Genomic DNA, 259351 nt, shown 5'->3' with positions numbered 1-259351 from the left:
TTCTGCCGTGCAAGCTCGACGCTTTCGACGCTTTCGACGCTTTCGACGCTCGTTGTACGGAAAGAAACAATAATTCCTCCGTCGGGTATCGCGAAACCTTATATACTGTACGTAATGCTAATTGGTAGGATCTATGAGATGTCCACTCACCTCGTGCGTCGAATAGTCACCGGAATTAATTGGAAACCGTTCCTTTTTTCCCTCATTGGGATGCACTAATTTTACGGCGCGCTGCGATTCGTTCCGAAGTCGAGTCGAGACTGGATTAGCAAATCCGAACTGTTGTTGGTCGAGCTTTACAGCTGTCTTGTTCGAGGGTCAACAGCGAAGAAGAAATGACAACAAACACTCGGCGCCGATATCGATCGATGTCTCTACATTTGCAGGGTAAACAAGAAGCTGAGAGCACAGGGCACGAAGCAAGATTGAAATTGAATTAGAAGACCGACGACTTTGGTCTGGATCGTGATCTTCGTCAGTGTGTTGTATTATTCCGATATTATGGTGCGTTCAATCACGGAGAAGGGGCGGAGAAGATAAGGTCTATACACGAGTGAGACAACGTATTGGGTAAGTTTGGTATTTTTAAAAACTCATTTTGTCACGGCGAATTTAACGAACTGTCGCAAATTTGTTCCCCCAATTCCTTAACTTTTTCTTCCTACATGCGATATTTTATAAAAAACTGAGAACTAGAATTTTATCGTTTACCCTCAATCAATCCTGTGCCTATGCCGGTCATTATTTATTTCATCGATATACATTATTCAACCAGCAAAGATTAGTATAACCGTCGATGAAAGTGTTTACAATGATCGTTAATTGCTCGGTCTGTTTCAAATTGAACGATAGTTTAGCATGAAACCAACAACGTTGTGCCGCCTGCGAGAGATGAAATTTGAATTTTTATCACCGTGATTTGCCTACGCACGTATTTATAGTTCGTGACTACGAGAAGATAAAAAAAAAGAAATAAACTTGCGTTGTTCGATAATTAACTTATCCAAATTCGAATGTTCCATATGTGTAATAATTATTTATAATAAGCTACATGTGTATATGCCATTGCCTTTAATAAGCACGCTGCGCGTATATAAGTAACAACTTGGTATAAAATAACAATAAATATGCAAATCCGTTTAAACATTTGTACAAAGCAGCCAACGTGTATTTAATTCACGTACAACCTGTGTAATACGGATCTGCTGTGTGGAATAATTTATTCGAGGCGAGTTGTTTCGCAAGTCGGAATAACGATCAACGAGTCTGAATGAATGGATATAAAATTCAATTCAATATGTAAAATAAAAATCCCGCAATAATTTAAGTTCGTAAAATTTGGTGCGAATGCTTAAACTCGTGTGGCAGGATCGGAGGCGTTGTGAAATAAAAAATGAATACACGAGGTGAAAAAGGAACAAGAGTGACGTCACTCTCGGTAACGAAGTTTCGCTCTGCAACAGAGGTTCGGATGTAGTTTCTCAATTTTAGACCGTTTAGACGCTCCTCTCGGCAGCCCTTGCGTCGTTCATCATATTTCTGTAACCCGCTGTCGCGTTATAAGTGACAGCGATTAATCGTGTCCCGCCAACCGTTCTAAGCCAAGATCAAAGCGCAAGTATTTCAGCGCGTTGTAAGTGTTTGACGTACAAGCAAACGGCGGTGCTGCGATATCAAACTTGGACCGATATTTATTTCCATCAAAGTTTATCGAGGGCTAAGAGAAGTCTTCGTCGATATTCCCGGATCCCAAATTTCGATAAGACAAATTAATCGAAGATCAAGTCAATTCTATGCTCTAACCCTGCATCGGTTTAATGATTCGATCTAGTGGTAGGAACGGGTCGAAAAGACGCGAGTCGTTATGATAAATGAATACAGGCAAAAAGAAACCACACTCACCATTTCCGGTACGTGACAAAGACATACGCGATGACTGACTGTTAGAAGTTATAAATTGTTCCGTGAAATCTGGTACATAGGTTCTGTACCTTCGACTCGTAACTATCTACATTCCTCGGTCGACGACGGTATTTATAAAATTTAATGTCGAGCACTCTGTGAAAAAGTGATGCTAACAATCTCGCTAACTAGAATTTTTTGGAGCACGTAAACTCCGACGTAAAAGATTTTCCAACATCTGTAAAGCCGCGAGGAAATTCGCAAAACGATTGTCACCTTAGGATTTCAAGTGAACGATTACTGCAACCGCGTTATAACTTGATCTGTAAATCTTTAGGTGGAAATTATTCTATCGAAAAAACGTGAACGTTTTTCGCACGTTAGTTTTGGTCACAGAAGATCAAAACACCAGCAATTGGAGAACGGACATTTCAACATTTTACATCAAGAAATTGATTATTCTTTGTCGATTCTTCCGAGTAATAAATTCGATCATAGCCTGATCTGTTTATCGCAACAGGATATCTGGCAAGTATAATTTTGCATCCTCGTTTGGTTGATCCTGTAACCTAACATGGGTTAAAAAATAAAATTCTATCAAAATTTCAGAGCCAATTATTCGGGTCGGTTGACTGCGGCGACAAATTTGGTCTTCTTCGTCCGAAAAGCGTGAGGATTTTTAAGGACAGTTCGATAATTTCACGGGACATTGGTCGGGTATGCGGAGAATGAATGAAAATTAGTCCGCATCGTCCCGATGTCTGGTGGTTAATTGATACGTCTGCATCTGCAGTCGCTCAGCGTCGTTAGAAGGGTCGTGAAACGTCTCTGGCGTTTCGTCGCTGGATCCTTCTCCTCTGGTATAGCTGGTGTGATTTAGCGCCTCAACTTCCTGGCGATCTAGTTAACACTCTTTCCTCTTCGTCGCCCTTTCTCAGAGGCAGCATCGCCAGCTCTCGTCGTGACTAATACCCCTTGGCATATATTTTTATCCAACCATACAGCGTGGAATAGAAGAAGCGAAAAGAGAAGAAAATAAAGGAACCGGTACTCAAAACCCGCCAACATATGTGACAAATAAAATTCACACTCTCCATAAATTCTCACTTCTGCGGCTCGCTTCGCGAATGCATTTATACACTCACTCATTAGACTCTCGCTTCTCGACGGTCCGAGGTTGGATGAGTTTGACCCGCGTTTCTCAGCTTCCTGTGATTAACGTCTATCTCTCTTAATTAAGCGCTGGTAGATCCGTTGGATATTTCGTCGTCACATATACGTCGGGGTGGTAAGACTCAAAATGTCTGATAATTTAATACCCTTGTACCGATATAACGTTACGTCTTCTCGAATTGAAACTAGAGAGAAAAAAGACCACGAAGACGGAACGCGGAGTCCTTGAACATTTTCGCGAGAAAAGTCAGCGCCGAATCGGGCTAATTGCCACGTGATAAATACGTCTCGTTCGCGGAATTCCAACCCTTCGTTTCTCATTTATTTTCCACCCTCGTACGAGGTCCCGAACAGTTTTAACCTGGCGTGTCAAACGGCTGCAGGGAACGGTGGTGCGAAATCAGCAAGCATGCCTCTGCACCCAGAACCATATAGGTACCCACTTACAGTCTGCAGTCGTTTAAAGAGAGAAGGCGAAGTTCAATTACCGGGTGGTTAAACGCGATTGAAATTTTGATTTATTTTCACTCCTTGAGGGTCCCGTTAATAGCTGGAAGCTTATTACCCTCGCAGTCTTTCAATGGAGCATTTGGATTTAACAGTTCCTCTCCAAGTACGGAGATACAAAGTAGCGAAGCGAGCCACCTATAAAGGGAATGCGAATTAATACGCAGCGCCGAATGATCTGAAGCGTTGCGAATTCATCCCTGGGGCGTTTTCGTCTCTTTAACCATACGATTCGGTGACACGAGAAATCGGGCATCATTGCAGGGGTAGGAAACGCGGCGCGAGCGTTAAAGCCCAGAAACACCATGCAGGTAACGAAATACGAAGAACCAACCCGCTTCACGGGCCGCGGCCCGTACCGGGATGAAAAGATTTCCTCGGTAATTTTCGAAAAATTGCGATCGATTCATCACACGTTTTATTGGCCTTCTCAAAAGAAGTTTTCCTTGAAATTGGCTGAAAGCATTCCCGAGGGCCAGATCAAACCGTACAACAATGGAAAACTTGGCACCCCGAACGCATTTACCGGGGATGCGTTGAATGGCTCGACTTTTTACAGGGTGTTCCGACGCACCCGAACACGTATATACCGCATTGTGTCAAACAAGTATAGCGTTAAATTTGTACGACAGTGAAAAACGGGCGACAAATATTACGCGCGCGTTTATTATGTACGACTCAAGACGAAATGGACGCATATTCGGAGTTTTGTTAGCTCGGAAAAAATCTGCGATTTTTAAGCGGTCCTCCCGATTACGTAGAAATTTTGCTTACCGATCTCCGTTCCTGTTCTTCTCGGGACCGCAAGACCTTGGATAAACTTTTGGCTACGTGGCGAAGGCAAACTTATGTAAATGCGCCGAGCGAAGATCAAAGCGACGGAATGGAGAAGAGGGTACTCGTGGCATTGCCGATATTAGGGAACTCGGGGATGCAGACTGCCGACGGAAGAACACGGAACGGGGAAATTCTGTCGCAAGGGATGAACGGAATGTCGATATTCAGGACACCTCTGGAGAGAGAACTCGACGGATTGAACCACGGTGTGCAGGGTGCGAGTCCCGCATTCAAAGTAGCCCATTTACAGCCACGACCGAACTAAGTTCCAGACGCTTCGCCCGTTCGGATGAACGAGCTTTTCGAACCGCCAACGAGTCAATCTTGTCGAATTTTCCTCACCTCTGTCTATTTCAGGTTCGCGTTGTCGGGATTACGGTTTCAAAGCTTCGCTTTCAGTTGTCAGTTGCGCAAAGTTTTTCAGCCAAGTTGAACCAGATGTGACTCAATTTTATTCGAAGCTTTTCTTGTTTGTCTCAAAACGACAATGAACCGTAAACTTGACGGAATATTACCGAAAGCACTTGCGTACGCTGTTGAGCAGGATAACGAATTGGCGGGTGACTCAAGAGTAACGAAAATGTGACTCGACCGATTTTACCCTTGCGGTTCTGATCCTCCATCTCCAGCGTCCTAGTCTGCTATCATCCATACTATTGTCTAAGGGGATGTCTCACCCTCCGGAATATAAATCATGGATTTTTCCGTTCATGTTCCTTAGAACAAAATTGATGGTGTAACAATTTTTGATACTCGGAGAAAGATGTCTCTTTAACTCAACCGATCACGAGGATCCTTTCAATGTACCAAAGAAAGGTGAAATTCTGTTCTGTTTCTATCGACAATATCTTCAAGTAGGTACGTATAATATCATTGAATCGTGAGATAACTGCTGAAACTGTCCACCGCCAACCACCGTTTCAGAAATAATGAGACAGTTGTTTTCAAACTTACGATAAAACGGACATGCAAAAGTTAAATAAGCTGCAATAATTCCTGACAATGAACGGGCGAGCGTTGCGTCAGCATCAGGATCTGCGTCAGGGCGTAAGTTAAGAGTAACAAGCAAGTTGATTTTGATGAATATCCCTGAACCACTCCCCCTTCTGGAGTCGGGCGCTACATCGGTGCTTGCGAGCGTCGCGAGTCTCGACGGGATGAAAAGAGACGTCGAACTAAAATAGAATTCGTACGACGTCTCCGCAGCATCTGCACCTGGACCCGGACCCGCGAGTATCGAACGTAACGAAGACTCGGGTTCGGTCAAACGGGCGTGTAATGTATCCAGTTAGACGTTGACACTGTCGCACTGTAACTCGATAACCGGAGAACTTTCCTACCCTTCACGCCCGCGTTACACTCGTCTTTACACGCCTCGACGAAGTGACGCCGAAATTTTATCCGGTGGGAACGAGGGTGCTTCTCGTCATTCGCGAGGAACATCGCCTCGATTTTAGGTCGTTTTCGGCCGGTGATCGAGCTTTTTGACCTCGACGAAGGTCCGTAGGAAAGGTCCTCCTCCTGGAAGGGTACCTGCATTCGTTACTCGGTGCGCAGCGCGTTGGACGCGTGTGTCCAAGTTATCCTGCAGCGGGTTGTTGCCACGCAGTCACTCGACAGCACGTGTCTGGCGTCAGATATCACAGCGAAGCCCGCCCCCGAGACTTAACGATCTTCGTTATTGAATCTCTCTCCCCGAGGTTACCGCGGCGCGTCACCCTTGCCACATCATTGTGTCAACTTCTTCGTGGCGGACCTCCTTTGCAGAGTGTCACGGGCCATCCGCCCACCGCAAGACTGATCGACCCTAATAGATGCCTGCATAATGAAGCCGGGCTCGTAAGAAACCGAGGACCGATATACCAGGGTACGATCCATCGAACGTCGAGATGCGCCGAGATCGACGTTCGTCTTCGTTACAATTTGTCAGACCCTCTGCAACTGACGATCTTGTCCGACCCGTTCACTCGGAAGAAACTAATCGGCCTCTTTCCAGAGATAAGAGAAGTGCTCGAGGGCGAAACCCGTTTGCAATGGTATTATCGATATTATCGACTAGGATAGAAGCGCGCGCCACGGCAAAACGGCGACAAAGGCTGACCACATGCGAAACATCTGGCATTTAACGTGAAAGAGTCGAAAGACGACTGTTTGGAACGAAACACGCCCCCTGTCACGCCTGCAGTGTGCGCACGATGCAAGTACCGGGGAATTTATCGCTGTGCCACTATTGTTGGAACACAAGTAAATACGTCCGATTGTTCACCAATCTAGACTTTAATTGAGAATCAATGAGATCGCTCATGCGGATATACCTATTATCACCCTTGTTTTACGGGGGCAAAAAATTAATTTTCGCATTCGCGAATTTCTTCCCGCCGTTTTGTACCGCGCGTGCACATCGAATCGGAATTACTCGTGTTCGAGAAATTTCTCTAGAGGTGAGGTGAGTTCGCTCTTGGTACTATTTACTGCGAGAGTTCTTCCTGGTTAGGATATCGTGAGTGCGAATTCATTGGCGAAGAAGAACTGCAAGCAGAAGTCGGTTTCCGAGCGAATATCCATTGATCGTGATCGCTGGGTGTTAATAACGCGGTAAACGATGGCACAATAAAGAGAGGTGTGCTTCTGCGGAGTGGGAACGCTGGTCCATTATGCGTCAATTAAAGGCATTTCGCTCATTGTTTTTCGGGTGCCACCTGCCAGTTTTATTTTCCTCAAACACTGCACGGGCGCGTTTTAGCCCGTTTGATACGTCAAGCGCGTTGAGAGGGACCCTGTACAAGATTCGATCTGACGTTCGCTCGCTTTCACTGCACAATTCTGCAGTCAGCCAGCCTGCGGTTCGAGGTGTGTTTACAAAACGGCCTGATCTCAATAGTGCAACGAGCCCTAACGCACGCGGCAAACTGCAGTGCTAACTGCACTCCGGTTCGCTTCTTACAATTAATTCTCAAGCTCGCATATTGTAGGTACACACAGTACAAGGTCTAAGGCCGATGGTTTACGAACGGAGTTCCGTTGGTCTCCTCCCTCCCCAGCTTTGACCTACGAGGTGGAGATGGAAGCAACTGCCGATCGGCCAGAGGACGAGCTTCTTCGTTCTATCGTCATCCGTAATGATCGATAATTCGCAGGCTTCCGTGATCGAAGTCCCGAAGAAGACTATTGCAGTGTCATTCGCTGGGCCCCCCAGGTGGTGGGGCAGCTCCGGTCACGACGAGGTGGTGCCGACGACCCTTTCACCCGTTTACGCGAACAACGTCATGCGGCGGGGTGTATTATCTCCTCGTCGATGAGAGCTTCACCCCGTTTGTTCGGCACAGGCTGCGCATTGCGCAACACGCGACGCCGAGAGCCAAGAAGGACGAGAGTACGATGTAAAACTAACGCGATTCCCATGGCTTCGGGAGTTTCCGAGAGGATGAGGGAGAATTTTACCCTGTTTTCGACTTCGCGAAACTGGGGCACGCATGCGGGGCTACATTTTTCCGTAAAAACGCGTGTTATGCCTAACACGTCGCACCGTCAACACAGTATATGCGTGATGGTAGATAGGCTGCAGGAAAACCCACGCCCACAATTGGCATTAAATAACGCGTAACTGTTCCCCGGTCCGTGCAATCCCAGGGGGTATACTTATTCGATTGTTGACTGTATTTTATTGTCCGACGTTTTCCCAGCTACGCGGCACTGGAGCAAATCGCAGTAAACTGCGGAGGGCGGGACTCCCGTCGTCATCGGTGCCACGCAGGCTCCCACGTCGGATGTCACTCGGCCATCATCCGCCCCTGCACGCAGCCCCCGTAAGTCCCCTGGGATTTGTTTACACCAGGGTTCAAGCGGTTTCTGATATGCTTGCGGGATATTGGAAAGCGTCGATGATCCCGCTGGTAACGGAAGGCCCTCGAGAGGTTTGATTTCGGATGTTTGCTGGTCGAACGAGGACTCGGGATCTCAAGGATCCAAGGTACACACTCGACCTTGTTCTTCTGTTTACCCGAAAGTGATCCAGTCACAATGCCCGAGGAGTCGAGTCGCGCTCTCGGTTAGGTGCAAGGCGACAAAACGTTTCGTCCAAAAGAAGTCAATTCACCTTTTTGGGCTTCTGTATCAACCCCATTGTGCCCCGAAGACCCTCCGCGTCGAACAACCATGTCCTGCACATTTTTCACCGTGACATATTAGCCGCGAGAAAGGACCGTGTAATTTGCCCTATTCAGGGTGAATCTCTTCTCGTCACCAGGTGGCAACCTCTATAGAACGGAGGACCAATCACCGCTGGTTATGTGATAATAATTTCCGTATAAGTAAAACAGACGGAATTTCGTCGAGGAGACGAAGACGCCTCGTAAATAGAATAAATTTTTGGACAGCACAAGAGCCGGCCCGAGTCCCCGTCGCACTTTTGACGACTGTAAGCCTCTTTGACGTGGTTCTCTTTTGATACTTCGCGTGGATCGTGGAGGGTGCAGCTGGTCCCGCTTCGGATCCCTTGGAGCGATTCACACACGGCCTAAACGGTTTTTCAATATTGCGGTCTCGGGCCGTTTCTCGTTGAGGTTGTCGGCCGGTTGAAACCGACCGCACGACAACAGACCCGAAGACGGTTTGGTCCGAGTGCCGATGGTCAGTCGGAGTGTTCGCACGTTGACCAGACGGCTCGCGGTGCATGTGCAGGAAACTAGGAAGTGACGTAAAATCAATGATTGTAATTAGCAGTCGATACACCGGAACAGGAACGGCTGATTACGGTGATCAGTCGCACGCAGAGCTCGCTACGCGCGTAATATGATTCCACGTGGAAAAACTATGGCGGAAAAAAGGGAGATACACGAAGAGCGACGTAAAAAATGACCCGCGCGTCTTGATACCCCGGATCAAAAGGGGCCAGAAGGGGGAGGGAACGTATGCGCGTCTGCGCCAACTCGTTCCGTTCCTCCTTCCACCTCTTTCCGTCCGCAACTGTTATTAAGGTGGACACAAAGGGTCCCCATATGGCGACCTCAACGACAACGCGCCTAATATCTGTTATTAGACATTACTCTATGACAATTAAACGTTGGTACCGGGCATTGTTACGGTCCTACTTACATTGCATTATCCGCAACAATGATACGTTTCGGTACGTTGGCCTCGGATGTCGTGAATGCTAGATGCCGTTTCTGGCCGCCCCGACGGTTCACGCAGCGAGCTTTCGAATCGTTCGGCTCGCCATCGCGCATCCGATGGAATCGGAATTACACGCTCTCTATTCAAACCGGATGCAAAAATTCCTTCGTTCCTTAAAAATCCGCTTTTAACTTTTCGAGCGTTTCGATCCAACCGTCGTGACCCGAATATACGGAGACCGTGCATTGCCAACCCTGCAGTGGTTTTCGCACAAAATTTGCGTGCGGATGACAAGGGTGCAGATGCGAGCTGCGGTCACGGCTTCCGAGAGAGTTAAAGCCGGTCCGAATTTATACACACGCGCATCTGCGATAGCCCGGCTTCGATTCTTCGTACCGCCAACACAGGTGCATTTCAGACTCGCGGCCGCCGCAAGGTCTGGCCATTGAAACCGCAGACTGTTTCGCACTACACGTTATGGCCATAACATGCGCCTCGCAGTCTTCGACGAGTGACCCAATTCCGGAAGAACGGCTTGCGATACGTTATTCTTATCGTCGATCCTCGATATTCTCCAACCTTCCGTACAATGACAAAGGGTAGAAATCGAATCTGGACGCGCGCGCTGCTGCGCGAGAATTTATACGATTTTTGGTATGAAAATTGAGTTCTTTTCAAAGGTACACGCAGCGTAGGGTGGACTTGTCTCGCGGATATAAATAAAGATCGGATTCGGAAGTAAGAAAAGTCTCCGGAGCATGGAGCACGAACTTGTCGTACATTAACTTGGAGAAGTTGAGATAGAAGTTTTACCCACGGTCTGAAATTATTTACAACCCCGCGGTACGTACACTCACCGCAAAACTTTCGACATAAATTTCGGACAACGTCACGCGGCTCTTCACCCCAACTACAGAGGACAAAACCTTGACGGTGAATACGCGGTGCTTCGCACGCACTCGAGCACCCCAAGATTTTGGAAAAACTTGATCATCGGACATGAACGACGTCTGTTTTTCAGAGTCAAAACGTTCGGCAGAAGCTCCCGTATCACGGATAACCGAACATCAAGGTCGAGAAATTTCAGCGCCCGGCGTGGAAAGGGACATTTGGCGTTAGATGGACGCTGCTTTCACCCCGGTGAATTCTAATGCAAAATAAATGTCGGGATTACCGGGCGCTCAGCGACATCGACGACGCGCCCACATCCAGGATGATCGCCAAGGCGTACCGCCTGGATTTCCCCTGCGAGAGTCGCACCTCGTCGCGATATTTTATTGGGGGCATCTGGTAGCGCGGACCCCGCGCTATTCGCAGCTCTTTGCGGCCCCCGCTTTTCGGGTCTTTTCTGGCTTAGGGCGTGGTGGCTTCAGGGTACCGTGGATCGCATTGTCCCGGGTGGTACGCACCTGGGAGTGAGAGGCGCGGATACGCCTCTTCTCGATGGCACATGAGGAGCACATGCACGCAAACGCAACGCGTGACATACCCAGCGGGGCCGGACGAAGGGTGCGTTGCATTGTTCTTTTTTTATTCCCTCAATCATTTCTCTCCTCTCGGTCCTTGCAGCCTTCCACAGTCTGTTACCGACTCGGGGATCTTCTTCGAGCCGCTTCCGGTTCCCTCGACTTATTGTTGCTGGAATAGAAAAGCATAAACCGTACAACGGATGACAGTGGGATCCATCTCTCTCTCGGCGCAGGGAGCCGGGTAATACGTATGTAATTGTTTTTCTCGGCGTTGTTGTTAATGTTCCTATCATCCTTGTCGTATTTCACGTACACACGCAAAGAGCAGGGTATATAGTTATTGTAACAGAGATCTCCGCCGCGTAACGGTAACGCTCATCTCCATTACTGGTTCGTGACGAGAGGCCCACCTTCGCCCAAGGGCAATGCCATTACCCCGCGGTACCGCATCAGCGGTAAAGACGACGCACAATTCCGGTGCGTACACGACGCAGCTCCGCGTGTGTGCGTCTGCGGGTGTTTCGACGTGTGCCGCAGGATATGGGAACCTCGCGGACGCCTCGCACGTCAAGTTCGGCCTCCATACGCCCGGGGGCGGCCAGGGCGTAGGCGATAACGCCCCCAGGTGGGTCAGGGTGGCACCGAGCATTTCTCATCCCACCGCACGTGCATAAATAAAGACTCCGACACCGCCGGGATGAGATACCTACTCGCCTGCAACAATTTCACCGCCGCGCCGTTCGTATAGGATGATTTGTTACGATTGTTAGCGTCGCGTAGAAGATCCGATGACGAGAAAACGCTATTGCGGACGCATCTTTTACCATTTTAATTTTTTATTTTTTTTGGTTTGTTTCTCTTTTAAACATATATCGGCAATTTTACCGAAATACATTCTTTCGCCTTGGATAACAGGTGAAACTTTGTTCGCTATTTTTGAGAATTTTCAAAAAAAGGAACTTTTATTGACAAATAAACGTAGACGATTTCCGAACAAATCACAGAGACAAATATTTTCGTCCTGCGGAAATGAATGTAATTCTGTAGCTGAATCGTGAGTAGGAATTTGCAAAAATCGGTGCTCACGATAAAAAGTTTAAGAAGCCTCGCGCGTATGCCTGAGCAAATATAGAATGAAAGACGACACGAAATGAACCGTTCTTCGAATCGAATTAGCTTTTGGGTTTCGTGCGGTGCAATTTTCCGCCAATTCCGGAGAGATCCGTCCGTTGGCGACGGGACGAGAGTCGGTGGCCGGCGGTTCTTTGATATCGCGTGTCTGCTGAAGCGGCGAAGTAACTCCGTTTTGCATCTTACGCGAGGTGGTGATGGTGGTGGTTGTTTTATTTTTTTATTATTTGCCAATTTTTTTCAATTTTTTTCTTTTCTTTCCGACTTTACTCTCTTTGTACCTCTCGCGACTTTTTCATTTTTTTCAAGGCCCGGACTTCTCCCGCAGCCCCGGGTGCCCGAACAATGAGTAACTGTAGTCATACACGGCGAGCCTTCGCCAGTCATACCCCGGAGTTGCGGCTGCGGTAGGGCGACCGGTTGAACAGATGGAAGAACGCCCGTCGATACACACGAGTTTGAAAGTGTTTTTCTGAATGCCTTGGCCCACATATGCCTGAAGGAATAATAACACCCGAAGTTTCTCTCCTAGCTATTCGTGCTGCACCGACTTTACACACTACACGGCCGATCGCGTCTTGATTTCTCACGTCGTCCATCCCGCCTCGACTTCCGGCTGCCCCCGAGCCCTCTTTATCTCTCCACCTCCCGGCCCCTCTCTTCTCCTGGCTCTTACGTTTGATACCCCTCAAGGATCCCTCGGCATACCGATGATCTCCGCATCGCGTGGACCAAATTGGTCCGACGTTTTTTCAAACTATGCATAAACCTATACAGGCAATGTAAGTATGCATGTAGATACCTACGCCACATATCGGCTTACGAACGTTATTCGTGTATTCGCGATTCCCGGTATATTCTCATGGTAATTTTTTTACATAATTTCTGCTTCTCGATATGTGTATCCACACGTATAATATCGTATCTTTATTTCACCAATTTTTTTTCAACCCGGCGTCCTTGTCTAGCGAAATAGGAATCGCGTTCAAACGCAACGGGAAGGATTTGATGAAAAACAACAAGTTTACGAATATATACCTGCACGTATGTCTGCAGGCACGTCGTTAATGCGCGGTAGCCGTTTACTCAACCTTTGTGATGCGGTACTTTTAGCAAGCCGTTATTATTGCTATTATTATTATTATCATCGTGCGCGTATGTGTATATACGTATGTGTAAGAATTAATTCTGACCTACTTTTATGGGCACAAATTCATTTTGGGTGTATTAGCTCGAACCACTACTGGAAATCATTTGAAACGGACCATGTAGGTACCGCGACTTTTTTTTTCCGGTTACAAAAATGAGGAAGAAATTTCTGGGGCGGCGCGGGGTTGAAAATCTGAACGTGCGAATATCGGAATTTATTTATTTTAAACACCCTAAATGCATAACATAACGCGGCCGTAGATCCGTCGACCAATTCGTGGGGATGGAAGGCGAGCGCCCGGCTAACAAGGTGTCCATAAAATCATGTTTACAAGGCAGGGGCGATAATGGATGACAAATATTGGCAGATGCTCGACTCGGCGTGTCCCTATATCCTCGGGCAGCATGGCAGCGGATCCTTTATCTCGCTCGGGCCATAACTCCGAGCCCCAAATAGAGAAGAGGAGGACATTTTAGCGGTTTCTTTAGGCCCCGGGGATCATTGTCGAGTTATAAAGGAATGCATAAATCACCCTTCATGTAAATGGCAACAATGATCCGCAGGTCACCGCGACTCGACCGCGCACTTTTCCTACCCTCATCCCTCCCATTTACTCGATTGAATCAGGCTACGGCCTTCTCACAGAGGCGCGACCACAATGCAATGCGATGACAAATCGCTCAGCTCCTTCTGCGTGTACGGTGTAGGAAACTCTTACGGAATTTCGTGCGTTTGCAGGTTTCAACCGCGAAATTCGGTCTAGGTACGGTACTTTTTGTCTGAAAAGTTGATTCGGATTTTTAATTCTTGACGAGATCAAGATGGCGGAGGCTCGTTGGACTCGGGGTGAAATTTCTGTGTGTTATAGGGCCGAAGCGTACGGGCACTTATTTTGGAAATGCCATTCGGAAAGTCAACCTACTGCCGGGGAATATATATATATTACGCATCCCGCGTAAAACCCATCCCGAGGGAAGAGTTATAGGTTCACCGAGCAATAAAATCCGGACACGAGAGAGAGAAAACCCGCCCTCCGGGCCTTGGGCACAAGAAACTGATTTCGGTTTGCGCGCGGTGTTGTTTTATGGTGCGAGCGCTGAGCGCTGTCAAGAGGAAACCAGCCCGCTCTTTCTGCTCCATCTGTGCTTTATGGACCTTTAAAGAATTTACCTCTAAATATTCGTTTATAGATATATGTATATCAGGCGTTAACTAGCCGAACGAGGAGAAAACCGAGACGGTGAAACTGGTTGAGCTCGTTTCTGCGGAAAAAAGAAAAACATTAAAAACCTGCGAGTACGCACAGCTGTTCGCGCCTTCTATTCTCTCCCTCGCGATTTGAATTCCCGTTTCATTTCAAACTCGAAGCGAACTCGCACGACGGAATGAGAATAGCCAAGAGCGGAAAAAATGTTGAAGAATCGTTGCAAAAAACACAGGGAACGATCTCGTCGCCGGAGCGTGTAACGCCGATTTAAGCCTCGACTGGTGCCCGGAGGGTTTCGATAAATTCCTCCCGTCTCGGAGAGGATCCCGAGGGCGTCTTCGCCGAGGAAAGACGGCGCGCAGGTCGAATGTCAGGACGGTGGCTGGGGCGATCATCCCTCAAATGCGAGGAATTTCGGTGCCGGGTATATTTGCCTCGTTGTAAACGGTGTGAACGGGGCTTGACGCCGCTAAAAAGCAATAGCGAAGCGAGAAGAGCATGTGCTCTGGGCGGAACCCAGAGGCGAAGAAGACGTACGGTGCCTCTCGAGTATTTATGGCATATCCGCACTTCGTTTAAACTTCGTATATAGACCCACGTGTCTCTTTGCGCGTGTGCGTCCCGACGCTGCGAACGACGCCGTTTCGGAATGCCCGGGGATCGTTCCTAATAATTGTTTCTGGAAGTGTAAATTGCGCTTATTAACATTTCGTGAATATTTCCCGGGTACCGAATCAGGAAATCGTACGGGGGAAAAAATAAATCGCTCCATGCGGACGACGGGGATAATTTTTCAATTTTAAATTTACACGCCAAATTTTACTCTACAATATATCCGGTGTTATACCTGCGCACACGGTTCGTAGAATTTATTCTTTTCAATTTTATCCTCAGGATTTTCACTGTGCTTTTTTTTTCAACTTTCTTTATAGTTATCGCGCAGGTGTGAAGTTGAACTTTGAGAAAGAAAAAAAAAAAAACAATAATTTTACTGCCCATGAAAACCGCTCGTATTTTTCATTTACTGCGTCCGCTTCGTTCGTGCGTGTTCGATTTTTTTTTCTTCCAACCTTTTAAAAAGGCGTTCAAATTTTCACGCTTTCCGATCTCTGAAGCGTTTCTTCTTATTCTAGATTTTACCGAGAAAACAGAAGTTTCGAAAGATGTTCAGGTGCCATTCAATTATCACCCATACGCGCGTCCAGCACGCTATTTTCTTCTACTTTAGACCACCCATATCGCCTAGAAACCGTTGATATTACCCTTTGTCACGTATACTTTCACCCTGTTCCTCTGTATCTGTAACATAATCGTAAGTAAAAAATTTTCCACGCTTAGCACCAATTTTTTCATATCATAAAAATTTCCGGTCGATACTCGTAGAGTGAAAGAAAAAAAGTTCCCGAAGCTTGTCGCAATCAGCTGATCGCAAAAAAAAAAAAAATCGTTGAAACAAAAAATTCTACACATATCCGAGCGTTTGCAAGGAGAGTTCGGCATAGGTCGACTGTTTCTACATATCGTCGGGGAGTGTTTTCTTTGAGCATAAGTAAACGAGTGCGCCTGGGTATACCCACGTTGCGAGTGAAGGTGGACGGCCGCTGAGCGTCGAATAGAAAGAGGTGGTCGAGTACAAGCCGCTCGATTATTATAGTGATTAGAAGTGGTTAAGCCGGCGTTGCAAGCTTCTGGGACCGTGTAAGGCCGACCGTGCACCAACCTGAACGAAGCCAACAGTCTTCCTATTCCGTCTCACCCAGGCGACGAGGCACGAGTTCGATCTCTGAATAACGAACTAACGTACACGCGTGGTAAATGTAGCGTACAATTAGCATGATTAATTCAAGTTGTAACATTTGTTATTCCCGTCCTGCGGAGCGGCGGGAGTTGAAGAAAAACGATGACGACAAGGACGCGCGTTGAGGTCGTCGCGACGCATTGCGTCGGGGTCGCGGGACCGAGTCACGAGATATCTTTAGGGGTAGAATTATAATTAGTTCGCTACGGGAAAAGATAAGCCGCAAGTGACGCTGCGTTATTCGATAGCTCGTCAGGTTCATCATGCCGCAGGATGCCGAGTTCTTTCAAGTCGCGCGGCGTCGAACGATTAATCAAACCTGCCGCGGTATTTTCTTTATTCATTTTTATTTTTTATTCTTATTCTTTAATTTTTCATTCAACTTTTTGCCACGTTTTTTGCACGCCCATCAAACTGGTACGTGATATAATATACAGGTTCGGTTTAATCAACGGAAGGGATTCACTTGGCGATAAATTGTTTTATTTTTTTGGCATTCTTTTGACAATTCTTTTTGCCGGCTGTAAGGTGATGAGAAAATTTTAATATCTTGAATAAATTATCCTGATCAATTCGCTACGAATCAGATAAGAGAAATATAGAGGAAGAAAGTACACGTCTATCGTTCGTTCTTGTAACCGTAAACGTGAGCAAACATCGCTGGAGGGATGTTGTGTCGCTTCATACGGTGAAAGGCGTCAAGCGTAGCGGAAATTATACCGATTCAATAACCGATCTTTTGACCGTCGACGATTGACGGACTCTCAGCCAAATTGACGAGGGCACAATGGAATCCGGACGTTCGGAACGAAAGCTGAATGACCTATAAACGAAACTCGTATTGATACAGCATGTGAAACCCATCGGTATACCATTATACACACATGACGCGGAGGTGTAATAAAGAGATCCGCTCGTTCGGGTGAAAAAAAAAAAAAATATCGGATGAATAAATGAACGCGAATGGATCCGCAAGTTACACCGTGTGTGAGTGAAAATCGTTATTCGCACCGAGAGAAAAATTCGGAATTTCCTTCCTCTTTTGAACAATAATGTATATTTTGATCGAAGAACGAACGGTTTACACAGTGTGAACTAGGTATCCTCATGAAGGATTCAAGCCTATAATTCGAGCCAGGGAATATGAAATAGCGAGTCAAGAGGATATTAAAAAATAGAGAACCAGCGGAGGCGTATTAAACGTCCGTTTGAAACGTTTCCGGTATAAATTTTTAAATTCTTATCGCTCGCAGAGCGAGAATATTTCGAGGGGTACTTTTTTTTTCACTAGTTTATTATAAAGAAAAGTTCGGGTGGCGATACAGCCTGAAATTATTCCGTGAGAAAGACCCAGCAGTTCGGAAATCGGCCGGTGTTTTTCCTCTTCTTATCCCACTTTTCACTCCCTTTACCTCAATCCTGGATCAGAAGGACGTTCCGGCCTGTAACCCGACCGATTAAATGATCAAAGTAGATCCGGGTGATCGAGGAACGTAACGCTTTTACAAAAAGCCTGAGCCCGAGACAGAGCTTGGCTAATAAAAGGGGGACGCGGAAAAAGGGAAAGAGAGAGCGAAGAAGGCTCGGAAAAATGTGGAATAAGACGCGGAGGAGGGCAACAAAGGGACACCCGAGATGGAGCCGGGCAATTAGTATCAGATATCGGCGGAAATTCACCCTCAAGGTTTCGCGCGCGTACCCACGCAGCCTAGGAAAGGGCCCAAAAGGCTCGCGACCAAGTTTCATTGAGGAGGTCTTTTCTCGATTGACGAAAAGGGCCGATTCACCCAAACCTGGGAGACTCCCTGGATAATATCTCCTGTACTACCAAAGGAGAGAAGAAAGTTTTGTGGTTTTTTCTGATTATTGTTATTTTGCCGGTGCAGCCGCCCCGGGCCTCGGAGGGTTAATAATTGCCCTCCTTTTTCGGGGTTTCGAGATCCACTTCGCCCGTTTTCTGCCCTCTGCTCCCTCTGGTCTATATCTATGTATCGATACGTCTGTATACTACAACGCGTCATGTGCAGCTCATCCTCTCGTGACTTATACGGTGGCTGATGACTGACGGACTAACAGGTTGTGGACAGACTCGTGGTAAGGCTACTTTCGAAGTAGAGACTTTATGAGTCGAAACAGATGCCGGCGGAGTTTGTAGAAAAAATTAGTAGATTAAACCAGTCTTCGAGTCGTCAGACTCACGACTCGCTTATGGCAAGGCGGTATTTAATGCGAAATGAATTTCTGAAAATTTTCAATGTCCGCGAATATTAATCCTTGAAAAGCTAGCGCGCTGCGGTAAAATTATCAGGATTTCAAACTCGAAGGTAACAAAAAAAAAGATCAATTTCTCTTCAACCACTTGCATTCGGTTCGACTGATCAAACCGTATGCTATCGACGCAGAGTTAATTTCCGAACGAACTGGATGCTGATCAATGGTTTCCTTCTGGCTATCCGACGAGGGCACGAATCTACTCTTTTCACATTTGTTTTTCGCGATCGGATAACACCGCTGAACAAAAAAAAAATGTTAATTTTTTTATCTGTCACGCATCGAAACAATGGAAAAATGTATCAACACCTCCCTCAAAGTTTACTTTTGTATTTTGGGAGAAATAATAACAATTGAATAATTTCGCTAGCACGAGTCTACAGAAATTTTGTGCCTGGGATTTGTGAACGTGATTATTTTATGTTAAGTAATATCTCGAACGGATGAAAAGTGCTATTTTTCGAAAAAATTAGATTTTGCAGCCAGGAGAGTGCTATCTCAAAACTTAAGACAATCTACAATTTCAATTATTCAGCTGGTAAAAAACAGAAACAATATTATTTTTAAATAATAGTGATTTTAATGTGAAACTGAAGTTTGTTTTATTGTTATTTACAATTCATGTTTAAGAAAATAGGTAATTTTTCTTACAATTCGAAACGTCGTTCTGGTTTCTACAAAAGCAAACTTTATCCAATACAACTATTTGTTCTTTTCTTAGTTACGCGGAAGAAATCAAAATTTGACATCTAAAACCCAAACTGAAAATTCGCGTTGACCGGTGTAATTGTTTTATTTCTCAATTTCTTTATCCGACTACGAGAAGAAGAGCGGGATGGTTCAATTTAGCGTTTACGAGCGCGAGTCCGGGCCGATCACTTTCGGCGTTGTATTATTTATTGAGAATAACGAAGGGCAGAGCCGAGCTTCACGGAGGCAGCTTGGACCACCCCTGGGATTCGAGTGGACTTGAGATTTGCGCGGTCAATAAATATCATTCGTTCCGATACTCCAACCAGCGACGGGCGAACCGGCATACGCATCCCCAGGGGCCGACTGTAACTAAACCGAAGGGATGCTGTTTGCGCCCTTAAGGGTGCGGCCCCCCGGCTCCATGTGTTTGTCTTTCGCTCTCAATGGACCCGACCCGATATGAACTCCATTTTTTACCCTCGTAAAGCCCTCGCTTCGTCATTAGCTTCGTAAATGATCGCTGGCAACGCAACAAACTTCGTACCTGTGATGTCAAAAATGATACAATAATTTTTTAATTTTTTCTCCGATAACTCTTTTTTCAGAAGTTCCTACAGCTGGTTCCTCCAGAATCTATAATCCGTCCGACCGATCCGTCGATTGTAGGAAAGTTTATAAAATCTGTTGAACATTCGGAAATATTAAGAGAGAGAGCAGAGCTGCGGAACAGAGATCATTGAAATAAATCTTCGGTGCCAAGAGCGGACTGTCGATCCGCGTAATAGCCTGAGAGGGAGAAATTGCGGGTTTGTTGCGAGTGGCCGAAAGTCCCGGACAACAATGAGGAGGAGATTGGCTGCCGGATTTCGGCTCCCTAATACTTGAGGTAGTTTCCTGGGAGCGATTGTCCGCTGTGACGGAACTCGGACCGGATCAAATGGCCAGCTCGATATATGTGCGATCTAGTAGGTCGGAGTCTGCGAGAGATACTTCCGATGGACCAAGGGCTCTTTCCCCTAGAAAGGCAGACCAGTCCAGGACATTATGGCGGTTCGGAATTAACGCTTGAAATTCGCCTTACGTATTTACTGACAAATTGGCCACGCGATCAAGATCCGGGTGTATAAAATTAAGCTCGTTAAGAGGGTTCATTTTACGCCGGAAGTTAGGGAGCGCTATCCATCCGGCGGGAAAATTTCAACTACGTACACAAACTTGACAGTATTGTCGCGGGAATCAAGCTGCAGTTTTCGTATTGTAGACGAATAGGTTGGTCATTTGTTACGATTCTTGAAACTTGGTCTTGATTTAATATCGTAGTCAGGAATGAATGTCTAACACTTTGGATTTTTCCAACGATTGTATTTATATGATCAATCTGGCCGTCTTGTCTTTAGGAATTTGAACGGAATAAGGTGTAAAAAAAATTCTAAACCCGTGTCTAAAATCGACTGACAGGGATTTATGTTGACAATCTTTCTTTGCGCCTGCCTGGAACACTTTACTCAAGTCAAATATAAACGACACTACACACACGCGATAGGACAGGATATCTGATCTATATTAAGCTTTTCAGGCACGTATGTAGTTTTGACTAATTTAAGAAACACTCCGACGATGATTTGCCAAATTCTCAAAATACAGCGATCGAAAATTGATCTATTTTTTCAGACGTTTTATCGGTTGTGAAAAAAATTCCGCGGTAAAATTTATAGAATTCGTCGGGTGTTCGCCAAAGCGTCTACCTACTAAATTCGAGAAGCACGAAGTATACCTGTACTCGCAACCTACCGAAAAAACCAATCTGCGGAAATTGGCGCTCCGGTCGAAAAGCGAAGGGTCGGCGGGTTTGGGGAGGGCGCGGATATCGGGGCTTGCTCATCGCCGTTGATCCCGTCGTTAAGAGGGATCCTCGTTAGCGCGAACTCGCAGTTAAATTCGGAGCAGAATTTAACCCCGGTTCCGCAGCGTCGAATCGCCGCAATGGACGAGGAACTCCTTTCCTTTAGATCATATCTCCCGCACTGCGGGCCCTGCAAGCCGAGTACGAGCTGGTTGGAAGTGCGACGCGGAGACGCGGGGCGAGCGGAGACGAGCAGCCCAAAACGTGCAGGGTAATTTGGGCCGAATGGACCACCGGCCGGGTGGATCGCCGCGATTAACATTCCCGAAGCAATTGCACTCGGAGGAACGCCGAGAGAGGCAATTTCTTTGCAGGGCGAAGGAGGCAACGCCCGTCGCTCGCCAGGTGGCAGCACCGAACGACCAGAGTGGAGAGAGGAGAGCGGAGAGAGGAGAGAGGAGAGAGGAGAGAGGAGGGAGGAGAGGAGCCGAGTAGAGGCGCCGGCGAAACGCGAGGGCGACGTTGGACGGCTATCAAGGTTATTCCGGTTTGCGGCCGCGGCTGAATTCCGATTTGCGATTCGAAACTCGCGAGGCTCGTCGCCTTGGTGTCGCGCGGGCTCATCACGCGAATTACAGACCTCGTCCTCCGGCCCTCGTCATCCTATCTTGCGAATCGAGGGGCGCGTGGGTAGGCGGGGTGCCGCTGACTATACCTCTCCACGCTTCTACGCGACCCTCGCAAGTATCTTATTTGTCTTAGGGATCGTCTTAGGAACCTTTAAGGAACCGCGAATTTCCCAAATGCAAAAATTGTGACACCAATATTTCGTCGTAGGGTCTGTGTTAAGAATTGTTTGTACGGTTTCTATTTTTTTTTTTTTTTTTTTCAACTTATTTGGTGCTGCAATAGGTAAAATTCCAATTTTCAATGGTCTGCTATCCTGTTTGTATATTATATTTTCTTCTATGCTTACGACATTTTACGTCTGCCTTAGATTTGTCCGATACGACCTCGTGTCATATTTCCCGGATAACACATTTCACACTCGGCTATAATAATCCGTAAAGCGACACTGCGAACGGAAATCGTTAACTCTTCGCAAACCATAACGGAGTGTATAAATTTTTTTCGATTATTACTCGCCATTCACCGATCAATCGATCCTCCACGGTACCGTTCGTTCTACACTCTCTTACTACACTGAAAAATAATGAAAAGCCTATAAATACATCCTCCATCATATATAGGATCAATTTCGTTATTCCCGTGTAACAAAAATTAAATAGGAACCGAAAAATCGAATTCCGTTCCCCTGAACACCATCGCAAAATACCTGAAAGCCTACGAGGCACAAATCCAACCGCGATCGGTCGCCTCGATGGGTTTTCCTATCTAATCAATTCGTTGACCCGGTGCTAAAGGATCGAGGCATCAAGGGTCGACCGCCGATCGGATCCGTCAGAGGCACGTCGCGACGAAATGACCTGTAGCGGTAACAAAAATCGGCCGTTCCGTACTGGCACGTTCCACGCTGGCGTCGCTTCGGGTGGTTCGACCAAGCCTTTGATCTTGCCGCTCCGGTTGACAGTACCTCACTTGCCCGAAGCCCGAGCCAGCAGCCGCACACCGTTGGATTTATACATCTCTAAAAATCATTACGTTTGTATAATATATACCATACAAGTGCGTAGAATGTGATGTATAACTCTGCTGGATGATCTACTCTATACATATATTCGCCGCGTTCCGCAAGCCTCTTGTTGTTAGCACCGCGAAAAGTAGCACAAACGTTTTCCTCAACATCCTAATCGTGCAGGAAGTGAAGGAGAAAACGACGATCTTTAATCGTAAGAATAAGTAGAAAAAGATATTCTTTTTCTTTTATTTTGAGGGAATCGATAAGAATTATTCGAACGAGGAGAATACGGTGAAACAAGTCTTCTTTCGTTACAAAGCAAAGATAGGTGACTCATCGAAGAATTGTTGATCCTGCAGCGAACGGCACTTATTTTGCTAAAATGAAATGTATGAATAATGACAAATATAAATATTTTCGACCGAATGGATATCCTGTCTCTGTTTACACGGATACCTGCATTGAGTATGCGCAAACATTTGTCACTTTGCGGCAAGAAAATAGAAAACCGTTATATCATACACTATAGGAAAACACGCATAAAAACGATAAAGTTGGGCAATCCAACGTCGTGTACACTGCGTGACGTTTACCGGTAGCACGGGGCTGCGTTATTGCAGTTATTTAGCGAGGAAGAGACGGGGCGGGTTATGGACAGAGTCGCAGGGCCATAATCAGCCGGGCAGTCGAACAATATTATTGCGAATTAACGAAAATGACAAGTATTTGCACCGTGTGCTCGTTCCGCCGGATACGTTTACGTTCTACAGTTTCCGTCTCTGCGTACGTGCAGCCTGTAAAATGACAATTATGCGCGTAATGCGACCCATGGCTATTTATTAGATACGCCTCGGCAACATCGCTGTGCACGATGTGAAGAATGCAGAAGCGTACGTCACGGATATCAAACCTGCATTGTTGAGCTGTGCAAACTGCGCACGAAATGACGCGGAAAGTTTAATGCTTTACGAATTGTCCAAAGAAATTTTTACAAACATTTCATACACACAAATGTATCCGGAGATTTTCAGAGACGTCTGACTGTGTAACAAGACGAAAAACAACAAAAAAAAATAATAAAGTTACTCAGAGTGACGTGAACGTTGGCCGGTTTCGGACAAGCGTTTATTTTAATTGTCCCTTAAACTCGTACTTTATCATTTCTGAATTATTCTAGAAAGAAATCTTTATATTTTATGATCTAGAATCGAAATAATCGCACACCTTTGCTTCTATATTTTACTCGAAAATGATAATATACAATGTTTTGCGTATTTGTTGCGTGGATCAGGTTGCGAAACAAGCAATTGATAGCTGCATCGTGTAACTGCGGAGAATTGACGCTGGAAAAAAATAAGCCGGGTGCCGATGGCTGAAGAAGGTTATCTCTCAAGGCTCGGATGGAATACATAAGAACCTTTACAGGATTTACCTCAACTTGACTCTGGTGAGGAATTTCTCAACTTTTTCAAACCCGCAGTCTATAATCGTATATGCAAATAGTCACAGAACCAGCGATCGTCTCGCAGTGATCGTGGCTTATTAAGTCGTTCTGTTATTTTCTCCATTCAATCGGAGGAATCTTGATGCCCGCCGGCCCAGGCCTACCTTGACCCCAAAGGATTATTTCAATCTCTTTCTGCTTCTACGTGCGGCAGGCTGAGATCTCGAAGCGCGTTGGCTGTGCTGTTGGAGGTAAAAATGAACGTGAAAAAGTAACGAGGGAAACGATCATCGTGATCGTGTTGTTCCGTTCATTCTCCTCTTGCGTAATTAAAGGCTAACGTTACATACGTTCAAGGCGGATAATAACGATGTTCGTAGAACGTAAAAGGGGAATCCTAATCATCCGTCATCTTATTAATCTTCATGGAAACAGAAAAAAAAACCACGCAGCAAAGTTAGAACCTTATTGTCGTTCCGAAGCGATAAGAAAATCCAACAATTTCGTTCGACTATCAGGGAAATCGTTATTCTTACTCCCTTCTCTCCTGACTTCGGCAACTCGTCAAAGTGATTTCATCATCCCGATGTTAACGACTCGAGTCCCGAGCGGTGCGGTTTGCCGTAGTCGAGCAAAAGGCGTTCAGCAATCACGTCTCGACGAGCACCTCACACTGCAGTTTAACCTTTGAGTAAAGCCTTTGATGCGTACGTTACACACGCCGGTAACCAAACCTGAATCTATACGAGAATCTAGTTAACCGAGGCAGACAGGCAGCGCGGTGTAACGATCTTACGTGTCGGTATGACGAACGGAAAGTGCATCTTGCCCTGCATCTTTGTACGTGTAATAATATGCGCATGAACGTTGCATTTACGGTGCAGGCGCGTATTCCTGGCGCACCTGTTCTTTCAAATTACTGTTTATGATTTAAATTAAGTCGCTCCGCTGCGCAGAAGAGAGAAAACAAAATTATTGTAACGAAGCGAAAAGCTGGGAGATACGGCGAGGAAGCCTAACGGTTCACTAAACTTTAACGCAGCACGAGCGTGTTTCTGCTTCTACTTCTTTTTCATCTTATTTTCTCATCATCTCTTGTTTTACCGTCGAAGTTAGCCGTACTTTTTAATTCGTTTCAATCATAAGTGTAATCCAGCGGACACATTGATCGACTAGATCGGATCTACTTAACGCGCCAGATCGAACACGATAAGTGACGATATTAACGTGGCGGATAATTAATCGCTTGACTTGCGTCATTCAATATCTCTCTGTACACACGTATTATATAGATTTTTAATTGACGCTTCTGAGTTCCAGGAGCTGTTTTTCTTGACATCATGATTACACGGAGTGATTTATTTCGCTGTAAACCTTTTCCTTTTGCTTATTCTTGTTTCTTCGATTACGTTTCCAATTCACAGCGTCGCGGTGAAAAAACGTGTTACGTTCCTTCTTCTTACATTTTCTTTTATTCCTTCGTTATTACGACCGTCGTCGTCGTCGTTGTTGTCATTATTGTTGTTTTTCTTTCACCTGATTCAACGCTGCTACACCCCTCGTTCGCATGAATAAAGCGCAGTCAGTTGCACAGCCGGCGAGGTCGTGGCTCGCGCTTTAAGTCAGCCGAAGGCACCCTGTAATTTTGCGGCACCGTTGCTGCAGCACAGTTGCCCGATTGTTTGCGTAAAATATGAAATAATAATAAGCTATACGAATTTCAGCAAACACGAAGAGTACAAAAGTCCCTGCGACGTGACCATTATTCGCACGCGTTTGTAACAACGAATTCTCGATACCCGCCGCGTTACGCGATGAGGTCTAGGTGCAAGTAAGAGTTTCTACGCCGCAGCTGCGATAACCGTAGAAAAAGATAAAGTAAAGAAATTCGATGCCGTACGAATGGAATATCGGCAAACTGGATTCACGCGCGTTGTATCAACTCCAGGGTGCGTGAAAGCTCCGCGCAACGTCGAGTGCGTTACACGGTGAGGCGATACAGACACGCATTAGGGGTGGTGATGCATTGTGACGCCGCGGCCCGTGACGTGGGAATCATTGGGGTGCTGAGAGGGACGTTGACTGAAGTCAGGCGCCCCCCCGCTAATCACAACGTCGCCGGCTCTCAACGCTGACAAATTTCCACCGTCGGTTGGGAGATGATCGATGCGAGTATACTTGCGTCTATGGACCGCGCAGCCTGGTGCCGTGTTGATGGAAAATCTCGCCTTCCGGAGTTGAGGTGAAATGCTCAGGGGGCCTGATACACGCGCCGGGTATCGGGGGACCCCGTACATACGTAAATGCCGGGGAAGATCGAACGATATCTGCAGCTCGTTCGCTATTGAAAGGCCTCAATTATCTCTCGTTTGACAGTTTAGATTCTACACGATAAACCGTACGATATAATGTATGGTCGAGTACGCTTGTTGGCGCGTTACAGAGGCTCAGTGGCAAAGCCGGCGCGTGCTTCTCCGTCTTTGGTCTATCGTACCTCTTTCATGTTCACCGTTTTTTTTTATACTCTGAAACTAATTTTAATTTAGAACAATGCCGATGTTTATTGAATCGCTTGTAAGTCAACGCTAAGATCTGCGTAAAGGCTGTCGCTTGGTTCCGTGTAGAGCTTTAATCCTTTAACGTTCAAGCCTCTTTCCCATTGAAGTAAATCATTTTTCAAATGAAATTATTCAGTGAAAACTTTATTTAGAGTGCGGTACTATTTGTAAAATTGATTCATAACTTTCAGATTGAAACTGAAGAAGGTGTTTTGAAAAATAGCTTTTTGGCACATGCAGATAATATGCTACAATGGTAGCTAAATGGTTAAAGGGTAGAAAGACCGAAAATAGTTACCCGCAGTAAATGTTTATATGTAATACCGTTAAGACAGAGCTTTATCTAAACTGCTCGTGAATCCACTCTGTAAAACAACTACGAATTGAACTGTCCCACTGGCGATGTATCGAAATAGTCAATAACTTGACATTTTCAACCGGTAGAATTATTTTATGAAAAAGAAACGGGTTCGCACACTTAAACCATCCGATTCTCCATAACCAACAACAAGGAAATCAACGGTCTCTGAATGCAGCATAAACTTCGTTACTGCAACGTTTACGCTATCGCGTTGCCGTGAAAACTGATTCGATCAGTGAGTTAATCCCTGCGGATCAAACTTGTGATACGTCGAGTTTATTTTGAGGAACGTGTTTCGCGAGGATATCGCTCGAGTAACGTGAATATAAGGTTCAAAGGTTCGAATAGGTAATAAGCGCGCGTGAGCGAACTTGAACATTGCAGTGTAAAGTTCGCTTCGGAGCATCGAGCCGTAGTTATTTAACGCGCGATGATCCCGGTACGAGTCAATATTGGGCTCGTGAGAGAGATAATGTTGATATTGGATGTTCCGTTCGAAACCCCGCGGGCGGCTCGCGCCTAACTGCCTCCCTTTCATTGTGGGATGTGCGCTGAAGCAAATGCACATTAGCCTGCACCCCAGTGGCTCGGCAAGGTTTCGGGTACGGGTGTCTGGTTGGGTGCCGGAACCGCTTGGTATTTACATATCAAAGTGTCGCCCGGATCTCGACGGGCTACCCTTGTCACCCTGTCGTCCGTTCGTCTTGCAAACCCACCGATCCGAGGACCGATGGGATTTTACGTCGAGGCGAAAAGCCGCTAATGCACACCGCCGACTTTTCCCGCTCGTTCTCAGAGCGAGGATACACAACGATGTGCGTACGTAGAAGCAGGAAAGAAACGGTTCCGGGCACTTTTGGAACTTTAATCGCACGGCGATTTGTTTTACTTCGTTTCAAGATAAACTGTTTAATCGAAATCGTACGAATGAATAGCTGCACAGTCTGCGGCGGATTATTCATTCAATCTGTTTGGACTCGGGGAGTCCTTAACTTGCGGAGGAGCCTCGTCATACCGTATCAAGCTAAATAATGCGGCTTGTTTCTCCTGCAGTTTAAACGAAATTGGTCTAAATGATAGCCGGGAGTCGAATGGTATCGTTGCATGTCAGAGGGCAATGCCATCGACGTCATTGGACACAGCGTTACTTACGGTATGAAACGCCGCCGAGCTATCGTTTCACGTATTGCAGGGGTATATATATACCACGTGCACGTAGTTACCACTCGTCAATATCCTCACAATCAGACCTGCTTTTGCCGCAGACCCCATAAACTATGCAACGTGCATTTATGCAGCTAACATCTGATTCACCATCGACGTGGAACACTCGGACTTACCAGACGTACCTGTACTCGGGAAAATTATTCCATCTGGGTATAATCATCCTTCGAACAATTTTACGAATTTAATTAACCTACCGGGGGATCAACAAAGAACGTGAATAGTCATTATCTGTTGGAAGTTCAAATCGGTCGCTCAATCGTGGCGTTATTTTATCGCGCAGATTGCCTTACAAGTTTGGTACTCCGATTCAAGCAATTGTTTTTGATATTTCACAGACTGATCCGTGACTTGATTTCAACGATCCTAACCTCTTTTTGACACAAAACGATGGGTATTGTCTCATATAATAAGAAATACCACCCAATATATTCATATATCACCGATATTTCTTTACATATCGACAATTTTTTTTTTCTACATCAAATGCACTGTTTTGAAATAACTATATTACTCCCAATAAATTGAGATATCTTCTCCTCCTTCGTGTTGCGTCTTACAATTAGGTTTGATGACCCACTGGTTGGAGTGGAAAGTGTAAACTTGACCTTCGCTCGATCGGCAATTTTTTCATTGCTCAAGGAAATGGGTCGCAATGTACGTAGACTTCTTCCGGACAGTGACAAAAAGGCAAATCCTACCGGAGTGCGTTTAGGTGGAGAATCCGAGGGGTTGACGTGCGTGACTTAGATGACGTCACATTCATGTCAGGTACGAGACCTGAGTCGCAGGTGAGGGGGCGGTACGAAGCCGAGCCAATCGGAATCAGGGGCGGAGTCCGTCCTGAAAACGTGTTTGCCTGATCAGCGCAGGTTACACGTGTACCTCTACCGACACCTATACGTACCTACACTCAATTCGTCAGCGTAATAAAACGAGGAATTTTTCTTCCCCGTTGAGGGAAAAACAACGGGCCAAAAAAAAAAAAAAAAACGAAAACTGCAGTGAAGAAAGAAAAGGGAGAAAAAAATTAGAGGGAAAATAAAAAATGCAAAGGGTTGCTGCGAATGAACTGTAAGCATGCACGACGGAGCTTGAAATCATCTGAGAAAAAAGGAGATAACACGAGTCACGGCAGCTTTTATACTCGCGACTCGTTCCTTGTAAGCTTTTTCGATTAATACCGCTTAAACTGCGCGTGAATTAGCTTAGTTTTATTTTTTTTGTACGTACGGTAATCTTTTTTGGAGTAAATAAATTATTGAAAAAAAAAACGACTGAAAAATATCGATCGGAAACATTAAGAACTTAATGATCTTGTCATTGATCGAGGTACAATAATATATCTGAACAATTTTTTTGTATTATAACCACCGTAAGAATTAAGATCGCTGAGCTTATTTAAGCTCAGGGTCGATCAGACGCATCTCTGCACAAAATACGGAGATGTATCCGATTCGTTTGCGCAAAACTGTTTCTGAACGCTGATTTCCGGTGTCGTTATAGCCGCCGTAATACCTGCACAGCCAGTTATAAACTCCGTATCGCGATTCGTGACGTTATTACACAGCTCTTCGGGGACGAAGGCTAGATGACGAATTCAAATTTCGAGGTATGCGGCAAGATAATTTCTTATAGCAATATAATTTTGTCGTGCGGAATACGGTGTTGCAGGGCAGGGGCTGTTCAGCTCGCCTCTCGAGGTGCGGAGTAGCTGGTCCTCCCAGCTGTCCTCCCACCGACCTGAGATTACAATAATTATCATTCTTATTTATCCTTCTCTTCCTTTCCCGCTATTATAGTTAACTCAATCCATCCTCGACGCAATCTCGAGACGCGCAACCCGCCAAGCCGAACTCAGACCACCCCGTAGAGTTGAAATACTCATTATCGGATTCGAGATGACGAGATTCGTCCGGGAAAAATCGCAGGAACTATTTCAGCAAGGCTTAACGCGTAATCGATTTTCTATGCCTGCGCGGTGAGTTTCAATTACTCGCTAATTATAGTCGAGTTCCGTTTCGAGTTTCCTCGAAATCAAGTCAGTCTTCACATCTGAAAATGTTATAAATTAAAGTTGAAACGAAATCTCGAACATTTTTTTTACCGGCGACTGAAATCTGTGAAGTGATCAACGAAAATTCGGGTGATTTTAAAATCATTCTAGCAATTGTATTCTTAAAATTGAAACATTTTTTATTTCAATATTTAGGTCTTGTTACTTTAGAAACTTCCGAATGGAAAAGAAATCAATGAAACTATATACGAATTTTCATAGAATTATCGCGAATGAAAATTTTTTTACGGAAACGTAGAAAAATCTTGCATTCAAAAAACTGGACTATTTTGTGAGAAAATATTTGATACACTTTCTGTAAAGTGTTAACAGAAAATAGAATATTTTCAAGGGGTGTTTCACCGGAGCAAAAATTGACACCGTGATTACGTGTTTCGTGATTATTTACATTTTACAGAGTAATTACGAGAGATTAATTGAGAAATGAATCTCGCATCGATTACGTGATTTCTCACGATTTCTAAGATTTCATACGATTTCTCAAGATTACAAAGAGATTCCTGTAACCGTAAATGATTTCCCATAACCACCAATGATCTCTCGTCGATTACTAATGCACAATTTGATTTCAACATTTCCGATTTCATTGCGATCTAGGAGATCAAAAAGCGATATCGGATATTACGGGACGATTTCGAATGACGTTGAGACCTCAATCGGTTCGACGAATCGCCCCTTGTAGATTCTACACGAAATAAAAATTCCCCAACGCGTGTTTCAAACCCGTACGATGTACGCAAGACGAACGACCCGTAAGAATCGAGCGACAAACGGTTTTCCTCGTTGCAGCAACCGCGGTACGTCGTTCGTTGAGCGCGTCGAACCGCGTAACGTATTCCGCACGTAATTTTTTTCCCTCTCTTCTTGTAATCAGATACTTACCTCTAAGCGCGTTCGTTCGTGGAACTCGAAGCAATCGTGTCTCCTGCCCTGCAGAGACCATTCAGTGGGTGCCCAGCTGTTTCCGGTGGGCGTAGACGGGCAAACGGGTTCGCAATTCCTTTCTTTTCTCCTACGGAGAACGCGACTCTGCAGCGCAACCGGTGAAATGCAGCGCAGCGCCGACTCCCAAAGGACTCGAAACCCCAGGATCTGCTCTAGGCCTAGATCCGCGAGGAGAGAGCAAAGGGTGCCGCGCCGCGTCGCCCAGGGGCGTAACCGGCGCCCCCTGTTGCGATTTGCCGACGGGGGCCCCTCGGCGCTGGGCGCCCCCCGAATTATCTTACCGGGAGGCATCCGAGCCTCGAGGACGCGTTATTGCTGAGCTCTGGTTTCGTCTCAGCACGCGCTCCGCGGATCGCCCGGTCAGATCCATTATCGGATTTGCGAGGCATTATTCCGTTGTTTGAACCGTATTCAAACCGAATCTCCCAAACGAATTGACTCAATTTTTCACGGCAAGGCATTGCGCGTACATATTTTGTTTCGACAAATTATTATGGGCGGTTTCATGCCCCCGTGGAAAGGTAACGAGCATCTGGACGGCGACTGCGATCGACCATAAACGATTTTAACTATTCCGATCAGATATTTCCGACAAGTTTTCTCAGGGTTCTAGAATGGAAAAAAAAAATTCTTCTAATTTCTTACAAATATGGACATAATTTCAATCAGTCTCATTGTCGGACAATAATTCCTCAAATTCAAGTCTCAACCACACTGCAGCTGATTTCTAACCAACGAACGCCGATTTTTCATCCGACCAAGTGTGCGAAATCTGAAGAATAAATTAAAGCTCGTCTTCGCAAGGATCTGATGAAGTATAATGTATAACTCGCGCAGATGACGGGTTCCCGGTACAAGGAAGAAGAGGAGACCATAAGCTTGGCTCAAGCATCTGTGACGTGTGCCTTGTGGTCGAGACATGCAGTCGGTTGAATTTCAGCGTTGAACATGTGGTGGAAATATTTCCGAACTCGACACCGATCCTCCAAGATAATTGAATTTCTTGGCAATACCTGACGCGGACGTACATGCGTGCGAATCCATCGAACTATTATACATATAATATGTATGTTTTCTTATGGCTTCGAGGGACAGATGCGACTCGCATATTATTACATGTATACCTACATATACCTACGTTATACATATTTGTGGGGGGGGGGACTAACTCCGCAAGTTACAAACGTTTGCGTTTTCGCTTGTACGCTCGCACAGCTGTGCGGAAAAACACGTTACACACAGGTATTATTATGTTTTATAGTATAAAGCCTGCTGCAGAAAATTTGTCCGTTCTGAAACAAAATTTTGAACGATTCAGTAGTGTTGTGCAAACTTGATCGATGTTTTTTAGATAGAATATCGCATACTTTTTTCGATCTCTACTTCAAAATTGTTCGTTATTATCGGTAAAACAGCTTTTTCACTAGAATCAGGTATAATTGTAAAACTGGCTGTGATTCTACTGCATAGGCCTAACGTTTGATCAATTTTTTTACGCATCTGGAAAGTGGTTCGCAAAAATTTAGCGAACTCTGTTTTTCCGAATTTCCGATTCAGACTAAATGAAAGGGCAAAAAATGATTCGGGAATTTCCAGCGTAACTGCCATAAAATGAAGGTATTCGAACGTATACGGTCAGGAATTAACCGATTCGGGGGAAGAGCGGGCGGTTCGTCGTGAAGATGATCAGAGCGGCGAGGGGACGAGGAGCGAGGAGTCAGGCGCCGGGACGAGGATTGCCAGGGTCATTGTTTCAAACCCTCGCCGCCGACAAAAGGCGGATGAAAGAAAATAGAGAAAATAAAGAAAATAGAGAGCCCGTGGGAGTGGCTGCCCCGGCATTCGGGGAGTCCTGACCTGCCCGGTAGATCCGCGCCGATCCGCAGCAGCGGCGAAGCTTCTCCTCCACGAGGAGATCCTGCAGCGGGGCCGCAATATGCGCTACTTAATACTTGCGGCCAGATTTCCCTTTGTTCAACCGCCTCGTCGCACTCCCGTTGGTCACTTCGGGTCCTTCGGAGGGCGCTGCGGCATCTCGAGTCCTCGGCCATTCGCCCGATCCACGTCCTTCGAGGTCCTCGGTACCTGCAGCCGTTTACCCCAACTCATTAGGCAGTCTTAATGCGCAATTAAATTCACAACAGGCTTCTCACGTCGGTGTTCCGCGCTTTTCAACCACCTCAAGACTCGCGAGGTTAATGCTGCAGCAACGGCTAGGACAAAATTTTACGACTCTACTTGCGCAGTAATCCTGGAAACTCGTTTTTAATGCTTGTTTCGCTTCAGGGAAGAGCAGAGCTCGTTTGACTTTATTTAAATATTGAGCGTTCTTCGAATTAGCGAAATTTGGTCTAAGTCTGACTGATCCGTGGTCGGAATCGTTAGACAGAAGAACGAGAATCGTTCAACAATCATCGGAGAATTTTTAGTCAATGTACGAAAAACGAGTCACGAGTCGATTTGGTTCCCTTATACGAATTTCATCCCAATTTCTCGATCGGTCTCGTCAAGTTTGACCTGCAGTGTTGAAAATTAATTTTGATCTTTTAAAATCGGCCCCACACGAAAGGCGAGTATTCGTGCGACATTAAATCCGTTGAATTGATCTTCCCCGTGGCGTGAAGCGAGTGCCTAAAGCCCCGGGATTCGACGATCGCGTGTCACTTTTCTTTTTGACACGGGGCAAAGCTGCAGTGTGCCGAGCGCCGCCTACACACCCCGCCAGGATAATTCCAGCCTTGCCGCACTCTCCCGGAGCTGCACAGGGTGCAGGATAACACGTGCCCCGGGAGTCCTTGGAGCACGCGTCCAGGCGTACCGGGCGTATCGGGAACCTCCCAGTCCTCCGAAGGTCCCCGGGGTCTTGATAGGTGGTCCGGCGTCAGGAGCGGGTTCCAGGACGCGACTCCTCCTCTCGAAGGACCCAAACCCAGCGGCATGTTCGGGCGAGATCGGGGCGAAGCGAATGTATCCATTGACGAGTTTGAGCTTAGATTTACACGCGCGTAATTCGGCAGGTTTTCCTGGTTCGAGGAAGTCAATCATCGACGCGACTCGCTACGGCGACGTTTAACGAAAAAGGCTTCGACATTTGACGGTGATCGATAAGCAATGACGAGAATCGGAGGTGACGTTTTCACCGATACGGTCATGATACGGGCCCGGTAAGAGCGGTAGGCGGCCGTTTGTAATAAATTTTAATTAACATAAGGAGCCGGCGGCAGTGAAACGCGTAACAAAGGGATCGGTAGCCAATTGCAGAAGGCATAAACACACACGGCTCATTAGCAGCGGAAGGAACGGATGGCCGGCGATCACTCGGCCTTTATAGTCGGAGGTGGCGGGAACGTGAAACATCCTCCCCTCGGAGGGGCTCAAGATCTTGGTTTACGACTGGCGTTAAACCGGCGAAAACACGTGTGGTCCTTCGCGTTTTTCATCTCCTCCGCACCGCAGCGTTTCCCCGTGTACCATTACCCGCGGCGTGAACGGAATCGCTAATTGCCAAACGAGGCCGCGACTTCGTCTCGTTCTCTCTCCGATCTGCCGCGTACCTACGCGCACCTTCTAGAATTTTTGTGTTATTTCTTTTTAATTTTTTTGCGTCGGCATTGACTGACTCGGTATTCTCATTCCGTTTCCAGCAACTCAGGTGCAGGCATCTAATATCCGAGTCTTGAAGGAAGTTATGGTAATAGAACGGTAAAGGGTCGCGTCCAGAAGCACAGCTGCGGAGAACAAAAACGCGGCGTATCATAACGGAATGGAAGATATAGCTGGCGGTTGAACGAGTCGAGGATTCTTGATTAATAATTGTACCGTAAAAAGATGTAGATCGCGTGGAAAAAGAGACGAGAGCGAAGGAACGTCAAAGAAAGAAAATCAACGGTTCCTGCACCCGTTAACGACGTCGAGACGTTAAACGTCCGCTTTGCCCGGGTCATAGACGAGGCTAGTTAGCGATAGCTGAAGCCGGGTTGTTAAAAATACATGATCCTTGCGGGGCTGATTCGGTGCAAGCGTTATTATGCTAATGGCGGAGATATTCATCACTCGTCTAACTAGATAAGTAGAGACAAAGAAGGATATTGCTCAAAAAATAAGGCGAAGAGGAAGAAGAAAGAAGAAGAGGTGCCCGGTGAATATACATAAGCTCCTCGGGAATTACCGCCCTGTCATTACACACATTGCGCTGCTAGATCCGAATGCACGACGTTGCAGTTGCAGCACGATTTCGACCGATTTGTTAATATCTTATAGGTGCGATGTGCGTCCGTCTTACGGTTTCGCGGCTGCTACACCTGCTCAAAGTTACCACTTCCGAAGGGAATGATTTATTCCAAAGCCAGGGAATACATGCTTCGGCTACCTTCTCATTACTCTCATCGAACTATGTACCGATTGCTTATGCTGTTTGCTTCTCCACTTAACAAAGAATCCCATCGCGATCCGGCAGCCGAACTGCACACTGCAAGGAAACGGTATTTTCGATACTTCCCGATGCTCTTTGTTGTTCCGGAGTCGCAGATCTCCAAGAAACGTAGACGTGAAAAAAAATATAAAATTTTGATAAGACTTTTTATGAAAAAAAAATAATATGACTCGGCAGCTATTGTGAATTCTTGAGGAGTGACCGTGGTAAAAGATCGGTTGAAATTTCAAACTTGTCTCAGAATTACGCTTAAAAACGAATACGGAGGTATAAAGCTGGGGTTACTTTTTTCTCGAACAACGAGGCATCCCTGCCGTGGTTTTTTCCGTGCTTAACGATATGCCCGTATATGCTAAGCTACAAGGTAAAGTTGCCGAGTCTGGTAATTACACGTTTGTACTGTACCAGTAAAACGTTTCTTTACGCTTTTGCCTATCGAACGTCGATTGAATTTATCGCAAGTAAGAGCTGGCAATTTTGCTGAACGTTACGTACCTGCCCTGCCTCGCAATTAGTTTGCGCAGCCATATTGCGAGCTGGTAATAATTCGACATCGATCCAACGTTTCTACCGCGCATAACTACGCGAATGGGCATCGCAGAGCGGAAGTAAATTGCAGAATACTTTCAGCCGCTGAGAAGCGAGTCGACGAAAAGAAAGCGCGCGGAAAACGTGGATGAATTAAGTCTGCCTGGAGTTGCGAAGAGACAGGGAAACGATGTGAACGATTTTACGGAATCAGTCCAACGAGTGAACAAAAAGTAAAACAGTTCAGCAACGAAAAACCGCTAAAAAGGGGGGGACATAAATATGCGGAGAAAAAGTCTGAGCTGCAATGGTTCGATGAATATTTCAAAGTCTGATAAAAATGGCGGATAACACGAAGGCAGGACCGTGAGGGGTTAAAACGAACGTCTGCACGACAGCAGAAAAGACAAAGTAGTAATCCAATCAGTGTCGAAGGGATGTAATTACATAGCGAAAGGGGTTACCTGGGAGCAATTACTCGCTTGCAATTAATTAAATAATGATATAATTGCGCTCGGAACGCAATTAGCTGATTGATACATGAGATCCCTCGACTATGGCAGGTATATCGAGCAAGAAACGCGAGGGGAATTGTTTCATAGAAATTGCATGCCGTGCGGAAATGTGCAGCACGTTGTACCCGCAGGCAGGGTTGTAATTTATTTCCAATTTGCATTCAATTTCCAGCTTTCTAGATTTTCCGAACTGTGCCGCACGTATACGCTCCGCGCAATTTTATGCATCAAAGCGCTAAGCGGAATTGTCAAACTTAACGATCCCTCGCTAATACCTCAAACCGGCAAAAACAACGCGTCGTGAAAAATGACATGCACGGTGCGTAAACAATCATCCGCAACGATTCTCAACAAACAGACCATCGCGGTACTTTTATTTTACCTTTTTTCTTTTTTACGCGGACGATAAATTTCCGAGTCTCCATCGGATCGGTTTACCGTGTCTACGTAATATACGAAGTGCGAAGGGCCGCGTGTTGAGGATTTGGAACATCGGTTATCGCGTGCCGTTACACGATTTCGGGACCCATTTCTTATCGCCGTGCCGATCAGCGACTTTGGCCAAGCCTCTTTTCTCCGGCAAGGATCGCGAGGATGGCTCACCGATGAAGGTGGTGAACCTGTCGCGGCGAGGGGGTTTAGGGGGCGGTTGGTCCCGGCGCCAGCGGGCCCTTTGACGCCGAGCGGCGCTCTTCAGGTAGCCGCAGACGCATTAGTCGCTCTCGCTCCTCGAGGGTTCTCTTCGTTACCGCTCGCTCCCCCGATGCTCCCTCGATTCCAGAGCGCGAACCGCCCCCACGTCTTGTTGAAACTATCTCACACCACGCGAAGAACACGATGAACGAGTTTCCCGGATATGTTATGCGTGTCGATTACGCCGGTGCCAAGGCGTATTTATCAGGATTTGGAGCTATCGTTGCTATGGTGGTCATTTTCTACAAATAATAAACTACGGAAGAAAAAGAAATTATGTTAAAATGGTGGAAAATGTCAGTGAGTTTTTAGTGTTGTACTGAAATTCTCGCGTACCTACTGAATTCACTCCTGTCGAATATGCAACCCGAGTTCTTGCGGGTATTTCAAGATGCATTCGAATGCCGCACGGCTGCGGAGCGTCCCATCGTGCGAAATAGCGAAAGGAAGCCGTAGTACTTACGATTGTTTCTAATTTTTTGTCACGAGTTGTTACTCTGTATTGTGATTAATACGGTTTCTTGATTATTCACCTGGCTGGGTTATAAATTTTCCAAATACGGTACGCGACGGAAAATTAGAAAAATAGAAAAACCAGTTTTCTTCTCAATTCTTTAAACGGGTGTATTTGTCCATTAAATGTATTAAATAAGCCGAGTCACCAAAGGATTTCGCCTTGCAGCGGTTCTATTAAATTAATCTCAAGTCGAGAGAATGAATCATTATTTCTGATTGATAATCATATTCCGGAAAAATGAATCGCATCGTTTCACGATTTTTTCACTTTCTTTACTTGGCAATGCACGACTTACACGTGCCTGCTTGAAATTCGCTAAAAAAAAATAAGAACTGAGCGGAAATCGATTGCGTATATTTTCAAACTACGGAAGTGCGTAACTCCGCGATTCATCATCGCAATTGAGAAGGTAATAAGACTAATTCGGTTTGGATCCTGGTAGAGAGACGAATGGATGGACCGCGATGTTCCTGCACAGCACACGTGTCTCGATCTTGTAGGAGACTTTTTGTGTTATAGTCGTTCGAAAGGAGGCTCCTCTCAAGATGAGCGCCTCTGATCTTGGCGCCGACACAGAGAGCCAAATCATGCCCTCATTATGAAGTAATTAAAACCCATTACTAATGCTATCCTTTATTGGACGCGCGAAGCGACCGCGGCCGACAATGGACTGCCAGTCAAACCCTCGTCTTCGACTAGCTTGCCGGCATGTAGATTCGGGCAGTGCAGCCGAACCTCGCCTAACCCCGGCATGTAATCTAATAACATTACAACGTCCAGTCGTTGGGTAGTGTTATACATTGAACGCCAGGACGAAACCCTCACGCGCCTCAATATCCGCTCTGTGACGAACTACGATGCAGGATCGGATGGATACGCGTTGGAAACAACATTCCGCAGGAACGGCGTTGATTGACTTTCACAAAACTGATGTCAGGCTCCACTCACGGTGTCCACGTTGAATATCCTTGATTCGATTTCGCCGAATCGATGGTGAAGCAATCGACGGTGCGACGATCACAGACTTGCCGAACCGGTGTAAAATGTCAGTTTCATCAAAGGTATCGAATTACCTATGAATCGTCTTCGGAAATTATAACCAGGTTACTTTTTGTTAAATTTTTACCCAATTCAATCGCCGGATCGCTATGAACCGGTTCATCCGCGAACTCGAATAAGCTCGACCGGGATCCTCAGGCGAAAAAAAGCTCGCCGAGCCCGCGCCGGAGGAATTGGAATCCGTGACGAAGTCGACGGCGCCAACGGCTGTTCTAACTCATTACACGATTTTCCGCGCCGCTTCCGTCGCAGACGCGCGGAGCTTTAGGAGAGAAGAGAAAGGAGGTGAAGGAGCAACGGTGTCGAGTCGAACTGCCGCAATGCCGAAGTGTGGATGTTCCTAAACACTCGAACAAAGGGCCGGGGAGCCGGTATGTCACGCGCCGCCTTTGTTCGTATCAGATCCTCTGCTTCATCCCCTGTACAAAACCTACCTGGTGATTAATTGCCACGTGTCCTTAGAACTTGGACTGACATTACACCCCGCGGGGTGTAAACGCAGCGAATTACGGACGTGGACAAGGATTCGGAACCTCGAACTTCACTCGCAAAGCTGCTTGGGATTGATCACGTAGTTGTTGAAATAATGCTTCACCTGATGGATACTCGAGAAATTGATGGGAATTTTTTTTTTAGCAGATGAATTGGAAGTCCTTGACGACCGAAGATCTCAAGTTTATCTTCCTTGGGTGTCTAGAGCTAATATTTGAGCAGATAGCGAATCGTATTTTCACGTCTACTTTCCGAGGAGGTAGGGAACTATAAAGAAGAAGGGTCTCGGGTGGTGATTAGTCCTACGGCGCTTCAAACCGGCTCAAGGATCATCCCGGGGAACCGATTTCGACGAGGATGATCCGTGGAAGCATGGTACCGGGCTGCGGAGGATAAACAAACAACGTTCATCGATCAACCTAATGGCGGGAACGAATTTTGGCGCCTGAGGGTCAGCTGTCGGTCAGTCAAAATAGCTTCCGAAGTGTCTACTGGAATGTGAGAGAAAAAAGAATTTGAAACCTCTAAATGAGAAAAGTTTCTTCAATTTCAACCACCGTCTATTGTCTTTGGCGTCTTGCTCTGGGTAAAAAATGGTGGATAATCGATTATGTCTGATCCAGGATTCACCGTTGAAACTCATGGAAGCGGGCTGAAACAATGAGAGAAAAACCACGGGCATTGAGAAAAGTGGTCGTGAGCCGTTGACGGGTACGAGGACGAGACGGAGATCTTATCGGTCTAATGGTCAGAAGCCGTACCCGTAAAGTCAAAAGTCACTTGCCGCTGTGCGTCGGCTTCCTTCTTTGTTGCCGATGAGCGCTACGCCGCCCGGTAGCAGCGTAAAGACGCGAGGAAATCTCAACGCTATCAAATTGATCTTTCTCGGACTCTATTGCCGGAGGAATCAGGCCAACGAAAAGGAAGAGGCTGAAGTTTTTGCGCGATGAAAGCAAGAAAATGCTTTCGATCGTGGCTTATTCGATTCAAAAATCAAAATCGCAAGTCACGGTTAATTCTAGGCGCTCGGGATGATTCTTGATTCTATACCCGATCGTTCTATTCGCTCGACCATTGTGCGAGTATGAACGTAAATTAACATTACGCAAGGTCTGACTGTCGGTATAATTGCCGACTGCTCTAAATTCGTTATTTCCCGAAGTAGGAAACGAGCGGTATACAAGCCAATAACTTTTGAAAGCCGTCATTAAGCCCGTTTGTGAGGCATGAGGAGGAAGCAGATAAACGCAACTGGAGATCAGTATAATCAGTACCGCAGGGTCTTCGGATGATCGTTACACGAATGGAAAACAGTGATTATTTAGCGTGTAAAATTTACAACGGGGTTGAAAATCAGCTCCCACAGAATGAAACAGACGCCTGATGAAGAGCGCGTGGGATGATGGTGGGTTTACACAATATGACGACTGTCATTATCGAGGCAAAAAGTGCGATTGTTAATAGTCGAATGTGCGTTCCGGGATCTGGGGTAAAAAACGTCCGTCGAAAGGCTGGGAGCAGTCCTCTACGGTTATTAATACGAGTTTAAACGAGCAGTGCGGATCACATCGTATCGGTTGTTAACGTCATAATTAACCACGCTGACACAGGCGTGAAATTGAGTTGACAAAAACTGGTGGAAATTGCCGGTTGTCGGTGTAAAGATCTCCTTCGCGTTTCCTACACCCGCGGCATCGACTCTACTCACAAGCCATCAACCCGCAGGGTACGTACCGAAGCTGGTGAACTCCGCGACCCGCGACACCAAGAACCGTCGCAATAGGATTGTCGATTAGAGCTGCTGGGCGGATATTAATGCGTTATTAATGCCTCGTCGAATTACCTGCGCTCATGCGCTCTCTGTATGCTTTTATACCTTTCCCAGAGCTCTTTGGATCGTTCCAAGTGTTTGAAGAGTCCGACTAATGACACGCCTCCGCTTCAACTTGCTGCTTCATATTCGTTTCTGGCAACACGCGCTCTAATAGCGTCATTCACACGCTCGAAATTATAACCAGCAATGCGGATAATTCAGGGGTATCAAATAAGAGGCGGAGTTTCTTTTCGTTGGTTTTTGTTTCTGTATGTCAATGACGAAACAACGCTGTGTATCTCCTGTGAAGAGACCGAGATTTTTCCAAAACACCTTTAACATAACGGGCGAGTAGTCTGTGTGAGGCAGAAATCAGTTCAGATCTCTCTGCAAAATACACAGGTTTTTATTGAATTCAAACAACCCTGTAGAATGAGAAAGTCGGAATTTACTATTTTCGCATGAAACGTTGTAAATTTTCAGCAATATATCTTTGTGAAGTGAATTATACCGTTGGTATAAAATCGAGGTAAATCATATTTTTGACCTTCGTATTCTTTCGCCAATAGTTTGCCCGCTACTGGATACCTGAATATGCGCGTTTCGCTTGGCCGACTATCCAAAAAGTTTCTCAAACCGTGGTCTGCACTGAATACCGACTGTAGAACTACGTTGAAATTCAAAAGTGAGATAAATCGCGAAAAGATGATTGTAAAACGAAACCCTAAAAAGTTCAGCATATGAATATATATCTCAGTGCAATAAATTTCGTTCCGCTCATCCTGAGGCTGAGTTTAAACATGATAAACATCTGTAACACGATGACCATACATCTCGCTTCAATGATTTATGCGGCGGTATCATTCTACGGTGGGTTCAGCATTGAAGAACTGTGTCAAAGAAGAGCGATTATGTGCGAGGGCGAAGGGACCGTTCGTGAATATCTTCGGTACAACCCCTGCAACCGATGAATTATCCCTAGGGATACGGTCCAGATCTTTGGCTCATTCAAGGATCGAAAAGCGAATGCATACATGACCGTAGATTTCTTAGCAAACCTTCCATCCGCGCTTTCGAGCCAACCTCCTCCGGCTCCCCGTTGCACGCGCCATTGTCACAGATTCTCCCGGCCCTTTGAGCCGTGTTCGACCCGTAATTCGAAACTTGAGTAACGCAACGAGGCAAGGCCCAGTTAACACCCGAGGGAGCCGGAAGTGATGGAATAATACTGCAGAAAAAATTAAAAACAGGCTTTAGGATGTCGGGTACTTTTCACCCTGCAGTGCTCCAACTCCGCGATATACAGGAATTCAAAGTTTTTGCCGATTTTTCGCCTTATCGTCAAGCCTTCCTGCGATAAGTTTGGCGATCCGTAGTCGCGCCGGTTGTTGGGCGAGCGAGTTGATCAAAATGAAAAAAAAATAAACAAATAAATATGCAAACAATCGAAAAATAAACTACGAAACAGAGCGAGGCTATGATTGTTTAGTTGGGGTAAAATAAAATACGAAAAAGAGGAAACCACGGACAGATGCGCTTCCGAATTTGTTTACTACCGAAAATACGGTGGGAAGAAATAGGTGTAAACCATCTGCCGGTTGGAGAGCGGCTCCTGCCGCCGCGCCACAACCTCACAGTTGCAATCAAATATATTTTCAAAACATCGACGAACCTATTCCGTGGTCCTGCTTCGATCAGATATCCTCGTATCGAGCAATGATTGTAGTTATTACGGCCCCCTTCGTTTCCATGAGAATTCAAGTTAGTCGAAGCCTGTTATTTTTGACTATACGCCACGCGCGAGACTCGGCGATGTATCCGTAACTAGCGGGCACATTGCACGTATACCGTTGCGAGAGAAAGAAGTCAACCATTGGTACCGAATTTTCAAAAAAATAATGCTTTCATTTCCGACTAATCGCGAGTCGTGTTAGCTGATTTGTTTGTTCGGTACGTCATTGGCAAGCTTACCGACTTCCGGTGACAAATACGGCGCACGCGTTGCCAATTTTCTCGTAACAACATATGTTTTTGCAAGCTATCCGACTCCGAAAAATGGGAGAAGATAAACAGTCGCGGTTGGTTTCTGGATGGAAATAACCTGGCGAGTCATTAAAAAGAAAGGAAGGACGGAGGAAACGTAACAACACCCCGCACATGATACATGCACTGACGTTGTCCACTGGTTGTTTCGTAACCCGAAGCCGGCGGAAGGACCTTTGAGGATATCGCGTTTCGGAAAACAAATGGCCAGGACGATTACCTAAGCCGCGTTGGAGTTTACGACCATTTCCTAAAACATCAACGATGCAATGAACAAGAACTTGTCATCGTTCTCGGTTGCGTACAGTCGTGTCGTTCGGACAGCGAAGAAGATCACGATTTAGGAATTCGAGTTAAGCATTCGTCTTTGGCGGCACGATAATTCCACGATGCTGCGACCGAATTTGGACTCGTCAGAATTGGCACGTGGCCATTCGCGCATACATGTGTGCACCACGGTGACATTCCGTTAGGCACAATGAGCCGAATGACGCATCGGTGGGCAAGCCGGCTCTTCGGTTCCTGCCCAGACCAGCCCACAGCCTCCTGTGCATTCGGAGGTTATTCAAGAGTAATAATAAGCCCTGCACCCTTGTACCTTCCAGACGTCGTGTGCCGCTAGGGTGAGATCGGCAGCGGTTCCTTCGAAGGAGCGCCCGAGTTCCGTAACCCCATTACGGACAATCGCTGTTAGCGTCTCCCGGAGGAGGAGCAGCGCCCGTTGAAACCCAGAAGAAGCTCGGGTGACAGGAAGGAGTCCGCGGAGGAAGGTGGCATCGGGTTTCCAGTTTCGCAACGCGCATTTCCGGTCCTCGGGCAACACACCCATCAAAAGTGCGTAGGTTTAATTCTTGCGCAGCGGCTCTCCCTCCTTCTCCCTCCCTCTCTCTCTCTCTCTTTCTCTCTGTCGCATGCCTAGTCAATCGCAGTCTCAGTCATTATAGGCACTGCACGAGTAGCTCGTGCAGATCTGGGCGTGTACCTAGATCCAAAAAGGGCGAAGAGCCGGGACAGCTGCTGCCAAACCCTCGGCACGCGTTCGTAAATGACAAACCAACGCCCGCTCTTGCGAGGCTATTACGGCATCCTTAGACCGCTGAAACGATTCTCGAATTTCATACGCGAATGCTGCGTCAAGCGTCACTTGTTTCTTTTCCGAAACGCAGTAGCTGTAGGTCATTTCTGTAATGATTTTTAAATATCAACAGGAGTCAGCGTTGCGTGCAGAAGCGTTACAAACTTCTCGACAATCCACCGATCGTTCGAAGAATAATTCGTGGTGAAACTGGACCATCCGTTCATCGAGATAACGAAAAACGCTTTCCGATTCCCACGAAACAACGCATAGCTGCGTTATTGGAAGTGGAAGCGAGGCGACGGCCGTCGGCCATTTTGGTACCACACCAGCCCGAGGCCTTCTCCGCATTGCGCCATCTTTTCGAATCCAAGCTGGCATCGCGAAGGATCGAGCGGAGGAGGCAGTCTTAGCTCGTCTAGCCAAGATATGGAAATCCGTGGGTAATAACAGCTCGGAGTGGCAGTCGCAAGGGACGTTGGGCGTGCACGAAACGAACCGGCGGCGAAATGCTAGCGCAGCTCGCTCATGCCGGGAGCCGCGAAGTATTTTCGAGGAAACGTTAGTAGATCCGTGGCTGGTCTCCGCCTGTTCGTATGGAATTAAGAGAGCTCGGCGGACCTATCGTTTATCCCGCATCTCGCCGCCTCATGCAAAATTGCATTTGCCCTCCGGTATTTTTCCCTCCCCCCATAATAACCGAAGGACTGCCGCACCGCAACGTCGAAAGCGCCGCGGATTCGTGGTCTCCTAATACGCAGCGCGATTCCCGCGGTGCCTCTTCGGTCTACGCGATAAATGGTCCCGAGTTTTTGGGAATATCCTGGAACTCGTGTATATACATATGTTGCTGGAAATAAAAATATGTAATCAGAGTGGAATTAGGCCGGCTGTATACAGGCTTAGAAATTCGTCGGAGTGCCGCGGAGGAGCAGCCATCGTCTTCTTGGCTCCGCGTACCCGCCTCGAGGAGTATAAAACAAGCCAAGATATCATCGCGAGCTTGTCGAATAAAACTATAAACCAAAGGAAACAATTACCTCGACTGCCTGGCAGATGCGGCTAATGATAAGTGGTCTGACTGGCTCTGCAGCAGCCATCGTCCTTCCTTATTTCCTTCGGCTTATCCTTGCCTGGCTTCGCGTGCTTTCGCTCATATATTCGTCTCTCTAATTTTCTACTTCTTCTTCGTCTGCTTAACTCCGTGGTTTCGTCGCTCTCTTTTATTGCCAGGTATCAACTCCCTGCCTCGTTTTTGATACGTCGGTGCAGACGCGTACGTATCTTTGCAGGCATCTCCTTTAAGTTGCGGCTTCAAACGCCGCAAACTAATCGGTCTATTCCGTTTCTCGTTCCTATCTGACATGCGGCAGCGATCATTCGCACCTCCTTTTCATATCTTTACGACCATCTTTTCTACACTACTTTTGAGCAACCGTTTTACTCGCGAAAAATGCAATCAGCCATTGACCAAGAGGATTCTACAAGCCAAGAAGTGAATGACTAACCTAAACACTGTGAAATTTTGGATCGACGCGAAACAAAATATGATTGATAATACGTATAAAGTTCCAATTTGATATGAGTAATTAACAATTACTGCACTTTGCACACATGAAAAATATTTTCATCGGGGAGTTGCAGTTTCTCGACTGCAGAATTGAACGAAACTGGTACAGACGAAGTGTTCGAAACGAAGGTGACAGGCTATACCAGTGCAAAATTCAGTTGCGTTCCGACGACCGCAGAATGAACAATTCGTAAAAGCTCAATCTTCTTAGGCGGATCGTACAGCGGTAATTATACCTTCGGCAGTTATCGGCAAGGCGCACGCACCGATTATACTCGGCAAGTAAGTAATGTTATAGGTATATTCAAGTAGCTAGAGCTGGGAAAAAGGATCGGAAGAAATTCTCCTTAGCGTTATACGCGTACCTTTGCAGTTAACTGTGCGGACACGGTCGTATGCGGTACCCGCAGCTACTTGGCCGCCTGCCCGCAAGTTAAGGAGGATCTGATCCTTGTGGGCTGCGGATCCTCAAGTACCACGAGATAGACAGGCGGGTGTATATATAGTCGTGAGTTTTTATGACAGGCGTTCTACGTGAAACCGGTAATTACACGCCTGGTAGATTTTGCACTTACATCCATCAAACCACACATGTAATCAGACATACAAATCCGGACCTTACGTGGCATTATTTACCTACGTGTAACCACGCGCAATCGCCTTTCGTGTATATTCATGTCTTAAACGAGAAGAAGTCTTTAGTGCCGCACTTATCTCTGCGTGTGGCATCTCGGTTCCGGTGCACGGGCACGTTGGATAACTTGATAAGAATTTCGACGCAGAATGTTGCGGTTAAATCGTTCGCGCCAATTGTACTCGGGCATCTTGTATGTCCTTGTCAACGACAAACCACTGTTAAAATAACCTAGGTGCACTTGGTTGTAAAAAATTATTTCTGAAAACTCGTGCAATCGCGGCAAATCATTTGATTTAGGCATAATCAAAGCTGAATTAATTAACTACGAGACAGAAGCTCGATAAGATCTGCAACTGCAATAAGCTCCAGCCACTGAGATCCAACATTTTTATCAGCACTGAAACATGGTATAAGTTAAACATGCTCCAACGACCCGTGATTACAGTATCATATCATGAATATGTGATTGATAACGTGTCATACACGTTTTACACTGTGTAAGAAATATTTTATTTACCCAATTCAAATACGATCGCTTACCACTCTACGATGTCCTAAACTTGTTACAGTTTCCAAGTAAACATGAATCTTTTTTTGATGGGGTATTATGACTTTATATGCTTTTGCACTGACCTATAGTCAGTAGACTTCTAGACCGGAGTTTATAATGCCTATATTTAGAGACCGGATTTCTGGAGTGTAAGTAATGTAAATGGATACATCGTTTCCTAATTGGGTACGGGACTTGAAACTGTTGGCACTCATCGAACCACAATAAACATCAAGCTTAACAGGAATGAAAGACAAGGGATAGAAAGGAAGCAGCGCCAGTACACCCAGAGAAAACATTTTCCTTTTTTAAGCAAAATCAATTTTTAGACGCATTTTGTAGAAAATTTTCCCGTAGAAACACAAAATTTTATTGTAAATACTAAAATTAATGAAATAATTCTTCCAAAATTGCAACAGAAAGTAATTGAGCACCTACAATATACTTATAAATACGACATCCCAATATTAATTTAGTTAATTCAATGAAATATTACTCTGGTAGATTCGTCTAAGTCGCTTCATGCTGTTCATTAAACTATTGCGTAGATAAAGATTGGTAAAATTTACGAAATCACGAGAGCTACTAATTTATTATCGCTATCCAACGATATTTTACAGCGTAAGGCTATAAAAAAAATTTGATGAACTGGCAAAATACTCTTTGTAACACCATTGAATCAGCCTGTCGATTCACAATGGCATATTTCGTTGTCATTGTTTGACGTGGCACGTAACCCATCGGTCGGATATATATTAACCCTGAAATTTTGTTGCTAAGACGAAATTTTATTTATTATTTTTTTCAAGTGTACAAAAATGAATAATCAACTCGTATGTCGCAGCGGCAGGATATATACATTATCTTCATTACTTTCATTTTATTTGGGGTTAAGCTTGCAGGTCAATGAATCGGGAGCTCGCATATAAAGCCTAACGGACTGATTGTACCGTGATTGTTGAGCTTGCCGGTCATATGGAGAGATCCGTAGTGTCGCGTACCGTCAACTATAGGCCGGCCTGGCATCCACTGATTATATCCAGCCTTTTCCAAAGCCTGGTCATGAATGGTGACGTACTGCACGTCTGGTTCGAAGAGACAGTGAAAACCAATGCTGGCAAAATCGGGCCAATCTGACCCAATAATTGGTTCCGATTTCTTGAAGATTTCCGTCACCATGTTCGCTTCGGCCACGGAGTTTAAAATGGCTAAATGACCGCCCTCATCGGCGCAAATTTTACGAGCTTTCGGCCAAAGAACCGCTTGAGTGTGAACCTTGTACCCAGAAGCAGCGCCTGACGGGTATCTAATAAAATTACAAAAATGACGGTTATAAAACGTTGAAAAAAATAAAAAGTGTAAGGCTTTGAATCATGCGATGAGCAGTTACGTGTAATCGTTTCTTCGGTTCGCTGATTCGCCGCTTCCTCGCCGGATCCACGGCATCGCTGAATTTTCGGTCGTGTAAACTGTACGGAATGATAAAAATATTATGTATAAAATTATGTTTTAAAAACTAACGTCGAATCTCAGTATAAGGTCCGAAACGTCCAACACCTCAACGTTTCAAATTGCGCAATTGAGGATCAAGATTTCAAGTGGTCCTTCAAGTTTTTCTCATTTTTCGGATAAGCCATTCGACACTGCTTCGCACAGATGTTGACCATTTTTGGACATTTTTCAAATATAATCACTTGTATACAAGTTTGCATTTCTCGTTTAAAACACTCACCGATTGTTGGATTATTGTAGACCCAGATGTTGGTGGTATTGCAGGATCCTTGTTGGATCAGGGTCAGTGTGAAGCAGAGCAAAACTTGGATGGCTACAGACATAGTAGCCGTTTTTGTGGACACGGAGACACGGTAAAGACTGAAAGTTTCGTCTTCTTCTTCTTCTCTTTACGCAAATAGCTGTTCCCAAACTATCAGCGAGAGAATTGTAACTGAGTCTACAGCTCATTAGACACTCATAATCACTGCCAATTCCCGCATGAGTTTATCACAAGGCAGCTGCAGGTCACGAGGTTTCGTAATAGTTTGTTTATTAATATTTTTGTAATTCTGGGTAGTTCTCTTATCTGTACCGAAATGATGCGGGATATATCTTTGATCGTCACTCCAGACGTTGAAATATTTTTTTCCTCAGAAATTCTTGGTACGATATCATATCTACTTAATTTATCGTATTCTCTTTACAATATGTAAACAGGAAAATTTTTGAAACGACAAAATTCACCGACACCTGTTATATTTGTACGATATAATTTAAATGAAGCACATTTGCCGAAAAAAATTTATTGATCAGGTTCTTTTTCACAAACACAAATATCCTCACCATTGTTTGCACGAACATAGTTGAACCAAATGGACGTAATTGTATGCAGACATTGATTTTTCACTTAAATTTTATTTTTCTTCTCCGTGCTGTCTTTTTTCTTTAAATCAAAAATCAATCGATCGATTTATTCAAATGCCTCCGTGACGTTCTTCTTGATTGTGCGCATGATTTTTGTTATTAAAAATTGTAATACGCGAGAATCTACAAAATGTATATACAAATCAACAAAAATCATGAAGTAGAAAGAAATAAGCTCATATTTTATATTAGCTGGATTAGTTACACATATATGAATTATGCAGATCATATTGTCAAATATCTGTTTGGCTGGGAATGCGAAAGCTGCAGGTGAAAAAGCAGCTATAAAAAGAGTGCTGCTCAATGCTCCTTGCAAGCGATATCGTACTTCACCCCTGGATTTTTTCCCCATTTCTCATGATTCTGATCGGGGTAATTGAGGGAACGATATTTTTATGGAAAAATGTGGTACGAGGGGTACGATGGAGCGGGCCGTGATTGAGGTAGGTGCATTAGTCTGATGAGGGCTTTCGTAAGGAGTAAACCTGGTAGCTCGACGACCCCGTGATCAGAGCCTCATGCTTATGTCGTGACCCGTACCCGACCTAGAACGCTGTTGCAATTTCAATACCGCCGGAAACACGATCTTCAACGCTAAAAGTACAGAGAGCGTGCTGCGATTCAACCCCCATTCCTTTGCGCCAAGTTGGTGAAACTTCCCAAGAATGCCAAAGAAGCTTGATTCGGACGAATCAAAGCAGGGCTCATCTGCGAGATATCGTAGCACAGTGAGTAATTTGAAAACGAAAATCGTACCGAAGGTGTTCGAAAAAACGCAGTAAGGCATTTCACGTCCTGCTGATTTTCTCAGCTCGAGGACAGAGGAGTACATGAGTCGATCAGGCGTGAAAAACCGATGTGAAAAGTTGGAATATCTGTACAAGGTACGTAATCGCCGTCTGACCGAGCTGCACGGGATTCTTGGTTGTGTGGCAAGAAAAATACCCGCAGAGATGTATCCGGCGTTTGCGTTGAACAGGGCATTACGTATGCGCACGCCGACGCCATTTTGGTTCGACCATTTTTGCCGATCAAATCTTAATTGTTGGCTGCCGGCTGTCTAAAGGGGCGTGGTTAACCACCGAGCCACGCGATGCACCGCGAACGCATCGACTCTCTTTCTCTCCTCTCTTCTCCTCTCTTCTCCTCTCTTCTCCTCTCTTCTCCTCTCTTCTCCTCTCCACACCGTTCCTGTCTACGACGCCGCGGCTCCGACTTGCGTTTCGATTTCTTTTCCATCCTGCTTCGCGGCTACCCTGCATGTACGTACCTACCTACCTTGTTCACGTTATTCCATTCACCCTGTGTACAGGGTGGTCTTTTTTAAGCAGTGTTGTTTTCACCCCATGTCGTACATAGGAACGTAGGGATTGTAAACCAGTGCATCCATTTTCCATGAAATGTTAAAGCAATGCTGTTAACTGACCAATTGAATCACTGTACTGATCTCTTTGCTTTTCGATTTTTCGATTGGAGCATATTGACGAATTCGAAAGACTAAAAACGAGTTTTATATGACCTGGTCGAAATTTAGCGTCTACATTTAACCCTGCAAAGGTTCGAATAAACTTACTTTGAAGGAAACTGAACCTAGAAATCCTACATTGACCCTCTAACACTTGAAAATTGATGTACAAACCTTACATCCAACTTCCAACTATTAAAAATTAAAGTATCAGAGTCTATTTTAACGCTCTCAGAATACGATTGAACCTATATTTTGACGTTTTTCATTCTACAGTTCCTCCATTGGACCTGTAACTCCTCCTCTATGGATATATTATTACAGCGACATGCAAGTGTTCACAGCAAACAATCCAATGGCTATTTCGACATAACTTTGATCAGCTTTAATAACGTTTGAAAGTTAAGCACTGCATTCCAATTGTATCGTCTTCAACATTCGTATGAATACAAAAACCCTTTCGACGAAAGGAGCTTCAAGTTGATAGAAACCCAAAATTCCACAATTTATGAATACAGTAGACTGGAATTAGATGATACTTATGAACTATAAATTTGTGTCACTGACAATAAATATAAAAACCTAATTTACAAATTAATCGTTTATCACATATCTGGATTATAATTATGTAAAAAAAAACGGAAAATAGAATTAAACGCACGTGTAAAGCAATTTCTATTCATTGGGACTTTCGTTCGATTTTATAAGTTTTAATCGTATTTTTTGTTTTTTATTTTTGTATTTCAATCAAAATCGAGGGACTTTATCCTCGGAGTAGAGTTTTGACCGTTAAGGGAGGGTTTCAAACAAGCAGGTGTAACCCTACCTCTGAAGATATAAAGAACGTTCTAAACACACCCTACTTTGAGCCTAAACGTGGTAAGTCGGCAAATTTCGGAGATTTTTAGCGTCTAAGAAAGGCCTAATATTGCAATGAAATAGAAGATACTTCACTATCTGTAAGTCCTCCGTAGGAACTCCCACGTAGGGTTTGAAGTAGACGCTAAATTTCGACTCGGGTGGACTCAGACTACTACAAGTGACTTCCAGTCGCTTTAAGCCTGCTATCAACAAGTCACTTCCAATGACTTGAAAATTTCAAACGCCCACAGATATAATACTTCAAAGCAGTTTAAATCTCATTAAGTAAATTTATATGTCACATGTAACTGGAAGTGCAACATTCAACATGAATTTACAAGGCTTGACGTAGGTACTTTGAAAGATAACTCCAATCATCTTCATGCAACTAAAAAAACAACATTCCAATTACAGAGAAGAACTTAAACCTTAAAAATGACGAAAGGAAACTAAGTAGTCATAATTTCCAAATTGAATAAAAATTCCACGCTCATTTTCCATGCTCCTACACTCTTTCGTATACTCTATAAAAATGATCACCCCGTATAAAATACGGCTGTACAAGTTGCCTGCGTGATATGCTAATGTAATGTAGAAGAGAAATATATGTATACCTATGTAATACCTATAAATAATATATCTATATGCATTTGGTAGAGGCGAGTAATTGGGGAGAAGCGCGGTAGTCGCTGCACTTATCCTCTGCATGCCTCTGCACGTATACGGAAGGTGCTCACTACCTCCGATGCGAAGGCACGCACATATATGCACGCGTAAAAATTTAAATACCGAAAAATATAGGTCCATGAAACCGAGCGTGAGTCGTCCAGACGCCGCCGGTGCATCCTGGTGTCTAGACTCAATCGTGCTGCGTTACCATCAACCCTTCTTACCACATACCCACCTCTCTCCAGCATCTCTATAATCTCTTTAGGTACACACGGCAAGGCTGGGACCACTTTTTCTCACTGTTAACGAAGGCTGAAATCTTAACGGTAATGCTGAAAAAAGTATTCGCCAATTCTTAAAACGCGATTATTTTTATTTGCAACCTCTCGTATATATGCGTGCACTGCATTTGCCTTCCGAGGATGGTTCCAATTTTTTCTCACGATATTTCCAACGGGTTATTAGAACTAATAATTATGATCGGTCTGGGAAAAGTAAGTAGTTATGTTATGAAATGGATAATTCAGAGCAGTGATATACATTTCGCGTGTTAGGTGAACATTGCATGTAAATCATGTCGACTTGCGTTCTAATATGAGGCGATAGTAAATTCTGATGGTATTAATACGTGTCACTTGCGCCATAGACGCATACAACATTACGGTGCTCGGCACTGTTATAGTTGTAACAGCATACTTTCTTAGCCGTGCATAAGTATTCCGGTTCGGTATTAGGTCTGAGATAATTAATTGGCTGTGAGACAGAAGCTCGATAAGACCATTTTTTATCAGCACTGGACCATGATAGATGTTACACGTGTGCCAACGGCCCGTAATTGCAGTTTCGTTTCGTAATATTACGGAATGTTATGCTATTCCGTGCGTTGTAGATACGCGTTCTACACTGAACGAGAAATATTGTAGTCACAAACGATACGTTACATTATTCGATCCAATTACGATCCCTTATCGCTTCGCGATATTCTAAACATCCTGCAGCGGTTGCGTCAAACTTCAATATTTATTTGAAAGGAAATTATAGTCTCACATGCTTTTGTACTGCAACGTTATACATTCGTCGGAACTTGTAATAAAGTATACATCCTGAGACCGGATTTCTGGGGTGTAAGTAATATAAATGGCTCCATCGTTCCTTAATTGGCTGCAGGACTCGAAATTGCATGCAACTGTCATCGAACTACATAGGATACAAAGCTTAACGAGAACGAAAGACAGCCAGTACAAGAATCAACATTGAATTAGCATGTCGCCAACGTAGTCGCCGTTTTTGTGAAAATGGGGAATCGGTAAAAATTGGAGATTTCTTCTACTTCTTCTCACGCAATTAACTGTTCCCGAACTGTCAATAAGAGAATTGGAACTTAGTCCGCGGCTCATTAGCTACTCATAATCGCTCGTAATTCCCTCAGATTCTTATCGCAAAGCACCTGGTTTCGTAATAATTTGATTATGACTATTCAGCAAGTATTGAAAACTTTATCTTTATACTACGGAGATGTGATTCTACTTAGATTACCACTGCAGCCGTTAAAAATTGTTTTCAATCAAAAAATTTTCCCTACACTACAGCGGCATAGTTTGTCGTATGTCGTTTATAAATTTCTAACAGGGAATTTCACGAGTACTCACTATATTTTACGATTTTTTTTTTTTTTTACTGCAGAATTGTAAGCTGCAATTGACTACAAAAATTGAGACTTGAGAATAATTAGCCTCATCTTTTACGTCAGGGAAATCGGTTACACATGCAAATATGAATGCAGAGCGTATTAAGTATCCGTTGGGCCAGGGATGCGAGGGCTGCAGGTAAAAAGACAGGTCTACAAAAAGAGCTCCTGCTGTTCGTCGCGTAGGTAAGCCGCAGCAAGACGCAGTTCATAGCCTCAACACGTATGCATTAATTACGAACGATCAGTTTCGTATATTATAATTATTTTACATACGGTAGTTTTAAACACAGGTTAATAATCGCTCGTTAAGGGGGCCTATAATTACAACAGCACGGCGTTCATTAAATTACGCGTCGTTATTTCATTCATTAGTACATACCTAACAGTCACACAATATCACATGCACGAAACGCATATTAAATTCAAGTTGTTGTTACACGACAAGTTCTTCATTGCGAATACGGACTAAGACGTGACCCGTTTTCGGTAGGTGAAAAGGAGACCAAATACGAGCCTTTACCGCGAAGCTGCCAACTTGGCGAGATAACATAGTGAAAAATAAATGGCATAGCATTTCAAGGCGGTGGGTTGGTACCGTTTGTAATGAGCAGGAATTAAGGGAAGCTTTCGAGAGTGAGCGGGGTGACGGGAAGCTCGTATGAAGCTATTTAACTCAGGTATTCACCGATGCCAACAATTAGCTTGCGCTTAATGCGACGACCGGTGCAATCAAGCCGGTACAAGGTAGGTACGAACTACAAACGTGCGCCGAGGAGAGTTGCAGCCTCCTCCTTTTATATATACATAAACTTTATACCTACCGACCCATCTACCCGCCTGTGCACCTCGCCTTCCTCAGCTTCTCACGTAATGACACGTATTACTCTGATTGGTAACAATTGGTAAGAATTGACGGGCGGAACCGCCGCACCGCGCCATTCTACCCGCGCACTCTTCAAGGAGGTTACGCCACTCTGCTCGCGTTGTTTATGACCTCATCTCAAACCACATCGTTCCACCTTTTCATTTCCCTCAAACGATCCTGTAGCGGATGTAAATATATATTTAACGCCAACTGCGAATACGTGAAGTATTAAACATGCCTACTACCGTTTGTACGGGTACGTGTGCTGCGAATTTCAGGATTACACGATCGACACTTTTAACTATCGAAGGATTCGTAAGCATCCAAAACGATCTGTCTTTGATTATAAATTAAATATAAAGTATATTAGAAAATTATTAATAAGATAATTCCCACGTACGCACGCTTTCCGCGGTTAGATTTTCAAAGCGTAGTTAGTCTTCGGCTGACTCGAGGCTACCATGGAAACGTACATCGCGTACCTACCTGTAGATAAGTAGCCGTTGAAAGACCATGCGGAAGAGTGAATGAACGGTTGTTGATGGATCGTTATAACGCGCGCAAGAGTCTGAAAGAGAGGCGCAGATCTTCACCTGCAATTACTACTATAATTGAGGATGGTTAATTGAAAAGCGACTAAACTCGCGGTAAATGGTTCTAATAGCGATGTGTCAGCGCTCCAGAGTACTAAGTAGAGCTCGGGGAAGAAGCGATGGACGATGGTTAGCCCTTGGCACCCCGGCCAGTGTACGTGCTGCACGGTTCGAATGAGCGTTTTATAATCTTTCATTTTCATCGTAAAAAGTCCAACAATGGACGAAACGAGATGCGCATGCGGAATTACGGTTTACGGGCGAGTAATGGACCTGATGGACCATTAAAGTCGAGGCATGCCCTATAACGTATCCCGACTTACTTACGAGTTATTATAATATCGTTATACCCATTCTAAACTTTCAGCGTGCACTCAAAACCGTCCCTCTACCATTACTTGTACCAGTTCTAACAGCCGAGCTGCAAATCTTCATTTCTGTAACTTCGGTTCGCTTCAACCATTCGCGTGCGATAATAAGCTTCACTATTTATTCACTTTTCTCGGCGGTGCAATTTAATCCCGCTTCGCAATAAACCCGCTCATGCCCTTAAACAGAGGCGAGTTCTCAACGGAAATTAGAACGAGTCAGACTATAACTGTTGTGGAAAATTCAAAATCTGCCAGCTACCATGGATATTATTACCCTTTGAAAATTTTTCTGAAAATAACTCTGAAGCCGAGGCCTTCGGACGGTATCTGTTACGTTCCGTATGGTGCGGATGGTATTATAGTCCTAGTATGAAAATTGTTACAAAAAAAAAAGGCAAGAATATTTTTGTCATTTGGCAAAGTACATTTCATCAGGGTGAAAACCGATTTTTATTTATGAAAACGACCGCACATGCAGCGTGGCGGAATGCTTGGGTAAATAAATTCTGATACTAACGCGATGCGCATATGACGTATGTAAACTCGAGGATGCGAGAGATTATAGCAAGGCAAACCGTCAATCGAGTGTATATCTAATTTGGCGGAAATCTCTATAATCCATCCTCTCCTAATATCGTTTTAATCAAAATTATCGACGAAAAAGGAAGACACCAAGGGAGTATATTACGAGGAGCTACGCGGCATCGCGGCGTTCGATACAAACCCCGCAGGACGGACATAATACACTTGTTCGAAGCCCACGCTAGCAACATGGCTGTCTCGTGACGTCACACCAGTGCGGGATGGGTTTGCGGTCTCAAAATTACAATATCGTTAAAACGGCCGAGTCGAACGCGTATGGGACCGACGGGCTCTTCGCCATAGAATAATAGCCTCGTGATTATATGCATTATCTGGACCTAGATTGGTACGAAGCGTAATCAAATAATTGAAATAACCACACGCTACAAATACCAAGACGACTGGCGCGATTTCGTCTGAGCCCGTTTGACGATCCGCACCATTTTCATACCCACGTATCGACTATCGCGTGTTATACCTACGTATACGCAAGCTGTGTGCCACCCACATACGGCATTCAGAACCGGACCTACGTTTCTTCAATTTCAGCCCTCGCACGTCGCGAGCGACTTCGTACATCTCTTGATAAATCGTACATTAATAATACAGAACTGCGATAACAAAATTGTTGAAAATTTTATAAAACGAGCTAATCGTTCTACAATCTTAGAAAAATTCTGTCTTCAAGCGGTACTTTTCTGAAATCAACTCGTAAATTAACTGCAGTTAAACACCCTTAAAATATTTAAATTGTCGATGCGAAACAGGCAACTTTATTATTGAGCGTGCCCAAAATTCCACCGCCCGCCAATACCAGTGTGATTATTCAGTTTTCACGGAAAACTCGCTTCAATCAATTTCTCGACTCGAATCAATTATTTGACATTCAAACTTTCAGAGCTTTCATCGGAAAATTTCCACGAGCATCCCATACAAGCGTATCCACGTACCCAAGCTTGAACAGATTGCAGGGGATCGTGTCCCTTTACCGTGACTCGTGAATGGAACTCACTGGCTGATATTATCCGTCGAGAACCGGGGTTATTCAAGCTCACACGGCGCCCGGTTATAATTTCAAATTCAAGTCAGGATTCAGAGGTTACATAATTGACGCGGGGATTACGGCATCGGGCCATGGTGGATCCAATGTGTGGTTCCACCGTACGTTACGTTCCATTCCGTTCCGTTCCGCAGAGCTCCGAATTGGAGATTTTTGGTCGGCGGAGGGGTGTAACAGAGGAGGGTGGGGAAGGATGAGAAGAAGAAGAAGAAGAAGAAGACGGAGGCTGCGATTACCGATCCCCTCGTCGAGCTCCTATCTCCTATCCTCCGCACATCGGGGTGCGCGGCGTCTTCCATCCTTCCATAACCGTAATAGGTAGGTATAATTGAGCTTGTGTGGGAACTCGGAGCGCCATGCCGGCCTGCAGTGGCCTCATAATTCGAAGGATAATATTAAAATTACCTCGGAAATGAAATAAAAGAATGCAGAGCTCATCGCATCGTCGCGGCGTCTGCGGCGTCTGCAGCGTCGTTGGCGCCGAGAATCGTCCGTGGATCGAGGAACCTCAAACGGAACAAGAGACGGGACCATCGCTCTGCGGCTGAGATCGACCCTCCCGATAGAGACGAAAGACACGTTAAAGTCTCCGTCCCCTCCACCCACGTCTCCCTGGCGAACAACAAATCGAATAAAATTAACATACGTTAACGCGCAATTATCCCACACTCCTGCGCATCTTCGCTCTCGCAGGACCCGGAACACATCCTGTTGCGACCTCACCTCACAATAGGCACACCGACTGCAGCTGATCGTATTCAGACGTCGGTCGTATAACGTGCACGTGACCTGAAATTACAAACTTTTCACATCGCCGCGAGTTTATTACACACATGCTTGATGCCGAAAAATGAGGGAAAATATATGATTCAAAATTTATTTCGAGAGATGTCGGTTCGTTCATTCAGGAACCACTTGGTGTATAGTTTTTTATCTCTTATTGTTACACACATGGCTTGTACTTTGCGCAGCTGGTTTCGATGATCGAGGTACCGATAAATCACACGACGCACGGAGACGCAGGGAGTTCGATCAGAGATTCGATATTATCTCAGGATCTTTGGCGGAAACATGTGTCTGATGGGTGGCACGTGTGTGCAGTCACTGATCCATGAATAAAGGCTTGTTACACAGGTCTCGGATACAGATCCAAGCATATTGTAGGCGCAGGTATAACCTGCAGGATTTACCAGCGGTGATCGACGGACACGACGACTTAACGCCGTATTTGGTAAGGACCGTAATGTATTCATAATATGTCGCTGAGATATCATGTACCTTGTACCTTGTAACGACAGCTCTTGCTGCGATATTCCATTATATATGTATATGTATATATATATATGTATATATGTATGTACGGTCTGCTCGTCGAGCATCGCTTCGCGTATAATTCTGACGTCGAGCAACACTCCATATGCATAACTGCTGGTCATCCTACGAGTATCACGACGTGTGCCTCTACAAACCATACAGGCACAAGTCCTCGCGTCTCTCCGTATGGGTTTATGATAATATATCCATGTACTTCCTGCAGGGGTTTTTAGGAGAAACAAAGACACCGGTGTTTGGTGGTGAGTTACTTTTTTCTACGATCTCATGTATTTCAAAGCTTTTATTTCCGTTACTCAACAATAACTTAATGGTTAATCTCAATTTCAGATTATTCGTATTGCAGTGTAGAAGATAGAAATAAATGCTTTCATTGTCGCACGAATCAAATGTGAGTATGTATATTTTTCTCATTCAATATTTTACCTGTTTATGAAAATTTAGGATTCTGTTAATTTTCTACGAGTATGTCTATAAATCCAGCTTTATCAAACTAATTTTCATAAAATTTCTCTGAAAGATCGATAAAGCTTGCTCCGAAAATTCGTATTTTAAAAAATCAAAAAGAAAAGATTTCGCTCCATTTAGAAATTAACTTGTCGAAAACGGTTCTCACCAAAACCTCAAAATGAATACGAAGATATCTGAATTAAGTCTACTGCAACTGCATTTACTAAAATATCCTTACGATGTTTCGTTTTATATTTTATACAAAATACACGACAGATTCGCAAGATTCGTTGATAACTAAGTGAGTAAAAAAAAAAAAATCAAATTGCATGTTATTGCATTGTATTTTTACTGTCTTGAAAAAACGATCTACAATTTTCCAACGTTGGAAAATAAAAGTGTTTTTGCACAAGTATGTAAAATTCACGCGCAAAGCTACAGCGAATTTCCTCAGAGATACATATATCTTTCCCAAACAACCGTCCGTAAATATATTTGGTAGAGCAGCAGCGACGCGAGCAATGAAACTCCTAGAATACCGAAAAGGGTTCCCGCGGGTTTATATTTAAACACATTCACGGCGCGGGTCGCCTGCGTGCCTCGGTCGATAAGGCAGCTCGAGTTACCCGCGGGAGCGTCCTGCTCGACTGGTAGTGACGTCACCTCGAGCCTATCGTTTCTCCGGATGAAAATATTCTGTCTGCCGACGTGCGGCACGTTGTGCGCGAGGGCTGCATTCACAACACAGTTACAGAAACGCCGGCTGTCTGGTACCCCGTGTCAGGTAATATCTAATTCCTCTTATCAATTCACACTCGGCGAAGTCCGTTTCTTTTCTCCCCGGGGCCGTTGACCCGGCGTTAAAATTCGCGGTCGAATAATTAACCCCAAAAATATTCGCGAGTCGTGCCTGCGAGCAGCTGAGCCTGCGACAGCCCGAAATTAGTTTCGATAGGTTTTCCAGCTGTCTGAAATTCGCAACGAACGAATTTTCGCTTGCTGAAAAAAAAAGAAGGGGCGTCCCTCTAACTCTCGTATCTCAAACCGAGCCACATTCGCTGCGTTAATTGGCAATTGTTAGGTTAAGTTAGGGCTAGGTTAGGTTTTCGACGCTCTTGCTGGACCCGCACCACGTCGCTTCGGACAATGGTTTAGTAGATTGTCGCCAGGCGGCAGCACTGTACAGCTCCTTGATTTCCCGCTCGTCGTTCCAACTTTCAAACTTGAAAAATCCCCCACGAAATAATCTTGCGTATGAAATTTATTGCAGGTATAATTATTACACGTGAGCTCGTTATTCTGTTTTCATGTTAGATTCATATTCACCGGTTCACTATAATTTATATCCGATTGAATTATGTATTCTGCTTTTTCTTGCGAAAATATAATGATTGAATATTATTCGACAGAAAAAGAACGCGTATATTTTTATTTTGTTCAAAATTTACGAACAGAGATCTTACCTCTACGAAATTTAATTATCGAGATTTTTATAAATTCGCAATACATAGTTTGAGTATTGTGTTTTAATTCGTATTGATTAGATAATTCATTAATTATGAATACTCAATTGTGTAAAAAAAAAAAGAAATTAATTAATGTACCAAATATTCTTGAAAATCAATTCTAATTCACTTGAAATGTATAAAAATTGAAGCTGATTTATTTGTTGCAGTCTTTAATCTTACTTTCCTTCAAGAAGTTGCGGTATTATTTCGAATTTTATGGAATATAAAAATAGCATAGTTATGTAGTATACTTATTCCGTGTTTAAAATAATATTTTTACCATCACCGACTCTCAGAAACCTGAAAATATCTATTACGTGTGAATTCTTACCAACTTTTAGTAAACACGAATTACATCCCGTTGTGAATTCTCCTTCTTATGACGAGCAACATATTGAAGGTATGAATTTTATAATTTTGCAAAAAGATTTCGAACAATTCATCTATTTCAAATTTCCATATAACGGCTATTCGAAATATTCACCCTTCCAAGTTTTTACTTGCATACACATAGAGAGATATTTAGCTGAATTTACAAAATAAGGCGAGGAAAATGATTTTGCTATTAGAAATCATGTCATTCGATTCAATTGAAAAGGAATGCAAATAAGAATTTATATTATTCAGCAAAGCCACATTTATTCGAATGAACAGAATACATTCTTCGTCACATTTTATCACCACATATGTTACATTCAACAATTTTTGGTTTTTTTTTTATCATCTTTGTGTGTATACAGTATGGAACCCACTCGGGTAACCATTATAATAATTGGTAAATTTCGTTGGTAACTCGCTGCTGGGCGGGTACAGAGCTAAAAGAGTAAAAAACAATAAATAAATGGACAAGCGAACGGTCCACACGCCGATCCGTTCTTCCTCGAGCGGCGGGATCCTCGGGGTGTAGCGGCTGCGAGAAGATCGAATATCGCGGTTAGACGAAAACGGCGTCGTCGCGATCGTCGAGAATCATCGGCGTATACCTACGTGTAGGTGTGCGTTCCTGTAACGGCGACGAGCGTCGCGGCGGAGGCGGATTGGCGGCCTGAGGCTGGGTTGCGGATGTGCGGCGTGATGCCGGTGATTCGCGAGTAGCGTGGTGCCCAGTAATCGGGTACCCGCCCGCCATATTCCGCCCCTCTAATGCCGAGGACCCCTTTGGGGCCGATTTCCTCCGCGTTGCCCTCCCCGCGTGCCATCGTTTCATCGGGTTTCAGATGGAATGATGGAGTCGAGTTGGTGCCTCCAAGAACGCGGCTGCAATCTCACGTAAACACAGCAATTCGTTGATGCTGCGCCCGCATTAATATAATTATTTACCGCGAGCTATATAGCATCGCGCGCATTATCCACCGCTGACGCTCTCCGCGTGTATATATACGCGATCATTTACATGTCCCGTCCGAAGCTCCAGAGAAATATAAGCGACGACGGGGACGCGGCCTGCCTGCCTGCCAGGCTGTCCCCGGCGGGGCAAACGGATTCTGAATGCCGGCCGACTACCACGAAAACCATTTCTGACTTCGTACAATTGGCCGTAATGACAAGCGGGTGCCTCGAGCGGCCTCGTTGCGGAAACCGGCGATGCAAGCTCAGCGCGAATAACTCGAATTAAATCGAAGCAATCCTTTATACTGTTTCCTTTACAGAATGGCACCGAAGAAGGTTGAGGAACCGGAAAAGAAGCCGTTGATCGGTCGCGTCGGCACCAATCTCAAGGTCGGCATAGTCGGGATACCCAATGTCGGGAAGTCTACCTTCTTCAACGTTCTTACCAAGAGTCAAGCCGCCGCTGAAAACTTCCCATTCTGCACGATTGACCCAAATGAAAATAAGTATTCATTTTTCACAGTCATTATTGTAATTCACGTTTTCGCATAAGTATATGACCAATTATACTGACCTTCTTACTCGTCTCGTAACAAGCGAATGAACACTTCTCGTCGATTTTTTTTCGACCATTGTCTGTTTATTCCTGATTTCAAACCACAACTGATCATCGCCTGTCACTTGATTGAAATTATCTCAACCTAAAATACCGAATGTGCGACACGGAATTAGAACGGCTTAAATTTTGCGCGAAGCCCTCGACTAGGGAGGGTGAAAAGTTCGCGGTGAGCACGTCCGTCATCACAAAGCGAAAATACCTCGAGCACGTCAAAGGCTACCCTCCTCGTGTCAAGAGTTCGCCGTCATGGCCACCGCCAAATCCGAGGATTTTCCCGAAGGCGAACATGTACTACGCTTTCAACGAGGACACCAATCCGTTCACTCGCGTTTCTGGGTTCATGGAAACAGTTTGTAATTGCTCGGGGCGTGGTGAGGTTCAGCCTCACTTTCCGCCGCCACTGGATCCGTTCTCTGATCGTGATCCTTACTCGGAAGAGGAAGCCAGGTGCAAGCAGCTGCTCACCGAGCCCGTCTGCTTTGCGATTTTCGGAAAGCCGCGCCTTAACAGTACTAAACTGGCCAAGATGATCGCGAAGTTCTGGAACTGCGTCCTGATATCACCCGAGTGTCTTATCAGGGAAGAAATCGAGGCGAACACCGACAAAGGGCGCTGGATCAAGCAGGTGTTAAGAGTTGGACGTAGCGTCGGACCGGAAGTTGTGATGAATTTGGTCGAGTCGAGGATGAAAGAAAAAGACATCATGCACCGAGGATATGTCGTCGAGGGACTTCCTCTGATTCCGAACGATCCCGACCTCGACTATGCCGCCTATCCAAACCCATCATCCGTTCAAATTCCGTTCACCCCGAGGAAACAGGCCTCTTTCGTCTCGGCGAAAGTCGACAGCGAGAAGAGCGAACTCGACGACAGCTTGGGCAGTGAGTTGGAAGAGGAAATAAGCGAGATTGCGGAGGAGGAACTTTCGGAGAATGAAGAAGACCTCACTTCGGACAGCTCGAGAACCTACGATCTTGCAAGGAATCCGTTCGCCACCGAGTCTCTGCGCATGATACTGCGCGACGATTATCAATGGGACATCGGGAACCAGATACGGGATATCTTTAGCACCTGGCCATTAAAGCCTGGTGTTGTTATATACGTTGTGTGTCCGGATCCCGACGTGATTCAGAGACGTGGTCAGTTCAGGGTGGATCCTTACTCGGGCGACACGATCGACACCGGGCTTTGGGAAGCGAGAGAAAATTGGAAAGGTCCGTCCTCCGGATCGGACGATGAAGAGATGATTGAGCTCGAGCGAGAAATTGCGAGTGAGCAAGCGCTCGTTCATGAGGATCTGAAGAAGCATCTGGTAACGCGATTGTCGGATATGCGATCCAACGTGGAAGTCCAGTGTAGGATTTTTGAGCAGTACGCTTTGCCCTGCATAGAGAGATTCGTTCTCGCCCACAATCCTCAGCACGTGATTCGTGTCGATGGTCGCACTTCGGCCTCGCGCATGTTCCAAGTAGTTCGAGTCAGACTGCGGACGTTGCAGTTGCCCAGGGTTATCTTGCCGAAAAAGATGTTCGACGTGGACGAGCGCGATTCGGTGGTTGGTGGCGAAGAGACTCCGCAGTCCTCGAACGACAATGAATTCGAAGGAAAAGACAAGCAGGAAGTCTTTCAACAGCTGCGATACAAAGGCGTGGTAGCGTCAAGGTTCCGCTGGACGTTGTCCAAGTGGAAATTCACGTGCCCCGTCGCTCTCTGCAAGGGCCGGAGAATCGAAGGAAGTCCCGCAAACGCGGTTCGGTTTATGAACAAGATGTACTTCATGTCGAGCCCCGAAGCAGCGAGAACGTTCGTTGAAAACCCGCGACCCTTCTTGCTACCACCTAATCCGAAACCGGTATGCAAGATTTTTGTCTACGGTCAGAAACAATCGGGAAAAACAAGTCTTTCCGAGTTTTTGGCGCAAATCTATGGAGGAAAGTTACTCGATCCACAGGCTATAGAAAATCGCGAGATGGATCATCGGAGAAATTCGCTTATCCGGAAAGCTGTTGACGAAATATGCGGCGAGGTCATCGACGAGGTAAATGAAAATCTAGAGAACGAAAGGGATGAACGAGAAGTTGCGAGAATCGCGGCTTTGAGAGGTTGGTGCACGGAAGCTCAATTGGTGGCTGGAAGGCTGCTTCAACTTCTTAAAAATAAATCTGCCAAAGAAGATTACGAACACGAAAAAGAACTTGAAGAGATGCGGGACGAGATTGCCAAGTATAATCTTACTTCTCTGCTCACGGACTTCGAACTCTGCCAACGAGTAGTGGGAGATAAAAATATTCTAATGGACTTTGCGCCGACGGCATTGATTTACATGGAACCTCCGATACGTGAATTGGACGAATACGATCCGGAAGTTGCTGCAATTTTGGTGGAGCGAACTGAAAAAGTTCGTCAAGAGAGAGTCGAGCTCGCTGTCGAAGACGTCGGCAAATTAATCGCAGCCAACATAAACGCTGCACAAACTGCGCCCAATTTTTTAGGTTTGGCGGAATCCGGCTGGGTGGTTGACGGAATGAACGCAAATGTTGAGCTGCTTGAAAAAGTGCTAGAAAAAGGCGTGGAAGTTGAAGAAATTATCGTTCTTCACGAGGCTCAGCCGTACGAGTACTTGATTAAAAAATGGCGTCAGAATTATCGGGACGAGATTGCCAAACAGAGGCTTACGGAAGCTGAGAGTGAGCTGGGAGAAGAAGGAGACCAAGAACGAAAATCTGAAATCTCTGAAGATGTTGATAAGCTAGGTGACACAGAAGGTGATTTTGAAGGTCAACCCTCAGAAAGTTTCATTACAGTGAATTCGGAAGACCGAGAACTAAACGAATACATCGATGCCCTGAAACAGTTCGATTCAATCTGGGAGATAATGAGGGAAAAACTACTGGAGAAGGGTTTAAGAATTATAGATGTGAAACTGTCTGCCACGATAAATGTAGAAAGTTACGTGAAACAAGAAATTGACGATCATTATCGATTCGAAGCGACCGTTATGACCGACGAAGAGAAAGACAGAGAAGCTGAAGAGGCAAACCTCGTTGAAGTGTCCTCAGATGTCGAGGAACTCGCGGAGGAGGAAGAGGAAATACCGGAAAAACCATCAGAGCAAAAAGACAACCGCCGATTGGGGGACACTGGAGTTTTTTGTCCTGTTGCGCTGCGCAAGCATAACGTACTATGGAAAGGAAAAGACGAATTCAGTGCCATGTTCATGGACAAAATTTATCTGCTCTCGAGCCAAGCGGCTCTCAACGAATTCGTGAATCAGCCTCGTGATTTTGTCCCATGTCGAAGGCCCATGGAACCAGTTCCCTTGCCTAGAGTTTCAATCGTAGGACCACTTGGATCTGGAAAGTCTACGCTGAGCAACGCAATCAGTAGGAATTACGGAATGGCGCACATAGATTTCGAGAAACGCTTAGATCGGTACATGCAAGAGCGCCGTATCCCGTTAGTGAAAAGGAGACCGGAGGACGTCGTTGCGCTCGACGATAAAGGTTTGCCGTTGGTAAAAGAACCTGAAGGAGATGTGGAACTCCCGGAAAACCTAGGAGATCAACGCTACAATTGTGACAGAGCAACTATTCAGACATTCGTACGGAAGTACTTGAAAGAGGGAGCAGTTCTTCCAAAAAGAATGCTGAAAGAATGCTTGATGGATTTATTTGAACCACCTTATCGGTGGACTGGCCTTATCTTCGACAATTTTCCCGCTAGCTCTTACGACGCGGATGCTGCTTTGAGCAATTTTGCAGTTCCGGAAATCGTCGTTGAGCTCGTATGCAGTCCCGATGAAGCGCGATTGAGAACAACCTCGAAATTGTACAAAGCTTGGAAAATGAAGCAGGATGAAAGAAAAGCTAACGAGAAGGTGAGATTCGAGAATGAAATGGAAAAAGTTACTAAACTGAGAGAAAAGTGGGTGTTGAAAATGCTGAAAGTTCGCAGAAAGCTCAGGCGCAATCGATTGCTGATCGACCCTGGAAACGGACAAGATGACGAAAGTAGAGAAAGCGGAGAAATTGAAGAGCAGGTCTCAACTTCTGACGCGGAAATCGATTCTACGGACGACCCCTATGACTCCAGTGATTCGAGCGACTCGGAAGTCGACAAGACTCAAGCTGAAATTGATCGAGCAGAATTCCAGGAGAAATCTCATGCAAGATACGAAGACCCGGTGAAATTTGAGGATTGGGAGCATCCTGCCACTGTTAGAGAGCGGATACGGCGGGAGGTCGACGAAGACTACGAGTTCAGCAGTCAAAAATTGGCAGCAGCTAAATCAGTATTCGAGGAAGAGTCGATACCGTGGATAGAAGTCGACGCTGAGCAAAGCGAGACCGAAGTCTTGATGACGGTGCTGAAGATCCTGGACCCCTACGTCTTTCGAAACGCTTCATTTTTGGAAAGAGTTGAGGAGGTCGACGTAGAAACTGCCGAAAAGCTGTTGGACAGCGGGTACTACTTTCTGAGCTCATTCGGCAAGTTTTGTCCGGTCCAAATGTTCGAGAACAAAATACCCTTCCAGATGTTTTTGCCTCTCGAGGCAGCCCATCAGATATACCCAGTCCTACATCGTCAATACATCTACTTTCTGGCGGGAAAAGAAAGACTAACCGCCTTCATTGAACACCCGTTGAAATATCTTGACCAGGACTCATGCACGCCCCTGATTCCGGCTAGAATCGCAGTCATTGGCCCTCCGAAATGCGGCAAAACAACAATCGCCAACCGCTTTGCTCGCACATACGGAATGAAAGCGATAACTAGAGGCCAGGTGCTTCGACATACGTTGAAAAATTTTTCTTGGACCGAACTAGCGACGCTGACCAGCGCCCATCTTCGAGGTGGCCACACTGCCCTCGACGAGTCCATCGCTCGATGCGTAGAATTCGACTCCATTGATCCTCGCGGTATTTCCCAGGGCTATATTCTCGACGGTTTTCCCGAGAACCAATCGGAAGCCGAGGAGCTCGCCTTCCTCGGCATCCAGCCGATGATCGTCGTCGACCTGAAGGCTGACCTGGACTTCTGCCTGCGCTGTTTGGCGGCGGATTCCAACCCTCGAACAAAGCCTCCGACCTTTTCGCCCTGCTACTTGTCTCACCAGTACGAAGAGTGGCAGGCAGGAGCTGCAGACTATCGTTGCTGGCTGAAAAAATTCTCTCAAAACGTAGTCACCCTCGATGCCACTGCCCAAAAACTCGCGGTATGGATCCGCGCAGACCGTGAAGTTTGCCGGAGGTTTTCGAGCATAAAAAAATACTTTCGGGAAGCTGACTACGACACGGCTCACTCCCTCACCCACTTGTGCGTCTCTCTTTACGAGTTCAGAGAGAGGCAGAGCCGGTACGAGTCCTACTGCCCGGTGTGTCTGGGCCGCGATAATGTCCTCACGTTTTCTGGTACCCCGCCAAATCACGAGGGCATGGTGCAGTTCCGGTCGCATTACTACTGGGTGTGCGATATTCACTTGGCGGCCTTCCTGGCCAACGCTTCGGCAATCCTTTCCTCGATTCAAGGCGTCGTCTTGCCCCAATCTCGCCCCGAGATCGTCGAAGAAGAGATCGACGTGAACCACGCTTGCTGGGCGAAGAGACTCAAGGTTTCCGGCTTCTGCCCGGTTACCTACCTCGACAGTCTTCCGGACCGGCGAGTTTTCCCAGGCCTGAACACGCTTGGCGTTGTGTTCAAGGAAGACCTATACCTATTCTGCTCCACGGAATGTCGCGAAAAATTTATAACCCAGCCGACGAAGTACGCGGATGTTCAGATCAACTTCACGCGCACATTTCCGCCGATAAATATCAACGCTTTGCCCAATCTCGGTTTCCTCGAACAGACTGTCGCCGAACTCGTAATCCGCGCCGTTAACGAAGTCGGCGTTATACGAGTCAAGCTACCGGGAATGACCCCGGAAGTTACAGCAGCTGTTTACATCGGCGTATACCTAAAAATCTACAACACCAAAAGTGATTTGGACGAAGTCGCCGTTTACGAGGAAACCTTGCGGCGGATGAACGCTAGGCGTCATCTCCTTCAAGTCGCTGTTAGAAATGCGAAAAAGATCGTCAACCCCCATGTGACCATTCCCGCCGAGGACAGACTTCCCAAGCGCAGATTTCGATCAGTTTCTCATCGATCGGTTTCGTCGCTTGGCTCCAATCAGTTTCGCCGCAGATCTTCAACTCAGTTTCTCACCGTGGAGCAAATCAAACGCATCTCAAGCCTCAGACAGTCCTCAGTGTGAAGTAATTGGTAGTACTTTACGAGTTGCGTATATATGTAAAGTGCGCTGTTCGATTACTTCTGAGTTTGCTGACTCGAAGTTCGTTTGGTTCAAATATTTTTTTTTTTTTTTTTTCATTCCCTCAACCCTCTATTTGTATGTTTTTTATAATGCAGAGTGTGTCTAACCATGTCATTTTGTTCAAGCACGTCGTGTACCGGTTCCGGATGCGCGTTTCGACTACTTGTGCGAGTACTTCAAGCCTCCGAGGTTAGTAAACGAGTTTCAAGGTTACGACTCGAAATATCTCATCGATAAAACGCACGGGGAATAATTCTTATTTGGGGAGAATAAAAAGCTCTCTCTTGTCGAGGAAACCATTCGGAATAAATAGGGAAATTTCCATATGTCTCGCTCTTTATACGAACGACTACGTCGCAGCAGCAGCAGCAGCAGCGACCAGGAAACGTGATCTGCAATGCAGATTAGCGCCCCGTTTTGCCAGTGAAATACCGAGGCACCCTATTCCATCCCTCGTAGAATCTTGTCAGACATTCTGGTTTTCGTAGATTTAACATATTTTTAGTTTCAGGATTTCTAGATCACGATATTTAAAAAGTACAAAAATAAGCTTAGTTCAGTCGCTTCGGTACTTCGTATCACGGGTTGTGTACAGGATTGATCATCCAATGATACTTAATGTCAAAAAGTTGCACCTCTCGCATACGCGTGAGAAAATAACTCAAAAATATCTACATGAGCTCAGAAAGTGCAGCGTAACAAAATGCAGCCAGTAATTTTCAGTTCACTGAGTCCATTCAAGTCGCAGCAGTTGATCCGCGAAGATTCTACATGCAAAATAACGCGATTGTCATTCAGGGCGGATGTGGGACGCATGGGGGCATTGCGGGGATACATATACAGTCTGTACGTACCCAGTTCAGAATACGGGGGGCATAACCACCCCGCACACCAAGAAGCGCGACGTGTAACGTTTGACAGCGCTCCGGAGGCACGTGTCGCCTGCGAAGTCGCCAGACTGTTATGAAAGCCCGCTAATGTAGCCTCTGTGCCCCTGCACGCCTCTCTTCAAAGACTAATTGTTTAATGAGGGCGAGATTAGCATTTAAATACGGCTCATTGTCACGGGGGTCGCGCATTCTCTCCCTTCCCATGCTCCCCCGTTTTCATTTATCCATCTCTCTCCCTACCTTGTCTGTACGCAGATCGCGCGTGCCCCTTTGATCCCGATTCGTACCCACAAAGAGACGCGAATACTTGGAGTAAATCTCCAGTTCCACGGAGCGCACGGGTCGAATCACCTCTGACAAATCTAACCACTCAATTCTCGCCTTTTGTTACACCATTTCAGCAAGGTTCCGGGGTTCCTCAACGTCGTCGACATCGCCGGACTAGTCAAGGGTGCCGCCGAAGGCCAGGGGCTCGGAAATGCCTTTCTGTCCCACATCAGCGCCTGTGACGCCATATTTCATCTTTGTCGTGAGTCAAACTTTCCTTTAATACGATAATATTCGAGCCTTCGGAATTGCTTCGAAGCCAGATCCATCTCACGAATCTTATTCACAAAAACTAGCAAGAGCTAGGCCTTTGATCCTCTTTCCTCCCAAATCTCTTTGCGAACAACAACACTCAGCTGTAATTACCGCATGAACGGGTATCGATAATTATTGAAATTTAGCGAAGATTGCTTACATCATCTCTGGCGCATGTGACGGAAAAAAGGAAGCAGCTGCTTTACGAAAAACGTAACTCAGAGGTAGATGCGTCGCGTGGCGTATCAGCACAATGGTATCAATATACCGTCACGACAAGTTTCTTTATATTTAATGATTTGTCGCGTACGCCCCCGCGAACCTGCTGCAGTCTGCAGCCTGCAATTTTCGGCTGGTAAATGTTTGATGTGAATACTTCTACGCGGGTGTACCTGTAAGTATAGTCGGTACATGTACGAGGTATCGGTCCCGGAGTCCAACTGTAATAATTTTCCATAAAACCCCCCAATCGGCGAAAGAAATTGTATAAAAATGTTCAAGACTGATGGCTTCGTATTAGCTGATATCTCCGACTCCAACCTTATACAGGAAATACCAATGCCACTCGGTATTGTCTTCGTGACTCTGCAGGGTCCCAGTCGGAGAAACACGGAAGACTGATTGTAAGAATATAAACTAAGTACCCTTGTCGCGCTGCCATATGAATGTCCGAACGTTTTCCGGTCGTCCAAGTCAGTCATTACCTACCCTGCTAGGAGACGTCTGACGTAACGTGTGTTCGGCTTTTTCGATGAATGATGCACGAGACCCATCAGCGATCGGTATTGCGTACATGCATTACTCCGCGTTTGTCTCGCTTCGATTACCGTTGTCCGCGGTAATTCTTTTTCTTTTCTTTCACTTATTATCTTTAAAAGCTTCTTTGATTTTCACTTCAACGCCAGTAGAAAAGCGGGTTGGAGTGCTAACGCACAATATACAGTTTACTCACAGCGTATTTTCACCTCCTCCTGAGACTCGAACGACATGCATAAGCTACATGAAGACCGAAACAAACGCGCGATAAGGATCGAAACTAGGCTCGGTCTGTCGTGAATTCCGAGCAGCGGCCATTAATTCCCTCAGCAACCATTACCGTTGGTACAGGGAAGATCGTACCGGTACGCAGGCATGAAGTCTCGTAATAAACGGCACACCCATTCGATTAGCATATAATACGAGCGCTCGGGTCCGCAGCGTTTGATCGGCCGATTGTATAGTTCGAGTTCGAGGCGTTTTATTAATCCGCGTCGCCGTTCAACATCGCGAAAGAAATTGCCGTGGTACGAGGAACGAGGTAAGAATGATCAGCGGCATGCTTGCATTATGTATAGTTGTGTGATTACTTTTTATCTAATAAAACCCCCGGCGATTTGCCCCTTTGACTGTGGTGATTATTCAGCAATTTGTTGGCGCAATAGTCTATCGCCCGGTATTATACATCGGGAATCATTTACACCTCGCAGGCTGTTGGTAATTTTTGCGGTCAATCTTCGTTGCGGAAAACGGTCATCGTTCGAATAAAAAATCCGTATAATTGAATATGCCAATGATATGCCAAGAAAGGCCAATGGAGAGTAGGAGCAGAAACCGTGCACCTCGGGCTTCTGAATATCCAACGTACCTAACTGCATCCCCAACTTTGTATCGTCGAGGGTTTCAAATAATAATGCGGCCATCGACTGAACCATTTCTGTCCCCTTCGCCACGGCTCCGTCGTCCCCTGTCTTCTTATCTTCGCGTGCAACTCGTTTGGCAGAAAAAGTCACCGGTGTACCTACTGCGATATTCATTGCGGTTGTTACGGAAAGTTGACTTTTCGCGTGCGCAATATGCCACGTTACGTACCGCATACGCCACGCGAAACCGACGTTCTTTTAACATCCGTTTTAATTTCATACAGGAGCCTTCGAGGACGATGACGTAACCCACATCGAAGGCGAGGTCAACCCTGTCAGAGATCTTGAGATCATCAGCGAGGAACTCAGGCTCAAGGACGTCGAGTTCCTCAATGCCCATCTCGAGAAACTTGAGAAATTGGTTGTTCGGGGTAACGACAAGAAACTGAAGCCCGAATACGTAAGTGCGAAGAAAAATAATGTCGTAGAATTTTGCAGTTCTCTTTCAACTTTTGCATTCCTTTCAACGTACGGGAAAAAAAGGTCCTTCCAATTTCATTGGCGAAAATTTCTGTCCAATTTCGTCGATTGTTTTGGAGAGATTTTTCGACCTGGGGGAAAAATTAGCCCCGTCATCGTAACCGGCGGTTGTACGGAAATGATTCGGCGAAGGAAAAAGACCGAAGAATAAAATGTGTAATTTTATTTATTTTTTTTTCCTCTCTCCTCCTTGTTCTTATTTTTCTGCGATACGTGTACAAGACATCCGCGACGTACGTACCGACACACCACCGCTGTTCTCCACGAGCCGAAGAAATGAAATAGGAAAGTCAAACATCGATTTGTTAAATCGATGTGTTCACGACGGGGAGCGTGACTTGCGGACACCTCGAGTGAAGCTAGCTCGAAGATAATGTGAGTTCGAACAAGACCCCGTGCTGTGATTGAGCCGAGCCTCAGCTGCTCCGCGGTCTATTATCGCCCCGTAAGAATTCCGAAACGCCATCACGTCCCATCTGATTGATCATTTTTCCTCTCTTATTTCGAGTTTTCATTCAACCCGAGGTATATACCGCACGGGGCATATAATGTGACGGCGGACAAATCAGTTATTCAATTTATCACCCTGAGGATGAGTCAGTCCCGCCGATCGAACGCCGCAAAGACCTGCGTGGAGAGCCGACCTTATCTCGCCTGAATTGTTATTCCGCAAACGATTGAGGATAAACGATCGCGATGCTCTTCGCCGCGCATCGATGTATGGGATGTACTTCGCGAAGCGCGTTTTACTTCCCTGTGCAGCAGATGTTACAACGATCCAGTGTTTGAATAATACGTCCTTTGGCGAGATTGTCTCGAGGCGGTGGAAAAGCCTCTCGAAACATTTAATTTTCGTACACCGTCAACGACTCCTGATGATACCCCTCATCTCGTAGATCCAGCGAATGGATCGATTCGCCGACAAATTGCACGCCGTTTCTGCTTCGTCGTCGGTGGTTCGTGCCTGCTGAACTTTATCGCATCCTGGACCATTCCATACGCTGCAACAAATCCGGTGAAGCGTGATTAATAGGGATGAAATAACGGCCGGACAACTGAACGGCAACTCCCAGTACAAAGTCGGCATTCCGGATTGCTAGAACTATTACCAAAGTACCGAACAATCCCGAGCGATTATTGTCGAGAACGAAAAATTTGCAAATTTACGTCAACATTTGTACGATTTCCCCCGTTTGTTTTTTGGAACAAAATTTTCGAACTTGAGAATCATTCGGAGCTTCGATTCGTCGATTCAACGTTGTTGAAACGGAGTAGCGATTATTCGACGGCTGTAAAGATTGTTTCGGTGTAAGTGATCCGTGCTCAGGCAATTTCCGGAGTAGCCAATTATCCGGAGTGGCTTGCGTCGGCGTGCAGTTGGAGAAATTTACCGACACAGATAGCAATCAAGCATGTTCTGGTTTGCGCGGATTCACTGCCGGAGTTACAGGGTATAAGGTTACAGAAGGTGTGGAGTGTTTGAAAAACTCTCAGCGGATTGCGCCGGAGCGCGAGCCGCGTTCTAAACTACCGGAGTTTCTCGGTAAAGGGTGATCGGCTGTTTTAGCTCTTCGATTGATTTCTTCTGGGAAACTATCCGCACTAGCCCCGTTCCCGACCCTTTGTCTTTGCCATTCGATGATCAAGGACAAGAGTCGAGTTTGCCTTAGCTTCGATTTTCCCCGCTGGTCATTTCGCGGCCGCGTTACTTTATCGCCGAGCAATTCACACGCGACGGATGCACAACTCGCTTTGAAACAAACATTGGAAGCGGTTTAACCGACGGACGGACCTCCGGCAACATTTTTTCCCTGTAACGTTTACACGAAGCCTTATCCGCAGGTGAGAAAAAAATTCGCAGTAAAACGCACCTCGGTTTGTTATCGTTTCGCCGATGGCTGATGGAGCAACGATCATCGCCGGAACAACGAAAAGCTTCGAGATGTGCAATATACTGCCTTCCGTTATCATATCCGCCTAATTCAAACATTATTCTCTCAAGCATTCGAATTCTTCGTACACTGTCATCGATTTAATGACGAGATTATATTTTATCCTTCCAGGATACCCTCCTCAAGGTCAAATCCATTCTGGTTGACGAGAAAAAGCACATCAGATTTGCCGATTGGAGTGCAAATGACGTAAGTTTTTTATATTCGTGAATTTTTCAAGCCATTGAGAGCTGCTCCAAATTTGCACCGTTTTATTGTTTTGAATCCGCAAGCTTAAACAAACTTGTGCTACTTATTCCAAGTAAATAGTTAGTGTACTCAAGTTTCGCGAAAGTAGTTCGATACAGCGATTGTTACGAACCAATGGAATCAGATTATATTAGTGTTAAAGACAATCGGCTGACTCAGTGAAAATTCAGACTCAATTGCTGAGTTGGGAAAAAATGTCCCTTCACGCACGTCAATATCAATTGGAATTAAATGTGATACGGTTGATAATTGTAGATTGAAGTGCTGAACAAGTATCTCTTCCTAACGTCGAAGCCGGTAATCTACCTGGTGAACCTGTCCGAAAAGGATTACATCCGCAAGAAGAACAAGTGGTGAGTGAATTCGGAGTTTGTGTTTTACAGTATCGAACCTTACCCTACACCCAATATTCAGCCAGAAGTCCGTACACGATATATTTTCGATTTGCTCTGAAGAGGAGATAAAATCCAGGAATCAAATCGCTCATTCGTCGGTGTTCCGATGTGTGTAGTAATAAAAGTAGTAGGATACCGCCTGTGTAAAGGTATGTGTACACGGTCGCGCATTACCGTATCAATTATTCAGTCACGATTTATAGGTATCCGGTTGAGATAATGCCGTGGGAATTGACAGTTGAAAATTAAACGTTCTGTGTATGTCGCGTGGCGCGATTGTCGCAGGCCAATCAGTTCGGCGATTTCGATTTTGATTTCTCGTATCACGACGACGACGACAACAGCGCTACTTTAATACAGTCGACTTCCTCACATTCACAGCAATTTCATTTCCACTTCTCTTTTGTGATATCGGAATTTTCCCAACGATCAAGCTTGTTCGCGATGTAATCGGACCACGTTTCTTTTCCCCTTTACAGGCTAATCAAGATCAAAGAATGGGTCGATAAAAACGACCCCGGTTCCGCTCTGATCCCGTTCAGCGGTGTGTTCGAGAACAAGATCTTTGACATGGAGGATGAGGAGCGCGCCAAGTACTTCGAGGAGCACAAAGCAACCAGGTGAGTAGTCCTCGTTTAATCACCAAGATTCGAAAAAAAAAAAAAGAAAAGAAAAAGATACTACGACGACGACGTGGAAAAGTTTTTTGGCCCACGAAAGAGCCGCGATTAGTCGGTTATGGCCGATCGGTATTCAACGTTGCGAATTCCCTCTCGACCAAGATGACTAAATCAATTGCGACCCGAGGCTCTGGGGCTGCTAAATACGTACGTGAGGCCGGACGAGCGGGTCGTAAATGGAGTAAATTCGCGCTTTCTCACCGCTCAATAATCCCCCGAGTTGGAAGAGAGATTTCGCGAGGTCCCAACCCCGGCGAGACTGGGCCGCAGCCTCGGTAATAACGGAGGACTTTTCCTTACCGGAGACCTAGACTTATCCCTTTCTCGCCGGCGTCCCCTATGGAACTATAAAAGTATAACTATACGGCCGTTAGTCTTGGCTCGCTCATTATATTTTTACGAACGGCTATTCAAATTCTTTCAAAATTGCGCAAAAACACCCGTCGTGTATAATCTTGCACCGTGGACTAGCTACTTTGGTCACTCTTAGCCACGGGGGTTCCCGTAATGTCCGACCTCCCAACTACGGATTTTGTGCCCAATTTCTATCCTCCGTTTCAACCGCTTTTCATTACCTTCTCCACCCTCTCAAACCTTCCTGGTATTATTTGTTACCCTCTTACAAATTTTTCGTTGTTTTACGATGTCCTGAGGCAACGGTAACAACAACAACAACAACAACATCAACAACCCCCGTGCACGTTGGCCTAATTTCACGAAGGCTGCCTCGTCCGGAATCAGTGCAAGCAAATTAATGCCGCCGTGAGCTAATTTTTTAAGAGAAAAATCACCCGTGACTTCGTCTTTCGCCCATCAAACCACAATCGGTGATTCTGGTTGTACGAAAACTTTGATTTGTCTGGATTGGAGATAGGCCAAATTGTTTATCGTATATACAATGATTTACAGCTACTTCGGTCATTGTACTTAGTAATTTTCAAGACTCGCATATTGAAATAGCGAATTTAATTCTATGAGAATGTTGTCCCGTTTATTTAATCCGTGCTTTTTGTTTCGTCTATTGACAACCGCACCGTTTCCACGTTGAATTTTTCATCGCGAAGACTACGTGGACGCAAACACGCGCGCAGGGTTGAGAACCTGTAATTTTGCAATGATTTTGCATCGTTTTCAGAAGCGTATTAGGCCGATTGGTTATCAACTAGCTCGCATGATTCTAGTGCCAAGTGAGTCACGCCCCTTTCCAAATCTCTGCCAACCACGGGTAACCGGTATTTTACCGATTACTTTTTCATCAATGCGGTCTCTAACGCTTAACCAGCATCGGCGCTTTCATATTTCTGCTCCTATTGAAATTGTATAGTTATTCTAAAACGCGTTCGTATCGCCGCGCCTCTAATTGCTCGACCAATTCCAACTTGCACAGAATTCAACAACCTTGTACAGTATTCAGTATTCAGATGACATTTCTAAAATTCTTTCGCCGGCGATGAAAGTCTTTTCGACGATTTAATGCAATTTTTTGTTCCTAATTTTACAGCGGAGAAGTAACGCCGGATCAGAAGTCTGTTAATTTGTTTTTCGAAATCTTAATGTTGCGTCATTTAATCCTTTTAGGTTCACACATTCCTCAGGGTGATGCGGAATGATATCTCATGACGTGTACCGTAGTATCGTCATTTCGTCGCTGGCTGCGTCCCTTTCGGCTGGTGAATATAATGATTGCCGTTGAATAAATGGAATTACGCGATATAGGATCGAATAGAAAGAATTAGAAGCCACATTGGAAAATCATAGCGTGGTACGAAGCTGGATCCTCGGCCCTCGACTGTATTAGCGATGACATAACGTCCCCTAATGTGTGTTATTTCATGAAATGACGAGAGTGAAACCGATGCCTGAACGGCATCTCTTCCCTCGCCCCGCCGCGTTCTCCCAACGGGGGAATTGGTGTCTATGATTACAGGGCTCTCTTGATTTATTAAAAAAATCACGTCGCAACCTCGTCGCGTCGCGTCGGGTTCTCTTGTGACAAACAAAAAATAAAAAAAAAAATTAATAAAAATAACAGATAAAAAAAGAAACGGGTCGCTGTCGCATGAAGTTAGGGTAGAATACCTCCCAATAAAAAGTAAAAATATTCTACTCCGTCGTCGATATCGTCGAACCGTCGACGCGATAAGTGAGCTGCGATCCTCAAGAGCCAAAAAATAATTCCCGTCGATGCGGGGCATCAGCCGCGGCGGCGGCGGCGGCGGAATAACCGGCAATCAGAGGGCGGGTCGCCACGATTTTATTTCCAGGTCACAAATCGCTGGATTTAAAGAATGGTCTTCGAATGATAAAATTGGGCCGCTCGTTTCGTCCGGCTTTATGTGTATTCCATGAAGTCTGGGGCTCCGTTCGCTACAGAATACACCTTCTAGGCGCTGCAGGTACCCCGTCATTAGGAAATATTTGGCTCGAGACAATCACGTTTCGTCGACCTCGTATCTTTCCTTCCTCGCTTCCCTGCTCTCTCTCTCTTTCTCTCTTCCATTTTTACTCATCTCATAGTTTACGTACACCTCTGTCATTTAAATTATTCGTTTCTTAGCTAAACTAATTGAAATGCGTAACGATCATTCGTCACTTGACCCCAGAGCCGACGTTCTTTATACTTCATCGCTTGTACCGTTTCATCAAAAATTGCATTAATTTTTGTATATTTATAGGTATAATATATAGTTATATTTATCCATCTGAAATTTTTTATCCCTTTTCATTTTGGAAGAACAACATTTTTTAAATAGGAATTCTTCACTTGTAAAGTAATTTTCTGATTTGTGTGTTTGCAGTGCGTTGGACAAGATTATCGTTCAAGGATACAAGGCGTTGCAGCTTCAGTATTTCTTCACCGCTGGTCACGACGAAGTCAAGGCTTGGACAATCCCGGTAAGATGTGGTTAGATATTTAATTCGCATAAGTCTTTAACGACATTAAGTACAGTACCAGGATCAAGAATATCGTCAAGGGATGAATTTGCCGGCGAGCAATGAGCCTCGCAAGCAGCGTGTTTCAGTTTTTTCCTCAGCCAATTTTTCCTGGTTCTCCACGTTTCTGCTCACCTAACGACTTGCAGTTATTCAAAATATTCTTTTCTTGAATATCAATGCTTATTTTTACGACGATTGCTAGAAATTAATCGAGCAATTTCTTATCGATATATTGACTTATTCAAATCCTACCCTGAACCTTCAACTATGAAGGGTGTTTCGGAAGCGCTCTGCATTAGCCACATGAGGACCTTACGCTGGTAAGTATGCCGGATACCGATGCAAGCTTGCCTTCTCCTCACCATGCGTAGATGGCTCAGTCCGGTACAGGCAATGATGCCAATCGTTGATCCTGAGGAACAGAGTTGTTTCATTGGTAAAGCAGTTTTCCACCCGTCGAGATTCGGCGCGGTGTTTAAATTTAGCCTAAGAACCAGCTCATCGTTGGCTCATAGAATCGCCGAACGAATTTTCATGCGCTATGCTATGTTCGCCTGAATTGGAATTTCAGAAAGGAGCGAAAGCGCCACAAGCTGCCGGAAGAATTCACACGGATTTCGAAAAAGGTTTCATCATGGCTGAGGTAATGAAGTTTGACGACTTCAAAAACGAGGGGTCGGAAGCCGCGGTCAAGGTACGCTGGTATTTTCGCAATTCTTCTACACGGAGTCGCTTAACGATATCTCCAGAATTTTTCTTACTCGTCTGTACCATTTTCAGGCGGCTGGAAAGTACAGGCAACAGGGTCGAAACTACGTCGTAGAAGACGGGGACATAATCTTCTTCAAGTTTAATGCGGGCGCGGGGCTGAAAGACGCCAAGAAGAAGTGATGGCGCGCCTTTTTTGCACCGCTGCTGGTTCACCTCTACACCAGAGTTGATCTTTTTTACAGCGCCCACAGTCGCGATTATGCGAATCGTTGGCTGATCGGCTCGATCATGAGATTAGTTTGAGAATGCATTTTTAATTCTGTTATGCGCGAGGTTCAATTTTTCTTCACGCATAAGTGCGAGGTATCCATTAAAATTTTTTATCACGCCGAGGTAATATTTTGATCGATATTCTAACCAGCTAGCGGCAATCCTCTACGCTCCAGATAACGGATAAGCGTAATCCAAGTTGAAAAAAGGATTAGCATTTGTTTGTACTTTTCTGTATTTATTTCGAAATCGTTAAATAAATTAATGCTATCGAATTTTATTCATCGTTACAACGTCTTCTTTCGTACATTCTACTCGAATCGCTTTACAAAATTGACGATTTATTTCCACTTGAGTTTCTAGCAAAATATACCATTGTTCTATGTATGATATCAAAGAATAAGAATAACGCTGAATTATGTACTACTTTTCTGGTTTAGCATATTACGAAATTTATTAATCGTTATGAAACTTAATTATCGGAATTTGGGGCAGTTGCCGCATGAACAGATCCTTTCTATACATAGACCTGGGGGTAACGTATCTCACATACGTAGCTGAAGGCCTGTTTGCAATCCCGATCGTCAAGCTTGCCATTTTTTCTAATGGCTACACAATGTTCCTTATTCCCCACATTGTTTGGCTCTCCTGTTTCCCACACGCTGTATCCTGCTTTATATATCGATTGATTTTCTATGGTTACGAATTCACCCTCGTTAAACAAGTCGTGGGCACCGATCCAAATCGTTTTTATGTTTGCTGTATCGACGAGTTTACTGATGACTTGAGCCTCTTCCACGGAGTTAATGATTGCCAAGTGACCACCTTCATCTTGACAATTATGCCGAGCCGAATTCCAAGAGGCCGTTTCGATGTGCAGCTTGTGAGCGCCGATGCCAGATGTGTATCTGCAATAATTACTATAAAATATTCGACCCATTTCTAATACCAAAATTCAACATACGCCCGCATCTGGTGCATAAAAGCGACCGAACTAACACAAAGTTGTCCACCGGAGCGCGAGCAATTTCTGCAGGTACGGAAAATTTACTTACATGTAATTATTGCGTCTAGCGCGAAGCGAGATCATCTGGTCAATGATACTGGTTGAAGTCAAGTTTAGTCCGGGAACTACTGACGATTGGTTGTTGTGCATTGTGCCGAAAAAATTAACCGTCCCGAGTACAACGAAAGTCAGTGCGGACGCCATGTTTCCAGTAACCGAATGCAGCCTTTGGCTATCGAGAGAGACGTTCTTGGCGGTCTAAATCACTATGGATAACGAGATCATCACCTTGACCCGTGACCACGTGACACTTTATTTTTGCACCCGAAACATATACGGTTTAGCCAATTATAATCCACTATTTTTCATAAAAATTAAGGAATGAAGTTTACGCCAATAAAAAATTTTCATACGCATACGATGATGCTCCTAATCCAGGCTTCTCTCACAAACGAAGCTGCAATATTGATTGACGCAATTCTGGTCGCTGAGTTTACCGGTTGTCTTGTCCCTGGATCCACAACGCTCAGTTCCGTCCTCGTTGGGTTTACCCGCAATGACTGAAAAGCTAGAAGAACTGTATCATACTAATGCAAAACGTAACTTTGATCCCTAGTTACTGTGTTGCATACAGAAACACGTAACGATAGAAGTGGCTATTATCAACATGAACGTGACCCTGCATTCCCGTTATCATATGCAAACAATGTGGAATTTATTCTTGGATGCAAGGAAAGTTGTTACAGATATCGTTGTACAGCAGAAGGGTCAGAGAAACCGACACGATTTGGAATCGTTGGTACAATCAAACATGGGTCAGATGTCCTGAAAATATTTTTCAAATACTCAATTCTTACTACACGATATAGAAAACAGTTTTTCGTTTCAGCGAAATTTTTTTATTTTATTATTTTACATTTACATTGATAGGTAGGAAAATTTCAGCATTTTGCATGTTAATACGCGTATTACAAGATATGAAAATTGTAGAAAAATCTCAAATTAGGTGTTACTTTCAAATGCCATATAATAGTATACAAAACGATTACGTAACCACATGATCTAACCTTCAGTGACTTAATATTACCAATAGTACATCATTTGTAATATAGATTCGTAATGTGGATAATAATATCAATATCCGATAGTGCGAGGTAGCGAAGCTTAGCGCAACTCGCAAACGAAGCTGGTAATCCTAGTGGCGCAATTTAGGTCGTTGAATTTACCGTCTCTTCTGTTGATCGATCCACAACGCTCATTTCCATCGTCCAGGTAGTTAGGTTCGCCCTGGTGCCATTCGCTGAATCCTGCCTCAAACAGGGATTGACCTTCGATCGTCACCCACTGGTTTTTCTTGTACAAATCATGAAAACCAATGTGAGCATGGTTCGGGTCATTGCCACCTTTCATAGAACCCGCTTTTGCCAGAAGTTCAACAACGAGTTTCGATTCAGCCTGAGAATTGATGATGGCTAAATGGGCTCCCTCGTCTCGACATTTCGCCCAAGCGTCGGACCAAGAAGCCGCTTCAGTGTGAACCTTATGAGCACCAATTCCCGGCGTGTAGCTACAGATAATAGGAATCAATCATGGTGAGTGAGTCATCAGATACAGATAAATAAGTTGTCGAGAAAAATTTTTACTCTCCAAGGGCCACATGCCACTGATATTCCAAAATTTTTGATCGACGTGAAGCTTTAACTGCAAACAAAGTTTCACAAAATAAATATTTACGATCAGTTCTTTTGAAACTATGTTGTTCATTTCGTTCCGAAATATTTCTTTGAATAACGTCGAACATTGGCGTTCTTAAAAAAGTCATTACTCGGCGTCAACTTTTACTCAGGAAAATTTGAAATAATTCCATAACTTCCTGCAAGTTATTGCGTGGAGAAAAAAATACGCTATACGATTTTGCTTCGAATGATGTGAAAATTGTTGATGTGTGTAAATTGAAAAAAGTTGATGATTCGGGAAAATTTTGTTCCAGAAGAAACTTTGGTATTAAACTTCAATGTACTTCAATACTTATATTGTATCTCTGTTTTATTTTAATCGATCTTCGCAAATTAGTGGCATATTCTAACAGTTAATCGTGAATTTGCAAATTGGATAATAACTTTTGTTCCTCGTGCTACCAGGATAGCTGTATAAAATCATTTCAGATTATGATAAAAAGAATTTTGTGGTGCATAGTAGATTTTAAAGAACAACAACTTTTTACGTTATTTGAACTAATACCTCAGAAAATACTGACTACAATCAGTCCCAATGAGCGAAAAAATATCTTGTTTTGCGAGATCTTATTTATATGAATATGTACGTGCCAATAAAAAAAAAAAAAACGTAGTTTCATTGATAAATTCCCTTAAGGGATGAACTTTCTTACGTATAGTCATCCCGCTTAGTGAGATCGTTGGTTGGTATCGAGGCGAAATTAGGTGCTACTGCTCCATCGTTAAACGCTGGGGTGAGGAAATACGCTTGCCCAAAAACTAACAACGCTAGCGCGGACGACATTGTGTTCTTTTTTGAGGTATGCGATCGACTGCAGAAGACGAAACGAGAGACGGTATGATGAGACTTGTAATCAGACCATTTTAAATAACCTTATCCCCTTGACTGTAACGCGCAGTTAATCTCTATACGTCATTGCAATAAAGTTCACCTCGGCGACAAATATGATTGACCTCCTCGCAATTAAATTTCCTAATGTTGATGGTTCTTGTCTTGCAGTGGGTTTTTCAACAAAAACATCAGCTCGGATGAAGCTGTATTGAATACCACCGATGTGATTAAAGCTCAGTCGACTTGAGCCTACAATACTCGTTATCGCATGCAAACAGCGTGAAAGTTATTTGCGGATACAGAGAAGGATATAAGCGTAATTTTTGCGTACAACTTCAACTACACAGTCAAGAATCCTTCCACTCAAGAAACTAATCGTTAAACTTACCACGAATATCCATCTGATCATAATTAATATCTGGTTTGAACGATCGAAAAAACCTTCAAAGATTTGAGCTCGTTAGAATAATTGGAATAAAGAATTAGGGTCATTGTTGTATTTTTCATGGACTTTTTGTGGCAAGATGGTTTATATATAATTTTTATATTTGCAACTGTATTAAATTATCGTTTAGTGTGAGTATAGTCCATCTAATTGTCTGGTGATTGGAGTTATACACTTTTCATTTTATATTCTTCCACATTGGCATAATTTAGTATAATCCTTTTTTTCCACCACGTGGTAGAATTCTAAAAAAATGACAGCCATGCAAAATATAATTAAATCCACAATCACCGGTCACCTAAACCTTAAGCGCAGATGAATCCTTAAATTTTTCTCACACATTTATTTAACTATTTTTTCTTTACAACTATCTGCCTTCAAATTTTGAGATTTTACAAGCCAACAATCGTTATCTAAATATGTATTCGCGAATATTTTAACTGATTTGGAATGTCTCGCACAATAATCGCAACTTTATCATCAATTGTACATTACAAGTACGTTTTTTACATCATGTCTTACACAGGTGAGTCCGATTACATTATCGGATTGAATTTCTGACATTTTCTTAGCATACATTGAAAGACTGCCCATTATCATATGATATAGATGTCTTAACGTTTGATGAATTTTACATTATGCTGCAATGCTGTGGACTGTATCTCGAGCCGCCGGAACTTCGCATATAAACCCAAATAGTTGACCTTTGCACGGGAGGTCATTGAGACGTCCATTATCGTGTATCCCTCCACAATTTTGATTATTATTCAAATTGTTGGGTTGATTAGTGTACCAGAGGTCGTATCCAGCCTTTTCCAACGACTCTCCGTGAATAGTTACGTACTCACCCTCCCGGTAAAGGTCGTGAAAACCAATGAACGCATCGTTCGGATATCCTGAGCCCGTAATCCGCTCTGCTTTTTTAAAGACCAGAGAGACGGCATCTGCTTCAGCGACGCTGTTAATGACGGCCAAGTGACCGCCTTCTTCTTGACAGATTAGCCGTGCCTCAACCCAAGTTGTTGCTCGCGTATGAAGCTTGTAGCCACCCAAACCGTGTACGTACCTGCCGATAATGATTTTGACGACGTTTGTAACAGAAATTATGCCCAACTTGAAATTGAATAATCGTGAACCTTCCTATTCGACTTACGTGTAGTCGTCCCGTTTCTTGGATGATGATTGACCGCGTACCAGACAAGGGGCTGTGTCATTTGCAGTCTGCACTGAAACCAAATAAAGCGATAAGTCACCCCAAGAAATTACAGTGGACAAAATCTGAACCCGACCGCCGTATTAAGGAACTGTGTATAATATCTGATCACGTACAGATTATACGTATATACACCTTAACCGACCATAAACGTTTATCTGGCAAATAGATTTTGCTTGTTGCGTATAGGTATAACAAAGTAGTCATTTTTCTAACTTCAAAATTGTAAAATAAGCTTTCGCGAAGACTTTACAAAGTTCAAATGACAGAAACTCACATAATGTTCAACCAAAACTACTCACAAGGTATGGCAACCAATAGGACTCCGTTAGTCGTGGCATCCACCTGTAATTGTTTCACCGTTGCCGCCAGTGCGAGGAATATGGCTCCAATTACAACAATACTTGCCATATTTTATTGAGTGGTCACTCGGACGCTTCGATGCGGTTGACTGACACGTCTGCTTATCTGGGTTCTATGCTTTGGAATAATTTTTTGTCAAGTGATATTGTGGGGATCATATCTTAACTTCGGTAGTAAGAGTGGGAGAAACCGCAACGCAATTGCCTGCGTGCACCAGTCTTCACCCCAGCGCCCAGAGTCAATACATCTTGTTATCATAAAGTTGATAAAAATTCACATACCTTCGCACATATAATTTTCTTAAATACCATTCGCCGACAGGAATAGCGCTGTAACTGGAGTAGATAACCAGACAAATGTCATAACAAATGTAAATGTATAACACATCGCAAAACAAATATATCGCGACTGCGGGTTATTTTTTCCGGCTTATTATCAGTTTAAACGTTCGGTGTAAGCAAAACCAGAGATTTATACTTGCATCAATTTTAGACCCAAAGAACGTCAATATATCATTTCTGGACGACACGCATCGATATTTGATTTGTCATTTGGATCAGGGACATAGAGACTCATTCGCCAAATAAACATTTATGCATATATCAAATATTTATTCACATCGAATTCCAATGAAAAATGAATTTTAATTAACATCCGGCAATTCGCAAACGAAGGCAACAAATTTCGTACAATGGATGTCATTGAGCCGGCCGTTTTTGTCCACTGATCCGCAATCTTCATTGTTGGCATTGTTGGGTCCTCCGTTTCGCCACTCATAGAAACCGACCGTTTCCAGGGATTTGCCGTCGATGGTAACGAATTCGCCTTCTTCGTAGAGGTCATGAAATCCGATGTGGGCGTATTTCGAGTCTTCCGAACCAAAGTGAGGACCGGATTTCGTGAAAAGATTACCGATCACTTCCGCTTCCTTGGCTGAGTTCACAATAGCGAGGTGTGCACCTTCGCTTTCGCACAATTTTCTAGCCATGTTCCAAGTCGTTGCTTTCGTGTGAAACTTGTGCCCACCGATACCTGGCGTGTAACTGTGGTAGCAGTGAAAAAATTTGTAATCAGGGGAATCTAATTTGCTCCAAAACTTATGGGCTGCTCAATTCATTCTGCTGTATCAGAACAATGGCGGTGTGCTTTTGGTCGTAATTGGAAACGTATGTATACATGATGTCGAATGCGTTTCTTTTCAGAGCGACGGAAATTAATCGAGCCAATCAATAAACAATACGAAAATGTCGATAAGTTACTAACGTGTAATCGCTGCGTTTTACATTCTTCTCTGATAATCCCATCTCTCCGCATCGGCGATTTATTTCTGGGACCAATACTGAATTTTGGTTCCCCTGGAACGGCTGTGTCTTATCCAAGGTCTAGTCGATGGCTGGTATTGCTGTTGAATTATCAGATCCAATAACGGTCGGTCGAATATTTGTTCCGGAGCCGAGGAAATACACTTGTCCGTAAACGATCAGCGATAATACCGGAGACATGATGATCCTGGATTCAACTGAGTAGAAATCCAATTATTCGCGGTGGCGGCAGTCATGCGAATATTATATACTTGTGATGCTAGTTCGGGATAATATATGTATACAATGTCAGATAATAAGTGAAAAAATCAGTTCAATAATAACCGCGATTTTTAGGTAAATAAACGTGGGATTTCCAATATATGTTATATATAGGGCATTCCATGTCAAATTTACCCCCTTTGTCACTCACCATTTTTGATTCGTTCCGCGATTTTTAATACGATTCTACCATCTAAAAAAGGCACTCTTGCAGTTTTTCAAATTTTTTTCGCCAACAGTATTTTTTTTAAATATTATTCAAATCCATTTCGAAATCAGTCTTTTTTAAAAATCTGAAAAAATTCTGAAAAATGAAGTTTCTCATTTCGATCATACCGACACCTGGCCGATGATGGGCCGATTTTTTCTTCTATTTTTTTTTAGCACTTTAAACATTTTCAACAAACGAAACTCTATGTTGCAACGTTACGAAAAATCTTTAAAGATTCTGAAAAATCGAGTCTTTTATTTCAAAATTTTTTCAAAGATTTTTTTATAACTTTTCAAGATGGTGCTTTGTTTGTTGAAAATTTTTAAGGTGCTAAAAAAATAGAAGAAAAAATCGGCCCATTATCGGCCAGGTGTCGGTATGATCGGAATGAGAAACTTGATTATTCAGAATTTTTTCAGATTTTTGAAAACGACCGATTTCGAAATGGATTTGAATAATATTTAAAAAAAAACGGTTAGCGAAAAAAAATTGAAAAAATTCAAGAGTGCCTTTTTTAGATGGTAAAATCGTATAAAAATCGCGGAACGAATCAAAAATGGTGAGTGACAAAGGGGGTAAATTTGACATGGAATGTCCTATGTATATATGTGAGACAGATCAAACTACGTGAACTGAATGAATCTATTATGTACGCAAAATAACATAAACCAAGAAACGAATATGACAGAAAGTTTTCATCTCTTGAGCACCCGATGTAAGAATGTATGTACTCGTAGATGAATGTTTACATGTTGGGAGATGTAATTTGAAAAATTGGTGATTTCGAAAAATTAGGCTAGGTGGTCTAGCGGAGTAAGGCTTCGGTCAAGCATCTCTAGATACCAGGTTCGATTCCTGGCTCCGTCGTTAATATTTCGAAATCACCAATTTTTCAAATTTACATCTCCCAGAAGAATATAACCTACGTCGCTTCTCCACATAAGACACACGCTCGCCGTACGATCGCCGAACGACTAACTGGCCCACACTGGCCCCTCTAACGCTCGGACGCATATATAGTCGCTGCGAGCACTCACACACATGCGACTCACCCACCCACACCGTTCGCAAGCACATGCTAATTTCTTTTTTTTTTTTGCGTTTCTACACCCGGCCGTCCTGCTCACACTTATTCGCCCCCGAATGTAGATTCTCTGGAACATCTTCTTCGTCGTTATCGTCGTACTTTGACGAAGGGTTAATGTGATAAGCCGCGGTTGACATTTGTCGCGGGCCTTCGTGCGCGTCTACTCTCTGCACGAGATAACGTTCGTTGCGCAACACCTTCGATATCTCGTATGGTCCGAGATATTTCGCCGCAAACTTTAACCCTGGTCCTTGCTGCGTTCCTTTTATCGCGAGGATATCTCCCTCGCGATATGCTCGCGCTTTCTTGCGCTTTCGATTGTATCCTCGTCTATTTTTTTCCTGGATCCGCTGGAGACGATCTTTCGCGTGTTCTCGAATCTCGTCTCGCTCCTCTTGAAAAATCGTCACGAATTCTTGTTCGACTAATTCGCCCAACGATTCATTTGTTCATGAAATTTTCAATTTTCAAATTGTGATTTTAATTTTATTTCAACAGCTCAATTAATATTGACCAATTGACGCAGGTGCGAAAACACCGACGTCAAACCGAAAAACCCGCGTCTGCTCTAACGCTGCAACGCTAAAGACATAGACAGAGACAGGGGCTACAGATTTAAAAAAATAACAACTGCAACCCCTTTTCTTCTAATAAGGAGCCCCTTTTTTATACGCACAGTCAGATAATAGATAAACATCCTTGTTACATTTTGGGACAAAGACATCCACCAGCGTGGTGTTTTCAGGAACGGATCGCTATGTTTAATTTTATGCCATAGTCCGAAACCAAGCCATTGGGCAATGTAGAAGCACAACGAGCAAAATACATATCGTAAAAGTATGAGGATATATTTGTGAAATTATGTCATTTCATATTATTTTCCTCGTATTTCGCTGCAGAGCGTTTCGGATTACCCGTGATGTCAGAGGTCACCAACCTTACGACATCCAGGCAATTACCGGCCTGCTTACATTCTCAATAATAATGAAATACGTAGATAAGCACATCGCAAATATTGAATCTCCACGTATAACGTCGTATTGAATTCAATTTACACATGTTTCACTCGTAAATCGGGAATGAGGGTACAAGGGAAATTACTGTTCGATTTTCACTTTCTTTGTTGCACGTACAGTAATGTTTATTAATATGTTCCTAATGGCACACAATTGTTTTGCGATCAAAGCTGGAACGAGTTTCCGTTCCAATAAAATTTTATGTGCCAATAACTAGCGATGCAAGTGACAGGAGAAACAAACGATATATTGCTCATAGACATGTAAAATTTTTATACAAAGAAAACTGGTCTCAGCTTTGATTCCACAAAAATTAACGAGTCACTGGGAATCTCTTGATGAAGAACACGGTACGTACGTTAGTAAAAGAATGATCAGGTGGAAATTAGTCAACTTCGTCGAATTATCGCTTTAACAGAGGATGCCCCACACTTGTATTTATTATTCATTTGTAATACAATTACATAAGCTATTTACTTATATTTATACATGTTTTGGGAAGTATTGATAAGTGTTACCCACTGTTTATGTACCGGAGTATATAGCGTAAAAAACTTTGACGCAAAAGTACAGATTTTTAATTCAAATATTGATACTGGTAAATTATCGAACAACCAACTAATACAATGGTAAAGAAACAAAAAACATGAAAATCCAAGCGAATATGAATATGTATTCGCATAGTCCTCGGCAGAACTATTGACAGTGAAAACTCACGTATAGTCGTCTCGACTAAACATGTTCATCGCTGACCTTTGACTTGAAATGGCTCGAGTCTAATACGGTATGATTAACTCGATTTACAAAATACTGTCATCATTCATCATTTGAGACCGCGATGAATCAATGGCATCAAAATGTCACTCAGAGTCATGTGATTTTTAAGTATGCAGTGCTTATTCAAAGTACATTTTTGGAACAAGCTTCCTTTAGTAACTATTATTGTATAATCATGGCTGCAATCTACCCAATTCTCATATATTAGTAGCTATAGACTTTCATTGTTTGCGAATAAAGATCAGTCACTTTCGGTTCAGATCGTTGTCAATACGCTGGCAGCTCGCATACAAAACCAATTGGAACATCGCAACCAATATCGTTAAGTCCCCCATTTTTGTCCAAGGATCCACAATTTTCCGGCTTTCCGTCGTATATATTATCTGGTTGCCCAGGCGCCCATTGCGTAAATCCAGCTTTCGCCAACGTCTGACCGTGAATTGTAACGTATTGACCTTCGCGATAAAGGTCGTGAAACCCAATGCCAGCAAACTGTGGTAGAGGTGATCCAGTGATAGCCGGCGACTTCTTGTACAGCTGAGTTACCACATTTGCTTCGGCTACGGAGTTAAATATAGCCAAATGCCCGCCTTCCTCTTCGCAAGTGATTCGAGCTTCGTTCCATAGAACCGCTCGCGTGTGAACTTTGTAGCCACCGATACCCGACGTGTACCTGTGTGAAGCGTGAAAAGAATATCAGGATTATTCAGACACGGTGGCTTTTTTCGTGAAATTTTCTTAATTATTTGATCAACGTTCAAAAGCACGCAGCTCACGTGTAGTCATCTCTTTTGGTGACTGATTGGCCTCGCAGTAAACACGGCGGCGATGCGGGCAGATTCGCGTTATAAGCTGCGTCTGAAAATGACAGTACGAAGAAGCTGAACGATTGGCCACTTTCTAGATTTATAAACGTTCCGAGAGTAAATTGACACGTGTTGGCGAGGTGTTACACGTAAAAGCCACGAGTCGTACATCAGGTGACGCGTATTGATCAACCAGCTTGTGCACCATGAAAATGAAATACAATCACTCTACAGAATTACTGACCGTATGGTGAACGTAAAAAGTTTATATTGACGTTAGGACATTGCGGCTGCGCCAGTATCAATGTGATACAAGGCAATACTTGAATCAAAAAAAGGATGACCGCCATGGATGATACTCAGTCGATGTTCAATCACTGATCTCAAAGTCTTTTAATTCACTGACAGTTTGGACGGAGGAGGCTATAATAACGAAAGCTACAACAACGCTTCAAGACTATTCCAACCAGTAACTCATTACGATTACTGAAACTCCCGATTAGGTGTTTTATCATTGACGTCTTTGCCATTTGTCTTTGACCCGAATCGCTTGCCGTTGCAGATACTTTCCCTGCCGTTATCAATCGAGAATGTAATTAATAAGTATATTGATTCGCTTATAATCAGAGTAAATGCTTCTGACCACTATAAAATTCATGGACGAGACCAGACACGTCTAACAATAGATTTAATTTTTCTCACCATACCATTAACCCCGACATACATGTTTAGTAACACTTTATTAGCTATAATTTTTTAGCACAAATACGAAATAGTAAACAACCACTGACCATTATGCTCGTACACAGAAGCAACGGATTCTGCACCGAATACACAAGCATACCCTTGTACGAGGCATGGCTGATTCGGGGAATACCCAGAATTTATCCGAGTGTACAGTATCCAATTGACATTTTGACCCTCGGTTTAACCCAAAGTTATCGCCGCTGTTTGTACAGTTTTTATCCTGAAATGCCTCCGTTCATTGTCGTACTAACCGTTGAGTTGTGTAAAATAGCTGATAGCAAATGTCACACGTCAGATGTAAGACTTCTGCTGCACAGCCGTAATCCGGTTGCCAGCAATGAATATATAACGGATGCATAATGCTGTATAACATATTGTAACGGGAAATTGAAATAGGCGCTGTTTTCTCTGGATTCTAGGACTTTGAAAAATGTATCAAAAAGGGGATATCAATCTAATACATGTTCTCAAAAATAGTAGCGTCTATCACTATGGTGATCGTTATTTCACTCTGTAAGACTCAAGAGGTCATTTTTTCGCAGGGAGCATTTCTGATTTTTTTTTCATACATCATAACGCGCCTCTATGTAGATACACGTTTTGACTTTTCATGTTTCTTGACAATAAGCAATTGGAACATTTTGACAAAACACAGGTAATGAAGTGAAAAATTCTAAAACGACAGTTAATCAAGACCCATGGAACACTTACGCGTAATCATTGGGTGCGAGAGGAGATTCGATTGCTTCTGTCAGTCTCTGCATTTTGTCTTATTCAGATACGTAAATAATGTGGTGGAGGTCGTAATAATACCTACATATTTCCCAAACCCGAAAGCTTTGATGAGCGAAAGTTTGAAAAATAACCAGGCAATTTCTATTGCAAGCTTGCATAACGTTGGCGAGGAGCAACATGACGCAATCTTAAAGTTTCGTTTGCTCGACGTTGACATTTTTTTCCCCCTTATTTATTATGCTGTATTTGATATCGAACTATACAGTCAGATGAAACAATTTAAGCGAAAAAACCATCTGCGTAATAAGTAAATCTCATACCGTGCTGTTTTTAGGAACTTCTTTTGTCATTAGTGGAGCTGACGCAGGAATGGAGCATATAGTACAACGGTTGTATACGTGCATAAGTCGATTACAACGGATCGTTACACGTAAATTTGTTTGAGACCAAATCGTTTTATTCGCCACCTTTACATCATTCGCTTCAGTAGCAATTCTAATATATTTATGACTGTTGATCTTACACCGTCAAATATTGAAGACTGATCTCCTGATCGGTGTTTTTTTTCAATTTATCGGCAGCTCACATACGAAGCCGTATAGAATACCACAATTAACGTCGAGGAGTCGAGCATCATGGTACATCGCTCCGCAACTTTCATCGCTAAGGTTGTTGGGCTCGCCGTCCGCCCATTCATTGAAGCCAGCCTTCTCCAAAGTCTGACCGTGGATAGTTACAAAGTGGCCCTCTTCGTAAAAATCATGAATTCCAACGCTGAACAATTCTGGGTAAAGAGTTCCAGTAACTTGCTCCGCTTTTTTAAAAAGCTCACCAACTTTATTCGCCTCGGCGCGGGAGTTAAGGATGACTAAATGACCGCCCTCCGCCTCGCAAGTCTTCCGACCCTTGTTCCATGAAGCCGCTCGCGGGTGAACTTTGTAGGCACCAAATCCCGGAAGGTACCTGCGTGTGTTGGGTATTCAGAAAACTATACGGATGCTTTCATAGATTAACAACGAGACTTCTCAAGATGAGTGCACCGGTGCACGCACTCATAAAATAAAATACATCAAATATGAGATCGTCTGTTGATAGTGAAAACTCACGTGTAGTCACTTCTGGTGGTAATCCACTGATTCCGTCCCTGGTGGGGTGTCAGCAACGTGTTAAGCGAATTCGAGACATAAACTGCTGCAAAATGTAAAGATATCAGTAAGGGAAGTGGCCTTTCAAAATACTGAATCAGCCACTGCAAATATACGGGGCCGTTTTAATGCGCGTCAGGTTTCATAAATATCTGTTGGTTGTAGAGTTGGCGAGTGCCAAAATCATCCATAGGTAAACCCGCAGATCGGAGATATAAATATATCGTACCCCTGATCATCAGACGTGCCAGGACTGATAGAAAAACCCTGAGTTTCGGAACTTTTGTTAGACGTGAATGTAAGTAGCAACATAGTCCTAACGAAAATCACTCACTGATTGTCGGTTGATAAAGCCAGGCTGCAACAGGATTAGTTGATGCAGGTTGTTGTGCCATCGTCAGTGTAATACACAACGATATTTGGAGTGCAACGAAGATGATCGCCATTGCTGGTATCCAGATGTATCGGAGAATGTAACTGATCTTGACACCTTTCTTGAGCCTCGAATAGACGAATCAAAGTTTCAACGATGTTCCGGCGTTGACAACTATTTCATATTCTGATCTTGTTATTTCCAGCCATGTTTTTATATAAAATTCCGAGTATTGTATCTCTCAACTTAATCATTCACCTTCGACCTTAATGAAGGCTGCTTTCTTCTGTAAAATCGATGTAAGTCAGTAAACAATATTGTCTTTTACGCCTCAGGTTGGCGCGTAGGAAGGATCAGTTGGGGTGAAAGAATCATGCGATACCACGATGGCGTGAACTCAGGGCCCCATTGGCTGAAATATCGCGTAAAGATTTCTAACCGACTCTCAGTGCTGTTTTCTTCAGATGTAACGGGTTTGCAATTCAAAAGTCATTTTTGCGATTTCGCCGTATCGTTTGGAAATCCCAGTTAGCTCATATTCCGTATATAGTACGTAATTGGGTACAAACTTCTAGGGTGCGCAGGAGCTATCAAGATAAGCATTCTGAATTCGGGCACCCGTGGTCGGAACTCATTCTAACGACTCTGGAGGACTTTGAAGGATTTGGTACCTCGCGCTTGTTCGTGGTGTAATGAATGAGCTGTGATCACTTTCGATCCAACGTTGTATTCGGGCGTAAATAACATCGCAGTATTTTTCTATGAAATTAACAAAACGCTCTACGTAAAAACTTTTACCATTCACCTGAATATACGAATGCTTTACCACGAACGACAGAATCATTCTGCAACGTATGCTGTACTTCAGGGCACAATTCCGGATTCGAGCGGAAAAAGGAGATTGAATACAGATTCATCTGTCGTACGTCGCGTTTTCTAAATTTCTTTCAGGTTCATCACATCTCTGCTAATTACGCAACATTCGCATCAATTTTAAGAACGTAAGCACTGAGATATAACTGAGATATTTTTATTCTGCAGCGATGTTACATAGTTTCATTCAACCGATACAATACTTCCATCTCTCGGTGAGCAGCAACGACTGGAGATTTTGTCCAAAAATTACCAGACGTGCCTGTAAAATTAAAATTTTTAATGTATCAAAAATCTTGACTTAAATATTTTCGAGATTCTCTGATTTACAAAAGTTTTTACATATTATGTTTGCGGTAACAAGCTTGAGTACAAAGATGCAAGAAAATTATTCGTAACGTGATGAAAATTCCATTATCAAAAACTTCGCGTCCCGGGAGTAAGTCACTCGGTGGGAGTTGTAGGAAATATTCTCATATAATATGTCTATCATATCTTGACGACGCAGATTTCTACAATGCTCTGGGCACAGAAGTGTTCTCCACGATCCCAGTTTACATACGCCATCTCCTTTAGAGCTTTGTCGTGGACAGTCACGGACTGTTCATTTTGGTATAAGTTGTAAAACCCTGGATGAACGTACGACGGATCTTTCATGACAATAAAATAATCAATAATGAAAACGAGTGAGGCTAGCGAGGATGGAGGCAAAACACTCACCGCGGTGGTGAGGGGCCTTAGATAATTAATCGTCCATTTCCGAGCGGTGAAATAAATATGTTCATCACTAACCTTTGACTTGAAATGGCTCGAGTCTAATACGGTACGATAAAATCGATTTACAAAATACTGTCATCATTCATCGTTTGAAACCGTAATGAATCAATGGCGTGAAAATATCACTCAGAGTCAAGTGATTTTTAAGTATGAAGTGTTTATTCAAAGTACATTTTTGGACCACGTACCTCCTCATAACTATTATTGTATAATCATGTTTAAAATCTACCCAGTTCTCACGTAGTAGTACCATAAACTTTCAATCATTAACGCTACATTATCTATGAATAAAGATCAGTCACTTTCGGTTCAGATCGTTATCAATACGTTGGCAGCTCGCACACAAAACCAATTGGAATATTACAACTAATATCATTAAGTCCCCCACTTTTGCCCAAGGCTCCGCAATTTTCCGGCTTGCCTCTGTACGAATTGTTTGGTTCTCGAGCCCGCCATTGTGTGAATCCAGCTTCCGCCAACGTCTGACCGTGAATTGTAACGTATTGACCTTCACGATAAAGGTCGTGAAATCCAATGCCAACATATTCTGGTAGAGGTGATCCAATGATAGCCGGCGACTTCTTGTACAGCTGAGTTACCGCATTTGCTTCGGCTGCGGAGTTAAGGATAGCCAAGTGCCCGCCTTCCTCTTCGCAAGTGATTCGAGCTTCGTTCCATAGAACCGCTCGCGTGTGAACTTTGTAGCCACCGATACCCGACGTGTACCTGTGTGAAGCGTGAAAAGAATATCAGGATTATTCAGACACGGTGGCTTTTTTCGTGAAATTTTCTTAATTATTTGATCAACGTTCAAAAGCACGCAGCTCACGTGTAGTCATCTCTTTTGGTGACTGATTGGCCTCGCAGTAAACACGGCGGCGATGCGGGCAGATTCGCGTTATAAGCTGCGTCTGAAAATGACAGTACGAAGAAGCTGAACGATTGGCCACTTTCTAGATTTATAAACGTTCCGAGAGTAAATTGACACGTGTTGGCGAGGTGTTACACGTAAAAGCCACGAGTCGTACATCAGGTGACGCGTATTGATCAACCAGCTTGTGCACCATGAAAATGAAATACATTAACTCTACAGAATTACTCACCGTATGGTTGATACAAAATGTTTATATTGACGTTAGGATATTGCAGCTGCGCCAGTATCAATGTGATACAAGGCAATACTTGAATCAAAAAAAGGATGACCTCCATGGATGATACTCAGTCGATGTTCAATCACTGATCTCAAAGTCTTTTAATTCACTGACAGTTTGGACGGAGGAGGCTATAATAATGAAAGTTTCAACAACGCGTCAAGACTATACTAACCAATAACTTATAATGATCGTTGAAACTCCCATTTAGGTTTCTCATCCACTCGACTCGCCAGTAAATGAGACTTCTTGAGAATTCTTCATCATTTGCCTTTGACTTGAATAACTTGCCGTTGAAAATACTTTCCCTGCCATCACCAATCGAGAATGTAATTAATAAGTATAGTCCTTCGCTTATAATTAGAGTAAATGTTTCTGGCCACTATAAGGTTCATGGACTTCGAAATACATATGATTAACGCTTTATTCGCTATAATTCTTGATAACAAATACCAAATGGTAAACAATCATTGACCATAATACCGGTACCAATTTCACCAGTTCTTTCGACAAACTTCAACATAGTTTCGCGACACAACATGGGTAAACTTGCTTAGTGCACAAACAAGATGCAGTAACCTACTGTTCATCAGTTATGCGCTGAATTATTATGTTTGTAGGCGTACAAATAAATCAGACGGAAAATTTTCGAAATGGTTTACTCTTGCCACAATAAGAAATAATTAATTTCACTTCAATTTGTTTTCAGAACCTTTTATTTTACGTAAAAAATATCACAAAACTCACGAGCAATTGGGGTTACACAGCATTTAGTCGTTATAAATGAGTTATGCGCATCTTGTAGATATACGTGAAAGTGAAAGATGAGCTACAAGCGCATTCAGTCTCATAATATTTGTCGAGCTGGAATCGACGATCAGATATACTTTTTCTAACCTTATGACAACGGGATCCAATGAAACCCGAGTTTCATCGAATGGTGCGTTTATGCAGTGTTGAAAATTCATTGGCCGTCACCTCAGTCGTTTTCATTAATCTAAATAATGATCATCGTATCGTGGCTGTGACGAAACTAAGGAATGTTATCTCCTCTCCAATCTTCTATGACCCTACACTCCTTTCAAACACAAACTTTCCAGTTTCGAGTCATTTCACACCGATCGATTGAATTCTTCCACTGCTTTTTCGGCACAATCATTTACGTAATTTTTCAATCTTCTAAATAAACCTGGATCTCTTCAAAACGACTTCAACCATTGCCGCATTTCGGACAAAGCAGCCGCGATTTCAGCCACAGATAAAATTCAACTTCCTTTGCCAGTGGTCCGATCAGAAGTTTCCCCTCCAATGCAGCCTGTATTTTCGATTTCCACGGTACGTCAATCTTTCTTTTTACCTCTGAAAAGATGAGGAAAATTAATTCCTTTATTGAACCGACTCTCGCGAATTGCACAACAACAAAGGGTAAAAAAAAAATATCGTATAAATGCACGACTTTGCTTTTTATTGCTTTCAACCGTCGTACGTGGAACGGAATAACGCGGCAGATGCTTAGGAATAATTAGACAATGTTAACTCACGCAATTCTGAATAAACATCCGTGGCTCCCTTGAAGAAGTAGGAGAAGCTACGTTCAAGAGTTTTCAGCGTAGGTCCGATATACTCGAGCAGTCCAACGACAGGATACCACCGTTCAACATTGGCTTGAGCTTCGGCCATTGCCCATGTGCGATTTTCGTTTCTGAAAATAATCGTATGTGAATCAGAGAAGCTACCACACCCATGGACAGTTCGTAACTCGATCCAGACACTGATGCGAGGAAAGAAAGCGGTTCGTGCGGCTACGAAATCGCGAAAGACACCCTGCAGCGTGATTGAAAATGTCATGGGAATGGGGTCGCAAATATTGAACTTGATCCATTGTTCATGTAACCGGGAACTGAGGCCTGACTCAGAACCACTTCTTGCTTATTACGCAACAGCGAAGGATGAAAGAGAATCTCGTGAAACGCAGGACGATTCGTGGGTAGGTGCCTACGGTGCTTGGACAGTGATTGCGAAGGTACAGCACTTTGAGAAACGCGACCATCTGGTTATTCTCACGGGTACGGTTTACGTAACGGTTTATTTGACACCATAACTTCAGTCTCGAGGTCCATCCGCAACAAAGCCATAGGCACGTGAACGCACAATTTATACCCAACCAATAAGTCGATTTTCGTATTACTAATCAAACTTTATTTCAGTTGGTGTACACGATTTCATTCGGTTTATTAAATTATTCACTTTGAAACGACAGTGGAGGGAGAGACTACAGAGTGTAAGTGAAAGTATCATAACTCAAAGCGAAACTGGAGATAACGCGGAGTCTCCAGTGAGATATAAGGAAGCTGATACTGTACAAACCGGAAGTGATCAAGGTAGGCTAAAAGTGTTGGAGGGTTTCAGTTCGCGTGTAAAATGATTCGTAAGGTCTGCAAAAGGGTATGGATGAGGTTATCGATTACTATAAAACTTTTGCAATTAACATAATAAATAAATAATGTCTATATATTTACGTGCATCGTGGATCCTGTCCACAAAAATGGGCGATTGCTCCGCAATATCTTAACTCAGCAGCGTCATCCTTCTGAAAACTGTAAGTGCGAATAGGAGTTACATCCGAAATAGAGGTGAAACGTTTGGTTGGTAATAGTAGCATGCCGCATATGCTTTATCCGACATAAGCTTAAGGTATGTATTTGAAATGTGCTAGTAATAATCACGTGGATAGTCCACGCATTCTACACAGAGTAAGACGATAAATTAAAGATCAATATTCAAGATTAAGCCGTGAAAGTTATAGAATTACTATTCTTCGTGTTATTTTTTCACATTTGTAAATGGAACCAGGCATTCGTCTTTTCTCCAATAGACGACTCGTTGATGTGACGAAATGGAATGATTAGACGTTGCCAAAGGCGGTGAGATCGCGTTTTATTTTGTTTTTTCTTTCATCTCGGTCACAATTAGGTTCAAGATCAGCCGTACCTTCGCAGTACTTTAGGGTCGAGTGGGTCCCTGACCATGGAGATATAAGTCGGAGCCTGCCGTCCGAAGGCCGAGAAGTTGAGGAATCTGACGTCAGCGTCAAAGGTCAACGGAACAGCCTCTTGCCTGATGATGGTCGTGATATCTTCGACGAGAAGCTCCTGAGAATATCATCGGTTGCACAATTAGAACTTGCCGACACTTTTTACAGCCTTGATCGACGAGAAGTATACAATACAGATACGTACAAAACATCGTGACGTGAATAATCAATTGCTTCGAAGGAGAATCACCTCGCAATTACATGACTCCCATCGTATACACGTGAATGTAAAATGTCAGGGTGGCATACCGATTGGTGGGTATATAAATGACTTCTGAACGATGATAAAAATTCAAGGTCGTTTATAAACGTATTTAATAACTCAATAATCGTTCCAAGACGAAGTCGATAGTACGATAAATATACTGCAGGTTTATTAAGTCGACATTCGAGTTGAACAACCAAGCGGCTTATGGTAATTGGAGCCTATTCACATGAAAATACCATTCCTCGAGCAGCTTCTAAACATGCCGCATTGAGTTATCGTCTGCAGGTTGTTTGTGAAAGTAAAAATTGAAAGATAGATGAATGAATAGAAAGAATGAGGTTCTAGGCAAGCGATTCTCGAGAAATATCCTGCAGCTCCAGCTTTCGTAACAGAAAGGATCATTCTCACGCTTCAAATGGTACCTGGACCATCAGATATGCCAACCGAGAAATCTATGAAACTAACTAGTCTGACCGTATGTGGCAACTGCAACGCGCTATCGCGATCAGCTTTCCCTCTTCAAGTACTGACCAGTAATCGTTACTGGGAATAGCTAACTCAATAATGATCTGAGTTTGTTATACTTTACTGTACAGGTAGGTGAAAATACAAGAGCATTTACGATTATGGTTTATACACTGTGATTCAAATTAATCGCATCAGATTTTTACACATTTAAAAAGGCCGTTTGATCTTATGGCATTTGCGGTATCTTTTATTTATATTAGAAATCTTCTTTTTTTTTATTAAAACTGGTATCTGCGTAGATGTGTGTTTCCGATCTATACGGAATCAAAATTGTCACCTTAACGTTAAATCACATCACTTAAGCTGCAGGAGTAACGATCTCATATTCGAATTCAGGGGCAGATTTAATCCAGTCAAACAATGTTGGACTAATCAGAATTGAAATTTGAATCAGCGGTAAACTTGACCTTGCTAAGTATCCGTATATTTAATGATATACCGAAGATGCGAATGCTGACGGTAAAATCACACGTTGCGTAACATATAAATTATATTATACACCTATACGAAATAACGTCTAGGTATAAATGTGTTGATAATAATCACGTATAAAGCGTCTGTTAAAAAACTTCGTCCTTACATATACTCATTGCCCTTGTAAGATTTCCTTGCGTGTCAAATAATCTTCGTGTTTAACGGATAATTTCAATTATGGTACAAGCATGCGATATCGTTTCGATGATGATACACAATGGCATAGAAAAAAAGCATGAATAACCCATTAAATTCCCGCATGTCTAGAGGACAAATTTAACGAAAATGGTGAAAAATATAATCACGACTATGCTTAGTTAACTTTTCATTGAAGTAGGCATTTTTTATGCTAATACCGGTCTTCCCGAAGTAACTAGACTGTCGCAAATTGACTATCAGCCGATCTGACTCACCTGCTGAAGCGTAGTGAGGAGATTATCGTCCCCGGAAGGCAGCCTGATGTGCTTAAAAGCGTTTCGTCCTTGAAGTCGTTGCAAAATGAGAACCAAAAGTTCCGATCCAGCACCTAAAATCCGCGTTACCATCAGCGTGTTCTCACTCATTTCTGGGATGCTTCGACGACCTCCCAGCTCAGCTAAAGACGGGGTCACGTGTCGATGTGCCTGGAAACGAATGTGCAGTTTGACAGAGCATATTATGCAATCGGCATACCATGCGCGTAGATGGAGGCACGTATGTCAAAAGGAGGAAAGCCTTAACCTGGATTACGAAATGAAATTTTTCGGATGCTGTTCGCGTTTGAATATGTGGTTTATAAAACATGACGAATCGGAATGTGAATAGAAAGAAACCGCTCTTTTTTTTATTTGAAAAATGTGTTTTCGATACTCACTATTTTTAATCATCTAGGAATTTAAACGCTTCAATGCATGCGTGCGATCTAATGACAAGAACTAATGGGTTTTTTATTTCAAGGTGCATAAGTAATTTGAAGTACAATCAGAAACTCCACCGACAATGAATTCCAGAAGAATGCATGGAGTGCTGTACCTACATCGAGTTGCGTGTAAATAAATTTCTCACGTGCTCCATGATGCGCTTTTCACATTCTTGTGCAACATCTCCAAGAGCTTCTGAATCAAGTGAGATAATTGAATGGCGTAATACCTCGGTTTGAAACCATGCGTGAGTAAATATAACGTATAAACGTTAATACGATTCGCGCACCAATGCAGAAGTGACGCGCAAATTTTGCATGACGAAATGCGCCCGTTTTCGCGAATTAACATTCTCTCTACCATTCATGATTCCTTTGAAGAAATTTCGGTAATAACATACAGGTCTATGTATTGTTTATGATCTTAAGTGAAATTTATACCGCAAGTCTGTTAACACCAATGTCACGCTCTCTAATCTTGACAGTTGCATTATTTCTAAGCACGCACTAGTTAGTTTAAAAGACAGTACATCTGTATTTTTTATTCACTTCGTACTGAACTTTTATGCAAAGCAATTTAAACGATACAGGAAAATTGTCTTACCTAATTCAGGAATAAATTGCACGAACCTCACCAATATCACATTACAAGTACCAATACATGCAGAGAAATAGTCAAACGTTGCAAACCAAAATGAAATGTGTCAATAATTTATAATCATACGACAGCAGTTTGTATATGATTCATTAATTCTTTTTTCACCTCAATTTGTAACGTTCATTTCAGAAGAATGATTCTGTATTTCAACTTATTACCTAATTTGAATAGAAATCTGCGAGTACCACAATCTGAACAGGAAAGTTTAATTAAAATTATACCCACTTGAGAATAATCCCTCCTCGAATTATTGATCTGCAGGCTTGACGAGTATTTGTCGGCATCTGTCGTCATCGGGAGGCTAACCTTTGAAGATAAGTGTTCCGGCTGCATAATTGCCTTATTAAATACAATGAAAGCCACGGTGAGACAAGCAATCAGGCTCGTTAGCAAATTAGTGTTGGAGCGACGCATCCTCGGAAATTTATTCTTATTCTTGATCACTTGTTTACTCGTTTACATGACTCGGGATACTGTAATCAATCGACGTACACAATGTTGCGGATGCAGACGAAAACTGCAGTGCAAAAGGCACCGAACTGCTACTGATTTTCAACGTTTGAGTCTGCCGCGCGACTGGAGAGAATGCCAGTGGGTCACAGACTTCTCAGTCAGCAATCCCCACATCCTCCGCATTATGGACCTGACCCACCGCCCCCACCTTCTTCCTCCGTAAGATCGGAAATCCTTACGTGATTTATACTTACGCCAAACTGTTCTGAACGCACGATAATTCATACTCATGTATTTTTTCCTCCACTGCGGCACCGTGAAGTTCGTATGAGTTGTGAAAAATTTATGGGTCTAATGACGGGCGTTCATTTTCACTTTCATTTATTTGAGAACGAATGACCGTGGTACCTATGAATTTTTCAAAACTTATGTAACGTAATAATTGATCGAGAAAATTGTTCGTGATTATATTTCGATTTTACTTCTACTTAATAAATACCGCGTCAAAAAATCATATATTCAAATGAACGTCGAATAATTAATGTACGTTGCCACAACCGATGCTGAATTTCTTATTTAATTTTTGCAAATTTCAGCTTTGAGCAGAATAAATTCAATCGTAACATGGTGCTCTCGTGCCCGGCAGTTGCGAAAACGACTCATTGTTAGTCGCAAAGATGCCCCGAGGGCAATTTCATAATCGGATTACCATCGACATTACGTTTGGGTACAAAGGATGATAGGTTATTAATTTTAGAGAGGAAAGGTGATGTGACCTCAGCAGAAAATAAAAGAGGGAATGTTCGATTTAAGAAGTACCTTTGTATACATGCGCATGTTATTGCTTTACTACAGTGGAAACTTTCGAATTGATAATCCTTCGGGTAACGTAACGTGGTCAGAAACAACAAAAAATAATTAATACACGAATTTCTGTGCATGAACTTTACGTGACTACAGTTTCGCCCTCGATGCAGCGAATTTTACGACTGTAACTATCTTCAATTTCGATAACGAAACACCCAATTATTACGGTCAGTCATCGTATACAATTTACATACGATAAACGTCAGAAAAAAATAATTACATAACTACCGAAACCTTGTTGCAGGCATTAAGAACATGTTTGGTTTGTATAGCGTATGCATGTAGAGAACATTTATTATTTGTCATAATTTTTACACCAATTTAATTAAATTGCATTCAATTTGTTTAGATCCAGATCAAACTTCAGTATCAAGATCGTATTTACAGAACAATTCAACGTGGCTGAAATTTACCGCACAAATAAATGATTAGCATTTGCTTCTTTTCTTAACTTAAATGTAACATAGTTCAGTAATTTTGTAAGTGGCTTTGGCTATTTATTTTATGTACACTAAGAAAAATTTCATGTGTCATAGTAACTAGAAAAATAGAGTAAAACAGATATCGTTGAAAAAAAACAGTCGCTACTGTCGATACTTTTTTGGTAATTGCAATGCAAAATCAGTTTGTTCGGTTTACTCTACTTTTTTAGTTCAATAAGGCTTTAACATCAACTTATCGCAGCACAAGCATTAAATTTTCGGAACAGTTACGAGAAAATATAGTAACAGTGATCGTAATGGGAAAGAATAGTAACGGATACTAGACTTTCTGTTAACAGTTACAAAATTAATTTTCATTTTGTACCTAGAATATTTATACTATATTTTTCGATTGTGGTAAAAAGTGAAAATAATTAAGGACTGAGCTGCAACCGGAACTATAAATTTCTCTCACTGTAATCTTCGTTTCCTTTTATAGACAGCTATTGTAGAATCGGTATTCCAGATAACCCTGTTCGTTCTCGACTGTATATTATTATACCGTATAACGCATTCGTCAGCTACAGGAGCGACGATAAGCTGCCGACGTTGCTCTTTGTGGAAAATCGCTGACAGCGAAAAGTGGTGCAAGTTGACGGACGCAATTCCGCAAATAAAATAATCGCGATGTATGAGAGAATTTGTCCGCGCATCGAGCCGTAAATGTCGGCGGCGCGTTCGCGTCCCGCTCGCGTTTAAAAATCATCGGCTAGTTCGTATAAATTCCACCAGCCGGCCGGCAGAGCTGCGCACATCTGTATGGTCCACGTGGTTATTTGCGCAAGGATTGGATGGAAACTTCTGGGTTGTATTCTCTATTATATATATAGATATATGCTTATGCACCAGTGGCTAAATTAATTAAAGGCACCGAACCCAAACACTAGTATCTACTGGAAGATGGCCGTGTACAACTCGCGATTAAAAAAGAACTGGGAGGATTTGGACGTGACGAAGGAAGAGCTAGAGACGATAACCGACTGTCTTAAGAAGGAGGAATTCCGGAAACTCCTGTTCGATTACGCAGAGGAGGTGACGAACCCCGAGAACAAGAAACTGTACCAGTCGGAGATCGCGCAGCTGGAGAGAGAGAGAGGCGTAGACGTGACGTTCGTTAACCCTGAGCCGGGTTACGTAATAAAAACAAGCGTCGACGGGAGCAGGAAGTGCTTTGTAAACATAAGCCAAAGCTCGAGTGTCGGCAAGCCTTCGAGCCGGCCGAGCTGCGAGGGTGGTAGCCGGGGTTTGCAGTGGTCCATTCCCCACACCTTGGCTCCCCCCCGCGATGACCTCGACAAGAAGAGCGCCCGGTGCGTCGTCTTCGACGTGGTGTTCCACCCGGACACCCTGCACTTGGCCAGCAAGAATTCCAAGTTCCGGGAGACCGTTAATCAGACGGCGTTGGACGGTGTCGAGAGCAGTTTTAAAGTTAAGCTAGACCGGAACAACCTCAAGTTCCCCAAGATGAGCTTCAAGGGTGTCAGCCAGCCGACGGTGATCAGAAAGAAGTCGGAGCGGCCGCCGGTGCCCTCGGACGTTGACCTTGAGCCGGAGATCTACCAGAAGCTGATGACCAGCTACGACGAGAGCCGTGAGGAGCAGCTTCGAGCCATGGACAAACCGGCCGAGCGGCGGTCGCCTTCGACTAAATATTTCAACGAGAGCAGGAGCACGGAGAGCGAGTGCCCCGCGTACACCACGCCAAAGTTCGTCGTCAAGCATCAGGACAGCGTCGATATACAAGACTTTCATAATCACAAAAATGCCAGACTCCATAAAACTATTCCCAAGAAACTTGTCGTTGAAATCGACCTCCCCCTTCTTAAAAGCGCCGGCGACGCCACCCTTGATGTTCAAGAACGGCTGGTAATGCTGAAGAGCGAGAAACCCGCTAAATACCAGCTTCAACTCCCCCTGCCGTACAGTGTCGATCCAGACAACGGCGGCGCAAAATTTGACCCTAAAAACAAGAAGCTCACTGTCACTCTGCCTGTTCTCAGGGGCGTCGTTCCGCTCTGTGACAACAGGGAGGACAGTGGAGTCGACAGTGATCATGGCAGCCCTTTGGCAGACTCTGGCGATGATGAAGGAGCCGAGAAAAAGGCACTGGTTACCGTTATCGACAGGGAAAGTGCGTTTGGTGAATGTGAGGAAGATACCGCGCTAAGAACTAGTAACAAAAGCGTACCTGACGAGCCGGCGTTCATGAAACCTGATGTCAAATATTCCCTTCCTGCCTTTAGCTGTAATTGTTATGATAAAACTCTTGCTTTTACTATCCACCTCAAAAATGTTGATCCTGATTCGATACGGCATAAAATGCTGAAAGAGAATTCGGGCGTTCATGTGCTTCTCACCTCGGTCGGAGCTGGATTTTTTCCCGTTTATTATTCTATGTGCTTTAAGACTGGGCGAGAATCTATTCGTCCCGAATCACTGGTCATAGAGCCTTGGGATAACAATGTTGTCATTACCGTTGCCTTGGAAGATTGCAGGGAAGACGTGAGCAAGTACTTCGTTGGAATTGACGAAGAGTTTATGGAACTCAGGGAACTATTCGCCCCTGTTTCCCTCCAAAATAAACTCAATGAACTTATGGTAACATTTATTTATTATGCTCATCATACTTTTCTCTTCCTATCGAAAACCGGTTTGATCCTCTGCGGTCAAAGCGGTCTGTGTAAATTAGGTGAGCCACGTGCTACTTTACATCAAATTTATCACTGTCCGTAACGTATTTAATTCAACGCTTGGCATACTTTATTAAAACGCTTTATTCGCACACATTTTGAAATAATGGTCTAGGTATTACTTGACACTTTTTCAATCATTACAAGTTGTTTATTATTCAGAATTTTCTATTTTGTAACACGTGTATTACAGTCTGATTCAACATACTTGCAAAAAACGAGGATAGCATTGTTTGTTTTGATTTTGGCGTGACCCAGTCTTTTCGCGTAATAGATTATTTATTATCTCGCTCAATTTTACACAGCACGTATGTGTATTTAACAGCACATGGAGGTAATCCAATGTTGCATTAGTCTAGCACTGATAATACTTATCTTATCGATTGAAATACCTTTTGACGTGTATATACAAAGTCCTATTCACCCTCACCAGTACGTCATGTTCAATTCTCTGTAAAATAAGAATTTCTTTCTTGATTTTTTCATTTTATAATTGTGCATTATCAATCTACCTGAGCTAACAATCTTGCACAAGCCATTGCGAAATTATTACTGAAATTGTACAAGAAGATATGCTTTGATTATTATCAAACTTGAATGCAGTAATAGTTTCTTACATATACCAGTAAGGATTAAGCTTGACTTCCCTGATAATAGCCTGAAACTGAACAATTGTGAATTGAAATTGACATTCTTTTCCTCTTCAGATTCAGCCTTGTCTGCAAACAAATAAGAAGATTGAAGTTATGGGAGAAGGCGATGACATTGTGATTAATATAACGCCAAATCAGTTGGACTCAGACGATGAGGCAGAGCGCGAAGATACAGACTCTTCACGATACGACGATCATAGATCGATATCAGAAAGTAGCGGTGATGAATTAGGAAATATTCCTGGTCCCGCGGGCAGGTCCAAGGGTATACTAAAGTCCCGTCGTAATTATGGCTTTACACGTTCGGTTTCCGAATCGAGCGTAGACGATAGCGCTATGCTTGCTTCTTCTATAGACTTCCATTCCGACTCAATTCCAGAAATAAATTCTGAGTCTGGAAGTTCGAGTTTGAAGAAGACAGTTCGTTTTAATGATGTTGTCGCTCGCCAGTTATACAGGTAATCTTTTGCCAGTCTTTTAACGTATTCTTGTCCCTTTTTTTTTCTCTTCCCTTTCCTTGGACTTGTATTCTTGGCTTTGTTCCATCAAACTTTTTTTATAGCACTGAAGCATCACAATATCTTTGAATAAATAAATCTTGGTGAATCAGGAACCTACAAATTTTTACAGATCCAACTCAAGTATCCTAGGACAGCGTAAGAAGAACCAGCGCAAATTACGCAATAAGAAACGTGCGCACGATCGTAGAACTAGTGAAAGTGAAAACTCCGAGAGCGAGGAGCGTGCGGAAAAGTACAAAATTAGCCCTAAAAATACCCCGGTGGAAAATAGCGTCCATGAAAATGTGAAGCCAATATTAAATTACGATAAATCGATGGTACACAAAAAATCTGAGCACATCGATATAGAAAATCAAAAAAATCACAACTCTCATTCCAGTAAACGAAACGATGAGAGTACAGAGAAAAATCATTGGAATGATGATAATGAAAATGGTACAAACGCTGTTACAGAAGTCTTTAAGAACGATTTAATTTTTGATCTTGATATTTAATTTTTTCCGATTAATGCAATTCCATTTGATGGCTGGTTCTGAATAATTTATAATATTTGTATACCTTAGTTCAAAGAGATCAATCGAAAGTAGATACCTGATCCATGAGATAATAGGGAAGAATACGGTTTTCGATTTCAATGGCGATAAGTAAGAGCAAGAGATAAGTTGAACAGTGGGGAGGAAAAAGTAACACAAATTTTCTCACACGTTCGAGTACAAGATTTCTGAGAGATGAATTATTACTATTATTTTCACGTACGTCTTGTATAGCTCACTAACGACTGCTAGGCTAGGTTTGAGATATATTGATAAAGTTTTAAATGCAACATGCATACACACGTACTAAATATTATGCAATCAATCGTACTATTTTATAGAGTGAAAATTTCTAATCGTTTATTGATTTTTACACGAATTTATACACTTTCATACTAAACGGGAGCTAATGTTCACTCACCATTGATTTGTATAAAAATATTATACTTAATTAAATTGTAGACAATATACAAAGTATAAAGTGAGATCATTAGAGATTCGGCAATATCGGTTAATTGTAAGTAAAATCAGAAACGGTACAGGCAAAATTTGATGAACTTTGCTCAATAGACAAATACAGTCTTTTTGGCTACATATCGAATTTTAAACTTTACAACCGTATTCAACCTTATAATAGTACTGCGGGATAGACAATAGTATTTTACACGCTAAATTAATTATTTCTACATGCACGGGATCAATGAAAAATTCATTGGTCAATATATATTATACCTGGTATTATAAATACGAAAGAAAATTATATATTATGATTTAAAAGGATATTTTGTTCCCAGTGTAATAATCCATGAGAAGAAAATGGGTAATAAACAGTTATGTTATGCAAATAAGGGTTACCTGAAACTTGTATCATTCAAATGCTCAGCACAAGAGCGTACAGGGTAACAATATTCTGCAATTAAGAATAGAATTGAACAAAGACAATGACAAAATTTAATGTGCGATTGATTAGACTAATTTCGAATGTTGAACGATGCAACTGACAACCGTTCCACAGTTATAATCGTTCGGTTCGCAGTTGTCTGAGTTGAGTGGTTTCCGAGATTCAAATTAACGCCTGACGCGGCGTGTAAAGGCAACCCGACAAACATGTTTCCTGCACCATTAGCTGCACGCATAAATGTCGCGTAGCTGGATCGTAAGGATTAGTAACAACAAATGTCGTCGACACGGCGAGATTGCGAAAAGTCACCAGGCTATGCATAATTCGCAAGAGACTATTATGAAAGCTACACATCCAAATAGCAGTATCTGCAAATCTACATACATGGTATAGCGGGATGTACAGACATGTTAACGATAACTTATATGATTTTCGAATCTGTGATCAAACATTGTGAAAAGAAGGTCTGAGATTTTTTTTTGATTTTCACCTATTTTTACGCAAATTCTATGCGGCAAAAAGTCGTCAGAGAATTTAGTCTACGCCTGACACTGTTTGCTACGGCGACTCTTTAAACATCTTATCGGTCGAGTTTTGTTTCCTAGGATCGTGCAGCGTCAGGCCGGATTTTCGCGGACGTCAAATTGACGCGACGACAACTTGACACGGCACACTGATCTCTATAATCGTAAGACGTTGGCAGCTGAAAGACGCTCATGAAAATGGGCACGACGCAACAGCAAAACGTCGCGCGTCGAAAATCACGTAGTTATGTTAGTGCATCTCAATAACATTTTTATTCGAAGATTTAAAAATCTGAGATTGTTAATTGGGAGTGTGAAGAGATGGACAAAATGAGGAAACGAGACGCAGTAGCTGATGGTGTATTTAATTAGGACTGCGCGTAATCGATTCCACTCCCAAAATTACTTCGATATAGTGCATCAAAGAATTGATCTAAGTATTTTTCAAAAGCGGCCAAATTTCAACTGAAAAAGTCCAATGGGGTTAACCGGCCTTTTTTTGTTTCCGATTTGCAGAACTCTGAAACCTTTCGCTTCAAATCATTTTCCGGGAATCTCTTTACACTAATTGGACCCCCAGGAATGTCTGAATATATCTTCGATCAACGTATTTTATTCGGCTAAAAGTTGCCAGAAAATCCCATTCGACGCCTCATGCCACGCGCAAGGGCAATTTTTCGAATATTTGACCGCATGGTGCGCAACTGGCATGGCATTTCCGACCGGTCGAGAATTGCTTCTGAGCGTAGCGTGAAGTCAGTCGCTTCCGAGCAGCCGTAGCGAAGTCAGTCGCTTCCGAGCAGCCGTAGCGAAGCCACGTAAGCCGTAAGTCGAGAATTCAAATCCTCATGGACAGGCTTCGACTATTTGGGACATGGCCAAACACTAATATTTTATGGCTAAAAAAAAGGCTGTGTAACGTTATTCGATCAGTGCATTCCCACGTGAAACTCGCTGTGGATAATATGCAAACGGCATGCAGCGTATGGCCCGCAGAAGAACCGAGTTACTGAAATGAAAACAGCCGGGGACATCGAAGGTGAGTTTCGTGTATAAAATTTTCATTCTTTGGTGCAACTTCAGCTTTTAGCGATTTCGATTCTCGACTCGCTGTGTCGGGTGTCGTTTGTTATTGTTTGTGCGGCTGACTTTCGTTAAGTGCGTAGTTGCATTGTTAGCAAGTTTAACTGACGATGAGTCTGTTTAAGCAGCCAAATACAACACGAAAAGTTCGAATGGACTTGGAATCGAGTGTAATTATTACGCTGCAAATTTTTAGACTTCAGTTTTCTTTCTAACATTCTGGAAAAACGGGCCTCGCGGAAGGTGACCTTCGTGCGAGTTGCGTCTCTCACGTGGACACGCGTTTGGGAAATGATAATATTATTACGTGGTTGATTTTGGCGTTGTTTCTTACGTGACAACAAGCTGTAAGCGATTGCACAAGAAAGTTTTTCGATTTGGTAATCCTTTATTACATTTTAACAAAAGTTAATGCAACACGGCGTTATTAATCGTTTCGAAATTTCGAGTGAATCCAGATCGTCAACTGTTAATGATTCCTCATACCTATCATGTATGCATATTTTGTTAGCTCACCTGATTGCAGAAAGAAACTGCAACAACGTTGATTGGCATCAGATATTACCTGAATTGAATGGCCCTCTCTATAAATCTTGGTAGACGTCACTGAATAGATATAAAAGATAAAACAATCCTAATCATTTCTCATTTATTAATGTAACCAATAAGATTTTCCAAAGCTTGGCATATAATACAATACTTATAAACCAAAATTGCATATGTTTGAAAATTGAGTATACGGCTGTTGATATAGATCAAATATTAACAAAATGTTGTTCTTTTACCTGATTACAGAATTGAACTACTGCAAGAATGATCGAGGTTAATGAGTATCCGCATTAAGTGACTCCAGTAATATATGTTGGAAAACGAAATGCAGAAGTTTCGCAGGTCGCAATTTTATGAAAGACTAGAAAACAGGTACACATTTAAGATTATTCTTGATTATGCCTTTGGACGACTTTCAATCTGAGAACTTTATCAATTAGTTGAAATTGATTCGTTTTGAGTCCTTCATTATATTTAAAAAACAACAGTGATTTTTCAACGTCTTGTATATTAATTATGCAAAACAAGTACTTATAAAATGTTATTTTGTACCTGTTAACAGGGATACAACGTATTGCAGCACTATCAACCACATTTAGCGATGATCTGAATGACGTAACCCAATCAATCGATCTCTGACAACAAACTGAAAATTAAACCACCCGCCATGCAGTGAATAAAACTAAAAGGTAAATTCAACATGAATTTTAATTATCATGTCCCTTTTGATTGGAAATGATTTTAGATGGTAGCTGCTCACTAATTTTATTACGTATTTATTCAATATCTGTGCATATTTTATTACTCCTCTGGTATTAATTTCAGCACTTCATTTATAAATCAATCAGAAACCACTGAAATATCGTGCAAATAACTTATTTTAGCGCAAATGGTCTGTAGTGACATTAAATCTGATCCAATTACATTGTGCGAGTAATATTTATTTACATTCTTATTGTAGTATGAAAAGTGTGTCACCACCATACAAACTGAGATGCTACGGCAACATCATGCTATACATGTAAAGTGTGGAGCAGCCCGAAGGAGGTAAGAAAACTTATTTTAATCATTGCTCAATAATTCAATGTGTGGTACATTTGATACCTAATTTTTGTCATTGCGTAACTTGTGGTGAAAGAATATGGAAGTAGACAACAGTAATAATTCATCTGAGAACTGAAAATCCAGTTTGCTAAATTTGAGCTTTCTTTTTCGCTTTTTCAGAGCCAAGCAGAGACATCCGAGTAACTTCTCCATTACTCAGCAACGTTGGTGAGTTTGCATGCGTTTGGGTTACTGGTGTATTTCCCTGGGACTCCTCCATAACGTGGCGTGGCGGTAACAATTGTTACACAAATCTTCGATATCTTAGCTTCATGGATAGGCTCATTCATGATTGCAACGGTGCTTGACTTAAGTTAGATCGGTTTCTATTTATGTTGTAGTTGAATTATTTTACCATAGTCATTTAAAGTTAGAAATTTTGCACGTTGCTAAAAGTGGAATGAGCATCGTGACAGGTCACCATCACTTACTCAGCATTCGCGAAAACCAACTGTGTTTAGCTTGTACCGATATAATTACCTACCTATGTTTGAATTTTCTCATGATGTCGTTTAAGTGGTGGATATACCTGAGGTTTAAACATATTCCAACAATTGTTTAATCGATAGCAATTCAAAGTCTGGCAGAATGTAACCTAATTAAATTGCATGATATATCTTGAATCATTTTCGATTTCTTAGTACTCAGCAGCTATCGAATAACAACAGGCTTAGCTCGCTTAGAAAAATGCTGATTAGCATACAGGATGTTTTTAATCCACCTTACAAAAGGTTGATGTACCGATAGTCAGCAAGCGGTTAATAAAATACTATTTTCGCTGACTATGGTACAAAAACATTTTGCTCCCCACAGGTAACCAATGAAAAAGTAAGTCACAGTGACCACGGCGCAAATGAGGAAGAATGATGTGTGTTGGAAAGATTGGATAATCGTTTAGAGCGAATATAGGTAATCGGGTAGGTAGGTGGTCGTTGTGGAATCCGTCGTGAGTTTGATGCAGATGTGCGTGTGAATCTCTTTTCACGATCTCCGTTGGGTTGTTCCGTTGGTAATCAGGCGAGGGTAGGAAGGTCGCGATGTGCCGCGATGTTACTAACTTTTGTAACCCACAGCGTCAAATGATCACAGTGATTTTTTTTCAGAAACACGTAAAATACTCGAGTATAAGAGTCTTCGAACTATTACTGAGCTTTTAAATTCCAACGTGGTTCAATTTCCCATTTCTTGTCGCTCTGCTATCATCTTGCAGTTGTTATTCAATTCGATTATTTGGTCATTATCGGTAATTATTTCATTCAACTGATTTCTGTGATCGTCTGAATGGGCAAAACGCATCTCTGAACCATCTATCGCGTTCCGTGGTACGCTGGATGGGGAGAGATGCTGAGCCCGAAGACTTCGCGTCGAAGAGGACCACCGACCGTCACGCCACACAATAATGCATGTCCTCCAACCTCCCGCCCGGACTTGACTCGCATCTCAGAACAACAATTCGCATCGCAATGTGTCGGATTCAAACAGACGCAGATGCGGATTGGGTTTCTACAGAATTTTACAAGTCCTAGATATGTAAGGTTTTTTGACAAGTTAATTGGTCGCGCCTTTTTGCGCGTAGATTAATCACAGGAATCGGACGCGCCTTTTGCGCGATGATTGATAAACAGGATGGCGACAGACCGGGAAAACCGGGAATAGTCGGGGAATTTTATCCACCGGCAAAAGTCAGAGAATTCTGAATATTTGGTTGGGAAAAGTCGAGAAATTATATTTTATCAAAGTTGTCGCCACCCTCAAAATCCGAATCGATCGATCGCGTTTCTTGCTTAGCGATTTCGCAAACGGTATATGAAAATGTCAAGCACTCTCCATGTTTTAAGCCTTCAGCTTTCCAATCAATTTTTTTACTAACTGAATTTTCCGCACCTTTTGCGCGTTGACTTGATACCTTTTGCTTCTGAGAGAAAGCGTGGCATTTGCAAGTCAGCGAACGATTGACGAGGATATAAATCGCGGAGTGTATAGTGATATTGAAGAATCTTGTCGTAAGTACTTATAAAACATATATGACAATGAGCTGTACAAAAGTATTTTTTTACTGATTGTCTTGTCTTTTGTTTCAGGGCAACGGGATATTTTTTTTATTCGAGATTACCGACAAATATTGAGTCTTCACTCGAACAAAATATTTATTTTAATAATTCTAGGTAGAAAATAGATTTTGATTCCAAAAATGTATGACTTTTTCTTCAATCATAGAAATGATAGAGTAGAAAACTGTTTTCGTGAACCTTGGTGTTCGACTCAACATTGTCGGTGCACACAATTGTGCTATTCCTAACTTTGTCTGTTTTAGCTAATCAAATCTTCCATCTGTTTCAGCTAACCAAACCTTGTGTCGATTACAGCTAATCAAATCTTTTGTCTGTTCCAGCTAATCAAATCTTTCGTATTGCCATCGAAAGTTTTTTTATTAACATCCGAAGCGATTTCTGCCATGATTCCGGAATCGTCAGTAAAGCCTTCATAAATCCTGCTAAAATTGAATGGAAATGTGTAAAATTACTGATTGGAGAATTATCTCACTTCTGGCGGCTTGGCAGAGTATCTTTTTTTGGGGTGAAATATTTCCCTGATCAGCAATTTTTCATGCTTCTTAGCACGCGGCTGATTCGAAACTTGAAAATGACCAGAGTCGTCTTGTACCTTGAATTGCCTATAAATAGGAGTCCCCTGATGCACATCCACGAAAACGCATGGTATGTATTCCATTTTTTCCATTCACAAACTTGTTTGAATTCCGCTGAAATGACATTTTGGAAAATTCCCTTTGAAACTGATCATTCTTCGAGACGACATGCTGGGTGCAGGGTATTGAATTTGGATATCAAATCAATTGAACCGCTAAGAAAGTAGCGTATTGAAATAATTGGATATCAAACCGACCGTAGCCCGCAAGTAGACTTTGATTACCGTTTTCGGATTGATTTTCTGTTAACTGAATATCTATATCCCGCCGGCAAAACGAAGGTTAGAGGAGAGCTGAAGGGCAGGGGGAAATTACAGAATTCTGTTATCCCGACTCAATTTAACATTGAGATCTTGTAAGATGGGTCGATTAGTGCAAAGCAATAGAATTACCACTGGATCCACAGCCAGAAGAAAGATTAGCTCAGGGTTAACCACCCATATAGGTATGTCTTCAGTCAACGACACTGGTGCGATTAGTTTATTCGTCGAGTAAAATCAGATTCCGCCTTGAGTAGAGATGCACATATAGAAGTTAAACAATGTTTTGCAGTGAATGTTGAGCAACAAAGTTTTTTTATTTCTTTATTCGTGCCACAACACAACAACAGTTGATGTGTGTGATTTGTTTTATTTTAACCACTACACCGGCATTTCGTTATGGTAAGCGTGCTCTGTATTATCCACCGCTAGCGTGACGAATAAGTACGACAGAGTACGAGTCGGTAATCGAACGGCTCTTACCATCCAGTTACGTCGAAAATTAGTTCTAAAAACCTATTCCATACAAGAGAGCGCTACGAAATTGGGGACACACAAACACGAGCATAGGCTCTCTCAGGTTTCTCTTCATCCAGGGCTTGCATGTGTCGTTGACTAAAGATTACTAAATAAGCTAAATAGTCAGCTAAATGGGACAGTTTCAAGCTCGCTATGAAGCGGAGCTTCGGTACAAAAGTTTCCTACCATTACCGATTTGATTAACATTGCTGGCACCACGAACGAGTCGGTAATAGTAGGGCACTTCATAACCCCCGGATCCGTCAAACCCTCTTGCTTGCTTCAAAAGAATAACCACGTCTGGCTGTATTAACCAATCTTCAGGCAATGCATGCGGTATAATTGGTATAAAGAAAGTAATCAAGCTTGACATTAACGCTACTGAACCGTTTGTTTGAAGAATTCAGCACATCTAAATAAATTGAAGGAATTTCACAGGACAATATTTTCGATTGTAAATTATGAAATTTCCTTTGAACAATCAATCGTAGTCAAATTTCTTGGGTTAACTCGATCTCAAAAACTTTTTTCAAATTACAATCCATGCACCATCGCGATACAACGTGAAATAAAAAATGACTAGTGCGTCACAAGCTGCCCCGTGGCGCAAAGTGTAGAATTTGATACACATTACAGGTGTTGCGTAACAAAACTAACCATGTGCGTGTTGTGCGTACATTACCATACATGGAGGTATGGGTGCCTGATAAACTCGTTTAAAATAAAATGCAATCGATATCACCTGATCAATTTTCACTCAATCATATCGCACCTTCAGCATGTAAGCCCGAGAATCGCATTGAAAATGCGATATTTTTAATATGGCTTCAAAATACCTTTATCCGAATTTTGAAGTATTTCAGCCGTAATCGTTCGCGACTATTTGCGCAAATGATAATTTTCGGCAAAGAAAATCAGCTCATTATAATAATATACACGTAGCACACAGAGAAGTTTTAACCACTTGTAAATATTACAGAAATAGGCATTGTTTCTGGAATTTATAATACCTTGGTAATATTCAATCTGCTCCAAGGTACACTTGACTTTTTAAAAGATTCAAAATTTCTGCATCGTCACGTTTTACTACAACTCGAGATTAAATGGCACTCAATTATTGTCACTTTTTATTTATCTATAATATCCACGGAGCAGTGAGTCTGTTAGCCAACGTGAGAAGTCTAAATGTAATACGTTGCGGATTAATCATAATTTTTATTCCGGAAAACCTAGAGATACATCGTTAAATTTTTCACGTCAATCAAATTGAGCTAGGACAACCGGGTTACAGTTGAGTTCCTATATAGTTACATCAAGTCCATCACATTCCAAGCTTATTCGGCAAGGGTCTGATCAGAGTCGGGTTAGGGTTTAATTCCGGCATCCCTAAGACAATAACCTGTCGATAAACTAAACAGGTCAATATAACGGGGCGCAGATGGGCAACTTCTGCATGGGTTATTCCTCGGGGATCGAGAAATCCTTGTTTGAACCCACAGAAATGATTTCCATTTTCCACTGAATAGATACGGTCGCTGGATACCTCGTCAAAGAAAATAACAGTCATTTTATAACTCCCATTGTCTATATATAGAAATTAACCACGCATAACCGAAACGATATTACAGGGCTCGGGGTTTGACATCGCAGCTGTAGGTCTATAAATCATGTGTCAAAGAAATACGGACGTCAGAATTCAGACGGTAATTTTCCGAACCGGGCGGCAAAATATGAAACCCGAAAGTGGAACAAGCACGTGAGAATCCATCCAGCGATAGGCCGGGCACCCGCGGTCTGGTGCAGCCAGGTGGTGCCGGGCGGAGATACATCGATCCCTCTTGGGGGTCGTTACCCTCGCCCTCGTGGTTGTGGGTTACCCCGTTCGACGTTGGTCAGGTTTTTCAGCGCCAGCCGTACGTCGGCCAGGATTCAATAGCTGCCTTGTCGTCGCTGTTTGCGATTTTGAGCACGCGGCGGGCGCTGATCGGACCCAGAGAAAATCCCTTTTCCTGCAGGTGTGAAACTTCACCGTCCAAGACGTTGCGTTATATGAGTTTCGGTATCTGTTGTCGAACTTTGGACATAATCTGGCCGACATTATTACTTGAAAAATTATTGCTCGAGAAATTCTCTGCGGATCATTCGGTAAAGTATTTTATACCAGCAATGAACTCGAATTGAGACTTTATAACACGGCAGCGAAAATATGCATGGAAATTCTCTGTGATAGATCCTTTGCATTTTTATGACTATATGAAAAAATTCTTTCCAGAGTTGTGAAGGAAAATTCCTCTCCTCGGATTCTTCGGAAAAATGTTCAACTGGATACTTATATTATACGTATGTTGTACCTAGGAATCGTCGAATTATGTTCTCATAATACGCGCTTGACTTATACTTGGAAAACTTTTTACCCCGACCAGGCGCATAATCTTGATTACCGATCAGTGGTTATTCAGGTTACCCATATTACTACGAGCACGGGTTGATCTGCACCGAAGAATAAAGTAAAAATGTGAATATTCTTTCTTCGGGCTTTGGTTTATGTTAGACATAAAAATGATTGACGGTTCAGTCTCACGCACTCCGCGCATCAATCACTTCGGTTTACGCAAATTTCGGTAAACAAATCTAGAAATAATGAAATAATGCCCGTTTGAAAAGATCTCGCGGTCTCTTCTATCTCCCGGTTTTCATGCAAATTATACCACACCCTCTTTATGCATAAATATTTAATCGTTTTCCGATTAACGTGCTTGGAAAATCCTTCCAAAAACCACACAAGTTCTGCCCTCAATTTTGACTCTGGATCTTAGAAACCCAGCGAATGACGAGTAAACCCAAATTCACGTGGACCAAACAATTGACGAAAAAGTCTCATCGATGCCTGTGGATTCGTGAACGAAAATTAACGCGTCCCAGCTAGAATAGAGCAATCTCATCTCCCGCGTGGGTGACTATCATTGCCTTAGGTGAAAATGCCCCCGTTACGAAGTTCGATAATTTGTTTCATCATGGTTTCCAGTTCCCGTGCCTCGAGCCCGACGTTATTATAATTATGCATTCGTGCAATCCTCACGCGCGATCAAATATTCCTGAAATTTGAGAACATGTGGTTGACAATCCGAATTCCCCGCGGGCTTACGCCTTACGTATTATCTCATGCCCCGGAGGTTGCTCGGCATCGCAGAGTTCCCGGACCGACCAAACGACCCTTAAATTAAGAAAGCACGACCATCGCGATTGAAATTTGGGCAAAAAAAAAAAAAAATTCGTCCCAATCGTCGCATACCGTACGTTCAACTCCAAAAATCGAGTCACGCAAGGATCATTCAACGAGAATTCGCTATCGATGAAATCAATTGACTCTGCGGAGTCTTGAGGGTCGAGGGATGTACCTTGTGGAAAGTTTGGCCGCCGAAATATGCGTGAATCGATCCTCCTCCCTCTCCTCCTTCTCCTCCTTCTCGCGGGTTTGGCGAAAGAGGGGGGCAGAGAGGAGGAGGGGCGGAGAGAATTGGAACAAGACGAAGCGGCATTGTAGAAATGAGAATAAGAAGGATGACAGAAGGTGAATGGAGTCTCATTAAAAAGCGATGTCTACTACTAAGAGAGCTGCGTACCAGGCCGAGGCGTCGCGTCGGGTCGGGGCTGCAATCCACCCGCTACAACTTTTGCAGGTCGATAAGTCGTCCACCCCCGCAAGTCTCGAACCTTCCGGGGCGATAGTCCACGCGTCGACATTACCTGACGGCGTCTACGTAGGTGTGGAATGCATCTATGCACGGATTCTATGAAAGTGTACAGGCGCACGTCACGACACGACACGGCACGACACGTCGCAGCATTGCGGCACAGTTTTCCCCGGCTTCTGCAGGCGTAGCTGATCGTGACTGGGGCACCGGTATCGGGTCAAACCGGGGCAACGCCACCGATAAGAATCGCAAGCGTCGTGGAGCCGATTTAACGAACCCGGAAGAATATTGCAAATCGTTGCTGCGGCATTCGACCCGCGTGCAGCCGAGTGCCGCTCTTATCGCTTTTCCGCAACTTCCTCTATACGGGGTTGAATTTCAGCTTGGGAAGACTCGGTTATCTTTCGATTTACGGAGGCTTCAACGCGATGCACGGACAACTGAAAAGTACCCCGACATCAGAGCTGTGGCGCCGGAAAACAATTAAAACCGCTGTAAGAAACCCCCCGCTCTCATTGTAATGCTCGAGGAGAAGGAAAACGAGTTTCTGGCTTTCGCAAAACTCTTGACTACGTATTATGAAATTTCATTTATCACAGTAATTGGTCCGCCGCTCTTCGGTATGTAAAATACAACACATATCACGATTATTATGCAATTAAAAGCAACGACAGAATGTACCCACAAATTTCTGTACCAATCAAAAACTCGGCAACCATGCATGAAAACCATGAGTCTTGAAAATTTCCAATTTCCCAATATCTTACATAATTCGAAAAGGTTGCGTCGCTGTAATTAATGATGATGAATTATATTCAGACTTTGTATACCATAAAGTGAACTTATGCTTTTGAATACAATTTAATTAAGCGCAAGCTGTTGGCGATAATGCAAATTAATTTGTGGTAAATCGCATCCAACGAAGCCGAATAACAAACAACACTGAAATCAATTACATACTAATAATCGCGTGTTTGATCATCCTCGGGAAATTATGAAGCTGGAAGGCCGGAATTCTAGCGATTCGTATGATTAGCAAACAAGCGGGAGAATCGATGATCGCATTTGCCGAAGTGAGGAAAGTTCGCTGGCATATTGAAATTTGTGTTACGCGCATAATTTTACGGTCCGCTATTCAAACTGCAGATGGGAAATACCCTCGAATGTTGAAATATTCGCCGTTATCGACTTTCATCGGAACTCTTCTGCGCTCCTCCTTCTTCCTTTCCATTTATATTGCAACCAGTTTAGATAAAAAGTCATTACGGCAATCCCAGTGGCAGCTGCACTCCACCGACATTAGAGTTATTTCAGATCCGACCTTTTCGCTCTCATCCCCCGGTTGTCCCTACAAGAAAAGGAGTTGCGATTTATCTCGGTGATTTTATCTCAGAGAAATTTATCCCGTGCGTTCTTCTATTGTTCTTCTACTTGGTGCTATGCACTCTTGGTAAACACACACACACACACACTCTGTAGGGGCATCCTAGGAGCTTTTGAGAGTGCTTGGTTAGAGGAAGCACTCCGAGTCCATCTCATACCGAGAAACTCGTCAATTAATTGAGACCACTTCAGACTTGAATTGATACAGGGAAAGGTGCAAACTTGAGAAATCGAACGAAATCCTTTCTCCGGAAAATGGGAGAGTTGGTTTGATCTGGGGGAGAGTTCAATGGGTACATAGTTTCAATCTTTCGTCGTTGTATTAGGTGCTGGAATTAATTAGTAGCGTTTTTTTCAAGTCAACAGATGTGTGAGATGTTACGAATTAATTCCAACACCTAATAACATAAGTCATGGATATCGCTCGTTGTCCAGTTTCGGTGAAGATTCATCATCCAATTTCTAAAGCTCCCGGAAACGAAGCCAATTCCATTAGTCTTGGAAAGAAATCAACTTTTGCATCTCTTGGAACACGGAAAATACATTCAAAGAGTTTTCGCACGAGAAAGATCGTCGCGGAATTTTCCTGTCGAAAAAGCTATCCATTTGCTACACCAAACAAACAAAAATATACAAACGATGATATACCGAAATCTAGACTGTAAAATTACCATCAACTTATGCCTGCCATACTTGCAACATTTGCAATGTAAAAAATCGAGAGTTCTGCTTTATTCATTTCCACCTTGATTGTTCTGTCTATCTTAGCAGCCATTTAATTTTTTAATCCGCTGAGGAGATGGGTTGTTTTTCTTCAGTAGGTATTTATTCCACGAAGTAGCCTGAGAGTTAAATTTTTTTCCCTTAAATCCTGCTCCTTGTCTATTTGTTAAACTGTATTTAAAAAAGTAAATAATCTTGCAAAGGTGAGGGTGTATTTCCGGCTGTATTCCTGTTAACATCCATCCTCCCCCAACCTGCTTGACGATGGCAGATAAGCCACCTTAGGGTATAAGCTAAACACAAGTCTTTTTCACATGGCACCGTATAGCACATTTTATCGCGGTACCCCGCAACGGATGTGCGCTTGGCAGTTAAATTAGCCTGCAAATGTCGTCACGAAATATATTAAGGTGTACAGATGCCGTGTTATCGGTATCTTTTCTCCGGATTCTACAAGTCAAGCTTAATCCGAGGTAGTTTAGTGTTTTCAGTTTCCTCTTTTTGCCAAGTGAAGCTGTTGCTCTCGCATTGCGTGGGACAGAAACAAGTGCATCGCATCCCGGATTCCATTCGACGATTAAACAAAGCAAGATTTTTTCATTGTGACTCGCGGAGTACGGTTTTCTTTATCGATTTCCAAGCGGAATAAGAGAGGTTTAAAAAGAGGAGAAAAAAATTACACCTGTCATTGAGAAAAAGGGAATGAAAATCCGCGGGCAGATTCGCGATGCTTCGGATCAGTCCCTCCAAAATGGCTGCCGTTACGAATCCCTTGATCGTCGTTCGCGGTTATCCACGTACCCGCAAAATCCGATTAAGGTGTAATGCACACCCATTACATTGTTCTACATTATATCTATACATTGCATTAATTTATTAAATTGAATCTGGGTCTCGTTGTAATGCTAAGACGACGGTGTCCCCGCCTACCGAACTTCCAAAGCCTTGAGTATATTGGTATATCGTCGCTAATTCAAACGAACGTTGATACCATCGACGAGGAGATGACTCATGTAGCGGGGTTCTCAGGACGATAAAAGCGTTGCTGTAGCTGATATCCAATATGTATATATATAATATTGTATACACCTTACGAAGATACTTCCAAGAGTCGCTTTTAGATTTTTCGTTGAGAAATAACGTGGAAAAGTTTTTCCACTTCGGAGAAATGGAGGAAATGAAACTTTTCAACCTTCTTGAAACGACTCGTGGGTTAACGGGATGAACTCGAGACGGATTTCGCAAAGGAAAATGCACTCTCTCTGTGACCGCGCGAATCATGACGAAGCTCGAATGTAAATGAGCTCACATCTCATGTCAGCATACACACGTTATTTTTACATTCTGCTTTTTTGCGGTACACGCCGAGCCGGTTAGATTTATACAACAAACAATAAATGAGAGGAATATTTTAGAGCGGCGGAAAAGCGCCGTATTCCTACATCATCAGTACGCCCTGTACCTAAAAACCAACCCCTCGAGCCTTTGCGTTTTCACGGTTTGTAATCACTTTGCTTTGCTTTACTTTTCATCCACGTCAAACGGAGAGCAGAAGCTCGTGGTCGGCATACAGAGACTCACGTGCATGCCTGTCGTGAGTTTTCGGACTAACCAAAGGCACTTCGTTTCTCTACTTCTGCCAATTCCACTTTGAAAATATCAAAGCTATAGGACACTCTGGATTTCGTTCTTAGTACGATTTATTTTTATGCATACTTGACCGATCTGAAAATAACAAAAGGATTTTCAATTTTATTCAACTCTTGTTCAAATTACATTGAAATTCGTCTTGGATTTTGTTCGGATCAGATAGGAAACTGCTGAACTGTGAAAATATTCAATCTTATTTTGTTTGGAACCGTCTACCGGCTTCAGGTCACGCCAATGTGACTTTGAAAAATCGGGAGATTATGCAGGCGTGATCTCGGGGACCAGGGAGTGGGCGCACAATAAAATAAGATTCATTTTATTGAGTTCAAGGATCAAAGCTCCGAATCTCGTCGGCTCTAAATGTTCGTGGGTGTCGGTAGTCTAGCCCCGACAGATAAAGAACCTTTCAAAGCCGGCAGAGAGGATGTGGAGAGTAAGGGAGTGGCAAGAAAACGCCAGAGTACATCATCATTCCGTTCTTTCACCGTTGAAGCATTTTTTCCTACATGGAAAAAAACAATAAGCTGGATCCGCAAGCATATATGTAGTCGAGCAACAAATTTTCTTGTTGTGACTACATTAATAATACGATTTGCTGCTCCAGCGAACTTTTGTTCCGTGAATCGCTTTACTTCTCCATCGACGTACGCTTTCTTAGTAAATGATAAGATGGGAGATAAACCTCCTATATAGCCGACTAGCCTGTGGTCGAAAAATTTCACACATACTTCCGAGGTGTTTTTGTTTACAAGAAAATTCAACGTTAACCACTGATGTTAACACTTCTTAAGCGGGCTTACGTATCACAGTTAATAAAAAATTCACGGCGATCATTTTCATATTTTTTTTACCTTTCAGTACGAAATACACGTCACGAACGATTCACAGATAGTGATCGTGACTAAGTTGGGAAAACTGGAAAGTGGAAAATGAAAAATGGAAAATAATCCGTGGCACCTCAGCGGCCTTTGAGGTGCAGGGAGGTGTGCCTTGATTTTAAAATTCATCCAATTGTGCTCAGATTCTGAACGCTTCGGCGAACATCCGCATTCCGTTTCAAAATTAGAGGCATGGAATATCAGCCGGGTATTATCCTGCAGAAGCGGCAGACTCGGAACCCGGTTTCCAAGTCAATTTGCATATCTACTCGTGTAACATTCAGTCGATCGAGGAAAGAAAAACCGTTCAGAGCTTTCGGAACTAGCCACAGTCAAGCTTTCACGATTTTACAATTGAACGTACGCGAGAGTTGTTTCGGTCCCTGATCATCGATTCCACATTCGGAAGTACGGATAGCCGTTCAAATAGACGTACGAATCACCGTCCAGGCTGCTACGCTGTATAACGTATTCCGGAGCTTTGAGCTTACGCGGCATAGTATAATAGCGGGTGAAAGGGGCAGCTGTGTCGTATTCGATTACTCCTTGTAATGGGATTTTCGAAACTTTCCGCACGTACGGTCCGGCCAGTCATGTACAAAGTCCTTTTAGCATCGCAAACGTGTCTAATGGTCCATTTGTATAACCGTTCGCAACCCTCGCACCTTAATGCCTAGACCCCCCGGATGTGTCCGTGTCCTACTCTCGTTACGTACGGTACGACAATCAATTGGGATCGGAGACCTTGCAGCAGCGCTTGGATGTAACACATTGCTGCAGAGGGGCAAAATTCTCTGTTATAGGATACGGGTAGATGGGAAATGTGACGAAGTAGACAAATTGGGGTGATCAGTCTGGAAATTAAATTTATAAACATCAATTCATTTTATTTATACCCTTAGAAACATGTACGTACAACGTAACAAAACAATGCTCGCGGAAGAGTATCTTTGACATTTAATATTGAAAGGTTGCTCTCGGAATTTGATTCTTTTTCATTTAAATCGTATGAAGATATCATTTTATTTACTTTTTCTTTTTTTTTTATTACTGCTCAGTCACATTTGATACAAACTTGATCTCGAAGGAATTTTGTCAAGAATTAAAATTGGTGAATCCCGTAGCTCAAACAATTTAAAAGTTGTAAGCCTCGCAAGTGAATTTTTTGTGAAAATTTATCTTTCAACATCTTGAGCAACAGTTGCATATATATGTATATATAATTGACTTAATGAGCAAAATTCAAGTGACAATCTCTTGAGAAATTTAACTTTCCACAAAATACCTCCAGGATCAAGTACGTGTCATTAAATATGACCGAGTGGTAGCAATTAAAAACGGAGACATCTTCACTCGCGTGTAATTTAAGTAGGAAGACTTAGAATTTCGAGAGCGATTTGGCGAGGGTATTTTTCTTTTATTCCGCTTTGCAAAATGAGTCTCTCGGTTGGAGGTGGATAAAAATATTGTTTCCAAACGAAACACAATATCGCGAGTAACCGTTATCCGCTCCGGCTGCTCGTACACATGTGAACATACGTTGAAGGCAACAAATTTGGTAACAGCATCCCGCAACTTCTTCCCCCTGAATTAGCATGCTTCCAAGATGGTCAGCTAACAGCTGTCAGTTCTGGTCCCAATAACATTCCGCCGATCCGCAGCTCCGTTAAATTCCGCGCCCCATTATCACGCAGCCAAGAAAATTGGCAACCCTTCCCGAAGCGCACGTACGACCACCAACTCCGAGTAAAATCGGGGGCGAAATTCCCGTCACGTGAAGTGAAACGTAACTTTCGTCACGGTTGACAAGATCACTTTTCCTTCCTTACACAACCGTCGTTTTATTTTCTGCTAAAAATAACTGAACATTCATTTGCACGGATGAATTACTCCGGTAAACACACTTCGGGGATGAGTAAATATTCAACCGAGCTATAGCTGTTTAATACCGGAGCGGAATTTCGTTCACCCTTAAATATCGCGGATCTACGGAACCGGGGGAAAAACGGAGCCGGTAATCCGGCGGGGAAGAAAACCTCCAGAATTTGTAGCATCCTGAATTTGCAAATGGAAAGGGGCACCTGCTGTTAGATCCATCGGGTTTCTGGCTACCCGAAAAACGATTCTTGGATAGAAATTGTACGCTAAGGGCTGCGGTTTGGGACGTTGATTTTATCTTCTATTCCGAAAGGCCTTCGAAATTCACTCGAAAACAATCCCATCACCACCGTCCGGATCTACGGATAAACTCTGACGGTATCAGTGTCAGTAGGTTGCCCGAGCACCCGGGGTGGCTAACGGGCCCCATTTTCGATGAGACGAGCATCCCTTGCCGCAGGCTGAACGCTCTTATAATCGATATTCGTCGACTCTGTTCGGTCCCGAGTCAAAACCCCCGAGTCTGTGTCACCCTTTGTCCATCTATTCATATCTGTGTCACTCGATGCATGGATGATGTTGCTGGTGCTGCGCTGCGGCAGCTCGGTTTATGGCGGAAAAAAAATTTGCATTCCATTTTACTCCGTAGATTATATACCAGCAGCAGGGTCCGCTAATTGTATGAGTTATGCTGTGAATCAAGCGATTATTGCTTGGAAATTAGACGTATAATTTTCCCTGAATTACTCGAGAATCATCTTTGTACGGTATAATTGCCCATCAAAGAAGTTGTGTCGAATTTCTGAATCAAGTTACGAAGAGGGTATACGATTTGTATTACGGAGGTGTATACTTTCCAATTTATTCGGATTATTGTACTGGTTTCTCGTTTTTATCCTACACTTTTACGAAATTATTTAAATTCGCGCGCGAGAATTTTTGATTATGTTAAGAATCTATGATCAAGTATCAGAGAAAAACTTTGCAACGTTTAAAGCTTTCAAGTAATGTTGAAATCAGTCTTTCGAAAGATGCTCCAGGTGCTAAAATTTCTCTCGCGAGTATTTTCATTTCTCTCGTTTATGTTTTTGAACGAAGGAGGATCGTTTTTACACAGAAATCACTTCTACAGAGCAATTGTTGTTGCAATTTATTACCTTATGTGAAACGCGAAGCTCGTTGACCGTGTTTTTATGTCGGTATACGGTGTAAGTCTTCGTTTCAACTCGTGATTCGTTCGCATATTATTTTATTTCATTCTGTTTTTGTTTTATTTTTTTTTTTTTCTTGAAATGTTTCTTCTTTTTTTTTCTCTCTCTCTCTCTCTTTTAAACCTTTTTTGCTGCTTCGCAGTAAGTTCATTTAAACGAGGTTAAACTCGAGCAAACGGGACCGATCAAAGAAATGAAAATAACGCAGTCGTACCGTAGCAATTCCTCCGCTCTCTCAAGCGGGTTGATTTTTTTTCCTCTTGAAGCGATATCAAGAAGGTCGAAAATCTTGTGCCAAAAATCAACCTCTATATGAGCTGAACGCTTGAGAAATTCCACTTCACAAATGGGCTGCGCTTAATTAAAGAACTATAACATTCCATTTGTAATTAGTTTAATTAGAGGGATCATCGCTTGGCCGTATGATCATTCCTCTGCAAAATTGTAATTAAAACTCCTCGAGGTACGTAAGCTGTTTTCATTGGTAATCTCTTCTCTCGAATTTACGCTTTCTTTGAATTATTCTTGTGTTACAGTAACGAAGGTGTGTTTATTCAGTTCACCGTTACTTTAAGCTGAACCGACAAATGTTGAGATAAATAATTTCGTGCGTATTGGCTAACGCGCATGAAAAATATGCTCGTAATTAATCCCATGAACCGAAAATCTCAATTTCCTCTGTATATATACTATATACCTTACCTATGTATATGGCCGAGTTTGAAATCTGCCTGTTTCAGTTGTCGATGCAAATTTCTGCGCTACGTTATATTAAGGCTTCTACTTCACAGTTTGAACAAGTTTGCGGGAAGTTAACGAGTACATTCCGTATTCCGCCAGTACGCCGCGTAATTAGTTTACCCATTTCTTCCGCCAGAACTACATCATTGTTAGCATTTTTTTCTTTTCGTTTTTGTTTTTTCAGAACTCACTCAACTGGCAACTAAAGCCTTGTTCGTGATCGATTGCCGAAATTTGTCGATAACCGTTTCACCGTCCAAGATTCCAAGGGTCTTATCTTGATTTTTGGAATTCGTATCATGCTTCGATTAGATTAACGACGAGTCACGGAAACGGGAGGCGTAACGAAAGCGTGAGAATGATGATTAATCACGCTGCCACGCTTCGCCATTATATCACGTTTTCCAACATAAAGAGCTGTTTTGCCAAGATCCACGAACAGGCCGCGTCCGTCACTCTTCTCGTATGTTTTTTACGACGAGCATCTTCGCGGCGCTATAAGTAGCGGTTAAATAAGCTTGATACACTTATTGTCAGTGTCATCGACGACCAGTGCAGAAGAGTGATTTACCAACACCTCCTCATGGTATCGGGATCGAAAGGCAGTAAGTCTTGAACCCATCAAATACCGGCCTAAATTTATTAACGTTTGCCTTTTGAAACGTCGGTCACGCTTCCAGAAAACTAAGAGATTCGGAAAAGACCCATTTTCAACGGGTTGCAACACAGCGAGCTCCAACATTTTCTCAGCCTCTAAAAGCGTCTCAGAAACGCGTGGCGCCGCTTTGACGCTGTGCATGTGATTCTGGTCAGTGTCTTTCACGTCGAAGTCGATCTTACCCCGACAAAGATAAGCGAACGTCTAGCTAGTCAAGCTACAACGGTGAAAAAATGGCATATATTATATTACAAACCCACAATTCAATCTCGTCGCTAAAAAAAACGATACGCCTGTATGTAACACATATATTCACGGATCCCACGGATCGGGGAAAACAATAAGAGTCACGCTTGCTTCGTTACGTACAACGAAACTCGTTTCGAAATAATTTTTGGCAAATTTTTAAGCAAACGCGATGTCATTTAACAAAGGATTTTTCGCGGCGAAAAATTTATTCGTCGAAATTCGAGTACATCGAAACCCTTGTTAATGTTAAACGGATATGTTATACAGTAAAAACAAAAACCAGCTGGTTCTGGGAGAAAAGTGCGAAGAAAATAGAAAAGTAACGTACGTAATTCAGGCTTATACAGTAAAATGAAAATTCGATCTTTTCACAGTCAAAAGATTCATCCATTTTTGTTGTTGATCAAATTATTGAGGAATATCGAGGAATTTACCAATTCCCGTGTCTCTTCAATTTTTCAACTCCGACTTCTGGCTTCTGTAAACACATGCATCGGAATAATTACTCAAATTATACACGACGTAGGCTGCGGTGCAGCCATGAGAGAGACGAAAGACAGACACGCGAATTTCGTCGTCGACCTCGCTCGACTCTCTTGGATTTGCGGTTTCCGTCGGTATTGGACGTTGCATTACCGTCGCAAGCAGACTTCCGCGGATTATTCGGGGTCAGCGTTTTGTCGTCTTGACACCGAATGGAATAATTCACTCGGTGAGATGGTAATTCGATATCTCACGAGTTGATTCCGGGAGTGACATAATATCGAGTTTCGTTGTTAATTCGTGGTGCGCGATGCACTCTTTCTCTCTCTCTCTCTCTCTCTCTCCGACAAATCTAACACGAAGCGGATCATCCGCAGAGATAGGGACGCAGTTCTGCGTAGTATTGGTCAGTTATTCTTGGACAGACAACGTTCTATTCCTGTCCAGCAAATTCCTGGAAATAGCATGACTCGCTCAGCCTGAGGCCAAAAGTGCAATGGTCGCCGGGAGAGAGAGAGAGTGACTGCATCGAGATAAATATAATGTAGTACTGTAAGGGTGTAGGAAGAAACGGCTCGGGACGATTATTATCTACCCCTTTTCAATATCGCCTCGGGCTCTGAGATATCGCACAGCGGTTTCAATACCGCGACGATCTGTTACATACAGGAATAAAAATGCTCGTGACAAACTCGCTCGTCGTCAAAAAAAAACACACGACGAAATGTTCTCCCCGGGTTTCCTGATGTGTGAAAAAGTGGCGGATTCAGATTCAACCGGTATAAATTCCGACGACGGTAAAATTCGAGCAATTCACTCTGATTTATAGCGAATTCAAATCTTCCTCTTTCCCTCTTTCTCTATTTCTCACTTTCTCTCATACAGATACACGTTCCTGTACATATGTATATGGGAAATTGAATATCAGGTCAATAACTCGCTGTTTTTCTCTTCCCTTGTACGATGTTAGACCGTTTGTTGAAATTTTTAAATACATGCCTCCTCGAAGCCCCGTTATATTTGTATATTACCAATTGATTAATGACAGTGTAGCGGACGATGAAGTCGAGGTATCACGTTGTTCCACGTGGTTGACCCGGTAGCATTTCTGTATTGTGCGCCAGTCTGTAACATCCGATGGCAAGTACCGCGGGGGTGGATTAATCCCTTACACGGCGTTATACCGGTGTATAGAAACCTGAATAAGCTCACAGGAGAAAAATAATCCCTGCCCTGCCATTTTCACTCTCGACGATGAATTGATTATTCGCATTATATAGGGGAAGGGGGGGGGGGGGGGGGGGGGGGGGGCAAAACGGGGTACTTAAGGAAATACTAAAATTTTGTGAACGTGAGTATGTTAAATTTTCTTTTTTTTAGTTGCAAACAACGTAAATAATGTCAATTTTCAATTTCCAGTAAGACAAAATTTTTTATTCTTGCGGGCAAAATGGGGTACCCCTAAAAAAAGTAATTTTTTTTTTTCAAGTAAATAAAATGTGTGTAATAATTACTTTTTAAATTAACGTTAGTAATAAAATTTACTCTCAACATAATTTAAAAAAAGGTTTTTTCTTGTTATTTCCATTTCTTTTATTTGTATTTTTTCGCAAAACGTATAAAAATGTTTTTTTTTTTAGCTTTTAATAGTGCAAAATGATGCTAGATGTCATTTTTGGCCATTTACGAAATTTTATCGAACAAAAAAATTTTTGCGAAATTTTTGGGGTACCCCATTTTTCCCGCCTACCCCGTTTTGCCCCCCCGCCCCCCTTCCCCTATTTGCAATTAAGGAGGTCGTCTCGTGTGATGGCTGTTTATTTCAAGGTTTTTTGAGTAACTTTTTAAAACCAATCATTGAAACAAAAACTCCTCATAACTTTCACGCTATATTTAGTGACGTATAAACGATCTTTTTAAATTTTTTGGAGACCAAATAGTGAATATAACTTAATGTATACGGCGCGACAAGAACGTATGTAAAAACAAGTGTAGACCTAATATCTCAAGAAGCATTAAACCGATCCTGCCCAAATTCTTACAGCCTCTTTATTATACCTATACTAATCGCGAGAACTAGGATAATCATTATAGCTTTGATAGTTTTTATTTTACAAGCTGAACAAATGGAACAAAAATGCAAATTTCAAAGTTTTCTTAAAAAACAGAAACCAACTAAGCAGTCATGATTATCCTAGTTCACGTGATTAGTATAGGTATAATAAAGAGGCTGTGAAAATTTGAGCAGCATCGCTCTAGTGCTTTTCGAAATATCATGTCTACACTTTTTTCTTTACATACAATCCTATCGGGCAGTATACATTACGTTATATTCAATATTTCGTCTCCAAAAAATTCACAAAGTTCATTTAAATGTCAATAAGTATAGTGTGAATATTATGACAAATTTTATTTCAACGATTTGTCTTAAAAAAAGACCCCAAAAAGCCTGAAAAAAGCGTCCTTCACACCAGACGACCCCCTTAACGCGTCGAAGCGAAATACATCGGCGAGTGACTTGACTTGAGTGAAGAGTCGGCTAATCACCGGTAGGCGAATCACAAGCCGATAGCTCTGTTTGCCTCAGGTCGAGAAGGCATTAGGCGACCGACCTGTAAACAAGCTTAAAACCAGAGATTGACGCTTTGTTTCCAAGTTGTATAATTCTCACGCATAGAGTCTTCGGTGTAGGCCAGCTCGCCGTCGAGGTGATCAGTTATATCCATACGTACACCAGGTTTTGATTTATAGTATCCGCAAAGTTTGGCAATCGACCACCTGACACGTTTCTATAGATTAATTTGCCCGGTTAATCTCGCTGTCTATCAATCGTGAGCTAGGTGCAATGGATTAAACGCGGCGAGGTGAAATCTGTCTTCTCAGTGGTTGCCAATTAACTGAATTGTCACTTACACGCGATGTCCTATTTAACGCTTATTCATCTGCCGATATGAGCGAAACAAACAGATTCACGTTCGCGATGAGTGTTGAGCTGAAAAGAAAAACGGTAACGTAAGTTTCTAAAAACCGCCGAAGAATCTCACGGCTAATTTTCCGAGCATGAATTTTAGTTTTTTTTGTTGAAATCGTCACAATATGTATAATTCAGAGCTCAAGTGGCCACGAAATATTTCTTCGATACTTTTCTGGTATAATATCTCGCGATAAGTTGAGTCGCGATTCTGACCATTGAAATGTGTCGAACTTTGCAAGAAAATCTTCGCTACGATTCTGGCCGAGATGAAGATAGGCAAGGAATCGCGTGATCCTGCATAAATACTTGCCATTTTATCCGAGCGAAATCTTGTGGACAGTTTTCGGGAGATTTTAAGTTATTGGAAAATTGTTCCTTCTTTTCTTTTTTTTATATATTTGACAATTCTCCTCCGATGCTGGCGTAAAGTAGAACGTGAACCGAACCGGCACACGTATGAGGCCGAGGCGTATCTTTCGGTCGATACAAGCTTAAAATGCTGCTCGTGGTCGTTTTCAGAGTCCGCCGTAAAAGCGTGAAAATACGATGCAAAAGCACCCGGGATAAAACTCATCGGTTATTATCTTGAGCTGCCGAGTATAACGAATGTTCCGGCGGCTAATTGAGCGACATTGATTCGTCTCACTCTTCTTTTCTTCGATTTCCGTCGAACCTTGGTGGAATTAATCACGGCTTAACAACCCATTAAGATCGAAACCACAAATTAAGCGGTTGACAAAAAATCGACTTTCATAGCAAAGCCTTGGTTAAGTGATCCCGCGATTAGAGCTACAAATTCACGATAATCTGTTGTTAATTCTTTAGCAAGTGGGCGTATTATCAGCGAACAATTATACGGCTCAATTTGCTGTCTACATCACCGTTACAATTTCCGAATCTATAACATACTTATAGATCTGCATCTATGGCCGCGAAAAAGATGGGAGCTTACTAAGCTTTACTCCCCTTCGGAATAACTTTTTTTATATCCGAACCCCATGTAATAATCGATACAGTCAACCACTCTCTCTCTCTCTCTTTCTCTCTCTCTCTCACTCTCTCCAGAGCCACCCTCGGTATTCCGGTTAAACCCTTTCGTGCGTGAAATTATTGTACACCATGTTTAGCATGCGTACGGTAATAGTTGATAAATTTTGAAATCACTGCAGGTTCATGACTCATCGGTCTGATTGTAATTATTCAGTGAGTAGAAAGCGGAGGACGGAAAATATAAAGCAGTATCAAAGTCTCTTCAGCTTAGCGATCAGCCGCTGTACCGGAAATATAATTGAATATGGACATTTCTTTGTAAAATCTACACACTGAGATGAAAATCTCGTTCATTCAAATAACATTCATTTCAAACGAAGAAAAAACATGTTTGTACGTAAACCTAACAGACATTTATTTATATCACCACTATTGATTTATTTGAACTTCGTTATTGACGATAAATAAATATTTAGTAGCAAGAAATCGTTGTACCAAATAGATATTTTATTCACGGCGAATAAATATTTCTTTTAATTGAAACAATATCATATTCAAGTCGTTCCGATTAAATAATTCTTCTGGTAACAGTTTTTTGTTTTTTTTTTTCTTTCCTTTTTAATTAATAAACCATTTTTCTGAGTGCAATATTCTTTTGCAAATTAATCCGATTTGAGCCGTTTGTGTTACGATTTTCCATTATTTTACATTAGAATCCTCTGTTGACGTGACTGAAGAATATATATATTTCTATCCACTCAAAGTGATTTGTTATTTTTTACTGTTTTTCTCTCATCAATTTATTATTACACATACAGACGATCAGCTTATCTACCGAACAGATAAGCGATAAATCCCAACGAAACAAAAGGAAATAAATAACTGGTCAGTTGTGAGAACAAAAACTTGGAAAGGAATAGCCAAATGCTCGAACGACGAAGCTAAGTCTTGTCCCATGAACACACGAACTATACTATCCCTTTTCGATCCTCTTAAGCCGAATTATTAATTCGCCCTGCGTTTAACCGCCCGTGGGAAACCGCCATTGCACGGCGTCTCGTTTGGGGGCAGAGAACCGGGCAGGGATGAAAGGGCTTGAACTCCTCCTCGGGTGTTTTGCTAATCGAAATCGCCTCGCGAACGTCGGTGCAGCGTCCGGTTATCGTCGCGTCGCCGGAGTCCCGCCCTGGTCCTTTGACCTCTGCAGGAAGAATCGGCCGCGGGTCGCCGGGCGCCCTCGGGCTCGCTTATAGCCTCCCCTTGGATCGCCACCCTCCTCGGTTTTCCACATGTTGCGCGTGCCTCGCGGGGCGCAAGTCTGCCAGGAGTGCCCGGGACATCAGGAGGATAGAGACCGGCAGCTCTCCCCTCGTCGCTCTCTCGGTTAGTTACGCGGGTGCCGCAGCGAATGGCGTACCTCGCAAACTTTTACCTCGAACACCCGATATACGCGTTATATCTGTCAAAACGGGGCAGCGATTATCTCGGTTTGTTTTACCAACGCCGCTAGTTTTTAACACCGAGTCCGAAAGTAGCGCGCGCGGTGTATAAATTGAGATATAAATCATCCGACGCGAGTGCGCGCGGTTTACGGTTTACTTTTTTTCATCGATAACGAAGTATTGAATATAAATTGCTAGGGAAGAAAAAAAGTAAACAATTCGTTGTCCTTTCGTTGGTTCAAACAATCGTTGTAACAATCAGTTGAGTGCGTCGTGCCGACAGGTGTATGATAAGTGCTGGACCGACATGCTGGACCAGTGAGAGTTCTCGATCCTTTGAAAAGGTTCGTATGCATATGTACAATGTACGTTACTATGTCGCTACGTCGCCATACTACTTGTTGATGAGATTCCCCCAGTCCGAGACTCCGCAGGATCACTAACGTTTAAGTCGGGGGAGAGATAAATCGACGAATATAGTTCTCACATTCATGCACCAGAACTCTCCCTTGAAAACGAAGTATAATAACGGCCTCTTATTGAACACGTACCGTCGACTTTTCGTTCACACTTACGGCCTCGAATGAATAAATTATGTGAAGATTAAGCTAGTAACGTTACTGTAACGATGGACGTGTAGCAAAAATCACTAATTCGCGTCTTTGTAACTTAACGAAATTTAGCAAAGCATTTTAAACAAAATACACACTAATTTTGAAAAGCCAACACTCCTTGAAAGTCGTCTTAAAATTTACCAATCGTGATTTTTTCTCCAGTACAGCGTACAGAGTTACATTATCTTCCGTTGATTTTGCGAGAGATTCTCAGTCCGCTCCTTGCCAGTATTCTAGTATTCGCAATTTATTGAAAAACTACGAGAAGACGGAGGGAAAGAAACGCAAAATTGGCAAAAATATGTTGTACTACGTACACGCAAGGATTCCGGGAACTGCAAAGTGCAGTAGTGCAAAATATCGCAAGTGTGTAATTTAGTGTAGGAATTTATGCCCGGGTTGAACGCTAAAGACGTTGTACTGCACGGTGGGGCTTCTGTACAGCGGCGGTTCTCTATTTTTATTTTTATATATGTAATTTGGGACAAGAGTGTAAGACTAATAAAGATCGGGCGAGGAGCGTGCGTCCGGATCAGTTGTGCCGCGGCTTTCGTGCGAAATGGAACTTTTCAAGTGCAATACGCGATTTTAGCCGTGTGGCATCCGCACGCTTCTCTCTCTCTCTCTCTCTGTAGCATATATATCCCGTATTCCCGGTCTAATTTCGACCGGTGAAATTACGCTTGGTTGCATGCACGCACGTCGCAACCCTCCCCCACCCTCTCCCACTGTTGTGTCGTTGAAATCCGGCAGCGATAAGATAACGCCGTGGATGTAATCGGTCGGTCGAATAAAGTGCCGGTTATCGATTGACTTTCGATTTTTCTTGGTGGTTTTCCCCCTGAAATTTATTTTTTCCCTTTTTTCTTTCTCCACTTTTACGCGAAATATCTGCACACATGTCAGATATCTATACATATATATGCTCGCAACTTGACGGCGATAACGAACGGATCGTTAGCGCGCAGGATGAACGATAAATTCTCACTTTACTCCGGGCGTTATCCGATAGTGCAGCGTACGTCGTCCTGTCGACGGAAGGAATCCCGAGAGATTTGCGATTGAAAACTTTGAGGATTAGGAGCCGGGGTCAGGATACAGTGCCGAGATAAACGAGGGGAAATGTTCGTGCGAAAACACGGTGAGTCGAATTCTTTCGCCAATTACACCTAACCCTGCAGAGGAAAGTTCAATTTTAATGGGAATAAACCGGTTGGATAATTTGTTTGTTCACAACAACCCATTTTTTATCATGGTTCGTAATAAATTTTTATCCAATGAAACAAAATTTTCCTCCTCATGCCAGGTAAATTGTTTGATAGGTTCACATTCAAACATAATTTATTTGCTCATATCAAACGTCGAACAATTATTTACTGAGTGTAAATCGCGTGATTTTTACCGCATATTACGGACAATGAATTTGGGCCCGTTTTTATCGCCTCACATCGATCGCACCTATCATTCCTCTAATACGTATATAAGTAAAATATATATTGCGGGTCTATTTTTTCCCGCGAAATTTCATCGTCAACCGAAACTCGGAATCCACGGCTCGTGTCTCAAGCTTTGTCCATTCCTCTGTCAAACGGCGACGTTTTGAACGCTTTGCCAAGGCTAAAAAGAACCGAGCAGATGTGGAGCACCTGTTAAAACCGCGGGATCTAGACTATACGCGAGGCCCCGAGGCGAGAAAGACGAGACAGGATCCCAGGTGCGAAATTCTAGGGTCTGAGTGCTTTTTGGCAAAAATTTATCGCCCACCTTCGCTCAGCCAAACCCCATGCTTTAAGGTATCGATCCGCTTTTTGTCGGATGAACCAGCTACGATCGCTTTGTCGTAACTGATGGATCACCCTATAAGACGTAATATAATGCGCGTGAGATATTTTTCTTGAAAGTTTTACTCAATTTTTACCAACCCCCTTCAATCATCCGTAAACTACAACCTCATCTTCGGTGAATTTTTTCGTCTCTATTCAACGGGATTCGGGATTTATAATAAATGCACGTTCAATCAGGTTCTCTATGCACTGTAAGGTATAACTGTTTTTGGTAAGATTGAGATTTTTGAATGTGGAAAATTAAAGTGATACGTTTTCATTTATTGATTGTAGAGCAAGTCGTTGTAAGAATTAAAATTCACCCTTCTCTGATTCGATTTGTTTGATTATATTATCCAAGTCTTTGGAAACGATATTTCTGTAATGACTACGTTAAGAAAATAAATATTGATAGAAATTTAATCGATTGATTTTCGTTACTTTTTTGCACTTGTCTTGGCATTCCGTGAATTGTTAAATAGTAAAAAGATTGTTCTACTACGCGCAGACGCGAAGATAGATTAGAAAAATGTGAACCCAATATCGTACAATTTTTTGCGTAAATATTTAAGGCTTAAACCTCTCATCCTTATCGTGCAGGTAAAAGCTTACGGGTATCTGGAGCTCAGAGGATTACTACTACTTTTCACCGCGTGGTTAATGGAAAACATGGGATAAAAAACTAGGGTAATTAGTTACTTGACCATGCCGAGGATTAATATTCCACAAATTCGAGTCGTATTTTTGTTTTTGTTTTTTTTTATGCCGTACGTGACCTCAATTTGAAAAAAAATAATCTCTATATTTTCCCGAGGTAAAATCTATTTGTGGAATAATATTTTGCTTTAAATTTTTTCATCGTTAATCGAAGGAGAAATTCATTTGACAGTAATAGGTTTCCTACGTTATAGATGTTGCAATTTTTTTTTAAAAATATTGTGACATGTTTTTCCCATCACGCGCTCGTGTTTCGTAATAAATTCAATTTTCTTCATCGTAGCAACAATTTCCTATCAACGAGAACAATAATTAATTTCATTTTTTGCACAGTTATAATAAGAAATGCGACGACATATTTTCGTAAAAAAATTTATACTGTTCGTAAATATCGTTGAACCAAAGAAAGGAGAACAGAAATTCTGTTTGCACTCTGCAGGTACCGCCAGATGAGAACGAATAATTTGTTTTCTTCAAATATCGTCGATTTCGTCTGATCCAGCATCGCTTAAGACTACTTGAATTTGAAACAGACTGTCAGTTATACGGTCGACTTTACTTTGAGTGCCTCCAACTATGCGCGTATGTCAACGTGTCGCTGATCTTCTCACACGATCATACCTCAAAGGATCATCGAACCGCTGAGACAGACGGGGAATATTTTGTTATGAAAATATAGTCTCGAGAAATCCACTATATCACACAGCAAACGTATTATACGAATGCTCTTTGACAGCGTCTGTAGGACAAACTCGATCACGACAAGTTGGCACAAAAATCACTCTAAGGTCTCTGAGTCAATTAAATGCACACGCACTGCTTCGTGTTTCCCTCGATTCATCTTCCTACAACCGTTGTCGATCTAATCTAATTGTTGCTAATTCAATCTCTCGTTACACGCGAATCGAAAGTTATTATTCGACAAAAGGTATCTACAGCGTATTGATTTTCTTTTCGTTGAAATGGGATTTCAAATTATGTTGAAAAATAGCGTAAATGTAATTTCAACAGCTTTTTTCCACTTTTCCTTCTTCAAAGTCAATTTACAGATAAACCTACAAACGTGCTAATTCAGAATCTGCGTATCCGAATTCGTATTCCGCTTAATATTTTCGTCAGTCTGTACGATATTTCTATCCACACGGCTTAGAGTGTAGTTCTTTCATGAAAGGAGACAGGTATTAGGCCTGGCTAGAATCCTCGAGATTGGATTTTCTGCAATTTCTTACGGGATCTGCCGATTTAGCAACGGCAAACTTGCAAGACTTTTCATCGACTACGACTTTTCGAGATCAGTTTTCCACGGATAGTTGTACCTAGTTATATCCCGGCTGTCTACGCGTCTTGCATCGTCGTTTCTAGACTGCAGGGACTAACGGACGAGTAATCCGCAAAAGTATCAAAGTCTTTACTACGTAGGATGCGATACATCACGGAGTAAAAAGGGATCGGGATTCGAAACTTTTCTCATCGCCTATCACTGTTCCGAAGTTTTTACACTGCGAACAAACGTTTCGCCGCGCATCCCGTTCGCGAAAATGCACTGCGTGGGAAAACGGTTATAAGTGTAATGTTAATAACAGTAATGACAGTTACGTCAATCGTCAACTCGGAAAATTATCGGTGAAAAGCGAGATGAGAGTTATCGCGAACTCGGTGATTTGACGGAGCTGCTGTATACGGATCGCTGGCCCCAATCCAAGTCGAGCCGCGGTTGGCTTCGCAATTCGAAAGATCACGCGAGCTTTTCTCTACACGTCCGTGATTCGACTTGATTCACGATGATCGTTTAAAAAATTCCCTCCGAATCTCTCGGCTCTTCGTTTTGTCAAATCAAACGTCTGTTTACGGCTGACCCAACATGGCTGACCTAAATTTACTGTCGCTACTTCGCATCGAAATATATCCAACCGGTCCATAAAAACCTAGCTTAAGGCACCTGTTTGGATTGAAGGAACGCATTACGTTGCAAAGAAAAATTTGGACATTTATACTCAGCTTTTATTGATATATATTCTTCATGCGGTACTTTGGGAAATTGAATCAGAGATCGTCGAATGTCGAGGAATTGCATTCCTTGAACTATGTATTTATATAAAAAAAAAGGATAGTTTTTTCAACGCTACTGAAATTAAAATATTTCCCGCATGACCGTGCGCGTGTTCGATCCAAGCCATCCAAATGGTTAATTTTTTTACCTGCAGGATTGAAACAAGTTTGCCAAGTCGAGTGGGTGGCCTCGTTTGTTTTGGGCTAAAAATATGTCTAGTAAAAATTTGACGTTTGACGGTGAAAACGGTGATGCGATCACATGCGGGCTCACTGCCATATCAACAAAAGTATGTAGATTGTTGACTTGTTGACGGTTTATCAATATGCAAATACGGTATAACAGATATAAAGATGCATGCGAGTTCATTTTACGCAGTGTTGTTTATTTTTCCTACTCTTATAAATAACCCATTCAATAAATAAGCGTAATAATCGTTAAAGGTTTTTACGAGAGCGCAAGCCTTTCGAATAATATTTCACAACGATCGTAAAATATTATATTTTCATCGCCCACCAAGCTCTTTCCAATTTCTCTTTTTTTCGTCACCTCGTTCTAGCAACGTTCTGTATCAACTTTTCTCGGCCTCCTCCAAACTTCGACTGGCAGATTATCCGCATACAGCCGATTATGCGGCGCGTTTCAATTAACGCCCTGCGATACAAGCGCACCGCATTGTATCCACGCGGTGGAAGAAACAGCCTCGAGCCTTGAATGGGTCGAACAAAGTCTCGGAACACAATGTAACGCGTACGGAACAAACAACCCACATCTGTGTACCGTCTTGTTCACGTTCGCGCTGCCCATCGTCTGCAGACGTTCTTCCTGACAGTAGCGGGTATTGTGTACTTAACTCTCCGGGAGCCAGATCTCCGAGACGTTTCATGTTCCGGCAGATTTCATTCGGACGCCCACAGGATTTCGGTTAAGTGAACTGGCGATAATAATCAAGACGCGCAATCAAGGCTGCAATTATTTCCTACGACCAACAACCTCGATATGATGATACGTGAGCTGTTCTGTTTGTGTATTTTAAAATTCGTAATTAATATTTATTATAATTCAGGGTGCGTCTTAAATTGGAGTTTGTTCAAGGCGCGAGTGATGCTATAAGTCGCTGATGTGACAAGCGATTTTGCTTGTTCAACAAGTCAAACATTTCATTAATCAAATGCAAGCCTCGCATCATCCGGGAATTCAAAACGTGTAACGTAACGCAGCGCGTCAATTACGCCGAGGTAAACTCGGAATAGTGGGAATATTCGTCGAGGGTTCCCTGTCAAAATGATAACGCATCCGCTTCGTCCGTACGGGTAACGAAATGAATCGATATAGTGACGAACGCATACGTTAACATTACGGTGGGAAAACGGGATTTCGGTCCGATGGGTTGTATCTGAAAAAGCTTTTGCCGAGAATATCTACTGCAGCCTTATCCAATTCTCCGCACCGACCCCGATTCATCATTTGGAATCAACATTTCGTTCGCCAATTTCCGATGTATATCTATTTCTTTTTTTTTTTTTTTATTTTTCTTTTTCTCGCCAATTTCCTCGCGCAGCAAAATACGAAGCATCATCGAATATCGCTGCTTCTTCTCATCCATTCGACAAAATCATTATCTCTGCAAGCTGCTCTACGCGTATCGGAAGCATTCCCATTTATAACATGTGACGTAAGTTTCGGAATGATTGATTAACGCAACGCTCGCAGTTTCTGGGTATCAATACGAGCTATAGATTTTCGTCAAGGTAAAATTTATTTCAGGGCCACGGTTTGATCGTGCGTAAATATAATTGTTTATATGCTGTAAATTATCGCCTGTACTACTATCCGTGTGTTTGTGTTTTGCATTTGCACTTTTATATTCACAAACGGCCGAGCAGAATATACCGGAGAACTTACGATCTGTGCTGCAGAAAAAACGAGCTAAAGTTTCTTCCCCCTTTTTTAACGCGCTATTTATCGTCCTTGTTAAACACGCTCAAAGAAAGTATCATAACGCGTGCGTTTTCAGCGAGGGATATTCCTTCAGGGAGAGAGGTTTATTTAAAACCCGGTAGAGAACTCTGCAGAGAAGGAAAAAATACGTAGATGTTTTAGGTATAGATTACATGTTTGGAAATTGCACATCTTGCGGAAACACGTTTCTCCTTCGTGTAATAATATTTTGATTCGCCACCGTCTGAGTCGAGCCTCCAAAGACTTCCAATTCGTTGTTGCAACGACCGCGGTTATACAACACTGAGATTATTTCGATGGTCGCAAGACGAGTCGATGATTTGCTTCGTGATATCACTCGAAATTCATTTGGCGGAAGAAACTTGGTCATTTTTCGATCATTGGCACTAAAAACGATCGGCGCACTGCCGGAAGTTTAAAGACTGGTTAGGCCGGAGAAGAGGATTTACCTACTAATCGTAAATAATTCCGCTCGTGGTCTCAGTACTGCAATGATAATTAACTCTGGAATATGGTAATTCAAAGGCCGTATAACCCAGTGCGGATATCACGGTTAATTTCGCGATGTCGCGGATATTCAACGGCATGCACGCTACATTCACCGTCCTCGGAGATTAACGATAAGCTTGAATTTAAGACGCGCTAATACGAAGTTGGAAACAAGGGATGATGGCTGTCCCGACATTGCCAACCTTGCGGATAACGCCTATTATCCATTCATCTCCATAAATTTCGAGCGTTAAAACTTGACGAAAACACCTTATCAGCGAATTTACAATCAGCGGCTGTGCGTACGTTACGTTAAAATTAGATCGCGCAAAAGAGGCACACTTAATTCGTTTAAAATTTTTGACGCCCTGCCAAGTGGTCGGCGATGCTCGTGAATCGTCCGGAATACAACAACCGGAGCTTCGAATTAAACACGTGCTCAGGCAATGCGTGACGCGATGTTAAGTGGTGCGAAAAAGCTTCATTCATTTTTAGTGAGATCGATATATCGCATGACGGTTTATTTCAGACCTCTGTTGATATTTGCGCCGAATCAAATATGCGGTCACGGATCAATGGCCTGCTTCTTGCCTGAATGTCGCTGATTCTTTCGCTGCTTTATTCATACCTGCAAATTCTAATGGTACGCATTCACCGATAACAGTCAATTTTCACCGATTTGCGTTCAGAGATGACCAAATCAATGATCGAGCCGAAGCAATATTGTTACTCTTGCGCTTGATATTTTAAACATCCGAAATTTTCGCACAATCTTCGTTCGAAAATTTCAATACTCCGCCACTGACAACGATTTTTACGCGACAAATTTTTCGTTCTTTGAACAAATTATTTCTCTGCGATGAATCAGGCTGCCCGAACATCACAGAGTTTGTAAAAGAGTAATAAAATCCCCGGCAAATCCAACTCATATGAAATTACCGAAATTCATGGTAGCTGGTTTACTTTACAGATGGGTTGAAAAAAAAAAAAAATTGTCATTAAGTCTGAGTGGCGGGATGTTTTTCACCCGTTATAAATTTCGCAGCCGGAACGTTACGGCGTCGCCGCATCTCGTCGTAATTGATGTATAATAATATTGTAGTAGCCGTTACACGCACGATAGTTAAGGCATGCATATTATAAACGCAAATTTTTTCGAAGAACAGGTTTATACGTTACGGCGCGAGTTTCTTGCCTATAATATTTACATCAGGATGAATTAGATGGTACGAAGAATGCGTCGGTGTGCGGTAAACCAAGAAAAGGTAACAAGAAAAAAATGTCTGTAAGAAACAGAAAAAAAAAAATAAAAAAAAAAGAAAAGAAAAAAGAAAAAGACTAAAAAAAATCTACCAACTCTTCTTAACGTCAGCGTTTTTCACTCGCAGACGTTTGAATCCGCTTAAAAGTTCCCAATGATTATCAACAGGGCCAGCAGCAGAGTAACAGTTACAACGGAACGGCTGGAAGTCGGAGATTTCTTTTAATCCCCACAGTTTCAACTAACAAAATTAATCCTTAATTAACGGCCGAGAACGAGATATTTTATTTTCTTATATTACGTATTTCCCCCCCCCGTATAATTGTCAACAATTTTTCACAATCGAAGATTCAAGCAGACGTGCGTGAATTAAAGCCCCTTACGCGATTTTCACGACCTGGGAAGTGCTGATTCTTATTTCTTCTTTCACCCTACATTCGTATTATATAACGCGTCGCCTGTTGCGCGAGGATCGACGGATGTCCCAGCGTATAAAGGCGAGAGAAGACGTTTGACGAATTTCCGATCGATCCACTTCTTCCATCTTTAACATCCCACTTTTTTCCGGCGAAAAATACCGCTGAATGTGGGCGGAAATGAGAGGAGGGGGAACTTTTTATTCGAAGGAAAATTTCTGTTTCAGGTGCAGGCGCCTCACGGCGCGGCGGGGCGGCCCCAATGCCGGCCAGGAAGGGCCTCCTCGCCCCCCAGAATACTTTTCTTGACACCATCGCGACACGCTTCGATGGGACTCGTGAGTAATTTTTCTTCTTGTCAGTTATTCGAACGCGGATTTGGCACTCCGATGGATTTTCAATGCCCCGGAAACGTTGCTCCGCATTTTGCACGCATAATAGCTCTAATTTTTAGACGGCTATGCGGAATACGGATAAGATTTGTAATCCGAAGACCAGCTTCAATTTCCCGCAATTTAAATCAAATTCACCGATCTACACTGAGAAGTGAAATGTGATTGTTGAATCGATCGAATACCATTTTTTTGCAACGTTGGAACGTTACATTTAATTCAACCATGTTACGGTATGAATATCGATTAGAACAATCAACGCATACGTAATTTGACTCTTTCGCTGAGGGATATTTAAATTAGTCAATCAAACATGTCGCTCTGCATAACTGTATGATGGAAAGAATTCCGTCAAGTCGATGACGCGTTGTTTTTCCTTGTTTCACCCACCGAAATAAAAGTTCTTGTAAAAAATATATGGAGTACAAGTTTGGAAATTAGGATTCCTGACTTGTCGTTTTACGGATCACGTTTAGTTTCTTTCATCTCTGTTTCCCCATAATTGCGGTCTGCAGAGCTCGAATGTTTTTGCAGAAAAGGAATTTCTGGAAGTTTGTCAAGATTTGAGGGGACTTGACGGCTTTCATTCGAGCAAAGAAAGAAGAGCGTCTTTTTTTTTCAAGAGAACAAATGAAGAACCGAATTTACGCGAGTAAAGGATGCTTGATATATTTTCATCCAAACTCGACCACCCTCTGATCTTTGACTAGCTTTGATGGTTCTTCTTGTATTTCAGCACAGCTCGAGCATTTAAACCTACTCGCGGTTTGCCAAAGAACAAACTTTTGAAGATCTGTGCCATTGATCTTGAAGTTCGTCGAAACGTCGACTTTTTTCAGATCTGAATATTCTGTAAAAACAAGAACCCACCAGTCTTGAAACCAGACGTTCGCGTCTCGATGAATCGCATATTTTCTTCCATATTCGAAAGTATAACTCGATTTTGCGAGTAATCAATGATTGCGAAACACGTCGCCGGGCAGGCTTTAAAACCTATTCGTCTCATGGTTAGGTTGGTTATAAAAAAGGCACGGCAAAAAGTACTGAGAATAAAACCAGCCAGCGCGGTTGCAAAAAAAATGATTCACGAGGGAAATACCGTGTAGGGAGATATTGTAAAATAGTCCGGGAACGATACTGCGGTAATTAATTACATCTGGGCGGGTTGACGTTTGCCTGTAAGTGCCGAGAGTGGTATAGGTACGACGGTATTGATCAACCCAGGGGTTGAATAACGAGTAGACGGTAATTGTTTTTTACCCGTCACCCTGAAGCCGCAAGTTTTTCATCTTACGGATACTGTTGGACGACTCGCATCGACGGGCCAAAGCAGCTTAAGAGGATAAATAGGTAATCGTGTAGTGGCTGAGCAATCAAGTTTGAGGGTGGGATCGACGATTAAATCCGATCGGAGAGAATCGGGGGTGGAAAGATGGCGAAAGGAACGAAAGGCGAAACTCAATTTCTGCGGGAAAAATGATGGACATCCGACGGTTGTTTTACTTGCCCGTCATGCGTGATGGTCAGAGATGAGGTTAGTCAATTATCAAAGGTGGCAAATAAGGTCTTTAGAACGCAGTTATAATTGCAACGAAACATGGAATAACCGCAAAGAGATGTTAAGCAGGTATGTTTTCCTTGTTAAAATACCAACCTCGTTAGTATTTTCCTTTGGGTGTTTTTATTTATCGTTTGTCATCCTCTTTTTATACCGATAAATCATTCACGTGACAAAAGAAAACATTTGAAAATAAATTTCATTCTCCTTGAATGTTATTTGATATGTGGGTTGTTGGAAATGCTTGTGAATATAAATAGGAGAGTCTTTGAACGATAATTTCAAAAGGAAACGATCAAAGCCTGAGAGCCAATCGATATACTCGAAAGATTGCGGAGGGATCGGTGTAATCAGATTACAAACGCTATCGATATTACACATGTACCTACTCGTGAATCGTGTACACGCGGCGTATTTGAGTATTTCTCTTTGTATTAAATTTTTCCAAGTCGAATAATAATAATAATGATAATAATGACAATATGCAAAGCACGCCGGTTTCCCCTCGGCTTTTATTCTTCTGTACATAATTTTGTTTTTCGAGTGTCGCTGCGGTCTATAATCGCAAGTTGGCTTACTTTGTAACTTAACGTTCTTTTTATAACGGGAAGCGAAAGAACTCCGACATGCAAATTTGATCCTTTATCTGAGCCCTCTAACGTCTTTCCTTTATTCGCTTATAATTTCTAAAGTCCACCCGCAATTTCGTTCCGTTTTTTGAAAACTCAAACGATTCAAGTTCACGTCACGCTTCCATTGGAACAAGAAGCAATATACGACACTTAAGGTCATGTAGTACTACAACCTTTGCCGATCGAGCAAGCTCATCCTTTTTCTTCCCATATCAAATAAACAGTCGAACGAAAAGGGTTCAAACTTTGACGGTGCGTCGCTCTTTAGCAACGGTATTCAGAAAAGTTACACATATTCCGAGAGTCGTAAAAAAAATGTGTCGTTTTTTGACGCGTGTTACTCTATTCCCGCATTTCCCACATTTCAGGGGCCAAAAAGTGAATGTCTGAGGTACTTTGCACGATTCCGGAAAGAATGCAGAGTACTACATGACCTTAAAAGCAGAATAACACGCAACGTGACTATCTCGTAATTTCGTAAAGTTACTCAAACTTATATCTGAGGGATTAAAACTCCAGAAGCGAATTGCGGTCTGTTTAATTAACGGACGACTCGCGGTCTTCCTTTGTGAACACTAGTTAAATCAGTAAGTGCTCAGACGGTCTGCGATCGGCATTTTGTGGTCCAGAAACGTTTTGTTTCCCGACTCCCGTGACCGGACCGTTCTTCGACCATCCGCCGGGTATTTTCCTGGCGGTAGCCTTATCCCCGCGAAATTGTCGAGTCCCTGAATGCGAATTCCCTGGCTGCTTCCGTCTTCCAACCGACCAGCGAGTACTGTCTTTCATCTGGCCGCGGCTTAAGGAGACTCTCGAGGGTTCACGGAGGTTCGAAGAATGGCGGTGACTCGGAGAGCTTGCGACCCGCTCGTACACCGTAATCAGCCCTGAGACAAAGCGCCTTATTATTCATACTTTCCGTAAGCCGTCATTCGACTTTCGAAATGATTTCCAGGATCAAACGCTCCCGCTTTATCAGTCGAACCTAATTCCCACGAAGCTGCAGCATCGCTTTAATTACCTGTAATGACTGATTTTGAACATCCGAAAGTTTGACTAAATTTAGTTGAGGCAAAAAAAAGGATAGAACAAAAAAACGACTTACTTGGAATGTATCGACTCTTTCTTTCCCATTCTTTGAGTTCCTTTTTTACTTTCACGCCTTTTTCCGACCATGGAAAATGAAATACGGTCGGTATTAGCTTCTGGCAGAGCTAAGCTAACCCGGCTCAGAACCCGACTTCATCTGTGAATCAACTGGAATATAAAAGCGTTGTGTCTCGGACGGTTTCAAGCTTGACGTCTTCTTTTGTCGGTTCTAATCCCTCATCGAGTTTTCTTATCGGGTCGACTTTTTCTCGGCACTGTAGTTACTCGCACCGTTGTGACAATTCAGAGCAATTTCTATCAATATAGTCAACTGATTCACATTTTTCGTCGATTCTTCACCTGGGGACTTGAGATAAGAACGTTGCGGTGAGATCGACGAGCGTTTGAAGCTTGCAACTGATCCTGAAGGATTGAAAAAATCGGTCTCTCGAAAACGCAAGAAATAAACCATCGAAATACTTTCGCAATGAGTTTTCACGCTCTCCCTACTTTTACCATTGAAGAGTGTGTAAAATGTTTTTTAATCTTCGTAAAATCCGCCTACGAAAACGTTACGTAAACTTTTCCCGGTAATTACTGGCTTGGTACATTAACCGCAAGGATACGCTTCATATATCGATTCCCAGCGGGAACCCAAACGACTAACCGACGTTACGTGGAGCTAATGAAATCTTGAGGCTTCCTGAAGGTAAAACCGTATCTGGATGTTATCTGGAAAGATGAAACCTAACTACGATCTACGTGGGAATCATTTACATCTATCATTGTATTTGCAGGTAAAAGAATTTTTACGCGGTCATAGAACATGAGCCCCGAAATTCAATTGCTTATCCATCATTCGTCAGCATGGTCGTTTTAGAAATTTGAGTCAACGGCTGATTTCAATTCTCACCACCGCTCGCAATGTCGGTCATAAATTCATCAGATTCAGCCATTCAATTTACCTACAAAAATAGTCGTGAGAAGAACTCGACCGTAATTCATGAAATATGAAAGATTGTTTGAAAACGAATTACTGTAAAGATGAACCCCGTATTGCCCGAAACCGAGGTCGTTAATCGCCTCTGTAACTACCTCCGTGAACCATCGAGTATATACTCGTATTTTCATCCGCCGCGGAATTATCTTATTGGCTTTTGGTATACCGTCGTGATTAATGTGCCGAGCCATAATACGGCTATACCAAAACGTATATAATGCTAAGGTGAGACTTAATGAGGGTCCCGCTATTATATCACTTGAATTTCATTGCTCGGTATAATCCGGCCAACCCAGCTCTACGTGTAACGCATTACTTTCGGTCATTGGACGTGGCTGAACGGCAATCAAACGACCGACGAATCAGTCCCGCGTTAATCGAAAAAGTATCAAGCAAACGGCTGCTATCACTGTAATTTTTTTTTTAATCAATCCTGCAAGCTAGGAATCATTTCTTTTCAATCTATACCGAATCCATTCGCTTTTTGTCGTCGGTATATGTTACAGCCGGTACAGCGTTATTCAAAGTCGTTGATATCAGGCTTTTACGGAGTTGATGCAGCATCCCATCGATCAATTGCACTCCCCTAATGATATCGGAGCTTTTCCATACCGCTATTCATCACTGTCCAGGCTCTCGTATAAATTGAAGGTATCAACTGTTACATGCAGCGAATTAAAAATCGATAGAAGAAACGCGAGAAATAAAAATTACTCGTTACGATACGAAAGAGAGTAAAGGAGAAGAAACGGAGAGAGGAACGGCAAGGGGGAGGGGGGGAGGGGGGGGGGGGAGGGGGAGTCAAACTTCTGCGGACCGTCGAAGACGCCCTCTGATCTCTCGCGACGAATCAAACTGGCAGAAAGATCCGAGTCCAAGATACTCTCTGATTGCCAAATCGCATTTACTTGAAGAATCGGGGTCGCTGACGGAGGTTCGCAAAAAAAAAAAAAAGGGAATGCAGAGGCCTCTCGTTCTTGCCCGGAGTCTCGAAGATTATAAATCTCGGCTGACAAGGTGACACGTCCGTTAAGGTTGACGATTCACCCACGCGTATAGCGAGGTATCTTTTGCTCGTATCCGGGGTCAGGATTCAGCATCCCCGAGGAGCCATTTCGTCTTGGAAGGTGAATTTACAACGAGGAATCGTGTTTCTCGGAGTACGCTGTGTATTCGTCGGACGGTCTCAACGAGAAAAGTTTCATTTTCTACGGTTAAGGAACGTTCATAAACTACTACGTAAGTGGTTCATTTAGGCGGAGTGGAGGGTCGGGGCGGGGGAGCTGACAAAAAACTACTTAGGGACCACATGAGGCGCAGGGGGGTAATAAGGGGAGGCCATATGTGTAATATACTTACTTTTATATATATATATTTTTTTATTACATATATAGATTTAAGTAAAATGTGCCAAATAATTATTAATATAATAAATTTAAAAGTACTCGAAAGCTACGAGCCACTTTGGGGGGGGGGGGGGAGTTTCGGTAGGATTCATGGACGTAGGGAGGGGGTTAAAATGTAGTGAAAATAAAACGACGTGGTTTATGAAAGTTCCCTTATTGTAATTGAAAATTTTGGTACAAATTTGATACATGTAACTATTCAGTGGGATTACAGTTGCCGATATTACTTACAGAGTCTCGTTATTTCAACAACAATGCAGCTGTCTGTTTAGCTGACTGCAACCTTTTCAGTTAAATAAGGCTCTAACATCAATCAATACACTGTTGCGCCAACATCAAATTATGATAATAGTTGTAAGAAAATATAGTACTACTTACGGTAACAAAAAATAATAGCAAGTATATGACATCTATTTGATTTTCTGGTTATGGATACAAAACTCAAGTTCATTTTCTACCATGCAGATCCATATTTTTTGATAATAGTAAAAAATGAAAGTAGTTAAGGACTGTTTAAGTAGCCTGCATACAACTGGAAATTTCACTCGACAGATCATGGTTAGAATTGAATTATTCCCAACCGCGCGATCAATCCAGCCATGCGTTAGGATCAGGGTACAGATGCTCAACGAGATGGAGAAAATTGAATTGAAACAAATGGGATGTAGATAAAAATGTTTTGTGGCTGGATCGAGATAAGTAACGAACCTGCGCGGCGTCGAGTCGTATATCGAGTTCACTGATGATTTGAAAAGAATCGATGCTGAGCTTGATTTCACCAAACGCACCAGGATACGATTCGTCCCTTGTGAATTTTTCACAATGAGAGAGGGGGAAAAAAAATTTTCACCAGCAACGATTATTTCACTTCTACGAATCTAGCTGCCAGTCGAGATAACGGCGCGTAAATGGATGGAAGGAAATGTTATCACACTGTGAAAAAGAAACGACATCATACGTATCATTACATACGTGTATATAAATATATGTGTGCACGAATAACCCCACGTACATTTATTCTACATACCTTACGCTTTCAGTCACATTTCGGAGGGTGACAATTCTTCCAGCCGTCTCTCGCCTCACGTAAACTTTCGTTGCGTGTTACCAACGCCTGTTCAAACTTGTTGAGGGTTCATTAAATTTGTTTGAAACTTTCGACACTTGGAATTTAGAAGCTGTATTGCCGCTCTGAAATTCCCCATACCGCACGCCCAACTCTTCCGAAACGGGAAAAAACGTACCTCCCTCGTATGTATACGATACGATAAAATATACCTGCTTCGTAATAAAATGTTTTTGTTTAGAAACAAAATAAAAATAAATAAATAAATAAATAAATACTATTTCGGGATCTCTTAAGCCCTGTACGTCGGTGTCACAAATTTTCAATCGATACACGGATCCCTGCGAAGCAGAAAAGATTTTTAGTCAAAGTGAAATTTATAATTATCGGGGGAACAGCGAGACGAAATTCTTTCGCAGCGAGGAAATTTATCTGCAATCGAGTAATGCGAAATTGTTGGAATTTCATTTCGTACCGTTGGAGAGAAAAATCTTTTAAAGTGAGCGAGACTTTTATTATTCACTGAAAGCTCTTAATTAACCGACTTGACGAATGAGTTATACATGTGTTGGTATACGACTATCCTCCGTAAGCCTGCCGACGATGCCGCGCGAATGGACGAAGCGTGCCGCGAATATGCGAGCATAATTAGGAACGCGCGTGTCTGTACATTCGGAGAAGGTTGGAACCCTGAGAATCGAGGAATTTCTCTGCTTTCAAGTAATTGTTGCTCTCAGATATCGTGCCCGCGGAATATGCACCCACTGCATAAGCACTGCATCCCTGCACCGTCATGACCTACCCCACGGGCGAATCGATACACTTCGGGATGCGCGCTTTCGTCCGAATTGCTATTACTGGGGGTTGAAACGGTCGTAGGGACGATGAATATGCCGGAAATATAGAACGCGACTAAGATTAGGAAGGTTTGATGGCCAAAAATCGATACTGCGTGTGTATAAAATGATCATGACGAGGTATTCCTGCATTTAGGATTTATTGAATTATCATATTCGTAAACTTATATGAAGACCTCTTTGAAAATACAAAAATAGAACATACTGGATTTGCAAACTTGAGCTTAATTAGATGTCGATGCTGCGTTTCGAATGGCGTCAAATTTTTTTTTAAATTTAGTAGATTTGTTCCACTTCCCTTCACCGCTGCTTATTTTAATCGAAATACTATTTTCTGCAAAGCCACTGCAACAGAGTTTCTTTTTTTTTTTATTTTGCCGCAGTCGATCCAACGTAGCCATTTGTTGATCGTAATCAGTATCGGTGCAACGTTGTAAAATTAATTATTTGACGATGCCGATATATTAAAAAAGACTTTCGGTAACTCTGTGACAAATAGTCTTTAAACGGAATTAATCATCTTACAATGAACGTGAATTTGAACTGCTCTGAACAATACTCTTTTTTCGACAAAAAAAAAAATACGATGGGATTCGTTTTTGTAATAAATTTCTCTACGTTGTTCGCACGTTTCTTGAATCCAGAGCCAATTCCCCCCTGATTCTGCAGGGTCTTTCATCCGGTATGACTCAATGGGGCTACAGGTGTGGGCGGGTGTTATTTCCGCTGTTTATTGGTATCTTATTACCGCGTGGGACCCGTGCGTATGCCCAGAGTATTAAAAATCGAATAGATCCCGTGAAACGAGCCTCCCGAGTGCAATCAATCGCGCAAGTACTCCGAGTGATTGGAAGGATGTCAAGATCGAGCGGGTTTGATCGGCAACATCAAGAGTTTAATCGGCACTTACTCGATCGGCGCGTTTGTCTCCTGAGGAATATTCGGCTATCGAAACGCGGTCCCAATAAATCGGTCTTGTAAAGCCGATGACGCAATGTTAACATTCTCTTCAGCTTTCGCAGAAATAATCTTTGGTCTTCGATCGGCTCTTTACGGAGCTGCAGAGGGAGGATCGAGGCGTGCAGTCTGTCTGCGGACTTAGATTTGGCGGATTTCATTAGAAAGGCGATCGCGATTCGCACCCCTCGCCAATATTCTCCGATAATATTACGGAGCACCTGTTGCCAACCGAGAGTGTAGCCAAGTCTGGAGAATCCTCTGGGGGATTGGGAATATATCGTATTGCGAGTAGCTTTATTCGCGACCAGAATTCGGGTGAAAAAGTAGGAGCGGCGGAGCCGTCAGCCTATATTTTATACGGTGAAGCCTTTGAATGACAGCGGTCTGCTGAATTTTTCTGCCTGTGTATGCAATTCGCGATTAAACGACGTGAGTGATTCTCCGAACCAGCCTTGAGGGGTTGCGGTATTATCAAATTTACTCGCTGTATTCGCTTTTTCGTTCTCCATTTTTGCCCGCTCTTTTTTTACCCCTCTTGCCAAAAAATCAGCCAGAGCACCTTCGGCCCGCGGGGGGTTTCGTGCTTGTGCTTTTTATTTTCATCTTATTTCTTCGTCTCCCTTTTTCGACGATATTCGCCGGCGCAAAGACGCTGCGGCATGAAAAACACATTAGGCACGGTAATGTGGAGAAGAGAAAAAAAAAAAAAAAACAACCGTTCTAATCTAAAGAGTGTATAACGTATATATGGTAATTTTATCCGACTCCTCTGTTTTCTGGATTGGCTCAGACGTATTCGAAGGCGTTTCGACAGCTGAGAAACTTTGTATAGATATACGTTTATAAGGTATAACGATTTGCCAGATGAAGATCCGATTGCTCGCGCTTCAGACTGGATTCATCCCCTAAATTTCGAGCCACCTAAGCAGCGCAGCTCCGACAACTAAATTACCCACCGAATCTTAATCGCTTCGGTCACTTTGCCGCACCGGGATCTATTATTTTTAATTGTCAAAGGGGCGACTATTCGATTATTACACGTCCGAATCAAATGCCATCGTGGAATTACGACTGTAGATTAAGCTGTATAAAGCGCCAATCGTATCACGCGCGATCACGAAGCTTTCCGACTTTTCCGACGATTCTCAGCTTCCTTCAAGCACTTCGTTCTATTTACCGGTCTGTTCCAGTAAATTGAAAAACCGGACTCTCCGCCGCTGCAATTTGAGCGAATGAAACGCATTCTATTTCACCTGCTTGTGGGCGCAGGTCATAACTAAGTACGATGAAATCGTATTCGCGATATGTGATGCACATAAACAAGTTTACGAGCGTCGTTTACGGCTCCCGTCTCCTTTCTCTGCGGCTCTGATTCGTCGATTTATTATTTCTCACCCGTCTGCGCGCCTTCGCTGGTGTAATAGCTGCTTCTGTTATATTACGCAGCTTCCAAGAGCTGATTTCAAACGTGTGTAATAAATGACCTGTAGCATTTGAGGGGGGATTTAATTTTCAGATTTCAAAGTCATTTTTGAGGGAAATCGAAACGCGTCGTTGAATAATAAGACCGGGGATGAATCCGTTCTACCGGATTATCTCTGACTGGAATAACTTTAACCGGCGTTATTATAACCAGGGATTTATACCCCAGGCTCATCAGCTTTCGCAATTTCAAGTTTGATTGTTTGTCGAGCCTTATTTCTCGTACCCAGTCATTTATCCCGAGTCCGCGCCGAGTTTGAGCATGAAAAATGAAGCTTAATGGTAGGCGATGAAAATTCGCGAAAAATCGCCGGTCATCCTTATAATTTCCGAGCGCACCGGACTCCTGTCAACACTTGATCCTTCCGCGGAAACAGGACGATTTGTCAATTGCGGTGTAAAATTCCTGTGATCAAACGTTTTTTCGCGGTGTTGCAACACGCGCAACGATACAATAACAAAAACAGCAACCCTTTTTTCAGGACAAAAAACACTCCGCCGGCAGGGGTTTATACAGCCTTTGAAATCAACCCTCGTCTCTTCAACCTCTCACCTCCTCACTAGTACGACTTCTGCCCTCGAGGCGTGTAACGTGGACCTGGATCGTTCAACGAATCCTCGGATGGTCAGCTACCGGCACCAATATTTGTTGAGTTTGTTTGATACTCGTTCCTTTCTCTCCCTCGTCATTTATCCACTGAATCAAGTCTAGCCAATTCTTGTATGCAGGCGGCAGCGGGGGTCGGATTCACACGAGCGGAAACATCTAGAATTTCTTATCCACACATAGATATCTGCTACTTTTGTTTTTACACCATTCGCAATCAGTTGTACAATAAGGAGGCGGGCGTTTTTTTTTCGCTTTGGGAAAGTGGCGAATTGGCGCGCAATGTAGTCGTGGAAACAGAAAATATTTTTATTCCAATTATCCGGCATACGAGCAATAGCTCATCAATTAATTGGCCGTACGCGATTAGAACGAAAAAAATGTCCCGGCAGGTTCACTAATATTTTTGGGTTGATGTAACCATTTTTTTTTTTATGTATTATTTAATGAAAGAAAAAGTACAAAATACAATTTGTACAAAAATTCCGAAATATAACAAATATCATAAATATAAAGTGCATCTGTTGTGACGGTATGTTTATTTAAATTTTTCTAATCCTGTACCGTCTGAATCAAAAGCCAGAAAAACGACGGAAAAAAACGGTGTAAAAAATCTCCAGCCATCTTATTTGCGTCAGCGAGAATAAACGCGAACGAAACAACTTTCTCACTGTACATCCAAATGTATATAATATGTTTTTCAACGATATTTCTCCCTTCCTTTAACTCAAAATTCAGACAGTACGGTCCATTCGTCCTTAAATTCATATCTTGCTGCCTACTTGAACGACTTTCGCTTTTAGAGGACCCTTTAACATGCAACAAGAGTCACCCTTAACGTTTCTTGCCCCCGAATCCTCGTTTTACTGGTCCAGTAACGTCTGCCAGCCCGAAAAGATTCTGCAGGTTTTCCTCTCGCCCCTCTCTTGTTTATCGTGAGTTTCATTTTCGCGGAATTTCTCGTCTGGAAAGCGACGTCGTACGTGTTTACATACATGAGCAGCTCTGTTATTTCTACAGAGTGAAAATCCAGAGTCCTTGATCACGATCTCGAGTAAGAAATGAGCAAGCATTGAAGAATTACCTTTCGACTAAAGCTCTCCAGGCTTTCTGAAAATCATTCCGGTTCAACGATGATTAGGAACTGCTTCGTGCTGGTCGTCTGCTGAAATTATCTCTGCACAAGGGAATTTATACTTCTGTTTCATCGACGTTTAGATCAGCAATTAGACATTTTTTTATCACATTTATTAACTTGATCGCAGATCAATACAGCGTCGCACAGATTCTATGCATTCGAACCGACAGTTTCAAAGTATCACGAATACCCAAGGGCGACGTTTTTCTGGAAAATGGTAAATTGCAGTCTAGACTTAATCGTCATTCAACGGGTCCGTCGTGTTGTAACGAGTATTCATTCTGGTTGGCCGCAAATCCAGATGAAGTTTTCATCGCTAAACGTATTTAATGCGGTGGCGCAGTTAGACGGCGGTAATTCAATCAGCGAGTGACTTAAAGCTTGCGGGCTTAAAATCATGTAACGAAGAATTATTTTCAGAGGTAGCGTACATCTCTCTCTTGCGGCATCCAGAGCAAGCAAAAGCTGCAGCTTTTTTCTTACGTACAGCATCGCGTGTCTCAAGTTGGCTCCCGCCTTACGTGACGTACGTAACGAGTAAAGTTCCTCGACTTTGTTGAGGTCTCGCAAAGTTCAGACCCTGTTGAGGATTTCGTTTCATCATTTACACGCGTCAGTGCAGAGCTAAACTAATTGCGGTATTTTTCAAAGAAGCCGAAACGCCGTTTCCTCGGAATGACGGACACTTCGATTTATTTTACATCAACAACGTTCGTCAAGATGATTTGTGGAGATCGATGGCTGGTCGGAAGCTGGAACATATCTATAACTCGATATATTATACATCTTCATTGAAATTTAAACAGAAACGAATTGTTACTCTTTATGGGTCGTAAAATATTTTCATCTATCCAAACAGACGTTAGCTTTTTTAACCTCGGCTTTGAAACTGACATATTTTTATTACCAACTAAAGGTTTACTCTACTACAGGCTACGCCAAACCGCCACGACTCTACAATCTGCGTCGTAAAATACATCAAAAAAAGTATCACTATTCTGCTTCCTTTCGCTAAACGATATAAATAGTCCGATTTATTCAACGGCTAACTCTTACAATGAGAGTGTATTTTTCGTCAATTTGGCGGATTTGCCTACGATCTATTCGAAAAAGTGAGGTTTCTACACAGCCGTTTCTGTGTCTGCGGTATGTTGACGAAGTAAAATATCTATTTTCCTCGAGATAAATTGACGTAAAAATTCAACATCAGCTATAGAAGCTGTAACAGCATGGTTGAAAGATCATTATTCACTCGAGTTCACTGGCTGTATAACAAAGACTAGAAGTCTGGGGAAAGTGCGACGCGCGTAATTCTACCTTTCAAAATGGCGATTAAAACGAGAATCTATAAATAGCCCGCGGCTAAAAGGGTAGACGAGGAGGAATGATTTAATTAGTACTTAGGTTGTGGTTTTGGGGTCGTACACGAGCAGCGGGCATGTGGAAATTGCAATGTTGACTCTGCGAGCTGCATCGTGTCGGATAAACTTTACTCAAGGTAGTTAACCGAATGCGTGCAACGTATAACCAGCTCGCAGAGCTGTCTCGAGATCAAATTCAATATTTACTTTCGGTGCAGTCAGCGTATATAGTCAGCTGAGTAACTTTATTCGTTCAACTACAAACCCTGTGCAGCAGCAGTCCAGCCAACCGTAGTCAACGTAATTTGTAATGTGAAATTGAAACACACCCATTCGTTGTCATCGTGCGATCTTATGTAGATCAAATATATTCTCATTCGAAATTTCAACGTTCGGGGATCACCATCGCTTCGTACGTTCACCTGCAAATTACAATTTTCATCCTCTGTCCGACCAGAATCCTGCAGGCTGTAGCTCTTCATTGTCTACGTTTTTCGCACGCTTTTTTTGCTGTGTTTTTTTTTTTATTTTTATCCCAAAGAAGAGTTGAGAAAAAAACTCCCCGCATATTTTGCGAAAGAAAGATTGCACGGCAGGATTGAGAACTCGGCAAAATACAGCGTATAATTTAACTGCTCCTGAAAAAGTAATTTATTTGCAAAAAAATTTTATAACGCGCATCAGGCTATCGACTAATTTCTATTCTTATACTCCTCTGATCTCCTGAAATTTTACTTCATTCACGCTTATCCCGTAAAAGTAGACGTCATCTGCAGACGAATGCAAACTCGAACTCTCGAGACTGTCAGAATTCTGCTTCAGAAAGACTTTGCGATTATTCTTTTCACTTGTATGCCCTGCAGGCTTGATGCCCCGGGGTTGATATTGTCCACATGACCAGCAACTAGACATTGCGGTAACAAACGTCAACCCTCGAAGACTTTACCTACTAGAACCTCTATCACCGCCTCCACCTACGGGAACAGCACGCAAAATTACCCCATGTAATGAAATTCACTAGTGCGGCTTGCCTACGGTTAGGTAACCATGACAACCCTGACGTCGCTGCACTTTTCCGCCAAGAATTTCGCAAGGCCACGAAAGCCCGAGCTTGACGTAATGAACAGAGCTTGATGGAACAGCTCAATCGACAGGTTGGGCTTTGGAATCCACGTGCACGAGTGCGTGAGGCGCCTAATGGAAATTCGGGGAAATTCAGGGAAATTCAAAAAGGGAAGGTGAGAAGGCCGAACGAATGGAACCGTTGCTTCATCTCGCGACCCAATCTTTGACGGTCCCAAAATGTTCTTCTTCCTTTTTCTCCTTACTGAATTATCTAGGACAACATACGGTCCTTCGTTATGCTTTTCACGTGCAAAAGTTGCTCAATATTTTAAATTTCCATACGTTTCATCAGAGACTAGAATGTGAGAAATTTTTTTTCGGATCCAAAATTAACTCCTACGCTGCACAGTTTGTGATCTGTCGGGGTCTTTTTGACCCCGTTGTGCAGCGGCAGGTTTAAAAACTGCCTACCAATGCACCTTATAGTTTGGAGGTAGAAATTTATCGCACACACGTAGAACCCTTCGTTACACGTGGCCCGTTAATTGTTTGCGAATGACATACATTGTTGACTCGTAATATGTATCCAGCGGATGGTAGGGTGGAAAATCCGGCTGGCATTCCCAGTTTCATTTACAGGTATTGTAAAGAATGATACGAAGAGATATGCGTCCTACATTTTTTAAATAATATTTGATTTATTTATAATTTCTGCAAAATATAAACATCTTTGTCCGAAAGATATTTTAGAATTTGAGTTAAAGATGCTTTCATTTGGAAAATTATAATGAAATTTTATTTTATTTTATTTTAAAAATGCGACAGAACAATCCGAGCACCTTTTAGAGTTAAATCGACAAAAGAAAAATCATGGACCGAATCTAATAGGTCGAGGGTCAGACCCAGGTCGAATCGGTATGGAATGCCTCACACATGCCTCTACGTATATGCACATACATTATACATACAGTATGTACGAGGCAGCGGATGTCACGCGTGCCTAACAGTCTCTCAGCCGCCGATCTCGTCACGCCTGTTGATCAAACCAACCCCCTTTACTCTCCGAAGGTCGGACACGTAGGCACGCCTCGGCGTCTCTCTTCAGCCGGCGAATGTCACGCGCAGCCCTTGTAATCTATCCGTGCCGTTTCCAATGCCAATGATCGGGGTGGAACATCTACCTACATTCTATTCCACTCAGCAAGGGCGTTCCCAATGTCGATGATACTATTATATTACAATATACGTGGGTATCGCGGTGAGACTCGCACCGAGTACCAGGTGAAACATCGTCCCTCGTCCTTCGTCCTTCGTCCTTCGTCCTTCGTTCTGCAGGCCGCTGTATACGTGCTCTCGGTTTGCGGCGACTGGAAATCACGTCCTGGACGAATGATGAGCGGAAAAATGTAATAGTTGTGAGGAAGAAAATTGCGCTACGTCTTGTCGCGCATTTTCTGTGCTTATACGGCGATCTCTTTGTTAATCATACACTGAGAGAAAATTTTTAGTTCCGGTTACCGCTCAGTCCTTGACTATTTTTATTTTTTACCACAATCGAAAAATATCGTTCTAGGTAGAAAAAGAAAATTAGTTTTGTGGCCGTTACCAGAAAGTCTAGTATCCGTTACTATTCTTTCTCATTATCATCACTGTTACTGTATTTTCTTGTAACTGTTCCGAAAATTTAATGCTTGTGCAATAATAAATTGATGTTAAAACCTTATTTAACTAAAAAAGTAGATTAAACCGAACAAACTGATTTTGCGTTGCAATTGCCAAAAAAAGATCGACAATAGCGCAAAATAGTTACGCGTACCTCGTTTTTCATAATTTCAACAATATTCAAACAGTTTTTTTTAACGATACGTTTTTTACCGAATTTTTCTAGTTACAAATAAGAAATGAAATTTTTCTCAGTGTATTATAATTAAATAACCTACTCTGTTTTTCATTCATCATTTAGGCACCAATAAAGAACAGGTGAAACAGTCTTGGTACAATTATTAAATCGAGTGAAAATGACGATTGAATAAATATACGTTTTTGCGCACGTGAGAAGAAAAAGAGACTCGAGCATGTCCCGGTTGAATTAGCCTCCGTTCGTCAAGTCCAGGTTACACTCAATTTCTACCTTGGATATACGTTGATATACGTACGTCTATACGTGCAAAACGGATCTGCAAACGGCAGAGGGCCTGATTAATTCCCGTGATTACGAGGATCAAGTTACACGTGACGAATCCCCGCTGCTGCACGCATCGTGATATTTTGCAATCCTGGCGAAAGGTACGGGGATAATGTATTCAACTATTTATCTCCTCCCCGGGTATTGTTCTAATCTACCGGCGAATAATTTCACGATTTGAAATTGTGCATTTACGCGATTTATGCAGGTAATTTCGCAGTTCTGTATAACCTACGTTTCGAACTAAGTTGTAAACGAAGTTTAAGATTCAACCGATTAGCGAGGACTTTTGCATCAGAAAAGTTTTTAATTAAGATTCAAGTTGTTTGTGCTGTAAATATAAAGTCTATGTATATAGGGCATTAAAGCGTAGTCTGAAGATGTTTTACGATTTTACAGTTTTGCAACTGGAGAAAAATAAATTAGACAGAAAGGAATCGTGTGACATCTTTATTAAAAACTATGTTGACTCGATTGCAAGGTGCAGCTGTAGGAGAAAGTCGAGAGAGAAAATTTTCAGCCATCTCAGCTCTGTTGGTGCAAAATACAAACTCGTGCTAAAACTTCACAGAGTTAAATATTGTACTCGACTTCGAATTTCGCTCACAACTGGATAATCCAACCGTGCGAAGCATGCCGTTTGAAAATTGTCCGATGTAATAAACATTACTGTATACGCGTATGCAATGTGCAGTAAAACTTGAACGGAATTGTGAGACGTGGATTATCTACGAGTATTTCAGTGATGGCCGTGGCAGGGAGAATATATCAAAATCTCGTACGGCACCGCGAAAGCTCGTAACTGTAGTTAACTAGTCGTTGAAATTTACTTGCGACAAAGTTCTCTCTCAGCTTTCGCTGCTGTATTAAATGGTCGTAAAAGACTGAAACAGCACAGCCATCAACGTACCAAATATTACACCCGACTCGATATTCTTGTGCAATTTCCCCACACGGCAGAGGTGTGTGAGATAAATAATCCGATTAACCGTAATTATAACATTGTGATCGTCGTTGGCGTTTCGTACGAATTATTTAGCCAAATGTAAACTCGAATAATGAAAGTTGATGATTTTCAGGTTCAACCGCAGTACGGTTCAAACGCGTATCTTAATCAATTTTGAAACTAAATTACGTCAAGCGGTTGAACGCGCTTTTAAACGAAATTAGTTTCCGTCATTGAACTATACGAGTTGTGACTGTAGAATTTTAATCAATTGTAGAAATCAACGGAAACAACAAGGCGGCGCACCGAATCAATTTATCAATTATTCTAAAGAGGAGAGTCGCCAAGACGCTTTTCTACCTACGACTTCGCGGTGCAGCCATTGTGTAGTATCGTTTATCGAATCGGCTTTTTCTTCTCTCCTTCAATTTTTGCTGACCAGCTTTATTTCGTAAATCGATCATTTTTCACCGCGGTACGTTCCGTTATTGAATTTTCATTAATCACTCGTCGAACAACGGCAGACAATATTTATATACACTTTCACCCTCCGGTGAATGATTTCTTCATTATGCAATATCTACTGCCTATACTCGACGACAAGCTGCTACTGCTTTATTGGCAGACAGTTGCAATTTATTTCCAACTCGCGCCCACGTTAATTTCGAAACGAGCCGTCGCAACGCTCTGTTACAATGACAGAATGATGCTTGAAATTCGCGGGATAAGGTTTGGAGGAAAGTGGATAATATATACCTACACGAGGGTTTGATTTAAATTTGGGTCGTGAAATGGGAGGGTCTGGCCGAATCGCGTGTTTCGACAATTTAAGAAAACAGTTCCGTTCACGAATTGAATTGAGAAATTCCCTGGCTGGTAACTGCAAATTCGGCGGAATCGACGTTTGCCGATCGGGCTGAAAATTCTAGAAGACAAATTACGCGTGATGTGCTTTCGAGCCAGACGACGTTTGTACCTGATCGCTGGATGGTGGAAAATTGCTGAGTCGAAGAGCTCGACATTACGGCGGCAGCTGTGCCAGGTCGTCGTTTTTATCTGATACCGATTTTTACTACCGAAGAACATCTGCGTGTTCTCTTCGCAGATATGTCGTCATCGCAGATATTCGAAATGATTTCACGAACTCAACGTGGTTAAAATTCTGTTGATAATTATGATTGAATATCGGTAATGTCATATGAATTTCGAGGTTTTCAAGGATTAATTGATCGGAGTATTAGCGGGATGCTCGGCTATTTTCCGGGTCGGTTTTCACCCGAAAGTAATTAAACGCAAGGGGGAGAGGGGGCGCAATTATGAGCCAAATGACCGGAATACCGGAAGCGCTGGAAGTGAGCTCCACAAAGCTGAAACTGATGGATGACAGTCCACGACAGATATCAAAGTCCGTTGCGGGCTGTAGGTACTGTTAATTGTAAATTGGACCTGTGGGTAAAATAAAATCACTTGCAATCAGTCAGATGACACAATGTCTCGAGCTTATTGATTCACGTGAATTGTTGAAAGAATAGATTAATCGTGATTAATGATTGCGACTGAAAATTATAAGTGATGAGGGGGAAAAAAAAACGAGAAGAACAGACAAATCACCACGAAATTTTATTTTTTACTTTTTGCAAACACTTTTTTTATACACTTTTTTCGACGCAGTGAGGAAAAAAATTTGATGAATATGGATAAAAAATTAGCGATCGGCAGAGCCTGCAAGGCTGTATCGTAAAAATTGGGAGAGAAAAAAATCACTACGCTGTTACTTCAGCCTGAGTTTCACTTGAGTTTGTAAAGTCAACAGTGGGAGGGAAGCGCGTATTTAAAAGGGAAGCAGAAATTGCGTTTGAGGGCTGACAGAGCTGTTACGTACCTGTATAACTGTATAGACCTGAAGTAAAAAATGAAAGGAAATGAGAAACTTACGTCTCTGTTTTTGCTCCGCAAATATTCTACTTCAAATGGCTCGCCAAGCTACGGCCTCACGGTCCGTCAGGAATTCGATTAATTAACTCAATTAAACTGTATAGCTGTCCATCATTTTATGATAACTATTCATGTATGCATAAGCGTCGAAAATCAATTAATAAACGTAGCTTCAACACACGTCATACGTCATGAATTATCAATTATTTTTCTTCCTCGTCACAAATTTAGGACACTAATTTCATACCTCGCTGTCAGGGTACCCCGTTAATTATCCAATTAGAGTGGAATTCAGTAATAACAATGATTACGAAGTCGTATTTTTCCCCTTCACAATTTACTTTGGTCGTCAGTTTTACACGGAGGGCCCATCTGCTGTTAAACTTTGCTCAATTTTCGCACGTCAAGGAATTCGTCAAAAGGTAATTATTTATTTCTTATCACAAGTTTTAACGCGCGTCGTGCGAAATGGCATGGAAATTTTTGGATAATTTGATACGAGCGTGAAATATTGCGAAATAGTTGCGAATAAAATTCTGTGTAATTAATTTGTCGGAGAAAATTCGGCTGTATCGGGTAATAAAAATGAGCGATGTAAATGCCCGCGAAGATTTGCGATTTATAAATACTCCATTACGGGCAAACAAGAAAGTTTGACAAGGTAATAACAACTTTTGATTTTATATTATAAACTCGGAGATTATTCTCGAGAATATCGCCCAGCAATCCCGCCAAGCCGCCAAAGTACAAGAGGCGGTGATTCGTCTCTGTAATTAAATGCCGGTTTACAAAGTGTACAAGGGAATTGCCGTGAGCAATACCAAAGCTATTTATACTATGCCTCGAAACATTAACAATGCCGCGCATGTTTGCCGAAGAAATAATACCTTAAGATCTTGAAGGTTTTGCGTCTGGAAACCAAAACAGCGGACGTTGTGTGTCCCAAATATTTTTTCGCCTCTTAATTCTCGTTATGTATTCCGGTTGAAGGATCTGTCGTCTTGCAATTAGTCGGCCGGACGTAATTCAGCCGGGAACAAAGGAATAATTGTCCTTCGTGAAATTTAATCCCTGGGTTGAAATTATATACCTGGTAAGAAAATACGTGGATTAGCTTGGAGAGTTCCTTGCCGGTAATTTGAATAATCAAACTTCTTTTAAGACTAATTTTCTCATCGCCAGCTACCCATGCCTATTTACCTTTTGAAAATTTCACACCCAGGTTGACACGATTATGAACTGATTGGTAACGTATCGGGCGAAAAATCATTACGTATACATAGGCTTAATTTTTAATCTCACACCGTTGCCTCGAAATCGTCTCTTCCTTCTACGTTCCGTACAAGTATCAAGGTTGAGCTTCCGCGAATTGTTCCATCAATTTGTAATTAGCAACGTTTTTCCTTTCATCTTGGTTTATAAGAGGATCCGCACCAGCAAAATCCGATTCGTGTACAATCAAAGCTCAAGCTTGATACAAAGGGTGTTTCACTCAAAGAATCCTGGTGTCAATATCATTCGAAATGATTTCGTGATTTTCGAAATTACACTGAAATCAGAAATATTGAAATAAGATTCTGCATTAGCAGTCCTTGGTAGTCATGAGAAGTCGTTTTGGATTGCAGAAATTGCGAGAAACCATTTAATAAAAGTAAAATTTTTTGTCAAGTAATCTCTCGTAATCAACCTACAAAATGTAAGCAATAATGAAATACTGTAACGATGGCACTTTTTCCTCAGTGAAAGACATCTAGCTCAGTTTGATAGTTCTAAGTTTCATCGTATTTATTTATTTATTTTCTTCTATCACCACCCGGCTTATCCCGACTTTCATTACGTTTTCGAAGCTTCTTTCCTCTGCTCGCCTTTCTTTTTCGCAGACGCGTCGTTCGCGAGCTAATCACTGTTCATTTACAGCCAAGGTCTGCCGAGTTTAATACTCGACTTTTATCACAGCCATTTCGCAAGAGAAAAACGAATCACGCAGTCAGCTTTAGTGTGCCCAAAACAGCTTGAGCTAAATTCGCACTTTGCCGGTACGTATAGGCCGTGTTTTTCCTGAGCTTCTCGCTCGCCCTTGACATTTTCTAGAGGCTCAATTTACTGACCGGCAAGAAACCACTCCTTGTACTTTGAATCGCTTAATTCCAGACTTGAACAGTTCCGCGTGTAGGTGTCGACCGTTCAACGTTCAACATCTCGCGTTGCCGGGAGGTAAATTGCCCGAGGGATAACAACACGAGCAAACACTTAACCGCCTAACGTCTATCGATTGATCGAAAGCAGCGTTCAGCCAAAGCCGAGATGATAGGTCAGAGTGCGATCTTAAGCCGTGGAATGCGGTTCTGCTTCGGCACTGCTACATCATCGTCATTATCGTCGGAGATTATGTAATGACATCGGCAGATTGGAGCATCGAAATCGCGAGCGTTGCAGCCAACCCTTGACACCCCGAATGGAAGCCTCGATTCTGTCACTCCTCAAACGATTTTTCATTAGTTTCATCTCTCAGACCCGCGTGAGCGACGGACAAAAAAACTGGCCGATAAATAAATGGAAGGTCAGGATTTCCGAGACCCAAATTTCAAACTGACAGTGACACCACTCGGAGGGGTGAAATTTTCATTCAACTCTGTGCGAGGGTGTCGAAAATGCGTGCAAACTCTCGCGTCTCTGGAGGAATGTAAATGAACGGTTGACTCCGAAGGTACGTTACGTGTTTTGCAATTGCATTGTCTGCAACTAGGGAGAGTGCAACAGCAAATTTATCTCCCCACAGAGATATCTACATACTTTAGACTTAACAGGTGGAACAATACGATGCAACACCCGTTTCCCTTCACGTACGCACATATATACCGACAACTTTTCACTTGGTTGGACAGTTAAATTATACGAGCTGAATTGCGATAAAGGAAATTGAAGCGTATCGTTTCGTAGATGTTTAAACGATTTCGAGATTCGGGAGATAACAGAATTTATTGAATTTAGCTGAGGTATTGGGAAATTTTATCGAGTATTTATTTTTCTCGACTTGTTTTTTCGTCTTTCCGAGTTTCTTCGCGACCTTAATTATAGGAACGCTCGCTGTTCGCTACTGCAGGTAATTGGAGTCGAAAATTTTTTTTATAACTGAAAACGTGGCTCGTCAGAAACTTTCAGATGCTTACTAGCACTTTGAAATAAACCGGAAGCCATTTGTCGGATAAGGTCAAACTTCCAATTCCGAAGACGTTTGAACAAGGCTCGTTAACTCTGGTTTTGTAACGCTATTTTCGCGATCCACGTAAGAGGCACGGATTTTTTGCCGAGTCATTCGATCCACGATATAACTTCCCAAAAAGAAAAAGGAATGTTACAAGCAGACGGATCCCTTGGTCCGGAATTCCCTTGTTAGTAATGAGATTAAAAAAGTAAAGGACATGTCTGTGAAATTTTGAAAAAATGAAATAAAAATAATAATACGTATATGAAACCACTGCGCCCTTGTTGTACGTGACAACGAATGAAAATTGAACCTGCAAGTAAAATTATCGCAGGCTTAATATTTTTTCGAGGTACAGCCGAGCGTATTCGCGGCGCAAAAATCCGATTTTTCACCCCTACGGATTTCGGACTACATTCATTGGCCTCGGCTGAAAGCAGACCGAAGTTATATACGTTGTTTAATAAGAGGTACAACAAACGTAACATAATCTTACCTCCATTTAAAAGTTTCCGTGTACAACCGGCGAAGTGATTATCGGAAGGCTAAAGAGAAACAGAGTTGTGAAAGAGAGTATATTATAATACAAAATAAGCGGCTAATTTACCTTTATGATGTAACTTTTTCCAAAGTAAAGTAATTTTGACAACCATTAGTTTCAGAAGAAAAGATTTAACGGAGTTCTATTATTGGTGAAAATTGTCGGTGAAACATAATTTGTACGCATTTTTTATCAAATAATACCCGCGGTGACTTTCCCAGCATTTTTCCGCGAGACGGAAACAATAAACTCTGCAGAATAGCCAATCTGCTGGAAAATTGTATCAGTTGGATATGTAAAAAATACGTCCCACTGCAGCGTTTAAATCGCAAGCTACGAAAAGCGTTAAGCTCAAATAATTACCAGACATGGGATTTTTCAGAATTTTGATTTCAATGTCAAAGCCAGCTTAAAATCTGGTCGTCTTATCGCCTTTATTTACGTACTTCGGCGTTGCGTTGGCCTGAAAACGCAACCCGCATGCGCGATTCGTATCGATTACCGCCTCACACCGTCGACGAGATCGGATCTGTCCAATCGGTTTCGGTGCAGATTCACTCTCGAATAATTTCGGCATATTGTTATACATATCTTCTTTTCTCACTTCTTTTTTTTTTTTTGGATTTTTCTCGTGTAAAACAAATGTAGTGCTTGTAGGTAAACGTGCGAACGGCTTATCTGCACGATGAATAACGCATAGTGCGGCTGCGTAGGATGAAAAAAATCCAAATATCAAATTTTTTTTATCTGTGACCGCGAACCAGCGTGTTTCACGTCAAAGGTACATTGCTCCAAATAGTTTCACTCGGCGATACATCATACTTATGATATAAACTCTAACGGTGTTTAAACACATGCGTACACAGGAAGTTCTATCGCGTATGATGAATTGCATTTACCTTGCGTAACAAAATGAGAGCGTGCGATTTATTAAATACGATGGGTAAAATGATCGAAACCTAATTCGAGGAATTCATTCACCCTCATTTCCCGCCCGATTCGACGTCAAATCGATGAAAATCGAGGTATTTCTTTCGATATATGTATATTTTTTTCAATCACCTAGCGATGATCTATAAATAGGTATATGCTATGCGGAACAGCAGCATCCCCGCTGCTTATACAGAGCTTTACACTTTAACAGAGGTTGACAGCTAGAGCCGGTGCTTGTGATGTTAGCACGGAAATAGTCGTGGGTGTATTTTGATTCATCGTTATTTCAAGACTGTTTACGGCTGTTAACTTTTATCAAAACAGTTCGTAAAAGAACACTCGACCCTCCCGCAGCTGTTAGTAGGTTATACCGTAAGAACTGTCGACGCCGGCAAACTCTCCGTTGTTGAGATTTATGAACTTGCTCTCGATATCGAAATTTTCGTCGGCTCTCAGGATTTGCAAAAAACTTTTTACCTACGTACACCGCATAATTGCATTCTGCGTGCGCACGGTTTTACATTCGCTCAAAATCCCTCTCGCAAACTTGTTTTTCTTCATATTTTACTTTTGATCACCTTTTATGTAATAAGAAATGTATTGGTTTCGCAATCAGTTGAAAATCACTTTCTATAATTCCAACGAATCTTTACGTTTTTAGAAAACTAGCAGTCCGGATGTCGGTCTTGAAAAAATCTGAAACTTATAGAATTTTACAACCGAATTACAGGCGTCAAAAATTGTCATATTCCTTTCAATTTGAACTTACGATTCTACCGGGAATTAATCGATTTTCAATGTTTTACCGACAAAACTATACTTTTTCCTCTTTCTTACTTTTTTTTTATAAAGGAACGATTAGGTTTTTCCGAGTTTATTTATTTCATTTACACAGTTTTCATAATTTTTTTATTTGCCAAAAAATTTTCTTGTTTTTTCTTTTTACTTATCTTTCAATACTTCTTCGTACGGCTGCCACGTCCTGTCAGTTTCTGATTTTTAATTCAACCGTTTTCGATATCATCGCGGAAGCCTGTCGGTCAGATTGACAGGCTTTTGCCTTTTCACGGTGATGAAAAGTATCGCGAAAAAAACTGTTATTCCGTCTTATTTCCTCTCGTCTACGTGGCAAAGTGGCAAAGTTTTGTTTTGCCGAATTCCGGTTTATATGCCTCGAAACAAGGAATTTTAATATATTCTAGACGACACAAGTTTCGTAATACATGAAAGCTCAAAGATGAAAAGGCGAGTAAAGTCGGAAAATTCATAACCCTACTCGAGTTGAATAACGGTAGGTAATAAAAGTACGAAACTTTGCAGACTTTTGGGTCTCACATCTCATAGATCTTGCGTAAGTATACCGAAATTGAATTCTCAAGCCCTTCAAGCGTTCTGATGATAAACTTCTGGCTTAGCAAAGATCCCGATTTTTTTTTTCCTCTGCGTTTCCGCAAAACGTGCGAGTGAAAAATCTTTGCGGAGGAGAAAAATTTTTGCCGGAAAATTCCCGCGGTTCCGATTCATCAATCGTCAAACGTTCCGACTCGAAAATCTTTCATGTACCTAATCCCCGCCCATTTTCTTTCACGGTGGTTCTAGACTAAACCATGGGACAAGTAAGCGAGGTATAAACTCGCGGACCAGAGATCAAGATTCAACGGTAAAATATGGAGTAAGAAAATCGCAGCTGCTCCTGGCTTCGCAACAAATCATCACGAGGAATGCTTCGGCCATTGTCTGACGCCTCCGAGCTTTCAGCTTGGTCTGGTTACGCGTTGCTCGGAGGCAAGGGTCAGTCCCATACGAACCTTGACCTTTTGTTTGAACAAAGTGTGCGAGGAAAACCGGGGACAAAATCGGTTAAGCTGTAACCGTCCGATCATCCGGCGACAAAGGCGGCAGAAAGGAGTCGGAATCGCTCCTTTTCAACGTGACGATATATAGTCTTGATAATTGTAGATCCGAAGGGGTTCGTTCGTTCGCTTCCGTGACTCTGATGGGAAATTAGGTACGGGTGAAAAAGCTCGGAGCAATTTTTCAGGGCAGAGGGCGTGGCGTCGTTGGGACTTTTGCCTGGAACCGGTGCTGATCAATTTTTCCGATCAGTTCCTGCACGTGCGTTTCCGGATCCGGCATTGATGGCTCATTTTAAGAAAAGCAACACCGTTTGTAGGCGGAAATATTGCATCCGAGTTTTGTCGAGATAATTAGCACACTTTGATTACGGAGATTCTCGGAGAGCATTCAGAGCAGGCTTTTAGAAAAAGTTTTTAAAAGATGTAAAATAACCATCCATCAACATCGGGTTGTGAAGAAAATTTAACGAAACTTTTCTCGAGTCTCCCGCAGTCTCTCTGTGAAAGCTTTTTGGCGATTTATCACGCCGAAGAAATCCTTGACCGTTTCTATCGCTTCTTTCGAAGCTGCAGCGATTACGGAAATGCTTTTTTTTTCACATTCTCTGGAACTTCTTCCCGTCTACGGAATACCTTAAAAAATTATCTGAGCACTTCTGAGAAGTTTCACAACTTTTACGAAGATCAGGAAAAAAAAGTAGAGTCCTTTTCTTAAATTTTTCGTCGCTAAGCCTCGTTAATTCGTCAGTGATTAAGGATAGGTTAAAAGTAACGCGATTTTGCCGTTTTCTTTTCCCATATTAATCCACCATCTGCACATGTATGCGAAAAGTGTGTAAAAAGTTTATTTCAATTTGTAGGAGTCGGTACCAACTCTCCAAATATATAATATATATCGACAAAACATTTGACCATTTCGAGGTAGACTTTAAGCTGGGTTAAATTCGGTTAATTCGCCAACTTCTCGTCAATGAATGCCTTCGGGAATAAAAGTTTAATTAGAGCCTCACGTAACTGACATTTCATCTGCCACTCTCCCGCAATCAACGCTAATCAACGCTATCGCCGCTACATTTTGTTTGTCTCGACTTTGCCATTAAAGAACGGACAATTTACAGCAGGAACGAGTACATTCGTTCCAAAGGCCATTGATCATAGTACTATGAAGAGGAAATAATCTCCCGAGCCAGATTTCCGCTACCCAAAACCATAACTCAACGGTTTCTCCTCTCGTATTTCCCCAATTTGGTCCACATGTCATCCGACAAGTCACGTAATGGAGCAATTATTTATGTCACGTGAATCTATCCTAGAAATCTGCGATCTCGTCTCGGTAACAGAGGGTCTTATCCGTTTCTCGAGTCAACCATCCACACGAAATGGTGTTAGAGACAAGTGAAAAAAAGACGAAAAGAAAAATTTACCCGAGATGAGAGAGTTATACGCATTGCGGAATTATTCCAGGACGCATCTCGGCAGGTTGAAATCCAATCCCTGTTCCCGTCATGCGGCTTGCAGTAATTGATCGAACATCGGAAAGCCACCGTCGCTGTGAAAGCGATCCTATCTGGCGTTCCGTTTACACGCTTCATATACGCGTACATGCACGGCGAGCTGGTATTAAGTAATAAAATGAAACTTTATTTGCGAGTGATTTTTGCGAACGAAAAACAATATTCGTCGCCCTGGCTTTAACGTGGTTTTCCAGCCGGGCATTCGCACACGCACACACACACACACACATGCGCACGTATATAAATATATATACGGTATAATATCGTTAAGCTCGTGGAAATGTGTTCCTAGACCGTTCACTGATTGGAGATGCAATTATCACTGGACTTTCGTAAAGGTATACGTATAATACACGTGTTTCCAATTGAAGGGTGATTCGACTAATCGAATACGAAAGGGTGTCGAATAGACGGAATTAACAGCAGTATTACTCCTTCTATTCATCCCGAGAAAAGTGTAGTGAATCGATTAATTGAGTTATCGAATGAAAATTTGTAAAAGCACCTTGTATATTTTTCATTTCAGACAGCAACTTCGTCCTGGGAAATGCTCAAGTTCCCTCGATCTATCCGATCGTTTACTGTTCGGATGGATTCTGTGACTTGACGGGTTTCGCGCGCGCCCAAATCATGCAGAAGGGCTGCGCGTGCAAATTTCTCTATGGACCAGACACGACGGAGGAGGAGAAGGCGATGATCGACAAGAGTCTCGAGAGCAAAACTGAGCTCAAGATGGAGGTTGTATTCTACAAGAAAACCGGTAAGCAAACATGCCGGAAAATCGCTTCCGACAACTATTGAGTGTGCGAAATTTTTAGTACGATGTAGAAATTATTGATTTTCGATCATTAGAAACTACGGTCGCAGAAGAACAGGCGAGATTCCGATTGGACATCGGTAGATAACATATATGTTCGCACCGCGGTCTTCGTTAATTAATCCCGCAGTGCAGCGCAACGAATAATTGGCTCTATTCACGACTGTCGGTCATTTTCCACGGTATCGATAATCCTTGACTCGGAAAACAAATCCCTTCGAGCAGTTTCATGCCGATAACCAATGATTACAGTGTACGTGCATGTAATCGCATATACGTAAGTCGGGAATATATATTTCGGTTCAGTTAATTTTGCAAACATCTGCAGGGATATTGGAAGCTGAGCCCAAGTGGAGTTTTCCATCCGCGATTCTTTTGCTCTTGTTTCTTCTCCTGATCTTTTTCGCTTCATCCACTCAACCCAATTTCCAAGTTCACGCGGCTCGAGGCACTCTTCGAGTTTCATTCAAGATGGAAAACTTATCCGCGTTACATCGCGCGCTGAAAACTTCGCTGTGGATTTTTTACCTCAATGGAATATTTTTCAACGCTGCTTTAGCTCATCCCGGGTTATTACAATTACCCATTTAATACAGTGAGCTATGTCATTGTTAGATGTTCGAGGCAAGAGAACTCATTAAAATTCAATTGCCGGGACAATTGTGCCTAAGGAGATATTCGTCTGCGAAATATTTGAATTTACGACGTACGGAAGGTTCTTACAAATTCGAATCCTTTTTCGGCGGTTTTCAGTTAATTCTCAATAATTCAATTACTTTGCATCATTTCAGTTAATTTTCATCGACACAGGTGAATTAGAATTAATTCACAAACCTATTGACACATCAATTCATCGAGTTATTTTTCCGGCATCCTAAATGGAGAATTGTAAATAAATTCTTGTTTATAACTTCGATATTATATGGCTTGAAATTTTTCTCGCATCGTCTCCGTTGGTTCTTCTTTCTACAAGCTTCGGCAGCAATTGTGAGAATAAATTGATATTGAATGTGCAGGGAAGCCGTTTAACTGCCTCCTCGACATCGTGCCTATAAAGAACGAGAAAGGAGACGTCGTCCTCTTTCTCGCATCGCACAAGGATATTACAGACGCGAAAAATCTTCAGCCCTGTGAGTTGTACGATAGTGGTGAGTTTGCACTAACGCTTTGCTTATTACACGATTTTATTACAAAAATATAACAGCGAACGTGAAGAACGAAGATAGAAGAACAAGAATTTTTCTTCTCGATCCTTCGCAATATGCCGGATGATTACTCATCAGGAGAATGCGATTTGTCGGTTTGGATTATTCGACTCGCACGATGCCAGCAAGCAATTAGCACCGATTTAAAACTTAATGCGACACACTAACACGTTTGAAAATGCATACCTGCAATGAAAAATAATAGAAGTGAGATTTTTTTTCCTTTTTCAACTCACTGTAAAGTTCGAACGTACACTCGTTAGTTTCACGTTGATTCAAATCGTTTGGCTTGTTTTTTTCCGAGCAATGAACGCAACTGTTTAAAGTTCGTGTTTATAGATGTTTTATAGCCCTAGTTAGAAATTCACGTAGTAAATCATCGCGCTAATCGAATTTGGGGAGGGCTGAACTCGAAGCGTTTTAGACGAATAATTGAACTTCCGTAAACTACTGAAGTAGCCGAAGTTTCAGGCGCAAACAAAATTTAATTCACCCTGTTTTTTACTCGCTTGCAAAATAAAACACGGCCCACAAATATTGAGAGTTTTCGACCCAGTTCAACCATTTCAACAGTTGTAACGCATTGCTGTGACAGAATTAAGTTGAAAATAACCCCGCAATGAATAAAGATTGTGGCAATGAGCTTACGATTTTCTTCTTGACTAATATAAAAATTTGTATCGCGTGTAACCAAAGTATAATCGCTGGTTAATTCGCACATGGATTTAATAAACCCGTCGTTCGCATCACGCACAATTCGTGTATCACAGTATGTAGGATATTTGTGTAATCGCTGTCACATAAGCGGATTAATACCGTTCACTTATCGGAGTGTTGGAAAGCAATTAACGTATTCATCCCGGCTGATAGAGTAGCCTGAAACGAGAACCGGTTGACTATGAGTTTCTACCCATTACGCACCACCCATACAGTATATCATCTATGTATATTCACGTGTCGGTCGACGGACAATTAATTAAAACTTGGACCGTTTTCCACGCCGTTCGTAACAAGCTTCAGCGATCCTCTCCAAATTGCTCCCGAGATTTCTCATCGTATCGGGTATTTCATTGATTAGGATCTCGGAATTTGAGAGGTTGTCACTGATTTCTCATTCGTTGCTACGCGGAAATTCATTTCTTTGCCTCGTCGAAGACGATAATTGTCGACGACTATTTTGCACAACGCACTCCTAGATTTTTCTACATAGACGCAGACTTCGGTAAGACAGTGAAAAATACGACGCAGAATAATTTTCTAATTTCATCGATTTAAGATGCGAATGGTAACCTGGATCCGGAAGCCCCTCCGGCTAATTATGGACGAAGAAGGAGTCGAGCAGTTCTCTATCAACTCTCGGGCCATTACAAACAGGACAACAAACACAAGCTGAAAATAAACAACGTGAGTATTTAGCTTTTTCCTCGTGCGACATTAAAATCGGAGCAATAATACGCAATGCGGCACGGCACAAAGTCAAATCATTGTTGAAATAGTAATAATCTGTTTTACGGTTTACCAAATCGATCAAATCTGTGAGCCAATGAGAATACTTTTAATCTTTCGAATGTAAATAATAAAATGAATGCAAATTCTGAACCGTTTAGTTTTTGCGTCAGATGTTAGGAAAAAAGAAAAAAAAAAAAAAAACAAAACTGCGAAGAGAGCTTATGAAAAAACATAGATTTCTTTTTTACTTTTGAAATATTTACAATCTTCTTTTTTTCATCTCATATATTTGTCACATGTTGGTTGAAATTATATCAAAAGAATATTCAAGATTTTCTACTATTTTTGTAATCATTTAAAAGTTTCACAAAAATTATGTGCATCGGTTACCAAACCAGTATTGAAGTATTTCATTAGTACTTCATTCCACATTGCTGCAGTTTTTTTTATTTCGTTTTGAGTTTTATAATTTCATCAACGTGTAGTTGGAAAACCGAGAACAGATCAAATCGAATTACACACACAGATGTACTCGACAGAACGAACACTCAAGTATCTTTTGTTGTCGAGTTTCAAAGCTAAAAAATAAGGGAGCGAGCTATAAAAAATTCATCGATTGGTGAGCTTGTGCGAGCTTAGATCAAGTGGTGAATATCTATTCCTAAGCACTCGATACACGTTGCCGAGTATCTCCTTGATTCTAAAACACGAGTTAAATTTCCTCCATTTTCGCCAGATATTACTTTCAGTTAATTGCAGGGGAATTCGCAATCACTCGCGATATTTCTCATGCAAATTCACTCCCTGCATAAACACGAACAAAATCCTGCATGCGAACTCGACGGGCTTCTAAGCACTCTCGGAAACTCTGCAGCACTCCGAAACGCGAATGACTTTTGTGCCATACAGTTCGCTAATACCCGCCGTACCTAGGAGGTTGTAATCCAATTGAAATTCCAACTACTTCCGCCTACTGTAACGTAATGCTTGATGAATATTTTAAAAAGTATCATCCTTCTGACATTTTACCCATATAAATACTTATAAATACATGCCGATGTATACGCGAGCAAAATTCAGTTCTCGCTTATCGAATTTCTCTCTTATTTTCGGTTCGCTTGAAAATTTTACTGAACATAGTTCAAGTTGTGAAAAAAACTTTCTATAATATTCATCCGAACGTTTCTTTTTTCTTTTTGTGTTCGACGGCGGTAGATTATTGAAAAAATGTGGTTGAAAATGTGAAAAGTTTTTTTTTTTTTTTATTCATTCACTTACGAGTTCCGAGGGTAATAAACATTTATTTACCGCAGGAAATACAGAGGTACATAGCGTGAATTACGCGTCGTATTATCTCGAATAGATTGTTTTTCATTTCACCCTTGATTAAACCACTCGACAAGCATGTATATATATTGTTGTAAATATACATCATCGGCAAATAGCTGTGCGTGTCTGTGCAGAGCCGCGAACAAAGAGAATATAGTATATATTTTCAGTGGGACGAAAATTTATTCGTCCAAGTGTATATAAAAGTCTTTTTTTTCCGGACGCCGTTGGTTGTAAAATTCTTGTTGACCTGACATTCGTTGATAGCTTCCACCGTGCGGCAGATGAACGAAACGAGCAATCAAACTGACCTTGAGAATCAGTATACAAGTTGATCTCGTTCTTTAAACAAACTGGAGAGTTTTATAACCAAAAGTCAAAAAGTTGTACAAACAATTGAATTAATTTGCCTTAGTTTGGGTTCAATTCCTAACTACATAAATTTATGAAAATTTTCGAATTGTTCAACTTACGTTTTACTTAACGAAAGAAAACAAATTTCACAGGCCGCAGCCAGTGACGGTGAAAAAAATCAATCGTCCACAACAATTATGGGATCCATATTGATGTACGAAGCACGTCTCAAAAAGCTGACATTATTATTCAGGCATCTCGTGTGTCACAAGTGAAAATATATTCCTATACACACACATACACACACGCATACACATGCAGTCTTGTTACATTAGTTTGCTGGCGTCCTTTGAAGTATAATTTTAGGTAAAGGACAAAATTTACGTGAAACGCCGAATTCCATATACACACGCACGTATACATATACATATATGTATATATATATATATATATATATACACATAAGTATACATATACAGCTAAAGGTACATTATGGCTAAAGTCAGTCAAAGCAAAAGATCTTACCTCGCATGAGGATACGAAATTAAGGAACGCGTATATCTTTCCACAAAGGCCTTTGAAACTTGACAGAAATATAGGCCAGTTATTGCTTCATGTGTTACACATAATATATGTGTATGAACTTGTGATTTTTGTCGACAGATATTTAAATGTTATGGAAAAATTGGTGATCACCCTATTTAACCGAACACTTTTAATAGCAATCCGATTATTGAAAATTTAACGTGATTTCATATAAAATTTATGTTCAAATTATGCATCTGAGTAAATTTCGCATCAACTGATGTAAAGTTATACCTGCAAGAGTGATTTGGGTTGAACATTACGCTAAGCTCCCCTCCCCCCCCCCCCGTACTTGAGATATTTTATCAACGCTGCTGATATGCAGACAGCACAGAATCAGTGTCCATAATTAGCCGGCTGTCCTACTTTCAATTCAAAGGTACCGAGATTCCAAACGATTGAAACTTTGAAAGTTCTATCAAAAAACGACTGACAAGCATATTTCGAAAAGTATGTTCAACTCGATGGGGAATTATCAGTCGCATGGACGTAAATTTCTTTTGCTTTGATCTACTTGAATCGGAAATATAATTCTCGCATCCGATTCATATCGCGGAAATTTAATTTCTTCTCCCCAAATTACAAAGAGATGCAAGTTTCTAACGGAATTTGTCTTCGCATTTGAGGCCCGATCTTTTAACGTTCGAGGCGTAATTTCAACGATTATATCGTATGGAACGGCCGTTCTCCCGTAATTTCTGGGATGGGTATAAACCCTAATCCCAAGGGAAATAAGGACGTGTTACAACTTTGACGTAAAACACGGTTAAACTTCCGTTTTAACAACGCAACTCTCTCTGCCTCTACCCAGTTATGAAGAATCCGACGTGTTCCTTGGATGATATTTTTAGCTGATTTTTTCCTAATTCTTTTTTGTTTATCTTGTTTTTTTTTTTTTTCATTCAATTTTTTCATATCTTTGATTTTCTTTTGTAACCGTCCCTTGTTTTTCACGTTACTTTATCGTTTACCTTACCGGTGTTTTTTTTGCCTCTGATACTTGTAACGTATTCGAATCCCGTCTGTTATCGGTATAGATAATGTTTTAAAATCATAAGATCATGAGTACATTCCGGTATGAAATAACAATATAAATTAAAACGGAAGAGTTCGTTTCGAAGTCAATACACATCAATATACAATTGTACATTTAACGAGGGACATCGGACTTGGAAAAATAATTTTTTTCGACACGCAGATCACGAAATATTCATGAATAAATTATCTGCAAACGATGTACAAATATTATTGGTAGAGTTTATATTTAATATTTTGTAAGTCCCTTTTGATTACTGTTTTTTAAAGTTATCGACTTGATTATAAAATTTTTATAACATTTCAAATCACGCGTTGTGATCGAAATTTCGTGTCAAGAAACGGGAAAGATTTTTCATAAATATACGTTTGTTGTTTACAGACACTTCTTCATTCCACTGCCGCCCCGCTTCCGGAGTACAAAACGTCGGCAATAAAAAAATCAAGATTTATACTGAGTCATTACGGTGGATTCAAGTCCTGCTGGGATTGGCTTATCCTGATCGCAACTTTCTACGTGGCGATTGTCGTTCCGTATAACGCGAGCTTCGTCAACACGGACAGGCCAACGATGGTCAGCGACGTCGTCGTCGAAGCTCTCTTCATTATCGGTGAGTATTCGACGCACAATAATCGCGCCCCTCGATTTTAAAGTCTAATTCCGAGCCAGCTCTGTGCGCGCTTCATTTTCCGGATGTCTGTTTGCGCGTGTAATCGATCGCCGGCATTGTGAAAAATTCCGGAAAATTGAACAGCGGGGTTCCGATAAATCGGAAATTCGATTGAGGGAATAAATTACGCGGGGATTTGCGATATCGAATTTTCAAAAACGCGAAAATTCATTTTATCCAATAGATTTGTAAACGTAGAAAGTCAAAGTGCAGAAAAGTCGGAAGGTAGAAAATAAAAGCATACAATTGTCAGAATTCTAAAGATAATTTTATGCCTTGTGTTTTCGTACTTAATTGTTCTTACGCACGTTTTGAAATCCCATGGAATAAGTTTTCGCAATTTTGAAAATTCTGTATCGCGACCCTTCCGTTTATTCATCTCTGAAAATTTTCTCTCCCAATTCTATGCGAGAAGTTTTCGTCGGCCGTTTTGCAGAATCTCTTCTTCTCCGTCATCTTCCTTAGCTACCTCAGGGGCTATTTCCTGCTTAAGAGCGAGTGAATTATTATGTATACCGGAGATGATGGCCGTTGTGGGAAGTCGAAGTCGCGCTCCGCGATGACAAGTCGGCCGTGTGATCGAGCAAGTATTTGATCATCGATCACAGGGAAGGTGTACGAAGTGTCGGTTGAACGGATACCAATAAAGCGAAAGAATATCGCGGGCAAACAACCGGAAGCCTGATACACGGTGTAGACCTAGGCTATATTTATAAGCAGCCGAGATGAAGAGGGCTGCAATGGGCAAATAAACCCGTAAGACTATGAGCGTAAACGAAAGAAAATTAAAGAAAAGGAACGAGCATGCTCATCCATCTGCAGCCTGTCGTTGATCAGTTGCAACTTTTTATCAACAACCAAAATTATAAATCAATTCGCGTCAAGTAATCTGATTTTTTTGCAAACAGAACGAAATATATCTTCACGCATCGGCTGACAAATAAAAATTATACAGCAGCTCCGTTGATTATTAGGAATAAATTATTGTCTTGTTATAGATTTGGAAGATGGAGATAATTTTTATATTCATATTTTAACCCGCCATATTTGTGCATAACAAAATTAATTCATCCAGACTTATGACAGTCAACATTTTTTATTATGTTTGGTCAAATTTTTTTATTTTATTTTTTTCTTCAATTAACGTTTCGCTTAGGCTAGATATTTATTGTACAGAATAATTAATTCATGCGCCTAAAGGGTGATTAGGCATAAACAAAAACAGCTTTGTACGCTTGTATTCTTTTTTATCAGCTTTTGTAAAATTTCGCCAGCGATAATCGCGCTCGGCAGTATTCAAGGAGGGGGAAAAAAGTCTGACGCAGCCAAGTTTTTTGTACGAGAATTCATAATTTTCCGTCTGTTTTCGAGCAGCAGAACGAACGTTACATTCGAAAATTTCTGAGCATTTCACGTAACATATATCTATACAATGTGTACATAATACGTATATATTGTACTTTCTTCACGGTTATAATACAAGATTACAAGCTATTCGTGAGGTGAGACAGAAGTGGAATTCGCCGGAGCCCAATTTGCTAAAAGCGAGAAAATTCATTCCTGTTAGCGTGGCGTAGGTATTATTTTGCAAACAGAAAATTCCAACCGTTTGTAAAAACTCGGCTGTGCGCAGACTTCGTATCTCGATTTAAAGGTGTATTACGTAGAAACGGAGGTCGTAACTCGTCATATTTGTCAGCCGAAGCGTTTCTCGTCAACCGCGTACCCTCGAGAAGGGAAAAACTCGGGGAAAAAGAAAACGCTTTTTTCATCAGATCAAATCATGCAAAAACTTGGCGCGGTTTTTCTTTTCTGCAAGCGCCGTTTGAATAAAGTATCACGTGTGTTGTTACAAGGACCGGATCAGACACTGCAGACCGTGTTCGTCATGGGTGGGTAGGAAAAGCAAGGCGTAGTTCTTGTGCATGCATGTGTGTGTGTGTGTGTGTGTGTATACTAGCGTATTATACTCGAGGAGGAAAGTAAGCGTGACTTCCGACCTGGGACGGGATTGGCAAAACACTTTTGTGATTCGACACTAGGTGGGCAATCTCTTAAGAACCGCAGACCCTGCGGGTGTTCCGAACCCCTCTGAAAACCGACCGACGACGATGTATGACGCATGTCGGGTGTACCGGGGTAAATTCCGGCCCGAAACGAGGACATCCGAGGGGGGAAGAAAGGGGATAAGATGGAAAATCAAATGTGGAACGCGGGACGAATTGGGTGACTTTTAATCCGTGCATATTCTGCATCCATCTGCATCTGCGGTGCTGCAGATTATGCGTGCGAATCGTGTCGAGCCACTCTGCACAACATTATATGTATATATGTATATGTGTATTACGTTTATTCCGAAAGCGTTGAGACTTTTCATTCCACCGTGCCACTCGAGGGAATATTTCACTACACCTTTTGTCGTCTGTAGTTTTTTTATCATATATTTTTTTTCATTCTATTTTCTTTTGGAATTCTTTTGCCATGCGGTTTTCAGACGATTCGCGAATGTCGGTCGCGTCATTTTCATTACGTTAATGTTCTCGCGCGTTCAACGCACACTCGGAGAACCTGATTCATCCCATGCTTTGCACCTTTTGCGTCATATTATAATATTTGCTTTGGCTTTTGTTGATAACCTAGGTTGTTTTTTTTTTTATACGGTAGGTACTCTTTACTAATTTCGTATCGCCGTTGTAGAACCTTCAATTCAATTGAGGATTAATTTTCGGGCCAACTTCTAACATTAATTCAAATTCATACCGGGACCCTTTATGATGACATCACCGCCTAGCTCAAGGATAGATTAGAAAGTTTGGATCAGGTTAAAGGGACAAAGCAACGCTGATACTGGGGAACCAGACAAAACACGCCCGCCTCAAAGAGAGGAGACCTTCTCTGCCTGTTAATAAAGCAAAGTTGGTCGCTTTTCCAAGAGCTGCTATCACTTTGAGAAACAAAAAAAAAAAAATAACGTAGACACGAAATAAGATTGAGAATAAGTGAGATCCTGAACGAATCGCAGTTTTGACAAATTTACGACCACGTTAATTCTGAAGAAAATTTACAGCCACGACGTAATTTTACTTCGTATAAGAACCTCGGATGAACATTTTGTTTTTGAACTATTGTACACGCAGTACACTCCCAATATTGTGCCCAGATATCCTTTACAATGTTGGATAACAATTGGTGTGAGCTTTTGCAAGCTCGGGGCACAAGACTGACGGATTACTTCCATTTCAGATATAATCCTGAACTTCAGAACGACTTACGTCAGTCGGAAGGGCGAAGTAGTCAGCAGCAGTAAGAGCATCGCTTTGAACTACTTGAAAAGCTGGTTCCTAGTCGACCTCGTGGCAGCCCTGCCGTTCGACCTCCTCTACGCGTCCGACCTTTACAGTGGTGAGGTCAGTGTTTGTGCTTGAAATTCCGCATAAAATATACCCCGATTTTTCCACCCGAAATTTGAAACTACACACGAGACTCGAGTTATCGGACGGTTAATTTCAATTTTTGCTGTAGTGATTACAGAACTGAAACATGCAGGTATAATTGCAACGAGAACTATACATGCTTGTTGATTTATTTTCTACATGCGTAAATATTGACGCATATATTTGCACGTTGAATTTTAAGTTTGTTATTACAACCGAAGTTGTTCGAAAATGTTGAAATGGGACGCTGTGTGAGTTTCGTCCTAAATCCATAGACCCGAAGTTTCATTAAATACGAGAAACGGGAGCAGATTTAAACAATTCTATGACCGGCTTAAGAAAACTAACCCCACGACGGGTAATATTGACGGTACATGATTTTTTGATTTTTTTTCTTTCTCTTTGTGTTATAAAAAACTGGTCTGCAGAAGACTGATCGGTGCAGAAAGAACCGAGAATAAAAATTGTTCGTGCTTTTCAATAGATAAAGCTATTATAAACCTTGTATTACGGTTTCTGGTCGAGGGTTGTGGGAGTGAATTCACGTCTCGACGATATTCCCGCTCGATAATTTCATGCGGAATATACAGCGAATGTCGCGTCCCGTCTACGCCTTGAAAGGAATTGTGTGAAGATGAGTGGATCTGAAGCACGTATTTTCAAAATATTTCTCTATCTCTCTCTCTCGCTTCTCCGGCTCACCTTTCCGGTTTCTGTCTTATTTACTAAATATTTTAGGTACTTCGTGCCAGGAGAGAATTGTCAAATACCGGTAATGAATACTGTAAAACGGATAGACGACTATACTAGTAAATGGGCCAGTCACCAAAGCGAGCTTAAATCCGACACTTCTTGCTCCGGAAAAATAATGGAAAGAGATAAGAAAATCAGAATGAGCTTGTTATGCCAAGAAATACAAATTCTCAACGTATCAGCGAATTTGCTTTTAATTTACCGATGCGTGAATTGTGAGGGAGGGTGAAGTGAATTATGGAAATTCATTTGGACGCCAGTCTGTTGCATGGAAAAAATTTTATCATTGTGACAAAAATTTGAGAAAATAATATATTGTCGAATATTTACGCTTCAATCGGGTAGCCGAGTCGCAGGCTTTATTCAATAAATACGAAATTCGATATACGATCGAGAATTACGTTGCCTAGGTGACTCGGCGAACGGAGTCTGCGAAAAGCGACGCTGGTATCCGTGATCACCCACAAGGTTCACCGTTTCTTCGCATCCGGTTCTTGTGTACAATGGCGTGCAGAGTTATTTAGGGAATTCAGCGAAGTTTTGGAGGAACTTATTAAACCTCAGCAGGATTCACGTCATAAAAACCTCGTTGTGAAATTTATTGATGCTATTAAATACGAATACCTTCGAAGGAAATCGTACACCAAGTAAAATTTCGAATATTTCCTGTTCGTATTCAGTCTGCAGACTTGAACTTCTAACGAAGAATTTGTACACGAAAATTTTGATCTTCAACTTTAGAACTTCGACGAAAGAAAAAAAATACCGACAGTATTTTGCAATAGAATCTGCAGTAGCAATTACGGTGAAATTACTGAGTTCTAAATTTAAGTCAAAAGTTTACGTAAATTCTACTAAAAAATATTGGTAGCAGAACAGTCACGGCAATCGATGTAACATGTATAACATTCGTTTTTTTTTCGGTAATTATATCCCAAAGTATCGAGACCGTGGGCGTTGGCGTCTGAGCTCTGTCTCTCTCTCTGCAAACGAGAAGAAAATGAAAACGCAGACGTGACTTTTGGCGCAAATAGTGAAACCGAGATTAAATCTTCAATCCATGCGTTACTGATCGTATACCTACGTAATCCGACGAGCATCTGCGCCACCCACGTCAGTATCAACCCTTGATCATATTCATGGCTCCGTTATTCTGCCAGACTGCTGCCGGAGGGTGAAACGTTTTTCACCGTCCTTACGGGTTGCGTATTGACGCGTTAAAGAGGCTGGTTACCCGAAAATCGATACTTTACGTTAATGTTATTTAATACGCGACAGCGTAGATTGGATATTTATTAAATTACTGTTTTAGCAAGCTGTAATAATGTCTTTTAAATTACAAAAATAGAAAATACTGGAATTATCCCTCAGCAACAGGTTTGACTTGTATCCTACGTTTTGAATCGCTTCAAAATTGTGAAAAAAACTAGTAGATTGTTTTCGACAAATTCAAAGCAAGAGTTTTTTTTTTTTATCGTATTGGCATCGTTTAATATTTAATTTGACGACACTGCATTCGTATTGATCATGATGAACTAATATTGAATTGACCACTGGACGGTAAACAACAAAAATCTGTTTCAGTGGCATTGTATTAGAAAAAATACTTTTCTGACAATGAATAAAGTAAATCATCGAAGTGTAAAAGCGAATGTATCTTCTAGATTTTATAACCATTTCCAAGCGATTTGAAATGTGATATAAATGCATCTAAGCGTCCGTTTATCCATCCTCTATTTATATCATCTACTTTTGTATTTTCAAAGAGATGTTCGCAGCTCACGAATATAACAATTTGATAAGTACTCAATGTACTAATAATCCCGTACCGAAATTGATAAACAGTATCGATTTTTGGCGAATTAACGTCCTCAACACGATTCCTTTGCACGCGTAAGTAAAATCAATCTCGAAAGAAGACTTTCATATTGAAGTAAACTTCATAGAAGTTAGTGGATGAGCTTTTGATGCAGATACCCTCTTTCTCAAAGTACTGGAAAAATCTCCCCCGTCACATTCTCCGCGTCGTTACACTTTAACACAGTATTGTGAATACACGACGTCGCTAACAGTGTTTGATTATCAGGATTCGGGCCACAGTCACATTCACCTAGTCAAGTTAACCAGACTGCTAAGGTTGGCTCGTCTGCTACAAAAGATGGACAGGTACTCGCAATACAGCGCGATGATCCTGACCCTCCTGATGTTGTCTTTCACCCTGGTGGCCCATTGGCTCGCCTGCATCTGGTACGTTATCGCCGAGAAGGAGAGACTCCGGAACGACAGGGAATGGGATCTCGGTAAGTTGTGTCCTCATTAAATCCCCAGGATTGCTTTTAAATTATCTCACTTCAAATTACGACCTGCATAAACACCTTGCATAATCTTTCTCGCAGGTATTTTATTTTTCACCTCTCTTTATCCAACCTACCCAGCCCAGGAAAAAGTCTCTGGAACTGGATTCGATTATTCGCTAGAGTCTGGAAAGATTATTTTACTCGATTTTGAGAACACGCGGCATCGACTGGAAACATTACCCTTTACAGTAGCGGTGAAGACGGTTTGACTGCAGACCGGGCAAAATGATAGTTCGGCGGGGTGTTAGGCTCACGGGAGGAGAGGGGGTCGGATTAAATTGGCTGGGAAAACTCGAGAGCTGAGTAAAGATACTTTCGTTCTATCCAATTGTTGGATGGATCAGTTTTCGGGTGGATTTCGAAGGGCGGGAAAGGAAGGGAGGGTGGGAAGAAAGGTTGAGTTTCAAAAATTTCCTTCTCAAACAACCCCGCAACTCGTTAATGAACTTTGTCCATGCCATTTTATACAACGTAATGCGATCTTGCTCGATATTTTTCTCACCGTAAACGACCCCGTCTCAGGGAGTTGTAGATTTCAGGCCGCCGTGGCACAAAGGAAATACCTTCCCACTACTTCGACGACGCGTATCGCGTATGGAATGCACGTTACGCGCATGTGTGTGCGCGTGTGTGTGCGCGAAACTTGCGACACGTCATCAGCGAAGTGCCACGATGTAACGTCGCGGTTTCGTCTCTCGAGTTTCAGGAATACATTTTTTCGTTTATTAAAAATACACACTCTTTAGACCGTATCCAAGGTTCATTCGCAGCTTTCGGAGCTGAAAATACGTGAATATTGTATCATGCGCGTGAACGTGAAATTGAGGTAAGCGAAAACGTGTGAAAATTTTTTGATCCCTTCCCCCGTCAAATAATTTCCAATTGGGTCCGTTAAGAAACGTTCCGATCAAGAAACTCGTTGTGCATCGCTGTATTACGACGGATATATGTATTGTAGAAATTGTCTGAGAATTATCGGCTTTCACCGCAGACGGCAATTTCGAATCTATTGCCGATTGTAGTGATTCGCGCTGCACATGCGAAAAGCTCTCGGAACTGCTTCAATATTAAGTTCTACTCGTTTGCCTTGCCTTCGTCTTCGTCGTCGTTGTCGGCTTGACGTGAAATTGTTAAATCCTGAATTTAAAAAGACGGATTGACGTAAGAATATCTTTCGCGGATCCCTTGCTGCGGGTTTCAACCGCTGCAGGCTACAATTTAAACTCGGCGTTCGCGTTAACCTTTATCAATATTTACACTTTTGATCCTCCGCGAGGAAACGGAAGCTCTAAAATGCAAATGGGCGCCGCTCGGCTTGAAATAGCTTATACACAGCCTCACGAATAACCGTTCAACGGGGAAAATCACCGCTGACCGCGAAAAGCACTTTAAGTCCAGACTTGTTTGGTTCGAGCCGAAGCCAAGAAGAATATGTGACAAAGTTGGCGCGCCTAGTTTCTCAAAACACGCGTTCACTCGATCGGTCGGCTTTCAAAATAACTCCATTCAGTGGAAAACGGAAAATCGCAAATTCGCAAATTGCGCAATGCCGTGCAAGCGGTGGATTCGGAAGATCGTTACATCAGAGCTTGAGGCAAAGCCGTCCTGAATGGTTGGGCTTCGCCGGCATTGTATTACGATTGTGCAGGGACTTGGACGTACCATTAATCCGGAACCTCGAAGCATCTGAGCTCGGTTTCTCCAAGACGCAAAACCAGGCACCATTGTAAGGTTGACGTACGTTGAAATCCGCTCGTTAATATTGATTCTGTCAGCATCCGCCTCCCTTTCTCCAATTCAATGAATCCAACTTCGTTCCGTTCTCCTTTACGCACTTCCTCAGAGGCGGAAACACGTCTGGTCAGCTCTTCCCGCGTACAGGGTCAAACCTGTAGAAGTTTGCTCTCTCCGAACTCTCGGGGGACCCGCAAGCGACAATGGCTGAAAAGGCCGAAAAGCCCGAGCGCACGTCGACCCGGAGGATAAAACTACCCTCTCTAATCTCCGAAAAGATGAAAAGGTTGAAAGTGTCTAATTGGCGGTTCGAGTCTAGAATCCCGCACCCAGGAAAATCCAATCCTCGTTTCTTCCGCCGCAAGAATTTAGGTTACAAATATTACTGACCTCACGATAATAACGAACGTGACGTAGCAGCTTTTCAACGTTTAAGTGGTGCGCAAAAACGCAGGAACACGAACAACGCCGCTCAGACTTCTATGATGACGTCATGCTGACAAATCGTATCTTGACGATGACGATGGCGATGACGATGGTGATGATAGTAACGATTATCGTGGTTGTGCGAAAGCTCAAATGCTACACGTAGTTTGGAGGTGGATGATAATAATCACATCGCGCATTATGCCGTGCGCTGTGATCGGCAGGAATTATGCATACGAGGATAATTGATTAAATTAGAAACTCGCGTGTGGAACCGAACCACCACGTTGGTTGCCAGCGATGGAGATATCGGCGTGTGTGTTTCCCTGCATGCTTTTCACCTGCGCGAGTGTATACGTGTACAGTATACGTACAGTATACCAGATGGAGAGGGATATGGAGAGGGTGCGCTAATGGACCGCGTCAAAGCGAGCAGCCCTGTATTTTACTTGGTCAAATTTAATTGTTTTGCAGGCTGGATCCACACCCTGGCTGACAGGCTCAAGATATCCGTCCAGAATGTCACTCATTCGGAAAGCTACATTACGGCGTTGTACTTCGCTTGCAGCAGCCTGACATCCGTTGGCTTTGGTAACGTCTCTGCGAACACGTCGTCCGAAAAGATATTCTCCATCTGCATCATGCTCATCGGAGGTTCGTCAATTCTTTCATTTAATCAATTCGTGTAATACAGCATTGCGGCTGTATGGAAGGAGAATCGTAAGAAAAAACGAAAACGGTTGAATCGAGGTGAAAAAGAAACGTAACATTCACGAAGGATCTTTTTATAATATTTTTCACTTCGATTAGGAACGTAAAAAATTATCACCGTGCCGTACCATCATTCAAATGTATATTTAAACTGTTTTTGGAAAAGTTTTTGGCTTTAGTAATTTTTCTTACCATTTATAGAGTAGGATAGCGATAGAGATTGCGAAATTTTTGAACAAAAGGGTAAGAAAGTTTGATTCTGAAATTTAAACTTTAAATCTATACTCGCTTTCTACGTCATTTGGAACAGTTTCGTAGTTTGGCGTAGAAAATTTTCCCCAGGTTCGTAGGCGTAATTGAATAACAAGAAAGTCAAGCTATCTGTAATAAATGAATTCGATATCAGTATTGAATCGTCAAACTTTTCGTCCCGCGATTGAACAGGTTTTGAATTATAAATGGGACGGTTAAGAAAGTTGCGAAAATACGTTATCTTAGCTGATGATAAAAGGAGGACGGCAATATTTGAAAGGCGGAAAGGCCGCGATAGATTTACAGGTGGGTTGGAGGTTTGCCCAGAGTTTACGAAGCGATGAATTTTCGCCACGTCGCTTATATATATATATATATATATATATATATATATATATATACGTACTCGTCAATCATCATTGATGAGGTAACTTATTTTCAGCTCTGATGCACGCGGTTGTATTCGGGAACGTAACCGCCATAATACAGCGGATGTATTCTCGTCGTTCTCTCTATCAGACCAAATGGAGGGACTTGAAGGACTTTTTGGCACTGCATCAGATACCGGACGAACTGAAACAGCGAATGCAAGATTATTTTCAGACAATGTGGTCTTTGAACCACGGCATCGACATTCACGAGGTGAGGGAGGTGTGTAACGCGTAATGTCATCGTGTACCTAATCGCACTCTGTGTCGTACCCTGTCGTTTGTCATTTGTTATTTCTGCATCTGGAGCGAAGCTCGGACTCATCTGCGAGCCGACATCTGAACAAACAGAGTCAACGGAGAGCGATCAACTATCTGGAACCGAAAGCCTGTAATAACCCCGACTGCCCATGCCTTCGAGGCTTTGCGAACGCACGTAAATCCGTTTGAATATGGAACAGTGAATACGATCGACAATTACTCGCCGTTCTAGTTTTCACCCGACAACTAAAGTTTATCCTTTATTTTTTCATCTTGTTTTACTGCTGTTTCACTACTTCTTCATTTCTTTTTAGTTTTCTATCGTCAGTTTATTGTCACTCAACGGGATCGCGATATAGTTTCTTTTCTATTTTCTATAAATAAACGAAGCACGTAGTTGTTAAAAATGAATTTTTTCAACTCTCGTTACTTTTGGTTTTCTCGTTGTACACTTTGCCCGTTATATTTACACTCGCTTTTCGAAATCACGACTCAATAAAATCCGGAAATATTTTCACGAACGTTTTATTGTGCTTCGGATGTCAGTAATAATTGCCTGCTTTGTTCGTTAGTAAATCCTCTGTTTAGCTGATCCCTGCTCTAAGCTTATCTTTATTAGACAAAATAACTTGAAATATTTTACAATATAACCGATATCTGTATAATTTTTCATGTAACTCATCATTCATATTTAACCATCGCATTATCCGTGAAACATGCGCTAAATGTTTAGCTAACACTGTATAGACAGTTAATATCTGCTTCAGTTGTGGAATCGTAAAATTTGAAAGCTTTTTTTGATTTGCAGATATTAAGAACTGCGGAGACTGAAATAGAGAACAATCTATTTCCCGACTTTGCTTTCTGAATATTCATACGTAGCCATGGTGCTTGGTAATCATTCATATTCATGTTTATTTATTATATTTTATTTCAGAGCAATTATAAGAAGACGCGGCAAAAATTTATGCAAATTGATTATCGGATAAGAACAAATAGTTTTACACTATAGTATTGAAAAATGGAAAACTCCATACAATCGAAAATTTGAAACCCAACCGAAACAACAAATACTCTTTCTTTATTTCGCAATTCACGTATCGCTTTCATCGCTTTTTTATTTCCCACATTTTTGTTTATCCCCCTGATTACGATGCAAAATATCTGCATTAACAACAAGTAACAAAATTTCTTGGTCCAACGATGAGAATGACCGCGTAAAAACGGAAGCTGTAGTTCCAGACTTTTCCATCTAACTAACAGCAGACTTGACATATAACTAACGATGCGGCTGACAGTTTGACCGCGCGGTAGTTTGACTTTCGTTGGTAACATTTCTCGCGGTTTGACGGGCTTAAAGTAAAAGTTACGCAGAACAACGCCCTGCTGGTTATTAGCATCCGACTACAGTACATTACCGGTTGTTGTTGATACGACGAAACGTCGTATGAATCACCGTGAATTTAGAGGAAACAAATGACCGATAGCGGCACGAAGGCACGTGGCTTTAGAGGCTGAAAATAGTTGGACGTAGGAAAAAAAAATAAAAAAAAATGGTCGATGATGATAATCCACAGACGCTGAAGGAGTTTCCCGAAGAGCTCAGAGGCGACGTTTCCATGCATCTTCATCGGGAGATTCTCAGCCTCCCGATATTTGAAGCTGCGTCTCAGGGGTGCTTGAAGCTCCTTTCCCTTCATATTCGCAGCAACTTCTGCGCTCCGGGTGAATTCCTCATTCACAAAGGCGACGCTCTCTCCTACATATACTATCTCTGCAACGGGTCGATGGAAGTTGTTCAGAACAGTATGGTTGTTGCGATTTTGGGTGAGTGCCATCACCAGCTAGTCCTTTATTATACAAGCTTTGCCGAAATCGAACCCCCTCATAGGTTCAACAATCCTTGACAATGTCCTCCCAAGATTAGACAATATCATACCACAGCTGACACAATTAAATTTAGCGTCATCTCTCGAATCTTGAGTCACGACGAGTTTCTCTATCGTATGAAATATTCTGCTCGAAACGAAAAATTAGCTTCGGCTTGCAACGAGAGGAAAAAAAAAAAAAAAAAACTTACACGGGATCAATATCAAGGTAAGCCCTGGTGAAAATTTTTTTTTTTTTTTTCTTGACAATCTTTGAAACACAGAATTGTTACGTAACGAAATTTTTCCGAGAAAAACAAGAAAGAAAAAAAAAACAAACTAAAGCAACATTCTTTTCCAAGGATGTCACCCAGGTGTGAACGTCGTAATAAATTGAAATAAGAGTGAAAATTGGATGAGCTGCGACGTGATTTTCAGGGAAAGGAGACCTCGTCGGCTGCGACATAAGCATACACCTTCACACTGGAAGTAACGGGGGTGGAACGGGAGGCGGAGGATCCGCGCCAGTTGACGTGGTGGTAAAATCAAGCTGCGACGTGAAAGCACTCACCTACTGTGACCTGAAGTGCATAAACATGCAAGGCCTGGTTGATGTTCTCCGCTTGTACCCGGAATATCAGCATCAATTCGCCAACGATATTCAGCATGACTTGACCTATAACCTTCGCGAGGGTTACGAGGCAGAGGTCAGTTACTTGACCTATTTTGGGTTTAATTTTCGATTAACGAAAAAACGAAAACCAAAAAAGATAAAAAACGTGTTTCTCGCGTTATTCAGCAAGAGTGTGACATGAACGGTGTTACCTCAATGACGCTTCCGTCCATCAGCGAGGACGACGAAAACATTCCTGAGGAAGGCGAGACCTCGCCCCTCTCACCACCCAACAAATCTCCTCTTCACGCAGCTTCAAGTCCCAGACACGCCAAGCTCAGGTAAACCCATCGTGTATTCGATCGATTCTTGCATTATTATTTTTCCTTTTTCTTGTTTTCTAAAACCGTCTTACCATCGTTGAAAAGCAGTTCTTTGAAACGTAAAACATAAACTCACAAGGAAAGTACGTACTCGAGGTGTGGATCACCGATTTTCTTCGTTCCGTGATATATTGTGGTAGGTCAATAGGCGTTTAGCACATATATTTTCACATCATATTTCGATTGACTAAGAGGTAAAAACCACCCCTGAATTATCCCGCAGAAAGTAGGAGATGCAACCTCTGAGGTTAAAAACATTGCGGATATAGTATCGCCTGTTGATAGGAAATAATGTTTAATTGATTTTATTTAAAAAAATTCAGATTTTCGAGAGTAAGCCTTAGAAGTGGTTTTTACCTCTTAAACGGCTGAATTGGTTCTTAAACAGAGGGAAAAAAAAACAATACGTGTGTAATATTTATTCATATTGTAATATATTATGAAACTGTAGAATGATGAAAATCAGCGAGGTGTTTTCCTTCCCTTTCCTTGTCAGTGGTGGAAAAATCCACTTATAAAATAAAGAATTTAAATAACTTTCGTCACTCTATCCGCACGCCCTCGAAATTCAGGGACGAATACAAAGAGAGCCGGAGAGCGACGAGAAGCGTGCTTGTTCGAGGAAGGCCGGCGATCATGGCGCAGGAATCGGTCGAGGACCACATCCGAGGATCGGTAGAAAGGCTGGACTCTCAGGTGTCGACCCTTCATCAGGACGTGGCGACTCTGAGCTACGAGGTGATTATAACGTGGAGGCAGGCAACCTCTGGAAACATTCGATTCCGTTCCACTTCCGCTTCCGCTTCCCTTGATAACAAGAGTTCCCGCCTTCGTCCGCAGGTGCGAAACGCTATTCAGGCGCTCCAGATGTTCGCCAGCTCCCCCCAGAGCAATCCGAATCTCCCGGCTCCCTCGGGACGCGGGAGCGGCTTCCTCGCCAGGAGCTCGTCGCATCCTCCCGACGCCCTTTGCTGGGATCCACCTCGGCTGGCCAACGCCGTGACACAGACCGACTGGCCGGTCGACCTCTTCGAGGCCTGGGTCCTTGCCAATTCGCATCGGGCCCTCAGGATCCTGGGACTCGATCCGGAGCTCATTCTCAGACCTTCTCCACGCTCGCCGACGCCATCACCGTCCTCGCCGCCTCCGCCGCCCTACGAACCTCTTTCTCCTCTGGCCATTTCTTCGCCACAGTCGCCCCAGTCACCAGGTAAATTCCGAAACGTGTAAAGATGGGTTTTCAGGATTCTTGCGTGTGAAGTTAGACTCCCAAACACATATGATAGAGAAAATTCGCCTAGTCAGTCGGAAGCAATATTTTTAATTATTCTTATTTCAAGTCTTTTATATTGAGTTCCGGTGACATTAATTCGGGTTGCAAACTGTAGGGTGATCATGAAATGGGAAATAAAAAAAAGAAACGAAGAAATTTCACAATTAGCACTGTTATATGTACGTGTTGTGAACTATGGGACATTTAAGGGTTGTTTGTATATTTGTCGTTGCTTTAGGGAACAATAATTACACAATGAACAACAACCAAGAAAGAAGCGAGGAACCGTCGACAGCGACGGCATGTCAACCACCTTCGACGTGCTGGGATCACCGCAGTAAATTATCGCACCGTTTCAGTGCCGGCGACGCAGACAATAGTTCCCAGTTATTTCAGGCATTTAACACCCTCCATCGTCTCCCTGAGTCACGTTCGCTGAAATTTGACCCCTTTGACAGTTGAGCAAAAGCCGAGCGTCGCTTCTGGGACAAAGCTCAGTGATGAGAGGCCGGCCTTTGGAGAGGCTGCAGCGCGGTACCCGAGGAGATCATTATGACTAGGAGGCGGAGTGAAAGGCTGTGAGATTAATCGTTTTGTGCCGAGAACTTGAACGGAACTGCAACGAGGAAATACGGGAAGACATTGACCGGCTGCTCTTCTGAATTGAGCAAATTAAAATGAGACCTTGTCGTACCAAGAGGAAATATTTCGAGATGTATCCCAAAGGCTCGATCTATGATACATGGAATACGGAAAACGTGTATGCTTCATTTTCGCGATAAAATTATTACTTGCGACTGAAATTTTTGTCGCAAGTTTAAAATAAAAATAAGCCGCGTCATCGTCTAATCCCAGTCTTGATTAGGGTAGTATGAAAAAAAATCAACACGTTGTGATCTCTGAATATGAAATATGTATTCTGATGAATTAGCAAATTTTCGGCAATCCACATTACAAGATGACAGGGTGATGTCCCATTATTGATTATGCAGAAAGAAATGGACGTGTACATATGTATGTATGTACATGCTCTTTTCCTTCCAAACTGGCATTTCGACCTTCCGAAAAGCAATGGGGAATCCAAGTTTTCCGTTGGATACCTGTGGAATAAATCTCGACAGTATTAATTTTACTGTCTTGCCCAAAGAGACAGCCGGATACAGAAATGTATAATAAAAAACAATAGTAGGAATTATGAAATTTTTAAGCATATCCCGTGGCCGTGTATCTATCCATCTGTGAGTATACCTTAACTGATTAAGTAATGAAAATATAATTATATATGTATATTGTCATAGTAGTGCCTAACTACCAAAAACAGAAGGAAAAAAAAAAAACAAATTTGACACAAAGTTCTGTTCGTCTGAACAGAATAACAAATGCAATCATTTTGTTAAGTAAGTGTTAGTAATAATGATAATGATAAAATGATAGTGATAAGCTGTTGTTAAGTCGTATACATATATATTTATATCTTATTCTAGTCAATAAATGAGATCGATATGTATCATTACAGTTATTGTCATGTGAAGATTACGTGTGCTAGTTTACGCACATGTTTTCAGTCCAAAATGGAGCAGAAAAAACTTCGAATTGAAATAGGTGTGAGCTGCAACACAGCAACAGACAACCGTACATCGCTGATATGCAATTAATTACCTCACGTGAATACTTTTTCTTTGTGGAAAGTTTACGCGTCATTCGCACATACGTCTAATAATCTGTGAGGTAAATTGAAAAGATAGTGCTAGCAAATTGTGATTGATATGCGCGGTAAAATTATCGCATATAACGTTTTTTTGTATAGTGTATAGTGTGATTAGTTATTATCAATATATTATCATTCCATTGCGTGTTTTGTTTTCGACACTTTCTTTTCGTACGTCAGTACCGAATTATTTGAGACGATAGAAAAATCAATACGAAATCAATCGACTGGAACTTTTTGTTATTAAAATAAAAATTTCAGCGAACATCAGAATTTGATTTTTGAAATGGATTTTTATTCTGATAACGGATTATCTCTGAGTAGTTCAGACATCTTTTATCGTAACTCTGGCTCCGTCTACTGACCGGCAGAATCCTCCGAAACGTAAAAACAGTCGTACTATACAGTTATTGTCAATAAATGCACAATCTGAAAGTATTCGAAGCCATAAGCTGTTACTTATCAAACATTCACCTGGTGACCAATAAATATACACCGACAGATCATACCTTTATGTAACATTTTCGATATATTGACTTATCACTGCATTGTAGATAGAAAAACCATACGAAATAAAAATTAGCTAGATATTATATAACATTATATTATACAATATAATGTCTTGAAATATAACCGTAAGAAAGGTAATTATTAATTGTAAGTATATCTCAAACGCTATGTTTGGTGTTTTGTAAATACATTTAAAACGTGTGATATAACGGCACGGCTTTGGCCATGCACAATTCTATTTCTTCAATTGATATATCGTCGCTGTAAAATGTGAAAATTTGGCTTCGAGGGGAATTTCAAGAAAATATCGAGCTGGAAAATATTGTTCAAATGTTGGCTCGTTTAATTTCGAATCACCATATTGTACAAAAATATGAGCCATATCAAAAATGGGTGAAAAAATTAGAGTCGGCGTTTGTGTTAAATAGTTTTGATAAAATGAGATGAGGGGAAAAATTATATATTCACATATCGTAACGATGACAAGTTTAATATCGTTGATTACACGTACCGCGTTAATTTTAGGAATAATTCTTACTTGTGAACCAGTTTTTCATAAATTACAGTGAGTATGTAGCTGTTTTATAAATATTTCATATATTTTGTTATACTATTTCTATGCTCTCTACGTTACGATCGAATGGAAAGACATTCGAATAAAATTATTTATCTATGTATAACATCTATTATACGCTCACGTACCTATAATATAATTAACAACAAAAAAGTACGAATCAATTGATTTGTAGCGTTTGCTACATATACACGATATATGCATACGTACATGTATATGTATATAAACATGCAAGTTCGCACGTCTCGTCGAAAGGTGAAGAAATCTTGTGTGCAAAAATTCACCCGAAAATTATACTTATGCCACATGATGTAACGCTTGCATCAATTTGATTCTCACGCTTTTTATCGCCACACACCCTAGTCTACCGTTATACACAGATCTCGTCACGATTCACTGCTATCATTAGAAATTCTTAATTAAAGGCGATAAATGGAAAAATAAAAATATATTCGACGATGCCTGACTATTGCGAGTCATCTGTGACACGCGAGATGGTGAACGCAGAGCGTGAAATCAAATTACGTGATGAATTTGAAATAGTTTCATTCGCGGTGTCACACTGATTCGTAACTCTCGTGTAAGTCATGAATTTTTGCCTGTATCCTGGTGTAATAGACTAGTTAGAGAACCCAACGTCGTAGAGAAGCAATAAATGGAAAATCTGGTCCACGTTGATAAAGAATGGATTCAAATTAAAAACGTGTATATGCGTCGAGCGAAGTCGCTGTCGACTCTTCGAATTTGAAACAGGTCCTTTTAATGTAAACCATTGATCCGTCGATTCGTGATTATACGTAGTCACGCCTGAATGACGAATATTATGGATTTGAAACATGTTTTTAATGAAGGAATTGTTAGGCAAAATTTATATTTACAAGTGCAGGTCACTCAATTATTGTATAATTATATAACTATCATTATAAGAGTCTAATCTCCATCTTCGGCAAATCTTCACATCACATACGTATTAGTAAAGGTCACGGGTTTGGAGACACTGATTAGCATACAAATTCTATTTCTGAAATACAAATATTACATCGTTGTTTTCTTTTTGTAGATTCCATTTCTTCGGATTATCACAAAGCACATAACTCCATCATTTCTATACTTGTAATATTCCTACTGAACTCGTGCTGAATTGTATTGAATAGAATTTTCCCTGTATTTCGTGAAGTGTATGAAGTAGTAAAATTTGCCGAAAGCTGGCTGATCGAGTACTCTTGGTGCGGGAATTCTGAAAGACATAGGCTGTAAATATTCATATCTGTTTACTATATACGTTATCTACGCTATGTTGATAGTTTATACTTATTCTTTGATCAATGAATAAATAACAAATGAAACAATAACACGTAATAACGACTATTTGAATTCAACGCGCAAGCTGCGTACAAACATTCATATTATTATTCTGATACCGCGACGCGATGATGTAGCAAGTAGTACAGAAATACCGACTTATCGATTCTTGAGATTTGCTTTTATCCATCCAATGACACTGGAAATTTCATAAAACATATAATACTGAATTAATATCTTAATCTTAAATCACTTTTCGTAACCGCTTCTTGTTATAACATATATAAACTATAATTTCCAAATTCTGCGACTTCAAAACGTTTACAACTGTACGTTCGAGCCGGTAACTGTTGCCCCTTTTCTCACATTTTATCATTAACGATCCACCCACGCGCTGCAACTACGTCATATTGCAACGGTAATAAGTGCATCGGTGTTAATAACCTCGAGAGGAATTCGTAATACCGGAATACGGAGTACAAGCCGGTGAAAAAGAACAAAATTTCATACGTTGGTCGGTAGCAAAATATCCTCTCCTGAACTTTTAACATTTTATTTTAATCGTCAATAAGTACAAATAGAGCTCCGGTTCTATCGTGTAAAGAAGGGAACAAGGAAGTTGCGAAACCGGTGTTCGGATGAATCGATCAGGGAATTCCCAAAAGTGAGTGTCGTGTTTTTCCACTTCCTAGAACGAAGTTTCACCGCCTGAGGGCAGCACGTTGCACGATTCGCTTGACGTTATTCGAATGCGTACACGTACTGCCTCTACTTTTCATATTTCCCGCCATCCAAGCATTCTCACTGGTTGACTAAACTTTGCAAACCAGTCAGAATGCTCGGATGGCGGGAAATGGGAATAGTAAAAAAGCGTAATAAAGCCCGTTGTGCGTGAGACAAGCGTGACAAGTGATAGGGTTTGGCAGTGCGCTCAGAGTTCTTTATTCGATAGTCTGCTTTTGTATCGTGCGGCATATTCTCGACCACATTCCGACATTCAGAGCAAGGCGGTTAGTTGAAACCGTTGAAACTTTGCTTTCCGTGCCGCGAGGGTGTGACTCTGTGAATTAAAGTGCGATATTTATAGAAGAAAGGAAGAATCAGGGCTCGTCCACGTTTCGTTGCAGATCACGCATGTGAGTTGAACAACGTTTACTGTTCCTGGAACGCCTTTGACAAAGAGAATCTAATATCTGTAACACTACGAGATATTCCTCGCTGCATGGTCTCTTTCCCGACCTTCGCTTAACCTTTGAATTAGGATCAATGAAAGTATAAAGCGTTTGAAACCGCAGGCTGCACAACCACCTACGTGTTTATTATGTGTTTAAAATTTATCCTAAGCTTCTGCTCTACATTTTTGTCAACGGTATTTCTAAGGAAATCATTTATCGTCATTTCCTCCTTCTTTCCTCCAAATAATTCTTGAAGAATACCGAATTATTGAGAAAGTTGAAACTGAGGTATCGGTTTTTATGACCGAACGAATCTTATTTCTGTACAGTAAATAAACTACGTATAACGTGATTAAGCCGAAAGCATGTAGAGTGAGATAAGAGACTTCGACAAGCTTAACATTTTTCTTCGCACAGTACTACTTTACATTCAGACAAGAACTTTGTTCTCGGTCAGCAATCGATAGTGCGAGTCATCTGAGAAGCAGAATTTCCTCCTTTATAAAAAAAATCTCACTGTAGTTCATACGTATTTTATCTTTTCTCTATACATTTCTGATCTGAAGTTTCACCACTTTGCTCCACTCAAACAGAACAATCGATAGAAATTTTTATGTTTAATTATGCTCTGAAACGCAGTTTTGTTCTCTAATTCTATAGGCAAAAATAATATTAACACTATCCAAATTTTATGTACAATACTGTTAGCAACACTATCGAACTTTTTTATCTGAGTCATAGCGATAAGCTTTGTAGGCAAGTACGTGACAATACCACATCTGATAAAGCACTAACTAAGAGAGTTATATTTTACTAATTACAGAGTGAACCTTAAAAGCAAAATGTCGCTGTATCCGTCCCTGGAGGATATGAAGGTTGATCACATGATCAAGGTAGGTGAATGCACCCTGTACCTCCTCAATATGTCACATACTGTGTATAGTCTCTTTTCCATGCCTTGTAATAATTCATGTGTCTTTGGTAATCAATACTTCTATGTAACTTCTACCCATCCTACCTAGACCGACTGACTCCTCCATCTCTCTGTCTCTAGGCTCAACTTCTAGCGGATCAACATTACATTCCGCATCCGCCTCAGGTGCCACAAAATCCTCTCCCACAGGCAGCTAGTTGTCCTTCAGCTCCGGAGCATCACATTCTTTATCCAGCTCTTGGCGATTATATGGGATTAGAACTTAGTGAAGATGTGATAGCTGCCAATATGCCTGAGTATGCAGTTGTCAATCGACAGTCGGTATGCAATTCAAACTTTTTATGCTTCAAGTTTTTTTTAAAGCGAGATTCTTACCGAGATACTTGATTATTCGACAAAAATAAATTCACAAAAATTAATTTGGTATAAGCAAGCTTGTACAATACCAGAAAATGTTTTTAAATGACATCAAATTTCTCTGTTATCATATGAAATTTGTAAGAGTTTAGAAATTTGCGATATATTGTGTCAATTTTATTTTAATCCTTTGTAAGTTCCTGCCTGAATTGCATGAGCAGCAATTAGCTTTAAACTAACTTTTTATTTTTTTACAGACTGCCTTGGCACCGCAAGCTCCATCAACTGGAAGCTTATCTGGTATGATTGCTCCCCTGTCCGGAAATTCTTTGGGTCTGCAGAGAGCACACGTCACCAATGGCATTCGAGAGGTATATCGATTACTTTCATTACTAATTAAACTTCTGGTATTCAGACCAACCAAAAAACATACAATAATGTAATCAACTTGGTTGTATGTTTTCTCGCAGCTGACTCTGTGCAAGGACAAAGATGGGAAAATCGGCATGAGAGTACACTCTGTGAATAACGGAGTGTTTGTTTGCCTCGTGAGTCCAAACTCTCCGGCATCTATGGCAGGTCTACGTTTTGGCGATCAAGTATTGGAAATAAACGGAGTCACTGTGGCTGGTTACTCCATGGATCAGGCGCATAAACTGTTGCGCAAAGCTCCCAATAATGGTATCAAAGTCATAGTTAGAGACAGGTAACATGCTCATTTTTCAACCTATTTGTATTTTTCCAGCCAGAATTAGTTTGAAATAAATTTAATCTGTTATTTTAGGCCATTTGAAAGGACAATCACATTGCACAAGGACAGCGTTGGCCATATCGGCTTCCAATTCAAAAATGGAAAAATCACTACATTGGTGAAGGACTCTTCAGCTGCTAGAAATGGGCTATTGACTGACCATCAACTGCTTGAAGTTAATGGCAAGGTAAACTTTGAGAAGCTTTGTTGAAAGTAATATATGATGCTTCGAATTACTTTTTTCATACACAGTTGGTCATCGAATCAGTTGCACTAACTTGTAACTAAATTTGATGTATTTTCAGAACGTGATTGGGTTGAAGGACAAAGAAATTGGTGCTGAAATTGAAAATGGTGGTGATATCATAACTATCACAATTATTCCTTCCTACATTTACGAGCACATGATAAAAAAGTACGTCAATTTTTACTTAAACTTTTCATTTCCTACAATATTCTGCACAAAAATTTTCTTTCTCCTTACAGAATGTCCGGCAGCTTATTGAAATCGGGAATGGATCACTCCATTCCTACTGTTTAAAGGACGGCAGTGGTGATTCGAGACCATATTTTTCCACTTTCAATTAAATCTAACCCAAGTATATAATCAAGCGATAAGAAACACGTGTCATATTTACTTGAATTCATTATTATCATATACCCGCTGGTTATTGAGTTATCTTTTGCCATTCACTGTAATTATGGTCAACTGAAAATATGAATTGCATTGGTAAGGAATCAGCGAATGGTAACGAAGGCCTTTAACTTTGTGAATCAACGAAATTCGTTGAAAAAAAATTATTTAAATAAACAAACCTTAGACTGTAGAATTATCTTATACGGTGGCTTGATACGCAGGAAATCATTAGATTTCTGGATCGGCATCGCCGAACAACGTTGCCTTAGTTATTGCACTGTCATTAATGTGCCAATTGACACCACTACCTTAATTTTTTTTACGTTATAGAGAACTTAGAAGTATTCAATTATAAACGAAAAATGAAAGAGAATATCGTATTCGTATTATTCGTTGATCTTTTGAACGGGAGATTAATGAAAATGTGTACGCGAAGAGACTGAAAAGTGCATCATATAATACAGCGTTCAATAACTCACAAAGTCAATCAATAATTATATTGATTTTCGAAGTAATTAGTTGCTGACCTGCGCAAACGTGATACCTTCATGTTTAGTTTTCATCTTTTCAATATTGGTTTTCTAAGACTCGTTACAGTTTCCGTTTCATAGGTTTCAATTTACCGAGATATTCCTTTTTGAACTTAAAAATAGATATTTTTCCTCGCAGCCGAATTTCATATCGTGATAAAAAATACCATTTAATGTATGCTTGTTATTAGTGTATTATCCGTTCCAGTTTTAAAGTAACATCTGAACATTCAGACTATATGTATACATAAACTTAATGTAACGATCAAATATTTTATTACTGAACATGTAGAGGAAAGAAAACAGTTAGTATATGGTAGCGTTAGAATTTTTTTAAAGTCATTAAATAGAAAATACATTGTTTATATAATTTGTTACTCGCTATTTCTCTTGTGCCATTTATTACCTAATCGAGGTAAATGAAAATATAGTATATATGATATACACACAAGACACGCTCACACACGGTATATATTTATAACGTAGCGTAGAAATATGTATTTTGAACAATCAAATCCAATCCACGTAAGTTTATTCTAATATATAGTCGTGTCTTGATAAGATAATTAAGATATATATATAATGCATTTAATGTACGTGATTTTTTGTAACACGCGATTCTGAACGTTATATTATAAATAAAAATTGCATACCAAGCCGGCGCGTTCTATTCGAAACTCACGTAAATGATCGAGAAAGGCCCTTTTAGACACCAGCATTATTGGACACCGAAAATAATCGGAATCTATATTGGACACGGGAATTATTTCACACAGCCGGATCGAACACCAGCGATGTTGCGGAAACGGTCCATCGGCCTCCAAAGATTGAATACTCGTAAATGTATTCAAATGCTCGATTAGAACCTAAATTATCAGATGAGGAAAAGTAATGGTGAACTCCCATTATCAGACTTATCGTGGAAAACGAGAGACTCTTCTATTTGAAGTGGAAACTTCAGCATTTCTTTTCCATGTCTGATCAGGCTGTGTCCAATCGGGGCTGTGCCGAATAAATCTTGGTGTCCAATCGTTGCTAGTCCACTAAATCTCGTGTCCAATATAACTTTCGATTATTTTTTATGTCCAAACGGGGTTCACCCAAATGATCTATAATTATAATTGAACGATGAATCAAGTGGAATTTATTTTTCGTAACGGGTAGATTTGTAGTAGTGATAGCGTTGTGGCAGTATTTCGAAATCAGCCTTGGAATGAGAAATTCTATGGTGAAACTAATCAGACATAGTACGATGCATCCGCAGTAAATATAAAATATACTTCGAATTTTGTAAGCGCTTTGTGTTTCTGAAAACTCGTCCGGATTTTTGGAACTTAGGATGTTTTTAGCGTTCGTTTCGCCGAGATCCCAATATTCCATAATACCGGCTTCCGCCAGGCGTAAAATTATGTTGTCAATTGGTTCCCGAAGGTACGATTTGTTACTAAAAGCCATAACGACGGGATATCTCAGCACGCAATCGCCGAATGTGTGAAAACGCAATGATTCGTGATCTCTGATGATCTCCTGCTTCTCGTAATTCACGTAAGAAGCTCGAGTTAGCAGAGCATAATTCGCATCGTACTTCAGCTTCTGCGAAATATTCGTATCGTTATTATCAACCATGAATCGTTCGATCATTATAGGGGTGATCGCGCTCTCGTTGACTTGATCCTTGAGAACTTGAAACTCATCGAATGTACCTCCGACCACTAAATTTTCATTTATTATTCCTTCCTCGTCGACAACCTGCTGCGTGCCTCTGTCCGTGGCCAAAATCGAGGCTAATGAACTTTTGTAAGCCGTCGTCATCACTGTCGCGTAAAACAGATAGACTAAGAGCATGACTCTACCTCCCGTTGATAATGACTCATGGTGTACGGGATTTCCAAAGTGAGTTTGGATGACGTCGAGAAGTATTGCGCCAAATCCGGGCCTTGATCGTTTATCTGAGAACATAATGGTATTACGGTATCCTGAGAAGAATCTTTCACAATATTGTAAGAAACGAGACATTCAATATTGTTTATCGATAATTGATCATACTCATTTCACTCATCGTCAGTTACATGAAAATAAGCGAGTATTATTCGACTTACCAGCTAAACGACAGTTACTGAAATGATATTCAGAAAGTTTGATCCTTCAATGGTATTTTCTTGCTGATTTTTGGTAATTTAAAAAATTGGAATGATTGTACGTTGACACATTTTATCTATAATTTTTAAAAAACCGAATAACTCACCACTTTTTGCCACCCAGATATTTTGATGAGCGTGTTCGGTGGCACAGCTGATGATGAATATGAGGCCAACCCAGATCCAGACGTTCCAAGAAAATTCAACCAGAACGGTATCATTCTGCCATCTTATCATGCGGGGAACAGCCCAGACAACGCATTCCTCATCGTACGGTACAGACATAGTAACTGCACCTCGAAGATAGTTCGTCGGACGTAATCGCCCGATACCAATCTCCGAAGTTCCAACAACAACGTCCCACGAGACGGCGATTTTTTTCGAAAATCCCGTTCGTTGCGCCATGGCTGGGTACTTCAGTGCCAAGGTGAAGTTGAGTTTATCAGCGAGTACTAAAAGTAATTGACCTTCTCGACCCCCGATTATGGTCAACGAACCGTTGAAGTTATTTTTTATTACCATTTTGGGTTGGAAGATCGTTGTGGTAACGTGAACTGGACATCGGTTAAAGTTTTGTCGCTGCTGGTCTACATTTTTGCCAGCTCTGTCAAAACCGAAATCTTCTTGCCAAACGGTTTTCAGACGAATGGTCAGCGAGCACTTTGGCGTAAAGAAATCACCGTAAAGTTTTACCACCCCGTCGTTGACGTGTGCAAACTCGATGTATCTGATGGTGTCTTGAACAGGCAAATGGAACATCAACCAGATCTTGTGCCTCTCAACGATTCCGTTGAAGACAAATAAAACTCTGCACTCCCTGCAGCGTGACAGAACGTCATAATTTTGGTAGTACGTCTGTTTGTTCAAATTTGCTAGGAAAAATACGACCAAGCTTCCCGGGCTGAGTTCTCGTGGATAACGAATTTCTTCAGACTCTGTATAGATCACGTACGGATAGCTGTCTAGCAATGGTCGAGTTTGTTCTACGTGACTGGAAGTCGCTCCAAGGATCGTGATGTGCCGAGTCTCGTATACTTTCAAGAACACCTCTTTGAAATCTTTGAAAAATCTCTTGAGAACAGTATCAGTTCTACAGTTTGACGGAATCACCTTTTTCAACAAAGGATATCGCTCCGAATTCACTCCCTGGCAAAGTACAAAGTAAAAGCACAGACTTTTCATCACCGAGATATACATCGTGAATTATTCGTGATCTAAACGATTGGGATTTAGGTTTCAGTGCCAGTAGAAACCAAAACCTGTTTTTCGTAATTGTACTTCTCCTAATAACACACTTGGGATGAAATCATCTTGAAATTATTCAACGTTGCAGTTATACTGATAATCGACGCGAAAGAGCTTACTTATCATCACTTTGCAATCGTCGTTAAGAAGTTATTCACCCCATTCAGTGACGAATGCATAAAAAACCGTTTTTTATTGTAGCTCTGAGCTGTGCCCGTTACATTCGATATGTGAGGCTTCATCTAGTTGCCAACATCACGTCAACTAGTTCTACTTCAGCCAGAATAACATTCCCAAACCCAAAGACGAGGTCATTAATGAAACTCTCAAGGGATGTCATACCCTTCTCACAGTGGCAGAGAACTTGGAAACGTGATGTGCCATAATAATTCATCGATCGCGAACTAATCACGCCTCAACTGGTACTTCATCGCGAAAATTATTGATCGAATCTGATGTTATTCTCTCTTCGACATCGAACGACTTGACTTGATGACTCCTAGCCAACATTTTAACACGAGAAAACACCACCGATAATTTTGAAATAATATAATAGAAGCCTTCGTTTCGTGCGTTAACATCACGTGTGGGATAATGATGAATTTTATCGTTGCGTACGATTTTCTTTCCGAAGGAACATAGACGTCTTAATGTTTCACATTTTAGCGCGCATGTTTATTATAACACACGCAACCTGAACGTTATATTATAAATAAAAATTGAAGTAATAACCGTTGCGTTGTGTCCGAAACTCAAGTAAATAATCTATAGTTGAAAGATGAATTTAATGGAATTTGTTTTTCATCGTAGGCACGTCGACTGTAGTGGTAGTGTTGTGACGGTATTTCGAAATCAACCTTGGAACGAGTAATTCCACGATAAAACTAATGAGACATAATAGGATGCATCCGCAGTAAATATAAAATATGCTTCGAATTTTGTAAGCGCTTTGTGTTTCTGAAAACCCTTCCGAATGCTTGGAATTTAGTATGTTTTTAGCGTTCGTTTCACCACGATCCCAATATTCCATAATACCGGCTTCCGCCAGGTGTAGAACTATATCGTCAATTGGTTCCCGAAGGTATGACTTGTTGCTGAAAATCATAATCACGGGATACGTCAGCACGCAATCACCGAACGTGTGAAAGCGCAATGATTCCTGATCTCTGATGATCTGCTGCTTCTCGTAATTCACGTAAGATGCTCGAGCTAGGATAGCATAATTGTCGTCGTACTTCAACTTGTGCGAAATATTCGTATCGTTATTATCAATCACGAATCGGTTCATCATTATCGGAGTGATCGCGCTCTCGTTTCCTTGCTCGTTGACAATCGCGAACTCATCGAATGTACCTCCAACCGCTAAATTTGCGGCAATTATTCCTTCCTCGTCGACAACCTGCTGCGTGCCTTTGTCGGTGGCCAAAATCGAGGCTAATGAACTTTTGTAAGCCGTCGTCATTACGGTCGCGTAAGCCATATAAACTAAGAGCATGAATCTACCTCCTGTCGACGATGATTCGTATTGCACGGCATTCCCAAAGTGAGTTTGGATGACGTCGAGAAGTATCGCGCCAAATCCTGGCTTTGATCGTTTATCTGAGAACAGAATGGTATTACGGTATTCTGAGAAGAATCTTTCACAATATTGTAAGGAACGAGACATTCAATATTGTTAATCGATAATTGATGATATTCAATTGCATGAAAGTAACCAAGTACCATTTACCAAAAAAATGATAGTTGACATTTGCTTCCAAGCTGATCATTGGTTTCATCTAATTTGATGTCAATCACTCACATCTGATACAGACCTTTTCTGAGAGAGACACTTTACATCAAACTAACGATGAACTTCAAACTTAATCGTGACTGACGAGTTTTTTACATGAATAATGGTCAGTAGTGATACAGTAACAAACTTAAATGAGTTTCTAAAGGTTTCAAGCAATATTCATATTTGTGAGGAGTGCAATTGAACATGTATTAGTACATTTTACCTGCAACTCGCTAATAATGGTTTCCTTGTTCTGAAGAGTAACCAACTCACCACTTCTTGCCACCCAGATGTTTTGATGCGCGTGTTCGGTGGCGCAGCTGATGATGAATATGAGGCCAACCCAGATCCAGACGTTCCAAGAAAATTCGACCAAAACGGTATCATTCTGCCACTTTATTATACGGGGAACAGTCCAGACAACGCATTCCTCGTCGTACGGCATGGAAATAGTTAGTAAACGTCGAAGATCCTTCGTCGGACGTAATCGCCCGATACCAAACTCCGAGGTTCCAACAGCAACGTCGTACGTGATGCCCATTTTTTTCGAATATCCCGTCCGGTTGGCCATGACTGGGTATTTCAGTGCCAAAGTGAAGTTAAGTTTATCAGCGAGTACTGAAAGTAGTTCACCTTCTCGACCTCCGATTATAGTCAGCGTACTATTGACGTTACTTTTAACGACCATTTTAGGTGGAAAATTCGTCGTGGTAACGTGAACTGGACAACCGTTGAAATTTCGTAATTGCTGGTCCAAATTTTTGCCAGCTCCGTCGAAGCCGGAATCTTTGTTCCAAACGGTCTTCAGATGAATGGTCAGCGAGCACTTTGGCGTAAAAAAATCACCATAAAGTTTAACCGCCCCGTTGTCCACGTATGCAAACTCAATGTATCTGATGGCATCTCGAAATGACAAATGGAACATCATCCAGATCTTGTCCCTCTCAACGATTCCGTCGAAGACAAATAAAACTCTGCACTCGCTGCAGCGTGACAGAACGACATAATTTTGGTAGTATGTCTGTTTGTTTACTTCTGCTAAGAAAAATACGACCAAGCTTCCCGAGCTAAATTCTCGTGGATAACGAAATTCTTCAGGCTCTGTATAGATCACGTGCGGATAGCTTTCTAGCAATCGTCGAGCTTGTTCTACGTGACTGGACGTCCCTCCAAGGATCGTAACATGCCGAGGGTCGTATAGTCTCAAGAACACCTCTTTGAAATCTTTAAAAAATCTCTTGAGAACACTGTCAGTTCTACCGTCTGCCGGAGTTTCCTTTTTCAATGAAAGATACCGCGTCGAATTCACTCCCTGGCAAAGTAAAAAGTAAAAGCACAGACTTTTCATCACCGAGATATACATTGTGAATTATTCTTGATCTAAACAATTCAGATTTTGGTTTCATTTGGTTGGTTACCAATCGAAACTAAAACTTTTCTGGTTGTTAGCTGAGCCCGTTACATTCGATGTCTGAGGCATTATCTAGTTGCCGACATCACGTAGTCAACTAGCTCTACTTCAGCCACACCTGACGCACCTGAATCACATTCCCAAAATCAAAGGCCAGGTCAGTAATAATGAAATACCCAAGGGAACTCGTAGACCACCCACCTTAGCAGAGGACTTATAAACATGATGTGCCATAATATTCCATCGATCGCGATCCAATCTCCCCAGTTAAATTTCGCGTTAGAAAATATTCCGGTCATTTTGAAACAATAGAATAGAAAGCGTGGTTTCGTGCATTAGCATAATCAATGAGAGTATATTGGATTTCCTTCTTCGTAAGAATTTTCTGTTGAAATAAACGTTCGAATCTCAACCCTTGGCTGACACTGTGAGGTCCCAGACGACACCACTCTCATCCATGAACCGATGATACTCATTCTAAACCAATGGTGGAAAAAATTTTAAAAAAATGTATATAATTTTAATTTCTTTCGGGTTGTTACGGGTAAGATCATGTAGACTTCGATGAGCGCCAGCCAAGGTGTTATTCGACTGTTTTAGGGTTCGTACACGACTATTAAGCACTTACGTACCACTACTCCCAATGCAGGAAACGATAGAAGAAGAAAGGGATCTGTTTTAATGGAAGTAGACGATTTAAATTGTATAGTTGGTTTATTATTAATGATCAAGTAATTGAATTCCAACTGCGATCAATGTAATCGAGTCAACTTTCAGCGCGAATGTTTTGTAATCGGATAATTCTAATTCCCAAAGTGAACGCATTAAGTCACACAAGTACATAGTTTGAAAAATTCAGTCCGTGCATCACGAATTTTAACGAGTAATTCAATGCAGAACGTCAAGAGACAAACGGCTACGCAGCAACAATAAAAAATCAATATATTACGGAACTTGTTTGAACCGAAATTATCTGAATACTTTTCTGCACTTTTCCGCCTCAGTATCTTGTCGGTGTTAGTTTCGTCGGTATCCCAATGGTGCATGATACCGGATTCAAAAAGACGTTGGATCAGATTGTTTACCGGCTCACGGAGAAACCGTCCATCCCGGAAAACAATGACCGTAGGATGATACAACACGCAACTATCAAAAATGTGAAAATTAACTAAATCGTTAGTCTTTGCGAACAATTGTCTCCAGTATTTGAAAGCAGAGCGTCGTCCTAAGAACGCAAAGTCCTGATTAACTATCAGCCGGTTCCAATTTTCAGTAACGTTATTGTTAACTACGAATCGGTTGACCAGCTGCGCCGTTAGCTCGGATTCGTCGGCTTGGTCCTTAAGTATTTGATAATCGTAAAGCGATCCGCCAACTGTAAGGTTTGCCTCAATTATACCCTGAACGTCAACGATACTTGGCTCATCTTTGTCCGTCGCTAAAATCGAAGCCAATGAAGTCTTGTACGCCGTTGTCATGACCAACGCGTAGCTCAAGTGAATTATCAGCATCACTTTTCCCAGCGTAGCGTACGGTGGACGGGTTGCAGGGTTTCCCAGGCGAACCGAGAAGGCCTCGAGAATACTTGCCACAAGTCCCGGGTAGCGACGGTTCCCTGAGGACAACAAATCAGGTCAAAAATGCAAGCAAACGTAGCACAAACTATTTCTACCTCCATGTTTGTATGCGGTTTGAGAGCAATTTCGATTTACCATTTCTGAACAATTTTGTGTTTCGGTTCAGGTACGAGAGGACACAAGTGACGACGAATTCCAGACCGACCAGTATCCACACATCCCAAGAAAATTCCACGAACAAGATGTCCGTCGAAGATTTCACCACGCGAGGAACGCCCCACGTCACACAATCGTCGTCGTATGGCACAGAGATTTCAACCAACCGGAAGAGATCGGTAGTTGGACGTAATTGTCCTATACCAATCTCAGCATTTCCACTATCCACGTCTTTGACGATTGCTGTTTTTGGGGAATACTTTATACGGTCCGTTTCGGACGGATATTTCAAGGCCAAGGTGAAATTCAGGAATTTTGCGAGTTCCAAGAGCAGACTTCCTTCTCGTCCGCTCACTATGGTAAGTGAGCCATTTTTGCTTTCTTTCAATACTAGCTTTGGGAAAAAATTTACAGTGCTAACGGAAACTGGACGTCCGTTGAGGTTGCGTAAGCCGTAAGGCTGGACGTCGGTTCCGTCGAAACCGATGCCTGGTTTCCACACATCGAGTAATCGAACGTCCCGAGTGATGCGATTTGTTGCGAGGTGACCGGTGTACAGCCGAATGACGTCGTTTTCGAATTGGGCCAGTTTTACGTATGGCAAGTTATGGCGAAGGACGAGAGTTGATACGAATTGGATATCGACGGCATGGGTGGTGACTCTGCAGCCAGACACGAAGAGAACATTGCAATTTCTGCATTGTGGGATGATTTTTACGTACTTTTTCAACTCAGTGTCTTCCAAATCCTGGAGATAGAAGATAAGGCTGCTTCCCGAGCTGAAAGACTTCGAGTCTTTGAATTCTTTGACATCCGTACAAGTAATGAACGGATAATTTTTTAGCAACGGTTCGGCCGCTATCAAATTCTCGGTAGATTCACCGACCACCGTGATTTGTCGCGGATCTTGTGTTCGCAAATACGTCTTTTCGTAGTCAGCGTAAAATTTGTCAAAAACGTTGTTCATCGTACAGTTCAATGACGTGGTATTTTTTATAAACAAGTTTAGCCTCGAATGCACTTGATTGCAGAGCAAAAAGTAAAGGAATATGTTTGTTAGTGGTGAAAACAGCATACTGGTCTTAACTCAGACGCGAAAAACAAGAGTTTGTTAATTATTTTGCACCGTGTTATCGGGGTGTTCGCTGAATCTAAACGACAACCTTTCGTTATCTGACGAGGTAAAAGTCAAATGCGTAGCTTTTAAACTGTTGTTATCTCGAAATGTCGTCACTCGGATTTACATTGTGACATCGATGACAACGAACGGATTCGATAACTTTCGTCGCGCCTTGGTTAAGAACGACTCATTACGTTTCAGTCGTGAACCGCTATCGTATTTTCGAATTTCGAGACAAGAAATGCGTGTTGTTTCCTACCCATCAATTTCAACCTATTTCTGTGTAGTTGACAACCTGGACTCGAATTCTTTCATCTCCAACAAATGTCGAATCTAATGAAGAATCTTTCATGGAATCCAATTCTGCATGTTGACATCGTTAAAAATACGGCAACTAATGTTTCATTAGACTTAAAAAAATCTCTTATAAATGTCTAATTACAAAAATTTGCGTACGCTTAAAAAAAAACCGATACAATTATTCCACGGCGTCCTGACTCATTAATGAGTTGCACGAGCTGTCGGCGTTATTGTAGGTAGGTGAAATGTTGACAGGTTGGCAGGTAAATTAGCACACATGTATTGCTTGAACCAACTCAGTGCTGCGTCACGTTTCTTAACGAGCAACGCGAACCATATTATCATTTATTCCGTTAGTACGGATGTCCCGCAGAGCAGAGAGTGTCTCTGCAAACATATCTGACTCGCAACATGTCGCAATTCACAATTTAAATGTTGAATTTGGTTGAAGAATCAATCTGCATTGCAATTTTTGTATACACCGTGATTTCACGGCCGATAACGCCGAACGTCAATGCTGATGTATTGAAGGAACACACGAGCTATTGATTACATCGAAATTGCACATCATTGATTTACTGTATACCAGGTAATAACCGTAATGCGTTTAACGCTACAAAGTTACGCTGAACGGGAGCATAGCAATTGATCTAAAAGCTTTTTTTACCATCCTATACTTTGCACTCGTAAAGAAAACTCGTCAACCCATCAAGTGAGAAACTGCTATTCCACACTGTTGTACTTACATACAGAAAAGTGGGCCTACGATTCTATAAATTTTTCTTATTGCTGTTTGAAAATCAATACTGAAAACACGCGCATTTTTATCTTCCGTTTTACGCGTTGCGTTGGGTTAAGAAACGACCACTCATGAATAGCGCATCTGCTAACAGGTATTTGCCCACACAACCCGTGGATCAATAAATTGCAATTCCCAATTTACCTTGCAACGAGTCTCGGAATGATTAACTCCAGAAGGAAAATCACGAGGCACAGGGTGACGCAAGCAGAGTAAAAAATGAATATTTTACCAAATTTGTACACCTCTCGCGATTCGTGATACTGAACGCGATTCTCACTGGTCAACGTCTTGTGCGGCTTAATTTCATCGAGATCCCATTTAATCGGGAGACCGGATTCGATCAACCTCATTATCACATTATCTATCGGTTTCTGGAGGACCGATTTCTTCCTGTATACGATCACCGTGTGATGAGACAATACGCAACCATCGATGTAGTCAAAGGTGTCCGGCTTTCTGTCGATGACAGCCAGGTATTTTTGATACATCAGAGATGAACGCCGGGTGAGAAACGCGTAATTGCCATCGTGCTTCAGTTTGTGCCAAGTTACCGTGTCGTTATTGTTGACTTCAAACCGATTCATCAACGTCGGGATTAGCTTGCTGTCGTTAGATTGATCCTTGAGGATGTTAAAATCGTACAGTGAACCTCCGACGGTTAAATTCGCCTTAATTATTCCCTCGGCGTTGACGATCGTTGGTCTAGCCCCATCCGTTGCCAAAGTCGCCGCCAATGATGTTCTGTACGCAGTTGTCATTACGATTACGTAGTAGAGATATACTATCAACAGGAACCTTCCACTCGCGGTAGAAAACACATAGACGACGGGGTTTCCCAAGTGAATCGCAACCACGTCGAAGAAAATTGTAATGAATCCGCGTTTCTTTATTTTCGTATGATCTAGAACAAAAGAGAGGCACGCAATCGATTAATCAACACGTGCAGGGAATCATCTGTTTTTCACCACAAGTAAGGTACCATTTTACCATTTACCATTTCTCGACATATTCATACTATGATGAATGCATCCGATGATACATCGAACGGTAAATACAAGACATATCCAAGTCCATACCGTTGGAGAAAATTCTATCGACAAGATGTCATTTGGGTAACTCATCACTCGTGGAACGCCCCATGTTATGCATTCGTCATCGTAGGGTACAGAAATTGCAACTGTGTCCAAGAGAAAATTTGTCGGACGTAATCGACCGATTCCGATATCGGCTATTCCAGTTGCCACGTCGTTGACGATCGACATTTTTCGCGAATACGTTTCACGATCAACCTCGGATGGATATCTCAGTGATACGGTAAAGTTCAGTTTCTCGGCAAGTGCCAGGATCATGTCGCCGTCTCTTCCACCGTCGATTGTAAGCGAGCCGTTTTCGTTACTCGAGATCATCATTTTAGGTTTGAAAATCAAGGAGCTCACGTGAACCAGACATCCGTTCATGTTGCGTAATTGGAAGGCCCATTTGTCGATGTTGCCCAAATCAATTCCGGGCCGCCAGACCGTGATCAAACGAACTTCCGTTGAACAGTTTTTTGAAACAAACTTCGAGTAGAGCTCTACGAAGTTGTCGCCGAGATGTGCAAATCCCGCGTATATTACGTTGCGTTCGGAGGCCATATTCAGGATGAACTGAATTTCTTTTATCTCGGCAACGTGATCGGACATAAAAAGAACGTTGCAATTTTCGCAGAGTGATAAAATTTGAACGTTTTCTTCGAAAGTCTCTTTTCGCATATCGTTGAGAAAGATTATGACGAAATTTCCGTCACTGAATTCCTCTGAGTACCTAAATTCCTTTGAATTCGTACAAATGATGCAAGAATAACTGTTGAATAATGATTGTACTCGAATTATGTCGTTGGTCGAAGCTGAGACGATCATAACGTGCCGTGGCGCGTGTTTTTCTAAGTACTCACTTTTCAATCTGACGATAAATTTCTCAATAACATTGTTGTAGTTGGTTTTTGGTAAGATTTGACTTTCCAGAAACACATAACGCGATGAACTTACGCGATGACAGAATAAAAAGTAGAGGCACAATTGCTTTATGATCCAGAAACGCTGCATGGCAAAGTACTTAGAATTCTTTCTGTTCGGGCTTTCTTATCAATTTTGTATTCGAAGTCTGTTTATAAACTTGTTTCGACTCAACTGAACCCTTCTATCGAAAAACAAGAATGTATTTTAAGTTCTGGTAATCGAACGTTCGCTGCAGCTACTCTTTTCAATGGTTGTCGCTACTATACTACTTTTATCTTGAAATTACACAAGGTGTTTGTTTACCTTGATGATCGATCTGAAAGCTTCTTCAATACCAATTCACAGTCATAAAGGCAGCTCATTACGCATACGGTATCGGTGAATAAACTGTTATTGTTCCTATTTGTGAGTACTGAGAAGACAAGTTGTCCTCATTTCTCGACTTCTACATATCGTGTTGCCGTCCTCTCCTTAAAGCTTTTTGATACTATATCCAAAGGTTACGTATTTTTCGATTGATGTGTAATGTCAAAAGGCCTTAGTTAATGTATCGAAATATTTGCGTAACAAGATTTCAATCATAATAAATTCGAAAAACTGTCGTAATGGTTTGTGGCATTTTCCAAATTTCTTATCTTATATATTTCGCCATTTTACAAATTTGGTATATCTCAGGTGTTTCAGTAGTAAAGGAAACTGGCAAAGGCTTAAATGCTATGAATTACTCGATACTGGTATTAAATTGCAGAATTTAGGCACACGAGGATAGAAATGAAAAGGTGACTTCATCAGGTGCAGGCTTAAGTTTATTCGTGAAAATTCATGTATCAGATTTCATAATCTTGAACATGCGTAATGCGAATCACTCAAAGTAAGACGATTATTATAACAAGTAACATAGGTTGAAAAAATAACATTATCGTGTTTTTTCAATTACAGAGGTATCACTAAGGAAAATCAAAATTCTCTGGGCACAACTGAATAACGGTTGACAGGCTGTTGCAATCTATATGATCACATAAGAAAAATCTCCAAAGCTTGCAAAGCTAACCATGGATTTTGTGCTGTATCTTTTCCTACATGAGCTTTGGAACGAGAAGCTCCATCAGAAAAACAACGAAACACAATGCAAGACAGATCGTATAAAAAGTGATTACGTAATTAAATTTTTGTTGAATACGCTCGTCATAATCCCAGTTGGATTGTGTTATTGACGTTGATATCCTATCGGAGACGTAATCAGACGGGTAATCGAAAACTTCCAAGCTGCCAGAGCTGAGCAATTTCCCAATCATTTTGTCAACAGGGTCAAGAAGGAAAGACCCTTCCGGATAAGCCATCACTACGTTATAGTCCAAAACGCATTCGTTTAAGATGTCGAAACCAACGGGTTCCTGAGCTCGGATAGCTTGCTGCCTGGCGTGAACAAGGGTGGATTTTCGGGCGAGGTAAGCAAAGTCATGATCGAACCTCAGTCGATGCAGCGCTTCGGATTCGTTGCGATAAAATCTGTACCTCTTGACGAGTTCAGAGCTCGATTTGTTGTCGATGTTTAACTGGTCGACCAGGATTTTGTAGTGATAGTAGGAACCTCCGAACGTAAGATTCGCCGCAATTATTCCGCTGGAGTCGGTGATGGCCGGGTAACCTGTCGACGTCGCCAAAATCGAACCCAGGCAAGCTCTGTAAGCGGTTGTGACGACCATCCCGTACCACACAGATGACACCAAAACCAATCTAGCCCCAGCTGAATCGGTCAAATAGATCCCTGGATTCCCCAGTTTGATTGCCAGTACATCGAGGAAGACCTGCATAAATCCCACGCGCTTCGGCTTGGCTAGGAAAGAGAAGAGATGAGTATCATATACTCGTTTACTGTGCTCGTACGTGTTTCGTGCATCTGCTAAAATTTCTTTCACCCTTAATCGCCTTGTTCATAGAGACGTATGCGACACCGCAGGTCAGGGAAAACACCAACCAGATCACAACCCAAAGTTCCCAACTGAATTCGGTCAAAATGATGTTTTCCGCATTGATGACAATGTGTGGAACGCCCCAAGTTAGGCACTCCACATCGTGTGGTACCGAAAGTTTAATCGGACTGTTAAGGTAAGCTGTGGGGTGCAATCGAACGGCGGCAAATCCAATGGCTCCGGAAGCAACAGCTTCGGTGATAGCTGACTTCCGAGAGTAGTTGGAGTCATTCATCCTTACGGACGGCTGAGTTATCACAAGGGTGAAGTTAAGTCTCTTCGCGATGTGCAACAGCAGCATGCCGTCTCGACCACCGATCACGGTCGATGAACCGTTTCTATCCTCACTTATCACCATTTTTGGTAGGTAGGTGAAGGTGCCTACCGAGATTGGGCATCCGTAAAAATCTTTTATGTCGGTCAGCCAAGATTCGACCTTTGTTAATTTAGTACCAGGTCGCCAAACCGTAGCTAATCTCACTGCCAGAGAACAATTTCTTTCGATGTTACGTTGATAAAACTTGACGGCCTCATCGCCGATGTGTGCCAATTCACAGTTAAATAAGCGTTGGCGCATAGCTTCTTCAAAAAAATTTGACACCTCGTTAGCTTCGGTGATTCTTTTGACTATAAACAGAAATCTACATTCGATTCCACAACCTGACAGAGTTTCTACGTACTTCGCGATCGCGTCCGGATTCAAACTGTCGAGAAAAATTAGTTTCAAATTTCCGAAAGTAAATTTAGACAAGCTGGTGCACTTTTTCAACTCCGTGCACAATACAGACGGAAAATAATCTCCAAACAGTGACCGATTTTCATCCAGATCGTTAATGGATGCCCCTACAATCGTCACGTGTCTCGCGCCACTGTTTTGATAATACACCTTACTTAATTGGACGAGAAATTCTTTGAGAAAAATGTCAACCTTGCTTTGAGGTGACGCGTGATGATTTTCAGTGAACTTATCATACAGTGACGAATTGACGCGTAGACTGAAAAATATTAATACAAAGAATAACTTTGATATCGCCCAAAAATGCATGGCAGATTTTTTTCCCGTATTCCACATATTATTCATTTATTGTAATGATGAAACTTTGCAGATTTACCATTTCATACTCTGACATGAATTGTTTCTATAAAAGCACTGAACTTGATTTGTAACCGGCTGAATTCCAAAACCGAATGTCAGCCCGTCGATCCGTTATGCAAACTACACATTTCCTATCTCGACGTCATTATAACTCTGCAACTTTGTTATTACGAAATTATAGTCTGCCAACCCATGAAAATGCCCTGAAAGCTTTTTAGCAACTGCCTAGCACTTTTGCAGTCATGACAGTGAGTCGTAACGCCAGAGACAGAAAACCATGTATCCGATGGATAATCTTGCTTCTGCACTTTTACGAAATTAACGAGTCAGAAAGCAATATGGATTTTCTCGCAGCATTATAGTCTGGGGTATAACAGTGTGCAAAACTAAATTCTTAAATAGATAAACGGCGTCAGAAATTCGCCGATTCGGGGGAAATAATTTTAACGTCTTTTTGTCAATCAAAATCTTTTGTATTAATTTTTATACATGTCCAGAGATTAGGGTCTTGAAATGAGGAGCTCCGTGAAAAAAATCGGGACGCACAAGGCGATGCAGCTATTGATGTAAACTAGAAAAAAGTTGAAGAATTTGTGAGATACACGTTCTTGAAAATACTCCGTGGTCCTTTTGTCATCCAATACTTTCGATAACAGTTTTGAACGTAACAATTTTACCCCCTCGATCCCCATCGACACAAGCACCAGAGCTGCATTCAGGTAAATTCCAACAAGGTTCCCTAACGTTCAAAAGGTGGCCAGTCGCACTTCCATGGAGCAATTTATTGGACACATTTTGTTCCAGGGTTCAAATGAAGATCAAGAATAACCCTGACGATTCGATGGGATGGAAAGAAGTCATGGAATTTTTTACACTGCGAGAGAATACCAACGTTTTTTCTGAACACGTCTTTGCTGAAATCGTCCAAAAAGACCACCACAAAATTCCCAGTACCGAACCACTGAGAATAGCCGCATATTTCCGTGTCGTCCAGATGTAAACTGGTTAGATTTCAAATAATGGCTGGACTTGTTGTAGTTGGTCAATGGATGCCCTGACAACCGGGACATGCCGAAGAGCGTGTCATTGGAAAAAAGTCTTTTTCAGTTTGAAAAAAAATTTGCCTTAGTATATTGTCAGAGTTGTCAAAGAATGGCGTCTGATTTTTTTGTAAACGCTATTCCTGATAGACTTACTTCTCGATAAAATCATTATCGAAACACAATATTGTTATTGTCCGTGAAAACCGCATACTTTACATTACGAATGTTGAGAATTTAATTTCTAGACTTGGAACAGAAAACACGAGTGTAAAGTAAGAAACTTAAGTGAGCTGCGAATATTGTCGGTATGTGCAGTGAAGCTAAATGTTATCGGTACGTAAACAAGTACGTTGATTTGCTTTCACGTACTATACTGACCTCAATTAATTTGTCATTGCGAGATTATACTCACTGTAGCATTATATATTTTCACAAAGGGATGCATTTAATTTCGTGAAAACATTTGATATATGTAACTAAATGTGTATAAAAGAAGCGCGATTATGACAGAAAGGACGTTTTTATTATTATTGTTACAGGTATACCTGGAATGGAATAGTAAATTAATGAAATACTCGTAAGGAGGTTGATTCTGTCACGTGATAGTTGGTTTCAGAAAGAACATAAATAATTGCAGTCGCACATGTGATAAATTCAGTCTTTCTGGGCGAACGACATGGATTAATGGTTGAGTACAGTAACGCGGATGTACTTTGAGAATCGATATTGAAAGTAGGTAAGCGCAGGAGAAGAAAAATGTTCGACAATCGCACTGCAATTTTATACTTTCAACATATCGACGTTAATTCCGCAGCTGGTTCATTGATTTGAATTTCAAAATCAAGATCTCTATCACGAAAACTAAGCAACAAACCCAAATACAGGTTGTATAAACCAAAAACAGATATTGAAATTTGTAAATTGCACGAATTTCGAAGTACATTTGGGCACCTCGCCGCTTCAATATTCTCTCAGAATCATGCTCGTCGGGATCCCAATGATTCAAAATGCCAGATTCTGTCAACCTTTGAATCACGGTGTTAACTGACTTGCGAAGGACGGATTTTTTCTGCAAAGCGACAACCGGGTGATAAGCCAACACGCAATTGTTGAACACGTCGAAAGTTACGGATTCTTGAGTCTTGGCGATCGTCTGTCTGAACCAATTCAACGCCGATCTCCTCGCGAGGAAAGCATAGTTGTTATCGACCCTCGTGAGTTGATCCCAAATTGCCGAATCGTTATTGTCTACAACAAAGCGTTCGATGAGTCGCTGGGTTATTACACTGTCGTTTTCTTGATCCTTGAGAATTTTGTAATCGTAAAGTGAACCAATGACGGTGAGATTCGCCTTAATTATCCCATCGACATCCACGATCACCGAGGAACCTCCATCCGTCGCTAAAATTGATGCCAACGACGCTTTATACGCTGTTGTTATGACCATTGCGTAGTACAGATAGATGATCAAAACGCACCTTCCTCCCGTTGAAAAGGATACGTGGTTTATCGGATTCCCAAGGTGGAGTGTCAGGGCGTCGAATAAAACCTTGAAGAATCCCACGTGCTTTCGTTTAACTGAAATCCAAACGCCATTTGAGAGCGTCAACGAGGATGTCGGTTTTATTGGACTCCACAAATGTTGTTGGACACCTCATTGAGAGACGATGATTGCTTACCGTTTTCAGATAAAACGATGTTCCGATGGACGTATCCAAGCACCCAACTGGCCACGAAGGCCACTCCAACAGCAGCCCACACTGTCCCGGAAAATTCCATGAACACGATGTCGTCCTTCCAACTCAGTACACGAGGAACTCCCCAAGTTATGCATTCGTCGTCGTACGCGGCAGAAACTGCAATCTTGTTCTGCATTTCGTTCGTCGGACGCAACCGGCCGATGCCAATTTCGGTAGTACCATTAATAACGTCGTTTATGATAGCTACTTTTCGGGAGTACTTCATGCGATCAGCCATCGATGGATGTCTCAACGCTATGGTGAAGTTCAGTTTGTCGGCAAGTGTCAGGAGCAGCTTACCTTCACGTCCGCCAACAATGATCAACGAACCATTTTCGCTCTCTCTGATCATCATTTTTGGCGTGAACGTCAAAGAGCTTACGGAGACTGGACACCCGTTTAGGTCGTTCAATTTGAAGGCCCAGGTGTTCATCTGCCCCAAGTCCATCCCGGGTCTCCAAACTCTGGTTAATCGAGCTTCCGTAGAACAGTTCTTGGTCACGAAACGACTGTAGAGCTCAACGACGTCCTTCGCGAGCTGTGCGAATTCAGTGTATGGCATATTATGCTCATGAGCCCAGATGAAAATCGACCGAATATTATTAACCGGCATGATCGTGCTGGATACGAAGAGGACGTGGCATGTTTGACACCGTGAGAGAATATCGACGTTCTTTCGGAACTTCTTTTCGCTGAATTTGTTCAAAAATACAATTACAAGAGTTCTTTCGCTGAACCTTTCCAAGAAAGCACATTTTTCCATATTTGTACACATAATGTAAGGATAAAAGTTGAGCAGCGATTGAGCTTTACTGCGATCATTGGCGGATGCTCCGACAATTGTTATATGTCGAGGCTCGCTTTTTTCCACATAGTGTTTCAACAAATCGACAAAAAACAATTCCAATATATTGTTCAAATTTTTCACGATCAATGTTTGACCTCTCACTGATTTGGTTAAACTGTGTACTTGACAAAATAGTATTTGAAAGCACAATGTTTTTACCACCAAAAACTTCATTGCGCAGTAATATTAAATATTTAATTCTTCTTTCCAAGCATCGAACGTGATTTTGTTAAGTCACAAACTTGATTAAACCTTGGGTAACTGCTTTGTCTTTGATGCATGTGTCAAGTTTCATACCATGGTCGTACGTGCAAATTTGAAAGTATTCTTTGATTTTAGAAACACAGGACAACCCATTTTTGCGTTCCAGTATCCACCAGAGAGTTCCATCTGATTTTGCCCCAACTTCATCATGCCGCGAAAGCTTAGGGTCAACTTTTATATGTGAGTAAAATTTGTAATCATCGTTCAAAATCCACTCACGAGAGACGAGGGGCATTATAAATGACAGCAGTAATGAAATATGAATTCGGTAAGTCGCATTTAGACTGGTAGGTGATTGAAGAACACACCTAATTTGCTGTTTATCGGCGAATCTCGGTGTGTTGAATAAAATATTGAATCGCTATTTTACCGAAAATGTAAACAAGCTGTTTTGAACAACTCCTGCATCAAACTTATAAATACGTATAAATATTAATTCGTGACCTATAAAATATCGCCGTACCCATACTGTACTCAAAAAAATTTGACATTTTTTTGAAGGGAGTCGAATACGATTAGCGAAATTGATGTAGCCTGAGTTTACGAGGTAAGGTGTAAAAAACGTGTAATTACGATTGAAATGATTTATGGCAAAGTACCGACGCTTTGGTGATATGATATATTTTATTCATAGAATTACACGCACTGTTCATATCCAAAATACGTATAAACATAAATACGTCGTACTACAATGTGACCTTGTTGTCAAAATATGCAGTTATTATCCAATTACGTCTGTGGATGCATCCGCATTGTGTAAAGAAAGTAAGCTTAAAATACACTGTACTATTATAAATATATTTTGTTTTATGATAATTTAAAACAGTTACTTGGCCATAGATAGCAATTATAATTTTAATATGTGAGATATTTGACATGAACGGTTGGATGTGCCTGCCAGGGATTAATGAAGGTAAAGTCAGCTGCTTTTGAGGGCGAAAGTTGTGATCTCTGATTGGCGCAAATGGATCATTCATCTGAATCGAGCCAATTACGAGTCGACAATTCGTAACAGTTAAGATTGTGATTGACAGATCGCGTTCAGGTCGAAAAACCTGCTAGGAATTGGCGCGAAAATAATTCTGTCAAATTGCGTGTACACATTGTAACATTTGTAATCCTGTTGTGTATTTAATTTGTGGCAGTGTTCGTGAACGTGCGAAAGAATTTTGACGGAGTTTAATTTTCAGTCCTGTGATTGAATGATATCGTGAGTAAACTGCTGATTGAATGCAGAAGAAAAGATTCGATACGACCGTGCAATAAACGCGCCTAACCTAAAAGGATGTCAACCGAGGGAATAGAGAATCTGATAGATCTTTTGCCTCTTTACTATCAGCGGCTTTTTCCGTTTCACGACTACTACAGGTGGCTGAGCTACGGTGATCGTAAGTTAACTTGTCAATTTTAGCCGCAGGCTTATTATTTCTGTAGGAGGGAAATTTGTTGGTCTTTCTTTTAATTTTAATCCAAAGTCTTATCAATGGCGGTACATCCTTTTCTTTTCAGCCAGCGTCTTTTCACGCAGAGAATTTTCTTTCACCGTAAGAGATGACGTCTACATACGATATCGTTCCTTCGTTAATCAAGATGAACTACAACTGGAATGCAGACGACTCTTGCCGTTTAAAATTGATATCGGTGCGATATACAATATATGGTAAGAACCGAAATACCTTGGTCTACTTATTATTTAAATTCAACAATTCAAATTATGCCTGCTCGTTGTCAGATTCGTTTTTTACTCAAGCTCTCCAGTCTCATAATTCCAAAACCAAAAATTCTTCAATCTTCCATTATTTTTATCCGGAATTTTCCAGTATTTGTTTTTTTTTTACGTCAGTAGAAATAATAATCGATGTATTGATCGACTTCTCTTTAGCCCAAAAGATGAGAAGAAATTTTCAAGTTTTCTGCCGGTAGAAAGAGAACTTGTTTTTGATATAGATATGACGGATTATGACGATGTTCGAAGCTGCTGTTCAGGCGCCGACATATGTACAAAATGCTGGAAGTACATGGTGATTGCCTGCCAGATATTGGACTCCGCACTTAGAGGTAAAGCACTGTCAATGACTAATGTAAAATGATTTGAAACTTGAAGTGATAAATACCTAAAACTTGAAATTTAATATCAGAGGATTTTGGCTTTGAGCATCTATTGTGGGTATTTTCTGGAAGAAGAGGTATACATTGCTGGGTGTGCGATAAATCAGCTCGCGAGTTGAATTCGATGACCCGCGGCTGCGTTGCCGAATACTTACAGCTTATTACTGGTGGAGAACTAAAAGCCAAGAAAGTCAACTTTCCTGGCCCAAAATTACACCATTCTGTGAGGTCAGCGTGTAATCCGTTTTGGATGCTTATGAGTTCTTGATTCTTCCATTTGTGATTTGCATTCAAGAATCTGTTAGATCAGATGTTTATTCATTTTATATCTTACAGACGTGCACTAAATATTATAGAACCACTGTTCGTATCAATGTGCGTCGAGGAGCAGAATATGCTCGGAACAGAAGAAGGTGTTGCCAAATTCTTACCACTTATTCTTGACGATAGTTTAAGATCCCAGGTCAAGGATTTATTCAAAAAACATACATCTAGTGTTGAGCGTTGGGAGGCCTTCACTGCCTGCTACCAAGTCGAGAAACAAACGGTAGGATGATTACATTTTGTACAATGTAGTATCTTCAATTTTCTTGATGTTATTAAAAAAACTCATTTCCAACTTTCATCTTCTTTAAAGGGTAAAAAATGGCGTCTGAATCATCTTCTGGAGGAAATAATGATCCAGTACGCGTATCCGAGATTGGATATTAACGTGACCAAGGGAATGAACCATCTTTTGAAATCGCCGTTCTGTATTCATCCAAAATCGGGTAAAGTCAGTGTGCCGTTTAGCCCAAAAGCTATTGGTAAATTTAACCCGTTAACTGTACCAACGATAAACTTGCTAATCGAGGAAATCAATGCATTCGACGCCAAAGAAGACTCTATCCAAGAATCAAACACTAGGAGAAAAATCAAGGACTATAAAAAAACTAGCTTGAACAAATCTGTTCATGTTTTTCAAGAATTTTTAAGGAATTTGGAAGATGCTTCAAAAGGACAGAAGATTTTGCAGAGTGGTAATTTTTTATTTTCTCGTATCTTTTGTGACTGATATAATATATTATTATTGTATAAATGTCATTTTATGTTGCAGATATGTTGATGGAGTTTTAGTAATGCAAACCAATAACTGTGAACTATAAGATGAAACTCGTGTTTTAATTTTAAGTAATCAATAAGTTTCGCTTACAAATGAAAAATAAAAGAAATAAGTACGTTTAATACGTTTATGAATGATTTTGAATTGCTCTTTCGCAACAGTTTAATAGATTACTATAAACGCATCTGAACCGCTCACAATCAATAATGAATACTGATTTATTTCAAAGAAGCCAGGTTTATTTTAAAGTGTACAACCAAGTGGCTGTTGAAGAGAATTTTAGTTATGCGTAAAAGAATCCATAGAAGCTTTATAAGCCATTATACAATGTACGTTACTCTGCAGTATGGCTAATAAAATTAAACAGAATCATGTCTGGCTTCCCAGCCGACAGATTGTCTGATTCGCTCTTCTGGATATGTTTTATTTGTTTTGCGGTATGTAAGATTAATTTTTATTTATGCAAAGTAGTGGTTTTTTTCGTATCAAATTTCTCGTAACTATCAAGCTTGAATAAATATAATAAGCATATTTAATAAATAAATATGCTTACTCGCAAACAATTCCATTTCATTTAAATGTTGATTTTGATCTGTGTTGCGACAGCTATAGAAAAATTGTTTTCTATGTAAGATAAAGTAATCCATTTAATACTCTACTATCTCTCAATTGTTATGAAAAGTTCATCAATTTCATTTAAACACAGCCATCGGCGCATTCACTATTCTTTCGACCGGTGCAAGTAACTTTGTTCGAAACCAAGACATCTGTGGGCAAAACAACGGGCGACGACTTTATTTGGAACTCGGGGAGCGAGGTATTCTTTATGCGAAGAATGTTACATTTGTCAAAAATGCACCCAGACAACAAACATCACGAGCTTACGTCACCAACAGTTCACACAATCAGTGCAGTTTGGAACTCGTTTCTTGTCCATCTTGTATCATCACCGTGACATTTAAACACCTCGAACTGTCTCACCACTGTGGAGATGGAAGTATGATGATAGACAACCCCTGCAGGTACGTTACAACACCAACTTTACAATCAATCGCCGCCAATATCTTAATTCATTTCATTAGGTGCGATTACGTCTGGATCGCAGAACCTCCATACGAAGATGTATCTGGTACACCGTTTTGCGGCTTGTACACACCTCTCACGTACAGATCTAGCACGCGTACATTATCTATCACTTTGTTGTACAGCAAATCACACAAGCATGCTTTTGCAATGGAATATACAGCTGAGAGTGAGTCGATAACTCATCTACAATAAATTCAGAGGTTTATCTCCCATTGTTATAATTTAACAAAGTCATTCTTTCAGGGAATAGATTACACTTGACAGGTGCTGATATAGTGACCGGAGTCGCAAAAACACTAAACAACACTGGTGGTGGTATACTAACTTCACCATTTTTTCCGGCGCGTTATCCGAGGGATTTAGGAATGGAATACATAATAACATGTGCAGCAGAAGCTCCTTCTTGTCGAGTCAGGGTACTCTTTAGTGATTTTCAACTCGCTACAGTTTCTATCGTTGAGGTGAGAAAGGGTATTTGATCATAATTTCTCAGTGCCATATCCTTGAAGAGTTTAACGTTTACAATTTCAATCCATAGTTTTACGACTGGAATGGACAGCGTCTGGATGTTAGCAGCGGTGCTAGATTTCGACCACCGGTTATAGTCAGCTCTGGACCGTCACTTCTCATAAGATTTTATGCGAATGGAGGAACTGGTCTGGGCTACAAAGCATTCTATTCCTTTGTCATTGGTCATTTATACGACAAGTCAATACAACCCATCACTGATTGCGGAGGGTACGTTGAGAATTTGGGCGGAGCCATTACAATGATGGACATGGTCAATCAAGGAGCGAAGACCTACGATTGTGTCTGGTTGATCAGACCTCCAAAAAATTTTCTCCACATGAAAACTCATATGTACTTGAAGGTGGTCACCTTTGCTGACATGGGTAAGCCTTTTCTCTGCATGCTGAAAATGGTGTGTAAACAGAAAACCAAGTAAACCCTATTTTTTCGTATTCGTAGTTTTGCGTATTCCATATAATTGTTCAAATTTACAGCTGGCACCACAGAACTGACAATTAAGCAAGGACCCACATCTGCACTTTCTCCTTTGGAGATTCTTCGGCATCCTGCGAGTCAGTTACAACCTCCTAGATTAAGGGAGCACATTGCCCCAGTTGCAAGCGGCTTTCATGTTAGCCTGAGAGGAACTTTTGGTCCCACTTCTAGGCTCGCTATAGCGTATTCTGCGTTCAGTTACACAGGTAAAAATAAATTGTTCACATATATATATATGTCTACTTTTTTTACATCTACATCCTTATTGTTGCTTGTACGATTTTTAACAGATTGTTTCACGGGATCAGATTTTCTGTGTCAAAACCACAGATGCATACCAAGTCAACTTAATTGTGATGGGTTCGATCACTGCGGGGATGACAGTGATGAGCCGACAACTTGTTTCAGAAGTAACTGGCGCTTTAATAATATAACTATAATTAGTACTGCTACATATCTTCTCATTGTTCAGTTGCATAAGTGCAGAGAAAGCTAAATAAAATAAGTTCTAAATCTTCTACAGACTGGGGAATAGAGCCACAAGATGGAAAGTGGCACGTGAACAAGGCAAACTACTACTTTCCGAAGATCGATCGATATCCAGACCTGAAAACAGCTACTTTAGTATTTGTAGCTAGCAGTCTTGGACTTATCATATTAATATCTGCACTGATTGTCTTACTTTATAGAATGGGTGCTCGTGCTCGTCAACAGAGAGAATTACAGTCACGCTTGCAGACAATTAGCGAGCTCCTAGGTATCGCAGCTTAGAAATTCAATCAATCTAATATTAACATAAAATATCATATGCTTATTTTGGACAGTTTTTGATATTACAGATGGAGCACGAATTGATGAGATCACTGTATCAGATGATCCGCCAGTCTATGAAGCTCCTCCAGGTTATGACGAGGTTGTAAAGATTGGACTGGAATCAGAGGGTACTAGGCGCAAGCGAAAAAAGTCGTCCTACAGACAACCTCGCAGCAGAAGTACGCCGAATCAACACTCGTGAGTATCCTATCAATATATTTACAGTAGATTCATAGATGAAAAAATGTCTCTAAGCGTAATTTCACATTCATACATGTCTTTTTCTTAACATGCTGAAGCAATGATTTAGAAACACAGTCCACATCTCTGCTAGTCCGGGATGACGCAAGTATAAGTAACTGCAGCCAAACTACGCCTGTGCTAAATGAAATCAGACAATCAATTCCCGAAAGTCCACCACCGGCCTACGTTACTCCACCAGGGACAACGCTTCGAAATATTCTAATTCCTATCACAGCTTCGCCAACATTTTACAACGGTACTGATACAGTCGATTTCACATTTTCTTGGCAATTTCATTTTCTTTTGTAAACACAGTTTTGCAGTGTCTCCACTTTCAGTGTAATAATCGAATTACTAAAGTAATTAGGCTGCTATTTATATTTCCGAATCAGAAGAGGGGGAATACGTGACGAGTATGGAAGGTAGCAGGGCTCGGTACTCATGGATTAACGAGACTAGCACAAATGCAACTTCACTACCAGCATCAGAGGAGCCACCAGCCGACGGACCCCCTTCGTCATTGGAAGCGCAAACGCTTGGTGCGTATCTGCAATCTTACATCACAGGATTAACAGAAAATTCTACTCTGCAGCAACTCAGCTCTCAAGATGCATCGAGGGACATGAATCCAGAATACGAAGAAAAGTCAGAAGAAAGAGGAGATGTCGTCAACATTGAGCCAGAAAATTGTGCATGCGAAGGGGCCTGTGGATGTGCAATTAATGAATGCGAGGGTGCGAGAGAAGGTGAAAAATTGTTGGACATCACATCTTCGATCGATGAGCCTCAAAAGGATTTTTCGACTACGAGAAACGCAATTATCAAATTATTAGGAAGTTCTAACGGTACGACATCGTCAGAGAGAACCAACCTCAACTCGACCACAGTTTCAAAGTCTTCTACCCCAAATTCAACTTTGGGAAGAGCCGCAGGTTTACCTGGTCTCAGAAGCCCGTCAATATGCTCCAAGGATAGTTTCATCACAAGAATATCAACTTTGAGCTCGAAATACAGCAGTGATGAACCACATTATGAATTTGATATCGTCTCTGAAGTAACCAGTATTGGAGCAATGACGAACTTGAACACCGTGGCAAATACTCCAAACTGTACTCCGCGAATAACAAGCCCGGTTTCTTCCAGAGTTGGAAACCACATCACCTGCGATATGGAAAGTCTGTACGAAAGCGTGAAAATTCTTGATTCATTTCTACTTGCAAGAGGAATACCTATTCTTCAAAGCCGCAATCACTCCACAGAAACTTTGCATCATGTGGGATCGGAGTATGGAACCTGTGGAAATGGTGCTTCCGGTGAATCGAGTAATCGAAATGTTACCGCTTCACGCGTTTGGCGCTCTACCGACGATACCCTAATTTCATAATTCTCGTACCCAGGTGGGATACATCTTATAGATACAAAGATGAATAACTTGGAATTATAGGTAGGTAAATACCAGAATGAAAAAGTAGAAGCATTTGGAGGTCGAGAGAATCGAGATAGAATATTTTGACTAAATGGCTGTGATTCTGTGAGTGATGAAATGGGGAATGGCACGAATAATATTTACGTCTTTTATGGATCTTAGATTAATATTTATCAACCATTTAACCAACGCGTTGTGAAAAAAAAAATTATTTTCATTGATTTTACGTGATAATATGCTAACAAATATATATCGCGATGTAGAAAATAATAAATACCGTTAACTATTTGTCGAAGATTATTACGATTATCCGCATTATAATTTCGCATGGAATATTAAGCTGTAACGGCATATGAAGTTCTGTAACTAATTAACTAATAGATCTAACATAACTTCAATATACCGCAGCTCACATCTACTTACCCTGTACTTATTCTTTGTACGACATTCGTCAATTACAAAATTTCTCCCCTTACACCACTTTCAAATTGATGTAATTTTGCGCAACTTTATTTGCTGAAAAATTTATATGCGTATAAAAGAAAAAAAATTACCAATTTCGAGTACAATCACCAGTAGTAACTACACCTTTGATCAAAACCCGGGCCATTTCGACTCTAATATATCTCATTCTTAATTACCTAAAATTGAAGCCAAATATACGACTAAACAGCATGTATCCAATGAAATTATTTCCGCGCACTGCTCGGTTTGGGAATGCTAGACTGTACGTTGGCATACTTTCTAACTGGTGTGAGTTTCCGAGTTGTAGTCGTGGCCCCCGTTGAACCTGGAGACGTCGCAGTTGGACGGCCGCTTGCAGGAGCAGCCAGTCGATTGTCCCCACCTCTGGCAGTCCTTTGGGTTTTTCCGGCTGTTCCTGCAGGATTCGACAACGCTGTGGTCGAGGCTCTTTTTGAGAGAGAGGCTCCGTCGCGCCTCGAGGACGTTGGCGTTGCTGGTGCGGCTAACGTCGTGGCGTATCTTCGCATTTGAGGTCTAGCAATCGACCGGGATGTCGTACCATCACGCGTCAAATTAGGAACACTTCCGAAGTCCGATAAGCACCGGATCGGGCGAACATTGTCGGACACCCTCTGCTGAAATAAATCTCCGAATTTCATCGGCTTCCCGCTTTGCACACTTAGGATTAGAGCTGCCTAAGACTTGTGACGAATTTCCTTACGTTTTTCGTACATGCAAACCATCTACTTATTACGCACCCCGGCGACAAGCTTGACACAACTCAAAAATTGGCATTTTTTAATTCGGACCATGTTTGGAGTCGCAAAGGTTGAATTTATATGCTGGAAAAGGGAAATTTTGCTAGTTGAAAAATTGGTCGTCACAGAACAGAGGTAACTTCCATAAGCATGCAAGGCCTTTACTCATAGTTATTTGCTTCTACTGAAAAATGACAATTTTTTAGTTATGCCACCCTTGTCGCCGGGGCGCGATTTCACTTCTTTAATTTAACGGTATTGGTAACAGTATTCCTTCATCTTCGAAGCTTTCCATAAAATTTTACCTCGCATTCCAACGACACCACATATCAACCGCAATTTACCCCCTCGTTATTTCTGTATATTCACCTGAACAACGTTGAGGATAGCCTTAGAGGCCTTCGAGACGTCCCCGATGCTTGAAGGGACTTGGTCATTTCCGGCGACTAGCACGATGATTTCACTAACGACCTGCTGAATGTCCTGCAACTTATTCAGCAGCAACGACTGTGAGAAAACAGGCGACAATGGGCTGAGTGTTCTACTCGGTGGTGGACCCAGCCTTGGACCTTTTTCAGCGTCGCTCGCAGCACCATCCTTAACACAGTAGGTTCCGCTGCGAATTATCGTCCGCTCGGGCCTCACATTTTTTTCTCCCCCTTCCGGCTCCTCGAATACGAATGTATCCGACCTCTGGAATTGTTCAGTGTAATTCACTGCAGGGCTGGACTTTGAGATGAACTGTGAAAAGTAGAAATATAGATGTGCGTCAGTACTCTTCCTTAATGACGGATGGCTCCTTAATCAGGCGTTATAATACTGTCGTTGTAACAATAGCAATGGTTATGGACTCAAAGTCAGAATAATCTTGAAGTTTGGGACTGATTCACAAATAATTTTAGAAACTGATTCCCTTTCACCTTCTTGTGCCCCGAGGGTGGGCCCTCGACTATGGTTGCATCAGGATCAGCGTCTACATCCATGGCCGTTTCTGGTCCGGAGCGACCATCTTCCTTTGGGGTCAATTGCCCCGGTTCCGGAAGATCGTCAACAAAAGCTCCAGAGCCGATCAAGGTGTCCAAAGACCTGTACCTGTCGAAAAAAGAAAACAAAAAATACAACAGTTTTATAGTAATAATGAAGTACTGAGATACGAAGGACGTTTCTTCTCGATCCTAAAGTCGACTGACCTTCCGGGTATTGCCGTTTTCCCGTCAGACGGAGGAGCTTTTGGAATACAAGGCGCACTTGGGGTGACAACCGTGATGCCAGCTGTAGCCGGAGTCTTTACCGAAGATACGCAATCGGATTTCACCGACTGTGTAAGGGCCTCCTGCACCTCTGTCATTGATACTACGGTCGATTCGGTATTAACTTTTACCTCATCGGTCTGGTTCACGTTGTAGAATTTACTAGTCACTCTTAGTAATCCGGCGATAAATTGCGAGACGCTCTTTGAAATCTCCTGATTAGCTCGGGCTATTGTGAACTCTACAGCTTCTTCCATCTGAGGAAGTTGAAAGACTACCATGTTTTATGCTGGTATACAAATATGTTTGTAGTTTCTAAACCTTACCCCTTCACTGCCCGGTTCGCCGACGGTCCAGGACTTGTCGAGGCCGTAAGGAAGTGGTGGACAATTGCACGAGGACGTTGCAGCCTCCAGCTCCATTCTGAGCCCTGAACGAGGACACATTATGATCACCCGGCACGCTGGTGAATCCGCAGGAACTCCTGTGACTGGACACATTTCGTTCGGCAAGCACCGGTCCATGAAACGGACGCGGTAACCAGTCGCTACCAAAATACGAGCAATTTCCACTGCGTCGGGAGTAAACGGGACCTTTAATATCAATGTCAATGTCAGACCGTAAGTCTAATCGCTCATACTGCAAAGCATATTACGAATTTACTGGGTGGGAAAATGTATTCCAGCGACACAATAATGTAAAAGTATATGATTATAACGGTATACCTACGTTGGGAAGTGGCTTATAATTAACGAATTTCAGGATTATTTAGCCGTTATCTACAGTCAGGTTAACTCCACGGCATTGGATTTAAAATTCATGAAAAGACGAATTCTTGGTCTGAGGGGTAAGGATGCAGTGAAGTCATGAACTTGCTTACCTCTTCTTCTGGGTTTGGATCCTCCTGGTTCAGCCAATTGCTGGTCCACAGCAACATCTTTCTCTTGAAGGATTTTTCGTATTCCATTTCTCTTCGTAATGTATAAAAATTTCTCAATTTTTCTTTATCCTTGGAAATTAGCAGTCTGTCGCTTTGCTTTGTTCGTCCTCTAGATGTCTGTTTCCATATTCGACGTGTGTAAACGCAAGAGGTAAACTATCGAGGTATAAGGCACGAATCATGTTTACGATCGGTTCAATCGCGTTTCGAACGTGAACGCGACCACAGTGTCAGTCAAATTCAAAACCATCTACGCGAGTGTTAGATGCTAGTCGGGATAAACAGAAATATTATTCTACGTGCGATGGTTGGAGGAGTGAAAGTGTGAACACAAAAGAAATTCGCACTTCTGTTCATACTTGGCTGGGTTTGAGTGCGGTTGTTGGATTATTTGTCGCAACGGAGAACATCATGGACACACAAGGGATGTACAAGAACTCATAGTGTTTATTAAAATTATTTTTTTTTTTACTGGTATGTAAAAGTTACATTTTAACGCGCGCAAGTTTCATAGCTTACAGATATAAAGATCACATTAGTTGACTTGTAAATTCTAGGAAAAACTAGGAACATGATTATTAAGCATCAAGTTCAATTTCTTCTAATTAAATGTATCAAGCATCAGAATTCTCTCGTCAATATTCAATCATCGCAGAGAACCATAAAACACTAGGTTCGACATAACGCTTAACAATTTAGTGAACGGTATTATCTGTTGTATGGGTAAAAATATAGACGTCCTTGCAGCGTTATTGGCATATTTTGTAACAATTTAATACTGAATACAGCAGTTAATTTAATGAGTTAACCGTACAACTTTGGTTAGCTACATACTTTGATTGACTTGGGCGGTATATCACAATAACAATGTTTTATGTGTAACGACTCGGGTTGAAGGTTCGTCCGCATAAGATTTCAATAATTAATTTCAAAGTACAAATGTCATTGCTGATTTAGTTCGCAACATGTTACCAGATTTTAGCAACGGAATCGAGTCCAAGACACATTTGGAAACAGCGGAAATATGTGTTCGTATCTTTTGTGATATCGTAATATGAATTTATGCAATATGATACCTTGACAACTATATATTGCAAAACCGAGTCGCATTATACTTTATACATCGTTGACAGATACTTTACAATAATTACCAATTTTTATGCAACCACATCAACTATAATAATCGCGGTTTTAAAAAATTAGATTCTGTTTTGGTAACTTCTCACCAACAACGTCTGTCACTTACACAAATAACAGTTCTACTTACTTACTGACTATCACTAATAATTTTACAGCCAATTACGATTAGTGAAATAACGTAGATGAGATTTTTAACTAACAATAAGAATATTATTTTGTACTCATTATACTACAGGTACTGCAATTGGTCTATCAATATGGTGTAATTCACACGCACTGCGAAAGTTGTAAAGTTGAGAAAACGGTCGGAAAATTGACCGACGTCTTTCAGTACACCTCTACAAATAGCATTTACCTTGAAGTACTTGTAGCGGAGAATAATTTTCTCATTTTTGTTAGAACATAAAGTTCTGTCCATCGGTGAAGGTTAATCACAATAGCAAAACTGTTTCGGTCCAGCGTGAAGACATCCAGCGGTACTCGCGTACGAATTTATTCGGGTGACTTCATTGTCAACTATAGTCAAACTTCCGTCCTCGTCGTACCGTATCACAGCTTCGAATTTTCCATCTCCCGGTGTGACTTGGAGGTGGTACAAAAACTGCCTGTATCCGAAAGTGCCGTTCGACGAAACGGACTCTAGCATCTCGGTGACCCTGAGAATCTTTTTCAGTCTTAGTTTGTAGCAGATCCTCTTCCCCCCGGAGTTCCTGTATCGCTGAACGTTACTGTCAATGTAACTGACGATCTTGTTAGCAGTCTCATGGGCTAATTCATTGCTGACACCGTTATTACCGAACATCGTACACGCGCACCAAAGACGACTGACTCCCACATCCTCGCAGCCTCTTTCCTTTTTCGTTTGGCTGAAGAGAGACTGACAGTGCGGGCAACCCGAGCTAGGATCAGCCTCGCCTCCAGCCCGAGCCAGGATATCCCTCAAGGTCTCGTAAAGGTCGAACGGCGATGTTAGAGTCCTTCCGTTAGCTCGAAGGGCCTCGAGGGCGTCCGCGTTATCCACCTTGAACCACTCGGGTAGCCACACGTAGTTGAAGGGCAGTTTATCCTCGTACCAGCCGTGAATGGTCTCTCTAAACAAGCCGTATCTCGTACCGTGATCGCTGAGGAAAATCACCATCGAATCATTGAGAACGCCCTCGTAGTCAAGCCGCTGAAGGATCTCTCGTATCTTGTTGTCGACTGCGGATACGCCGTTAATGTTATCGTGGCTCATGCTGTTCGTCCAGAAGAAACCGAAGTACGGAACCCCGATGAAGGTCTTCGCAAAGTCCAACGCGTAATTGAAGACCCTGATGCCGCTGAGATCGGGGCCGGTGCAGTAGTAGTTGTTGTCCAGGTGCCTTTTTAGCGGAAGGTACTTTTCCGCCGCGATAATGTAGGGACGGAGGTAGAAGTCGGTCGGAGGATTGACGAAGCCCGCTTTGTTGTAGTGGAAGGTGCTTATCTCGGCCGTGTCTTCTCCGTAGGCGGTTACGTAGCTCGTGTTTTTAAAGGAGTACCATATCATCGGGCAGTTGTCGAGGCCGAAGGACTCGGTCGGTTTGCACACCTTCATGGCTTGGGAATTGTTCATGCCAGTCAGCATCGCCATCAGATTCGGGAACGTGTTCTCACCCACCTTGTTGTATCCCTGGAGCTCGATCCATCCGGTGTCTTTCAAGTGCCGCGAAGTAATCGGCATCGAACGTTCCAAGTTCCAACGCGCTACGTTATCGATTCCCAGCAGAAGGACGCTCAGCTTTCTTGTGCCGTTTGACCTCTTTCTCTGCGAGAGTTTTTCGCTGACCTTTTCCGGTCGCAATAGCGGATGAACGTTCTCGTACACCGTTCTCGTATTCTTCTTCGTTCGGGGCCTCATCTCCTTCGCTTTGCATTTCACCAAGATGACCTCCACCTTGGCAGGAATAATCGTTTCGTCGTTGAACTCCGTGCAGGAACCCAGACTGAAACGGAATACATAACGATATTATTTAGACGGTTGTTTTTTCTTCCAGACAGCTAACTGTTTACCCTGTTTTATACCTCGGTCAGAGTATTATGGGATATTTTTCTTCTCTTATAATTTATTAGAATATGATTGTACAACAATATCTCACGTTGCGGGAATAGACAAAAGTTTTGTTAATCACTTTCGAGTAGATTTCGCAAATAAATTTCCGCGAGGAACGTCGAGCAATGAAAGCAAACGCTGGCCATTTATTCAATGACTGTAATCAATGCGTGCCCGTGACCTGAGACTACGCTGGTTACGTACAATTGTGGTCTGAATTGGAGCTCGTTGAATTAATGACGAAAAGGTATACTGTAACGACGGGTATTATCTTGGCTTGCCGAGTATCATAACCGAGAGAATGAGGCGAGGAATAATAATTGTAGAAATAATTACGATTTACCTTATTTCAGAGTCAATATTACGATCTGGAGTTTCCGAAGGCTTCGGTCTGTGAATCGGAGCCCAGCAACAGGACAGGTCGACATAATTCTTGGCCAAGTTCAAGTTTACTCTCAACGCCAGTTCGCCGTTCCGCATCTTGACTATTCTGGTTAATAACGCCGTCTTCGTACAGGGTTCAAATTTTTCCTTAGTCACAAATTGACGAATCCACGGATCCAAAGGATCTCTCTCTGGGATCTGACATTTTGAATTGGACACGAGGAAGCCTCTGCCCTTTCCTGGGGTAAGGAATAAAATATTAACTTGCGTGTCGTATCGCCATACAGGGCGTCCCAATTTAAAAGACGCGTTACGTTTTCAGCCAATCTTATGGTCCAGTTGGAAAATGTGTCCTACAAAAGTTATATGGTTCACAGGGGGACACGTGAAGAATGTTTTAATGCTGTCGAGCATCATAACTGGTTATGCCGTGGAAGATGGACCAGTGTTTTTAAATTGAATCATACATTTGTATCGTATCTCACGAACTATTACCTATAAAAAAAAAAAAAAAAATTCGCGAGAATCTTGTAAATTTTCGATTACAGAATATTTGAGTTAAAATAAAAATGTATGATTTCATAAAAAAGAAAAAAACTGGTCCATCCTCCACAGTTATGATGCTCGGCCGCATGAAAAAAATTGTTGATATGTCCGCCTCTGAAGCACACAACTGTTGTATGACACATTTACCAATTAAACCATTAGGTCGGCTGGAAACGTAATGCGTTTTTTAAATTGGAACACCCTGTATATATTGATGAAATGACCTATCGCTACCATGGGAAGCTCCACCTTTTGCACGATTCTAGTAGGTGAGTAATCGATTACGCGTTAAAGTCGATGTGACTGAATTCTACAGCGACTTCTCAATTATGCAGAGCTGATTACGTTTCGACGCATACCATCAATGCTTATCGTCACGGTGGCACGCTAATTTATACTGATTCGCATTCTCTATAAATTAATCGCGCTCACGTTACTGTGAAGTTTTACGTTTCAGATAAGCCTCGTGATAACCCGCTGTTTATAGGACTCATGCTTCGTAATATTTCATTTTATGAAAACAAGGCGGTGAGTATATATTTACGACGAACGTGTTTCGTACCTTCAGATATGTTGGAAGATATGTAAGGTACATCTTGGTAGCGATTCAGATAAACGAAGCTGTCCGAAATTAGATACTGTGCTGCGAAGAGCGTCGATAATATGAGGATCGCTGAGAACGCGGGCCTTCGGCAGATGCATTGGGCCAAGTACCAGAATCTTGGGCCACAAAACATTTCTCCGCGTTCAGAGCTCTTCTGCACCCGTGGATATATCGAGGCACGTCAGAGTTGGATTCGTGATGGGTAGGTAGATTTTCTCCATAAATTAGACGTCGGATTATGTAACGAAATCCTGAAACAGTTACTTTGGGATACTGAGGTCCGTTGATAGGCCAATCAACAGAGCAGAACATGAGTGATTCTGTGACAAAAATACTAGCAGGATTCCGACTGTGCAATCACGCATGAAAGACAGTTCGTAATTATATTCTGTTATATTTTCTATTCGCAACGATCATTTATTAATTCGTTATAAATATTTAAAAGCAAATATCATGTATTTCCGTTATTTTTTACTAATTAAATCAAAACTAATGAAACAATCTTGATCTTACAGAGAGGTGGATTGTAAAGAGTCAAAATGCGAACGAAATTAGCATTGGGACGACTCGATTGGATCATTAATAACGGAGAAAAATTGAAAAAAAAAGAAACAAAAATTGAAAACTGCTATTTTTCAAGTTGTAGCGCGGGTCCTTCGCGAAATAGAAGCAATTAACATGTACTTTTCGTGCGCATAAAACAGACGCTGTCGGATCATTAGTTTTTACACAATTGCAATTTGAATTTTTTATCGCACCGTCTTGCAGTACCTATGCCGGGATGCGTCATGGATGTTCCGATTTAAATTTTCCAAAAGTATTTTGAAAGTAAAAGTATAGTTCTACGAAACGTATATTCACATTTTGCGTTAAAACGCTGCGAAATAGGTGAAAAATGATTGCGAACGTGACTGAAAACGGCCGAGCGCGTGTCGCGTGAAAGCGGTTCAGTATAACGGGGACAGAACGGCAGAAGAGGAGAAGCGCATGTATAGTAAATATAGATCATTTACACTACATGGTCAAGATACAACAGTCGGTAAAAGTGCTATTAGCAAAATTACCCGGGTGAAAATTTCGTGTCTGCTGTAAAGAAACTGCAAACATTAAACATAACCTTGAGTTTAGTGCGTTTTAGCTCTCGAATCGTGTTTAGAACCTTGGCAGAGGTGCCTTTTTCATGCACGGACCTCACGTGAATCATCGCATCCTATTATACAGATTATATATTTTAGTTCTGTGTGCACTACACATCTCACGTGAAAGCTTATTCAACGACTTTTTCTCCTTCAAAAGTACTGAAATACAATGCATGATAAGTTAATCTTTTTTCATTATGAAACGACGACTCGTTGCTTGATAAGTATGCAATCTGGTCATTCAGCGGACGTATGATAATTTTGTTGATTGTTATGTCCGGTCAAATAGATTATACTCGGCGTTTCTCATTACACACTTCACTTATCATTACAGTTTTATCAAATATGTATTAAAATCTGTTTTTCAAATGTACAACTTTCGTCAAACGTTTCGGGGTGCTTTGAATTTTTTCACGAAATTTATTTTTCAATGAACTAAAATATTCGATCAATCGAACTGTGCCCGTTTCATGAAAATTAGTCATTCAACAAGCATTAATTGTTATGACATTTTACATGCAGAGGTTTTAAAGACGTCCTATTCCGGATCTAAAATTCGAAGAAACGCAAGTACTTTTCATATGCTTATTGTAACGTAATTATGAAGACTGGTGGAAAGATCCTTTAAAAACGCCTATTTTCGACACCTAGAGCGCTGTCGTCGATTTGCTTTGCTCGCTCAAGCGATAACAAGTTATAAAATCTATATATAAGCTTATACCTTTCACTATCACGCAGGCGGCCACATGGTAGCTCCTGAGTGAATTGTGATTCACATTGCGTTCTACGTAAATATCATTAGGACTTTTGAGGCTTGAGCAATTAAGACGTAGGGTTTCCGCTCGGATATTCAAAAAATATTCTTGCAAGAAACATCAGCTGATATTTTATAAATCCAATGTCGAATGGAATTCACTCACTTTTTTGGCCGACTCGCGATGCGGTTCCTACTGCTGGGTTAAATGTCTAATCATCCTTAAAATTTACGAACCTTCTATTTCCGTAAAGCAAAAATATATCGACATCCCGTCTACATAAACCGGCTGCCTTCTAGCTATTCACTCAGACTAAATTTATCCCCACCGCTCAACCTTGAAAGCCACAGTCTTCATAGCTATACTCGCCTACAGATATGAAACGGAGTTCAATTAACTGACAGTGAAACCCAAGAGTAGAGAACGACGGTCAAGCACTTCGCTGGCAGAAACGCAGACAATAAATGTGCGAATTCGGTGCGAAAGTTACTTTGAAGTGATCGAAAATTGTCGAGCAATGGTTCAAAGAAGTGTTTTCAATAATCGTTGATCACTAATCTGTTATTCTAATCAAGAGTAAAAGTAACCGGCCAATAATTTCCAATTATCAATACTTATACTGTTACAAAATATCGACAAAGGATTTACGTAGAAATTCAATCAGAAACGATATTTCCGTGGATATTTCGTACGTGAGAAACCCTGACGGATTTACTTATAAAATTGTGAACAAATTCTTAATTATTTATCGTTAAACTCATTATTTATACTCACAATGTATTCTAATACGAATATATTTTAATCGCTTTACCAACAAAAAAGCTCGTTGAGAGAATTTACGTGCGGCTACATTCATTGAAAAAATGTGTCCATCTCGTTGAAACGGCAGTGAATGTCACGATGACCGAAAAATAAAAGATACAATCACTAAAATTTCAGCAGCATGTTCCGTACAAGCTTCACTCTGATTTCAGTTGAAATATAATACTTTTCTCTCCTTTATTATCCACGGGAATGTCTTTTGCGGAAATTGAGAAGCCGGGAGCATGCTTCGAGACGCGGTTAGTTTCAGGCTACAAGTTCGCGTGCTTCCGTGCTGCAAGCCGGACAAGAACTGTCGGAGACGTGTATGTACAAACTTTAAGCATGGAACTTGCTTACAGCAGAGTGCGCGATGTTCGTGAACTCGAGAGCAGCGTTGCGCCGGTTTAGAAACCACTCCCGCAACTTTCCCGTCAATAAGCTGGTCCAAGCTTCGGGACGCAGTCGCGAAACACTGCGAAAGATGAATCGTCTCACATACAGAGATGCGCACGGTTTAAGGGAGAGACGGAAAAAAATTTAATTCCTCGCTTTAACGACGTGGGATAATTTTATTTATTTATTTATTTCGCCGTACCTTCGCTTAGGAATTACCAAAAATATTACCGTAGTTTTAATTTGGTGTTAAAAGTGTGAAAACAATTTTTGATATGATTGAAAATCAGTTTTGCAGAACGTGAACTCCTGCAATTCTAATTAAAGTATTACAGGTGATTTGCGAGTTAGATAATTGATCAACTCACCGAATACTGTTTACAAAAATATATTCTAGAATCAATAAAATTGGTTTCGAATTAGTTCCGTTGAGTTGCTTGATGTTTGTTTTGGATACATAGTTGTTAACGATGATATTCTGGAAGCTAGTGTGTATCAGCGAAAAGATCGTGTTAGACTGAAGAAATGGTTTTCGGATATTTTGATAGTTGGCGATAGGAGGAGCAAAAAGGAATTTTCATCAAGGATAGGAGCTTGATAATGCATTGGGATTTATTCAGGATACAAAGTGGAAGAATTGTTTAACAAGATGGATTAGTCGAGAAAATGTAGGAGGGATGTTAGCGCGGTAGATAATTTTTTATAATTCTTAGATCTGGAGATGATCAGGTTAGTAGAGGGTAGTTTTTACGGTGACAGTTGAACGTGATAGAAACAATAGATAGAAAAATGCTGGAAAGTCACATACGGAGTATATCAAAGAGATTGGGAAAGTTACCGTCTGGTCGCCAAATGTGCGACTTTATGGTGCGAAAGTGAAAGCTTTTTATGCCAATATTGTCCCTTGGGTTTGTGAAAGATTTAGTTATAAATGCTTACAGTATATTCACGATTAAATTAATCTTACGAATCTCCCTATTTCAGTTGAAACCTGTACGTTGCAACAGTTGAAAATAACGTGGCATAATTTATATTTATTACAGAGTAGTTTTTCAGTCGCTATAATAAAGTTTCGAAATACTCATCGATATTCAAATTATATACTCCACTGTTATCACGTTACCTGTTTGGGGTTAACATTACATATTACAAACACTAGCCGTCGTTTACTTAGCTCACAAAAATTTACTTACTCAGCTGTACGTGATCTTCCACCTCATCACTCAACGCTTGAATATTTCTCGGTTCACAAATGATATCTGTCACACTCTTATATCATACTCCTTTATAAAAATCATCTTTCATTCTCGTTCTTCGAACAGAATATCTCTATTCCATATACTCATATTTCATCTCGTATATTCTCTGTTTAACTCTGAAAAATTGAAACGTCAATCATACTTTCCTCCTATGTTAAGAAGAAGATGGCCAGTTTTGACATCTGCTGCCTGCTTCGTGGGAGATAATTTTTTCACACCTACTGCATATTTATACCGTTTGTGTTTAAAGTCTATACACTCCGAGCGTCCTCGGATCGCCGCGGCTTGTTGGCGTTGAACGAGCATTTTGTCACGTTTTTTTTGCTAGAGACTGATGTTCATTTCACGTTTGAAAGGTTATACCTCCTTCTATCAAAATGTTCTTATTCGAAGTTACAAGAGGGTCCTTTCATTGCGGTAGCAAAATATTTTCGGGCCTGAGCAGAAGAAATCAATGAAAATTGGAGACAAATTTTATATTAAATATCACAAAATATAAGTTGGATAGATCCAGACGTAGAGACGTGCATTTATCCATTATTTCATCCATACGGAATCAGAGGCTGGCATCCTATAGGATCCTTCGTGTTGACAGGAAGGTAACTAACTAAGGTACTATTGAAAGCGTGAGTGGTTCTGAATACATGAAATACAGATTAGCTACTCGTAAAAATGAATTTAACATATTTTTATTACGGCGCCGATTACTTCAACAATGTGATGTGGCTAATTATGTAAAAGTGGAACAAGGTCGATTAATTGTAAGATTGTGTATTGATAATCGAAAAACAATGCGTTCAGAAACATATGAATCGTCAAGAGACTGTTCAGAAAGTGTTGCACACGATAAATAACTTTAAAAAAACTTAGCATATACAAAGACAAAGACAATTTTCATGATGAAAAATAATAAATAATCAGGGCGTGTTAATACTTTACTAGTATAACCTCTTTACACGCCTACCCACGTCCAATATTTTTATAAATAATATCCAGGCGAATTTTACACCTACTTCTTGTTCGTCATCTCGAACGGGAAAACTGCAGGAATAATTAAATCGTTCCTTGGAAACATACGTTTGTTTTCACTTACAGCGTAACATTTATTCGGTACAAAAAATTGACGGTACATGTATAAGTCTAAATTCACCGGATATATTGCGTTGATATATATATGCGTATGTTACATATTAACTACGCGTATGTGTCGTGAGAATAGCGGAGATGCAGAAAATCGCCGATACACATGCTGTGCGTATATCTGAAGCATATGGTATTGTCACTCACTATCAATCATGCCAAACTTATTTCCTAATCTTAATCCTATGCATAGTCTCATCTGGTACACTTACATTAAGTGGCGAAAGAAAAAAAGAATTATTGTACATTCAATTACAGAGTACGTACGTAATCGTTGCTTAGCTAATTCGTCAAGAGAATCCTTGACAAACGTTTTGTCAAGGCTCCTGTGATCAATTTTCAATTAGCAAGTCTATTCAGAATAATAGTATAAGTTGCAGCGCGGCTGTTTTGTGTGTTTAAAAAAAAAATTGGTACTTGCCAGAAGATTTTCTCACTTTTTGCTATTCATTCTACAATTATCTGAATTAGCATATGTGTGTATACAGTATCGGTTGAAATTCATAAACTGTGTTACACCGTCTGCGACAGGTACAAAGGTTCTTTCGAAAGTACTTAACACTAAAAAGCGACGTCAGTCGATAGCTTGTTAAAGAAATCAACTCCGGATCAGCGAATATTATAATTTATTAAGAATAGACTTGCACCGGTGGTTGCGTACTTTTCCGATAATTCAATTTCGCGTGAAATATCTTTGGCTACGCATAGAAATTGTATACTTTTTCCGCGACCCTCGTAATCATACAAAAATGCAGTATAAAAATCTACACTCACATTTCGCGTGATGATAGTAATCTTAATATTTCATGCATATCGGTATAATATCCTCTCATTCTTACACAATTATCGTTATCATCGCGCCGCGTGGTATCCAGTCAAGATTATGTCGACGCAGGACATCCTGAAACGATTTACAAGCATTCGATTATTCAAATGTGTGCGGTGAAATGGCGTGGATGTAAAAATCTAGAAAGATGAGAAGACAGAAGAGTTACAATGCCGAACTATCAAAGACGCGGAAATCTGATTTACAGAATTTTCAAAATTTTCTATTAACTCGAAATATAGAAACGTAAACTACAGAAAAACAAGTGCGATAGAATCGTCAGAATTCCGCTGTATTCTTATTCCGTATCTGACAATCTTATAACTATGACTTTTCTACATTCTAACAATTCTGTCCGTTAAATTGTTGCGTCTTTGAAAAGTCGATACCGCGAGCCTTCTATTTTCTCGAACCCCCGCCAAGTGAAAATAGGAAATCAAGGACTCCCTTAAACCCTGAAAATACGAAAAACCCATCGCCCAGTCAACGCACGCGCATGTAATATTATACTCACTGCATACGGAGCAGCTCTTCTCGTCGGATCCGTCGCCGCATCCGTCTCGACCGCTGCACGCGATAGCATCGGATCTGCACCGTCCGTTGTCGCATCGGAAAGGACACAGCCGAGGTGCGAGTCTTCCACGATTCCGGGTTCTGCAGGCCCCACGAGGCTCGTCGCTTCCGTCCCGACACATCACCATGGCGTTGCAAAATTCATAAGCAGGCAGACACTGCCCGCTGTTGCATCTGAACGCGCCCTTCGGGCACTCTGCAATACGTACAAGGTGCGGTCGATTAATGTTGGATCTTTTTTTCCTTCAGGTATTCTCCGCAAAAAGGATGACTAACTTCTTCGGCTGTTGCAGCCGTCCTCGTCCTCCCCGTCCGGACAGTCCTGGTTCCCGTCGCAAACGCCGGCTTTCGATACGCAGACTCCGCTTCTCCAGCACCTGAACGCCTGGCTCGGACATCGTTCGGATCTGCATTCCTCGTCCGATCCGTCGGCGCAGTCCGGACGACCATCGCAGACGAAGAACCAGCTGATGCACTGCCCGGTACCGCGACACTGGAAGGTCCCGGGTGCACATCCGGTCCTCTGCGCCCCGCAGGCGAAACTTCCGTTACCGCGGATCGCGCAGTCGCAGACACCCTCCAGACATCGCGAACCCGAATCCGCCATCTGGCATTCTATGTCCGCGGTGCATGCCAGGCCCAAACTTATCGCCATTGTGCTTTCCGGCTCGTGTCTGTCCGTCTTGATCGGTGCTTTTTGGGGAAAATTCAACGGGTGAACGATCTTGACTTTGGGCGAAAGTCGATATTTTTTTACAATTTTCATACCAGACAGTCGGGCATTGGGTATTTGTCAAATTATCGTATTCGTAAGCTGCGAAGATCTCTCTTTTGAAATACGAATGCAGAAAATACTGGGATTATAAACAGAAACTTGGATGCCTAGACGCCTCGTTTTGAATCGCTTCGAAATTGTTGAAAGTCTTATATTTACATAGATTCGTTCGATTTTACTCTACGAGAGCTTGATAATTTTATTCGCAATTGATTATTTTGTATAAATTTACTGAAATACTTTTTTTCAACACGTTGGCATCGTTGAACATTTTTTATTTCACAATACTGGATTGATACTAGTTACGATCAACAAACAAAGTAGACAGAAAACAACTGTTTCATTGGGCACGGTAGAAAAATATAAGTTTACCGAATAAAATGAGCTATCGCAGAGTGAAATCATACGAATCCACTGGATTTTTAACCATTTCGAATCGATTTCAAACGAAGCGTCGATATCAAAGCGTTTCTTCATACCGAATTCCAGAATTTTTTGTTTCTTTTATTTTTTCTTTATTTTCAAAGTGATCTTCGTAGCTTAGGAAAATAATAATTTCATCAAACAATCGTTGCAAGTGATAATTTTTTTTGTCAAGAAATTACGAAACGTCGTCAATGCAATTCCTGCGGCACAACATGTTGCAATCGTATCACGATATTGATGAAAGCAAGCAATTTCTTGAACCATTCCTGTCACTTCGAAAAATGCCCGACGGTTAAAATGATTTTAAAAAATTTCAGGCAACGCCTCTCGACTCCGTTTACCCGATGTGGAAGTCGACGTAGTTTGTAAAAACTCGGTAGTCTCTGCAGCTTCGACGACGACAGCTTCGTTGTCGGCACCAGGAAATTGGTTCGGTGCCGGAGTTTCCGGAGCTGACTGGACGAGGCTTGGTAGAATCGTCGTAGTTACCGCAGGTACGATTTGCCTGAAGGGAGTAGTGGAAGGAACCGCAGATATGTTCTTCAGCCAGAATACTTGAACACCTTAAACGAAAAGAAAAAAAACGCGTATTAACAGCCGTACTCGAGTTTATTTCCAGGAAAAATTCAACGCCGTGGCTCAAGCTTCGTGACGTGAAATGATACCTGTTTCCTCCTCGTCGTCGTCGTCGTCGTCGTCAGCGTCATGGATGACGATCGTTTCCTCCTCCACGCTCTCCGGAACGTCGTTGCTCGACTGAAGAGGTACTTGCTGTGGTCTGACCAGGAAATCCGGCCGACAGACGTCGCCGTCCCGACGCATCGGCGAGGTGCATTGACATCGTCCGAATAGATCAGGGATTATGAAATCGCAATGAGTGTCGCTGTCCCAGAGATGACAGTGCGAGTGGCTGTAACAAACGTCGCCAGGCCGAGCGGCTGGACGGAAATTACGAGATTACACAGGTGACAATTTTCTTATCTAGAATTTTTCTCATTCGCCATCGTTAAAATACCAGGGTAAAAACCATCCCTCGAGTTCGGGTTATTGCATTTTCAGGAGAAACGCTCGAGTTTATCATATATGTGCGATGTGAATATGTATGAGGGAGAAGACATTACGCGCAGAGACGTGACGAATTAATTAACTGCGCCAACGTCCGAGGAAGTCGGCCGTATTATCATCCTGCGTAAGCATTTAATAAATATTTATCATCTGGTGGGTGGGAACGGGGTCGCTTAATTATTATGATTCGCGAATCGCGCACTGCACTGCGTGATACATTTCGAATGTTGTGTTTGCACGGGTCGGTGAACCGAGGGCCAGGTCGTTACTTGAAATGAAAACTCGAAGCAACCTATAAGCCGTCTGCCTACCTATCGCTTCATAAATTATGGCAGAAGACGTACACAATATAGATGTCTAATGATACTTGGCTACCGTTCGCAATCGTTAGTCGTGAAAAGTACAAAGTACACTGTTAAGAATTATTGTGCATTTTATACTGTGCGAAAGAGTTGTCAATTTACGAAGTAAGGTTGCAAATTTAAAAATTTGGCGCGGTGACCTAAATGACTATGTATATGTCTTAGATATAGAATGAAAGTTTTTAATTTTAGCAAACTTTATACGAGGAAGACGAAAAAATTATTTCAATTTACTAAATTGTGTAGCAAATTTTTTTTATTTGTAAATTGAATTTATGGTGAACTTATTGTTCCGTATCCCAGTAAAACTTCGAAATACAGCGTAGCAAGTTCCGTACAGAAATTTTTAACATTGAACGAAACCCTGACTATAACGTGAACTTATACCACACAGGGTTGAGTAGAAATTGCAAAAGAACAAGGGAAGGATTTGAATAAAGATCACACGAAGACACATTTGCGTATGAATTTCATGTTACCTTCCTGATCGTGATCGGGTTTCTTGACCAGGGAAAAAAGAAACTTCCGCAGTAAAGCAACGTCGCTTAAAATTTCTACTTCGAGTTTAGTCGGAGCCTTGGTAAAGTACGGATCGTAAAATTGATATACTATACTCACGTCCGAGACACGTGTGTTTTCGGAACTGCAAATAACCTTCCTCGCATCTGCAGACTCCAGCTAGACAGTTGCTGTGAGCTACCTTCATGGCGCATTGATCTTTCACGAGACAATCGTAGCCCAGAAGCGTTGCTGCAATGATAAATCTGCGTTGTATTGTTATACGGCTCGTTTTTAAATCATTGAATCGTCGCAGACTAAGCCGTTCGAGTATCAGCTAACGCTACAATAGGGGTAAACCATTCGGAGAAACGTTATCAAATGTTACTCTGTAGTATTAGGCATTCCAGGCAAGCGTTAGCTAGCATAGAAAATTCAAAGTGCGTGCTCAAAGCCAGCGCGCCACGTGCTTGAGAATGATAAAAAAAAAAAAAAAAAATTCTGTAAAAGGATGTGTTAATAATGCATGAATTGCTCAATAATAATATCTTGGTAAATATAATGTTTGTGGCATGCATTTAAGAAGAAAGACAATATGTGATGTATTCAATACTCAACGAATAATGAATTCTCGTTTGACTGAACATCTTAATGTGTATTAATAATTAATGATAGTTCATATTTAACAAAGTAGGAATAAATTGATCAGGATTTGACTATAAATCGCATTTCTACTGTTCCTAGGAAATGAATAGATTTGCCAACATACTTTTCAAAAAGCGTTAGCTAACGTTGACAAGCAAACGTTACCAATCGTTATCAATAGGGGTGGGATGAGGAAATTTGCAAAAAATGCGTTAGCTGATACTTGAATGACCCCTAATCACTCGAAATCAGTTATCTATTTCGAATTATTCACTGTCGCGTTACGCGAGACAATTGTGCTGTATAATATAGATATATCAAGAATCAAGATACAACGCATCGGCACCAGCCGACGTTACTTATATATTATATGAGAATTTATTACATTCCAAACACTCGGTGAGATTGTACTCGGCGAAGAAAGGACGGCACCGGCAATTCCCAGATCGGCACTGGCTGTTGCTTATACCAGCCTCGCAATCTCTGTCCTTACTGCACTCGTTCCCGAGGGTAAGAATTCCGGCTGGCACGGAATACGCGGCGGCCTGAAAAAGTGAAAAATACAGGTATATCACCTCGGCGATTTCTCCTACGGTATCTGCAAAATCGTTTTACAAAGGAATCTGCACTTCAAGTCGATTCTTTTTGCGAAATGGAAAAATCGAAGTCCGGACAACCCGGTAAAAAAGCTGGGATTTTCTCTGACAGTAAATTGGAGGGAAATGATTGCCGATTGTTACCGCGTAAATTCTATGCCCACCGGAGTGCAACAATTACAGGGGGGTTAAAAATGGACGTCGCTGAACGATGAAGCGAGCTTTGCACCCCGATGGCACTTATTCTACATTTTGCCGAGGGCTCTTCACTTTTGTAACGCGGTGCAATTCCTCGTCTCGCGTTTGGCCTGCTCAGGCAGCGAGCAAAACGCAACGCGGGCTTTTCTATTGTTCGTCGAACGAAAGGATCCATTATTTGAAGCGGCTCGGTCCATATTCGTATTCGAGCCTCAGCGTGCGGACGAGGATCGAACGGACATTCGAGGCTGCGACACGTAAGGCATGGATGGGAATGAAAGGAACAAAGGAACGGGGATACTAAAAAAGTGAAAAGAAAAATGAAAAAATAACTTCCTAGAGGCTCGCTACAACGGGACAGGGACGCATCGGTGTCTGCATAGCTTGTCTACGGACATAAACTCTGTCTCAATGTGTAATTGTGGAACCCGGGCGTTAAAGCAGCTGCTTCATCTCCGTAGAAGCTTATGTATGTACACGCATACATACGCAATGTGTGCGTTTCTGTAGATTGCATACAAGTTGAACCGGTATAAAACTGTTTGCCGAGGGTCGACGATGCGACTATGTTAAAAAGAAGAACCCTTGAATACGTGTGCATCCCAAAATCTTACACCTGCGATTCAACCTCCACACATTTCAACGTTCCGCAGGTGGAATAACAGCTTTGGGGCGAGAATTTTTAGGTCTCTTTCTCGAGCCTTATTGACACAGTCAAACTAACTTGCACATATTTTTTTAACACATGTCTATGTAGGAACAAAATCGTGTAGCATGTTCGGACTGTTTACGACCGTGACGAGCGACGATGCTCATTCAACGGGTACAACTCTTGTCTTATGCTTCGAAGATCGCGGTGAGTCAAGCGGCTATTTCGTCTGCCGTATCGATGCCACTTGAATTTGAAATTCAACCCACGCGGGCATAAGGACTTCGCACTCCTTGATATATTCGTATTATTATTCGTATCGCGTCGTAGGTGAGCTGAACGTAAAATATATTACGGCTGCGAAGGTAGGTATATTTGCGCGTGGAATAACGCGACCTCCGTTTCGGGTGTTTAGAACTCGGCTGTAACAACGTGCACAATATTAACCGTTACTTGTATACAGGCCTTGAACGATTCAAAACTCCATCGACGAATCGATCCGTATAGCAGGTACATTCGGATATTCTCGTTGAAGAGCTTTGCGAGGATCGGACTGCGGGTGGAAGTCTAAACGTGGAAGGATCAATATTTGGAATGACCGATATGTCGAAATTTCAAACACGCGAAAATAAAATAACGATAATCAAGATTTCGAAAAATTCATCTATCGTTATTCTATCTTCGCATTATTGAATTCATTTCGATGTATCGGCGATTCCAAATATCTATCCACACCCCATACAGGTGCGTCGACGATTTTCTAAAGACACAATTTTTTCAGATTAGCATCAGATCGTTGTACACGGGAATAAGATTCGGACGAAGATTGAGGATTCTCTACGAAAACTAATTAAATCCCGCGTTGCAAGTGGCAGCACGCTTCGTGGTTGATGAATTATCACGCTCCGAACTTCCGGTGAAAAGGGGCAAAGTCTCTGCGGTGTGCAGCGGTAAGTTTAAAGAGACACGCAGCCGAGTGTCGAGCAATTTATTCCGAAAAAAGCAATAGATAGATAGATTTGCGGTATAGCATCGAAGTGTAGGATCGAATCGAGTCGATCTCTCGGTTTCCAACCCTCGGTTCCTTTCCATTCCCTCCCACAAGAAGGACAGAAACGGATCGCTCCGCACGTGCAAATCGCACGCTTGCTGCTATAACAGCACCGCGACAAGCTAACCAGAGAATGTTGTCACTGGATGCTTTTACCGTTTCCTCTTGTCTTCCCAGTGTACGGGTGTACATCTTTTACTGCGTTAACGCTAATCGCTTCCGGCTTTCCCACGAGATCTTGCAGGGCAACGAATAACAATGCGACGGTAGGCACATAACCATACGTATATACGTATACATTATACATACCGCATTGTACACGCTCGAAGATGTTACACGGTCCAATCCGTTACCGACGTGTCGAATCCGTTACTTTCGTTGCACACATACCTTCTACCTTCTACCTAGGTACCGGCTACCTTCGGAGGTCTGAGGTTTGGGTCAGGCCGGGTTACAGCTTCGCTTTAAACGAGCAGGGAAAGTACCCGAGGGGCCCGAGCCGAGGCTCGAGTGCTGAGCGATGATGAAGAGGAAGGAAAAGAAATGGAAAAAAAAAAGAAAAGGAATACAATTAAATTACATTGCGGAAAAAAGTGAAGGAATGACGCCGTAGTTGCACGCCATTAATCGACGACGATCACGGAGAGAATGAAAGAGCAGATTTTACTGAAAACTGCGGGAAAAAAGGGATGCGTGAGGTTTTTTGGTAAAATATACTTCGTGAAATGCAGAATTTATCGCAGAATAAGTGAAAATTGCGAACAGTGTGTGGAGAGTAAAATCTGCTACATTAATAGCAAAAAATATAGTTGACATGGATATTTTTAAACCAAAAAACCTAACGTATCCCTCTTTTCCTAGACTTTAGATTAAAATCCGATCTTTTTCTTCTCTCCGCGATGCGTTATCTCGAGTTCTCACTACGTATAACTATAATTGTAGGTACACGATGACTGTGGAAGATGGGCTTGTCGTTAATAAGTGAGCTATAACAATGGCTTCTACCAATTAGCGAGCTCACGAAGGATGCAGTTAAGAAAGGAAGCGTGAGTGCGCGATCTATGGTACAAGAGATTTAAATCCATCCGCGACACTCTTTTTCTACGCATTTCTTTTCATTGTAAATTACGCGGTTGACTACCCGGGATTCCTAGTGTTTTTACATAATTTTTTTTACCAACTTTGCTCGGATTTCGATCGCACGTCGTACGCGTGACAATTACACCTTTGTACACGTTTGTCGAGAGGCGTTCATGGTGGTCCCTTTACGAGGCGTGCAAAACTGCATCAACGAAGTGCAATTAAACGTGTTAAGGGATAATTTGATGTCATCCGTTTCCCAGGCTTGCCTGCATCTTCGTGCCGGATGCGAGCGAGAGCTGCAGAACCGCGTTGTCTTAAAGATCCAGCAGCATCCCGGGGAAACGAACGGGCAAACGGGGGAATAGGCAGAAATTATGATGTAGCGTGTATACGACGCAGAGGAAAGCCATTTGCCCCCCGATTCTTGATGATCGTACACGACGAGGATGTTGAAAAATTTTCCTGATTATATACTTGGGAAATAACCGATCTAGCGACCGTCAAGTTCATTAAACAAGTTCACCGTATCGGTTTTAAATCACTCGTAACCGGTAAGTATAACACGCCTGTAGGCATATAGTAATAAGTGTATGTATATCGAACTTGTTTTTATGCTGAATCTGCGGAACAGAACCGCGATCGAATGTACAGCGTTTAATTCGGTCAAAGGAAACTGTCGTAAAAGTCACGCATGCGTTACGATTTCTTGTATCAAGATTCCCTGGTTTCAGGATACTTGTAAAGATTACCAATGATATTTTATAATTTTCAATTCCCCTTTCCAACCGAGCGCTGCAATTTTAGCCGATGCATCGCGGGCATATTACGAGTGTAGTTACGCGAGTAATATTAACGGTAGATTCAACTGGAACAAATTGCAGCCACCGGAAAATCTCGCTCGTTACATAAACGTGAAAAAACAATTCATGGAAGATATTATCCGACCATTGTAAATTTGGTGGAAATTTATGGTATAACTGCGATGAATTTTTCTCGAAAATTCTCGCGTGTGTTTCGATGATCTTTGAACTTTAGAAAGATAAATTCTTGGAACAACTGTGTGTATCTACGAACCTGCATGAGATACGAATTTAACCGAACTATGCAAGTGCTGCGGTTAAACTTCCGCTGGGCACAAAGCTGAACAAATAACGAGTTCATTTGCACCGCGTTGCCACAGCTGCACATGTCTCGCTTAATTACGACACGTATACTACAAAGCCCGAGTCCTAGATATATAAACCATAATAACATCGCTTAATTGCGTATACCATGCCAATGTATTCCGGTCTCACACCAATCAACCGGGTCGAAAGATCGTGCCGATTGAATAATTCACGCACGCCGAGACGAAGCCCCCCTAGAGATATATAATTCCGTTTCAATCTGGCTACCGACGTATTGATACTAATAAAAAAGTCGAATAAGTAGGAATTCTTCCTCCAGCTCCAACCCCGAGTCGCACCTCATCTACTACGTGTTACGTGCTCGGCATGCTCGAGTAAGCAATCCGTGTACGTATCTAAACCTGTGCATCGCAGCGGCTATCATCTTCGGCTAACTGCGTTTACGAGCTTGCGAGAGTAGGCGATGGCAGACACGGTGTATTACTCATGGCGCAGATATGCGTGTCCATAATTATAATTGTATGGGGTCTGGAGGTATCGAACTCTCCTCACCCGGAATACCATGCTTCCGGCATCAGGCTTCGCTCCGGCAAATCACCGGAACGAAATAATTTCACGTGACGTTTGTGTTTGCGTTCAATAAGCGGTAATCGATGTTTCATCGATCTTATTACGAATCGCACTGTGCAACTGGATTTCGGAATATACCCAACACGGAATCATTCGAATAACTATAAGTAGGTAATGGATATTCTATAATACTCCGCAGGACTGACCCTTTAGTGTAACATGTGGCTGAATGACTGTGGGTAACTAGAGGATTTGAGTTGTTCCATTGCGGAATTTTGGGACAAAGTGGTTTTCGCGAAACTATGAGACTTACTGGTAAAAATGATTATGCGACTTGGTCTGAAACATTCAATCTTTGACTGTAGGATTGAGTCACGATCGAGCAAAACTCGTCTGCAAATTATTCGATCATGTTGCATCCGGACAAATGGTATCAGAAGATATTCGAATCCGTGTATTACTCAGAATTATATCTATTCTTCCCGTTCTCTCGAAATCGTTCTTTGACCGATATGACAAAGCTCGAAACTGTTGCGAATCCGAACGTGAAAGAAAGAAAGACACGTAACCGAGTCCGAGCATCCCTTGCGTTCATCGAGCGCCATTCGCAGACGCTTTTCACTCACCGACTCGTTCGCCTGCCCGCCTGTTCCTCACCCCATAAACCAACATCGAACCCCGTGAAATGGTCGGAACCCTCGCTCGCTGCACTTAGGTGCTCATATATACACAGTCGCACAATCTGTCGACACATGGTAGAGACGCGATGGGCTATGGACGAACAAACATAAAGCCGTCGTGTCGCTGTGAGGTCGACAGAAAAGAAATTACCCCATAATGTTCCGTTGCTCATTACGTCGTGTAAGTGCGGTATACGTGGCTGCGACAATGGGGTATTGCTTTGGCCATTTACGGTCCAAGCTTCCTGATCTCGCACTCTCACTTCGAGTTAGCGTTAACCCATCGGGCGAGTTGAACCATAGCCACCGAATGATGGATGGAAGATGGATTCTCGGTTTCTAATGACGAATTACCGTCCGTGTTTATGTGGCCAATGGCTGTGTGAGTCTATATTCGACCAGTTTACGCATTTGTTGAACTTGATGAACCAGGATTTCCTCGTTAAACCTCTTGCTCGGTCCATTCTTCTTAACGTCCGCGTCTGCGGAATTAAAGGACATGCTATCCGAACGGTTTTTTTTTTTTTCGAGGAATATGGTGCCCGGACGATCAAATTCCATTGCTATTACGATCCACAGTCATGCGAATCCTGTTCCGCGTCGATCTGCGATGGATGGATGCGTTGCGGACCGTAATTCGACCGCCACTGTGCCACTGGAATACCGTCAGTCTCACCGCGTGGCAATGATAGGTATTACCTTCTGTTACGGCGGTAGCTGGATAGCTTTTTTCACAAATAACAGTCCGTATGGATCGGAACCCACAGAACGGATCCAGCACGCCATTTGAGTTGATCATCTGTATCACGCGTGTCTCAGGGATCGCCGCGATGCGATGCAACTTGTCAAGACGTCGGGTCTACGGATGCGAATTGTAGGAATCCGGCATACATATCCGATCCCTCCAAGCCTATATCAGGCATGCCTTCGTATCGTGGAAACGTCTCAATCCTGCTGCACGAGAACGCGTGCACGAAGAGTTTCTGTCTCGAAGATCGCGAAGTTCGCGATATGCTCCGAGTCTAGGAAGTAGTGAGCGTCTCTTGGTTACTTGATGGCAACTTGAGCGACCCTTGACCTCGGAGTTAAAGCTGGTCGTAAGGAAGTGCCGCGAAGAACGAATGATCGAAGGATATGAGGATACAAATGGCGATAGGTGACATTGGGAAGCTGCATTTCTTCCTACAGCACGTCGTTTATCCGAAGAGCTGCCTACAAATTAAACCTCCGCGGTATACTCCGACTCGCCGAACGTACAGAATCCCACAGAAATAAGGAAGTCGAGAGAATATTCCACCGGCAAACCTGCAGCGAGCGAACAACTGCGAGAAGTCAGTCTTCGCGGGGAAACAACCTCTAACAAGATCTCCCGCGCGATTTATAAATGGGGCAATAATTTTCCGACCGTCTAGTTTTAACCGCTTTGCAAAAATTATCCGCCATTTCTACAGTTTACGCGATTTTCATGGGATCATGTACCGACTTCCTCCAGAGGTCCTCACCGCTTCGTTCAAATCGCTCGTGCCATGTTTCTTACAATACTTTTTCAAAATATTATACCGCAAAGAGATTGAACGTCCATTGACAAACGTTTACAGGATAGCTATAATAATGTCTTGTAATAAACACATTGCCGCTGAGTTTTCGAATACTCGCACGCGATTGCATGTTGAGTGGCAAAGATCCTTTTAGGTAATGATTATAGCCTGTCGTAACACTGTAATAATAATAATAACAACTGTTCCCAGTTCGAGCGGATTTATAACTCGATCCGAAGATTGCTTTAGGTATACATATGTTTCGGATACTGTACCCTAAAGTTTGCGCTGACTTAACGACTTCAAAATAACTAGCGGAATCAACCAACGTGAACTTCACGTTTTAGTATTAGCGACATTTGATAAAACCGGATTACAATTCTCCCGCACTTTTGAAACGAATGAAGAATCTCCAAGATTCAATTGGTTATTTCGTAAATGATACGTACGATGGTGCTCAAAAAATTTAGAGGACCATATACAGATTCGTTTGACATTGAGATGAAGTCGCATGGAATGCACGGTGAAGTGCGTAAGAAAACTCTGGGTTGTTACAGAATTATTGATTGACGATGAGTTGAATCGGAGTATGCTCACGGTCGGCGCAAAACGCTGCAGCTGTAAACGCGGCGGTAATAAGTAATAAAAGTGTAATCGATACATTAAAGCGAATCGAGAGCTTCGATTATGGCGCACTTGTACGACTAGTTAACTACAGGCAAAACGAAGACGCGGGTACAGCGAACATCGAGGCGAGGTGAGGAGACCAGGTCGCCGACGTTAAGTCATTGACACCGCGACGCCGTCGAGTCTCTAATCAAAATTCAATTCGTCAAGCTGCAATCTGCAAACGCGGTATGGCGCCTCCGAAATTCGTTACGTCGTAATCAGCCTTCAACTGCAGTCAATAATGACCCACGACACGTAAGCTTGGATGAAACATTTCTTGGCATTATAGTTATCGGCGATTAAATATAAAAATCAAACCGGCCTGATGTCGTTTCTATAATTTTACCGAACTCGCGTCGCCTCCAAAGATCTTCTTTTATCTAATCTCAAAATTCGGGTATCGAATAATCATGACGTTTATCGCGTTTTCAATTTTACGGGTATGCGTACATGTATTATGTAAAATTTTGCAAAAGTATCAAGTGAATCCTAATGTAAAGTATTGTAGCATTGAACTCACCAGACACGCGGTTACCAAAAGGATCCTCATTTGCCAAGTCATGGTCAACATTTTTTAGTTTCACCAAATAGAACAAAAGCTATGAGTTGAGGACAGAATATTGAAAATAAAAATGATATCAAATTGAAAAACGATTGTAACAACTTTTTGAAATGCACGCTTGAGATCTGCGAGCGGTATAAGATAAAGCTGCTGCAACCGACTAACGTAAACACTTAAAGACCGCTGAGAGAATAAAACGCGTGCGCGTTGCGCGCCTGCGTGCTGATGACTGACGTCCCGGTTTTGGATGGGAAAACCGCGGGCAGTTCTCTTCCCTGAAGAATATTACCTACTCCAGGCTCGTCCCGCTCCCACTTACACGATTAGAACGCGTAGGGAAACGGCGCATCCCTTCGTTCCGCAGCTTGCCATCCTTTTCTTCGTTCCCGGTAAATGAATAAAGCGTATTGAAAATCGTTGAACATTGTTGAGATTGCCATTATTTTCCAAGATAATGATCCCAGTGCTGCAATACGATCGTGAAGTAGACCCTTTCTAGTTTCGAAGTCAATCATACTTTTCCTTGAGGTTTCTCTCTGACTCAGCATTGCGAATTAAAATGACGAAGATAGCTCACTTTAACTCTAGAACGGTAACGTGTTTTTTTAATTTTTTAATTTTATGTTACATATTCCAGTAACAGGGGGTGAAACAACGCGCTAATCTTGTAAATTGCATTTCTCGGATACATAATATTGTTAAGGGTCCTATAGGGTCTCATTTTCTTCGTTTTTAATTAAGAATCACGTGGACCGGAAAACTTTTTTTTACTCTCGGACAATGAAATCGAATTATCATCTGGGTATCGAGTCGAAGACGTAAGCTGTATTCTTGGGGCGGGGTCTTTTTTCGTCTGGGTTCAATTTTATTAACACTTCTATGTATAATCGAACTTTACTTTATTCAAACTCGCAATATTGGTTTGGCGTCAGGTTAAAAAAATCTTTTATGCATCTCATCTCGTTGCTCTGATTCTTAAAAAACACTTTAATTCCCCGAATAAAAAATAATCAACCTCTTTTAATTAGTTCTCACAGTCGTCAAATCATAATATCGCTGCAGTAGAACTCGAATTCCTATAAATTAATTATACAGGTTTCTTGTTTTTAACTTTCAATACGTCGAAATATATGCACGAGCTGAAATTTTGTTATTCGCACTACCGTCCAGTTGGTTCGCTCAGCGCTGACAATTTGTAATTCATGATTGAAATTTACGAATTGTGAACTGGCTACCTAACTGAAAGTTTCGCTCTTCTGAACGGTAAAATACGCCACAGATACATGTTTATAACCATTAACACATACTGT

At 42.0% G+C, this 259351-nt stretch overlaps 17 protein-coding genes and 3 long non-coding RNA genes across 43 annotated transcripts; 9 read left to right on the top strand and 11 right to left on the bottom strand.

Moving 5' to 3' along the window:
- Positions 1–47627: 47627 nt before the first annotated feature.
- Positions 47628–49228, bottom strand: LOC107219663 (hemolymph lipopolysaccharide-binding protein). The gene is made up of 3 exons (XM_015657948.2): positions 48998–49228; positions 48656–48734; positions 47628–48571 (listed from the first exon to the last, which is right to left on the bottom strand). The coding sequence occupies exons 1-3, from the start codon at positions 49098–49100 to the stop codon at positions 48169–48171; spliced, it is 585 nt and encodes a 194-aa protein (XP_015513434.2). The 5' UTR covers positions 49101–49228; the 3' UTR covers positions 47628–48168.
- Positions 49229–60288: 11060 nt separating this feature from the next.
- On the top strand, positions 60289–80498 carry LOC107219665 (obg-like ATPase 1). The gene is made up of 11 exons (XM_015657951.2): positions 60289–60405; positions 62779–62960; positions 69522–69582; positions 70685–70812; positions 72769–72944; positions 75088–75165; positions 75481–75578; positions 76100–76240; positions 79099–79195; positions 79809–79931; positions 80018–80498. Exons 2-11 carry the CDS (start codon positions 62780–62782, stop codon positions 80126–80128), a joined length of 1194 nt encoding a protein of 397 aa, XP_015513437.1. The 5' UTR covers positions 60289–60405; position 62779; the 3' UTR covers positions 80129–80498.
- Positions 80196–81798, bottom strand: LOC124292689 (hemolymph lipopolysaccharide-binding protein-like). 4 transcript variants are annotated; one of them, XM_046730096.1, is made up of 3 exons: positions 81638–81798; positions 81274–81534; positions 80196–81138 (listed from the first exon to the last, which is right to left on the bottom strand). In XM_046730096.1, the coding sequence occupies exons 2-3, from the start codon at positions 81426–81428 to the stop codon at positions 80736–80738; spliced, it is 558 nt and encodes a 185-aa protein (XP_046586052.1). In that variant the 5' UTR covers positions 81429–81534; positions 81638–81798; the 3' UTR covers positions 80196–80735. The 4 variants fall into 4 exon arrangements, with proteins under 4 accessions (XP_046586052.1, XP_046586051.1, XP_046586054.1 ...); XM_046730095.1 differs by having other exon boundaries at positions 81274–81490; XM_046730098.1 differs by having other exon boundaries at positions 80196–81126; positions 81274–81490; positions 81638–81797.
- Positions 81799–82111: 313 nt separating this feature from the next.
- LOC107219664 lies at positions 82112–85930 on the bottom strand. The gene is made up of 5 exons (XM_015657950.2): positions 85753–85930; positions 85391–85463; positions 84876–85303; positions 83614–83833; positions 82112–82791 (listed from the first exon to the last, which is right to left on the bottom strand). Exons 1-5 carry the CDS (start codon positions 85859–85861, stop codon positions 82389–82391), a joined length of 1233 nt encoding a protein of 410 aa, XP_015513436.2. The 5' UTR covers positions 85862–85930; the 3' UTR covers positions 82112–82388.
- A 468-nt stretch (positions 85931–86398) lies between these two features.
- On the bottom strand, positions 86399–91804 carry LOC107219696 (macrophage mannose receptor 1). The gene is made up of 4 exons (XM_015658008.2): positions 91538–91804; positions 91264–91345; positions 90756–91160; positions 86399–86856 (listed from the first exon to the last, which is right to left on the bottom strand). The coding sequence occupies exons 1-4, from the start codon at positions 91641–91643 to the stop codon at positions 86457–86459; spliced, it is 993 nt and encodes a 330-aa protein (XP_015513494.2). The 5' UTR covers positions 91644–91804; the 3' UTR covers positions 86399–86456.
- A 1406-nt stretch (positions 91805–93210) lies between these two features.
- Positions 93211–94463, bottom strand: LOC107219695 (hemolymph lipopolysaccharide-binding protein). Of its 2 annotated transcripts, none has more exons than XM_015658006.2 (3): positions 94255–94463; positions 93882–93966; positions 93211–93738 (listed from the first exon to the last, which is right to left on the bottom strand). In XM_015658006.2, exons 1-3 carry the CDS (start codon positions 94364–94366, stop codon positions 93342–93344), a joined length of 594 nt encoding a protein of 197 aa, XP_015513492.1. In that variant the 5' UTR covers positions 94367–94463; the 3' UTR covers positions 93211–93341. The 2 variants fall into 2 exon arrangements, with proteins under 2 accessions (XP_015513492.1, XP_015513493.1); XM_015658007.2 differs by having other exon boundaries at positions 93882–93963.
- A 1761-nt stretch (positions 94464–96224) lies between these two features.
- Positions 96225–97152, bottom strand: LOC107219650 (hemolymph lipopolysaccharide-binding protein-like). The gene is made up of 3 exons (XM_046731934.1): positions 97047–97152; positions 96773–96947; positions 96225–96669 (listed from the first exon to the last, which is right to left on the bottom strand). The coding sequence occupies exons 1-3, from the start codon at positions 97150–97152 to the stop codon at positions 96264–96266; spliced, it is 687 nt and encodes a 228-aa protein (XP_046587890.1). The 3' UTR covers positions 96225–96263.
- Positions 97153–97792: 640 nt separating this feature from the next.
- Positions 97793–104420, bottom strand: LOC107219649 (uronyl 2-sulfotransferase-like). The gene is made up of 6 exons (XM_015657934.2): positions 103180–104420; positions 101812–102021; positions 100086–100246; positions 99614–99691; positions 98636–98796; positions 97793–98453 (listed from the first exon to the last, which is right to left on the bottom strand). Exons 1-6 carry the CDS (start codon positions 103366–103368, stop codon positions 98305–98307), a joined length of 948 nt encoding a protein of 315 aa, XP_015513420.2. The 5' UTR covers positions 103369–104420; the 3' UTR covers positions 97793–98304.
- Positions 104421–105531: 1111 nt separating this feature from the next.
- LOC107219689 (protein kintoun) lies at positions 105532–110001 on the top strand. The gene is made up of 3 exons (XM_015657999.2): positions 105532–107354; positions 108154–108557; positions 108730–110001. The coding sequence occupies exons 1-3, from the start codon at positions 105657–105659 to the stop codon at positions 109112–109114; spliced, it is 2487 nt and encodes an 828-aa protein (XP_015513485.2). The 5' UTR covers positions 105532–105656; the 3' UTR covers positions 109115–110001.
- A 1400-nt stretch (positions 110002–111401) lies between these two features.
- On the top strand, positions 111402–114660 carry LOC124292854. Its single transcript, XR_006902793.1, has 5 exons — positions 111402–111617; positions 112457–112582; positions 112773–112899; positions 113172–113257; positions 113435–114660. It is a non-coding gene; the product is annotated as an uncharacterized LOC124292854 (long non-coding RNA).
- A 793-nt stretch (positions 114661–115453) lies between these two features.
- LOC107219691 (potassium voltage-gated channel subfamily H member 8) lies at positions 115454–198925 on the top strand. Of its 8 annotated transcripts, none has more exons than XM_046731164.1 (16): positions 115454–116031; positions 145315–145425; positions 173342–173575; positions 174649–174780; positions 176114–176241; positions 179972–180200; positions 183504–183667; positions 186534–186747; positions 189439–189618; positions 190370–190578; positions 192194–192443; positions 192923–193191; positions 193284–193438; positions 194053–194218; positions 194321–194690; positions 194992–198925. In XM_046731164.1, the coding sequence occupies exons 2-16, from the start codon at positions 145350–145352 to the stop codon at positions 195213–195215; spliced, it is 3000 nt and encodes a 999-aa protein (XP_046587120.1). In that variant the 5' UTR covers positions 115454–116031; positions 145315–145349; the 3' UTR covers positions 195216–198925. The 8 variants fall into 8 exon arrangements, with proteins under 8 accessions (XP_046587120.1, XP_046587122.1, XP_046587117.1 ...); XM_046731161.1 differs by lacking the exon at positions 115454–116031 and adding an exon at positions 129548–129564 and having other exon boundaries at positions 190370–190569; XM_046731159.1 differs by lacking the exon at positions 115454–116031 and adding an exon at positions 129548–129564.
- A 776-nt stretch (positions 198926–199701) lies between these two features.
- On the top strand, positions 199702–203883 carry LOC107219692 (syntenin-1). Of its 2 annotated transcripts, none has more exons than XM_046731096.1 (8): positions 199702–199919; positions 200846–200915; positions 201077–201277; positions 201571–201684; positions 201784–202019; positions 202098–202251; positions 202370–202479; positions 202551–203883. In XM_046731096.1, the coding sequence occupies exons 2-8, from the start codon at positions 200865–200867 to the stop codon at positions 202603–202605; spliced, it is 921 nt and encodes a 306-aa protein (XP_046587052.1). In that variant the 5' UTR covers positions 199702–199919; positions 200846–200864; the 3' UTR covers positions 202606–203883. The 2 variants fall into 2 exon arrangements, with proteins under 2 accessions (XP_046587052.1, XP_015513490.1); XM_015658004.2 differs by having other exon boundaries at positions 199703–199983.
- Positions 203884–220668: 16785 nt separating this feature from the next.
- On the bottom strand, positions 220669–222368 carry LOC124293032. Its single transcript, XM_046731933.1, has 2 exons — positions 221546–222368; positions 220669–221444 (listed from the first exon to the last, which is right to left on the bottom strand). Exons 1-2 carry the CDS (start codon positions 222366–222368, stop codon positions 220669–220671), a joined length of 1599 nt encoding a protein of 532 aa, XP_046587889.1.
- Positions 222369–223750: 1382 nt separating this feature from the next.
- LOC107219659 (DNA primase small subunit) lies at positions 223751–226044 on the top strand. Of its 2 annotated transcripts, XM_015657945.2 has the most exons (7): positions 223751–224104; positions 224226–224376; positions 224599–224774; positions 224855–225053; positions 225162–225372; positions 225463–225844; positions 225922–226044. In XM_015657945.2, the coding sequence occupies exons 1-7, from the start codon at positions 224002–224004 to the stop codon at positions 225939–225941; spliced, it is 1242 nt and encodes a 413-aa protein (XP_015513431.1). In that variant the 5' UTR covers positions 223751–224001; the 3' UTR covers positions 225942–226044. The 2 variants fall into 2 exon arrangements, with proteins under 2 accessions (XP_015513431.1, XP_046586302.1); XM_046730346.1 differs by lacking the exon at positions 223751–224104 and having other exon boundaries at positions 224240–224376; positions 224664–224774.
- Positions 226045–226222: 178 nt separating this feature from the next.
- Positions 226223–230788, top strand: LOC107219690. 4 transcript variants are annotated; one of them, XM_015658002.2, is made up of 11 exons: positions 226223–226364; positions 226634–226949; positions 227010–227179; positions 227257–227474; positions 227552–227906; positions 228018–228224; positions 228309–228428; positions 228542–228775; positions 228858–229029; positions 229131–229330; positions 229467–230788. In XM_015658002.2, exons 1-11 carry the CDS (start codon positions 226346–226348, stop codon positions 230456–230458), a joined length of 3003 nt encoding a protein of 1000 aa, XP_015513488.1. In that variant the 5' UTR covers positions 226223–226345; the 3' UTR covers positions 230459–230788. The 4 variants fall into 4 exon arrangements, with proteins under 4 accessions (XP_015513488.1, XP_015513486.1, XP_046586288.1 ...); XM_015658000.2 differs by having other exon boundaries at positions 228843–229029; XM_046730332.1 differs by having other exon boundaries at positions 228018–228428; positions 228843–229029; positions 229470–230788.
- A 206-nt stretch (positions 230789–230994) lies between these two features.
- Positions 230995–234287, bottom strand: LOC107219648. 2 transcript variants are annotated; one of them, XM_015657933.2, is made up of 6 exons: positions 233854–234287; positions 233300–233566; positions 232914–233230; positions 232644–232815; positions 232093–232464; positions 230995–231597 (listed from the first exon to the last, which is right to left on the bottom strand). In XM_015657933.2, exons 1-6 carry the CDS (start codon positions 233938–233940, stop codon positions 231190–231192), a joined length of 1623 nt encoding a protein of 540 aa, XP_015513419.2. In that variant the 5' UTR covers positions 233941–234287; the 3' UTR covers positions 230995–231189. The 2 variants fall into 2 exon arrangements, with proteins under 2 accessions (XP_015513419.2, XP_015513418.2); XM_015657932.2 differs by having other exon boundaries at positions 230995–231600; positions 233854–234286.
- LOC124292718 lies at positions 233530–234628 on the top strand. Its single transcript, XR_006902623.1, has 2 exons — positions 233530–233593; positions 233736–234628. It is a non-coding gene; the product is annotated as an uncharacterized LOC124292718 (long non-coding RNA).
- On the bottom strand, positions 234343–241647 carry LOC107219685. 7 transcript variants are annotated; one of them, XM_015657994.2, is made up of 4 exons: positions 241327–241647; positions 238617–238909; positions 237468–237747; positions 234343–237017 (listed from the first exon to the last, which is right to left on the bottom strand). In XM_015657994.2, the coding sequence occupies exons 2-4, from the start codon at positions 238789–238791 to the stop codon at positions 235481–235483; spliced, it is 1992 nt and encodes a 663-aa protein (XP_015513480.2). In that variant the 5' UTR covers positions 238792–238909; positions 241327–241647; the 3' UTR covers positions 234343–235480. The 7 variants fall into 7 exon arrangements, with proteins under 7 accessions (XP_015513480.2, XP_046586292.1, XP_015513481.2 ...); XM_046730336.1 differs by having other exon boundaries at positions 241364–241647; XM_015657995.2 differs by lacking the exon at positions 241327–241647 and adding an exon at positions 240789–240880.
- Positions 241648–244910: 3263 nt separating this feature from the next.
- LOC107219700 (low-density lipoprotein receptor-related protein 2) lies at positions 244911–258269 on the bottom strand. The gene is made up of 8 exons (XM_015658013.2): positions 258000–258269; positions 249704–249863; positions 248794–248925; positions 247414–247686; positions 247090–247311; positions 245824–246240; positions 245489–245743; positions 244911–245049 (listed from the first exon to the last, which is right to left on the bottom strand). The coding sequence occupies exons 1-8, from the start codon at positions 258048–258050 to the stop codon at positions 245030–245032; spliced, it is 1530 nt and encodes a 509-aa protein (XP_015513499.2). The 5' UTR covers positions 258051–258269; the 3' UTR covers positions 244911–245029.
- LOC124292717 lies at positions 245621–248847 on the top strand. The gene is made up of 4 exons (XR_006902622.1): positions 245621–245759; positions 245841–247242; positions 247368–247713; positions 247808–248847. It is a non-coding gene; the product is annotated as an uncharacterized LOC124292717 (long non-coding RNA).
- Positions 258270–259351: the final 1082 nt, after the last annotated feature.

The sequence above is a fragment of the Neodiprion lecontei genome, chromosome 2 (genome assembly GCF_021901455.1).
Source record: "Neodiprion lecontei isolate iyNeoLeco1 chromosome 2, iyNeoLeco1.1, whole genome shotgun sequence".
Classification (NCBI taxonomy): domain Eukaryota; kingdom Metazoa; phylum Arthropoda; class Insecta; order Hymenoptera; family Diprionidae; genus Neodiprion; species Neodiprion lecontei.
This window is presented reverse-complemented; position numbering and strand designations above follow the sequence as displayed.

What these genes read in the sequence shown, in the direction of transcription:
- LOC107219695 (XM_015658006.2), bottom strand. Translation starts at nt 94,366, where the DNA reads ATGGCGATCATCTTCGTTGCACTCCAAATATCGTTGTGTATTACACTG. An exon ending in GCTTTATCAACCGACAATCA is followed by an intron (nt 93,967 to 94,254) that starts GTGAGTGATTTT and finishes TACATTTTGCAG; the next exon opens with CAGTTTATGTCTCGAATTCG. An exon ending in ACCACCAGAAGTGACTACAC is followed by an intron (nt 93,739 to 93,881) that starts GTGAGTTTTCAC and finishes CAACACACGCAG; the next exon opens with GTACCTTCCGGGATTTGGTG.
- LOC124292689 (XM_046730097.1), bottom strand. Translation starts at nt 81,428, where the DNA reads ATGGCGTCCGCACTGACTTTCGTTGTACTCGGGACGGTTAATTTTTTC. An exon ending in GCTAGACGCAATAATTACAT is followed by an intron (nt 81,139 to 81,273) that starts GTAAGTAAATTT and finishes AATATTTTATAG; the next exon opens with TAATTATTGCAGATACACAT.
- LOC107219685 (XM_015657994.2), bottom strand. Translation starts at nt 238,791, where the DNA reads ATGTTTTGTGGCCCAAGATTCTGGTACTTGGCCCAATGCATCTGCCGA. An exon ending in ATCTTCCAACATATCTGAAG is followed by an intron (nt 237,748 to 238,616) that starts GTACGAAACACG and finishes TCCTTACCCCAG; the next exon opens with GAAAGGGCAGAGGCTTCCTC. An exon ending in AATATTGACTCTGAAATAAG is followed by an intron (nt 237,018 to 237,467) that starts GTAAATCGTAAT and finishes ATTCCGTTTCAG; the next exon opens with TCTGGGTTCCTGCACGGAGT.
- LOC107219696 (XM_015658008.2), bottom strand. Translation starts at nt 91,643, where the DNA reads ATGGCGGTCATCCTTTTTTTGATTCAAGTATTGCCTTGTATCACATTG. An exon ending in ACCAAAAGAGATGACTACAC is followed by an intron (nt 91,161 to 91,263) that starts GTGAGCTGCGTG and finishes CGCTTCACACAG; the next exon opens with GTACACGTCGGGTATCGGTG. An exon ending in TGCGAGCTGCCAGCGTATTG is followed by an intron (nt 86,857 to 90,755) that starts ACAACGATCTGA and finishes CTGCTACCACAG; the next exon opens with TTACACGCCAGGTATCGGTG.
- LOC107219665 (XM_015657951.2), top strand. Translation starts at nt 62,780, where the DNA reads ATGGCACCGAAGAAGGTTGAGGAACCGGAAAAGAAGCCGTTGATCGGT. An exon ending in CACGATTGACCCAAATGAAA is followed by an intron (nt 62,961 to 69,521) that starts ATAAGTATTCAT and finishes TTGTTCAAGCAC; the next exon opens with GTCGTGTACCGGTTCCGGAT. An exon ending in AGAAACTGAAGCCCGAATAC is followed by an intron (nt 72,945 to 75,087) that starts GTAAGTGCGAAG and finishes TTATCCTTCCAG; the next exon opens with GATACCCTCCTCAAGGTCAA.
- LOC107219690 (XM_046730331.1), top strand. An exon ending in ATGATAGACAACCCCTGCAG is followed by an intron (nt 226,950 to 227,009) that starts GTACGTTACAAC and finishes TCATTTCATTAG; the next exon opens with GTGCGATTACGTCTGGATCG. An exon ending in CTACAGTTTCTATCGTTGAG is followed by an intron (nt 227,475 to 227,551) that starts GTGAGAAAGGGT and finishes TTCAATCCATAG; the next exon opens with TTTTACGACTGGAATGGACA.
- LOC107219700 (XM_015658013.2), bottom strand. Translation starts at nt 258,050, where the DNA reads ATGTTGACCATGACTTGGCAAATGAGGATCCTTTTGGTAACCGCGTGT. An exon ending in TCTCACCGAGTGTTTGGAAT is followed by an intron (nt 248,926 to 249,703) that starts GTAATAAATTCT and finishes TTATCATTGCAG; the next exon opens with CAACGCTTCTGGGCTACGAT. An exon ending in AAAACACACGTGTCTCGGAC is followed by an intron (nt 247,687 to 248,793) that starts GTGAGTATAGTA and finishes ATTTCCGTCCAG; the next exon opens with CCGCTCGGCCTGGCGACGTT.
- LOC107219691 (XM_046731160.1), top strand. An exon ending in CGACAGGGAATGGGATCTCG is followed by an intron (nt 186,748 to 189,438) that starts GTAAGTTGTGTC and finishes ATTGTTTTGCAG; the next exon opens with GCTGGATCCACACCCTGGCT. An exon ending in CCCAGACACGCCAAGCTCAG is followed by an intron (nt 193,439 to 194,052) that starts GTAAACCCATCG and finishes CTCGAAATTCAG; the next exon opens with GGACGAATACAAAGAGAGCC.
- LOC107219664 (XM_015657950.2), bottom strand. Translation starts at nt 85,861, where the DNA reads ATGGCAAGTATTGTTGTAATTGGAGCCATATTCCTCGCACTGGCGGCA. An exon ending in CCTATTGGTTGCCATACCTT is followed by an intron (nt 85,464 to 85,752) that starts GTGAGTAGTTTT and finishes ATTTGGTTTCAG; the next exon opens with TGCAGACTGCAAATGACACA. An exon ending in AAGAAACGGGACGACTACAC is followed by an intron (nt 85,304 to 85,390) that starts GTAAGTCGAATA and finishes CATTATCGGCAG; the next exon opens with GTACGTACACGGTTTGGGTG.
- LOC107219689 (XM_015657999.2), top strand. Translation starts at nt 105,657, where the DNA reads ATGGCCGTGTACAACTCGCGATTAAAAAAGAACTGGGAGGATTTGGAC. An exon ending in ATAAACTCAATGAACTTATG is followed by an intron (nt 107,355 to 108,153) that starts GTAACATTTATT and finishes TTTCCTCTTCAG; the next exon opens with ATTCAGCCTTGTCTGCAAAC. An exon ending in GTCGCTCGCCAGTTATACAG is followed by an intron (nt 108,558 to 108,729) that starts GTAATCTTTTGC and finishes AAATTTTTACAG; the next exon opens with ATCCAACTCAAGTATCCTAG.
- LOC124293032 (XM_046731933.1), bottom strand. Translation starts at nt 222,368, where the DNA reads ATGGAAAAATGTGCTTTCTTGGAAAGGTTCAGCGAAAGAACTCTTGTA. An exon ending in CATCGTTTTATCTGAAAACG is followed by an intron (nt 221,445 to 221,545) that starts GTAAGCAATCAT and finishes TTTGGATTTCAG; the next exon opens with TTAAACGAAAGCACGTGGGA.
- LOC107219650 (XM_046731934.1), bottom strand. Translation starts at nt 97,152, where the DNA reads ATGGAGGTCATCCTTTTTTTGATTCAAGTATTGCCTTGTATCACATTG. An exon ending in CATTTTGTATCAACCATACG is followed by an intron (nt 96,948 to 97,046) that starts GTGAGTAATTCT and finishes GCTTTTACGTGT; the next exon opens with AACACCTCGCCAACACGTGT. An exon ending in ACCAAAAGAGATGACTACAC is followed by an intron (nt 96,670 to 96,772) that starts GTGAGCTGCGTG and finishes CGCTTCACACAG; the next exon opens with GTACACGTCGGGTATCGGTG.
- LOC107219659 (XM_015657945.2), top strand. Translation starts at nt 224,002, where the DNA reads ATGTCAACCGAGGGAATAGAGAATCTGATAGATCTTTTGCCTCTTTAC. An exon ending in ATTGGACTCCGCACTTAGAG is followed by an intron (nt 224,775 to 224,854) that starts GTAAAGCACTGT and finishes ATTTAATATCAG; the next exon opens with AGGATTTTGGCTTTGAGCAT. An exon ending in AAATTACACCATTCTGTGAG is followed by an intron (nt 225,054 to 225,161) that starts GTCAGCGTGTAA and finishes TATATCTTACAG; the next exon opens with ACGTGCACTAAATATTATAG.
- LOC107219663 (XM_015657948.2), bottom strand. Translation starts at nt 49,100, where the DNA reads ATGTCTGTAGCCATCCAAGTTTTGCTCTGCTTCACACTGACCCTGATC. An exon ending in CTACAATAATCCAACAATCG is followed by an intron (nt 48,735 to 48,997) that starts GTGAGTGTTTTA and finishes CATTCCGTACAG; the next exon opens with TTTACACGACCGAAAATTCA. An exon ending in AACCGAAGAAACGATTACAC is followed by an intron (nt 48,572 to 48,655) that starts GTAACTGCTCAT and finishes TAATTTTATTAG; the next exon opens with ATACCCGTCAGGCGCTGCTT.
- LOC107219648 (XM_015657932.2), bottom strand. Translation starts at nt 233,940, where the DNA reads ATGGAATACGAAAAATCCTTCAAGAGAAAGATGTTGCTGTGGACCAGC. An exon ending in CACCCTCGGGGCACAAGAAG is followed by an intron (nt 232,465 to 232,643) that starts GTGAAAGGGAAT and finishes TACTTTTCACAG; the next exon opens with TTCATCTCAAAGTCCAGCCC. An exon ending in CTATCCTCAACGTTGTTCAG is followed by an intron (nt 231,601 to 232,092) that starts GTGAATATACAG and finishes GATTTATTTCAG; the next exon opens with CAGAGGGTGTCCGACAATGT.
- LOC107219692 (XM_046731096.1), top strand. Translation starts at nt 200,865, where the DNA reads ATGTCGCTGTATCCGTCCCTGGAGGATATGAAGGTTGATCACATGATC. An exon ending in CAGTTGTCAATCGACAGTCG is followed by an intron (nt 201,278 to 201,570) that starts GTATGCAATTCA and finishes ATTTTTTTACAG; the next exon opens with ACTGCCTTGGCACCGCAAGC. An exon ending in TCACCAATGGCATTCGAGAG is followed by an intron (nt 201,685 to 201,783) that starts GTATATCGATTA and finishes GTTTTCTCGCAG; the next exon opens with CTGACTCTGTGCAAGGACAA.
- LOC107219649 (XM_015657934.2), bottom strand. Translation starts at nt 103,368, where the DNA reads ATGCGTCGCTCCAACACTAATTTGCTAACGAGCCTGATTGCTTGTCTC. An exon ending in TCCTCACTACGCTTCAGCAG is followed by an intron (nt 100,247 to 101,811) that starts GTGAGTCAGATC and finishes TGATATTCTCAG; the next exon opens with GAGCTTCTCGTCGAAGATAT. An exon ending in GACCCTAAAGTACTGCGAAG is followed by an intron (nt 99,692 to 100,085) that starts GTACGGCTGATC and finishes TCGCACTTACAG; the next exon opens with TTTTCAGAAGGATGACGCTG.